Below are 288358 nucleotides of genomic sequence, written 5' to 3'. Positions count from 1 at the left end.
TTTTTTTTTTTTAATTCTTTTATTGGTACATTGTAGGTATACAACACAATTACATTTCTCATTGGGAATTGTACCTTTATATAATGCATCTTGGTTCTTATTTTTTCCCCATTCCTAGCCCTCCCTTCACACCCTCCACCCTTCCTTATTTTCAAAGACTTTATTTCCATTTTTTCCATTTCTCATCATTTTTCCTTTCCCTTCTTTCCTTTCCCCTGCCCCTCCCACTACCCCTACCCCTTTGGACCTTTTCTTCCTATTTTACATTTTCGATTATTCATTCTAATCATTGGTACATTTTAGGTATACAATATAATGACATTCATCATTGGAAATTTGCACCTTTACATAATCTCTCTTGGTTCTTATTTTTCACCCTTGCCCAGCCCTCCCTTCAACCCCTCCATTCCTCCCTATTTACAAAGATTTTGTTCCTATTTTTCAGACCCCCCCCCAAATTTAAAGACCCCATTCAAAAATGGGCATCTGAAAGGAACAGACATTTCTCAGACAAAGAAGTAAAAGCAACAAATAAACATATGAAAAATGTTCAACATCACTGGTCACTTGACAGATGCAGATGAAAACAATACTGAGATTCCACCTCACCCTAGAAAGAATGGCTGCTATCAAGAAATCAACCAATAACAAATACTGGTGGGGTTGTGGGGAGAAAGGAACCCTGCTCCATTGTTGGTGGGAGTAGAGGCTGGTGCAACCACTGTGGAAATCAGTATGGAGATATCTCAAAAAACTAGGATTAGAGGTCTCATTTGACCCAGCTATTCCACTGCTGGGGATCTTTCCAAAACAATTAAAAGAATTGTACCACAACAATATATGCACACCCATGTTTATAGCAGCACAGTTTATAATAGCTAAGGCTTGGCAACAGCCCAAGTGCCCATCAACTGGAGACTGAATAAAGAAAATGTGGTTTTTAATAAAATGGAGTACTACTCAGCCATAAAGAATGAGAAATTAGAGACATTTATAGCTAAATGGATGCACAATCAGGACATACTCTTAAGTGAAATAAATAGGACACACATGTAAATACTGAATAGTTTCTCTGGTATGAGAAACTGAAAGTGTAAATAAGGATTAAAATGGATAACTGATAATGTGAAATAGGAAGAAAAGGTCCAAAGGGGTAGGAGAAGTGGGAGGGGTAGGGGAAAGGAAAGAAGGGAAAGGAAAATTTATGAGATAGGGAATAAATGGAAACAAAACCTTTGCAAATAGGGAGGTGGGAGGGGTTGAAGGGAGAGCAGGAGAATGGAGAAAAAATAAGAACAAAGACACATCATGTAAAGGTACAAGTTCTCAATGATGAATGTAAATGTACTGTATACCTAAAACGTACCAATAAAATAATTTAAGAGAAAAAAAAAAAAAAAGAAGAGAAGCGAAGATGAGAAGAAGCTTCATTCGTCACACGATGAAGCAGCCAAGGTGGCCGAGCAGTGAAAGCTCATGGAGCAAGAAAGGCAGAAAGTTGTAAAGAGATGCCATCCGTCCAGCAAGGGTGACTCTCAAAGTTCAGGACCAGAAGATGACTATGAATCCTGTAGGTGAAACATAAAGTCAAGTGTGAGGTGTTTTGAAGTAGTAGACTGTCATCGATGCCTCAGTGTTGACAACAAATACAGAAGGCAGCTGTGACTTAACAACCAAAGCTAAATCAAGGAGTGGAAAGAGCACAACACATCCTTGGATCTAGAGCAGTGAGAGGAAGAAGCCCTCTCTGGGCAACACCTGAATACAGCAACGAAGAGGTAGCTGGAAACCTATGCCAGCTGAGGACTCCAACAGCCCCAGGGGGAGGAATTTGTTAGTGCCAAAATGGGTGCCCTGATGGAGATTCCATGGGTTCGGAATTTGTAAATCTTGTTTTAGAACTGTCCAATTCTGGCATAAAACAGTCTGATGCGGAGCCACAGATTCTACAGGGTAAAATTGTTTGGCCCTGTTCATCAGTCATGACCAAATGCTAAAAGCCAACCAGAATGTTTAAGTGACTGTGCTGAGCCTTTTGTAAGAGGAGGTAAGGAACTATGTTGTAAATGCTTATTTTATTAGAAAGGTGTAGGAATAGTAGGATAGATCTGAATTGCTTCAGAATGAAGTGCAATTTTATCATCTGCCTTCAGCATTTTAAGAGCAATTAAATGGTTCTGTTGTATTATCAATTAAATTTATTTTAACTCTTAAAAATGTGTTTAAAAGGAGGGGGAATATTTTGATGGGGATTAATGGCAATGTGTCTTTTGCTGTAATACACTTTCTATTTCTACATTCTCCCCATATATTTTGTTTGATCACATCTCATAGCTCAGTGCAAAAGTCCTGAGTTCAATCCCCAATACCAGAAAGGAAGAAAGGAGGGAGAAAAGGAAGAAAGGAAAGGGAAAAGAAAAAAAATTCTTTCTTGCCTGGTCTGCCTTACCTGGCAAACCTATTCAGGGGGGGCTTATTGTTGGCTAGAGAAGGTGCTGCTAACTAGTATTGACATTCCAGGCTTAGCTTATTGGGGCTGCATCTGGGGGCACTGATGCTGCCTACAGCTCTGACAGGTGTCTCAGTGAGGAGGGAACCTGCTGCAGTGGAAATACTTGCAAACCAGAGCAAAATGGCAGGTTGGGCCCAGGGCTTCCTTTCCTCTCTGAGTAACAACCCCCACTCCTGCTTTCTACCTTCTTGTGCAGTCCCTCAGGGCCTAGACCATTTCCAGAACAGGGCACCTGGGTCTGAGGAAAATTCCAAGCTCCTTAACCTGGGAACTCATTTCCTAAGGGCCTGCCAGGCCTTTATCTGTTCAAGTTGCTTATTCCCTCAAGGCCATCTTTTAATGACAGCTTTTTCTCTTCAGTATGTTTTTCTCTTTCAGATCCATGAGAAATAGCCCTCAACCAGGACCTTTCATATTGCCCCTTGGGAGTTCACTGATAAAGATAATGTCTCTGGGCAGATGCAATACATCTATCTTGGCACTTGCCTAGTGAAACAGGAGCTGGATTTCAGCCTATGTTCCTTCCCTCACTGGTGCCTTTGTGCAATACACAACTTGCACAAGTGTACAGGCAGCCCTGCCATCAACTACTTTGTTTTATTCATTTCTGCATCCCACATTGCCTACCACTCTGCCTGACAGGCTATTGCTAAACACTTGCTGATTAAATGCATGCTTAAGTTGGTGGATGGACTGCATCTGCCCTGTAACTCTAGTGTCTTAGTTACTTTTCTCATTACTGGAACAAAATACCCAAGGCCTACAAGGTAAAGGAGGAAAGGTTTATTTTGGCTCACATTTTGTAAAGGTTTCAGTCCTTAATTTGTTGGCTCCAAGGAAGAGTGGCATGGCAGAGAGGTATTGCAGAGGCAAAGCAGTCCACAGCAAGGCAGGTAGGAGGCACCCAGCTGCAACAGAAACAGTAGAAGCAGCAAGCCTGCCTTCCTTGTTTTCCCTTATTCCCACCAGGCTATAAACCTACTTATTGGTGTCACCCACCTCCAGGGTGGGACTTCCCATTATTCATACCCAGTACTACTCTAAACCAATCAATGGACTAATTTAGCACCATACATCCTTAATCCAGTATCACACACCCAAGATCCAGCCAGCTGAAGTGCATGTGGCTTTGGGGGACATCTAGACACAGCCATGACATCTAGTGACTTGCAGGTTAACAGGCAGCTACTTAACCTACCTATAATAGCGCAGCTTTGCACATGAATACATGTGCCATCAGTAAGGGATGATTTGTGTTATTTACAGGTAAATTTATACTTTGTGAAACAGAGCTTCCATCCTGCCAACTCTTCCAGGCAGGGATTGACAGTAGCAGCAGGCTAGGCCCTTGGAAGGACATCTGAGGGTGGAAAACATTCCTATTTTCAGGGCGCTGGTGGTCTAGGTGGGGGAAAAAAGAACCATGAAGACAATCTAACTGTTGATGCCGGATAGCCATCGACTAATCACACAGACAGACTGTGTGGCAGCAGGTGGGGTGTGCGGAGGACATTTGTGTGAGAGTAAAAGCGAGCTGAGACTCAGCCAGAGACCTCACAGCAGCCACTGAGGAAGCAGTCTGTGAGCAGACGGTCGAAGCTCACAGGTGAAGGAAGTGGGGCGTGCTTCCCAGGCAGGGGACGAACCGTGCAGATGTCCTGTCCATTCCAGAAGGACCTGTGGCCAGTGTGGAATGAAGAGGAGTGCAGTTGGAGGCCGAGGGGCTGTCTGGGAAGAGGGCAGGTGCAGGCTGGGAAGGTTCTGGGGACCCTTCTGGGAGTTGCCTTCCCCATCCCTGTGGGAACCTGTTGATGGGTGTGTAGGAGGGTGCTGCGCTCTGACTTGCATTTTGAGGCAGTCTCCTTTACTGTGGTGGGAAGAACAGATCAGAGGGGTTGATCATGGGTGCAGGTGGCTACAGTTGAGAAGTTGCTACAGGAGCCCGGGAGACAGCAGATGGGAGCTCACCATCCTGGATGATGGTGATAGGAAGGGAGGGAAGTAAACAGAGTCGAGAGATTTTAAAGGCAAAACCAATGATATGCAGGGGCTAGACTGGGTGGGGATGAGTGAAATGTTAAGAATAGCATCTAAGTTTCTGGCTTGTACAACTTGATAGATACAGTGCCATGTTCGGGAGGGCAGGTCCAGAGTGTAGTATTTCAGAATATCCAGTTCACGGTGCCTTGCCGGTAGACAAACCCGGAGACATGAAATTGGCAATTAGATATAAGGACTGGGCGGGAGAAATAAATGTGTGTCATCTGCCCCTTAGGCTGCCGGCAGCCTTGGGGTAAAGGAGATTTTACAGGAGAGAAGACAGAGTGAGAAAGGGAGCACAGAGTGCATCAGGAACCTGCAGGTCAGCTGAGAGGAAGAGGAGGGGCTTCTGGCCGGAGAGGAAGAGATCAGGACAATAAGGAGCCAGGTAGAGCAGCCAGGGTAAAAGGTCAACCTGCTTCACACTGCCAAGAGGAGGAAGAGGAGGAAAGCATATCGGCCCTAGTTAGCTAAAAGAGCTCCTTTATCGAGGATGTGGTTAGGCAGTGAGACTGCGGAGATGATGTATTAAGGGTGTGTGTTGTTTTGTTTTGTTATTACTGGAAATGAATTGTTTGTCAGGATCCAGGATAGCCAGAGATTGAGGAAGAGAAGGGATACTAGACAGCTGTGTGTTCCATTGAAAGACGCCTGGCCAAGATGAGAGGCGGGAATAGAGGGTCTGCATTTGGTTTGGAAAAGAAGAGGAAATTGCTGCTTCAACCACTCTATTTCTCTGTCCATTAGCAGCATGGACACAGCTGCAAGTGAGGGAATCTGTGGAGAATGCACAGGGTCTGAAGTCATGCTTATGGGAGGAGGAGAGAGGGGACTGCTAACCTTGTTAGCATTCCCCAGTGGGTACAAGGGGACATTTGTAGAATGGAGCCAATGTGGTTAGGGTCAAAGTGAAATTTGTCTCATGTACATGAACATAATCTGAAGAATGGGTATTAGCAATGTAATGATGCATTAAGAATCCGTCCTTGCTCTCCAGAGCTCACAGTTTGTGGGAAAATTTCAAGGGCGTAATTTGCAGGATAAGGGTTACGTTTCCCTGGGAGTCACAGGGAAGCCCAAAACAACAGCGATTTAAACAAAACAGAAGTTTATTTCTCTCTGAAAAATAATGCACATAGTAGCCCAGGACTAGTATGGCCCACCCCAGTGTGGTGAGTGGAGTTCTCTGATTGCTCTAACGTGTGTGGCCTCTGCTATGGTTTACATCTGGATGTGTGCTCAGAGGTAGGGATTTATGAAGGTGATGAATCATGAGAACCCTGTGGTTTGGAGAGATGAGACAGGTCACTGGGCGTGTGACTGGAGGGGTATGTCTCCCTCCCTGACTCTCTCTGATTTCTGGGCACCAAAGCTGGGCAGCTTTCTTCTGCCTAGGCCCTTCCACCATACCTCTTCTGTGTTTAAGACTGCTGAACATGAACTGAAACTTCTGAAACATGAGCCAAAATAAAATCTCACCTCCCTTAAGTTTTATTGTGTCCCAGTGACAAGAAAGTGACTAAGACTGCTTCCATTCCCAAGATCATCTTATGGTCTTGGGTGGATGTCATAGCTCCAGCCATTACATTGCTATTCCAAACAACAGGAATGAGGAAGAGAGGAGGAACTGGCAAAGAATGTGCATGTATCTTCTAACTTCTATGAAGTTTTCCTCCAAGCTGTCACACATCCTTCCTGCTTTAACTTTGCTAGCCAGAACTTACTCATATGGCCACACCTATCAGTTAGGGAGTCTGAAATGCCAGGATTATCCCCTTCAGCAATGTGCTGAACATGAAACTGAAGGGGGGTGCTGTCTAACTACTCTGTCTGATCCCGCAGCCATGGCTCTCAGGCTACCCCACCATTTTAGCTTTTGTTTTGGTTCATTAACACAGGTAAGCAGTGACTGGTGGGTTTTGACCCCACTTTCAAATTTCTGAGAGGAAGGATCTCAGGGGCCACTCTTGGGTCCTGGGTCAGGCATTCACCCCTGGACCTCAAACACTATAAATGTCCCTGAAGTGACAGAGGTTTGGGGACATGAGCATGGCTCTTGGGATGGGAAGGTGTCCCACAAAGTGTCTCCACAGCAGGACAAATTCTCGTTTCTTAGCTTGGTGTGGAAGAACCAGGATAGTCTGCCTCTGCCTCACTTTGTCTAGGTTCCTATCTTCCTTCCCTGCATTACTCACCTCTACCTCCCTACAACAAATGACCTGTGCCTCCATGATTACGGGGTTCTGCACAAGCTGCTTGCATTGTGGAATGTTCTTCCCCCTCTGGCTTCTGTGCATGCTCCAAGAGTCAACTCAAATGTTACATTCTTGTGAGTAGAAAATAAACTGAATTTTAGGTTTTACTTTACTGGAAATTAGTCATCTCAATTGTCATTGTGATAAATACTTGTTATCTCAGAGGGACAGGAATATATGTCTCACTAATAGGAATGTGCACAGTAGAGTGTGAATAATATATTCTATTCACTAGAAATTTCTATAAACTGGCATTTCTAAACTGTGAATGTGCAGTTAACAAGTGGTGGCAATACCAGAAGATACACAATTTTTCATGAAGAGAGAGAGAGAGAGAGAGAAGATATTTTCTCATCAGATTGCTAGTTGCTCCATTTTACTAGCTAGGCAGATTGCTGCCTAGCAAAAGACTGCCTTTCCCAGCCTTCCTTGCAGCAATATGGGAACATAAGATGAGCTCCATGTCCTAGCACATGAATAGAAGTGATAAATGTGATTTCAATGTTTCTTACTTAAAAGGCAATTGTTTGTTCTCTGCTTTCTTTTGCTTATCCCAAGACTGAAGCATGGATGTGGTCCTGACCCAGCCTTGATGGTGCAGCCAAGGACAACATCCCAGGAACTATGATGCAACCAGACTGAAGGGAACCACGGCCCCAACTGTTACCTGGCCATTTCTTGACCATTCACCCTCATCTCCTGCTGGAAAAATAAGTTAACTGCATCGTCTTTCAGCATGTGTGTGGGTGTGAGAGCAACTTAGCTCTGCTTCAACATAGCAGCTCAGGGCTTCCCTAGGCCGTCAGATTCTCTAGAGAAGATACAATCTCTGACAGCTTTTTATCTCCTGCCCACAGCAGAATACCTTATTACATAAATAAGAAACCGCTGGGGATTGAATGAGTGCCTGAATTGGAATGAGCTAAGGTCCTAAAAAGTGGGTTGGGACAAACTTGAAGGGCCTGTGAAGTGCTAGTTAGGAATTCGAACTTTCCATTGCCCACACGTAGGTTCTATGGAAGGTTTTAATTAAAGTAGGGGAAAAAGAATTTCACGGGTTTTTAAGGCTTCTCTGAAGCATGTTAACTGATGACACCTGCTGGCCAAATGAAACACTGCAGCTTACATCAGGCTGACCCCTGAGACAGGAGAAGAGGTCAAGGAAGCAGGGGTTAAATACTATTCTAAGTGACAAATAGGAGATGCTAAAGAAAATGCGGCGAGTAACAATAATTATTGAGCTACTCTGGGGCTGTACCTGTGAAGGGTGCTGTAGCAGGGGTACAGCAAACTTCACACGTAGTTCTTTGATGTGTAAGTTTCAAGGTCTGTTTTACAGATAACATTTTTGTCCTGTGTTCTTGATAAGCTACAAAATGCCTCTCCCATCCTTTCCTTGTTCCTGGGATGCTTTATCTGTTTGTATCAGCATATGGTTTTCTCATTCCTATCAAAGGAGTTAGTCACCATGGTATTATTATTTAACTGGTGACTCTGATTAAAAAAAAAAAAAAGCAACAGCTATCCAAAAACAAACAAAAACTCTCAAACTATCTGGAGAAATTAGAGTCATCCTGGATGAAACAGAGCAGCAGAGCTCTTTGGCTGGGCTCACTGGAGAGATTCCTCTCCATTCTCAGTTTTGAGAAATGACAAGGCGTTCTATTTCTAAAAACCAGCCAGATCATGCTTAAAAACCTGGGCAGCTGCTGCATGGTCTTGTACTATTTTTCTCTGGCCTCTAGGAGACTCAGAGAGAATTTCTTCGCTCTTCTAGCGGTTGTGTAAGACTCTTCTCTGTGCTAAGAGTATACCTAAGTTTTTACAGCTTTCTTGCTTTGCCCAGCTCACCTGGTATTTTCATAAGGCTCCTCAAATTCCTCATGCAACGTATATCGAACCTTGAATGAATGATCTAGAGGAAAAGAGCCTTGGGAGTGGGGTTTGGGGAGCCATAAAAGGGCAAGATGGGAAAGAGTGAGGGATGCTGGGCAGGATGAACAAGTGGAGAGGGAGAGCTTGGGTGAGCCTTGTGGGGTGACACGGGGTGAACACTGGCAATGGCCCAGCCCAGTCCATCCTCTCTGGTGCCCTCTCCTAGCCTCTGTCCACAACAAAGGCGTGTTCCTCCAGTTCATTTTCAAAACATCTGGCCAAGTTTCCTGGTAACTAGCTAGTTCCCACCCCAGAGTTGATCTAAAAAGTCACTTGAGTTCACCCGCAGAAGTTCAGGCATCCAGAAGGCCAGCTGAGCGAATGGCACTGTGCCATGCTGGAAGCAAGAGGCAGGCTCCAATGGGCGGTCGGAGATTCTGAGGAACATTCTTGCTGTGGATTAAAGTGCAAAGAGCAGGCAGGTGCAGCCGGGTGAAATGTGTTGATAGCTGTGCATCTTTGTGTGTCAGACAGGTAGCTGGCATTTACTGTTCTCTTCGTTCCAGCTGCAAGCCAAGGAAGTAGAGAGGGCTACTGCCACCTGTCTGTACCCAAGGCTAGGCTTGTGGACATGGGCAGCAATGAAGGCTTGGGCATAGCCTTCAAAATAAATGTCCAGCTCCTTAGCTGACCTACCTGGTTTCCAGCTCCATTGCTGCTGCAGAGGTCAGGTGAGCCCCAAAACCCCCAATCAGCCAGGCCTTCAGCCTCTTGCTGGCTCTATGGATTCCGTGACCCTGTCCTCACCGTCCATCCCCACCCAGCACACAGAGGCTATCCCTGCAGGCAGTTGGGAGGACAGTGCCGGAATGCAGAGTCAATATTCAGATTAACAAATCTGAGGTTCTTGTTCCCCCAGGTAACTTGCTTTCTGCCCTGAGGCCATGTGAACAGTGAGGTTAGGCAGGTAGCCAGATGTTTGGGGCTGGGCTGGAAGTCCCTTAGTTACCAAGGGCTCAGAGTGATGAGGTTACCCAGCCTAGGGGGGTGAAGATTGCCTCTAAATATATTCTTCACTGAATTGAGGCTCAATAGGTTACCCTGGCAGAGGGAGAGAACCCAAGGGGTGGGAAGCTGCTGGTGTAGTGTGTGTCTGTGTCTGTGTGTGCTTCTGCATGTAGGGAAAGGGGTGGTTATTCTTAACTTTCCAATGCCTTGTTAGGGGAAAGGAGTGAAGGAAGGAAAGTTTACATAAGAAATCAGATCTGCACACATACCAAAAAAAGAAAAAGGAGGGAGGGAAGGAGGGAGGGAGGATTTCCCAGTGTGTATGGTACCCCAGGAATGGATGCGAATTTTTCTGTCCACCACAGAGAATCATCCAGAAGGTTCCTGGGGTGGTGGGCATGGAAGTCCCCTGGAGGGTACTGCAAAGGGGTTACCACCAATAAAAAGGAAGGCAAATTCTTATAAATAGAGTCAAAATCAACTGCCCAGGAAGAGATGAGTGAGCATAAGAAAGCTGGGCCACACTGGGTGCCCAGGGAGGAGAGGAAGGGGAGTAGAAGGGACAAAGGGGAGCTAAAACAGTTGCCCCTGTATTCTCAGACCCTGTCACACTTCCTAGGATGTGTATCTGCCTTTTTCTAAAGGATGTTATTGGAGAAATTAAATATGGGCTCCATATTGAAGAACCATATTAGTACACCAAGGTCAAATGTCTTGAGCATGATAATGGCATTGTGGTCTCTTAGAAGAATGTCTTTGTTCTTAGGAGCATATGCTTCTAAACATTCAGAGATAAAGTATCTCTTGATATCTGCAACTTTCAAGTGGTTCAAAAAAAGAGAAAGGATGAGAGACTGAAAGAAATACTAAGTGGTACAAGATTTGCAAGTGATAGACAGGAGTTATGGGAGTTGTGGTTTTGTCTTTAAATTCTTCTCTGGGTTTAAAGTGTTTAAAAATAATAAGTTAGAGGAAGCAAATTACTAGATGTGATCAAACTGTATACTATGAATGTTCAAATTAAAAACATTCACTACAGTAAAATTTATTTCAGTATTTAAACACACATATCACATTATCCTTGACACTTTCTGAAGCAGTTTTGGAAGTCTTCTTTCATGAATGTCTTGGTTGGGTATGATTAAAAAATGCAGTGAATACTGCTGCCAAATGTCATTCAATGGAAAAGCAGGCTCATAAAACATTATGAGGGCAGGAGATTTAGCTCAGTGGTTCCACCACTTGCCTTGCAAGCACAAGGTCCCAAGTTCGATCCTCGGTACCAAAACAAAACACAACACACATTATGGTGTGTCTTTATCCACCTTATTTACTAGATCTGGCACTGTGCAATATCTGGCTCTTCCCCAAAGTCAAAATGACCATGAAAGTTAAATGTTTTGAATCAACTCAGAACATCCAGGCAGCCATGATAGCACAACTGAAGACTTTCATGAAAGAGTACTTCCCGAACTGCTTCAGAAAGCAGCAAGAACAGGGGAAGTTTCCAACATGGCTGATTAGGAGGGGAGGTGGAGATAGTAGGAGAAGAGACACCAAATAATACAGGTATTCTGTATTGCCAGGGAGGCAATCACATACAGATATGGAAAATCAATCTGAAAGACGAATCGTCTCAGTCAAACCAAATATTTGGGTTGTTGAAAATGGGAAATGGCACAACCACTGGTCTGCACCCCTCCCCCCTCCATCTACCCAGGAGTATGACAGTATGCCATCTTGGGAACACTTCTAACAGACAGAGTGGCAGAGGCCAGCTCCCTACAAACTTTCCCTCCCACCTGGAAGAGGAAACCCATGTGGGAATAAATTGCAGCTGGGGACATAGGGAAACTATGAACAGCACCTCCCAAACACCAGGAAAATGGGCAACTCTCCCATCATACTCCCCCAAACCAGGAAAAACTGTCCTGTGGGTGTCCTACCTCCCATCCACTGCCCAAAGGAAAGTTCCCTGCCCTAGGCAGAGAGAGAAGCTGAACAACTTGAGCTGTGGAAGATGCTGATGCTACTGGCCGCGACCCACAGATCAAATCCCTGGAGACATAGGGGAGAGAGAAAGACTCCATGAAGTCCATCCAGTGTGGGTGTATTTCTGTTGTTTCCCCAAAACCCACAAAGATCTGAGACAGTGGGAAATCTTCCCCACTCACCATCCTATGGGAGACCCTCTACTGAGCCCAGGACCGTGCCAACTTTTGCAGGTTGGAAAGCAGAGATCTGAGTCGGGGGAACCATTAGGGATCTGAGCTTGAAGGAAGAGAGGGGATTGCCTGAGGCTGAGGGCTTCTGGTGACACACAGCTGAGAAGGCCCCTGGAAGAAGAACACAGAGACTCCTTGGGGATTTGCCCAGCAGCAAGGTGAGTGGGAGTGGAAGGACATTGATGGAAGTCAACAGAGAGCAAGATAAGCAAACTATTTCACATCTTCCTCTTCCCAAAACAATTGAGGTGTCTGGATCTTTGTGCAGAAACAAAGGTCTACAGATAACCACATGCAAAGCATAGCTAGTAGCCAGGAAGTGGATCTGACTGACATCCCGCTCCACTCCCAAGCCAGCAGTTAAGCAGCCTGCAGGCAGTGGGGAACTGGTTTGGCAGCCTGTAAGTGGGCTCTGACTACAGTGGGAAGGGAATTGTGTAGACAGTCTGGCTATGTGGTATAGCAGCCGTGTGTGTGTGTGTGTGTGTGTGTGTGTGTCTGTGTGTTTTCTTGCTTATGTGTCTGTTTTTGCTTCTTTTTTTCCTCTTCTTTGGTTCTTACTTCTTTACCAAAATTATTATCTATTTTTCCTTCTTTATTTTCAAGTTTTCTCCTTTATTCTGCTCTCTCTCAGTCTTTCTTCTTGTTTCTCTTTTTAACCTTCTTTTTTCTCTATTCCATTCTTTGCTCTTCCTCATTTTACCAATCCCCCAACTTCCCTTGGTTCTTCTTTCATGTGACATACATATAGTAGATGTCCGTGTATGCACAAAAGAGAATAAGAGCAGACCATTGCTGCAACTTAAATGGTACCATGGTCACATTGGGGTAACCCTTAACAGAATTGTGCTTGGAAGATCCAAACAAAACTACTCACAAATATATTAACAGGATCTAACCACCTCACAGCTTCCCTAAGTCTCTAATTACACTTTCCTCCCCCTGTATCCCTCCTCCCACCTTCACAAATATTCTCTTAAACATAACACCTTCAACACCAATCCTTTACTCTGGCTATAAAAATACTTCCAACAGAGTCTGACCTATCCATTTTTTAACCTATTAACATTTCTTTAATCTCCCTCTCCTCCTACTGACTTACCCTCTTCCTTTTCCCTTTCTCTGTCATTCCTTTCTCCCTCCACATTCCATATTAACTGCTAATAACATTATAGTATAGTTTTTAAGGAGCACTGATAAAAGGGAAAAAGTGTCAAAATTTTTAATTTTATTTTATTGGGTACCAGGAATCAAACTTGGGACCTTGCACTTGTGAGGTAGGTAGAGGAACCACTGAGCTAAATCCCTGGCCCCAAAATTTTAATGTTTATGACTGATGTACAGCTGGATCTGGGGTTGCTTGTTATAACCAGTAGGAATTCTCTCCCTACAACACAGTGACTGAGTCCAACCCAATTAAATTGAATGGGGCAAAGTAGTAGACAATATCTTTTGACAAATAAAGCCAAGATCACATCACTGGAAAACAGAACCTAACTAAAGAGATCTTCATAGCAACAACAAAGTCTCCTCTCTTAGTCCTCAACACACACACACACACATACATACACACACAGCGGAACATGAAAAAACAAGGAAAAAAAAAAAGCCTCCAAAGGCTCCCAAGTCTCCCAGAGCAGATCCAAGTGGCACTGATGGAGAGGAAATCAAACTCCATATAGCTGAGCTGCATGAAATGCTTAAAGAGGATGCAAAGATACTGGGTGAGCTCAAAGATGGTATAACCCAAAAGATAGAACTAACAAACTGACTCCTATGATTCTGGAAGGTTCAGATAAAAATTTAGAAGAGCTGATGAGAATTATTCAAAACATGGACGACATGTTTCTTCCTACCAAAGAAACAGACTGAATGAAAAACTTCTAAACATAAACCTCAGAGATAAAGAATTCTATTGAATAAATGAATTCAGAAGTGACCAATGTGAGGAAAGAGTTTCAGACCTTGAGGACATAAGGGAAGCAAATAAGGAAATACTCAGAGATAACTTAAAAATGACACAGAGCAAGAAAAATTGATCCAACAGCTACTAGATGGTGTTAAGAAGAGTATCCTATGGCTAATTGGAGTTGGAGAAATTTGAAGACAGCACACATAGAATTTAAAAATCTGTTTACAGAAATCATAGCAGAAAACTTGCCAGGTATAGAAAAGAATTCAACATACAGGTAAGCATGACTTACAGAATGTCAAAGAAAAACAATGAAAAAAGAAGCTCCTCAAACCACATAATAATCAAAATACCAGAAGTCCAGCACAAGGACAGAATCTTATGAGCTGTCAGAGAAAAGTAAAAAAATCCCATATAATGGTAAACCAATTAGGACTATAGAAGACTTTTTAGGACTAGCTTTAAAGTTCAAGAGAGCATGGAGTGAAATGTGTCAAGCTCTAAAAGAAATTAGCCAGGCATGGTGGTGCATGCCTGTAATCCTAACACTTGGTAGGCTGAGGCAGGAGGATTGCCATGAGTCCAAGGCCAGCCTGGGCTATACAGTGAGTTAAACTCAGCCTGGACTACATAGTGAGATCCTGTCTCAAAGAAACCAAAAAGAAAAGAAAGAAGGATAGAAGGAAAGAAAGAAAGAAACTAACTTTGCAGGACTAATATATCCTGCAAATTTATTTTTCAAAATCAGTGGAGAAATAAGGACATTCCATGACAAAGAACATCTTAAGAAAATCATGACCAGCACTCCAGAAAATACTCAAGAATACTCTAGGCAGAGAACAATGAATCCAACAAAGCCAAAAATTCTGAGGGATGAATATATTGAGGAGGGTGAGCAGTTAAACAAAAAGAGAAAAATAAAGCAGTCAACAATAGAAATATAATGCAATGACAAGAATAAGTCAATACCTTTCAGTAATAACTCTCAATGTAAATAACCTCGACTCCCCAGTCAAAAGGCACAGATTGGCAGAATGGGTCAAAAAACATAACCCAACACTTTGCTGCATAAAAGAGACTCATCTAATTCCAAAAGAAATTCATACACTAAAAATTTAAAGGATGGAAAACAATATCCCATGCACCAGGATCCCCAAAGCAAGCTGAGGTAGCATTGTATTCTCAAAGTGAACCTCAAGCTAAAACTGATCAGAAGAGGCAAAGAAGGTCACTACATATTAGTTAAGGGAACAAGTCAACAGGAATAGATGATGATTGTAAACGTGTATGTATCAAATACTGGTGCACTCAACTTCTTAAAATAAACATTACTGGACATAAAATGTCCAATAGACACCAACAAAATCATATTTGGGTACCTCAAAACCCCATATTCACAAAAAGACAGATCAACTAAACAAAAAACTAATTTAAAAAAACAGACATGAACTACACCTTTGAACAAATGGACTTAATAAATATCTAGAAAACATTCTGCCCTAGTACAACAGAACACACATTCTTCTCAATAGCACATGGAACTTTCTCCAAAGTAGACCACATATTTGTCCATAAAGCCTGCTTAAATACATACAAAATAATTGAAATCACTCATGTATACTATCAGATCACAGGTCATTAAAACTAGAAATCAATTGCAAAAGAAACTACAGAAATTTTACAAACTCTTGGATATTAAGTAACACATTCCTGAACACTCAATGGGTCACAGAAGAAATCAAGGAAGAAATGAAACAAGTCCTAGAATCAAATCAGTACAAAACACCAGAACCTCTGAGACACAGTGACAGCAGTCCTAAGAGATAAGTTTACTGCTATGAATTCTCACATTTAAGAGTGATCTCAAATTAAAAACCTGACAATGCACCTTAAGATTCTAGAAAAACAAGAACAGTCCAAATTCAAACCTAATACAAAGAAGGAAATTATAAAGATCAGAATGGAAATTAATGAAATTAAGTCTACAAAAAATATCCAGCACAGGGCTGGGGATTTAGTTCAATGGTTCCTCCACCTGACTCACAAGTGCAGGTCCCAAGTTCGATCCCCAGTACCAAAAAAAAAAAACCAAAAAAACAAAAAGAAAAACCCAGCACAATGAAGTAAGGAATCAAATAGCAAGTTCTTTGAAAGAATAAACAAAATAGACAAACCCTTATCCAAATTTACCAAAAGAAGGGATATCAACACAATTAGAAATGAAAAGGGTGAAATTGCTGAAATTCAGATGATAAGTAACTACTATGAAAAATTGAACTCTACCAAAAAGGAAAATCTTGAAGAAACAGGCAGATTCCTAGATACATGTGGACTACCAAAGTGGAACTAAGAAGACATAAGAACTCTGAATAATCCATTAACAGGCAATGAAATTGAGTCAGTAATAAAAAAAAAAAACCTACCTAGTAAGAAAAGCCCAGGCTATGATGGTTTCTTCACTTCAGAGAGAATATAACATCAGTACTCCTCAAACTCTTTATGAAATTCAAAGGGAAGAAGTAGTTTTAAACTCATTCCTGAAAGCTAGCACTACCCTGATTCCAAAACTGGGCAAGGACCCACCTAAAGAAGAAGACTGCAGACCAATGTCTTTAATGAACATAGATGCAAAAATCCTCAACAAGATACTGGCAAACAGAATGCAACAAATCATCAAAAAAAAAAAAATCATACATCATGACCAGGTAGGCTTCACCTCAGGGATGCAAGGATGGTTTAATATACATAAATCAATAAATGTTACACACCACATAAACAAAATGTGAAAATTCACATGATCATGTCAATAGATGCAGAAAAAGCCTTTGATGAAATCCAATATACATTCACACACACACACACACACACACACACACACACACAAACTAAAGAAAATTGGTATAGAAGGACCTTATCTCAATCTGATAAAAGCCATTTATGACCAACCTGTCAACATCATATTAAAATCGGAACAAATTTTGTCCTAAAATCAGGACAAAGCAAGTATGTATACTATCACCACTCCTGTTCAATATAGTACTTGAAACTTTATGGCAATCAGGAATGAGAAAGACACAAAAGGGATATATGTGGGAAAGGATGAAGTCAAAGTATCATTATTTGAAGATGACATGACCCTCTACTTACAAGACCCAAAACATTCCACCAAAAAATTCCTAGAATTATTACCAAATTCAGCAATGCAGCAGGATACCAAATCAATACACAATATCAATTTCCTTTTAGAGCTTGAAACACTTCACTCCAAGAATTAACCCAACCAAGGAAGTAAAAGACCTCTACAACAAAAACTACAGTACTCTTAAAAAGGACATTGAAGAGGACATCAGAAAATGGAAATGTATATCCTGTTCCTTGATAGGCAGAACCGATATTATCAAAATGGCCATTTTATCAAAACTGATATACAGATTTAATACAATGCCAATCAAAATAACAACATTCCTCACAGAGCTAGAAAAAAAGTACAGTATTCTAAGATGTAAATGAAACCAGAAGAGACCCAGAATAGAAAAAGCAATCCTAAACAACAAAAGCAGGAAGCATCATAGTCCTGGATTTCAAGTTTTACTACAAAGCCTTACAAAGCCTACAAAGTCTACAAAGTCTTAGTTACTTTTTTAGTCACTGAGACACAATACCTGACACTCATAAGTTAAAAGAGGAAAGGTTTATCTTGCCTTACAGTTTGTGGAGGCTTCAGTCCATAGTCAGCTGACTCCAAGGCAAGGTGGCATGGCAGAGGGTCACTGTACAGGAGAAACAGTTCACAGTGTGGCAAGCCAAAGGAAACAAGCAGCAGCAGGAACCCTGCCCTCTTTATTTTCCCCTTATATTTCACCCAGGCTACAATCCTATTGATTGGTGCCACTTATACCCAGGGTGGGACTTCTATTATCTACGCCCTTAATTCCAGTGTCACACCCTTAATCTACATTCACATACCACCTTCCAAACTCCCCATCTATGACTGCATAAGGCTTTGGGGAAATATCTAGGTACAAGCCAAAACAGCTACAGTGATAAAAAACAGCATGGCACTGGTACAAAAACAGACATGTGGCTCAATGGAAGAATAGAATAGAATAGAATAGAATAGAATAGAATAGAATAGAATAGAATAGAATAGAATAGAATAGAAGAATAGGATAGAATAGAAACAGCCCCAGGCACATTAGGCCATCTGATCTTTAACAAAGGGGTCAAAAACATATAGTGGAAATAATAGCCTCTTAAATAGATGGTGCTTGGAAAACTGGTTACACACATGCACAAGATTGAATTTAGATCTATATCTATCACCAAGCACCAAAATAAAATCAAAATGGACCAAAAAAAATCAAAATGAACCAAAGACATAGATATTAAAACAGAAACACTTAATCTGCTGGAACATAAATTAGGTAACTCTCTTGAAGTCATAGGTATAGGAAAGGACTTTCTGAACAGAACTCCATTTGCATGAGAAAATAACATCAAGAATGAACAAATGGGATTACATCAAATTAAAAGGCTCCTCCACATCAAAGGAAACAATCAATTGAGTGAAGAGAATCTACAGAATGGGAAAAAAAATTTTCTAGCTACTCCTCTGACAGAGGGCTAATATCCAGAATTTATGGAAAAAATTAAAAAATTCAGACACCCCAAAATAAAAGAAAGACCCTATAAAAAATGGGCCTCTGAAATGAATAGAAGAAGTACAAATGACTGACAGATATGTGAAAGAATGCTCGACATCTCTGGCCATTAGAGAAATGCAAATTAAAACAATATTGAGATTCCGTCCTACTCCAGAAAGAATGGCTATCCTGAGTTTGATCCCCAGTGCCAAACAAACAAACAAACCAAACAATAACAATTGTTGGGAAGGCAAGGGGGAGTGGGGACCCTTCTACATTTTTTTTTTTTTGGTACCTGGGATTGAACTCAGGACCTTGCATTTGTGAAGCAGGTGGCGGAACCACTGAGCTACATTTTTTATGGGAATGTAACCTAGTACAACCATGATGGCAATCACTATAAAGATCTCTCAAAAAAGCAAAAACTAGAAATTCCATTGAACCCAGCTATTCTCCTTCTAGGAATTTTCCCCAAAGAGTTAAAGACATCATATCACAGTGATACATATTTATCTATGTATATGGCAGCACAAGTCATAATAGCTGTCTTAGTTACTTATTTTGTTGTTGAGACAAAATACCAGACACCCAGAGTTAAAGGAGGAAAGGTTTATTTCAGCTCATATTTTCTAGAGGTTTGAATCTATAGTTGCCTGGCTCCGAGGCAAGGTGGCATGACAGAGGGAGATTGCAGAGAAGAAACAATCCATGGCAAAGCAGTCAAGAGACAGGGAAGCGGCAAGCAGCAAGAGCAAGCCTGTCTTCCCTCTTTTTTTGGCACTGGGGATCGAACTCAGACCTTGTGCTTTCAAGGCAGGCAACAGAACCACTAAACTAAATCCCCTGTGCCCCTCTCTCCTTTATATTCCACCCAGGCTGTGACCCTATTGCTTGGTGCCACCTGTACCCTGGGTGGGGCTTCCATTAGCCACTCCCAGAACTATGCTAATTCCAATCAGTAGACTAATTTAGTATCTATCACACACCCTAGATCCAGCCAGCTCAGGAAAGCCCCACCTATGAGTACATGAGGCTTTGGGGGGACATCTAGGTACAAGCCATAACAATAGCTAAATCTGGAAAGTGGCCTATATATCCATCTATAGAAGAATGGATAAAGAAGATGTGCTATATTTATAGAATTAAGTACTTTTCTGCCATAAAGACGGATAAATTTAGGGGGCTGGGGATTTAGCTCAGTGGTTCCAGTACCTGTCTTGCTCAAGGTCCCGAATTCGATCCCTGGTACCAAAAAAAAAAAAGAAGGATAAATTTGAGTCATTTATAGGAAAATGGATGCACTTTGAGACCATAATATTAAGTTAAATGAATCAAACACACAAGCTTAAATATCACACTTCTCTTAGATGTGAAACCCAAAATATAAATAATTTGTTTTTGGTACCCGGGATCGAACTCGGGACCTTGTGCTTGTGAGGCAGGCAGCAGAACCACTAAATCCTCAGCCTGCAAAATATAATTAATTTTTAAAGAAAGATCACTGGAAACAGGGAGGCAAATCTTTTGGAAATGGGAACAGAATTCAGATACAAAAGGAGGGTAGAGGAAGGGGAAAGCAGGGAAAATAAAAAGAATTAATATATGTTAAGTACATATACCTACCCCTTAAGAAGAATGTAAACATTATTTACTGCTACCATGAACTAATAAGAAAAAATTTTTTAAATGGTAATACTGATGCACTACGTGTATTTGAAATAAGAGGGAGTATTCTAGGGGGATTGATTGCAATGTATCTTTTACTGTAATAAAATATTTTAAAATTGTAATGGTTCGGCACTCCCCATATTTTTGACCACAGCTTGTATGGGTTCATGACAACATGAATGAATCAATATGCTGATTAAATAATAAACCAGACAAAAAGGTAACTACTGTATGACTCCACTTATTTGAAATTCTGAAGCACATAAAACTCTACAGTGGGAAGATGTCAGAATGGTGGCCACCTCAGTGGGAGGGTTTGGATGGAGCTGAGGAGCTGAAGGGAAGGGGTATGTGAGAACTTTCTGAATTCCTATAAGGGTTTACGATTCACAGGTATAAGGCATTATTCAAAAGTGGGCAAATATACTTACATCTCCTGTTATGTAAATTGTATACCAAGAGGAAAAGAATGGTTAAGATAGAGTTTGGAGGAATGTTGAGCGGCAGTGGGGTGTGGTGGCCTGCCATCATTTTCTGCCTTGTTGGGATCCTCAGGATCTTTCTTAGGCCCTTAATCAATATGGCAGGCATATTTTCAATACTTCACTTTGAGGATGTGGAAAGAACACATTGTTACTCAGGTTTTGGGAAATCCCAGTCTCAGAGCTGGTTTCCCTGCATTTGGTCCCAGCCGTGGATCGAATGATGAAGCTACAACCATGACTTAGTCCGGTGGAGAGACTGGCAACCCAAGAGCCCTCTCCCTCTTCTTTTCCCTCTCTTTCTCCTTCTTCCTCTCCCTCTCTCCCTCCTTCTTGCACTGAATAAGGCCAGCAGCATGACCAAGAGTGTATGACAGCAATGATGCAGTGTGTGACTTTGAAGATGAGGTCATAAAAGACATGGCAGCATCTGCCTGGCTCACTCTTGGACCACTTGCTCTAGAGAAGCCAACCCTGCAGAGGTGTGCACCTAGCAAGGAGCTGAGGCCTGCTGCCAACAGCCAGCATCAGTTGCCAGCAGTGTGAATGAGCCACCTTGGTAGTGGTTGGACCTGCCAGTCCCATTTGATTCCTCACAAGAGTATGCCTTATGAGGGATCTCAAGCAAGAATTATACTGCTAATTCACTCCAAACTCCTTACCCACAGAAACTTTGAGGTAACTACTGTGTATCACTCCATTAAGCCACCAATACTTGAGGTGACACAATAGATATTGCAGAAAGTGATGATGAGACCTTCATCGGACGCTGACAGCACCTCCTAGCAGGTGTGGTCTGTCCTTGTGGTGAACCACAGGTGCATCCCTCCCTATTTTTCACTCACAGTCCCTCAAAGAATGTCTAAGAAATATTTTCTCTCACCCTTCTGACCCTAGAGTTGTACTAAAAGTAATTAAACTCTTTTAAGACTCTGCTGTCAGACTCCATCCCCAAGCCCACAAGGGGAATTTATCTTTTGATCTTTTGACCTTATCTCACCTTGGGATCTCATAAAACTGCACAGCACCTGAAGGACAATTACTCTTTGGACCAGAGAAGTCCCCAGGCACACATATTGAAAAGTTATTGCTCATGTCTCTCTTGCATTCTCTTTATCACCTCCATCCTCTCCTCCAAGGAGAATCTGTCCACTCACAGTTTCTGTGACAAACACAATATCCTCCTTAAAAGGAAGCTTTATAACAATGTTTTCATTATGAAAGAAATACATGCTCATTTTAGAAAAATTGGAATATACACTCAACAGTCACTGTTAAGGTTGCGTGTGTGTGTGTGTGTGTGTGTTTTCCCAGGATAAATTCACTATAGATAATTTTAAGACTAAATGGAAGGTTGAAGTAATTTATTTTGCCCTAGCCAAAACTTTGAAATAAACTTTCAACATGGAGGCTTTGTGTATTAAAGATATATTCTGATAAATTCCAACATAAGTCTCCTGGAAATAATGTGGGAGCAGATTAAAGAGAAGAAGGTGATTGTCATGGTCCTCTATCTGACTAGAGTGAAACAGTCACCAGGTGGGGAGAATCAAGGAAGGAAATGACATCAAACTCCTGGACCCTAGCCTTCTGCTCGGTTCCTTGCCCATCTGGTCCTGTGACCCCCCTCAGACTTCTGGCCCCATGGGTAAAACCGTGGCCCTCTCTCACACATGTGCCAGAGGTCTCTCCTACCCAGCTCCTGTGAGGCCATACTCCAGTTTTTATTCTGCATTAATAAAATATTACAAACTGGGTGGCTTAAAAAATAGGAATGTATTCTCTAACAATTTTGGAATCTTAAGGCGAAAACCCAAGATGTTGTCAGGGTTGGTTCCATTTTACCGACTCTAAGGGAGAATCTGCTCCATACATCTCTCTTGGCTTCAAGGGGTCAAGCCCTGGTGTTCCTTGGCTTGTAGACACATTGTGCTGAACTCTGTCCATCTTCATGTGGTATCCTCTCTGTGGGTATCTGTGCCTTTACCTGGTGGTAGTCAGCTTTCTGTAAAACTATAAGAAAACACCCAAATAAACAGCTCAAAAAAGGAAAGGCTTATAATGGCTTTTCATGGCTCACAGTTTCAGAGGTTTCTGTTGGTGGTCAGTTGGCCTTGTCACTTTTGGGCCTGTGGTGGGGCAGCATATCATAGAGGGAGTACATGGAAGGCCCAAACCATTTGTGTTGTGCCTGAAAAGAGAGGAAGAAAAAGGAGGGAAAGAGGAAGGGGTGGGGTCGCACTATCCCTTTCAAGAGTATGGTCCTAATACCCCGAAGACCTCTTTCTACACTCCACCTCTTTTAAGTTTCTACCACCTCCCAAGAGAGACTAATAGGTCCCAGTAGGGACCTGGCCTTTAATAAATGGGCCCATGGGAAACATTCCAGATCTAAACTATAGCACATGGCCTTACAAGGACACTAGACTGGATTTAGGGCCAACCCTAATCTAGTATGACCCCATTTTACCAAATTACATCTGCAAAAACCTTATTTTAGAATAAAGTCACATTTTTCCAAGGACTGTGTTTTGAAATGAGGAGAGGACACTATTCAATCCAAGTACATCAGCAGTCCACATTATAACCTCAGCAATGACAGCACTGGAGTTGTCCCTAATGGACTGTAAATCCCTTTATCATGAGGAATAAAGGCAAGGGACAAGGTCAAGAAAGGAAAGGCTTTAAACTCACACTCTGCTGAAAAATATTTGACTAAACAAGTTTTGCAAAGGCCCCTGGAGAACAAAGATGAAGATTTTGCTGACTTCCCCATTGCTTGGAGAAAACAGAGGAGCAGTTCTTTGCAGAAGAAAACACTCTTAGACATGGATAATGAAAGCAAGCTCATGAAAACACAAGGGCTGGATCACAGCTAATTTAGGAAGAAAACAGTGCAGTGAATATTATGCAACCTATAAAATTGTCTTTAAGAAGAGTTCTTAAGGACATAGGAAAATGCTTATGCTATAACATTAAACAAAAGAGCCAAGATTCAAAATTGTATTTGCAACATGAGCTCAACTATGCAATAAAGAGAAAAATTCCCAGAAAATAAGGCTGGTGCAAACTAGGAGGTGGGACAATGGAAGGAGAGGGCACATGCCTCTTATCTTACATGCTTCTGGGTTGTTTGATATTATCACACTTTTTAAAAATAAAGATTTTATTTGAGAACAGTTTTAGAATTACAGAAAATTGCACAGATTATAGAGAGAGTTCCTATATATATGGTACCCAGTATCATCTATTGCTAACATCTTACATTTGTTATAACAGATTCTGTATTGATTCATTATTATTAAGTATCCACACTTTAATGAAATTTTTAAAGTTTTTATCTAATGTTATTTTTCTGTTCCAAGATCTCATCCAGGGTACTACATTATGTTTAATGTCTTCTTAGGATTTAGATTGTGCCTTTTTTTTTTTTTTTTGCTTTCCTTGTTTGACAGTTTTGAGGTATACTGACCAGTATTTTGTAGAATATGCCTCAATTTGAGTTTGTCTGATGTTTTTCTCATAATTAGACTGGAGTTATGTTTTTGGGAAAAACCCTACAGAAATCAAGTGCTATTCTCATTGGATTATACCAAAAATATCTTACTTTTGCAGTTAAATGTAAGTATGCCAGAAAACTAAGAGTATTTGTGAGTGGTGGATTATGGGTGTTTTCTTAATATTCTTTTCTTTATAGTTTTCCATAATACCGTAAAATAAACTTTATAATTAGGAAAAGCATTTTTTTGAAACATGAGAAATCCAAGTTTATTTTAAGAGGAAACACATTATTATTTTCCAGGAAGAAATATCAATAAAGAGGGGGACTGGGGATCTCCACGGGAGGCCCTCTCGAGCCCTGCTCTATCACCCTGGAGAGTGGACCACAAAAGCACCTCCCCTAGGCAAAGTGCACACCAGAGCCTCTTGGTAAGGGTGTCTTGGTGGATAACTTGACTATCTGTCCACTATTCTGTCTACACTCTTAAGAATTATTATTTGTAAAAATCCTCCTGTAAATACCCAGGAAGGGCTGCAGCTGCGAGTGGCTGTGGGGACAGGGGAGGGGGGGGAGAGGTGTGGGGCCTCTATCTGGCCTGGCGCTGGAAGAGAAAGTGTCAAATTGATGGGGAACACACCAGGCCCTGGCTCTGTGCTGGAAGCAGTCAAGATTACTAATGGAAGGACAGAAAGTAACAGCAACAAAAGGGAGCGAGGGCTGGGGCTGGGAAGACAGCTCTAATGAGAACATGGAGATGCATTCCAGGCAAAAGAGTAACCCAAAAATGTAAGCAAGCCTGGAGCTGAGATTAGTTATAGCCAAATAAGTCATGCGGGACTCAGAGGGTGCAGGGAGCTGGTGGAATACAGGGCATCTCTGCCTCTCTGAGTCCGGTGACGGGAGGCTTTGTATAAATACTGACTTTTTAGGGAAGACATGGAGGAGCCTCTCTCTTTTTCCACTGGAAGGATTAGGAAGAGTTTATTGATTTTTTAAACAGACTGTTTCTAATCAGGGCTTATTTTAGCTCCAATAAGGCTCTTTTCTTTTTTTAATTGGGTGCAGAGAAAAGAATTCAATGTCAACCTCTGGGTAAAGTACGTGTAATTGCTTTGGAAAATGATACAAGTGAAGCAAAGACTGTAGGTCACATGCAGCTCCCAAGACACTGGCCCTCAAGGATATTCTTGGAAGCACAGTGGGCTTTGACCCACTGCGTCTCCCAGCTCTTGGCTCAGCATTAAAATGGCCGGGCAGGTGGATTGGAGTTCATATGATGAAGTATGATGATAACTTCCAGAGAAAACAGTCTTTTTCGCTGCCTGCCTTGCAAGCTCATGGTTCCAAGTTCGATCCCTGGTACAAAAAAAAAAAAAAAAAGGAAAAAAGAAAAGAAAACAGTCTTTTAGTTACCATTAGCAAACCTCTACTCATCCTTTGAGACCCAATTTAAGTGTTCTGCAAAGTCTTCTCTACTTCAAGCATTATAGTAGCTCTGCCCTCTGCTTCCACTGTGGAATGTGGTTGTTTTAATTACTGCACTTATCACATTGTACTGCAATCATTAATTTATGGTTCTGCTCTCCCAAAAGACCTGGGTCTTAGAAAGCAGAAACTATAACTTATTCTCATTTTGTGCTCCTTTCTCCTTCACAGTAGTTCAGTTATTGGAAGATAGTGGGCAGGTGGAAGGAGACTAGAGGCAGGATCTGAATAATCAATTGGGTAGGATCCAGAGGCTACAGGAGCTGAGGGGAGTCAGGGAGCTCAGGGGCCAGAGCCCGGGAATGCCAATGATTGAAGTGTCCCCTGTCCAGCCGACCTTTATTCCTGGTCTTCTCTCCAAGAAAGATCTCTGCTCCCAGAGTGCTTTGAGGGCTGAAGCTATATCTGAAAACAATGCACGTGCAGTAGAAAAAGAAAGGATGCATTGAGGAGGTACCTAGAAGGGAGACATACTTCTTATCTTTGTGATGGACCATCCAAAATTCTCTCTACTACCTATTTTGTTGTAGTCAATTAAATGGGGCTTTTTTTTGCTTATATTCTTTTATTGGTACATTTTAGGTATACAGTACATTTACATTTATCATTGGGTACTTATACCTTGTAGTCAATTAATTGTTGTCAACCATAGTCATTCTGCCGTGCTATAGAGCATGAGGGTTCATCCTCCTACCCACCTGCATCCCTGTCCTGGGTGTTTCTTGCTGACCATCTTGTTCTTCCTGGTCTCTCTTCCCAGAGTTGGGATTCTGGGCAGTAGGCCATCTAAGAGCCACTCTGAGGACCACTTGTCACCTGGATTTGCTGAGCTGGCTTCCTCTCTCAAGGTCAGAACTTGCTGCCATCTGGAACCTAAATTGGGTTTGAGAGCTGACTCTCTGTTTGTGACCAGGCACAATGTCTTACTTTCCTGTCACTGGAACAAAATACCAGACAATCACAACTTGAAGGATAAAAGGTTTATTTGACTCAAAATTTCCAGAGGCTTCAGCCCAAAGCCAGCTAGTTCCAAGGCAGAAGAGCATGGCAGAGGACAGTTGCTCACCCCATGCCAGCCAGGAAGCATAGAGAGAAGGGAGGAGCTGGGGAGGGAGAGGGACCCTTTCTCGTCACACACCTAGTGGCCTGCCTCCTAATAGCACATTCAGCTACTAAACTCATCAATGGATAAGTGTAGCTCCCCATAATCCAATCACCTTCCATACACACTTTGGGGGGACATTTTAGATCCAAACTATAACACACATCTTCTACCTCTTCCTTGTACATGGTAGCCTGAGCCCGGTTCTCTTCTGCTACCTGCCCTGTTCTGCCAAAGAAATGTCGGGCCTGTTGGGCCTATGGTCCTGTATTGGGTTTTAACAGCTTGTTTGTTGTTGTTTTGTTACCAGGGATTGAACTCAGGACCTTGCGTTTGTGAGGCAGGTGTGAACCCACTGAGCTAAATCCCCGGCCTAACATTGTTTTTATATTTTGTTTTGCCTTTACTTAGATTCAGAGGATATTTCTCCCATGACACCTCTTCTATTTCCTAAACCTACCAATATTTTGAGAGCATTCTGCTTTGAGAATTTCTGCTCTTATTTCAAATTTACTGAGAACCCACAGAACAATAACAATAATCTAAATAAATAGCAAGTGTCCATAGTCCACATCCTATGTGCCCAGCACTATGCTAAAAGTCTTACCAGTGCTTTACCAGTGTTATTTTCCTTTTTTATGGATGAGGAAACTGAGGCTCAAGAGTCTAACCCAGGGTGGCACAGCTTGTGTGTGACACCACTGGGATTCTGATCTCATCCCAAAGCCTGTGCTTGTAACTGCAGGGGACACAGGTGAGTGGACATGGTTCACAGACTGCCATGGAACAAACAAAACACAGCTGAGTACCCATATTCATGAAGAGGGTGTCGCATCCATTTGAAGGTTTTATTACATGTCCAAGTTACAAGTTATTTTTTTTCCTCTGGGAAATCCAGAGGGCCCAGGTCACATTCTGTTCCTCCTTCTTCTCCAGCCTCTTGCCACTCATCCTGAAAGCATTCTACCAGGAACTGTGGGGAATTTACAGAACAGTCTGACATAGATCCTGCCTTCAAAGGGTTTTAATCTAGGCGATAAGTGGAGTGAAATATAAGTGCTGAATAAAGTGCTAAGCAAGTTTTTTTGCCATTTCCTTTTGGCTGTATAAATGTGACATTGACTCATTTTTCTGCCAAATGGTTCAAATTGGAGCAGCCCTTGAATTCAATACCTAACTTTGAAGACTAGGAACTTTTTTTTTTAACTGTATATCCTTTTATTGGTACACTTTAGGTATACAATATAATGACATTCATCTTGGAAATTTGCACCTTTACATACTACCTTGGTTCTTATTTTTTCCCCCTTCCCCTGCCCTCCCTTCAACCTCTCCATCCCTCCCTATTTACAAAGACTTAGTAGGAACTCTTTTTTTTTTTTAAGGGCAAGATAAGGCTTGAAGGGTGGATGGGGTGATGTTATGGTCAACTGCCATGTTCTTTTAAAGTCACAGTCATCTACCTTTGCTCAGGGAATTGGAGAGAGGGTAAATTTAGGTTTGGTCACTATGGGAGCCCTTCCATGGCCTAGTCCTTCTGGCCTGCTGTGAAATGACTGGTTCCATTTAGTAAACTTTGATTGATGATCTACAGGGAACTAGACAGAATGTGAGGTAAGATGGGGTGTTTAATGTTGTGAGAGACAGGGCTCTAACCTGGAAGAATTTATCTTGGAGATAGAGCATATTGGTTTGTAAAAGCAAGTCAGACCATGACAGAGGTCTGTGTAGGTTGCTGTGGGAGCCCAGAGAAGGGCCTTAGACCAGTGAGGGAGTGTGATGGAGTTGTGTGTGTCTATATGTGCATTTGTGTGTGTGTGTGTGCAGTGTATGAGTGCCTGTGAATGTGCATATGTGTTTGTATATGTATCTATGAATGTTTGAGTGTTGATGTGTGTATATAAATATCTGTGTGTGTCTGTGTCTACCTGTGCATCTATATGTGTGTGTGACTACGTCTGTCTGTATCTACATATGTGGCTACTTGTATGTCTATATATGTGTCTGAGTCTATATGCATGTGCATTTTTGTGTGTATTTTCCTTGAGAACCAGATGACTGACCTAAATCTTTATGTTTTTTCTTTTAGTGCTAAGTGTCACACTCAGGGTTTTACACATACTAAGTGTGTGCCTTCTGGTCTGAGAATCTCTGCTCTCATTTCACAGATACTGAGGGTCCGTAGCTATACCACTGAGCTACACGCCCAATCCTGTTCTAAATCTTAAAGGATCTCTCTGCAAAGAGAAAGAGCCTGCACAAATGCACTGAGATAATAAATGACACCAAAGACCCATAATCTGGGAGGAGAGGTGGGGATGTGAGGAGGTGAGGCTGAGAGGCAGGCAGGACTTAGGGCTGGGAGGTCCATGGAGGCTGACTGAAGACCTTGGGTTTATCCTGCAGTAGACTGGGACCCTGGGAAGCAGAGGAACCACATAATCAGAGCACCCCATGAGAGCCATCACTCCGACTGCAGCCTGGAGGTCCCAGTGATAGGGGAAGGGTGGTGCTGGGAACAGTAATTAGTCACCAGAGAAAAGCCATCAGCCCCTGAATTCTAGCAGGAGAGAAAATGATGAAGTAAGAGGGTTCTGCACCAGCCTGTCATTCTCACACCCAGCTGGGACCCACCCATGTCCAACTCATGCTGCCTTCCCCTTGCCTGCCTTTCCCCTGCCAGCTCCTCAGCCTTCCACATAAGTCAGCCTCATGAAAGGCTCTCCTCAGACACCTAGGCCAGTAAACTCAGGGAGGCAGAGAGGGTACATGGAGAGTGGAGTGGAGGCAGAGTCTGCTGAGCACCTCCCCTTCCAAGGTCCTTATCTGGTCACCCTGGAGCTCCTGTCACTCTTCACAGTTTATTGTGTCCAATTCCTCTCAGCCTAACTGAACTGTAGACTGAAACACAGTCTCAGTCTGAGGGAGTTCAGTCACGCAGCTGCAGATGGGGTTCTGCGTTAAGTCTGGTGAAATTTAAGACCAATAGGCATTGCAGTGAGCCTGCTCTGCAATTGCAGCCCACTGTTGGCCCTGAGATGAGTAGGATAATTGTTGTGTCTTGTCCTGCTAGGTCCACAGGCCAGTGGGAGCACAGGGGAGGGATTGGCTCTGCCCCCGGGGGACAAGGATCTTGTATCTGTGTCAGCAGCTAGATGCACTCCTGTTTCTTGAACTTGTTGATGTTGTCACCATTGTCTGCCTTCTGCTTTGGGGTCCTCTGAAGGGCAGGATCCCCATAAAGCTCCTAAGATATTACAGTCTGCTGAGGGTTCTTGCTGAATTCATATAGAAATCATGAATTGATCATGCATAGCTCCTTCTGTGCTAACCTTGGTTCTAGCAGCTATCGCCTGTTTTATTATTATGGCCCTACTCACCACTAGTCACCACTCAGAAGAGCCAGTGCCTACCAGCAGGCCTGGAGAACTCTTCCTGCCACCGAAGATAGCCGCTCCCAGCACTCTCCATCACTCTCCACTACTGTCTGCTTTTTCTATTGCTGGTCATCCTCAGTGTTATCAGCCTCAGCTGCTGGCCACATTTGACACCAGCAGCCTTTGGTGTTACTAGTTCTTAGTGAACAGCTCAGCATGCTCTACTCAAGATAGAAATTATGAATAGGCAAGAATATGCCATCCAGAAAGAGCCTTTATTAAGACTTATTCTGCATAAAGGGTACAGTGCATGGACTGACTTGCAAAGGAGTATGGGAAAATTACTTACACAGGAAAAATAAAAGGGTGGGCTTGCTGATGTAATGTCAAAGTTTTTGTCTGGTCATGAGTAGAGGAGGGACCCCCTGTGAACCCAACTGAGGAAGGCTGCAGAGGGGTGGAATTATACAGAGACCTATAGGGTGCAGTCATGTGGGATAGGTCCATGTTGAAGCCTGCTACAGCCAAAGTAAATATCTCCTGGAGCAGTTGTGGGCCACCCAGTATAGCTGGGCTGGCTGCAAGGCATCTGGGGCAGCTGGCAAAGAAAAAAAATTACTTCTTGGGGAGTGTTGGGCCCTTTTCTCCTGCTGCATCTACACTGGACTGTAAATGGTAAGTGGGTGTTCTGCAGGAAATGACAAGGACATTCCACACTGAGGTTCCCACATGGCCAATGGTGAGTACCTGACATGTGCTGGGGACAGGGAGAAATTAGTTTGCAGGCAGATTTCATCTTGGGGAGGTGAGAGTAAAGAGGCAATGGATAAAATAACCAGGGCCAACCCTGGAAACCATGCACCAGTGTTTGGGATTTGCCCACAAGCAATTGGAAGTCATCTATTTTTAGGCATGGTCCATTTTGTCTTGTAGGAAGCAACTACAGAGACCACATAGAGAGGAATGAGAAAATTGATCTGGAAGCTGTCCTATGGCAGTGAGACAGAGAAAAAGGGACAGCTTCAAGGGTCACTTAGGACATGTTAAGATGGTATTGGAGTCAGTACAATATGACAGAGAATTTGCTCATTTTGAAAACAGGTGCCTACCACATGCTGTGCTAGAAAACTGGAGGTGAGGTAATATTTTATGAACTTCCTTCTAATATCTTTGGTGAAATGAAGGAAAGAATCACCAAAGGAGTTGGCAGAAGGCAAAAAGAAACAGACAGATGAAGGTGTATGGGGAAGAGACATGGCCTGTGCCCAGATTGAGGCCTATTGGGTTTTCCTAAGGTCTGCAGTGGTGCCCTTGATGCCAACCACTGTCTGCTGTAGAAAATGAGGTCCTCACTCCAGACACCTGCACTTGCGAATTTTTGGAAGACTTGTTGAATGAAAGCACATGATGAACACAATGCTAGAAGGACGTCAAGGTAGAAATCAAGGTGGACAGCTGGGTGGAAAATCCAGGCTGAAAACAGTTAGCATACTGGAGTCATCTGAAGCCAGAGGCATGGGTGAAATCATCCAGGGAGGGCCCAGAACAGAAACCTAAGAATACCAGCTCATAGAGTTTTGCTGAAAAGGGGTGGCAGTGGGAACTGAGATACGAAGACAACAGAAGAAAGCAGATGCTGGAAAAGGCTGTGTGCTTGACTGCGCTAGGTGAGGGTGCAAGAGGATCCAGGTGAACCCTGGGGCGAGCAGGCACATGGTGACCAAGAAAACTGGGTAGGGCAGGAGGAGGTGTTGGCCCAAGTGATGCTGAGGTACATTGCTGTCACTTTGGTGACCATTCTCCCTTATATGATAGTAACTTCTTTCAAACTGGACCCAGACTGATTGACTATTGGCCCATGATTCGTGGCTGTAAGGGAGGCTGCAGTGTTGATCTGGATGACACAGCCCTCTTGGATCAGAAGATAAATCAATAAGTACATTAAAACCACCCTTCCCTCATCTCTGGGATCAGAAAATATCAAGGTAGCCACCATGTGAAGACTTTTTTGAGCATGGTTTTGATCTTGCGCTAGGAACATACCCAGGAGAAAATAAAACAAAGCAAAACTTAAATATTCATTGCTCCTTGGCTGGAAGTGTGGGTGTTGGGCTGATTGCAGAAGATCTTAACAAGGAACCTAGGGTGAAATGCACTCTCCCTGAGATCAGAAGTCCTTCAAAGCACATAGTGAGCCAGTTGCTCTCTTCATCACTCATGGTTAAGCATCTCTAAAACCTACCACCTATCAACAGGAAATTTCCTTTTACCAAATAAATAGATGACTATTTGTAAGAGACTGGAAACAAGAGAAAGCCTGAATAAACACTCTAACTCATTTAATTCCCACTTTACCTGCTCTTAATTACTTGTTTTTCTGGACATATCCTCTTGCACTTGCTCTTAGATACTTGCTTTTAGTTGATTTTTAAAATCACCAAATTTAGGGCCAGGTATGGTGGTGCCTGGCTATAATCCCAGAACTCAGGAGGCTGAGGAAAGAGGATTGCTGAAAGTTGGAGACCAGCCTGGGCTACATAGTGAGTTCAAGGCCTCCCTGAACTACATAGCAAGACTCTGTCAAAAAAAAAAAAAAAATTCACCAAGTTTAGAGGTGTAGGGAACACCTCTAACCTGTGGGTCACAATGGTAACTATAGATGGTTTGAATATACATGTGAAGACCACCGATTACTTCCTAATCTCCAATTACCTTTCCTATGCTTCCATCCATTAATATCCCCAAACCTTCTTCTTGAGGAGGCAGATTTGAGACTCTCCTGCTTCCACTTGGCCACCTTGTGAATAAATTCTCTTTTGCAAAGCACATTTTAATCATAGATAAGCTAAGTAGTGGTTAAATGGATCTGGTTAGCCATGAAGAGCTTGTGTTCCTTTGTTCACATCCTCTGTGCAGTCATGTCCATTACAAGTCTGTTGTGTGTGTGTCAACAAATAGATTTTTTTACCATATGTATAAATTTTTTTTTTTAGTACCGGGGATCGAACTAGGGTTCTTATGCTTGCAAGGCAGGCAGAGGAACCACTGAGCTAAATCCTGGGCCCTACCATATGTATAAATATTTTTATAATTACCTCTGAAGATTGAGACTATGTGTGTTTGTGTGTGTGTGTGTATTGAACCCAGGGCCTTGTTCATGCTGGGCAAGTGCTCTGCCACTGAGCTGTATCCCCACCCCTTTTAATTTTTATTTTGATACAGGGTTTCATTAAATTGTGCAGGCTGGCCTTGAAATTGTGATCTTCCTGCCTCAGCCTCCTTAGTAGCTGAGACTACAGCTGCGTGCCACCACACTGTGCTATCTCTGAAGACTTTTATTAAGGATGTGATGGGTCAGGGCTGCAAAATTTAACAATGATGCAATGACTTTACAAGTCCAGTTTTCTCACTTTCTCTACTTTTCATAATCACAACATACTACATATATACTAGTTAGTGTTAGTGCTTTTTTGCTGCCAAATACATTCCAACAGATACAAGGGAGATTTTAAATTCTTGTGAATAAATATAGGATGTTTAGGAGCCTGAGAAAAAAATTCAAGAAAGATTCATTTGGTGGATTAGGATAAAATACAGGTTTCTCGAGAAAAAGTAAAGAATCTTTAGTCCTCAAGTTTTCTTTTTTTTAAAAAAACTAGTATCTTTATCTTCTATTTCATTAATGATGGAAATTGATCATGCCTGCATTCTTCCTTTCCCTTTTTATCAATTGATAAGACAGAATGCAGTATATTCCATCTGCCATTCCTTCCTTCACCCCAATTCTTTTTTTTTTTTAAAGGTACCAGGGACTGAACACAGGACCTTGCACTTGCCAAGCAGGCGCTGGCATCCCTGGGCTAAATCCCCAGCCCCTCAATTCTTATTATTCTTGTGAAGGCACAGTTGCTAAGTAATGATCATTGATGGAAGTTTCTGGTACAGTGAAGAGAACTGGGTAATCATAGAGCCTGAACGTATGACCACAGCACATGGCAATGGGATTTACATGGAGAAATCTATGGGGCCCCATTTAGATGATTTTGATTTGACAATGACTTTCACTCTTCAAAAAAAATTGTGGGGCACGGTGAGGTCCTGGGAGCTCTTGAAGCCCCGCCTTCATCCTGTGCTCCTCTCTGCAGGTCAGCCAAGCAGCGAGAAGCTCCTTGGCTGTGTTCCAGTTCCTGCCCATGGCACAGTGAGGTCTTGGGAGCGGCTTGGAGCCCCGCCTTCATCCTGTGCTGATCCCCACAGGTCAGCCAAGCAGCACAAAGCTCCTCGGCTGTGTTCCGGTTTCTGCCTGGGAGCAGCTTGGAGCCCCGCGATCATCTGGTGCTCCACTTAGCCACGCGGGCACCTGCAAGGCCCAATTCCAACCTACCCCCCCCCCCCCCGGGCTCTTCTGCTACCTGGTCCCACACTACAGAGGCACAGGGGATTATACTTGACATAGTTAAATGTCATAGATTAATAACTACCACAAATTGTCATTTTCTAAGCTGCACTTGATGCTATGGTATTGCTGATTGTAACATTTGGCCTAACATGTTGTGATTGATCTAATCAGTTTTCCTTCCTGGTATAAGGAAAATAAAATAGCCTCAGAGTCATTAGAGCTTCAAAATCTAAACACAAGCCATATCTGGAAAACACTTCTGAAAAGCAATCATTCCACAAGGGTTTTAAACACAAGCAAAAAAGATACCTACATTAAGCAATTTTGAAATATCAACCCAGGAATTAAACCAAGGACAGTGCCAAAAACAAAAATGAGAAGACATTTAAGCAAGGCACAAAAGCAAGCTTCCATGCCAGAAAAAAGAAATTCTGGGGGAAATGAGGTGGAAAAGTCGGGTAATCAACGACCGACCTGGACACCCTGAACTGATAACACAGGAAGTAACAAAGGAGATACATGAGGCTCTAGAAAAATTCAAAGCAGAAATAATCTCCCAGGTAAATACAGAGATGGTGATTAGAGTGAAAGACATGATTAGAGGCTCTAGAGCAGAAACAGATAAGAAAATAAATGAGATCAGAAACATGCTGGAAGCCATGAATGCCCAGCATAAGAAAGAAATGGAAACCATGATCACCCAACATAAGAAAGAAATGGAATCCATGAAACAGATTTAAACAGATATTCAGGAGATTAAAAACTCCATTGAAAGCATGCAGAGCAGATTAAGAGAATCTGAAGATGGAATATCAGATATAGAAGACAGGATTGTGGTTAAGGACCATGAAAACAGAGATCTCTTAAAGATAGTAAGGGACCATGAGAAATCAATTCAACAGCTGCTAGATGATCCAAAGAAGAATAACATAAGACTCATAGGAGTTCATGAAAAAAACAGGAGAAAGTACAATTGACGTAAAAAAACTGTTCACAGAAGTAATAGTAGAAAACTTCCGAGACAGAGGTGGAGAATTGGACATACAGATAAGTGAGGCATATAGAACTCCAACCAGCCATGACCAAAAAAAATCTACACCTAGACATATAATAGTCAAGATCCCAGAAACTCAACAGAAGAACAAAATCCTACAGGCAGTTAGAGAAAAGAAACAAATCACCTATAAAGGAAAGCCCATCAGAATCATGGCAGATTTCTCAACACAAACCCTCAAATCAAGGAGAGCCTGGAATCAAGTATTTCGAGCCCTAAAAGAAAATAATTTCCAACCTAGACTGTTGTATCCTGCAAAATTATCTTTCAAAATCGATGGGGAAATTATATACTTCAATGGCAAAGAACACCTGAGAAATTTCATGAACACCAAACCAGCACTCCAAACAATTCTAAGCAATATCCTAGAAAAAGGCAACGAAGGTCACAACTCCATGAGACTCAACAGAGGGAAGCCACCAGAAACGGTAAGAAAGTAAAGAGAAAGGGAGAAAAAGAAATAAGAGCCAACAACAGTAAAATATCATGACAAGGATGAGTCAATATCTCTCAGTTATAACTATCAATGTTAATGGCCTCAATTCACCAATCTAAAGAAATAGACGGACAGAATGGATTAAGAAGCAAAACTCAGCAATATGCTGTATGCAAGAAACACACCTAACTCAAAAGGAAATCCATAGACTGAAAGTAAAAGGATGGAAAACAGTTCTCCACATGACAGGAACCCAGAAAAAAGCAGGGGTAGCAATCTTATTTGCAGACAAAGTAGATTTCAAACCAAAACTAATTAAGAGAGACAAAGATGGTCACTACATCCTTGTGAAGGGAACAATCCAAGAGGAAGAGATGACAATCCTAAATATATATGCACCAAATACGAACGTCCCCAACTATACAAAACAAATATTAATGGACATGAAAAATGAAATAAGCACTAATACAATTGTAGTGGGGGACCTCAACACCACTCTATCACAAAGAGACAGATCAACTAGAAAAAAAAATTAGCAATGAAATTCTAGAACTGAACCAAGCTATTGAACAAATGGACTTAATAGATGTTTATAGAGTGTTCCACCTCACAAAATCAGAATACACATTCTTTTCAGGTGCACATAGGTCATTCTCCAAAATAGATCACATCCTAGCACACACGGCAACTCTAAGTAAATGTAAAAGAATTCAAGTTATCCCCTGTATATTATCAGACCATAGTGCAATAAAATTGGAGATCAATAACATAAGAAACTGCAGAACACCCACAAACACATGGAAATTGAATAACACTCTCCTGAACAAACAACGGGTGACAGAGGAAATTAAAGAAGAAATTAGACAGTTTCTACAAGTAAATGATAATGCCAGTACAACATACAGGAATCTGTGGGACACAATGAAAGCAATTCTACATGGGAAATTCATAGCAGTGAATGCCCATATTAGGACAACAGAGAGAACTCAGTTAAGTAACCTAATGCAGAACCTCAAGCTCCTAGAAAAAGAAGAGCATAACAAACCCAAAGCTCATACAAGATAGAAAATTATAAAGATCAGAGCAGAAATCAATGCAATGAAGACTAAGAGAATGATACAAAAAAATCAATGAACCAAAGAGCTGGTTTTATGAAAGAATAAATAAAATCAATAAACCTTTAGCCAACCTTATCAAAAAAAAAGGAAAGAAAAGGCTCAAATCCATGCAATTAAGAATGAAAAAGGTGAAGCCCAAACAGATCCAGCAGAAATTCAGAGGATCATCAATACCTACTTTGAGAACCTGTACTCTAATAAAATGGAAACCACAGAAGAAATGGACAGATTCCTAGATACATACAAATAGCAAAAGTTAAATGAAGAAGATAGAGAAATTCTAAACACCCCAATAACAATGAGTGAAATTTAAAATGTAATAAAATATTTACCAACAAAGAAAAGCCTAGGTCCTGATGGCTTCACTGCTGAATTCTACAAGACATTTAAAGAAGAACTATTGCCATTACTCTTTAAACTTATCAAGGAAATTGAAAGGGAAGCAAGGCTTCCAAATTCATTCCTGGAAGCAAGTGTTACTTTGATCCCGAAACCAGGGAAAGACCCAACCCCAAAAGAGAACTACAGACCAATCTCCCTAATGAACATAGATGCAAAAATCCTCAACAAGATACTGGCAAACAGAATACAGAGTGTCATCAAGAAGATCATACACATTGACCAAGTCGAATTTATCCCAGGGATGCAAGGATGGTTCAACATCCGTAAATCAATAAATGTAATACACTATATTAACAGAGTCAAGGACAAAAACCATATGATCATCTCAATAGATCCAGAAAAAGGATTTGACAAAATCCAACGCCCATTCATGATAAAAACGCTACAGAAAATTGGAATAGAAGATCTTTATCTCAACCTGATTAATGCTATCTATGAAAAACCAACAGCCAACATCATACTAAATGGTCAAAAACTGAAAACTTTCACACTAAAATCAGGAACAAGACAAGGATGCCCACTATCACCACTCCTGTTCAATATTGTTCTGGAAACATTAGCCATAGCAATTAGACAAGAGAAAGAAATAAAAGGAATAAAGATAGGAAAGGAAAAAGATAAACTGTCATTATTTGCTGATGATATGATGCTTTACATAGAAGACCCAAAAAACTCAGTCAAAAGTCTTCTAGACCTAATTGACAGATTCAGTAGAGTAGCTGGATACAAGGTCAACACTCAAAAAACAATAGTCTTCTTATATGCAAATAGGAGACCCATTGAGAGAGAAATTCGGGAGATAATTCCTTTTACAATAGCATCTAAAAAATTAAATATCTAGGAATCAACCTAACAAAGAAAGCAAAAGACCTCTACACTGAAAACTACAGCACTCTGAAAAAGGAGTTTGAGCAGGTTACAAGAAAATGGAAAGATATCCCTTGTTCCTGGGTAGGAAGAATCAATATAGTGAAAATGGCCGTACTTCCAAAAGTACTATGTAGATTTAATGCAATACCGATTGAAATTCCCAAAATATACTTCACAGAACTAGAGAAAACAATCCAAAAATTCATTTGGAAGCAGAAGAAACCTAGAATAGCAAAAACAATTCTAGGCAACAGAGACATGGCTGGGGGTATCACAATCCCCAACTTGAAACTATACTACAAAGCTACTGTGATAAAAACAGCATAGTACTGGCAAAGAAACAGACCCAAAGATCAGTGGAATAGATTAGAAGATGCAGAAACACCTCCAGATATACTCAGCCACCTTATCTTTGACAAAGGAGCCAATTGCCCTCATTGGAGAAAAGATAGCCTGTTCAATAAATGGTGATGGAAAAACTGGATTTCAACCTGCCAAAGATTAAAACTAGACCCATACTTATCACCATGCACTAAACTAAGATCGAAGTGGATTAAAGAGCTAAATATCAAGACAGAAACAGTAAACTTGCTGGAAGATAAGTTAGGTAGAACTCTCAATGACATTGGCATAGGAAAAGACTTTATGAACAAAACTTCAGTAGCACAGGAGCTAACACAAAGAATCAACAACTGGAATCTCATCTTATTAAAAAGCTTCTGCACTGCAAGAGAAACTACCAACAGAGCTAAAAGACAACATACAATATGGGAAGAAATTTTTAGCAGCTGTACCTCAGTCAAAGGTCTACTATCTAGAATATATAAAGAATTGAAAAAAATCAGACCCCCCAAACTCAAAAATCCAATTCAAAAATGGGCATCTGAAATGAACAGACATTTCTCAGACAAAGAAGTAAAAACAGCAGATAAATATATGAAAAAATGTTCAACATCACTGGTCATTCAAGAGATGCAGATGAAAACAACACTGAGATTCCACCTCACCCCACAAAGAATGGCTGCTATCAAGAAATCAACCAATAACAAATACTAGTGGGGGTGTGGGGAGAAAGGAACCCTTCTCCATTGTTGGTGGGAGTGCAGACTGGTGCAACCACTGTGAAAATCTGTATGGAGATACCTCAAAGAACCAGGACTAGAGGTTGCATTTGACCCAGCTATTCCCCTACTGGGGATCTTCCCCAAAGAATTTAAAGAATCATACCACAATGATATTTGTGCACCTATGTTTATAGCAGCACAGTTTGTAATAGCTAAGGTTTGGAAACAGCCCAAGTGCCCATCAACTGGAAACTGGATAAAGAAGATGTGGTTTTTTTATAAAATGGAATACTACTCAGCCATAAAGAACAAGAAACTAAAGTCATTTATAGCTAAATGGATGCATATTGAGGCCATACTCTTAAGTGAAATTAATAGGACACACATGTGTAAATACTGAATAGTATCTCTAGTGTGAGAAACTGGAAGTGTAAATAAGGGTGAAAGTGATTAAAATGAATAATTGATAATTTGAAATAGAAAAAGGTCCAAGGTGGAGGGGTGGCTGGAGGGGAAGGGGAAAGGGAAGAAAGGAAAGGAAAATTATGAGAAAGAAAAAAAAATGGAAACAAAGTCTATGTAAGTAGGGAAGGGTGGTGGGGGTGAAGGTTGCATAAGTAATGGGGGAAAAAATAAGAACTAAGATGCATCATGTTCAGGTACAAACACCCAACGATAAATGTAAATGTATTATATACCTAAAGTGTACCAATAAATATATAAATAAAAAAATATTGTGGACTGTACTTTCACATTAGCATCACTTTTATTCTGAATGTTTTTTGCTGCTAGGAACTGCCTTGTGGTATCACTGTAGAACAAGCAAAGGAGGCAATTATGTGAGGATTTGGCAAAAGGCTAGAATTTGTCCCCCTGCCCTCCATTCCCTTTCTTTCTTTATTTGGTGCCACGGACTGAGCCTGCAGCCACCTTGTGCTTGCTAAGTATGTGCCCTACCTTTGAATTCTACCCTAGCCCTAGATTTTTCTAATGTCTGCAGTGGTGCTTTAAATGCCAATCACTATCTGGTGGAGAAAATGGGGCTGTCACTCCAGACTCTCAGATTTAGGAATTTCTGGGAGACTCAGACCACAGTGGGGCTTCAGTGCACAATTGATTCTGGAGGGCAACAATCTCCTACCCAGATGAGGAATGAGAGTTTGGTTGGTTTCTGCAGCCTCTCCGACCATAGCTGGAAATGTTTTTTGAGAGCTATCTAGTCAAAACCTTCTCTCATGTGTGATGTGAACAATGTTCTTTTTCTTCTTGTTTGTCATGGCTATCAAGAATCACCGAGATGCTTTTCAGACCAGTATACTGGTGTCTTTATTGCCTCCAAATTTTCCAGATAGAGTTGAAAAAGCTACACATATAGCATATGCATACAATGAGTTTAATCATTCTTTATTTCCTGAAACACAAAGCTCAAAGGATTCTGGGTTAGAAGAGTAGGCTCAGATACAGCCCAGGACAGCTTGATGCTGGGCTTTGCAGAAGGATTCTGCCCTGCGTGGTGGTGCACACCTGTCATCCCAGCACTCTGGGAGGTTGAGGCAGAAAGAGCCCAAGTTTGAGCCCAACTTGAGAAACTTAGCAATTTAGCAAGACCCTTTCTCAAACTTTAAAAAAAAAGTAGTGGAGGGGGTTGGAGGAGGTAGCTCAGTGAGAAGGTCTTGGGTTCAATCTTCAGTACCACCAAAAGAAAAAAAAAGGATGTAGTATAACTTCATTTGGTGAAATGATATGGATATATTTGAGAGCTACCAATTATGAATTATAATATATTCGCCCTCATTCATTAGAATCTACTGTGTTCTGGGTTTTCTTTCTACTAACTGCTTCATATACCTGTTCTCAATCCCAAATCACATAGTGATAGTCACACAGCAATCAGCCATCTAGGTTGGTACATCAGCTTCCCCACATCTCTGTGGTAGCTGTGTTTGTTTCTACTTCACTAATCCTGATGCATACACTTTCTTTATCTGAACACATTTCAAATTTTTTTGGAAAGTAATGTAAATTAATAAAACAAAGTTTTGGAATGATTATATGAAAAGCAATCAATTATGATGACTTTATTTTTCTTAAGTTCTAAAAAATGGGAGTTTTGTTGTACTTTTTTCCTTTTAAAATTCTTTTTAATTACTGAGTAATAGTCCATATATACATATACATACACATGTATATATCATATTTTCTTTTTCTTTTTCTTTTTATACCAGAGATTGAATTCAGGACCTTGCACTTGCAAGGTAGGTGCCCGAACCACTGAGCTAAATTCCCAGCCCAAGAAGGCTCTCTTTTTGTTTTTTTGGTACTGGGGATCAAACTTGGGTCCTTGCACTTTCAAGGCAGGTGGCAGAACCACTGAGCTAAATCCCCTGCCCCAGCACTGGTTATCTCTTTATGTTGGGGTTGTGAATGTGTTTTGGTTTTCTTCTTTATTTTCCAGTATTTTATGCACAAAATGTGACATATTTATTATGAAACTAAAACCTGAAAAAAATTTTCAGACTTGTTTTTCAACTTATGTTACACCACCCAAGTCCACCTGCTCACTGCCCAAAAGTCAATACTTGGGAGATGAGAGTTAGAGGAAAGAAAACCAGGATTGTTCAAAGGGTGCACCCTGAGGGTTTCTTCCCCCCTAAAAAAAATAACCATCTTGGGACAACCACACACACACACATACAGAGGAGGTGAGCTGCTCCCAGCACACAGGAGGAGGTTTCTGGGCCGCTGTATCACCACTCCCCAGCAGAGAGGAGATGAGCCGCATGGGCACCAGTAGCACCCCCCACCCTCCGTGGATATGAGAAGACACATAAACAAGTCTCAAAGCCAGACTTCCAGATCACCTACAGCAACTCCAAAGGGAAATGAGATGGGACACTGTGATAATCAACCACCTAGACTCCCTGAACTGGCAACAAAAGAGGATCTGGAAAAAATGAAATCAGAAATAATTTCCCAGATAATAGCAGAGATTGTGCCCATAGTGCAAGACATGATTAATAAATCTAGAGAGGACACAGATAAAAAAATAGAGGAGCTGAGGAACATGTTGGAATTCCAAAATAGGAAACAAATGGAATCCATAAAACAGGTAAAAACAGATTTCCAGGAGATTAAAAACTCCATTGAAAGACTACAAAACAGAATGAGCCAATGCAAGAACAGAATTTCAGATATAGACGATAAGATTGGGATTAGTGACCAGGAAAAGAAAAATTTCTTGAAAATTGTAAGGGACCACAAGAAAACAATCCAGCAGCTGAAAGATGATGCAAAGAAGAATAACATAAAACTGATTAGAGTCAATGAAGAAACAGGAGAGAGTGCAGATGACATAAAAAAAATTAAAAAAAAACTGTTCACAGAAGTGATGGCAGAAAACTTCCCAAGCAGGGGAAAAGAACTTGACATACAGATAAGGGAGGCATATAGGACTCCAACTAACCATGATCAAAAAAATCTACACATAGGCATATAATAGTTAAGATTCCAGAAACCCAAAAGAAGAACAAAATTCTACCGTTGGAAAAAGAAACAAATCACATACAAAGGAAAGTCAATCAGAATCACAGCAAATTTCTCAACATAAACCCTCAAAGCAAGAAGAGCTTGGAGTGATGTACTTCAAGCAATAAAGGAAAACAGCCTCCAACCCAGATTGATGTAGCCTGCAAAACTATCTTTCAAAATTGATGGAGAAATAAGATACTTTCATGATAAAAAGCACCTTAGGAACTTCATGAAAACCAAACCAGTACTCCAAAAAATTTTAGACAATATCCTAGGAAAAGACAATGAGGATCAAAACTCCAGGAAGCCCAGCAGAATGAATCTGTTGGGCACGAAAAGAAATTAAATGCAAAGGGGGAGAATCCAACAAAAAGAAAAAGTCAGGACAATGATAAGTCAATATGCATGAGTTATAACCATCAATGTTAATAGTTTCAATTCACTAATCAAAAGAAATAGACTGTCAGAATGGGTCAAGAAGCAAGATCCAACAATATGCTGCATAGAAGAAACACATTTTTTTTTTGAGATCCTTCCTCAACTTCTGTGTATTCTTCTTTTTTTTGCATGTGTATCCTTTTATTGGTACATTTTAGGTGTGCAATACAATGACATTCACAATTTGTGATATGCACCTTTACATACTCTCTTGGTTCTTTTTTTTTCTCCCTTCTCCTGCCCTCCCTTCAACCCCTCTACCCTTCCCTATTTACAAAGACTTTGAGAAGAAACACATTTAATTCAAAAAGAAACTCACAGACTGAAAGTTAAAGGGTGGAAAACAATACTTCATGTGACAAGAATCAGAAAAAAAAGCAGGAGTAGCCATCCTCTTTGCAGATCAAGTGGATTTCAACCCAAAATCTGAAACACTCTGGTCCCAAGAATTTTAGATAAGGGATATTCAACTTATATGTACAAATCTTTTGTGAACATATGTTTTTATTCCTCTTAAGTAAAAACTTAAGAACAGAACTGTTGGTTCTTAACAGTAATACAAGAAATTTCTATATTGTTTTCCAAAATGATTTTATCATTTTACATTCACCTTAGCAGTATTAGAAAGTTCTAAGCTGAATTCGTTCTTTTAAAATTTTTAATTTCATCTCCCTAATGGGTGTATAATACAATCTTCTTATTGTACTGCTTAGCATTTTTCTGATTCTAGAGTTGCACACCTTTCCTTGTGCTGTACTGGCTATTTATCATCTTCTTGTGTCTACTTTTTAATTGGGTTGACTATCAATGAGCTGTAAGAGTTCTTTATATATTCTGGTCATAGGTTATATGTATTATAAATATGGTCTGTTTAAGGACTACTTTTCATTTTCTTAACTATGTCATTTAAAGTTCTAAATTTTGATGGAATCTCATTTATCAATTTTTTTCTTTTATACATCATGATTTTTATATCCTAGGAAATTCTTGCTTACCCTAAATTCATAAACATTTGCCCTTATAATTTCTTCTTAAAGTTTTATAGTTTTAGTCTTTCATATTTAGGTTTATAGATTCTTTCAAATTATTTTTATGTATGGAAATAAATGGTTGAGGTTAATTTTTTACATACGGATACCAGGTGTTCTAGTACCATTTGCTGAAAACACTATCTTTTCCTCCGCTCTTGAATTAAGTTTAAATTCTATAAAATGTTAATGTTAAATAATCTTTCAAAAATCAGTGGACCATATATGTGTGGTTCTATTTCTAGATTCTGTTTTATTCTAATGATTTGTGTCTTTCCTTACACCAACACTGCCTTGATTACTGTAGCATTAGAGGAAGTCTTAAAATTAGGTAATAAATGTCTGCCAAAACTGTTTTTTTTTCTTTTTACTTTTCTAGGTCCTTTGTACTCCTACATAACTTTTAAATTTCAATATCCAATTCTTCATTTATAGCAAGTATACATAGACCTGAATTTTTATATATACCTTGTGTTTTCTAATCCTGCTAAATTCAAATACAAGTTCTAGGGGCTCCTAGAGATTTCTTAGGATTTTCTCTGTAGATGATCCTTGCATCTACATATAAAGATTTTACTTGTACCTTGCCAATCCTATCCTAATTGTGTCTTTTTATTGTCAGACTATTTTGGTTTGGGCCTATGTTTCAAAGGTTAATGGACAGATGAAGAGTAGGCATATCTGCCCTTGTTCCCCACCTTAGGGAGAAAGCATTGTATGTTTTCCATTCATATAAGGGGTTTTTGATGGAAGTATGGAGTACATGGCTTATCTGTTGAGAAGGTTCTATTCTACTTCTAGTCTCCTGATAGCTTTTACGATGAACAGCTGTGGAATTTAGTCCATTACTTTTTCTGCAACTGCTGACAGGATCATATGGCTTTTTCCTTTTCTCTGTTAAAATGATGACTTTTGGGGGTGGATCTTCCAATGCTGAACCAACACTGCCATCCCTATAATAAAACAACTTTCTACATACTGCCAGATCTGACTTCTAATAGTTTGTTTTGTTAAACAAATTTTTATCTATGCTTATACTTTTTTCTTCTATTATCTTTTTTTCTTCTTCTATTATCTTTATCCAGTTTTAGTATTAGCACAATGTTGATTTCCTAAAATGAGGGGAGATGTGTTCCTTCTTTTTTCTGCTTTAAATGTTTGATGTAATTTCTCAGTTAAAATGTAAATGAGCCTGTTGTTGTCATATAGGTAGGTTTTCAAGCTAGGACTATACTTTCTTTTTTTTTTGTTTTGGTACCGGGAATCGAACTTGGGTCCTTGCACTTGCAAGGCAGGCAGCAGAACCACTGAGCTAAATCCCCGGCCCAGGAATATACTTTCTTTAATAGGTGCTGTTCAAATTTTGTATTTCCTCCAGAGTCAGTTTCATTCATTTGTCTCCCAAGGTATTTCTTGGAAGTTGTCAAATTTATTTGAAAAAAGATTCTTGTAATATGCTTTCTGTATCCTTTTAAATTCTGTAAAATCTGTGGTAATGTCTGCTAGATCTTGATATTGTAATTTTAAAAATGTATAATTGATATTGTGTAATAGGAAGAACAGGTCTAAAGGAGAAGGGGAATTGGGAGGGGTAGGGGAAAGGAAAAAAGGGAAAAGAAAAAATATGAGAAAAGGAAAAAAATGGAAACAAAGTCTTTGCAAATAGGGAAGGGTGGAGGGGGTGAAGGGAGGGCAGGGGAAGGGCAAAAAAATAAGAACCAAGATACATCATGTAAAGGTACAAGATCCCAATGATGAATGTAACTGCATGTTATACCTAAAATGTACCAATAAACTTAACGGAAAAAAAAATAACCATCTTGGGAACTCAAGTGTTTGAAAGGGTTTAAATACAGAGGAAGAGGGGGTTCAGGCGGCAACAGGTATGGAGATCATATGCTAGGTGAGGTCGCATTAATCCAGCACTTGTATCTTTTTCCCTTTTTTCTGGCTGGAACATTACAATTGAACTTGACCACCTGGGTGGGACCAGTTCCTAATATTCTTTAGGCAAACATATTTCTTTTCTCCAAGTTAACCCCTATAGCAACTTATATGGTTTATATATTCTTATGATATCTGCAGGTCACCAGATGTCCTGGTTTCTGTAAATCTAAAGAAAGACTAACCTTAATGATTTAGATGCAGCTTTTCTTATTTAGAATGCTAGGCAGAGAAAAGAGGCAGCTCTAAGGATAACTTCCCAAGGAATAGCCACTATTACACTTAGATATGTTGTCTGCAAATTCTATCAAGCCTGACCATCTTTAACCCTGGTGGTATGTACTGCTGTAGATAAATTTTTCAGAGATTGTGAAGTTTATCTTTCAGGGATGACGCACATCCCAGATTGCAGACCACTGACCTGATGGTTTCCACACACTTTCTCACTACTCTGGGTGTAACTTAACTCTCTTTGAGGTCTATGGCAAACAGAACTCCACCAGAGTCACTGATGCTGAAGGGAGTGTCCCCAGCCACCCACTATTGTGAACAGCTGACAACAGGATGTGAGTCTCCTGTATGCATTCATGGGAGCCGGGGCCCCCATTGAGGTTTTCATGTCATTTACTAGGTTACTGAGTATTAGAAAATAGTCAAAATTTATTGTCAAGGTAATATGCATTTAAACTCATTTTAAAAAGTACAAATTTCACAGCAATCATGGAAATGGGAAAGCATTTGTAAAATAAAATGCATACAAGATAACCCCAGCACTTGGGAGGCTGAGGCAGTGTAATACTGGCATTTAGAGTGCTGGAGACTCTTTCTGGAGGTGGTTTCTAGATTCTTTCTTCCTGAATAGAGAATTGGTCAAAACAAGTCTAAAAGGTAGCAAAGTTTTACATTTATTAGGCAGGAAAAGATACTGGGTCTGCAGAGAGAGTTTGGGCCAAGTGAAAGTAGGAAAAAAGCACATACTATAGCATGAGAGTGAACTTGTATGACAGAACACAGCAGCCCAGAGCTCAATGGTGACTGTCCGTTTGTATCTCCCACTCCTCAGGCTGACGTCAGGTCCAGGCCATCCCATCAAAACTTGCTCCAGTTCTTTTAAGATGAATTGAAGACAGCACTCTGGTTGGCTCCTCATTCAGGGCTTTGAGAACTGTTCTGCACATGTGTCCTTGTAATTAACAGATCATGCCCACTTTCCCAGACAGTTTGCCACACCCTAATCTCCTGTTTTAGCAGGAGGATCACCCTGAATTCAATGCCAGGCTATACTACATGATGAGTTTCGTTGTTCAACATCAACCTGAACTACGTAGTGAGACTGTGTCTCATAAACAAAACAAAATGAAAAAAAGAAAATCATACAAAAAACATATGGGATACTACAGGTTGGGATACACTGTGTTAAAAAATTACAGGAAGCCACTGTCTTAACTAAAATCCTGTAGGCCCCAACAGACAGGATAAAAAATTTAAATGTTGTCACATTAAAGTTCCATATGGCCAAGCAGGAACTAAGCTGTTGATCTGGCCTTCTGAGAAATAAAAATTAGAGAAATAACAGCTGAATTTCCCAAATAGTCCACAAAAAATTTTTGTGTGTGTGTTGAAATTGAACTATGGGCCTCACTCATGTAAGGTAAAGGCTCCTCACTGAGCTACAGCCCTAACCCCAAAATGGGCCAATGTCAATTGACATGATAATCCCTCCCAAAGTAATCTGATGTTAAATTGTTTTTCTACTCTTCTGTCTCCACCTTAAAGGGGAAGTAACTTTGAAACAATCAATTTCCTTTTTATTCTTTTCTTTCTGCTCCCTTTACCCTTCCTCTGCCTATAACACCCCTTTTGCCCATTCTGTTGGAAAATACTCATTCTATTTTATGGAGTGAAGTGCCTGATTCTAAAATTGAAAATTGGGGCTGGGGCTGTAGCCTTGTGGTGCTGTGCCTGCCTGGCAAGCACAAGGTCCTGAGTTCAATCCCCAGTACCAGAAAAAAAAATTGAAAAAAAAATTGAATATAAAGCCAATTAAAATCTTTCAATCCTTGTAATTTTGTCTTTTGACCACCTCTTCGGATGAGTGATAGCTGGTGATGTCAATCAAAAGATCAATAGTGATAACTTTCAAGGTAAATATTCAAGGAAGGATCGTTTTAGCTGTGTGTGGTCATCACTTCTTGGCCTTTTGGCTAAGATCAAGTGTAGCTGTGTGTGGTGGTGGTGGTGCAGAGGATCAGAAACTAACATAAGACTCCCACATGAATGTATTTATGATGCATCACAAACATGTACAAATTTTTAAAAAAACACATAAATAGCTCAGTTCACAAATGCTTCTGTTTGCAAACAATTCGGTTCATAAACAGAAGACTTTGGCAAAATATTTCTTTGGTTCACAAACTTTTCATCTGGTGATGAACTCAACTGTAGCCATCTTCCCCACCCAAACATGAATATGGCCATTACCCCCAGAATCGTGGAACAAGTTAAGTTCATGAACCAAGGCATCACTGCATTTAACAAAGCAAAAAAGAAACCATAATCTGAGAAATAATTCAAATCCCTCAAAGCTTGGTTTGTAACAAAGAGAAAAGACCTGGATCAACAAATGAGATTTTGATGTAAAAGAGAGATCATTGTTTAGATATGGTCTTGTAATTACCAACTCCTAGAAAAGGAGAGTATTTCCAGATTCTAGAGACTTTGGTATTAATGAAAATTTCCTGAAATCCAGGTATACTCAGACAAGCAGATTCCCCTTCAAATAGGTGAGGTGGCAGACACTGCCAATGCATCTCTTTGCTGCCAGTTGCCCCTGTTCAAGTCAGGAGCAGCACTGAGGCTGATGATACAGGATCTCTCTCCTGCAGGTAGCTGATGGACTAGTACATCTCCATCCTGAGAGCTCTGAATCAGGACTAGGAGATGCTTTTTAGTCATTCCTGCAGGTCAATGGACAGAGGACAAGTAAAGCAGGGAGCTCAAGGCAAGCACATGGGCTCTTGTGCATGCATTAGCAATGACCTTGGTTTATTGAGAGGCCAGTAGAGCAGACAAACTTGAGAAAGAATGAAGTAATGGAAACTGGCTGCTAGCTTCCTGGTGCAATCCTCAGTGGGGCCCAGCTTTATACTCCATGCCCTTGGATTCCATTAGCTATCCCAGGAGCCTTCCCTTTTGCTTAAGCTAGTGTGAGGCAGTGTTTTCACCTCATGACCCAAAAAGCCTTGCCTAGGAAAAAATTGTATCAAGGCAAAATGCATGACTTAACCAAGTAATTAACACTGAGAAAGAAATGTAAATGGAAGTAAACATTAAGATTATATTAATTGGGAGAGCGGATGGTGGGGTGGTAATTGAAAATGATCTACATATATATATTTAATATATATAATTATTATTATGCATCACAAACATATACCAATTACAAATGTATTAATCAGCTGTCATGGTGATGCATGCCTATAGTTGCCAGCTACTCTGGAGGTTCAGTTGGGAGGATCACTTGAGCCCAGGAATTCCAGACCAGCCTAGGTAACAACAAGACCTTGCCTCAAAAATAAATAAAAATAAAGAATATGTTAGTCATTTTATTCCTTTTTGAAAATTTTAGAGTTGTCATTCTTAGCTTGTATGTGTGTGTCTTTCCAGTGCTGGGGATCAAACCTAGGGCCTGGTGCATGATAGGCTAGTGGTTTATCACTGAGCTGCACACTTAGCGTTTTGGGGGGTGGATAAAGCTTAGATTCTATAAGAAGTTAGTGGAAGTTATAGACTCTCTTCAGAAAAAAATGCAACATATGTATAATCCTTGAACTACAGAATACATAAGGAATTAATGTTTTGATTTGAGCCTTACTGTGTATACAATTGTCTGTTATTCTCATTAAAGATCATTGTTACTTGGAAATGTTTCTTCTGTTCCTTTACCTGATGTCTCAATTTTAATATTCATGAAGTTTTTATTATCTGTTAAATTAAAAGATATACATGTTCCTATATTTACACCATTAAAGTATAGCATTGTGTAGATTAGTTGAAATTTTATTAACTGCTGTCCATAATTAGCTCACCACAATGAATGAATTTAACCTTGTATTGCTTCTTGGCCTTTTGGCTAGGATCAAGTGAATTTAACCTTGTGAACATTATTTTAAAATAATATCTGAATGCAAATCGTGATCTGTGCCCTAAACTCTATAAATGTCTTGTTAAGGGGAATAAAGATACTTCATATTAAAATTAAATAACCTCTTCTGTAGACTACCCTTTTGTTGCCTTGATTGAACTTGTAGTTTGTCAAACAAGGCCCAAATAGATGCCAAAGTTAGACTGTCTGTGTTTGACTCTGTCACTCAACATAAACCGCTGGGCAAGTTGTCGATCCCCTTACTAGATAGTCTCACTGGTAAATGAGGTTAATAATGGTACTCAAGCATAAGGGTCTTATGTGAGGGTCTTATGGCAAGTGCTCTACCACTGAGCTCCAAGGGGTGATCAAAATATACACTGAATGTTTAAATTAAAAATTTATAACAGTAAAAGACACTAAAAATACAGTGAATGCTGCAGCTGAATGACAGGAAAGGCAGCCCATAAAAACATTACAGTATGTTCTCACCCACTTCATTCACCAGATCTGGCCCCGTGTGACTTCTGGCTTTTCTCTAAGTTCAAAATGACCATGAAACATAAATATTTTGAGTCAATTCGGGACATTGAGGCAGCTTGTCATCACAACTAAAGACACTCAGGATTTCCAGCACTGCTTCAGAAAGTGATGAGGCTAGGACAAGTGTGTTTGAAGCAAGCAGGAATATTCTGAGGGGGGATTAATGGAAACGTGTTTTTCATTATAATACTTTTAAAAAATGTAAATATTCAGTGTATATTTAGAGTACCCTTTGTATATCCTCAGCCAGAATTCTAATAATCTACTTATAACTTAATAATGAGTGTTCCAATTTTTATTGTATTGTGATAAAGTTAAATATATAGATGTCCATCTGGGGTCAGATGTAGGTCCTTCTTCTGATTACAAAGAATAGCTTACATGATAGCAAAGATTCACTGGCAAACCCTAAATCAGTCTTTTTGTTATTTTTGCAGTACTGTACTCAGGATTGAACCAGGGGCTCTATACCACTGAGCTTCATCCTGTTATCCAGCTTGGGCTCAAACCCAGGTTTTCCTGCCTCAGCTTCCTTTAGTGCTGGGATTACAGGCATGTACCACCATCCCCGGCTTAAGTCTTTAGCAATATATGTCAGTCTTTAAGCAATATATGTCACACATCTGCAACTGTGCCAGCCATCCTTTATAAAAAGAAAATCTATCTTAGGCAGTTACAGTGCAAGTTGAAAGACTTGAAACCATTCTGTCAACCATAGGCCTAGGCACATTATAAGTGACTAAGTTCTATAAATCTGTCCTATTAAAACCAAGCATATCAATTTCAATGATAAAGAACCTCTAAAATGTACCCTTCGTGAACATGAAATTATTCTTTTGAAAGCATACATAAATCACAGAGGAAGTGTAGAGCCTAGAGCGATTCATTTACCTGTTCTATTTGGCAGTCCCTGGAGCTATGCTGTGGAAGCCCTGCTTCCCTCTGCAGTCAGAAACTATAACCCCTCCATGTGTCTGTGACCAAATACCCGAGAACAGCTCAGAACAAGCTTTATTTTGGTTCATGGTTTCAGAAGTTTCAGGGAGAAAGATCCTGGCAGGAGAAACCGCTCACTTCATGGTGGCCTGGAAGTAGAAAGAGGAGAAGCCAGAGAGGAAGAGACCAGGGACTAGATACAGTGCCCAGGGTCATAACTGCTTCTTTCAGCTAGGCTCCTGTCCTGTTTTCATTGCCTCTCAATAATCCCATAGATTTATGATATCATCATGGGTTAATCCACAGATGTTAGAAATTAGAGCCCTCATGATCTTATCAGCTCCCCAAAATAATCAAGTCTTCAATACAATGAGCCTCTCTAGGGGGAATTTTGGATTCCAACCATGACACTTAAAGAGAAAACTTAGCTTTTAAAAATGGGGATTCACAAAATAATATATATCATCAAACTTTTATTTTTTTTGTCTTTTTGGTACCGGGGATTGAACTTGGGACCTTGTGCTTGCGGGCCAGGCGGCAGAACCACTGAGCTAAATCCCAGGCCCCAAAATTTTACTTTTAATTGAAAACATAAATTGGTCTATTTACTCATCATTCCCTTGATGTCAGACTAAATAAAACCTTTCTTTCTTTGAGTGCAGGCCTCCACAGAAGACATCTATTAACAAAGCAAGGAGCATTTCCAATTTCACTTTCAGTGCAGCAAGGACTCAAGATATTTGTGGAGCAAAATGAGAGTAAAATTGCCCTATTTTGGTACCTCCTCTACCTAACTTTCAGTTGTTTTTGCCCACACCTAATTCCACAGCACTTTTATTAAAACAAAACAACAAAAAAGGTCTTTATCACTTTTTCCCCAAACATACAACTTATTATCTTAGAGATTATAACTCTCTTCCCACTTGTAATTGTTTGATTTGGTAATACTGAATTAAATTATATAATTACAAAATACAGCTTGCATAAACAAGGTTGGGAACAAATGCAATTAACTTTTGGAAAGCATCTAGCTGAGCTGGGCAGAGATGTGGTCCCCTGCCAGGGAACAGGCTACTTACTAGTTGTGAGGCTGTGAGGGCCTCCGGCATCACAGAGAGTAGAGGCTGGTTCCAATGTCTAAGCCACACAGGTAACAGAAGGAAAGGTGAGGTGAGTTGGTTTAAGAATTGGAAACTAAATTCAGGGAGTTAGCACCACTCAAACTCACATGAAGCCAAGAAGTGTTGAAATGTTTTGAAGGATCCTAACAATATTTGGCCAAACCATTCTTTGCTATGCCTCTAGTGGGAACTAGCAGTGCTTTTCTATGGGAAGACAAAATTTCTGCACCTCCCTTGGAACATGTTTACCGTCACAAACCTTGTCTCAGTGCTCGAAAATATGAAAATATATCACCCTTTTAAAGAGGCAGGAAAGTAACTCTTCGTAGGTATGTTTAATGAAATATTAAAGTGTATGGTGTCTTTAAAATGGGCCAGGAAACTAAAATTAGTACGTCTCCAAGAGCATCCATTGCTCTTTAGTGGGGAACAAACTATCCTGTCTACTGGAGCCCTCTTGTGATAAAGCAGCAGACCTACATCTGGGGTTTCAAGTTTTAAAATGAAAGTATCGGAGCTCTTCATTTACCTTGGTGAGTAACTCTAAGAATGAGCTCCCAAAGTGATAAAAGAGGTTGTGTTTGAGTGTGGGCTATGGAAGTAGAAGTGTATCCCCCCAAACTGTCTAAAGTGAAATTACATTACTTTACCAGTAAAAAACAAAAACACAACATCACCACAAATTACCACGACAGTTCATTAGTAATAACAAGCAGGCATGGTTTGAAGTTTTGGGCAGAATGACCCGGAGCCTGAGGGTCATGTTTGGCTTCCTGTTTGGGTAAATCGTATTGAATTCAAAAGATTCTTTTACATTTTTCCTATTGTTTTGTCTCGTGTAGATTAACAACTTTAATACTACAAAGACTTTAAGAAAGGTAGATCCACATTTTCCCAATCAGCATTTAGGAAGTCCTCTGAATTATAGAATCTTTATTTTAAAAGGCTTAACAAGTCTTCCAAAAAGACAACACAGAATATAGTCCAGATCAGGAACTTGGGAGCCCAAATGCCACTTACTAGCTGAGTGTGACCTTGGACAGTCACTTAACCTCTCCCCACATCCGCAAAATAATATTATTTATTTAATTAACTAAAGAAGCTAATGTGTAATGAGTGAGCTACGTGTAAACTGTTCATCATAGTCCCTGGTATATATATAGTAAGGTATATGCAAAGTTAATGAAAGCAAAAAAAGTCAGAGTGGACTGGGTATATACCTTAGGGTTAGGTATAGTTCATATTTTCAACATTCTCCCACTCAGTGTTCTTATCTGTCAAAGTTTTTGTTAATAACACTTCCTGTTAAGCCTAGACAACTTACACTGATGCTTAATAAAACTGTCATTGCATTTATGCTCAGTTCTAAGGTAAGTGTGGTTAAATAAGTTTTTAAAAATCTGGTCTTTGTCCCTATTCCTGGAACAGAACTGCTCAAACCTCTGAAATTTACTGTCTTATGTAAACTAATGAGAACAAGTGACTGGGTTGGAACTTTCAGCCCTGCCCCATAAACTTCAACGAGGGTAGAGGTTGAAGGTTGGGTAATTCCAGTGGTTTCCGGTGGGCGGACACACTGCTGAGTGGGAGGAAATTTGGTACCATCCACAGGCCTATCCCTTGCCCTCTGTATCTTCCATGTGGCTGTTCCTGAGGTGTATCCTTTATCATGAAAGAGTAATAGCAATTACCCCACTTTCCTGAGTTCTGTGAGTCATTCTAGAGAATGACTGAACGTTGAGTGGATGACATGGGACTCCCAAGTTCAGACAGGAGTTGGTTAGCAGCATCATGGGTATCTTGGGCTTATTTGCTCCTGGCATATAAGGTAGTAACAGTCCTAGGAGACTGAGCCCTTACTCTGTGGGGGTCTAGGCCAACCCTACATCGTGTCAGAAAGGAACTGAACTGATAGATGTACAGTTGACAGTCGAGAATGGAGAACTGGTTATTGGTGCTGGAAAAATAAAATCAAGTCACACTGATTTGGAACAATTACAGTAGCTGTATCATCACTTTTAGAAATTAAAATTTTTTCTCTATTCATATTTAAAATTAAATTTTGACAAAATTTTAGTTTTTTTTGGGGGGGGTACCGGGGATCAAACTCTGGACCTTGCGCTTTTGAGGCAGGTGGTGGCACCGAGCTAAACCCTGGCCCAATTTTAGGGTTTTTTTGAGACAGGGCCTCACTATGTAGTTCAGGCTGAACTTGAACTCACTATGTGCCACAGGCTGGCCTCAAACTCTTGGCAGTTCTCCTGGCTCAGCCTCCCAAGTGCTGGGATTACAGGCATGCACTACCACACCCAGCAAAATCTTAGTATTTTAGTATCTTTTTTTTCTTGTACTAGGGATTTAACTCAAGGCCTTCACACTGAGCTATATCCTCAGCTCTTTTGTGAGCCAGGATTTCATAGTCAACTAAATTGCCCAGGCTAGGACTGAATTTATGATTCTCCTGCCTCAGCTTCCCAGAGTGCTGGGACTACAGGTGTGCACCATCCTGCCTGGTTAGTATCTCAGTATAAATCTATTGCTTAGTATTAATGTCTACTGATTCAAAAGTTGAAAAGTGTGCTCCATCAAATGTATGCACTTGAATCATTCAAAAGATCTGAGGGGATGGAAATGTAATTCAGTGGTAGACTGCGTGCTTAGCATGCATGAGGCCCTGGGTTCAATCTCCAGCACCAAAAATCAAACAAACAAAAAACTGGAATTACAGTAAAATTCTCAAGATTTTGCCAACCATGTAATCAGATAAATGTAATAACTAGTGAAGAGTATTATGCCAAAATAATTTCATAAGTTTATAAAAAATTTGAAATATTTTACTTTTTTTGTCCTCAAAAACCCAGGAACACCACTAAATGCTCATATACTTGTCATTTTAGTCAGACATCATTCTTCTTGAATTTTGTATACCACTGAACACATCTTTCTCTGATCACAATTGTTTTACTGAAAAAATAAATTTTTTTTTCTTAAAAAAGTTAAAGGGCTGGGGATTTAGCTTAGTGGTGCTGTGCCTGCCTTGCAAGTGAAGGTCCTGAGTTTGATACCTAGTATCAAAAAAAAAAAGTTAAATCAAAACTAATTTGATAGCTGCTAAAATTTCACCTGAGCTGGGTGTGGTGATGCGTGCCTATAATACCAGCACTCAGGAGGCTGAGGCAGGCGGATCACTGCAAGTTTGAGGCCAGCCTGGGCTACACAGTGAGTTCAAGGCTATCCTGAACTACAGAATAAGACCCTGTCTCAATCACCCCACCCTCATGAATAAAATTTCACCTGAAATTTTAAATGGTCGCAAATCCACAAGAGGAAAAGAATCATGTTACCTTTAACATACCAGAAAAATTAGTAGGGCCAGGGATCTAGCTCAGTGGCGCTGTGCCTGCCTTGCAAGTGCAAGGTGCTGAGTTCGATCCCGGTACCAAAAAAAAAAAAAAAAAAAGAAAAATTAATAATAAAAATTAAAGTAGATGTATTTGAAAGATTAATGCAAGCAGCCAAAGTGAGAAAATGTACTCACTAGAAGTCCTGACTCCAGCAATTTTATTTTATTGTAGTATATGCTAGACTATAAATACATAACAATATATCCTTTCTTATCACACATAGTCTTTTACATAACAGATCTGTGGCTGACATCTTATATAACAAAAGAAAAACTCAAATCTGTAAATTAGCAGAAAAGGTGCAAGGATATAGGAAAATAATACATTTTATATAAATTATAAAGGACAGTTACACCGAAAATCCATTACTTTCCTCTCTAACTTAATTTTACAAAATAAAGTCAACAGGTATTATGCTGTGAGCTGCTATGAATGCACAAACACTGCGGCTTTCAAAAGGCAGCAGTCAGACAAGACATTATCGTGACGTCACATGCTGCTCTCAGTTCTTAACTGGAGTGGAGCTTCCTTTCGTAGTCTTCTTCAGGTGGTGGTAATTTGGCAAGATTTTCATCAAGAAATCCAGCTGTAGTGTCTGGGGCTAAAAAGATAAGATAATTTAACAACCGACTTTCAGAAAGCAAAGTCAAGAATAGCAGCTCTGAGCTGGGGTAGAGCTCAGTGGGAGAGCATCCGCCTGGCACTCACAGGCCTGGGGGTTCAATCCTCAGTGTGAGGGTTGGGGGAGATTTGGAAAACAGCATTGCATATTATCAAAAATTAAACATTAAGGCTGACATGTTGGTGTATGCCTGTAATCCCAGCACTCAGGAGGCTGAGCCAGGAGGATTGCCTCAAGTTCCAGGCCAGCCTGGGCTACATAGTAAGTTCAAGGCTAGGTGGAACTACAGAATGAGACCCTGTCTCAAAAAAAAAAAAAAAAAATCAGATATTCATGCTTACTTAATTCTAATCTCCTTTCTCCAACACCCAACTTCATTTCTCCTTCTTCAATCATTTTTGCTGTTATGGAGGATAGTAAACAAATACTGCATTTTCCCATTTTAGTCTATAGAAGTAAAGCAGCAGCAGCAGCAGCAGCATCATAACAGTGAGGCCAAATATTACAAAGATAGAGTAACTCAGAACTGGAGGTTTTTTGGTTTTTATTTTTGGTACCGGGGATTGAACGCAGGACCTTGCTCTTGCCAGGCAGGCACAGTGCCACTGAGCTAAATCCCCAGCCCAGAACTGGAGTTTTAATTCCTGATAAAATATGGCTAAGAATCAGAGGTAAAATGGTAAATGTTCTGAAAATATTTTCTTTGGGGTGAGGAAAAGGTGGCTGTATAACCAAAGAAACATATACTGAATATGCAAAGAGGCTCAAACATTCAATCTAAATGTCTTATGTCCTTCAACCTAAAATAAATGACTTATGCCCAAACATCCTATCTTTTTCATCTCCTTCCCTAACATTAAACTCCAAATATGTGTTCATTCTTGCTCTGGGTTAATTTCTTGTAAGCCAGGAAAATATCTAAACACACTTGCTTATTCCTAAGCAGTGTTTACAATTATAACATTATGTTAATAAACTAATAAACAAACCCAAGTTCGAGGCCCTACAGAAATGTGCAGGGTCATTCCTTGGCCCCAGTGATGGACGTTTTACTGCTATCACCACAGTTTGAAAGGTTTGATGATGCATCTTTGGCATAAGGACAAAAACAACTTTGGTTTTCTTTTCTCATAATTGACTTCTCATTGTCATCCATATATGTACTTGATAGTAATCTAAAGACTCAGTAGTAGAGCTGCAAACATATTCAGGCTTCAGGAATGTTTCTCTGATGTTTTACTCATTTGCTTTTTTCTTTTCGGGGGGAGGCAGGGAGGCTACGGCTAAAACCCACGGCCTTGTGAATGCTATGCACGTGCTCTACCACTGAGCTACACTGCCAGCCCCTAATTATTTGTTTTTTAAATGGTGCATTTGCTGCTCACTAAGACAATTGGATAGTATTTTGGGAGAGTTCGCTGCCTTGGATGAAACACTTTTTAAAGAGAGGTTCTAGCAGTACCTGGGGCCGCTCAGTCTGCACCCGACGAAGGCAGTCTCCACCATAGATCACTGTATTCTCAGGGATGACTTCAAAAGTGTTTAGGCTGCAACAAGCCCCGATGATGCAACCACTTGTCAGTATTACATTTCTGCCTACATATGCTGTAGTAAAAACCGAGAGAGGATTGGAATTTAAGACACTGTATGATTACAACATTTTTTCCCCAATAACATAGGTATAAAAATGCAAAGTGGCCTTAAGAAACGAAATACTTAGAGTTTGTATAGACAGCAAAGAGGTAGGCAGTATGTATAAGTGTCAGATGGATTCAAAACAGAGCTCTGCTAACCATGGTAGGGGTGTGGCCTTGGGTAAGTCACTGTAAAGTCTTTGAGCTCAACTTTATCTGTAAAATGGAGAGACTACCCTACTTCACAGATTACTTTTTTCTTCTGTAGTACTTTTCAAAGCGTGGTCCCTGGTTCAACAGCTATACTTCAGAGTTTGAAGGACGAACGAGATAATAAATGTAAAGTATTGAGGGTAGGTTTCGCACAGAGTAAGCATACAATAAACAGAAAATGACAATGGGTTGATGATAAAGCTGGCAATCCAAATTCAAATTAAAACCATTAAATAGACTAACAAAAAGCACAGTTTTATTATTTAAGAGAAAGGATTTTCTTCCATGCCAATCAGGATCAAGAAAGATAAACCACTGTTATAAAAAAGTGTCGAAGTTCAGGCTCTTTCTATGCCTGGTGGGACCAGCTCCCACCAATGCTGGTAACTTGACACAATCCCTTGCCTGGCCCCAGTTGTGATCCGTAGGGACATTTGTTTCTGATTGGCTAGGGTAAAGTGGTCTGGAAATTAAAGAAAGCAAACTGCTTGAGGAATTGATTTTTTCCCCCTTAATTCTACAGTAACACTAATCAACTAAAATACCACCAACACTAGTATTTAGTTGAAATCTTTAAAAAAATCTTTCTAAGGAACTTTATGTTTAATCCAATCCAAACTTAAATGTACATGGCTGACTTTGTAACTTAATGTATTTAACCACATTATCAGATAACCACATAACCAGATTAGGTTATTTTGAGGCAAAGAATTAGTTTGACAACGATTTTAGTCCACTTCCAGGCACACCACTTTGTCACAGTCTGAACTGAGGCTATTTCCCAGGGCACAGTGAAGAGAAAGGGGGGAATTACCTTGACAATAAAACACAGCTTACCTTTCGACTCAATGACATTATTATCTCCCATTTTCATGGCTTGGGAATCTAAACCAGAGTTAAGTAAATACTGTAAGCATGTTCCCTCTTTTCTCTGCAAACACAGTATGTCTTTGCATTGCACTGGGGCGCAGAGGCATGGGAAGGGCTATGCAGGCCTGCCCTTGCCAGAATTCTTTGCTCAGCACAATCTGTTGCAAAGTTCCAGTCCTTGACCACAATATCTCTAGGTATAAATAAATGACTCCCTCATTTTTTAAAAAGTAAATGAGTACCGTATGCCCTGATTTTGAGTATATTTTCATAATTTTTATTTATTTTTCGAGACAGGGTCTTGCTGTGTGCTTCAGGCTGGCATTGAACTCACTATGGAGCCCAGGCTGGCCTCAAACTCTCTGCAATCTTCCTGCCTTAGTCCCCCAAGTGCTGGGATTGCAGGCAAGTGTCCCACCAAGCCTGGCCTACCATTGTTTTAAGAAAATCAAAACTATCTATTATTCAATCACTTAAACACTATTAATGGTGTTATGGGTTGGTTGGTTGCTGGGAGCCATTCTACATAATTTTGGGGAAAAAATCATTTTACAATTAAACTACGATTAGGCCTAGTCTCTTTGCCTACATGCTGGCGATGACATGTCAAAACATAACTTCATTTTTGCCTCTGGTCACAGCTGAGACCTCAATGGTCCTGTGATGCTGTGACACTCAAGGGCAAGATTACATCCACTGAAGACATCTTGGTTCCTTGAGATCCAAACAGTAAGAGAAAGGTTTCACTTGGGGAGGGACAAATTCCTTATCAGCTTAACTCATCCCACCTACTGTTGTCAACATAAGCTTCTCACTGACCTAAGATCCACATTAGCATAAGGTCCTCATGGTCATAGGATTATTGTCACCTTCTGAGACATCTGATACTTCCTCCAATGATAAGAACCTTGTGAATTTAGGATTATTTCTGTCCTCTGAGTCATGTTACTCCTTATGAATCCAATAAATAGTGGCAAGCTTGGGCACCCTTCATCTTTGCTGCCCAGAGCAGCATTGATCAGGCCCAGAACCCAGCTTCTTCTCTAAGTCTCATTTCCTGTCTTTATTCTTTAATTTGCCTTGTGCTGTCATGGCTCACAGGAGACCAGGACCCACAGCAGGAGTTCTGGTAACTTCCTCTTTCCCTGTGCCCTACAGTTTCCTCTCTCTCCTCTCTCTCTGTCTCTCTCTGTCTCTCTCTCTGTCTCTCTCTCTCTCTCTCATACTGGGGATTAAACTCAGGGCCTTCACACCAAAATACATTCCAAGCCTTTTTACATTTTGAGACAGGGTTGTGTTAGGTCACTAAATTGCCCTGGCAGGGCTTGAATTTCCAATTCTCCTGCTTCAGCCTCCCAAAGTGCTGGGATTATAGGCGTGTGCCACCATACCTGGATAATAGTCTATTTGCTGAGATCACAAAAAGGTGTCCCCTATCATTTTAGTGTACAAAACCAAACAAAAGCACTGGTGACACCCTCAAAGAAAAGAATACCTAGACAATGAAATATTTTCACCCCTGCCCATCATCTTAAATTGGACAATACCATATTGTTTACCCACATAATATAGGAACCAAAATGACAAAGACATGGTTTTAATTAGGACAGAAGCCAGAATTACTGTTTCTGAGTTTACTGCCATTCAGCCATTGCTACTTGTCAACAAGTAGTTCCAGCAAAATTGAGGCAGGAGGTAACTAGGAACAGCTAGAGAGATAAGGGAATACCCATTCTGGAGCCCAGTTTCTGGGCTAGATCCACCATCTGAATTAACCCAGATAAAGATATCCTAGTCTAAATACAAAAGAAAATAAGCAGGTAAACCCAGCTCATACAGTAAGTTTCCAGTGTTCACCTAGTAGTCTTCAGCAACACCCCTCTCATCCCCCCTCCAACCTCCTACACCTCTACCCGCTGTGGGCTTTGGGTACAATGACAGTTCCTCCAAGGGCCATAAAAAGTGAAAACCCCACCACCTGACAAAGGGGCAGTCAAGCTGCTCACTAGCAAGAGTAAAACCTCAGATCAACCCTTCTATTCCACCCGAAACCCTAAGGTTTAAAACCCTCAACACTAAGCCTCCTTGGAGCCATGAGCTCTTCTCATTCCATTCAAAAGAGTGTACTTTCACTTTCAATAAATCTTTCATCTTGTTTTTAAGAACCTGGACAAGACCTCTGATCCAGTAACAAAATGACTTTCAAAATGCAAAGCTAATAGTGTATGCATGTGTGTGTCAGAAAATGGCATACAGTAGCTACAGAACTCTATTGAGTTATTCACCAGAACAGGAAAGAATTTGGTTTTTTTGTGTGTGGTGCTGGGGATCAAATCCAGACCTCACACCTGCTAGGCACATACGTACTCTACTACTGATCTACAGTTCCAGAAAGGCTTTTCTTAATGTACTGAAAACAAGTCTATTGAAAGAGTAGAATGGCCTAGTCTTAAAAATATAATTATTATATATATAGTGCAAATATATGTGACAAATTATGACAGTTTCTACAGGGGGAGATTTGCATACCAAAGAACATCTGGGAACAACTTACGGTACATTATTATAAAGGATACAACAGCCAACTTCAAACACATTATTGGTGCCAATGATCATGGGTTTGGGTTCCGGATCGTCAGTGTCAGGGGTGATATTGTCTGGGTGACTATAAAAAGAAGAGACACATCATCAAAAAGCCAGTAATACAAAAAGTGATTTTCCTTTCATTTTAGAATTTAATTCTCTCAATGTCACCTGTTTAAAATATATAACTATGTCAGTTATTTCTTTTTCTTTGGTACCAGGGATCAAACTCAGGACCTTGCACTTGCAAGGCAGGCGGCGGAACCACTGAGCTAAATCTCTAGCCCTATTTCTTGATCCAAGCGAATCATTTCTCCTCTGTGCTGGGGAAATTCAGCAGAACTACTGAAGTGTAAGGAAGTCAGAAGTGCTCTGAAGGACAGCCTCCAGATAGCATTCTTCAGGACAAGGCAGAAAAGAATGCTGGCAATACTTTTATTTTCAACCTGTTAAAATGGAATCAAAATCATGCCTAACTTGAACATTTTTTATCCTAAATAATCATTTGAGATTATGAAATGTAAACGGATATTCACATAAAATAATTATTTTATGGTATTAGATAGTTAGTTGAAATATTTGGAAGATAAAATGTTTGTACTCTCAAAGGAGGAAGCTGTTTTAAATGGTGTTTTATCTCTGACAGTTGAGTTACTGCAGAATATTGCTATGGTTGACTGACTTGTGCTAAAAGTGCCAAGTGTATTTTAAAGAGAAACGGCTTAACATAGTAAGAAACTCCCAGATTCTAAGTAAGCCTTCAGACAAATCAGTCTTCTTAATCACAGTTAAATATTTTCCCAAGGTCTTTATACAAATTCCATACATTGCTGCTATAAATTAGGTATAAGCTTGAACTTCTTGCCAAAATTTTATCTAGAAAGACTTACTAATGCTTATGAAAATTTCATGGGTATCATGGTCTAGTTCACTAAAATCTCATACATGTTCTAGTAAGTTGTTATTATTATTATTACAGATTGAACCCAGCACCTTTGTACTGAACTACACCCTTGCCCTTTTTAATTAGTTTTTTATTTTGAGACTGGATCTCATTAAATTGCAAAGTTGCCTTGGCTGGGTTTGAACTTGTGTTCCTTTTGCCTCAGCCTCCCAGAGTGCTGGGATTAGACACATGCCACCATGCCTGGGCTCTTTTTATCATTAAAGCTTAAAAATTGCCTCTAGGACCCTAGATTTTTCAACTGTAATTCTGGATGGTACCTATGCAAAACGTGTGAAAATGGAGTTAAGTTCAAATGTCTGGGCATGAGTAATAACATTTCAACCAGAACCAAGAAATTCAACAAAAACTCTCTTTAGGTGGTCAGCATAGCACTTGGAGACTGCAGGTGCTCAGGAAACGTCTGCTTAAAGGAGGAATGAGAAGAGGACACGTAAGGTGAAGATTATCAGACCCCAAGTGGAGTCTTGTCAGCCACCAAAGAGCTCTCATCTTGGACAAGTCATTTCCGCTATCTGGTTTTTAGGTTCCTCATTTACTTATGTTGATTTCAATATCCTTAATCATTTCTTAGCTCTAAAATAATGGGGCTTCCAAATGTCAGCTGCGAAGGCTTTTTACAGACAGCTGAAACTGATGAGAAATGTTAACTGTGGTGCTTGGGTCAGAGTGTATGTAAGAGTCTTACTCACGCATTTATGATCAGGGCCTGTTCTTCTATTAGATTACCTTCACCGATCACTATTGGCCCGGCTTCCGCAATAATTCGTGCTTTAGGGTGGACCACTGTCCTAGGTCCTGTTAAAAACAGTTTGAGAAGAAATTATCAGTAGAGGCTATACTTCCAGCAGGAGAGTGGGAGGAGACAGAGGGTGGGGGAGACTGTTGGAAGAAATGTTTTCTAAGTAAATGCCCAGCACTAACACGGGAGGGACTTTATAAATACTATCTCCTTGGCTGTTATCATCAGTAGTTGAGCTAAGGTGAGTGAAATGGCACAGGATTTGAGCCCGACAGCTCTGGCTCAGCCTCCATCTCTGGCTCAGCCTTCATCTCGGAGCTTCACTGATCACAGCAGTGAATGTCAGATGATAACACCAATCCTGCAGGGTTGCTCTAAGGGGTGAGATGAAATGATGTTGGAAGCAGAGAAAGTGGCACATAGTTGGCAATAAAAATGTATTCCCTTCCCTTCTCTCAGAAAGGTAAAGGTAAAGCTCTCTGCTACAATGCGGAGCTTTGTCTTTTTTATTTGTTTTAGTGGTATTAGGGACTGAACCCAGGGACTTCACGCACGCTAAGATATCCCCAGCCCTTTTTCTATTTTTAATTTTGAAACAGGGTCTCACTAAGTCACTAAGTCTCGCAGGCTGGGCTTGAACCTCCTGCCTCAACCTCTCAGAAGTGTTGAGATTATAGGCATGGACCACCATGCTCAGATGACTCATCTTTGTACTACATGATGAAGAAGTATAAGTGAAAAAAGTCAGAAAATGTGGTATATAACCTTAGCTTTGTTCTTCAGTCACTATCCCTAATATAAGCATTCTTGGAAGGAGGCAGAATTTCTGTCATCTGGTTTAGGATATGATTTTGACCAACTAACATGGAGAAAGTGAAAAGGAGATAGCAGAAAAAGACAAAAGTAAGCATGGAGGTCCTCAGATTCTGGTTCAGGGACAAGTGAGGCAACACAGCCACGCTCAAACCTAAGTAAGCAAGGGAGGGCTCATCACCTCCAGGCAGAGCAGGTCCTGCACTGCCTCACCAAGGCTGGGACTCCGGAATGCTAGCACACTCCCTCCCCAGCTCTTATCTCCGACAGCCTGTGTTTTGATGATAGTGAAACTACGATGAGAAAATATATCCTCCTTTTAGCCTGTCTCCAGCACCCCTCTTATCACCTCAACACCAAGCTCTTTTCCATTGGTAAACAAGTGGACAGGAAGGAACTGATTCTGAAAGAGTGGACAGAAAAACAGGCAGGAAGGCAAAGGGATTAGGAAGGTAACATCATCCATAAAATTGAATATTCAATTGTATGAATTGTTAATTTATTCAAAAATCATTATCTCTCTGTGACAGTTGAGATACAGCAGCACTCTGTGTAATTGGGAAACAACAACAAAATCCACATGCTGTTCTTGGCCCCTTTGAGCTTGTTCTTAAAAAGTATTCACTCACAAATGTATAATAAAATAAGTACAGGAATGTTTCTGTTGTCCAAAGAATTGGAACCTCAGTGCAACTTACTCTTTTCCTGATAACAAGGGGGGGTGGCAAGGCAGGATCCCCAAAAGGATGTACAGACCAGAGCTGCCTGGTAAAAAGCAGCCTGAGAGTGGCCTGATACTTCCGTTATGTCTGGCTCCCCAAATCTTCAGCTGCTGAAATAGAATTTCACAGGCAAATTTTTCTATTTAGGATAGGAGACAGGAATCTCTTTGATGCCTGGGAAGCGTCTCAAGCTGACCACAAGTGTGAATGAGTGTGCCTTATTTCCTTTAAAAACAAATAAATATTCTCTCCCATATATGTACATGTACTGTATATAATACACATCTACACAGATACAAATGTATGCATATATTTATAAAATAACACGTAATTACTAAAAATTCAAGGAAAAACTAAAAGATTCTGCCATGACAATCCTATTCCCTAGAGGTAACTTATTCATGCTAGGCATGGTGGTGCCTGCCTATAATTCCAGCACTCAGGAGCTGAGGCAAGAGGATCATGGTGAGTTCAAGGCCAGCCTGGACTACATAGCAAGTCCCTTTCAAAAACAAAAAACAAAACAAAACCTAGAGGTAACTATTCTGAAAAGTTTGGGATATACTATTCTAGACTAAATACTACTGCATACTTCAGATCTGTAAATATCACTATATATAAACTATATCTCATTTTAAAAGTATGAAAAGAAATGTGACCTGGAGAAATAATATGTATTACAAGCAAATACTTCTTTAAAACCAAGGAATAGGGCTGGGGATTTAGCTCAGTGGTTTCGCCGCCTGCTGCGCAATGGCAGGGCACCCGGTACGAAAACAAACAAACAAAAAAACCCCAAGGAATAATATGTATTCTACAGTTGCTTTTTTAAAATGGTAATTTCTCCATGTAATCATATCTAAGTAGATATTCTTTTTAATGGCTGTAAATTATATCATATTAATATGTCACAATTAACTGATTCCTTAATAATGAGCATTTAGATGTTAATAACATTTAGTAGGAGAATTGCTAAACAATGCTGACATGAACACAATTCCTTTGAAATGAGAAGTTTCTAAGTTTGCACAATACTAGATTTATATCTTACTTCAAAATGTTCCATAATAAAGGGCACAAATCTATTTTTAGGTTCTTTGTAATTAAAGCCCCAGCCGACAACCTACCCTTATTAGAAAGTCTCCATTCTGGCCTCTAACACTTAAAGGCTATCTGCTTCCTCTCTCCAAGGCCTGTTTTCTCTCTATAAAAGGATGAGATCTTTAGCAACCTACCTCACTGGGGCGAAATGCGGGTTATATGAACTAATGTTTGAAAGGGAGATCATGGGCTCTGACTCATAAGTCTTAAAAATGAGATGTTCATCACTATTTGCCCCTAAGCACTAACAAATAACTTTTTCAAAATAAGCAAAATAACTAGTTCAGGTCTGAGAAGAGAAGGGCCTGTTTTCCCCTCTGTTCAGGTATCAGTGTAATACAGTAATGCCTCCTTTTAACCAAGGGAGGGGATTCTATATGGTACAGACAGTAAAAAGTTGAACAAGTGTTTTCTATAACCAGCTTTAAAGATCTTAGATAAGAGGAGATCATCATGGTGTGGACAGAAGGCAGATCCTTTGTCACTGCTAGATAAGTGGCCAGAGGCGCTAGATATTCTGCTGGTCCTCAAGCTGTAGCTTTTGACGAGCAAGACCTAGCAGAAGCTACCTAAAAACGGATTGATAAAATGAAGGTATCAGTACGACCTACGTGTGTCCTTAAAAGTTTGTCTAAAGGGCTGGGGATTTAGCTCAGTGGTTTCACCGCCTGCTACAACAAGCACAAGGACTGGAGTTTGATCCCTGGTACCAAAAAAAAAAGTTCCTCTAAAGTGTACTTTTGAAAACAATTGATATTTTCATTTTTTCCTCTCAAAAATTATGTAATGTTCGTTATATTAAAAGCCCAAATAGCCGGGGATTTGGCTCAGTGGCACCATGCCTCCCTCGCAAGCACAAGGTCTTGAGTTCATTCCCTGGTACCACACACACACACAGACACACACACACAAAAGTCCAAACAGATCAGCACAAATTTTAACAAATTAAAAGAACACAAAATTCCATAAGATATTTTATACAAACGGGGCATGGAGGCACATGCCTGCAATCCCAGCACTCTGGGAGGCTGACGCAGGAGACTACAAGTTTAGAGCAGAGCATAGGCAACTTAGTCACTTAACAGAACCCTGTCACAAAATAAAAAATGAAAAAGGGGCTGGGAAGGTAGCTCAGTGTGAGGCCTTGGGCTTAATCCCCACTACACAAAAAGAAGCCTTATATATTATTTTAAAATAATGCCTGAAGCCCAAGGATTGTAGCTTATTGTTAGAGCACTTGCATGCAAGAGGCCAAATTCAATCCCTACCACTGCAAAAATTAAACAAATAAATAAATAAATATTAAAATAAAAAATAGGAAAGCGTGAGCTACTTTAACCTGGTATTGTATTACTGTGGTTATTGTTTTTATCATTACTAAGTTATTTAATAAACAGCTGGAAAACTGGTTATAAATCTGAGGGCCTCTTGCCTTGGAGTAAACAGTTGCAGTTTGAGTCTGAGATTTAGACACCACCCCCACCTGCTGGCAGCTTTGCCAAACTACAGGCCCTGGTACTTTGGACTTGAAAGGTGAAAACTTTGAAGTTAGGGTTGTGAGGTGGCAGTAAATGTCACAGGCAGTAATAAACTGAATCGTTTCCTCAGCTTCTTGTAGGTCTTCCTGGCACGGGCTGGGAGGTGAGCACACATATACGTGAGGATATGTGCCCTCTAAGATTTGGGTTTGGACTCTGACTTTCGGGAGAGTCGGGTAGCTTCGCAGGGCTTCAGGGCTTCACACCGGAGGTCGGGCTGGCAGCAGAGGCCAGCAATGCAAGCAGTGAGTGCACACAGTGCTGCAGGCACAGTTCACCCCAGGCTCTTCTGCATGCCAGGGGCACCTTTACCTAAATGCAAACCAAGGTTAAGGCTCTTAAGGTTAAAGTGCTTTAAAATAAATATCTGTCACCATGGAAAGTTTTCTTCCTTTAAGTCTGTTGTGAACCTTCTTGGAGCTCTTTCTGGCAGGGCAGTTTGTGTATTTTCTTACTGAATGTGCTGAAACCCTATTTGGCTTATCTCCTTGTTTGGATAAATGTGTCTAGAGTTGGAATGGCCTGAACTGGCTGATGGATTATTTTTCTAAATGGTTGGCTAGGCTTGAGGCAGCATGGCCAGAAAGGCATTCCTTGCATTACACTTCCATTCCCCTCATTTGGTAAAGGACATTTTCCTGTCTACCTTTGCCATGGAAAGCAATCTTTGTGTACATTCTCATAAGTCAATAAATAATTCAAAAAGTCTCAAGCTTTCTCTTTTGAGAATTAAACAATTCCTTTGACCTATAAGCTGAAGTACCTGCACCAGTCACTTTATAGGCAATGATTTCTCACGTCAAAGCCACTGCTCTGCCTTATTGACAAAGACTATACAATAAAAGGGGGGCTTCTGATCCGTATTAAAACTCTGCTGGGGGCCAGGGATTTAGCTCAGTGGTGCTGCCGCCTGCTTCACAAGCGCAAGGTCCCGAGTTTGATCCCCAGCACCAGAAAAAATAAAACAAAAAAAAACTCTGCTGGGGATTATGAATGAAGTGGGACAAAGCATATTCAGTGCAGTTTTTCCACTGAGCAGATTCAGCCTTTACATTATGCTGTCCCCACCAAGTGCTGGCCACTACCGGGAGTCTATCTGCCCCTTATTCTCTAACGGCTACAAACTGTGCTAGAATTCATGGCCCAAGAATCAAGGCAGCCCAATTAAAACAGGCTTGAGACTATGAAGCCTTATTTGCCAAGAGAGCTGTTACTTTCCCAGGTCTACCTCTGCGTGGTCTCCATGGGGGCTAGGCCCCAGCAGGGCCTTGAGTTAGAGCACTCCTGGATAACCACTGAACTCCCATGCTTCAGACTAGTTTCTCTCTGACAAACCAAATCTATGACATCCTAGCAAAGAAGAAGATTAGGTTTAAAGTTCCACTGACTTGAAATACAGCAAAGGAAAAAATTACTTTCTTCCTGTAGAATGGAATGATCTGTAAAAGTATAAATGACTAAAAGATGGAAAATTATACAAATATTCTGAAAAATAAGGCTGGGGATGTAGCTCAGTGGTAGAGCACTTGCCTCATAGGTATGAGGCCCCAGGCTCAATCCCCAATCCAGGCTTAATCTTTTATTTGTACTACAAACAAAAGAAACAGATGTGCTAGAAAATCTATTAAACTCCATTCAAATTTACTGCTACTTAACCAAGAAAAGAGGGTTTATTGAGTGCTCAAATCTCCAACTCCACAGGATTGCAGAAAAAGATTTATTTTGGTAACCTAAGAGAAAAACAAAACATAAAATCTCTCAAGTGGAAAATAAGATATGGTGGGGAAAGTTGTAATCAGATAACTTATCTCTACTCTTTGCTTTAACTTTATAATTATATCTCCCAGGAGGTTATTAATCTGATGTATTATTTCAGAAAAATAAATTAATAGCAGCCAAAAGATTAGAGATAATTTATACCAAATATAACAATGACATAAATGATTATCTAAACATCAATTGTGGAAAATTCTCCACATTTATATATAAAATTAAAAACAAGAAACATGAAGCTTGAGTATGGAACAAAAGATAAGAAACATGCTCAACAAAAATGAGATAAGAGGGCCAGGATTTAGCTCAGTGGTTCAGCCACCTGCCTTGAAAGCAGAAGGTCCTGAGTTCCATCCCCGTATCAAAACTCCTGCCCCCCAAAATGAGATAAGAACTGTGGAAGATATCTTACTTTTCTGTACCTTCTTGATTTTTTTTTCCTTCTCCTTTATTTTTAAAACTGATTTTGTTAATGAAGAATATGAACAAATTTTCTTGTTTTAAAAAGTGGAACTGGGCATGGTGGTGCAGGCCTTTAATTCCAGCACTCAGGAGGCTGAGATAGGAGAATTGCCATGAGTTTGAGGCTGCCTGGGTTACATAATGAGTTCAAGGCCAGTCTGAACTATATAGCAAGACCTTGTCTCAAAAAAAAAGTTAAAAATAAATATACCATGGAGCTGGAGATGTAGCTCAATGGTGAAGTACATGACAAGGTCACAGGTTCAATTCTCAACATCACTAAACCAAGCAATGTGTATGTGTAAATAAAAAAATAACTTGAACCTATTCTGTGATAAACTTTGAATCACTATAGGTTTCCTTTAAAAATGTATCAGCTAGAAATGGTCACACATACTTATAATCTCAGCACTCTGGGAGCTGAGGTAGGAGGATCGAAAATTTGAGGCCAGCCCTAACTCAGTGATTTAGGGAGACCCTGGCTAAAAATAAAAAAATAAAAAAGGATGGGGATGTAGCTCAGGGTGAATTACAATTTCAGGTACTACCAAAAAATTGCTATAATCCATCACTGAAAATCTGGGTTGAAATACCATTTTTATATGAGGTAATAAAAATATATGATATGTTTAAATTTTAGAAATTATTACAGTAAAAGATGCATTGCCATTAATCCCCCTCAAAACATTCTCTCTTGGCAGGGAATTTAGCTCAGTGGTTCTGGTGACTGTCTTGCAAGTGCAAGGTCCGGCGTTCGATCCCTGGTACCAACAAAACAAAAATTCTCTCTTGCTTCGAACACACTGATCCCATCATTCCTGCCACTTCCCAGAGCAGTTCTGGAAGAGCAGGTCTGGAAGTGCTCTTTTGTGTCTTTACAAACTGTGATCAACAATTCAGTCAATTCTGGTGCAGAGGGTCATCAAATTGAAAGGCAGGCTTGTAAAAACTTTATAGTGTGTTCTTATTCACCTTATTCACCAGACCTGGCCCCATGTGCCTCCTAGCTCTTCCCCAAAGTCAAAATGACCATGAAACATCAAGATTTTGAATCAACTCAGACACTGAAGCAGCCACAATAGTGCAACAAAGACACTCATAAAAGAAGACTTCCAGAACGGCTTTAGAAAGGGGCAAGAATGATGAGATACATGTGTTTGAAGAGAGAGAGAATATTTTGAGGGGAATTAATGACAGAGTGTCTTCTACTATCACACATTTAAAAAAAATTAAAGTCATCATATTTTCCAATCATACCGTGTATATTAACCGTTAGAATCGTGCACTGTAAGCTAGTGGTCAAATATCAGATGGAAAGTAGATTTAAAAACAGCATTTCCTTACGTAATTTCAATATTTAGGGAAGGAAGGAAGATAATAGAGATAAAGAAAGGGATGGGTCAGCTGGGGTGGCACATGCCTGTAATCCCAGCTAATTAGGAGGCTGAGGCAAGAGGATCACAAATTTGAGGCTAGCTGGGGCAACTTAGTGAGATCCTGTCTCAAAATAAAATAAAAAGGGCTACGGATGTAGCCAAGTGGTAGAGTACTTGACTAGCATATACAACACCTGGGTTCAGTCAGCAGTAATACAAAGGAAAATAAAGGAGGTGGAGAGACAATGAAAGCCAGGTAGATATTTCATAATTAGTTTTCTTTTCTTTCTTTCTAAAATTTATTTATTTATTTATTTGGTGGTACAGGGATTGAAACCATGGCCTCTTATGTGCTACCATAGCTAGGCAAGTGCTCTGCTACTGAGCTATATGCCCAACCCTTCTCATTATAGAGCATCCTGGTACCATGGTGAGTACCATGCCATTCCTCAAAGCATGATGAAAGTCATAAAAATAATGTAGTAAAATGATGTGTAAAAATAAGGTAGGAGAGTATTTTGATAACTGTGCAGCCCTCATGATTTCTCAAAAAGTTTTCAAGTGGTTTAAGCAACACTAAAGACAAAAAATTAACACAGCAGTGAGAAAAAGGGGCCATTTACTAAATTTCTAAAATGTGTCAGTTTAAAATAAATCAATCAAGCCGCCATTCCATGCTCCTAGGGCAGAGAAGCTGAGCCAGTCCTAGCACCTGGAAGGAAGCTCCCCTGCAACCATCCCATGCTCCTAGAGCAGAGAAGGTGAGCCGCGCTGGTGCCAGAAGCACTGCCCCCACCCCCACCCCATGGAAATGAGAAGACACATAACCAAGCCTCAAAAACAGACCTCTGGATCACCTACAGCAACCTCAAAGGGAAATGAGATGGAACAGTCTTGATACTCAACCACCTGGATTCTCTGAACTGGCAACAAAAGAGGATCTGGGAAAAATGAAATCAGAAATAATTACTCAGATAACAGCAAAGATTGTGCTCATAGTGCAAGACATGATTAATAAATCTAGAGAGGACATAGATTAAAAAAATAGAGGATCTGAGGAACATGATGGAATCCCAACATAGGAAACAAATGGAATCCATAAAACAGATGCAAATAGATTTCTAGGAGATTAAAAACTCCATTGAAAGTCTACACAATAGAATGAGCCAATGTGAAGACCGAATTTCAGATATAGAAGATAAGATTGCAATTAGAGACCAGGAAAAGAAAAACTGCTTTAAAATTGTAAGGGAACATGAGAAATCAATCCAGCAGCTGCTAGACAATGCAAAGAAGAATAACATAAGACTGATCGGAGTCAATGAAGAAACAGGAGAGAGTACAGATGATATAATAAAAAACTGTTCACATGGGGGCCGGGGATTTAGCTCAGTGGTTCTGCCGCCTGCCTCACAAGCACAAGGTCCCAAGTTCGATCCCTGGAACAAAAAAAAAACAAAACAAAAAAAACTGTTCACAGAAGTGATGGCAGAAAACTTTCCAAGCAGGGGAAAAGAACTTGACATACAGATAAGTGAGGCATATAGGACTCCAGCTAGCCTTGATCAAAAAAAAAAATCTACACATAGGCATACAATACTTAGGTTTCCAGAAATCCAACAGAAGAACAAAATTCTACAAGTAGTGAGAGAAAAGAAACAAATCACATACAAAGGAAAGCCTATCAGAATCACAGAATCAGACTTCTCAATGAAAACCCTCAAGGCAGGAAGAGATTGGAGTGATGTATTTCAAGCCCTAAAGGAAAACAACCTCCAACCCAGATTGATGTACCCTGCAAAACTATCTTTCAAAATTGGTGGAGAAATGATACTTTCATGATCAAGAGCACCTCAGGAACTTCATGAATACCAAACCAACACTCCAAAAAATTTTAGACAATACCCTAGGAAAAGACAATGAGGATCACAACCCCAGGAAGCCCAGCAGAATGAATCCATTGGGCGTGACAAATTAAATGCAAAGGGGGAGAATCCAACAAAAAGAAAAAGTCATGACAAGGCTTTTAAAACTTTTAACTTCATCTCCCTAATGAGTGTGTAATTCAATCTTGTTATTGTACTGATTAGTATTTTTCTGATTCTAGAGTTGCACACCTTACCTTGTGCTGTACTGGCTATTTATCATCTTCTTATGTTTACTTTTTAATTGGGTTGTCTATTAATGAGCTGTAAGAGTTCTTTATATATTCTGGTCATAGGTTATATGCATTGTAAATATGGTCTGTATAAGGACTACTTTTCATTTTAATGATGTCATTTAAATTTCTAAATTTTGATGGAATCTCATTTATCAATTTTTTTCTTTTATACATCATGTTTTTTGTATCCTAGGAAGTTCTTGCCTACCCTAAATTCATAAATATTTTCCCTTATAATTTCTTCTTAAAGTTTTATAGTTTTAGGCTTTCATATTTAGGTTCATAGATCCTTTCAAGTTATTTTTATGTATGGAAATAAAGGGTTGAGGTTAATTTTTTATATACAGATACCAGGTGTTTTATATACAGATACCGGGTTTGCTGAAAACACTATCTTTTCCTTGGCTCTTGGATTGAGTTTATATTCTATAAAATGCTAATGTTAAATAATCTTTCAAAACTCAGTGGACCATATACGTGTGGTTCTATTTCTAGATTCTCTGTTTTATTCAAATGATCTATACGTCTTTTCTTACACCAACACTGCCTTAATTACTGCAGCTTTAGAAGAAGTCTTAAAATTAGGTACTAAACGTCTTCCAACACTGTTTTTTGTCCTTTTTTTTTTTTTTTAAATTTCAACATCCAATTCTTTATTTATAGCAAGTATACATAGACCTGAATTTTTATATATATCTTGTGTTTTCTAATCCTGCTAAATTCAAATACAAGTTCTAGGGGCTCCTAGAGATTCCTTAGTATTTTCTCTGTAGATGATCATTTCATCTACATAGAAAGATTTTGCTTCTACCTTGCCAATCCTATCCTAATTGTGTCATTTTATTGCCGGACTATTTTGGTGGGGCTTAGGTTTCAAAGTTTAATGGACATAGAGCCAGGGATTTAGCTCAGTGGTTTCGCTGCCTGCTGCGCAAGCACAAGGACCCAAGTTCAATCCCCAGTACCAAAAATGAAACAAAACAAACAAGCAAAATAAAAGTTTAATGGACAGATGAAGAGTAGGCATATCTGCCCTTGTTCCCCACCTTAGGGAGAAAGCATTGTATCTTCTCCATTCATATAAGGCATTCTCACTGGAAGTATTGAGTACATGTCTTTAATCTGTTGAGAAGGTTCTGTTCTATTTCTGGTCTCCTGATAGCTTTTACCATGAACAGCTGTAGAATTTAGTCCAGTACTTTTTCTCCAGCTAGTGACAGGATCATATGGCTTTTTCCTTTCCTCTGCTAAAATGATGACTTTTGGGGGTAGATCTTCCAATGCTGAACCAACACTGCCATCCCCGTAACTAAACCACTTTCTACATACTGCCAGATCTGACTTCTAATAGTTTGTTTGGTTAAAGAAATTTCTACCTACGTTCATACCTTTTTCTTCTATTATCTTTATCCAGTTTTAGGATTAGCACAATGTTGAGTTCCTAAAATGAGGGGAAAAGTGTTTCTTCTTTTTTCTGCTTTAATTGTTTGATATAATTTATCAGTTAAAATGTATATGAGGCTGCTGTTGTCATATAGGTAGGTTTTCAAGCTAGAAATATACTTTCTTCTTTTTTTTTTGGTATCGGGGATCGAACTCGGGTCCTTGCGCTTGCGCAGCAGGCAGCGAAACCATTGAGCTAAATCCCCGGCCCATGGAATATACTTTCTTTAATAGGTGCTATTCAAATTTTGTATTTCCTCCAGAGTTATTTTCATTAATTTGTCTTCCAAGGTACTTTTTAGAAGTTGTCAAATTTACTTCAAAAAAGATTTTTGTAATATGCTTTCTATATCCTTTTAAATTCTGTAAAATCTGTGGTAATGTCTCCTAGATCTTAATATTGTAATTTAAAAAATGTATAACTGATATTGTGTAACAGGAAGAAAAGATCTAAAGGAGTAGGGGAAGTGGGAGGGGTAGGGGAAAGGAAAAAAGCGAAAAGAAAAAATATGAGAAAAGGAAAAAAATGGAAACAAAGTCTTTGCAAATAGGGAAGGGTGGAGGGGGTGAAGGGAGGGCAAGGAAAGGGGAAAAAAAAATAAGAATCAAGATACTCATGTAATGGTACAAGATCCCAATGATGTATGTAAATGTATTTTACACCTAAAATGTATCAATAAACTTAATGGGGGAAAAAACAAAATAAAATCAATCAATCAAATTGGCAAATCCTTTTTTTTCCCTTCAGATTACTGGGCATTGAACACAGGGCATCAACACCAAACTGCATCCCTAGCCATTTTTAAATTTTTTTATTTTGAGAAAGGGTCTCGCTAAGTCATCCAGGCTGGCCTCAAAATTGTGATTCTCTTGCCTCAGTCTCCCGAGTAGCTGGAACTACAGGTGCATGCCACCTTGCTTGGGCAACCTTGCAAATTCTTAACAAAGTTCCATATAATGTCACAATCTTCACTGGCTTTATAAGATATAATGCCTAAGTTGGCTGGAGGCTTAGGTTTAGTAGAAAGAAAAGAGATAGTATCATTTATAAGATATCATATTTTTCTACTAAACAAACAATACAAAGAAATTTTCTCTCTAAAAGTATAATGATTCACTGAAAGCTCTACTCTGGTAGCATGGGGGTGACATGCAGCTGTTGAGAAGGATGAGTTCACACCAATAAAGCTTAAGGGTATCACATCCAGTGAAAGCACAGGTGAAAGAAGTGAGTAGAGGGCTGGGGATTTAGCTCAGTGGTTCTGCTGCCTGCCTCACAAGTGCAAGGTCCTGAATTTGATCCCCGGTACCAAAATAATAGTAATAATAATAATAATAATAATAATAATAATAATAATAATAATAGAAGTGGGTAGAGAAATGTGAGTTTGGAGAACTTAGTCATTAATGTAAGTTGTCACGGGCAAAACTATTCATTTGATCTAAATGTTGGATCTGACCTCTAGCAAGGCTAGGCTGTAATATTTACAGTGTTAACAGCTAACACTTCAAGAAAGTTTATTACTCACAATTTTCACATTCTCTTGCAATAGACTATCTTGCATGTGACAGGTACCATCCAATATCTCTTTTCTTTTTCCTTGTAATAGAACCCTCCCTGAATTTATTAGGGATAACTATGTGGACAACTACATCTTCCTTAGCAGCTCCGTGTCATAAGACCAAGTTCTCATCATGAGACACAGAGAAGGGTTGTGTGAACTTTCAGGAAGGGTATTTAGAAGGACCTGACTCAGCTTGCCCTTTTGTTCACATTCCCCCCTTTTCTCACCCAGGCTGACTCTTGGTACTCTAACATCACTTCCTGGCCTACAAGGCCAGAGCTTCCTGCTGGACAATCAATAGATCATCCCTGAAATCCTTACTTCTACATTTTTTATATGCAAGAATAAACCTTTGCATTTAAGTGACCACCACATGCAGCTGAAACCAATCCTGATACACACAATCACACAGTTGGAGAAAATGAAGGTCACAGAGGTCGAGTAACATGTCCAAGGTAACCCAGGAGATAAGGAATAAGGAGCAAGCTAACCCAGGGCTGTGGACTCCATAATCCACACTCTTAATGAACACTCAGTGGAATGCAAGTCCCACAAAGCCTGGTTCTTTGTCTGTTATGCTCACTGTTGTGTCTCTAGTGCCAACAGTGCTTGGCCCATCATAGGTACTTGTATATACATAACAGCTCTCTCTCAAATACATGAATGATCTCATTAGTATTTCAGACAAAAGTTTAAACTTAGGCTTTCTTTTAGAAAGATTGCACACCTTCAGGAGAAAAGACATTGTTTTGTCAATAAAATCGGGGCATCAGTGAAACAGACATGAAGACAATAGTTAAGCACTAAATTACAAGGTAAAGCACTAGATTATATGACATCAATTATTAAGAAATATTAATAAATTATTTTCTTACCTATAGTTACATCTCCTCTGATTTCACTTTCTACACATACAACTGCTCCAGGAGCAATCTTCACACTATAAGAATAAAAAGGTAATGTTCATCACCGGTAAGATTAGTAATGCTAATATTGGAGCTCTGCTGATGCAATAGTGAGAAAAAGATTTAAACATTGATAGAAAAATGTAGTCAGTTGTAAAAGGATAAGGTTTTGTCTTAGTTACTTTCTCATTGCTGGGACACAATACCTGACACTCACAAATTTAAAAAGGAAAGGCTTATTGTAGCTCATAGTTTGTAAAGGTTTAAGTCTATAGTCGGTTGGCTCCAATGCAGGGCATGACACAGGGGCATGGCAGAGGAGAAAGAGCTCATGGCAAGGCAGGCAGGAAGCAGGGAGCCTTTCTTCTTTCCCTTTTAATTCCATCCACATTCTAAGCCTACTGGCTGGTGCCACCCATACCCAGGGTAGGTCTTCCTTTTTCAATAAATACATTATCCACAACCAGAACTATGCTAAACCAATGGTAGATTAAGTCAGTATCACACTCACGGTCCAGTCACTCCTCAAAGCCCAACCTAGAAGATGTCTCCAAGCTACTCTGAGAAGCAAAAATAGCAAAGTCAAAAAATAGGCACTATGCAACAAGCCACTATTTTTGTAAATTGAAGAAAAGGAATGTACATTCAAAGTAGTCAACAATCAGCAAGGTAATATTAGTGTAAAGACATAGAATTTGCAAAGATTTCTATTTCTTCTATAACAATATATATTAGAATGCTATCTACCAAGTTATATATATATATACATATATAAATGGTAGTACACACTGTTTAAAAGACTCTAATAGTTTCCATTTAACTTGATTCCTTTTTATATTCTGCTGTGCTCTTCTGCTGACATCTGTATCTAGCTAAATGCTGTCCCTGGTTGAATTCTGAGCTGATGTGAGGACCTGCAACACAATTTCCTCATTAAAGCAGTACTTACTAGGGAACTTGTTTTTGTTAAGAAAATAATTGCTCTTGTTTGAGTAAGAAAATAATTTCTCTTGGAACTTGGGATGCCTAAAAGGCACAAGGCAAAAACATTGTTTTTTTGTTGTTTTTTTTTAACCACAAAAGATATGCTTGCCATTAGATCTGCTCTTAGTTTCTATGAAACAATACCATTTTAGATAGCTTGTCTTCAAAGTTCCGTCTCGATTTTTCAAAATTTTGGTTTACAGTTGTTCATTGCTAGCACTACAATGAAACACACTAATTTTGTACATTTACTCTGTATCTTAAAACCTTGCCGACCCGCCCCCTTCCCTTGCCTTTTTGGGCAGTAGCCACCACCCCAGTCCCTAACCCCACTTTTTCGTAGATTCTTTGGAATTTCCCACATGAACAATTCTGTTGTCTGTGAACAGAGACAATTTTTTTCTATTCCTACTACCACCACATTGGGATCTGAGGTGGTCCCCCCAAAAAGAGACAGGGACCTCAATCTCCCCCGTCCCCAAAAGGTAGTAGGTTTGTAAACATCTCCACAGAAAAAGAATTTCAGGACATGTTAGAGAGAGGCATAGGTAGATTCATTAGGCACAGTTAAAGGAGTACACAGCATTGAGGAGAGAGTGCACTGTGGTCAGGGGTTTTGGAGATAGCCTCTAAAGAGAAAGATGGGTGATCTAAAATGTTTTGCCTTAAAACATTCTTTGAACTGTTTGAGCTTGTTTCTTCTAAGGTCAGGTTACTGCTTTTTATCTAATCAACGAGGTTAATTTATGGACTTTATATCTTTAAGAGATTTGGGAGTTACGGGTCTGGAAGGAAAAAACAAGACAGCCTAGGGAGCATAAATGAGCCTGGGGAGTAAAGATCTGGACCACAGATATGGACAATCTGGGTAATTTTGACTGTATCCTAAAGTTGCAGTTTTTTTAAAAGTATAATTTTAAATTGATGACGTTTTTGTCTTCTTTCTATCATTATTTCTTCTATCCTACCCCACTACCTGTATGCCTATTTTGTCTTTTTCTTACCTTATTGCTCTGGCGTAGACTTCCAACACAGTATTAAATAAACAGAATTCTTTGCCTTATTTTGTATTAATGAAAAGTATTCTAGTTCCATTAGATCACTAAAACCCATGAATGTTGCATTTTATGTAAATTATGAAAACCTGGTAAGTGAAATAGTTGAAGCTTTATTGTTTAAAATATTACTGCCTCAACCTCTGCCATTATCCTCCCAGCCACTGTGAACCTTCTTAACAGCCCACTGTCACTCTGCAGAGCATATTTCTTTTCCACCTTTAATAAATGTGAATCCTTGCTACCTTAAAAAAAAAATGTAACTGCCTCAGTTTATAAATTTTCCAAAAAGTGTGTGGTGGTGCACACCTGTAATCCCAGCACTCGAGAGGCTGAGGCAGGATTGTCACAAGTTCGAGGCCACCCTGGGCTACAGAGTGAGATATTGTCTCAAAAAACCAAAAAATTAAAAACATTAAAAAATAAATAAATAAATTTTAAAAATAAGTACACTTCCCAAAAAGTTTTTTTTTCATTTCAGTAAATAACGTTCTGTGACCAGTAAGGACTGGAATGCTAGACAATGATTTACTTATATCAATTTACTTTTTTTATATGCTCCATTAAATATTCACTCATGAAAATGCTTATTTTCTATTTGTGTTTCAAGTGTTTTTTTCTTTTCTTTCTTTCTTTCTTTTTTTTTTTTTTGGTACTGGGGACTGAACTCAGAATTTGATGCTTTTGAGGCAGACAGTGGCACCACTGAGCTAAATTCCCAGCCCTCTTTTCTTTTTTTTTTTTTTGAGACAAGGTTGCTATGTAGCCCAGGCTGGCCTTGAACTCATGATCCTCCTACCTCTGCCTCCCGAGTACTGAGATTACAGGCCTGCACTACTATGCCTGGTGAGTTTTTTTCATTTTTTGAGACAGGGTCTTACTATGTAGTTCAAGCTGGCCTTGAACTCACTATGTAGCCTAGGCTGGCCTCAAACTCCAAGCAATCCTCCTCCCTCAACTTTCTAAGATTTGGGATTACAGGTGTGCACCACCATGCCTGGCTAGCTTGATGACTTTTTTGATTAAAAAAAATATACTGTAAGACTTCATTTTTTTGAAGCAAATTCATGATATACATTAAATGTGTGCTCCTTGATAATTACTTGGATGTTTATGAGTTATATCTGGAATGAGAGAGATGAGAAACCAATATTGGTTGCCCTCAAAGAGGCAATAATGAAATATTGTTAATAACCTTGTAAGCTATAAAAGAGGAGGGGGAATAAAAATTCAGTCATCAACTTACTGCAATACATTCCTAAAAATAAAAATCACATACTCCATAAGAATAAAAACAAGGTAAAACTACATAAAAACACTAAGATACCTGTGCTAAATTTCATTTAAACATGGTGATGAAGTTAAATATACTGCAGAGTTGAGCCTACAAAGCCTAAAATATTTACCATTTGGTCTTACACAGAGAAAATTTGCACACCCCAGTTCTACATGAACAACTTTATCTCCCCTTCTAAAACTCCACCCCTTTGATACTTTTATTTCTCCAGTAAAGGAACAAAAGAAGTATTATTCAAAAGGAACAAAGACCAAAGGAGGAAGCAATACCAGATGAAAGATGTCAACAGATTTCTGGAAAACGAAGTAGAAGGAAAAAGAGTAAGTGGCTGAGCTCCAGGATACTAGGTATCTAGGGAAGGGGGAGTGGGGATAGGAATGGAGAGAGCAGGGGATGTGGAGCAAGGGGATAAATTAGAGGGGCTGGACACATGGCCCTACTACCCTCAGTGTACATAGCCAGATGAAACTGACCCATCCTGAGGTGTTGTGCTCCAGAGGCCAGTGGGACCTGAGGGCTTACCAGTGAGCCCACCTGCTCTCTGCCCGTGTACCTCCTTGACTCTCATACAGGATTTCAGGCAACATGGAGAAACTACCAGGGAAAGGATGGGTTCCTGCCTGCTATGCTGTACACTGTGGCACAACAGAAAATCAGCCTTGTGCACAAATCTAAAGCTTTCAGGGTTTTAGTCTTCATTCTTAATAATGGACAGAGAGCCAAAAGTAATCAGATGTTCGAGGAACACCTCCAGCTTAGAAGAAAAAGACCAAAATAAACAGGGGAAAAAATGGTTTGAGAAAACACAGACAATTCAAGAGATAAAAACCTATAAACAAACACCCTTATAATTAATTCAGGGAACTGTGTATTCAAATAAGCCAGTAATCAAGCATAGAAAGAATAAAAACAGTTTTAGATTTGCAAAAGGGAAACCAAAAATCTATGCACTCTTTACTAGGAAGCTGCTAATGATGGTGGTAAACCTATGGCACACGTTTACTATTGTGTTTTTCTTTTAAGATAAGCGATGTTAATGCATGAGTTGTTTTTCCCTAACTAAAACCTCAGTATTTAGGTTTAACTGCAGTGTTGGCACTTTGCACTAAATAGTGAGTTTTGGGTTGCAGTTTGGGCACTCATCTCTAAAAGGTTCACCATCACTGTGCTAGGGGGTATGCTTAGCTGAATAAAAGTAAATCAATAGACAAAATGATTCTAGAAATAGACTTCAGCAGGCAAAGACAGAGGAGAGGTCAGGACAATAGTTGTACATAGTTAGTCTTAGACAGCAACTTGGGCAGAGGAATTTAGGGGGGAAGGTCTCCAAGAAGAAAAGCAACGGGAAAATTATCTGACGAGAACTTGTAAAAAGTACTAATGGGCATTTGACATATCTGTTGGAAGATGTGGAAAACATCAGGACATAGAAAAGGAAATAAACAATGACATGGAGGATGGATATGATCAAAATATGTTGTAAGCATGTATAAAAATACCACATTGAAACCCAATAATATTATAAAATTAACAGGCAGTAATAAAAATTTTTTAAATGAGGCACAATGGTTAGAAAGAAAAGTTAATTCAGTTATATGTCTTCTGGACTCAATAAAAAATAATATTTACATGTATTTTAAAAAGTAACATTAAAATGATTATTTAAACAATAAATTCAGATATATCAGAGAGTAGGGGGTGTATGTGTGTGCAGGTATTGAAAGGGACAGGGAGAGGAGTGTCAGTATGAAATTACTAAACTCTCAATAACTATAAGAAATAAATAGCATGCTTGTAATCCCAGAACTCTGGTCAGGTGAAGCAGGAGAATGGCAAGTTTAAGCCCAGCCAAGGCAACTTAGTGAGATTCTGTCTCAAAATAAAAGTGAAAAATAAAAAAAGCTGAGGATGTAGCTCAGTGCAAAAGTCCTGTGTTCGATCACAAATATTATCATAAAAAAAAGACTATAAAAGAATCTGCTTCCAAGTAGCAGAAATGTGGAATGGTGAAGGATAAGGCAAGGGCTGCTGCTTTCCAAATGACTTTTTAGCAAACTATGTGTATACACACATTACTTTGATAAAAATTATGTTTTGAATAGCAGAAAAGAATAACGTTTATGCAAGAATACCTATATGAAAATGTTAAAACAGTATTATCTATTTCAAAAACCATACTCATACAATCTAGGCAAAGATAAGTAAGTAGCAAAATTAAAACCTCTCTTTCTTGCCAGGTTTAACATCACTAAATTAAAAGTATGGACGGCAGGAAGACAGAGAAGGCAGATGAGGCTGGGAAGGAAGAACAGGCTAGCCAGTGAACAAACTGGTAGACTAAGACAAAGGATTTGAGTCTGTACTTGTAAACAAAATGTCACTGAAGGATTCTCATAACCAGGCCAACAACAACCAAACTGCATGTAGATAATGGGCACTTGTGAGATGAACTACTTGGTGATGGAAGAGGGGGGGACTTAAGGAGGCAGTTGGCCTAATCCTGCAGAGATAATGTGGAAAGGCAGAGGCAGTATTGACAAGCTGCAGGTGTGTCCAGGAAGTAGAAACAAGACTTGGCAACAAATACTATAATTAATAAAGTTGGAGGTGGGTACTTCCAATTCCTTCTTAGGCCCAGGGATCATGAAGTATTTGCTTTCTTCTGTGCTGAAGAAATAGGTTTGACTATTTCTATTGACTACAGGTCACTGAGGTCAAACTCCTTCCCCCCAGGGACCTCTGCTCAAAAAGCAGAGCTCATAGCTCTCATTTGTGTATTGATATTAAGAAAGAGCAAAAAGCTAAATAGCTAGTCCCATTTGACCCAGCTATTCCCCTGCTGGGTTTCTTCCCAAAAGAATTAAAAGAATCATACCACAGCAATGTATGTCCACCCATGTTTATAGTGGCACAGTTTGTAATAGCTAAAGCTTGGAAACAGCCCAAGTGCCCATCAACTGGAAACTGGATAAAGAAGATGTGGTTTTTTAATAAAATGGAGTACTACTCAGCCATAAAGAACAAGAAACTAGAGTCATTTATAGCTAAATGGATGCGTATTGAGGCCATAATCTTAAGTGAAATTAATAGGACACACGTGTAAATAGCAAATAGTTTCTCTAGTGTGAGAAACTGAAAGTGTAAATAAGGGTTAAAATGATTAAAATGAATAATTGATAATTTGAAATAGGAAAAAAGGTCCAAAGAGGTGGGGTGGAGGGAGGGGAAGGGGAAAGGAAAGAGGGGAAAGGAAAAATTATGAGAAAAGAAAAAAAATGGAAATGAAATCTATGGAAATAGGGAAGGGTGGGAGGGTGAAGGGCACACAGGTAATGGGGAAAAAATAAGAATCAACATACATCATGTACAGGTACAAGCACCCAATGATAAATGTAAACATATTGTATACCTAAAATGTACCAATAAAAGAACTTAAGAATTAAAAAAAGAAAAGCTAAATAGCTATATAAACTCCAAATATGCCTTTCTGGTGCTACATTCCATACAGCAATCTAGAAAAAAGGAACTTGCTAACTAATAAGTAAACATCACAAGCAGGAAATTCTATAACTCCTAAAGGCAGTCTATCTTCTCAAGCAGGTTGCTGTCATTCATTCCAAGGGACCCAAAAGAGGTACGTCTGAAGTCTCCTTGGGAAATCAAAATGATGCTGGAGAGGCAAGAAGGGTAGCCTTACAGTCCCTCAAGACCCTAGCCTTATTCCCAGTTCCTGAGGAACTATTAAAGTGGTCCTTCCTCAAGGGATGCAGTGGGAAACTATAAAAACCCTACATGGGAAATGGTCAGTAGAATTTTCACAGGACTAGGAAGCAAGCTACTCCTATGACCTTCTGGAAGACATGTGGCTCCTCTTCAAAAATCAAGGCTCCAATATTGCTCTGGATGCAGATAAGTAGAGTCACTAATGACCCTAATTCACAACAGTTTAAACAAACACCTGGATTGAGACTCCTGTTTTTAGTTAGATCCATAATGTGGGTAATCTTGCTAAGGCTATGGCTCTGGGGGTCTTGATAATTTATCTATTATCCCTCTTTGCCATATTTTCTCCTCCACAGGAAGCATGGAAATCTGACCTGCTTCTTCTTATATTTGGGGCTCTAAACCCCCAACCTAATAGTAAAGTTAACCAAGCTTTCTCCTAATGAGAAAGGCAGCTCAACAGTCACTAATTCTTCTTATCTCCTGACAGTTTTTTCTTTTCTTCAAACCAGCCAGTGAGCTACAACACCCCAAGGTAGTTGGACAGCACATAATCCTCAGTAGGTAGGCCCTACAACCCCTTTCAGCAGAAAATAGCTATATAAAGATGGAGACCTTCCCTCCCTCAGCACCCCATAAAAAATTATGGGGATATGTGTCTCACAGGGAGAAATGAGGCACGAGATTAGGGCATAGCAGACTGGCTGGGGAATAGGTGTGACCTGTTAATTGCAGAACCCCTAGACACATGTGCAGAACAGTTCCCAAATCCCTGCTCCTGGACTTCTCAGGTGAACTCGAGCAGTTTGGACAGGACAGCCTAGACCTGATGTCAACCTGAGGACTGGGTGATACATAAAGGTCAGATGCCAATTGAGCTCTCTGCTGTGTTCTTTCACGTAATCCACTCTCATCTAGAGTGTAGTTTTCCCCCTTACTTTACTTGGCCCAAACTCACTCTGCAGAGCCTGTTTCTTTTCCTTTTTTTTTTTTGGTACCGGGGATCAAACTCAGGTCCTTGCGCTTGCCAGGCAGGCGGTGGAACCACTGAGCTAAATCCCCAGCCCTCTTTTCCTACTTTTAATAAATGTAAAACCTTGTTACCATTTGCTCTTGTCTTGATCAATTCTTTGCTCAGGACAGAAAGAAGCTATAAGCTACCTCTAGGAGTCTCCAGCATTCCCAAACCTGGTCACAATACCTTTCATCTTTACTGTAAGCTACTATATACTGCACACATTTATATTAGATGAGTTCTTCTTTATATTATGACAAAATATTACAATCAGCACTTTTTGAGGCTCAGGAGGTTCAAACCGAGCCTGGACAACTTAGTGATGCAGCAAAACCCTGGGGGGTAGGTGGTGTGTGCTAGACTGGTTGGTGATGGAGCTCAGTAGGAAAGCTCTAGGTTCAATCTGCACTATTAAAAAAAAAATACAGTTTATCTGGTTAAAATAAAACCCCCAAATTTAATGTATGGCACCAGACGCAAGGTCTGTTTTGCCAGAGTCCTGAACACCGCTGCTTTTGCAAATGATTTTGCTTGCGTGTTTCTCTCATCCCAGCCATTTCTTTCAACATCGGTCTCCAGCGATGAAGACTCGGGAGAAGCAGCCACAGTTCCTGTGCCCCGAGTTTACCAAACGCTCCACCGCACCAGGGAGCCAGGCCAGGCAAAGCGCCTTTTAGGCCACTCGACTGCGAATCTGTTTACATACTCCACCCATCCTACTCCACCCACCCCCGCCCGGTGACAGGAAGGGACCAGGGTGAGTCCAGCACCAGCGACGGGGATCTGGGAACAGCTGAGAGGCCAACAACAGGCCAATAGCGCACAGCGGCCCCAACACTGCCACCGGTGGCTGTCCCGGTACATTGCCCGCCCGCTGGCTAGAGACCCCTTTTGCGCAGGCGTGTTGCGGGGGGAGGGATGGTGAGATGGAAGAATAAAAACCTTCCCAGGATCGATTCCGCTCCCCTTTGACGTCCCGAACCCCAATTCATCGCCTCAGCCAACGCCAAATCTGTGGGATTTAAGTATTGTTAGTCTGGATACCATCTCAGTCCCTACCACTGGCAACCAGGAACAAATTCCACCCCTGCGGAGGGGTGACAACAGGCTTTTTTCAAACGGCAGACCCACCTCTTTTGAGTCTTCTCCGCCATGGTACAGCCCTGGTCTCCAATTGGAGCGGAGATCGACACATCTGCCTGGATAGAGCGATGATCTCTGCACGCGATTGCAGAGCCTGGCAGGGTTGGGAGAGGGGCGGAGCCGTGGGGCGGGGCCGAGGTGTCCCTGCTCCCGGTACCGGGAGACCTTGGGTGCCTCCCGAATTTTATCACTGTCCAAAGACTGATAGACTCAAATTTGAAATACGTTTATGTCACTCTATTGCGCATCGCTGTGACTTCCTTTTGCTTCCTACCGTTCGATACTCGTGATCACATCCTACTTCTGTCCCTCCTACTGGGTGTAGCTTTTCGGTCTCCCTGCTTTCCTCTAGGTGTGAGGATTCTTCCTACCAGGCCCTGGGCCTTTCTCCTGAGCAAGATTGTTCTTCCCATAGGTTAAGTGCTGTCCTCTCCCTGCTGGCGTTCTCGAATTATATCATCGCTATTTCGTCCTCTGCTGAGCTTCACACCTATGGTTCGATCGACTATTTGGCATCTCCATTTGGATTCCTGAAAGTCTTTCAAGCCTAAAACGTCCAGAACGGGAGCTGTGGGTTGATAACCTTAACCTTCCTTCAAACGGTTGCTCTTTCATCTCCATCTCAGTAATGGAATCCACCTTCACCCAGGTGCTCAAGCCGGACTGAGTCATCCTTGGCCCTCGTCACCTATGTGTGTGATTCACCTTCAAGGTCTGCCTGTCCTACTTCTGAGCCTCATTCTCCCACTTTACACCATTTACCACACTATCTCTAGTCTGAACCCAGCCACCTTGTCTGCTCCTTCCGTGCTTGATCCTTAAAATCACACCCAAAAATGTTCTCCAAAGCTGAGCATGGTGGTCCACACCTGTAATCCCACCACTCTGGGAAATTGAGGCTGGAGGATCGCAAGTTTGCTCAGCCTAGGCAACTTAGTGACTTAGTGAGACCCTGTTTCAAAAAATGGGGTGGGGATGTAGTTTGAAGGCCCTGGGTTCAATCCCCACTACCACAAAAAAGTCCCCCCAAAGCTTTATGTGCTCAGAAGTGGGGCTTTTGGAAGGTCCTGGATCATGGCGTGCCATACTTATCAGTGGATGAATTTGTTGATAAATTCGTAGCTGAATGTGCTGATAGGTGGAACCTGGTCAAAGGAGGTGGGTCACTGGGGATGTGAGCTAGAAGGGTGTATTCTTGTCTCCAGTCCCTTCTCTCCTTGTCTTTCTTCCTCTTTCTCTCTGCTTCCAGGTAGCCACGGGATAAACATCTTTCCTCCCCCATGCTCATCCTCCATGCTGTTTCTGTCTTGGAGCCTCCTGACCATGGATGGAAACCTCAGAAACAATGAGCCAAAAAAACCTTTTCTCCTTTGTGTATGTCAGGTACTTTGTTCCAGCAATGGGAAGGCTGACTACTTCAATCCCTATCCTCCCAATTCAAGTCATTCTCTGGTAGTCAAAATCATCCTTTTTTATTTTATTATAATGTTTTTGAGACAAGGTCTCACTATGTAGCTCAGGCTGGTCTTGAACTCACTGTAGCTCAGGCTAGCCTCAAACTCTTGGTGATCCTCCTACCTCTGCCTCCTGAGTGCTGGAATTACAGACGTGTGCCACCATGTCTGTCTAAAAATCATCCTTTAAAAATGAAATCCAGGGCTGGGCATGTTGGCACATGACTAATCAATCCCAGCTACTTAGAAAGTTGAGGCAAGAGGTTTGCAACTTCAGGGCAGCTTGAGCAACTTAGACCTTGTCTCAAAAAAAAAATCCAGTTATTTTACATTTTATAACATATCTCTGGGATAGGTCTAGCCCCAGCTTGCTTCTTTCTTCTAATATCTCATGCTCCTCTTCCTCTTTTCTGAGCTCAATTGCAACTCCTTTCTCCAAGGAGCCAAGGTAACTCCAACCCCTATTGATTCCACTCATCTCCAAGACTTTCTGACTCTTTAGATGTCACATTATCAGTTTTCAACAAGAGAAGCAGAATACGGAGAGATGTGTAGCCAGGTGTCATGGTGGTGCACACCTGCAAGCCCAGCACTCGGGGGGCTGAGGCTGGAGGACTGCTTTGAGCTCAAGGCCAACCTGGGTTACATAGTGAGTTCAAGGCCAGCCTGAACTACGTAAGGAGACCCTGTCTAAAAAAAAAAAAAAAAATGTGTGCAAGAGGCTTATGGAAAGAAATTGGCTTATGTGATTGTGTGGGCCTGGTTAGGCAAGTCCGAAATTGTAGACCAAGCTGGGACATTCAGGCAGAGGGTGAGGCTACTGTCTACAGGCAGAGTTTCTTCTTTGGGGGAAGCCACAATTCTGTTCTTAAGTCTTTTCAACGAATGTAGTGAGGCCCACCCAGGTCATCAAGGATAATCTCTCTTCCTTAAAGTTAACCAGTTACAGACTTTCATGATACCCACAAAACACTTTTATCGACCACTTTCTTATTGGATGACTGGGGACTGTAGCCTAGCCTAGCTGACACAAAAATAGATCCATCATACTCAGGAAAATTTATAGACAAAAGAAATCTACTGCTCCCAGTTCAAGAGGCTGGGAAGTGGAAGATCAAGGCACTTGAGATTCTCTGATGAAGGGTCCAGTCCTCATAGATGATTCTTCTTGCTGCATGCTGACATTGTAGAAGGGGCAAACAGCTCTTTTACAAGGACACTAATCTGATTTGTGAGGGCAGAGGCTTCATGACATAATCGCCTCTCTCAGTCAGCTTTCCATCACTGTTGCAAAAAGCCTGAGAAAATTGAGATGAGGAAAGGTTTACTGTGGCTCAGTTTCAGGGGTTTCAGTCCATGGTCACTTAGCCCTGTTGCCTATGGGCCTGTGGCAAGGCAGTACATCCTGGTAGGGAGCATGTGGCAGAGGAAACTGCTTGGGCCAGAATCACAATAAACTCTTGAGAGCACACCCTTAACAACATAACTTCCTTCCACTAGGCACCACCTCCTAAAGTTCTGCAGGCTAGAGACCAAGCCTTCTATACCTGGGGGGACATTCATGCAAACCACAGCAAACAGTAGCCCACGAATGTTCATGAGTTTTACTATTCACTTATTTTACCTCCAACTACATCCAACCGATCTGCTTTATATACCATGCTTTTCCATACTTTATCAAATTTTCATAAACATTCTATTGAGGCAGGCACTATTAGGTCTAATTTTAAGCATTGGAATAGAGAAATGACTTGCTCAAAGTTCTCCAGTCATTAAGAGCTTTTGTGTTTTCTCTTCTGTTCAGAGCTGGCTCTCTCTAAGATGTGGTCCTGCCCCTTAGATTATCCTGTGTCAGATGTAGCTTCCTGTCCTGTATTTAGGCTGCTTGTTCTTGCAGGTAGCCTGGGAGATGAAAAACAGCAGGTCTGAGACAACTCTGTAATGTGTAATGCCTTGGCCTCAGCAGGTGGATCCATTAGCCAAAAGATGGCTTCTCATTCTTTTTTTTTTCTATTTTTGTAACATTTTATATAACTCATAAAACAATGCTTGTATAAAAATTCACACAAAGTTGCTAGAGAGAATACAATTTCCAAAAATGTTCTGGGTTTTTGTTACATTCAGTTTTATAAAGATGTACTCAAATCAATGGTAAAATGCAGAAAGTATTCAATAGTGCATTAGCTTTGGTAAAACTATCCTCAATACTTTGTCTCCTCACAATATTAACTCTGATAGCTACTTTGTGCAGGGTCTGCTCTTACTAGGATGTCAGAAAAACATTAAGGCTGAATCTGTAAGAGCAAGTATTTTCAAATAGCAGAAATGGCCCCCAGGCCACGCCCCCATACTTGAGAATCATGGATCTTACACAGCCTGACAGGCAGCCTGCCCCCAGGAGTCTCAGGACCCCTCCCAACTGGGCAAGAAGCAACCCCCTTTGGGGAAAGGTAGAGGCTGAGGCCATCACTTCAGGGACCCAAGGGGCTAAGCCACGATGGGGTCAGGTCCTCCACTCTTACCAAACAGCCAGCCTCATCACTACTAAGTAGATGTCCTGGTTGGCTGGTGACTGTTGCTACTTGCTCCACCCTCAATTTAAAAAGAAAAGGAAAATTTGGGGCCAAGACTGAAGGGGAAGGACACCACTTTATTCCCTAGGTGGCCTCTCATTCTTGTCTTGCCTCTAGGAAGTTATTTCTGTATTATAGGTCCTGGGCCAGGGATGTAGCTCAGTGGCACTGCTCCTGCCTCAAAAGTGCAAGGTCTCGAGTTCGATCCCCAGTACCAAATAGTAAAACAAAACAAAAACAAAGTACCTCCTCTGTAGAGCTCACATTTTTACCTGTAAGGGTGGGAAATAAATGAACTAAGAAATAGGAATATTGTATAGCATACAATACTATAATATATTCAAAATAATATAAAGAGGAGAGTGGCAGTTAGGAAAGGAAATTTTGTTTTTTTGCCCTAAGAACTTGCCTCCCTTCTTTTTGTTCATATTCTTTTAAGTCCCTGCCCAACCCAGAGAGTTATCTGTGCACAACTGGAAAATGAAATTTTTCATTAACTTAGTGAAGAAAAAATGACAGCCTGATGATTAGAAAGGCAAACAATGTGCTACGTAGACTATGAGCCTCAACTTCTGAAAGCAATGTTTTCAGTACACACAATGAAGCAATATAACACTGAGATGTATTTTGGTTTCCATAGTGCAGTTCCCTTTATAAGAAAGCCAGCTTTTATCCTGCTTATCTCCAGTGGTTCTGTTTGGATTTGTTCGCCCAGACCTCAAACCATATAAAAAGACCAAGGAGAACCTGGTTGCAATTTTTCTTGCCGGAAGATGCCAGAATGATAGCGTCCGTGTCCCACTTCATAATGGATTGGATCGAGCTGTTCTTCCTCCATCCTGTATCATTTTATCAAGGGGCTGCTTTTCCTTTTGCACTTCTTTTTAATTATCTCTGCAACTGGGATTCATTTTCTACTCAGGCCAGGTAGGCTGGATGGCTAATTTTGCTCTTACATCTAGGAATACAATAATAGAGCAGAAAGCACAGAGCGGACTGCATGTGTGAAGATTACGTACCGGTTGTGCTTGTTTTGAGCTCGTCATCTCTGCTACTGATAATTGGTTGCTTGATAATGAACACGTACAATAGAGTAAAACTGGCTTGGAAATTGGTCATGTCTGCATTGACTCAAAGTCTGATAGGCTCGCACTACACGGTAAATGGATGAAGACGGACTCTGGGGAGAGGTGGGGGTTGAGATGGCACAGGAAGCTCCCCAGAAGTGTACCTCTGAGCCAAACACAGATCACAGATATTCTTGGGCAGTTCTGATCTTATGGATTTTGATCATTTTCAATAAAATTAAATCTTATGTTGAGTAACACCTATATGTGATATTTATAACAAAATGTATGATTTCTCTCTCTCCTCCCTCCTTCCCTCCTTCCTTCCCTCTTCCCTCTCTGTCTCTCTACCCCCTCTTTTTTTCTTTCAATTTTTTTGGCAGTGCGAAAGGATTAAATTCAGGGCCTTTGCAATGAGTCATATCTCCAGCCATCCTCTTCTCCTTTGCAGTACTGGGCTATTGAACTTGGGGTCTTTGCACTGAGTGACATCCCCAAAACTTAAAAGAAATTTTTTTTTAAATTTTGAGACAAGGTCTTGCTAACTCACTAAGTTGCCCAGGCTGGGCTCAAATTGGGATCCTTCTGACTCAGCCTCCCACAGTGCTGGGCTTATAGGTGTGCTCTATCACAGAGGGCTCCTTTGTATGATTTCTTGGAGAAATAAGTCAAAACAAATCTTGATAGATTTGCTATATCTCAATGGGGGTTTGATTTGGGTTGTCACTAGAGATTTGTTCACTTGATTGTGATGATTTTTTAATCCAACAAATTTCTTTCATTAGAAACAGTCCCTATTTTTAAAGTTTTAGTGGAATATTCTTTTGTAAGGTGAAAATTCATTTGTCCACAGGCCATTTCCTAATAATTTTCTAATTTGGGAAACTATAATTTTTATATATGAGGGTTTCTTAAAATCCAGCTGTAACTAGTAATCATGACTGCTGAGTTTGTATGGTATATTGTCACATGGTTGATGGCCCTTACTTTCATTTTTGGGAGGTGGGGATTGGGGAACAGTTATAAAGAAGTTTCCTGTTGAGAAAGAATCACAAAATAATGAAGTAAAATAAAAGTTAAACCCCACGGATTTACCATAGGATTAAGATTGCTCACTTTGGAGTTCTAACTCCCTTACGCACTGAGTGCTCTTGTGTTTGTGAATAAAGCCTCTCTGAGGTGCCCTTTCCTTATCTGTAAAATGGAAATAATAATGCCTGTCTCATTCGGGTTATTTTAAGGATTAAATAAAGATATTTCTCATAAGGGATCATTAGCACAATGTCTAGAATGAAATTAAATGAAATTGAAAGTCCTCAATAAATTATACAGCCTACATTGTATCCATGTATAGATACCTTGGTGTTTATAAATCCCTCTGGGTGGGAGGGATGTGTCTGGCTTCTACTTCTGCTGGGGAAGAGCCACCTCAACCTTAGGATAAAGAAAAACCCAGGGGGCTGGGGATTTGCCTCAGTGGCTCTGTACCTGCCTCGTAAGTGCAAGGTCCTGAGTTTGATCCCAGGTACCGCCAAAAAAAAAGAAAAAAGAAAAGAAAAGCCCAGGAATGGTCCAGAGTTTTTATATACCTGAGTTAGCTATCTACTAGTCTCCCCAAGAAAGAAATTCTTGCCAGTGTGTGCCCAACACCATGACAAGGAGCCATAATATACACCAGTTTTCTGGTTCTGACTTGGTAGAGAAAAAGAAGCTTCTTTGACTCACCTTCTTGGTCTCTGACCAGTCCTTGTTTTATACTTTTTCTGTCACCTTTATTAATTTGGAATCAATTTTTTAAAAAGCCCTTTGTATAAGAACTAAGTCTACATAATATGACATACACTCTTCATCCCGCCAGCCTCTTGAGTTCCTCATGTATTTGATTTCTGAGGAAGGAGTGGTCCACAAACCACTTTTTTGATGTTTACGTCATTTAGAAACACCAACAACAGTGCCTTTCTTCCCTGGCTGTCTGAGGATTAGCTACTATCATAGATGACACAGTAACAATTCTGACCAGGAAGTTCATGACTAACTGACAGCTACAGTGGAAGTGAATAGTCATTGATATCCTTTACCCCAGGAAGACAATAGTATTAAGAGAGAAATTTAGAGAAAACTAGTCAAAATGTAGAAAAACACACTCGATGTTATTTTTGTATTTTGGATTCAGACACTGTTTTGGTGGTGATAAGATGACTGGTGTGACTGATGATTCCTTGGGTTACACAAATCAAAATGAACCCAAGCTTAGACTTGCAAGACATGGCCCATATGAGAAGAAAGACTTCAAGAAAATGGCAGAAGGAATGAAAATAGGATCAAGAAAGTCAGGGGGACTGAGAAGACCAAGGTTGGTGCTGCAAAAAAGGAATAAAGATTCTACAAATCTGAGGCCTTGGGTTCCATCCCCAGCCCTGCAAAAAAAAACAAAACAAAAAACACATGCAAAAATACATACATAAGCTCTAAAATGCAGTAATGACAGTGAAGGGTAGACATACAATTTTTCTGGTTGAGTTTTCAAACACTTATCCAAAGGAGGCATTTAGTCTCCTTTCTGTCTTGGGCTCTCTGAAATGCTTCAAGATAGGGTAAACCCTGTAGAAAGGATTCATGTTGAGAAAAAGAAGTTAGAGAACTCCTCCGGGTCTTCCACATACCTTCTTAGTCAGACAACACACAGGAGATTTTAACAATGTCCCTGCCAGTGAGCCCTCCAGGACTGCTAGGCACAGCAGTGGACGTCTTTGGTGAGAACCACTTGAAGGACAGGCACCCATGAGAGAGTTTCCTAGTGTCACCAAGGCAGGAATCAGGGTTTGTCACCCGAGGTGACAGTTTACAGACTGATTCTGGTTCTTTCTCAGGGTTTCTTTTCTTTGGAAGAACAAAAGGAAGGCTTTGGTATCATAGCAGCATGGCTCCTCTGTGTGTTATGTGGGCCCTACGTTGATTGGTTTCCCTGGACTGAGTTCTGAGGTGGTTGGTTTGCCACACTGTTCCAAGAGTAACGAGGTCTGTTTTCTTCCAGGTACATTTTTCTTCTGGCTGGAGGAGGCATGCTGGCCTTGGCTGCCATGGGTGTCTATTCTGTGCTTGTCTTCATCCCTGCTGTTTGTGCCGTGGTTCTGGTCTCCTCGCTTGGCCCTCAGGAGATCCACAGGTGGACTTTCTTCTTTCAGATGACCTGGCAGACCCTGTGTCACCTGGGTCTGCACTACACAGAGTACTATTTGCAAGAGCCTCCGTCCCTGAGGTATAGCACCCTGCTCCTTTGAGTTGCCCAGATGTTTGCTGGTACAGGGGGAAGAATTTAAGGGCTGGGTTTGAATCCTAATTCTTTCACATTTGAAGAGTGTGGTCATGAGCAAGTTATTTAGCATTTTTCAGACTTGATCTGGTTTTGGGGGAAAAAAATATGGGGATAACAATACCTGTCTTGTAGCCAGGCATGGGAGTGTGTGCATGTAGTCCCTTGCTACTGAGGAGGCTGATGCAGGAGTCACTTGGGCCCAGATTCCAGGCCATCCTGGGCAACATGGCAAGACCCCATCTCAAAAGATAAAAAATAAATAAATAGGAAAGAACAGGAGGAATGGGTAGTAGGAGTCCAGAGCCCACAGACAAGGCACGCCCAGAAGTGACAGCACCGTGTGCTCACCACAGCATGGGCAGTTTAGACATGCAGCCAACAAATAATGTATAAATCCACTATCAACTGTGCTGCCTTCCCATGGTGGCAGCTGCTGTATAACTTTTATCTTCATTCAGTCATTTTAATACCCCAAGAAGGGCAGTCACCCATTCAGAAAAAAACAACAAACAAGTAAGAGCTAATGACAGTTTAGAGAAGTGTCTTATTGTGCTAGTGAGATGGTCATTATTAGGAAAATAAATATCTATGTGCTTTCAAGGTCTCATGTTCCTGGCTCTCTCTAGTTATTAGGTGGATAGTCTGTCACTCAGACTAGGACCTGTGGCCACTCGAGGTAGGTCACGGGATTCTAACCTGCCATTGGTCCCCTCTCTTCCTTTCCATCCCTACCACACCCAGAATCCTGTTGTTATTATACTTTTTGTTGTTGTTATTGTTACCAAAGTCTTCAGGCTTGCTTCTCTGAGGGAAAGGAAAGAAAGGCAAGACAGCAGGTGGGCAGGACACAGGAAATACTGAAAGGGGTGTGGAAGCCAGGGCCTGATAAGGGCTGGAAGAGCAAGTTGAGCAGGATCTGGCTAGATGGGGAGGAAGGCTGATCCAGACCTGAAGTGAGAATGTATATGCTAGTCTACTGGAATTACCATAACAAAGCTCCAGAGACCGGTAGCTTAAATGACAGAATTTGATTTCTTCACAATTCAGGAGCTAGAAGTCCAAGGTGAAGCTTTTGGCAGGATTGGTTTCTTCTGAGGCCTCTCTCCTTGGCTTGTAGATGGTGGCTTCTCTATGTCTTCCCTCTGTATATATCCATGTCCTATTTTCTTCTTAGAAGGACACCAGGCTTATTGAATTAGGGCCACCTCTCTGACCTCATTTTAATCACCTTTTCAAAGTCCCTCTCTCCAAATCCAGCCACACTCTGAGGTACTAGGAATTAGGACTGCAGTATATGAATTTGAGAGAGACACATTCAGCCCACAACAGAAGGTGAATTAGGCGGTGTTGGTGGCATCTGGAGTCTACTTTGCTTTCAGTTAGGATAAATCAAGTGAGGGAGTCAGGTTTCTTTAAAACTTCAGAAACAGGCAAACAGGTGTGGCTGGAAGGTAACACTGTTTTCTTTCCCTAGGACAGCATTACTGATTAGAGAATTTATCCCTGTACTTTTCACTAATTGTTCTCCACAATCATCTTGTCAGCATAAAACAGTAAGAATTCAGGTGATTGATGAGGAAAGGAACTCAAACTGCTATTGACTCACCAAGTGCCCAGCTCCACTTCTCAGCACAGGTCCCAGATCATGTGGAATCTTGCAGTCAGGGTCTGGTTTCTAGTTAAAACTCTTCAACTTCCGGTAGTCACTCCATGATTAAGTTATTGTTTTGTTTTTGTGGCAAATTTCTCTCAGGCTTCTAGTCATAATCTTTATAAGCCATTCTTAAAATATTATAATCAATATTTCCCTACAATAAATTTCACCATTTACCTTTTCGTTCTTTCTTTCTTTTTTTGTGTGATAATGGGAATTGAAACCAGGACCTTCACATTGAGTCCTAGCCCCTTATATTATTATTATTATTATTATTATTATTATTTTGAGACAGAGTCTTGCCAAATCATTAAATATCCCAGGTGGGGCTTGAATTTGCAATTTTCCTGTCTCAGCCTTCCAAAGTGCTGGGATTACAGATAGGCACCACCACATCTGGCTCCGTTTACTTTTTAATCCTGAGTGAGTGGATCTGAACTAATCCAAAAGTCTTTGTGGGGCATGATTTGTTTTGAGTCATGTATGGCAGACTGGAATGGGAGAGACAATAAATATAGGGTGCTTTCATATTAAGAAAAACATCTCTTTCAGGTTCTGCATCACACTTTCTTCCCTTATGCTCTTGACCCAGAGGGTCACATCCCTCTCTCTGGACATCTGTGAGGGGAAAGTGGAGGCAACAACAGGAGGCATCAGGAGCAGGAGCTGTTTGTCTGAATGTCTGTGTGAGGCTCTGCCCTATTTCAGCTACTTGCTCTTTTTCCCTGCTCTGCTGGGAGGCCCTCTGTGTTCCTTCCAGAGATTTCAGGCTTGTGTTCAAGGGTCCAGCTCTTTCTGTGGCTACTCCTTCTGGGCTCTGACCTGGAGGGGCCTGCAGGTTGTTGGACTGGAGTGCTTAAAGGTGGCCCTGAGCAGCATGGTGAGTGCAGGAACAGGACTAGCCGACTGCCGGCAGCTGGAGTGCATATATGTCCTGTGGTCCACTGCTGGGCTCTTCAAACTCACCTACTACTCCCAGTGGATCCTGGATGATTGGCTCCTCCATGCAGCTGGCTTTGGGTCTGAGTCTGATCGGAGCACTGGTGAGGAGGGATATGTCCCTGATGCAGACATTTGGACACTGGAAACAACCCACAGGCTCTCCCTGTTCACGAGAAAGTGGAACCAGAGCACAGCCCGGTGGCTCCGCCGGCTGGTGTTCCAGCACAGCAGAGACTGGCCGCTACTGCAGACCTTTGCCTTCTCGGCCTGGTGGCATGGGCTCCACCCAGGACAGGTGTTTGGCTTCCTGTGCTGGGCTGTGATGGTAGAAGCTGACTACCTGATTCACACCTTTGCCAACTTATCTATCAGATCCTGGCCTATGAGGCTTCTCTACAGAGCTCTCACCTGGGCCTCCACCCAGCTTATTGTTGCCTACATAATGCTAGCTGTGGAAGGCAGGAGCCTCTCTTCTCTTGGGTCCCTGTGTAATTCCTGTATCAGTGTCTTTCCCATGGTATATTGTATTTTGCTTTTTTTATTAGTGAAGAGAAAGCACAAAGTTAACTGACATCTTTCCTTGTCTTTCATCTTATCCACTCAGGAAACAATTTAGAAATTGAGAGATAATGCACTGATACTGTATATGTTTCAAATTTTCCATAATAAAAGTTTTTGAGTATTGGGTGGATATACTTGATGACTTACATAAAAATCATCTGTCTACTTTAACAAGCTATTCTGCTGGTATTAAATTTACAAAACAAAAAGCACATGGCTTCTTCCCTTCAGGTTTATTTCTCTAGATGTGGAAGCAAAGTTTAAGAAAGGCAATACATAAAAACACAAGGTGGCTGGGGACATAGCTCAGTGGTAGAGAATTTGCCTAGCATGAACAAGGCCCTGGATTCCATCCCCAGCACTGCAAAAACAAAACAAAAACAACAGGCGATACTGTTAGCCACATAGTAAATGGTTATATACATCAATACCCCAAAATTGTCCAATTGGCCAACTTGGTCCTGGAATGTGAACTTTAGCAATAAGCATTAGTCAACTTTTCATCACTATTTTGAAATACCTGAGGCAGACTAACTTATGAAGAAAAGGAGGTTTACTTTGCTCTCTGGTTTTTTTTTGGGGGGGGGGTTACCGGGGATCAAACTTGGGACCTTGCCCTTGCATTTGTGAGGCAGGCGTCGGAACCATTGAGCTAAATTCCTGGCTCTGCTCTCAGTTTTTGAGGTTTGAAGTTCAAGATTGGGTAGCCCCATTGGCTTGCCTTCTGATAAGGGTCTAATGGTGCATCCAGGGTCTAATGTCACATCAAGGGAGGAGTGCTTGTGAGGACAGTGGATTACATCTCAAACAAGAAGCTGGAGAGTTGGTGGGGCCAAGATCCAGCTTTTGTAATGACTGCTGTGGAGAACGATCAAGGGACATGAGAACTACCTTAATCTCTTTGGAGGGGACGCTCTGAATTGACTTAAAACCTTCCCTTGGGGTCTACCTCTTCAAAGTTCCATTACCTCTGAACCTCCCAATATCACCACCCTAAGGACCAGGCCTCCAACCCATGGGCATGTAGGGGTCACTCAGACCATATCTAAGCCACAGCAAACACAAAACCAACTATATTATCACATTGGTTTGTTACATCACCACCCACAGGCATGAAAATTTTGGCCTAAACTTAGAAATTTGAAAATTTAGTCTAAAGATGGAAAAGTTTGTATCATTCCCAGAGTATAGGTGAAAATCCACCTAAGACTTGATAAGTACTTAAATAATCATTAAATACAAAACTGACTCAACATGTAACATACAAAGAGACAAATAGCAGGATGTAAATTCTGTGTAGCATAACTCTGAAGGTGGATCGCATTCCTTTTCCTTGGCATATCCTAAAAACTCCATTTGTTTCTTCCTTGGGGACATAGCTCAGTGGTAGAGCACTTGTCTAGTGTGTTCAAGGCCCTGGGTTTGATCCCCACAACCATAAAAACTAATAAATAAATCATGAAAAAATAAAACATCTGGGCTGGGGATTTAGCTCAGTGGTACTGCGCCTGCCTTGTAAGTGCAAGGTCCTGAGTTCAATCCCTGTACTAAACAAAAAAAACAAAAACAAAAACAAAAAGATCCTCCCAAAGAGAAAGGTATTGACACTGCCATGTAACACTGAAGCAATGCCTTTTAACTAATAGTTCACAGTACTGCCACATCTGTGGGCAGCTGTGCTATTATATAATTACTGTTCTTCTTCATATCAACTTTAAGTCCAATACTTTTCAAGATTTTTCTCCTTCTAGAAGTGACATGAAAATAGAAGAAAAAAATGTTGTACACAGGGAGGTGAGGGGGCTTGGGGGGGGGGATGGTATAAAATAAAAGAAAAAAGATTTCTCTCCTAAGCAATGGGAATTGATAAAACTGAGTTTTGTCTACTAATTATATTTTATTCTAGTATTTACTAGAAGAAACACCTGCTTGGTCAAATGGAAAAAAAGTCTATTACTTAAAACTGTGTGGTTACTGACCGTGCTATCTCTCCCACCACAAAAAGCATTATACAGCAGTTGGGGGGTGTAGCTCAATGCGTGAGGCCCTGGGTTAATCTCTAGTACACACACACACACACACACACACACACACAGAGGATTACACAAGCATTTAAGCTTGTTATATGTTCCAAACCTAGCCTTTTCATCCTTTTCAAAATGTAAAATTGCAAGTAAGCTTTTAATCTTTAAATGTGACAAAAATAATACTAAGTCAGAAGTTACAGATCATTTAAAAAGTTATAGGTCAATGTGAGTAATTAACATCCAGGCAAAGAAATGTGATCCTAGCACACAGAGCCTTGCTTTACAAGCAGCAAGGGCCTTGAGGGACAGAGGCTGCATGAGTCTGTGGTATTCTTAGCCAGAACAGTGAAGGACCATCTCGCACCAAACTCAAAAGCTCAGAGGAGGCAAGTTGGACAAATTATTCCCAGACTTGGGAATAATCAAAGGGTGTCAAAGAACTCTAAGAACATTACAAACATGCTGCTGAAATGACTATCCTTAGACTAGCCCAGCAAGACAAGCAGGGTGATGGCAGTGGTACAAGGGAGGAGACTTAAAGTTGCAGCATTATTTTTTATAAAAAAAAATTATTCAACATTTAGGGGGATGGTGAAGCAAATTATGATTGACTATCAAAGAGCTATTAAAAATGAATGCCCTTCACAAGTGCAAGGTCCTGAGTTTGATCCATGGTACAAAAAAAAAAAATGAATGCCTTGGTGAACAGGTACTGGGGAAAAAATAAGAACCAAGGCATATCATGTACAGGCACAAGCACTCAATGATAAATGTAAATGTATTGTATACCTAGAATGTACCAATAAAAGAATTTAAGCAAAAAAAAAAAAAAAAAAGAATGCCTTTCCAAGCATGGTAGTCCATGCCTGTAATCTCTGCACTCAGGAGGCTGAGGCAAAAGGATTTCTTCTAATTGGAGGCCAGCCTGGATACATAATGAATTCAAGACCCTGTCTAAAAATCAAAACAAATCGAAGCAAGCAAAACAAAAACAAAAAATAAATGCCTTGTATATGGGTCATCCCGAGAAGCTGTATGGGTGTGTTCAGTTTACGAAAATCCTTCAATTTGGCATTGGTATCACACTGTATGCTGTAATCTCAGCATTCAGAGAGGTTGAGGCAGGAAGACTGCGAGTTTGAGCCCACCTGGGCAAGTTAATGACTTAGCCATCCCTGTCTCAAAATAAAAAATAAAAGGGATGTGATTCAGTGAGAAGACTCCACTCTCAGTACTAAAAAAAAAATCCTTCAAGATGTATATTGATGTGTGAAGTTTGATATATATATGTTACACTTCAAAAAACTGAGTACTTTCAATGATTAGTGAAATGCTTCTAGGGAAATGTTAAAAATTTTAAAAAGAAGTTGTTTAATAGAACCTTTTAAAATGCAATCTGGCTTCCAACTTTACCTTACCAAAGGTAATTTCTAATTAAAGGTAATTTCAACCTCTGATGGATGGATAGGGGTGTGCACTTCTGCCCTTTCGATTTGCATCCTGTAGTGAGTATGTCACTTAGCTGGACAGAATAAAGAACAATGTTATTTAAGTGAATTGATCTAAGGAAAAATGTCAAGAGCCAGAGATGTGGAGCCAGGAACCATCTGTCTGCATAGCAGAGAACATGGGACCCCAGGATGGCAGGAGAAAAAATGAATGTGTCTTCCCCCAGCTCCCATTTCTTTTGTTGGAACATAACTCTTTCAGTTTTCCTCAGGTACAGCAGTTGACAACTTTAAATTTGTCCTCTATTACTGATTCTGCCTCTCCTAAACCCCTGTCCACTCTTCCAAATTTCCTTTGACTAGTTAGTTGCACCTCATTAAACTCTCTTATTAATTTGCTCTGACTTTGCTGCCAGAACTGAATTTGATATTTTCCTTCTCTTGCTTAAAATCTCCCTTCCCAGTGCCATGTTCTTAGACCTCCAAAACCATAAATAAATATTTTTAAGAGTTTCCTAGCCTCAGGTATTCTGTCATAGCATCAGGAAACAGACTCAGACAGAATAAATGACAATTGTTAGTGACTAAAATGCCAATTATTAGATCGCCCATTTAGGTCACTTCCAACAGATTCTTCTTTACAGTATTATAGAATACAAACTGATAGTGTAGGAAATTTGGTTCTCTATAGTCTCCGAGCTTAGCACTAAGAGGTGAAGGGACGGGTTACATTTAATCTGAACTTTTCCCAAAAATTCAACTGCACTTTTTGAAAAGCATTTCAAAAGACATGGTAAAGTGACTATTGCCAGTAGCATTTTATTTATCAACCAAATTATTGTTGATTCTGTTGTTGGCAAAGTTGCCCCTCTCTGAGAATCAGGTGGTTTGATTCAATCCCATTCTACTAACCATCAGTGGGACTCCAGTGATGCTTTCTTGGGGTCCAATTTTTCTAATGTACCAAAAATGGGGTGTGTGTCAAATATCCCTTTATTTAATTTTAAAACTGAAGACATGATTGTGTAAGTGATTTGACAAGTTTTCAATACATTAAGTATGCAAAAGTAAGGCATTCTTCTCCAACTTGGCTCTCTGATCATTCAGCATGAATTTTATGAAGGAAAATGAAAGAAAATATGGGGAATGTCCACAGTTCATTATGAAGAAGTAGCATTTTCTATTATGTTTCTCCTATTGTCTTCATCACATAAAGAACAAAGTGATTCTTTGTGTGGCTCATTGAAAAACAGAGTACACACTTTGTATGGTGCTAATAAAACACCTAACTTCTCTTTCTTCCCTACTTTTAATTTCTCAGCCTGTATTTGGCAGCTAATCACATATATTCATGTGCTTTTGGGCCTCATTTCCAGAACCAATTCATAACAGTAGCTAGAGATGCCAGATTGTTTCTAAGGGAGTGTCTTTGCTTGCTTTATTTGTTTTTTTCTGCACTTATTTCTTTAGAAACACTTTTAAACTACCCTTGAGGTAATTATCTATCTATGTGTGCATTCCTTGCAGGGCATCTGTGCAGATCATGAAATCAAATGTAACCTGGGTTTAGTTGCATACCCAGGCTGAATATATTAGTTCAATAAAGATCCTCAGAGAGGGGTTGAAGGGAGGGCAGGGGAATAGGGAAAAAATAAGAACCAAGATACATTATGTAAAGGCACAAGTTCCCAATGATAAATGTAAATGTACTGTATACCTAAAATGTACCAATAAGATAATTTAAGAATTAAAAAAAAAAAGAAAAGAGCCTTAGAGGAACACAATATCCTGAAAACATATAGGGTGGTGTTTTTTTGTATCCCAACTCTCCAAAGGGATGTTTATCACAATGTTACTTCTAAACTGTTTAGAATTTAGATTGTGTTTCCCTATAGAAAGAACACTGTGTTGATGTCTAGGGGACATTTATTGTAATGATGTGAAGTCCAGGGAACATGTTCAGGATGGAAGAGAAGAGCAGGGGAATTTCCTTCCCATCTCTTAACTATATAGCAGACCCTAAGTACATTTTATTTTATTTTAATTTTTTTGGTACCAGGGATCGAACTCGGGAACTTGCACTTGTGAGGTGGCAGAACCACTGACTTAAATCCCTGGGCCCAGTACATTTTATTTTTGTAATTTCTTTTTCTATTTATACAGTTATATAAATATGTGGATTTTAATTCCTGATCCAAATGAACGAACTGTAAAAGGAAATTTATAGGGAAATTGGAACTAGTTGGATATTAAAGCATTTTTGTAAAAATTTCAGGTGTAATGATTATTTTGTGATTGTTAAAGGGTCACATTTCAGAAACATGCACAGACAAAATGCTAAGTCTTAGATTTGCTTCAAAATAATCTGGATAGGAGGAAATGGGAATATAGCTAGATGAAACAGAATGCCCACATGGTGAAAGTTGTTTCAGTTGAGGTTGTATGGAACAGCAAATCCTGCTGGCCTAGGGGCTGGGGCGTGGTTGTCACCAATCCATTCTGACCCTGCCTTGAGAACTGTATTTGAACTAAGCCTTTCTTGGAGGTAGAAATAGAGTAGAAAGTTGAAGATGGAAAAGTACAAGGAGAGGACTAAAAATGAGAAGGGAGAAAGAAGCTATATAGTGGTTCCAGAGCACAACTGTTCCTTTGTAGCCATTAGGGCTTGGTTCCAGAGTCCCTGATAGAAACCCAAATCTGCAAATGCTCATCTCTTATAAAAATTAGTGTAATTTCACATAAACCACATACATCCCCTTGTACATTTTTAAGTCATTTTAGGCTGGGTGTGGTAGCACATGCCTATAAACCCGGCACTCAGGGAGGCTGAGGTAGGAGGATAACCATAGATTTGAGGCCAGGCTGGGCTATATAATAAGTTCAACTGAACTACATATTGAGACCCTGTATGAAAAAAGAAAAAATGACTGGGCTAGAGATGTTGCTCGGCGGTAGTGCTTGTATAGCATACACAAGGCTCTGGGTTCAAGTACCAGTACTACCAAAAAACAAAATTAAAAACCCCACTCTAAATTATTTTACAATATGCACCTAAAATAATGCAAATTATATGTAAATAGTTGTTATACTGTATAGTTTAGGGAATGACAAGAAAAAAGTCCATGCATGTTCAGTACAGACTCATTTTTCTTCAAATATTTTTGATCCACAGTTGGTGGAATCTATTTCTGCAGAATCTGAGAACCTGAACCAGTTAAGTATGGAATATAAAGTTTAGGAACAGGGGAGAAACAAGGGAAAGGCAGCAAAAAGAAAAGAGGTTATGGGCCATGGATTTAGCTCAATGGTTCCAGTGCCTGCCTCGGAAGTGCAAGGTCCTGAGTTTGATCCCCAGTACCAAAAAAACAAAAACCAAAACCAAGCAATAAACTTATTTCAAAAATAAGAACCAAGAGAGATTATGTAAAGATGTAAATTTCCAATGATGAATGTCATTATATTGTATACCTAAAATGTACCAATAAAATTAATTTTTAAAAAAAGGTTAGCTGTTTTGGATTTTATTTCCACTATTCTAAGGTCAGGCGTGGCCACGTGATTTACTCTAAGAAAATGGGACTGGAAGTGGAAGGAGGAAGCTCTAAGAGCCACCATGTGCTTAGTCCTAGCCTCTGCCAAAAGATGGGCTGTGTACCTGACAGCTAGGGTTCCTGAGAGACAGAATCCCAGGTTTATAGCCACAGCCAGTCTGTGATGGATGTTCAGGGAGTGAGAAATAAGACCTTGCTGTTGGTATCCCAGACCTTCGGAAGCCATCTGCTACTGTAGTATAGACATGCCTATCTTAACTAGGTGGTTTTCTTGTTTACCAACAAGAGGTTCCCTGGTATTCTGGCACAACTTGTCACCAGCAGTCAGCATGACAATTTAATCCTCCTACACCTCCACTCCTTACCACCAATGAATATTCTAACAGATAAATGAATGCTATGGGTTTGGGAAGTTTATACCTTGATGGCTAGAAAATCGAACAACTGTTTACAAATATGTACAATTTTAAAATTACTTTTTAGTAACAGTTTGCTTCTGTTCAAGAAGTTTTTTAAAAAAGACAAACTTTGATTAGAGTTTTTGACTATGAAAAGCAAGATCTACCTTCCAAACTACAGTGGTTGAAAGGATGATGTGCTGATTTTTGTATGACACTCGGTATGACATCCAGGGGCAGTGGATAGCTCCAATACTTCAACCTATAAAAATGGAGCTTCTGTTCATTGTTTTCCAAGTTGTAAATGTTACACCCAGTGAGAGGGAACCAAGCAGAGACCAATATTAAATCCACTCAGGAGTTTATTACTGGCCAGGACTGAGCTGAGCATTGGACTCGAGCCCTGACTGGGGGGGAGACAAACATGCTTTATACACCTTTGAGGCCAACAGTTTCTAGGCCCCCCTATGGGATAGAACTAGCAAAGCAAGCGAAAAGTACAGAAGCAGAATGTCCTGCGGTTAGAACATTTGCAAAGCAATAGTTGATTAATTGTTGTTTCTAAAGAGACTTTCTAAGGGGAGGAGGTTTCTAAGCTTCCTCCTTCTGAGTTCATCTAAAGGGCAGGCAGGTGGGTCAAGCAGCAATATGGAGTCTGTCTCACTAACTAGGGTCCTTCAGTAAACGCCTGGAATATTTTCTTCTCTTCCTCAGCCCTGCAGTTTAGTGATCCTCCCTAGGTGCTCATCTTTCATTGAGATCCTCAGGGTAAGCCACCTGCTGCCACTCTCCTGCAGCCTCACTAAATGAAAAGCACTATTTCCTGTGCATTAGGAATAAAAATATGCTGCTGAGCAGGATACCTGGTGGCTGGTCTTTTGGGCTTGACAATCCCATCTTTGCTATAGCAGGATTTTTTTTTTTTTGGTACCAGGGATCGAACTTGGGTCTTTGCACTTTCGAAGCAGGCAGCGTAACCGCTGAGCTAAATCCCTGGCCCCAGCAGGATTTTTTTTTATCCTCCCTCCAGACTGGAGATGGTGAGATGGGGATGGTGGTGTATGTGGAGATGCATACAAATCTGTTGGCTCTGCTGTTCCCTCACTATGCAAAATCTTCTGTTAAGTTGCTTCCGTAAGGTTCCTTCTGCTCCTGGATTCCACCACTTGCAGTGATGATGGGTGTCCTTGGCAGGAGTCCTGCCTTTTATGGTTGCTATAAGCATTCCAGGATACAGCTCCTCTCCAGTTTAGTCTCTTTTGTTTTCATTTTTAAAAGAATTTCTTAGTTTCAGATCCACCAATCCTTCCCCTTCTTGTTTTAATTTTGACAATGTATTTCCTTGTTCTTGGAAAAAAAAAAAGTATCACTTGTTAGGCTTGGTGCAGGATTGGGGGCAGGGAGGATGCAGGTACTTTATTGGAAGCACATGTTACAGCATCCTGGCAGTGTTACTATATAATCAAAAAGGCTTCCTGATCATCCTAAAGTATGCAACCAGTGACTGGGAACAAGCTGGTTATACCATTTCCAAGAGCTACTACATGACTCAGAGGGACCTTGTGTCTGCACAATATTCTATAAAGACTACATGTATTTTAAAAGAGATTTGTGTACTTGAGAAGAGGAAACTGCTTAGCAGGACAAGGAATTGGTAAGCAACAGCAATCTTTTTTCTTTCAGTGTTGTTATTGAGTCTAGGACCTTGTGCATGCTAGGCAAATGGTTTACTGAGCTACACCCCAGCCCACAATTGCAAATATTTAACTATCACTATGTTTGTGACCTCTTTGCATATTACATTTAAACCTCACAACCACCTTATAAAGTAGGTACTACAATTACTATATTCTCATTTTACAGGTGTGAAAATGGGATAGACCGCTGCCTGCCTCGTAAGTGGAAGGTCCTGAGTTCGATCCCTGCTACCAAAAAAAAAAGGGACAGAGAGGTTAAATAACTTGGCTAAGATCAGTGTGTTAGGTAGCTTTCAATTCCTGTAACAAAATGCCTAAGATAATCAACTTAAAAGGAGGAAATGTTTATTTTGGCTTATGGTTTCAGACTAGGGTCACTTGGCCCTAACGCTTTGGGCTTATAGGCAGGTCATCACATGCGAGCATGTGGCAGGAAAAGCTGTTTAACTCATGGTGGCTGGAGAGCAAAAAGAGGGACAAGGAGATGATGTCCCAACATCCCCTTCAAGGGCACAGCCCCCAGTGATCTAACTTCCTCCCACTGTACCCCAGCCTCTTTCAATAGCTCCATGGGCTGGGGACCAAGTCTTTAACACATGGACCTTTTCAGGAACATCACATTCAAACTGCAACAGTCATATACCTAGTACCAGGAAGAGCTAAAAGTCCAGGTAGTCTGATTCTAGAACCCACATTGTAACCACTATGCTATGATGATGCTACTCTATGAACCTTCAGGAAATTCATAAAATAGTTATGAGGTTAAAGTGTCACAAGTATCAATATGCTTTGATGGTCTGAAACAAGGCAAACCATGGTGTTTCTAGGTAGTAAATGGGTATGGTGGCCATGTGGTCAATAATCTTATTATTTTTTAACTTTATTACTTCTTCACACTTATCTCCCTGAAATAGAAATTTGGTAGTCATCCTTGAATCATTTCCTCCCACGTAACTCACCAAAGTATCTGCTTACTTATTCCTTTAAAACAGAGATTGAATCTCATCACCTGTCATGTCCCCACAGCATCTGGGATCCAGAGATCAAGCTGTTAGAATTAACCATCGCCACTGCATGAACTGCCTCCTGAACCCAAGAAAGCTGAAGAGAAGCAGAGTAACAGAATACCACTGTGGGAAATGTTCACATCGCCATGGCTGTGTGTCAGCACAACACTGCCCAAAGTAGCAAAGGTAATTACTCTGCCCCTCATTTCTGCATCCTAAATCTTTTCTTTCTGCAAACCTTTACACTTCCCTCTTGGGATGGATAGGAACTGGCTTCCTCTTATTTATTTTTTCTTGTTTCTTTTTTTTTTGTACTGGGGATTGAACTCGGGTCCTTGCACTTGCGAAGCAGGTGGCGGAACCACTGAGCTAAATGTCCGGCCCTTTCTTATATATTTTTGTCTTTGTCTTATCTCACTAACTTTTTAGTTTAGAGAGAGATTATGTGCTTCAATTTTTTTCTATTTCCCAATACTACCTAGAATACTGTCACGTAGTATATAACTACCACTGGGAATAGAAGTTTTCTAGGTAAAAAGCTTGAACCAAACGTGGAGTTTCACCAAAACTATCTCAGTGACACAGCCAAGATGAAACAGATGTGAATGCCAACTAATTTCTACTTAACTGGGCATTTCTCAGTATCTGGGGGCTTTTTTTTGGTACTGGGGATTGAACTCAGGACCTTGCGCTTGCAAGGCAGGTACAGTGCCACTGAGCTAAATCCCTGGCCGTTAATAATAATACATTTTAAGTAATGGACTTGAAAGTAATTACTAGTCCATTTATATTGATTTTTTTTTTTTTTTTTTTTATGGTACCAGGGATTGAACTCTGGGTCTTGCGCTTGTGAGGCAGGTGGCAGAACCACTGAGCTAAATCCCTGGCCCTGATTCTTATGTTTTGAAAGTTGATGATTTACACTATGACAAAAATAAATTAAATTCCCCTTAGTCTAATCCTAGAAAGCTATTTCAAGTCATTAAAAACAATTCTCAAATGTTTGCTGTTAAATAAACCTAGTTTTCAGGAAAACATCTGTTCTATTTTTGATTTTTTTTTGGGGGGGTACCAGGGATTGAACTCAGGACTTTGCACTTGCCAAGCAGGTGTGGTGCCACTGAGGTACATCCCTGGCCCCCAATCTGTCCTATTTTTGAAAGGTTCACAAATCTACAAGTTCACTTGCTTTTAAGTCACAGCTGTATATACATGTTATGCAATAAACTGATATACCAAGAGACAAAGATACTTCTGATATTAAATGTCAGATACATTATAAACCAAGATAACTTAATGGCAATGTTTTTATAAACATGGAAATGCTCATGTTTTTTTCTTAATATTTTATTCTATTTAATGGCTTCTATGGTTGTAAATTTCAAGAAATTTTTCTTTCGTATTAGTCATTTCTACTGTCTCCTCAAATTAAAAAATAAAAATCCTGATTTCCCCTCATTAGTTCTATTTCTAAATACAAACAAGAAGGTAATTATAATTAAAAAGTCAAGGTCTTATGGTGTTAATCATTCATGGAAAGTTTTTGTATTTCCCTCCCCCTTCTCTTCCCACTGGAACTTTGTTGTGACTATAGTCTGTGGTTCTAAATCCAAGAATGATTTTAAAAAATAACCTCCAACAGACTGGAAGATGTAAGTATAGAATTTCCTGTAAAAATAAACTTCATTTGTAGTCTTTTTGTAATTAAAAATAAATGAAGATATGAGCCAGAAAGGAGGTTAAGATCTACGAGTATCTTCAGCTTAGAATAACTCCTAAAGTACAGAGAACTTGATTATAAAGCTTCCGCTCTTGCACAGTACAGTAATGCATCCCTTATCTCCCACAATCATGGATTATCTAGCAGGCTGCTAAGACAGATGTTTTAAAAAAGTGTTTCAGTAGTAAGAACAAAGCATTTCATTAGAAAAAGGAGATACCCTAAGTTAGATATTTTAGATACCATAATTATGTCCACTGATGTGTTGTGTACAAAAAAATGTTATAAAATTGATTTAGTGAGTGTGGTTACCTCACCCATCCCCCAATTTTCCATTCTTTCTAAATACTGTAAATCAGCAATCAGAAACAAAAGCTAACAAGGGCTGGGGATTTAGCTCAGTGGTTTCGCCACCTGCCTTGCAAGCGCAAGGACCCAAGTTCGATCTCCGGTACCAGAAAAAAAAAAAAAAAAGCTAAGGAGTGCTAGGCACAAACAATTTTAAGAAAAGCCAGGAGTGGGCCGGGGATTTAGCTCAGTGGTTTCATCGCCTGCTGCCAAAGTGCAAGGACCCAAGTTCGATCCCCGGTACAAAAAAAAAAAAGCCAGGAGTAGCACAATTCCTGAAAAATATAGTTCACTGACCATTTATGATGAAAGTCCTAAATAAGTGGTGTAATATATTGTAAGAAAGCACAAGTGTATGATCCATTTAATAGTTTCATCAAATGGCTAACATTAATCCAATGGTAGTTCTTAATGACTTAGGCTTCAGTTACCTGTAATGTTCTCCTTAGGATGTTTTCTTTCCTGGGAATGCCATAAAATGAAGAAACTGATAGGAAACTAAATAGGAAACTGATAGGAAAATAAGAATCCCTAATCTTTAGTGAGAAAGGACAACACAGGCTATGAATTTAATTTCCTGTGAATATATGCATCATAAAGCATCCTGGGGTCTACAACATATCTTCTACTTAACAGTAATGGGCACTAGTTAACTTTGATGCATTGATTTAGTTATATGAAACTTATAAATCTAGTTACATTCAATCTAAAAAAATCTCCCCCCAGTACTAGGGATTGAACCAGGGTGATTCTACCACTGAGCTCCCTCCCAGATCTTTTTATATTTCATTTGAGGTCAGGTTTGCTTTGAGTTTCCGATCTCAAGTAGCTGGGATTATAGGCATGTACCACTATGTCCAGAGCTTTTTTAAAAAATGGTACTGAGGACTGAATGGTTTACACATGCTCTAGTAACATGCTTTACCAATGTGCTACATCCTCACTGAAAATATTCTAGAGTATATTTTTGAAATCTGGATTATTTTGCTAATATCCCCTAATCATGTTAGGGCACACACTGGGAACCTAAGTTTTAAAAAATATATAGAGATTACAATTAAAACAATTTGAGACAAAATGAGTACTTGACAGGATAATAGTATTTTTTTCTTATTTTCTCTGTTCCCATTGTACCACAGAATAATTTTTAAAAATCTTTAATGTTTGCAGTGTTTGTAAAAAGTACAATTCTCTAATGACAAACCTATAAAACATGAAGTTATAAAACCATTCTGAATTTTAATAAGATCTTAACTTTTGATCATTAGCAGTCTTTTTATGTCAACAAAACTTCCATGACCATTTATGTCAAAGGTTAAATAAAAATTTCTATTCCCCAGATTATCAGTCCTTTTATTGTAACACAAACTAATGGGGCTTTTTGGTGACATTTGTTACTATGGTTTCCATTTTATTTCTGCATAGCTTCACTGTAATATCTGTTACTATGGTTTCAATTTTACTTTTGCACACCTGATGTTATCACTAATGTTTTATCTGCTTTCTATCACAGTATTAGAGTGGTGAATCCACTTCAAGAACTGAAGTGTGAAGTACACTTTAATTCCAAAAACACCCACAAACTAAAATGCATAATTTAAAATCTTTATTATTTTACCATCAAAAGTTTTCTTTCCATAGAAGAATGGCAATGTTGGGTCAGTGCATATTCTACGGAAAAGTCTTATCTTAAGTAACTAGCCTAGAAACCAGAGACAGCGTTGTAAAGCTAGTTTGCAAGATCAAAGACACAATGCTGCCAATGCAATCAGTATACAGAAAGAATACGCAGGTGTTAGAAAAAAGAATCTATGGCCAAGTGAATAAAAAGTAGCAGTGCACTGCACTGACATTCTAGAGGAACAGAAAACGGAAACTAAAAAAAATAAAACCAGTAGACCAGGCACAAAGAGTTCCAACTGTATAACCAGCTAATTCATGCATACTTGTTCCTTCCTCGTGAAGTCTAGAATATTATTACATGGCAAGGCATTTTCTGCCTAATGTGCAAATGGCACAGCCACATGCAGAAATTTCTGCTTTCCATCTTACAGCCAAAAGAAACAAACTTGGGGCAGTAAACAAAAAACATAAAAACCTGCAGCTTTAGGCATCTTTAGTAAAAAGCTGAACAACTCAGAATTTGTTCCCATTTTCTTGAGAAACTTAAAACAATGAAAGAAAGCTGTCATGAATACTCAGTTTTGACTGAAGGCAAAACAATTTTTATGTAAATACACTGAATAGACACACAAATATCCTTAACAAAATACTGTCAAATCAACTTGAAAATTTTCATAACCAGCTCCTAAAAAAGGTACTGATAATCATGAGATGAAAATGACCATTACATTTTGATCATGCCTGGACACTGGGAATTTTTTGGGCAAGTCTGTGCCTGAAGCTGCTATACAGCTAGATTTGGCTACTCTGCATTAATTCATATGATAAATATCTTTCATAAGGAAATAGCAGATCTATTATTATGGAATCAAACAAATACAGGAAACATGTTTTAAATACTTTAAAGTTACATGATATAACCTAAGAATAAGAACTACCCTTACCATGGTCTAAATCTTAAATTGTTAATGCATGGATTATTTGCAAGACTAACAAGTTACTTGTTAATCATGTCTAGGCCTTACAGGGGAGGGGCACTCAATGCATGGGACAGCAATTATTTCCCAGATGACTTAAACATTTCTAAGTGTTATTAATCTGTATTTGAAAAGTTCTTTTACTTAATATATACAATGTACAAAATAAGTTAAAAGGAGGAAGCAGAGGAAGGTTTTCTGGTATATATGATGCAAACATACCACTTTCCCTAGTCAGTAGTTCCGTGTATGTCCATTTTACCGAAGATAAAATACAAAAGGCCAATCAAAAATTTCACTTATAAATAGAAAAAGCATTCAAACAATGGAATTTCAACATTGATATTTTTCCCACACTGCAACTCACTCCACTTTGACTATAATAAACATAAATAATGGCATTTCAAAAATCTGTTTTTACATCCTTACTGTAAAGTTTAACATAAATTCCTCTAACAATCGAGAAGAAAAGCATTCCTTTGTAACAATTCCACAAAATAATTTTCAATTCACAAAACATCTGTCTACTAGTAAAACCAGCAACCCTTGTGGAGGGTATAGGCATTAATACTTGGCCTCTCTGAGGTATAAATGCAGCTATATTTGCACTGAGTAGATAGTCTGTAAGGTATGCCAACAGTCTGCATGTTTGCATAAAAGTGGGAGCAATATTATCCTGAAAACTTATTTTTATAATAATGGAGATTAGGAAAAAATATGTACTTTAGCCCAGTAACATAGCCAGAAGAATTCTGAATTTCTAACCAATTCAAATGGTTAACACATTTAAAAATGTTTAACATTGCATATTGATTAAAAAAAAAAAAAGCTAAAAAAAAAAGAAAAAACAAGCTGAACAGGAAAAACATACAAATATTTAAATCCAGCAGGACACCACAAAAAGCATACTACAGATAAGTGTGAAATCAGTCAAGCTTTTCCAAACCAGAAAATCCTTTTAATCCTTCAGCAAGTCTCTGTGAAATAATATGTATACAATAAAAGCGAGAAGGGAGCACCTAGGATACCCCCAAGAGACTTGCTACACCATGTATCACTACTGCCCAATCTCTCTCGTATGCATGGATAGCCAACAGATGACAAGAAGTCCATTTGACAATAGTTCAGTAACTTTTCACCATTGCTGCCAGCTGAAATCATCACTGCTTCCAAAGACCAAAAAAAAGCCTAGTATTGTTGCGAAGATGACCGTGTTTCCTGTGAGAACAAGTGCACAAGCTCCCCACTCAATCTATGGAAATAAGATAGAAACACTTGGTTAACAGACATGAAAAACAAAAGGGAAGTAAAAAGCAAATTGAGGCTCTAGTTGGATGCCAATCATGATCTAAGGCAAATATGGTTTGTAATAGCTTTTACAGCACTGAATACTTAGTGTACCTCTATATGGCTGTTTTTATTTACCTTTGGTTCCTTTAAAAAGAAAATTGTGATGGGGGGATTTAGCTCAGTGGCACTGCACCTGCCTTGCAAGCGCTAAGTCCTGAGTTTGATCCCCAGTACCAAAAAAAAAAAAAAATTATGAGACAATAATTATTCAAAAACAAGCTTATATTCTAGGTTCTGATGACAACGCATAGAATCTTGCAATTTTCTGATCAGATAGAACTTTGCTCTTTCCTAGTGAAACTAAAAATCTATTTAGAGAACAGATGAGATGTACATTTAGAAATGAAAATACACTTGTGTGCATTCTTTTTTGTGTGTGTGCACACACGTATTCTTTCAAAGGGGGTGGGGAAGTAACCGCCATCTCGATCTTCCAAGGCAGCCAGTCTGTCTTCTTCCCTACCTTTTCAGAGATAGAGGTATGAATCTGGGTTGATAGTCTGAAAGGAAGAACAGTATCTGCAGGCTAGCCCTTTCTCCTCTTTAGTACTTTCTTACCTGCAGAGAACACACTTCTCGGGTCTTCTGTGTTCTCAGTTTCACAGGGCAGGCTGGTGGCAGTTCAGCATTGAATGAGCTAATGTCAGCTAGGCATTAGCAAGCCAAGTGCTGCTACAGATCCATGCTATGCTCTCTAATATCATTTTATTATTTATCAAGAACAACCAAAAAACTGAGATTTTAATCTTTATCTTCTAGGCTGCTATGTCTCTTCTCTCATTAAAAACCTGGCTTCAGAAAAAAGTTAACAGTCTAATAACGATTACTCACAGAAAAAATATATTCACTTACCAGATGTGCTCTGGCAAATATGATGGGGAGTCCAAAAGCTGAGACAACAATGCCTGTTGTGAGAAATATGGCAAGTTCCTTACAAGCATTACTCATAGCATCTGTATCGTCCACTAATCTTCTTGCTATGCAGTATGGAATAGGTGAAAGGACGTAAAAAAACAGAACAAAAAGAGGCCAGTATTGGCTAGAAAAAGAAAAATAAGTTAATGTAGTTTTTGTTGTCATTCTCCTACATAGAAAATATGACTTTCTTTTTATAAGGACCAAAAGAATGTTCAAAATACCAAACATGCTGCAGATGAAAAATGTTATCAATATGTATGCCTAAAATGTACCAATAAATGTTTTGCTGTAATTTGTTTTTTTAAAAACCCAAACTGAAAACTGAAGTATGAAACATTTTGAGTTATAGTATCTCTAAAATGAATGATACATGACATTTTTCTAATATTAAATAAAAATTTCATATATATATAAAACAGTTGGAATTGAGGTCTCAAATTCTTTTTTTTTTAATTTGAGGTTACAAAGAGGTATATGGAAAATGAGGCACAAACACAGCAACCTTTTGAAGTTCACCCCTCTGCCATCTCGCCTTAGCCTAAAGCTGAAAGCCTTATCCATGCTTTCCGTGTCCCTAGGAACTCCCAAACTACTGAAACCAATCTGTAGCAAACTCCCTGAAAGTAACCCTGAAGACTTGCAGTCAGAATATAAGTTTATCTTAAGTCTGTTGTTTGGGTAACTGTATTGTGTCTATGTCATTTCCCGGTTTTGAAAACTACAGTTAGTTATATAAGATATAACTGGGGGAAGCTATCTGAAGGCCACAGGGCACATTTATGTACTATTTTTGCAATTTCTTGACATAATATAATATAATAGCTTCAAAGTAAAAAGTTGAAAAGAAATAAATAGCCTTTAAAACTGCCCTAGAATAAATCACACTTTATAGAGGAGACTGCTCCTACTTAGGGGCTTAGGGTAAGTAAAGATTTACCTAAGTTCTTCCAAAACATTTTAAGCTGTTGGAGTATGTACTAAGAGGAAACATTTCAAACAATACAAAAGCACGAAAAGTAAAAACTAACAGCTCCAAAAGCTCCCCTGCTTTCTTTCTCTCTTCCCTATGGAGGTTCTTGGGCAACACTTGCAGAGTCCCACAGACATAAACTTTAAAAAGGGGACCAGAGCACTGCAGTTTCTTCACTTAACATACCTGGAACATCTGTACATAATGGCTTTACAGCTCTTCCTTATTCTTTAAGGCTTCCTAGGATTTTCATTGATGGACATACCATCATTTAACGATTTTTCTTTTGATTGACATTATACTTATGATGCCATCAGTTTTCCTTTTTTGCTATTATAAACAAGCCTATCATAAACACCTATGCACTTTCCCAACCACACATATTTTTGCAAACAACTGTAAGTGATTTGTGGGCAAAAGTCTAAGAAGCGGTAGGCTAGGCAAAGAACTATGGGCAAACTGGTCTCCAAGTAAACTGCACTTATTTACACTTCAGACTCCCCACCATAATCCCTAGCAGTGCCTGTTTGTCCATATATTTTGTCTTTGCCAATGTATTTCGCTTCAAGTTGAGGGAGGCTGAGTATATTTCCATGTACTTATTAGCAATGTGTAGTTCTCAGCTTTGTTGTTCATTTATCTACTGAGCTGTCCTCTTCCAGTTTATCTAAATATTAATTTTAAAAAGTTCTTTCTAGGCTAGGAAAAGCCATCATCTACACCATTTTTAAAAAGTCAATTGTGTTCTAACTCTGATTATGGTATTTTCTGTAAAAGATGCTTTTACTTTTCTTATATTTAATGTTAAAAATAAGTGCTGAAAACTAAATAGCAGGACTGAGCTATTGTGTTGCTGTCTTGCTATTTTAGACTCCATAGTAGTCAAAGAGCAGATAATCAAAAACTTCTTTCTGCACTTTGATGTCCTACTATCTTTACAAATAAATTTTAAGTGATGATTTTTTTTAAAGGTTGTTTGGTGAATATTTCTCTGTATTAATTTTATATCAGACAACAAAACATTTTTACAGCTTTAAAAGTAGAATATTTTATCCTTAAACACTCAAAAATTTTACGTACTTATATATTGGAAGGGCACATCCAAGCATCAAAAACATCAGCCCAATCGCTCCTCCAAAGGATAAACTAATCAAAGCTGCAATAAGAAATCCAAGAGATAACATCAGTTAAACTACATTAATATGGTTTTTGCTGATGTATTAGCATTATGAACATTACCAGCTATGCTAGAAGCAAAACAAAGCCTCCCCAACCTAAATGTATTAAAAGTGAGTTGTTTCCAGGTACAGTGGTACACACTTGTAATTCTAGCTTCTTGCAGATAACCACTCAACATGAGCCAGGTACACAAGCAGGGAGGCTGAAGCAGGAGGATCTCTGGAACCGAGGAGTTCAAGTCCAGCCAAGGCAACATGGCAAGACTCCCATCTTAAAAACAAACTGAAGGGGCCAGGGATTTAGCTCAGTGGTTCCGCTGCCTGCCTCACAAGTGCAAAGTCCCAAGTTCGATCCCCAGTACCAAAAAAACCCAAAAAAACAAAACAAAACAAAAAAACAAACAAACTGAAAACCCAAAACTGATGGAAAAAAACTTTGAAATTATCTGCGGTTAATGATTTTACTCAACTGATTCTGTCATAGATATTTAAATAGCTTGCAAAACTATAGCTGGGGTTCCTCCCCTAATTTCCTAAATACTAATCTGTAGAATAAGGGGTAGGTACAACCCTTCGGTGGTATCATTATTTTACTGCATTATTATAAGACAGATGCATTCTACAGATGAAATATAGATTCTAAAGCTACACACAGCAGTATATTTTAAAGTGTTTTCAAGTAGCATGCCAATAAGTGGAATCACCTTTCTTGAGTAGGGATAATTCATCAGTGACCTTATTCATCACTGACATTATCAATTTAAATAAAGACAACATCTTTTTCCTTTTTAAATGATATAGCCAATTAACCTTAAGCAAAAAGTTAAAATTCAAAAGGTGTAAAAGATCTAAAAATTATTAAGACAAAAGCTAATATATACACACCAAAATTATTAGAAAAGAGATTAAACACTCCCACATAGTATTGATACACATTTCAGAACTAAAATAGTCAATATCAAGGACACGCACAGACATGGCATCTTGGCAGATTTGGTTTTCATTTGGATCACTGATGTAGGTCATGTCAACCCTGATCTTGTTTACTTAGTCCTTAATGTTATTTATTATATTTTCAGCTAGTGGAAAAAGAAAACATTTCATTTTATTGCAAACAAAACACTTCAAGTCTACAAGGAAATGCAGCATAAAGTTTGAGGAAAATACTGAGCTTATCATTTGTTTTAGTTCAGACTAGGTCCTCAGGATCAGGTACTGCCTGCTTCCCCTTCTGCAGGCCACACCAGGCAGCCACCTTGCCCTGCAGTGTGCTTCGGTTACTCTGGCCCTCTTTGCTTTCCCGGGAATCTGAAGGCTCTCTTACCCACATGGCCTCTGCACATGTTGTCCCTTCTGAAACCTGTTTCTTCTCATTTAGTACAGATTTACTGAAGCCAAAGATGCAAAAGGCGCTGTGGACACAGTGGTGACCACACACAGCCCCTTCATGCTCTCTGAGCTTGTATTCTTGCCCCACTCCGCCCATCTTCCTCCAATTTAACTCCCACTTTTCCTTGAGACCTCAGTGCAATCATCTCTTCCTCAGTGAACTTTTTCAAACCTCTCAATTGGACAAATTCTCCCTATATAAGCAATTTATTCATCAACTGAACAGGTACTTAAGTGTCACATGTTATTCTTGCTAGTGAAGACAGAGCAATGAAAAGAAATCAAAGCTCTTGTTTTCATGGAGCTTACATTCTGTGGGAGCACAAAATAAATTTTTAAAAAGGTAAACAAATAAATGTCCAATGATGAGAAAAAACAAAACAAAAAACCCAAAACCAGGTCAGGTAAGGGATGAAAATGCAAGTCTAGATAGAATGGCTTGGAGAAGCATCTCATGAGGCACCATCTGAGTAGAGCCCTAGGAAACAAGGAAGTAAACCATGTGGGTATCTGGGGCAGCATTCCAGCCAGATGTCCCCTTGTACTGACATGCCTCGCCTTGCTCAGTTATCATACAGCTGTAATTTCATACTGATTTACAGTATATTTGTCTTCTCAACAGGGCAGAGGAGCGAGCAAGTTTTTCTGATGTTGATGCTAATTCCTCAACACTTGACGCTCAATTACAAGTATTTGTAGAATGAATGTAGCAGAGTGGAAATGGCACAGAATTGGAAGTTAAGAGCTACTGGGTCCTGGTTCCTATTTGCCACTAACTACTGTCTAAGTAACCTCCATAACTCTCAGTTTTTCTTCTTAAAATGAGACACTGGATCTAAAAGACAAAAAATTCTCTGAATGCTAAAGTACTGTTAAAAGGCATTCTGAAGAAATACAAAACATCTCAGGCCCTTGTGGATGGTAGGCAAGGTATTCCACGAAAGCTTCACTACCAGCTCCACCTCCACTCTTTGAAAAGTAGTTCTAAACACCTAAGTTCACTACTTGTAAATGCTACACAGTAACACCTCATTTATTCAACTACAATACAGTTTACATAGACAAGTCATTCATCCACACTAGTTTACATCCAGAGGAAGCAAAAGCTACTACAAAGAGATAAAACAGATGTCACAAAGCCCATACACTACAGGTAACAATTTTTGTATGTAGACCCTAAAGCTCTTATTCAGAAGTTATTCATTTTTGTGACACAACCGTTGAGTGTAAATTCAACCACAGTAAACAAAATTTTATTTTAAAGAATCATTTATATTTTTTTCAATAGGTAGTTCATGCTCCTAGACCAAAATTTAGAAGTTATTTCTATTCCCAAAAGTAATTACTCTTGCCTGTATCTTGTGACATAAAAATTTTAAGTAGATTATCTTGCATCCACATCGAAATACATGAGAAATAGGAAAGAGCTGAATACAAGTAAGAAATGCCCTCCAATACTGGCAAAATTTTTAAATCTGGCAGAAAAATCTTAAGAGCATGTTTACAGTAGTCTTGGCAAGATGGAAGAAGATTCAGACATTGATAGTCTCTGAGAGTAGCTGTTTTATAATATAAAATTATCATTTCTAGTCTTATCAAAAAAGTCTAAATTCTTTCAGTGCATTCTTAAAAGTCCATGAAAAATGACTTCTTAAAAACTCAAGGAACTAAAAATAGATACAAGGTTCAGGTATCAAAAAACAATTTTTATTGTAACTGCCATTAATATTAATACTGGAAGAAAATTATTGATGCACTTATTTACATCTCAGGATTCAATTCCTTTCAAATGCTACTGTATAATGAAAAAATATGATGGAATTGTTTGGGGGAATCAAGATATCCTGGGATTATACTTCTATTCCATTCAACACTCAAGATTGAAAAAAATGTTCGAAAACAATTTTATGTGACATCTCCCAGTCATACCAGATATTATAAAAGCCACTGAGATTAAATTGCTCAAAAGTGTTCTCAAGACCTGTAAAGTTTCTTCAGTTTTGTGAAATTGTAATGATGTGCCTTAAATGACACATCAACACTGTAAGAATTTAAACAGTAATTGAGTGATGCAATATTTGGAAGACAAAAGTTACATTAGTCTGGTGTCTACTCCCAAAAGCCTTAAGGTAGGGATAAAATGGCCCAATTATCTAGCAAAATGCTCTAGAGTCAGTGTTGGTTGGTTCTGTGATCACAAAGAAATTAAAGTAAAAGGGACCAGTTCAGGAGCCTGAGTTTCTAGAAAATCCAATATATCAAAAAGAAATAGGCAAGTGGTTCAAGAAATTTGTAATGGTCTCTAATTATAGTAATAAAAAATCTTTATATATTGCCTGCCTCTCAAGTGCAAGGCCCTGAGTTTGATCCCAAAAACTTCATATAAAAGATGACAGTCCAACAGGAAGAAACATCTTGATAAACAATCATAACCATAAAATCCTACTGAAACCAAAAATGTAAGTACAATTCTACCTGAGACACTTTCACCTGAATAGTATCTACTTAGACTTGAAGAAGGAAATTACAAAGTTCTTTTCTAAGAGTGACTTATTAATGACACTGAAGAAATGGGGTAAAATGCAACATCCTAAAGACTACAGCATTTTACAACAACTCCTTTTCACATAAAGATTTAAAAGGATCTACTATGGAGCAAAAGGAGATTAAAAAGCATACAAGTTGCTCAAATGACAAAATTTTATATGGGAAATAAAATGTTTTCAGACACTGAAAATAAACAAAAAAAATGTGACTCTAAGGAAAGCAGCTCAACTAAAATCGATTTTAAAGGGGGAAAAATTCAAACCAAACCACGGAAAAACATTAAGTCGTTCACTCAGTTCCTGCTTGACTGCCCCTTCTAATACGGCAGGTCAATGAATCAACAATGTATTTCGTTAATAAGCAAAAATCTTTGCTTGTAAAACTGCCGAACAGCTGGAACGGATGCAACATTTCCTAAAGAAAATATACAAACAGACGAGTAATTTTTAATAAAGTTGGAACTACTTTATCTTTTATAGAAACAAAAAAAACTTTTACATCTGAAAAACCTCAACGTGCAAGTTGTGAAGGGAGCCAGGAGGGCTTTGGGATCGCTCAGGAGTCCACTGCACCATCGCACACGAACAGATTTAGGAGCGCGCAGACACCGCGCTCTGGTGTCCCGGAGAGGATTCGGATCCCCAGCTTTCAGAAAGAAGCACCCCTAAGCTCTTTGCGGGCGTAAAGCACCGAAAGATCGCACTTGTGCCCTTTAAGTAGGAAACGACACTGATTTTTCCACAACTGGCAACCCTAGCGGCCTCGCCCCCTCCGAGCCCATTGGGCCAGGGTCCGCGTCTATCTTAATCTCTATCGGATGCAAACTCCAGCAGAGCGCGTCTGACAGCCCGCGTCCTCACCGACTCCTAACCACCGCCAGCACTTCGCTTTACGCCCGGGGGCCGGTAGGTGGGGGAAGCTGCCCCCTCTGCACCAGCCGGGGCTTCGCGCGAAGCCGCGGCCCGGGCCGTCTGGTCCCGAGGGGGCCGCGCCCACCTCGACCCCACGGTGGCCGGGGGAGGACAGAGGACTGGGATCGCCCCGCTCGGCCAGGAAGGAGGTGGCGTGCGCGGGCCGCGTGGGACCCCTGCCTCCTGCTCCCGGCGGCCACCAGCCCTCCGGCGTCCCGCGTCCCCAGGCCCACCTTTGATGCCGGCCATGGCGGTGACGTTACTCCGGCTCCACGACCTGAGGCGGCGACGGCCGGGAGACCGGAGACGCGCGGCGACAGCTAGACAACACCCGGAAGTGCGCGACGCAACACTTCCGTCGGCGGCTCGTGCTTGGGCGGGGGCGCGGGTGGCGAGCGGGCCTCGGGTCTGAGGGCGGACCCCTCGCTGCCTTGTGGGCTCCTCCGCGTGAGGCGACCAACTGCGGACTCCCGCCCGGCCGGCCTGGGGGACGAGCCGGCGCCAGCCCTGGGGTTCCGGTCGGGATCCGGCGGAAGCTGGGTGCGGGATCCCGCACCACCCGCCTCGCTCTGAGAGGGCAGCACTAGGAGCGGCTGGCCTTTGAAGGCGCGCGGGGAGTCTTTGGGGGATGATTTTACGTCCTTTAAAGCTCACCTATTTCTTTCTACCACCCAGCCTTGTAATAAATGAGAAGTAAGGTTGGGTGGTCTGCGATTGGCTCCTCGGTTTCCTACACAGGATTAAGGTTCTGGTGAGGACTTCTCCAAACAGGAACCGCAAAGCCCAGTAAAGGGTGGGTTTAAAACAAATGCAATCCCCTAGGAACATGAGTTCGTCCTTTTCATGGTAGTAAAAGAAAGAAGCAGAGATCCAACGCGTTTATTTAGGCGTCTAACAAATACTTTTGAACTACTTGTTGGGAATTGGGAGACATGGGTGATCAAAGCCAGGTGCGGTTTCTGCCTTCAATTGCTTACAGGCTAGAGAGGGTGAGGGAAGTAAACCTGCAAAAAGAAGTGTAAAATTGCAGCAATGACAGTTGCTAGTAAGGGGCATCAATATGCCACTCCAACACAAGCCATTTTACAAAAGATTATTTTGAGCCGCGAGACATTACGAAACTGAAGTTATAGAAGGAACTCTTGGCTTTTACCCGCTTTGTCCAAAAGCAGAAAAGCAGAGAGTAAGTTTCCCATTGTAAAGGTAAGATAAACTTATATTTGTTGAACAAAGAATTGTAAGACAAATCTTCCCATTTGTAAACATTTCTATTTTCCTGACTAGGAAGAGTAGAATGTTCATCACTGCAAACAGCATTAATCTCAGTGTGCATAAACATTACTAAACTTGTGTCTTTCATTAGCTTTCTTTGTATTTTTTTTTTTTTGGTAATTTCTTTGTATATTTACTTTAGCCAAATTTACTACCCCTAGAATAAACTCCCTTTATCTAATCACTTTTCTACCGAGCACTGACCTTTGTTAAAGTGACATAGATACTCTGAGGCCTAACCTTTTCCTTGGGGTTTCTCTTTACTATAAAGTCTCATTATGCACAAAAAATAAACTTTATTTTGGTAATGTGTATTTTGTGGGCTTAATTCACAATCTGAACTACTGAATTTAAGAGGGTAGAGAAGTTTTATCCATTTCTACTGCAGGAAAGATGGGTATATATATAAAAATATATATTATATATAAATATATATTTATATATATAGTCCTATGATAGTCATATATAGTCCTATGAAGGCCTTTGATTTGGATCTGCCAGGCAACATTTCTCCAAGAGACAACAGAGGGATGAATAGAAGAGATATGAATGTGGAACTAGGAGAAAAAGAAAAAGCCATGGTGGGCGTGGGGTGGTGTATATATGCTATGAGGGGTGAATTTTGGCAACAAATGAAGCAAGGAGCTTTGTGTCTTAGAGAAGGAAGGCCAATGGAATTGCTCAGGTTGGTGTGGATTCTATGTAGGGAGTTGTTTTTCTCTGAGCAATGAAAGATTTTCAAAGGATTTTAAAGGTGGAGGTGAGTGACAAAAGAATTGAATTTTTAAGGCTCTCATGAGATTTAGGCAAACTGGCATATAAGACTTTGATGATGAATGCTTAGAAATCATGTTTCCAGCATGCTTTAAAAAGATAGGTACTGGGAAGTTTAAGGCATTGTTCACTCTGCTTCCTTCCACCGTTTCCAAGGTTGAATTACAGTTTTTTGAAAACCAGATCACTACTTGAGGCTGCCTCAAATAAATCTGTAAGTATCTTGTGAGGAAAAAAAATTTTTTTTCCAATTCAAGTTAGTGTAAAAAGTTCTATTATCACTTTCCTGTACCATGAACACTGTGTTTTCAGGATTGTGCGGACAAAAACACAAAGTGGATTTGAATGTATGTCATGGAAGTATGTTTAAACAGAATCTGTGAACTACCCACTCCCTCTCCCCAGATGGATGAATAGAGGGGAGATGCTGTGATTTGATGTATTCCCTCAAAGCATGTGGAGTTGGGCCACAGAGAGGTGTGTAGGTCACCAGAGCTCCACCCAACTGAGTTGATTCAGGTTTGAGGCTACACTTTTCATTTTTATTGTTCTTTCTCAGTAATGTCCCACCACATTTTGATGCATGCAGTGCTGCAGCCTGGTGATCTTAACTTCCCAGCTTCCAAACTCTGAAATCTCTGTTCTTTTATAAATTACCCAGTTTGTAGTATTCTGTTACAGCAACACAAAACTAATTCAGTAGAATTCCCAGAAAAGTAAATGATTCCTTTCTAAATGTCACCACAATATCTGTTCTTGTTTTATGCCATACTATTCCATCTTTGAAAGGAGGGTTGGTTGGGGGACATGGTTGATCCGTGGTGAGAGACAGCTGATCAGTAGTGATGATTGCTGGTACACAGTGATAGGTTCAAATCCCAGGGCTTGTAGCATGGCTCCTGAGGAAAGATCATATTTGAGGAAGCTTTTTAAGGTATGGCTTCCACAAACCCCAGAGGTTAAGTGGTAGTTACTAATTTCCTCTTTTGAACATAAATATGTTGGACATTATAGTTGTCCTTGATGGTATTAGTGGGCCACTGGAATTGTTTATTTTGTGAGAAGGTTCCATATAGTCTTCTGCTTCCATGGTCACAGAATCCTAGGAGACTGTGCTCCTTTATCTGTCCCAGGAGATTCTCTATGTTTCTAGCAGGGAAACACCATTCTAACATGCTATCTAGGGACCAGTAACTTGAGACCTTAAAACAGTGTTTCCTAATGTTGTATTTCTAAGATCACTTACAACCGAATTTGTGAGGATGTTTCTCAGGTTACTGGGTCCCACTCCAGCTCTTCTGAATTAGAACTTTTGTGAGCAGAACCACATGCACCTCAAACAACTGCAGTGCAAACTGAAGTTTGAAAACCATTCTCTGAAAAAAAAGTAGAATGTCAGGTTTTTAAAAGCAGTTTTCAAAGTGAATACTAAACACTGATGTTATAACCCTTTAATGTTCGCTAAATATTGTTACATAAAGTGAATCCATGTTACCTTTTACAATTTCAACACTTTTTAAAAGATGGCTGCTTTTATTTTTTTGGTACCGGGGATTGAACTCTGGTCCTTGCGCTTGCGCAGCAGGCGGCGAAACCACTGAGCTAAATCCCCGGCCAAAAGATGGCTTCTTAATCTCCAAAATTAATTCAGACCTGACGTAAGAGAATCCTTTTGATTTCTGAGCAGCTGCTATATACCTGGTGCTTTAAAATTTATCTGATTTTTATCCTTTTCACAATTTGTAAACTGGGAATTACAAACTTTTACAGATCAAACAAAACATGTTTTAAAATTTTTTTATTGTACAAAAATTTAAATACTGTATATTAAAGTAGTCAGAATAGTATAATGAACTCCCACATACAATTAGCTATCTTCAATTCTCAACATATGGCCAATGTTTTATTTATGCTTCCTATCCACTTCCACTCACCCCCGTATTATTTCTTTTCCTCATGTTATTTTGAAGCAAATCCAAGACATAATTTAATATTTAAGGGGAAGGGGGTGTCACAGGAACTGTGATTCATAGCTGGTCAATCAGATACATAGGCCACAATTTAAGACATGTGATTGGCATGTGAAGTGGGGGGAAGTCTTGTAGGACCGAGCCTTTAACCTGTGGGATTTGACATTATCTCCCAATAGATAGTATCAACTGAATTGACCTACGTGACACCCAGTTGGTGTGCACTTGAGAATTATTTGCTGTGTAGAGAACCCCCCCAACAACATCTAGTCACAGAAGTGTTCTGCATTATATGAGAATAGAAAGGAAAAAACCCTTGTTATTTCCTTTTACAGCCTTATCATTTAGATCTCATATCTAACTGTGGATTTTCAGAGAATCTTTCCAGGATATCTCACTTATATCACCTATTTTCTTTTTCAAGGCACTTATTTATCTGTTATGATATTGTTGGGTCTCTTTCCCACTAGAATGTAAATTTAAAGGACCCTAGTTAGCAAAACAGACTCCATATTGCTGCTGAACGACCCACCTGCCTGCCCTTTAGATGAACTTAGAAGGAGGAAGCTTAGAAACCTCCTCCTCTTAGAAAGTCTTTTAGAAACAACAATTAATCAACTATTGTTTTACAAATGTTCTAAAGGCAGGACTTTCTGCTTCTGTACCTTTTGCTTGCTTTGCTAGTTCTATCCCATAGGGGAGCCTAGAAACTGTTGGCCTCAAAGGTGCATAAAACGTGTTTGTCTTCTCCCAGTCGGGGCTGGAGTCCGCTGCTCGGCTCGGGTCCTGGCCGGTAATAAACTCCTGTGTGGATTTAGTATCGGTCTCTGGTTGGTTCTCTCTTGCTGGGTGTAAAAAGTTAGTACAACGTCTCATGGTTTGTTCATCCCTGTGTACATGGCACACAGTGAGATCTTAAATAACATTTTCCCTTTAAGGTAATTAGTGACCTCTACAGTGTGCAGAACCCAAAGGTTGCTTTTTTCCTTCAATCTTCCAGCACCCAGTGCCACTGTTGATCATTCTCTTTCTATCTACTACCATATCACTATTCATTGGCTTAAAATTTTTTTTGTTTTTCTATTTTTTTTAGTTTTTCACATGAGGTCACATTTCAGATTCTTTTTTTTTTTTTTTGGTACTGGGGATCGAACTCGGGTCCTTGCGCTTGCGCAGCAGGTGGCGAAACCATTGAGCTAAATCCCCGGCCCACATTTCAGATTCTTTTTAAGATCTTCTACTCAATGTGCAAACATTAGTGTCCCAATAATTTGAACCTGGACCTTCTTATTCACCGTTTAATTTCCCTCTCTACATTATGTATTTCATTCCATGGCATTAAACATTATCTTCATATTTCTAATGTAACTCCCAAATTTATCTTAGCTTTGTACTTCAGATGTATATTGATGGGGACCACCCTGAGTGAGCTACAAATTCATAAACTGGCTTTTCATATTAAAAGTCTTGAGTCTGCCTATAACCCCACAATGGCTTGTCTGAAGAGCGAGCAGTTGGTGTGTGAGAATGCAACAACTCCCCACACCACCGATTACAGCGGAGGTCTCAATGATCAGTGACAGTGTGATGTTTTGGATGGCAAGACAGTAATGCCCCTAAGGGCAGCATGACTCATACATAAAACTTCTATAGAGGCAGAAATTAATCTATAGGAAAAAACAAATTTTCCACTAGTATATATCCAGCATCTATATCTGGACACCTAACAGTCACTTCAAACTTAAAAGTTTGGAGCAGAATTCTATTCATGGTGTTCTAATCCTGGGGGTTCCCATTTCAAGCCCCTACTCTTCCGCCTCCTCTGGTTAATATTCCTCCTCCTCTGTCTACTTTGCTTTAGTTATACGGGCCTTCTTTGCCTTTCCTATCCAAATTTTGTTTTAATTATGGTTGTATCCCCAGTGCTTAGCACAGCGCCTGGGAGGTTCTGCTAGGTGATGGCAGGTGCTCCATAAATAAGGGTATTGACCAAGTTATTGAATGTTTTTTGGGGGTACCTGGGATCGAACTCAGGACCTTGCGCTTGCGAGGTCTGCAAGGTGCCTCTGAGCTAAATCCCCGGACCCCTTTGAATGACTGCTCTTCAAAACACAAAGCCAGGGATTTAGCTCAGTGGCACTGCGGCCTCACGCGCAAGATACTGAGTTTGATCCCCGGTACCAAAACAACAACAACAACAACAACAACAAAACCCCCCCCCCAAAACCCTACAAAAACACAAAGCCAGTGCTCCTTGATTTCTCTATGGGCTGCTTCTTTCTCATCATTCAGGTCTCTTGCTTCAAAATCACTTCTCAGCAAGGTCCTTTCAGAATTTTTCTCAGAGTCTTTATTGCATTACCCTATTATACAGTATTTTCATCAATACATTTGTCACTACCCAGGATATTGTCTAATTTGTATGTCATTTTTTCTATAATAAATACATCAATGTCAGCTCCCTGAATACAGGGGCCTTGTCTGTATCCTCTGTGTCTGACACATGCCTGATGCATATCAGGCATACAATGAATGAATGAATGAAACAGCTGTTTTTGCTGGATGGTTCTTTAGGTAATATCTTTTCCTCTTGATATTTCGCACTTACCATAGCTTCCATGTGAAAGGAAATATGTAAGGGTTCTGAGCTCTGAAATCACACAATATATTTCCCTGCTACCATTTGCCTGAATCTTCTATGTATCAGTATTTAGCAAACTAACAGAACACCTCTTGCCAGGGGCCTAGGCTAGGCGCTGAACAAAAATAGTTGAACAAAGGACGGTAATTTCCCTCGGGTAGGTTTTTAAGGTTTTCGAAATACATATATAACTTAACTATACTTCTTAGATTTGGCGTCCCGATGGTCTCAGCCTATCTCACACCGCAAAATCTTCGCACTTAACTTTCTGTACGCAATACTAGACACAAAGCGCCTGCCTCTGGCCCAGGGCACCGTTCCAGCTTCTGGGCCTCGGGCCGCCCACACATTTAAGTCCCTTCCAGTTCCCTTGGCCCCGCCCCTAAACCCACGGAGCTCCAGGGGCGGGGCCGGCAGCAGCCACTTACCGCTACCCCTGCGCCGCAGCGAGAGTGACGTAGAGGTGGCGGAGGGCCTAGCGCTGCGGCTGCGGCTCTGCAGTCTGCCCTTCCTTTCCCCGCTGGCGGTGTCAGGGGTCGTGGCGCATTGGCGCGATAACTTCCGCAGTCCGGTGCGGGCCAGCGAACGCCTCGCCTACGTGCGCCGTCTTCACCGCACGCCATCTTCACCGAATGCTATGGTTCGGACCTGGGCGCCGGAAGCGCCTGGGCGCTGCCGGCTCCTCGACTTGCTTGTGCTTCTGTTAATGGCGAGCCCTGCGCTGTGCTGGAACGACCCTGGTGAGTGCTCCCCCTCGCTCCTTCCTGCCACCGTCAGCCCTTTCCCCGGGTCGCCCCTCAGTCTTTACGTCGCAGTTCCTCACTTCTGTCCTCGCTGCGGGTCCTGTACACGCCTGGTCCCTTTGCGCTTCCTAGGGGGGCGGCTGGGTAGTGGGCGGGGCGGGACGTTCCTCCTGTTTCCTTTCTTTTCCTGGACTCGCCGATGGCGTCCACCTTCTCAGGCTACAGCCCGTGTTCCCTAGTCTGACGGGCTGGCTTGCCGCTCACCTGCGCGTCCGCTTTATTGTGTTCTATCTGACGTCCTCGCCCCTGACTTGTCATGGCTGCCCGTTGCTATGGCTCGCAGTTGCCATGCCACCTGTAGTCAGTCTCTGAGTCACACTTAGCATACAGGGTCGCAAACCTGGGAGGTTGCTCAGCACAGTCATTGTCCCTGCTGTTTTTGCGAACAGAACTCCCGCCTCTTGTTCAGGTCTGGGCAGTGAAATACATTGCATTACACCAGCTACTCCCATTGTTTTTCACCTTGCGTAGGAATTAAATTTTTTTCTCTCTCATTTTTTTAGGTGATGATACGTAATAAGTGATTTCTTGGGATGAGGCTTTTTGTATAAATATCATCAAAATGGCTGGGGATTTAGCTCAGTGGTTCTGGCACCTGCCTCGGGAGTGCAAGGGCCTGAGTTCGATCCCTAGTACCAATAAATAAATAAATAAATAAATAAATATCATCAAAATGTAAGCAATGACTTTTCATCAATTAAAATGGCATCATTTTTGGTTTGGAGAGAAAAGATGGTGAGGAGTGGGAAGCCTAACAGTATTCCATTTGTGAACTGATTGGACATGCCTACGCTTTTGAATTTAAGCAACAGATTTATTTATTTCTGTTAGGTCCTATTTCCTTCTGCCTGCTGAAAGAGAGCAAAGGGGCTGTTTGAAGAACTTCACTTTGAGTAACCCATTTGATGAGAATATTTTATTACCGTAAAAAGCCCGTTGGATTTGTGCCTACATTTTCCTTGTATACTTCTGGGAAGTTACATAAAAATGAGAGACTTGATTAAAATTATAATTTAAGGCCGGGGATTTACTCAGTCATTTCGCCACCTGCTGCGCAAGCGCAAGGACCTGAGTTCGATCCCTGGTACCAAAAAAAAAAAATTATAATTTAAAACCTGGAATGAAACAAATTAGTTGAACCCTAATTCTGAAAAAAGGAAGTTTACTGATGAAGAGTCAAGGGAATTATTAAAAGCAAAACAACCACATTTAAATTAATGGTGAACCACTTCCTGTGGCTTTTAGCTCACTAATGCTGTAAAACTATTGTTCTGGAACAAAAAGCACCAAAATATTTTGCGGAGTAAATGCAGTTTCACTTTAGGTTTACTGTGAGAAACTTTATGAAGTTTACTTTGAGGAAGTTTATGAACTTTTTGAAGGAACTTTTACAAAGGTACCTTATTTGGATACCATTTATCAAGTCTTTTAATAAAGCAACTGTGTAACTTACTTATTTTTTTTTGTTTGCCTTTGGATGCATTTACGTTGTCGTTAGCGTTAAACATAAAGCAGTGGTTTGGTGGGGGAGGGCACCATTCTAAAGAGGTTACCTAAGAATTTTCAGAATTCTTTATCGAATATAGTCTTATATTTAAATCATTTTTCTAGGGATTGAGAACAGATCTGTGAATTAAAAGAGTGTATATATAGCATACCAGAGTGGTGTGGACAGGATAAGGAGGATGTGCAGACAAAAGTGAGGAATTTAAAAAATATATACACATTGGGCAGGAAGTCACTGTGAAGGTGACATTTGATCAGAAACCTGAAGGGAAAGGAGGAGTAAGTGGCTCTGACTATATTTTTAGAGAATCATAAGAGCTACTGTGTGGAAAACAGACTGAAAAGGGCCAAGAAGGAAGCAAGGAGGCCAGTAAGATCCAAGAGTGGTGGCTATTTGGCCTAGGGAAGGGGAGAATGGTGGAGATGGTGAGTGGTCAGATTCTCTTCTTACCAGTGGAAAGTGGAGCTCATATGATATCCTAATGGAGTGTGAGAGGAGGAGAGAAGACAAGAATCATTCCAAGGTTTTGTTTGTATTTTGTTTTGTAATGCTGGAGTCAACCTCAGGTCTCACACATGCTAGGCAAGCTCTGTGCCACTGAGCTGTATCCCCAGCGGAAGGCTAAGGTTATTATTTTTCAAATGGTTCTGGGGGTTGAATCCAGGACCTTTGTACTGAACTACATCCCCGGCCATTTTTATTTTTCATTTTAAGACTGGATCGTGTGGATCTTTACTTGCATTCCTTCCTTAGCCTCCCTTGGTGCTGGGGTTACAGGTGTGTGCCACTGTGCCCAGCTTAACCCTAAGATTTTCGGCGTCAACATTTACAAGTGTGGAATTTTAACCATGTCCTGAGATAGGAAAGAATGTGGGAGAATTGGATCTGGAGGAGTTTGGTTTTGTTTATCTTAAATCTGAGATCCGAAAGTGGATTTTGGTTTATGAGACTGAGTTCAGGGAACTCTTGGTGTCTCTTGACTGATTTAGTAGTGTGTGCATGGGAGCATTTTCAAGGCTCTAGGAAGAAAGATGCTGTGGGAATATGGTAGTGATAGCCCATGTGTATATACTTATTCTCAGTAATATTTCTCGTTTGGTTATCTACTGTATTACTGTACTCTTCCAGATAATTTTAGTAAGTTATGTCTAAGCTTCACAACAAATTTCAAGGTTGATACTATTTTTTTTTTTTTTTGGTACCAGGGATCAAACTCGGGTCCTTGCGCTCAAGGTTGATACTATTGATATTATCATCTTAATTTTATAGGTGAGGAGACTTCTACACAGCTAAATTTAGTGTCTTGACCAAAGTCATATAGTGAGTTGGTGTAGCTAATTTAGTTCAGTGTTCTTTAACAGTCTTAACCCTGTTAAAATAAATTCAAATCATTATTGTTTTTGTTATTTACTTTATTAATACAGTCTGACTTTTTAAACCATGGGTTTTTTTTTTTTTGTTTGTTTGTTTTTTTGGATAGGGTCTTGCTGTGTTGGCCAGGCCAGCCTGGAACTCCCACTCTTCTTGACTCAACCTGCTAGGTAGCCAGGATTATAGGCCTGTGCCACCGTGCACAGCAAGAACATTTTCATTGTTCTAGTGTTTTATATATGAGGAGATAGTTTATATAGTATATATTTTTTTAATATGTTATTAGACATTTTAGATCTTTAGCCTACATGAATTAAGTTTTTATATAGTTTAACTGGATTTTCTTCTAGCTGTACGGTCAGTTTGTTAGAGAAGGCATCTTTTGGGCTGGGGATTTAGCTCAGTGGTGCTGTGTCTGCCTTGCAAGTGCAAGGTCCTGAGTTTGATCCCCAGTACGGGGGCTGGGATGGAAAGAAGGCATCTTTTTAAAATTAAAAAGCCCATTTTATCTTACATTGAATTCCCACATATATCTGGATTTATTTCTAAATGTTCTTTTTTGGTTTTTTTTGGTACCAGGGATCGAACTCAGGACCTTGCGCTTGCAAGGCTGTCGCCGGAACCACTGAGCTAAATCCCCAGCCCTCTAGATGTTCTTTTATTTAACAGTTCCCTTGTCTCTGTTCTAATTCCGTACTGTTTTGATAATAGTAATTTTATAGTAATAAAAATATACTTTTTCAAAAAATTACTTATTTGTAGACATTAATTTTTCCACAGCATCCTTAACATAATTTCTTTTCAGTTCCAAAAAATCCCTATTGGATCCTTGATTGAAGGTGCATCACATTTATTTAGGTTTCTATGTCTTTTTTTTAACATAGGTTTTTTAATTGACCTTAAGTTTATTTCTACACATTTTATTTATATACATATATGTGTGTTTTGTTACTAATATGATTGTTTTTCTAAGGATATTATAGATTGTATTTTAAGAAGTTTTCTTGGATTTGTAAGCTCAGAAACTCTACATACATAAAATATTATCCTCTATTTAGTTTTACCAAGTGTAATAGATACTATTACCTGATTAGTCAGTCATTCTTGCCCTTGTTTACTTTCATGTAAATACTTGAAAAGCCAAATACATCTTTTAGTACCATGCCTTGCAACCAGTCATTCTAGTCAGTCTACTGGAAGGCTTCTGGGAAGAGTATTTTATTTTATTTTTTTTTGGCATCAGGGATCGAACTTAGGTCCTTGGCACTTGTGAGGCAGGCAGTGTAACCACTGAGCTAAATCCCCAGCCCGAGTATTTTAAATATTGATGGTAAATTATGAGTCTTTTTATATACTTTGTTTTCTTTCAACTCTACATTGTGTTGAAATATTTTAATGAAAATTTCAGCCATCATGACAGGTTACCACAAAACCCTTGGGATTTACTATTTTTTTTTAAGGAATTTTTTTTTCTCATGTGGTGAAAATAACATTGTACCTGAGAAAATTAGTTGATTTCTTTTTTTTTTTTTTTTTTTGGTACCAGGGATCGAACTTGGGTTCTTCCACTTGCGCAGCAGGCTGCGAAACCACTGAGCTAAATCCTCGGCCCCTGATTTCTTTTCTTTCTTTTTTTTTTTAATTAAAAATAACTTTATTATCAAACACACGCACATACAGAAATTAAAACCATTCAAAGAAGAACAATGCAAGGGAAAAAAACTACAATAATATTCAAATACAGTAGAATTCAGCCAAAACATAACTGAAAAGCACTTAAACGTTTTTCCATATAACTTAAAAAAAATCTCAAGTACCAACAAGACACCATAGGATGTGACTTATTTCAGAAAGATCCCCAAAACCAACACTGAACAAATAATGATCTGGAAAAAAACTCCAGTTAGTTAGCAGACTCCACATAAGCCAAACTTCTCCTTAATTTAAATTTCGATACGGTCATATGACACGTGATGGAAACACAATCCGAGAAATATGTTATTAGGCAATTTTATCCATGTGTATCCTTAATTATACTTTCAGTTTCTCACACTAGAGAAAGTATTCAGTATTTACACATGTGTGTCCTATTTATTTCACTTAAGAGAATGGCCTCAATGTGCATCCATTTAGCTATAAATGTCTCTGGTTTCTCGTTCTTCATGGCTGAGTTATACTCCATTTTATTAAAAAACACATCTTTATCCAGTCTCCAGTTGATGGGCATTTGGGCTGTTTCCAAGCTTTAGCTATTACAGACTGTGCCGCTATAAACGTGGGTGCACATATATCTCTGTGGTATGATTCTTTTAATTCTTTTGGGAAGATCCCCAGCAGGGGGATAGCTGGGTCGAATGGGACCTCTAAGCCTAGTTCTTTGAGGTATTTCCATATTGATTTCCACAGTGATCGCACCAGTCTCCACTCCCACCAACAATGGAGAAGGGTTCCTTTCTCTCCACACCCCTGCCAGCATTTGTTATTGGTTGATTTCTTAATAGCAGCCATTCTTTCTGGGGTGAGGTGGAATCTCAGTGTTGTTTTCATCTGCATCTCTCAAATAACCAGTGATGTTGAACATTTTTTCATATATTTATTTGCTGTTTTTACTTCTTTGTCTGAAAAGTGTCTGTTCATTTCAGATGCCCATTTTTGAATTAGGTCTTTGAATTTGGCGGGGGGGGGTGTCTGATATTTTTCAGTTCTTTATATATTCTAGATAGTAGCCCTTTGTCCAAGGTACAGTTGCTGAAAGTTTTTTCCCACATTGTAGGTTGACTCTTAGCTCTGTTGGTGGTTTCTCTTGCAGTGCAGAAGCTTTTTAATAAGATGAAATCCCAGTTGTTGATTCTTTGTGCAAGTTCCTGTGCCACTGAGGTTTTGTTCATAAAGTCTTTTCCTATACCAATGTCTTCAAGAGTTCTACCTAACTTATCTTCCAGCAAATTTAGTGTTTCTGTCTTGATATTTAAATCTTTAATCCACTTCCATCTTAGTTTAGTGCATGGTGATAGGTATAGGTCTAGTTTTAATCTTTGGCAGGTTGAAATCCAGTTTTTCCAGCACCACTGATTAAATAGGCTATCTGTCCTCCAATGAGCATGGTTGGCTCCTTTGTCAAAGATGAGGTGGATGAGCATATCTGTAGTTGTTTCTGCATCTTCTAATCTATTCCAGTGATCCTCGGGTCTGTTTCTTTGCCAGTACCATGCTGTTTTTATCACAGTAGCTTTGTAGTATAGCTTCAAGTTGGGAGTTGTAATACTCCCAGCCATGCCTCTGTTGCCTAAAATTTCTTTTGCTATTGTAGGTCTCTTCTGGTTCTAAATGAATTTTTGGGTTGTTTTCTCTAGTTCTGTGAAATATATTGTTGGAATTTCAATCGGCATTGCATTAAACCTATATAATAGTTTTGGAATTATGGCCATTTTCACTATATTGATTCTTCCTATCCAGGAACAAGGGATGTCTTTCCATTTTCTTATATCCTACTCAATCTCCTTTTTCAGATTGCTATAGTTTTCAGTGTAGAGGTCTTTTGCTTCCTTTGTTAGATTGACTCCTAGATATTTCATTGTTTTGGATGCTGTTGTAAAAGGAATTGTTTCCCTAATTTCTCTCTCAGTGAGTCTATTATTTATATATAAAAAGGCTATTTTTTTTTTTTTTTGAGTACCAGGGATCGAACTCGGGTTCTTGCGCCAAGCGGTGAAACCACTGAGCTAAATCCCCGGCCTAAGGCTATTGTTTTTTGAGTGTTGACCTTATATCCAGCTACTCTACTGAATCTGTCAATTAAGTCTAGAAGCCTTTTGGCAGAGTGTTTTGGGTCTTCTATGTAGAGTATCATATCATCAGCAATAATGACAGTTTTTAACTTTTTCCTTTCCTGTCTTTATTCCTTTTATTTCTTTCTCTTGTCTAATTGCTATGGCTAATGTTTCCAGAACAGTGTTGAACAGAAGTGGTGATAGTGGGCATCCTTGTCTTGTTCCTGATTTTAGTGTGAAAGTTTTCAGTTTTTGACCATTTAGTATGATATTGGCTGTTGGTTTTTCATAGATAGCCTTAATCAAGTTGAGATAAAGACCTTCTATTACAATTTTTTGTAGGGTTTTTATCATGAATGGGTGCTGGATTTTGTTAAATGCCTTTTCTGCATCTATTGAGATGATCATATGGTTTTTGTCCTTGACTCTGTTAATATAGTGTATTACATTTATTGATTTACGGATGTTGAACCATTCTTGCATCCCTGGGATAAATCCGACTTGGTCAGGGTGTATGATCTTCTTGATGACCCTCTGTATTCTGTTTGCCAGTATCTTGTTGAGGATTTTTGCATCTATGTTCATTAGGGAGATTGGTCTGTAGTTCTCTTTTTGGGTTGGGTCTTTCCCTGGTTTTGGAATCAAAGTAACACTTGCTTCCAGGAATGAATTTGGAAGCCTTGCTTCCCTTTCAATTTCCTTGATGAGTTTAAAGAGTAATGGCGATAGTTCTTCTTTAACAGATTTCTTAATATCAGGTAATTTTTCATTCATATTCAGATAACATAGTTGATATGAAAATGTCCTTTATAGCTAGTTTCTTCAAACTAAAACCCAGTCTTGGACTATTCGTTGCATTTGGTTGTATTAACCCGTAAGTCTTTTAAAATTCTGGGACAGTCCATTTTTTTCTGTTACTTATTTGCTGAAGAGTTTGGATGATTTGCCCATTAGAGTACAATATCTTACTTTATGGACCTATTTTCTGATTTTCTCATGGCATTATTTTAGCTTTTTTTTTTTCCTCATTTTTTTTTTTTGTTTGTTTGTTTGTTTTTCAATAGTACTGGGGATTGAACCCAGGGAGCACTAAGCTGCATCCCTAGACCTTTTTATTTTTTAAATTTTGAGGCAGGGTTTCTCTAAGTTGCACAGGCTTGGCTTGAACTTGCTTGCAGTCCTCCTGCCTCAGCCTCTCAAGTAGGTGGGGTTACACGTGTGCCTCACTATGCCTGGCCCAATCCCCTTGTATATTTGGTCAACTGCATGTTAAATCAAAGGCTAGATTAGATTCATAGTGAATACTTTAGGGGACTATATCATAGAAGATGGTGAAATACCAGCTTCTGCCACCATTAGAGGTGGTAAGATTTGATCGTTGTGTAAAAGTGGCCGTATTCCCTTGTAAAGTTATATTTTCCCACTCATACTTAGAAAGCAGTCTGTGTGATGCATACTAGTATCTATTCACCTAATGTTTTGCTACAATTTATTCTTTGGGTCAGTTGTTCTTGCTCTTGTTCCCACCTCCTATATCCTTCCTCCTCCCCTCTCCCTTTTTTGACTTTTTTTTTTTTTGGTACCGGGAATCAAACTCAGGACCTTGCGCTTGGCAGGCAGGTGCAGCGCCACTGCACTATATCCCGGGCCTGTAGTTTATTTTGTTTTTTGTTTTTGACTTTTATTTTTGAGACAGGTTGTCCATATGTCGTCCAGGGTGGCCTCCAACTCGCAGTCTTTCTGTCTCAGTTTTTTGAGTGCTGAGATTACAGGTGTGCAGCACCTGGGTCAGGTGAATAAATCTTTTTAGGGATTTTAAGTGAAAATGTTAAATTTTTATCATTTCTTCTACATTTATTAGCTAGCATTCTTCAGTACAGTTAAAATTTCCTTTATCACCTGAGGATGTTTCTGATTACATTTTTTTCTTTTTCTTTTTAAAATTCTTTTATTGGTACTCTGATTACATTCTTGCTGGAAAATCAGAATAAACATTTAATTTTTTTTTTGTTATTGGGACTGAACTCATGTCCTTGTGCTTGTGCAGCAGGCAGCGAAACCACTGAGCTAAATCCCCGGTCCTAAACATTTAACTTTTAATCTTTATACCAGTTTCAAAGTAAGGAAGTAATTGTAAGCCATCTCAAATTGTGGTGGTGCCCTTTGTTACCTTTGCTACCTTGTACACACCATGTTGTTTCTCCTTTGTGAGGCCTGCTTGTCACCCCTGCCTTGGAGCCAGGCAATTATGGACTGAAACCTCCATGAACTATGGGGAAGACCAGCCTTCCATGTCACATAGTCACTGTGCCTAAGATTAGAACTACTGCCTTTTCCGATGTTTTGAATCTCAAAGCTAAAGAAATTTGCCTGCCTGATTTAAGTATATCAACTCTGGGAACCTGGAACAGTTGGTGTACAGCGACCTGCACTTGCTGTGGACTGTGAGGGTGAAACTGGCCTATGACAGCAGTGGGCCTCAGCTGCCTTCATTTCAAAGGCATTTTCCACCAGGACCTCACATCAAAGACAGCAGCTTTTGTTCAGTGAGCATGTCCTGTCTCTCCCCTGAACTGAAAACTTCGTGGAAAGCCTAAACCAGAACCTTCTGTCCTCCTGAGGCACCTATAGCCTCTGCTAGACTGAAAGAAGAAGTGGCCTAGAGGAGCTAAAGGGGTTAATGAAAGGAGATGTAAAGAACTGCCTGATAAAGAAGGATGAGACTAGTTACTCTGCAGTGTTGGCCGACTTTTATCTGGCTGAGAAGATCCCTGATGTGAGTATGGGGAATGAGAAGCAGGCTGTGGTGGGCTCACCCTTCTGAATGGAACCGGAGTTTCTCTGAGATGAGCCCTATAATGAGAAGACAGACATGTTCTCTTTTGGTATCATCCTCTGTGAGATCATCGCCCACATCCAGGCCAATCCAGGCTATCTTCCCCGTACAGAGAATTTTGTGTTGGACTATGATACTTTCCAGCACATGGAGGGAGACTGTCCCCCAGACTTTCTGCAGCTCACCTTCAGCTGCTGTAATATGGACCCCAAACTGAGCCCATCCTTTGTGGAGATTGGGAAGACCTTGGAGGAAATTATGAGCCACCTGCAGGATGAAGAGCTAGAGAAGGACAGGAAGCTGAAGACTAACACTGAAGTTCTCTTGTAGAAAGTGCCTGATGGGAAGAGACTGAGCTCACTGGATGACAAGATTCCCCACAAGTCACCTTGTCTGAGATGTACTATCTGGCTGTCTCAAAGCCAGTCAGATATCTCTCTTGTAAGGCCCCATGTATAGTGAGTGTCTTGGACCCTTACTACTGGCCACTAGAAGATGGTGCTAACCACATCCCAAAAGTCAACCCTTTTAGTGCCTGGTTGGACCTCAAGGGTGGTAAGATCAAGTTCTTTGACCTCTGCAGTAAGTCTGTCATCTCCCTGGTATTTGACCTGAATGCACCAGGGCTTGGAACTGTACCTGTAGCTGACTGGCAGGAGCCCCTAGCCCCACCTGCTCACCAATGGCATTCTTTGCTTGGTTCACTCGAGTTCTTGCAACAGAAAGTCCGTTTGTTCATGAGCTATGAAGAATCACTATCAGATGGTCCTCCACCATGCCTCAGCAGTCTCAAGTACAGAGTGAGAGAGATCCTGCCATTCCAAGCATCTGCCCTGCCAGCTGTTCCAGCCTATGAGGCCATGTACTGCTACAGTCCCCAGGAGGAAAATGGTTTGGGGCCCAGGCCCCAGGGGACCAGCCCATGTTGTGGAGATGCCTCCAAGGAGATGGAGGTAGAAGAAAGGCCAAGACACTTGGCTCTAGTCTCTTTCTCTGTCTCAGGCATGGGCCTGCAAACCCAGGGAGAGTAGGATGGGTGAGGGAGGTTAGTCCCTGCCTCACCTTGGGGATGAACCTTCAGCTGAAGCCATAGAGCCCCCTTGGTGCACAGCCTTGTCTCTTCCCTGGAGCCCATAGTGGAGGCTGGCTAAGCCAAGCCAAGCTAAGCTCAACTTTTGGGCTCCCAGCATCCAATGGCTGTATATGAAAAGGAAGGCAGCAATGAAAAGCCTTCCTAGTTAGGACCAATTCCTGATACTAAGCCTCTGATGTCCAGCAAGGAGCTCTGGTCTCAACTTGATGCCAGTGCACTTCCCCTGACAGAACCAGAAGATTCCTAGTTCTAGGATGAGCTGGCAGGCTGCTGTTGCCCCAGTTCTTCTCTCACCATAGATCTCTTTTGCCGTCTCTTGGGCCATAGAAGCTACTAGATGGAAAGTGGAGCTGACCAGGAGGCCATAAAAGCATGACTGTTTCTCAGACCTGGAGACTGGGGTGCTTCTTACAGTATGTCTAAGACACTTGAATAATTGCTGTTTGCACTTACTGCATGTTCAGACCACATCAGTACATTTCTGTGCAAGGGGAGGGCAAGACAGTGTGGTGGTCATGGCTCTTAGCTAACCTACTCAAAGACCTTTTCCAGTTGTTTAATCTATTTTCATATTTATAAAGGAGTCTTAATGTTCTGCCTCATAAGACTTTCAACCTTGTGGTTGGGAGTGAGGCTAGTTTTATAGGCCTTAGGGCATACTCTATGTATTTGGGAACAGATACATGCAGGTGGTTAAATAGTTTATACTTGGACTATTTTTTCCCCCTTCTTGCTATAGCTTGAGCTTTGGGAACACTTTGTCCTTACAGAGCTGCAATAAGAAATAACCAAAGAATGAAGATGGTCTAATATTTTCATAATTCATTTCTGGTTTTTTGTAAAACGTTCCTAAGACACTTTCAGATTTGAAAAATAAAGTCGATGTGCAGATGAAAAAAAAATTGTGGTGGCAAGTGGATTTTTCACATTCACTTTGAATATCATTATGAATTCTTAGATTTAATAGATTTCAACATAACTTGCTCTACTTACTGGTCAGTCTTTTGTTTTCAATGTCTTTAAGAAGCCCTTCACCATCCCAGGATCATAAACATGTTCTTGTGTACTTTCAATATTTGTAATTTTTGTATGTCTCACAGTTTTTTTTTTTACAGTGTTTTTAATTATCAGCGATTACTTTTTGTACATAGTGTGAGATAGAATCTAACTGCCCCTACTCATGAATAATCCATTGTCCCAATATTATTTTCAGTCTACTTTTTCTGAGTTGAGATGCCCCTGTAGTCATATGCAAAATTTTCATGCACCCAGGAATCTCTCTTTGAGTACAGTACTGCATTCTATTTTGTTGATCAGTATTTCTAAGTCTGTGGTAATACTAAATTGTTTACATTATTAGAGATTTAACTTTGTTTTGGTATCTATAGGACAGATTTCCTTTCTTTGTTATTGTTTCCTTCAAATAGTTGTAACTTTTCCGTATTTATTCTTGCATGTAAGTTTTAGAATCAGTTTGTCAGTATTCAAAGAAGTGTTTTATTGGTATTTGAAGTAGGATTTCTTTGATATTACAGATTAATTTTGAGAAAATGGCAGTTTACTATGCGATTCTCATTCATGTATACAACATACCATTTTCTCTTTATTCATTTCCCATTTTATGTCTAAGTAATGTTTACAGTTTTTATGACAGTTCTGTCCATTGCTAATCTACTTTATAAGTAACCATTTTTGAGGAGTTTATTGCTTTTTCCTACATTTTAAATTTTTAATATTTTTATCTTCTTTTTTATTTTATTTTGACTCATGTTTTCTGATTTCTTTTTCCTTTTTTCTTGTTGGTGCTGGAGATTGATCCCAGGGCCATGTGGGTGTGAAGCATGTACTTTAGTACTAAACTACACCCTCACTCCTATTTTTTCTTTTTTCTTAGCATGGATACCTACTAGTTCATTTATGTCCTTCTTAAAAATAGTAAAAACATGTATGTCGTAAACATTCTTTTGTGTAGTTATTATTTTATATGTTTATATTTCTAGTTTTGTCATATTTTGATGAGAAAATGGCCTATAAATGTTAATGGCTTATAATCTTAGTGGAATTTATTATGTTCTTTTTAAATAAAATATAAATGAGATTTGTGTCTGCTCACATAAAGAAATGCCCATGATATATGATTAAGGAAAAAGTGGATAAAATTCACTGTATGATACAATTTTTATGAAAATAAACAAATTATAATACTTGTTTTTGTAACTGCTGGGTTTGATCCCCACCATAATGTGTGTGTCTGTATAATTTTTAAAAAGATTCATAAAATGAATATCAGTACTGTAACTGTTTGTGGAGTTGCTGGGCGAGCAAGAAAGAGGTTCTTACCAGGTTGTTTTTTTTTTTTTTTCCATTAAATTCTTTTATTGGTACATTGTAGGTATACAACACAATTACATTTCTCATTGGGAATTGTACCTTTATATAATGCATCTTGGTTCTTATTTTTTCCCCATTCCTAGCCCTCCCTTCACACCCTCCACCCTTCCCTATTTACAAAGACTTTATTTCCATTTTTTCCATTTCTCATCGTTTTTTCCTTTCCCTTCTTTCCTTTCCCCTGCCCCTCCCACTACCCCTATCCCTTTGGACCTTTTCTTCCTATTTTACATTATCGATTATTCATTCTAATCATTGGTACATTTTAGGTATACAATATAATGACATTCATCATTGGAAATTTGCACCTTTACATAGTCTCTCTTGGTTCTTATTTTTCACCCTTGCCCAGCCCTCCCTTCAACCCCTCCAGTCCTCCCTATTTACAAAGATTTTGTTCTTATTTTTCCATTTTCTCATATTAATCCCACTCCCTTCTATCCTTTCCCCTAGCCCTCCCACTTCCTTCCCCTTTGCCCCTTTTCTTCCTATTTCACATTACCTATTATACATTTCGTCCTTATTTACACTTTCAGTTTCTCACACCAGAGAAACTATTTGGTATTTACACATCTGTGTCCTACTTATTTCACTTAAGAGTATTGCCTCAATGTGCATCCACTTAGCTATAAATGTCTCTAATTTCTCATTTTTTATGGCTGAGTAGTACTCCATTTTATAAAAAAACCACATTTTCTTTATCCAGTCTCCAGTTGATGGGCATTTGAGCTGTTTCCAAGTTTGAGCTATTACAAACTGTGCTGCTATGAACATGGACGCACATATATCACTGTGGTATGATTCTTTTAATTCTTTGGGGAAGATCCCCAGCAGTGGAATAACAGGGTCAAATGGGACTTCCAGTCCTAGTTCTTTGAGGTATCTCCATACTGATTTCCACAGTGCTTGCATCAGTCTACACTCCCACCAGCAGTGGAGCAGGGTTCCTCTTTCCCCACAGCCCCGCCAGCATTTGTTATTGGTTGATTTCATGATAGCAGCCATTGTTTCTGGAGTGAAGTGGAATCTCAGCTTTGTTTTCATTTGCATCTCTCCAATGACCAGTGATGTTGAACATTTTTTCATGTATTTATTTGCTATTTCTACTTCTTTGTCTGAGAAATTTCTGTTCATTTCAGATGCCCATTTTTGGATTGGGTCTTTCAATTTGGGAGGTCTGATCTTTTGAAGTTCTTTATAGATTCGAGATAGTAGACCTTTGTCTGAGGAAGAGCAGGTGAAGATTTCTTCCCACATTGTGGGTTGTCTCTTCACACTGCTGGTGGTTTCTCTTGCTGTGCAGAAGCTTTTTAATAAGAAGAGATCCCACTTGTTGATTATTTGTGCTAGTTCACGGGCAACTGAGGTTTTGTTCATAAAATCTTTTCCTACACCGATGTCTTCAAGGGTTCTACCTAACCTCTGTTCCAACTGGTTCAGAGTTTCTATTTTAATATTGAGATCTTTAATCCATTTTGATTTTAGTTTAGTGCATGATGAGAGATGTAGGTCTAGTTTTAATCTTTGGCAAGTTGAAGCCCAGTTTTTCCAGCACCATTTATTAAAGAGGCTATCTTTCCTCCAGTGAGGGTATTTGGCTCCTTTGTCGAAGATGAGATGGCTGAGTGTGTCTGGCGTTGTTTCTGCATCTTCTAATCTGTTCCACTGGTCCTCAAGTCTGTTTCTTTGCCAGTACCATGCTGTTTTTATCACAGTAGCTTTGTAGTAGAGTTGCAGGTTGGGGATTGTGATACCCCCTGCCATGTCTCTGTTACCTAGAATTGCTTTTGCTATTCTGGGTCTCTTCTTGTTCCAAATGAATTTTTGGATTGTTTTCTCAAGGTCTATGAAGTATGCTGTGGGGATCTCAATTGGAATTGCATTAAATCTATATAGCAGTTTTGGAAGTATGGCCATTTTCACTCTATTAATTCTTCCTACCCAGGAGCAGGGGATGTCTGTCCATTTTCAGATATCATCTTCAATCTCTCTTTTCAGAGTGCCATAGTTTTCAGAGAAGAGGTCTTTGATTTCTTTCGTTAGGATGATTCCTAGGTATTTCAATGTTTTGGATGCTATTGTGAAAGGAATTATTTGCCCTATTTCTCTCTGAGTGAGTCTGTCATTCCTGTAGAGGAAAGCTATTGATTTTTGTGTGTTGACCTTGTAACCAGCTACTTGACTGAATTTGGTTATTAAGTCTAGAAGACTTTTGGTGGAGTTCTTGGGGTCTTCTATATACAGTATCATGTCATCTGCAAAGAATGACAATTTGACTTCTTCATCACCTATCTTTATTCCTTTTATTTCTTTCTCTTGTCTAATTGCCATGGCTAATGTTTCCAGAACTATATTGAACAAGAGTGGTGATAGTGGACATCCTTATCTTGTTCCTGATTTGAGTGTGAAGGATTTCAGTTTTTGACCATTTAGTATGATATTGGCTGTTGATTTTTCATAGATGGCGTCTATCAGTTTGAGGTAGAGACCATCTATTCCAATTTTTTGTAGGGTTTTTATCATAAATGCATGTTGGATTTTGTAAAATGCCTTTTCTGCATCTATGGAGATAATCATATGGTTTTTGTCCTTGGCTCTATTGATATACTGTATTACATTAATTGATTTTTGTATATTGAACCATCCCTGCATCCCTGGGATGAATCTCACTTGATCAGGGTATATGATCTTCTTGATGATCTTCTGCATTCTGTTTGCCAGTATCTTATTAAGGATTTTTGCAACTATGTTCATTAGTGAGATTGGCCTATAGTTGTCTTTTTCAGTTGGGTCTTTCTCTGGTTTGGGGATCAAGGTGATGCTTGCTTCCAGGAATGAATTTGGGAGTATTGCTTCCCTTTCAATTTCATTGAAGAGTTTATATAGTAGTGGCAGCAGTTCCTCTCTAAATGTCTTGTAGAATTCAGCAGTGAAGCCATCAGGGCCCGGGTTTTTCTTAGTTGATAAGTTTTTAATTACATTTTCAATTTCATTGGTTGATATTGGGTTGTTCAGAATTTTTAGGTCTTCTTCGTTCAACTTTGGTAATTTATATGTATGTAGGAATCTGTCCATTTCTTCTGTGTTGTCCATCTTATTGGCGTATAGGTTCTGGAAGTAGGTATTGATGATCGTCTGGATTTCTGCTGGATCTGTTGTAATTTCACCCTTTTCATTCCTAATTGCATGGATTTGGGCCTTTTCTTTCCTTTTTCTGACAAGGTTGGCTAAAGGTTTGTCAATATTGATTCTTTCGAAGAACCAACTCCTGGCTTCATTGATTTTTTGTATCATTCTCTTAGTCTCCATTGCATTGATTTCTCCTCTGATCTTTATAATTTCCTCCCTTATCTGAGCTCTGAGGTTGTCCTCTTCTTTTTCTAGAAGCTTGAGGTTCAGCATCAGGTTGTTTAATTGGGCTCGTTCTGTTTTCCTCATATGCATATTCACTGCTATGAATTTGCCTCGTAAGACTGCTTTCATTGTGTCCCATAGATTCCGATATGTTGTATTGTCATTGTCATTTAATTGAAGGAACTGTCTGATTTCTTCTTTAATTTCCTCTGTGACCCATTGGTTATTCAGAAGTGTGTTGTTCAATTTCCATGTGATTATGAAATTTTTTGAGTTTCTTTTGCTATGGATCTCCAATTTCATCTCACTATGGTCTGATAATATACAGGGGATAACTTCAATTCCTTTGCACTTCCTTAAACATGTTCTATGTGTGAGTATGTGGTCTATTTTTGAGAATGCCCCATGTGCAGCTGAGAAGAATATGTATTCTGATTTTGTGGGGTGGAAGACTCTGTAAACATCTGTTAAGTTCATTTGTTCAAGAGTTTGATTGAGTTCTAGTATTTCATTACTTATTTTTAGTCTAGTTGATCTATCTATTTGTGACAGTGGGGTGTTGAGGTCCCCCACTACAATTGTATTAGTGCATATATGACTTTTCATGTCTGTTAGTATTTGTTTTATGTAGTTGGGTGCACTAGTTTTTGGTGCATAGATATTTATGATTGTCATCTCTCCCTCTTGGATTCTTTCCTTTACAAGGATGTAGTGTCCTTCTTCATCTCTCTTAATCAGTGTTGGTTTGAAATCTACTTGATCTTCAAAGAGGATAGCTACTCCTGTTTTTTTTTGGGTTCCTGCCGCATGGAGTATTGTTTTCCACCCTTTAACTTTCAGTCTATGAGTTTCCTTTTGAATTAAGTGTGTTTCTTGTATGCAGCATATTGTTGGATTTTGCTTCTTGACCCCTTCTGCCAGTCTATTTCTTTTGATTGGTGAATTGAGACCATTAACATTGATGGTTACAACTGAAACGTATTGACTTGTCATTGCCATGACTTTTTCTTTTTTTGGGGTTCTCCCCCTTTACATTTAATATCTTGTCATGCCAGATGGGTTCTTTCTGCTTTGCTTCCTGGGGTTGTGATCCTCAATGTCTGTTCCTAGGCTATTGTGTAAAATTCTTTGGAGTGCTGGTTTGGTATTCACGAAGTTCCTAAGGTGCTCTTTGTCATGAAAGTATCTTATTTCTCCATCCATTTTGAAAGATAGTTTTTCAGGGTACATCAATCTGGGTTGGAGGCTGTTTTGTTTTAGGGCTTGGAATATGTCACTCCAAGCTCTTCTTGCCTTGATGGTTTGTGTTGAGAAGTCTGCTGTGATTCTGATGGGCTTTCCTTTGTATGTGATTTGTTTCTGTGCTCTAAGTGCTTGTAGAACTTTGTTCTTCTGTTGAGTTTCTGGAATCTTAACAGTTATATTCCTATGTGTCGATTTATTTTGATCAAGGCTATTTGGAGTCCTATATGCCTCACTTATCTGTATGTCAAGCTCTTTTCCCCTGCTTGGGAAGTTTTCTGCCATTATTTCTGTGAAGAGATTTTTTATGTCATCTGCACTCTCTCCTGTTTCTTCCTTGAGCCCAATCAGTCTTATGTTATTCTTTTTTGCATCATCTAGCAGCTGCTGGATTGATTTCTCATGTTCCCTTATAATTTTGAAGCAATGTTTCTTTTCCTGGTCACTAATTGCAATCTTATCTTCTATATCTGAAATTCTGTCTTCACATTGGCTCATTCTGCTATGTAGCCTTTAATGGAGCTTTTCATGTCCTGGAAATCTATTTACATCTGTTTTATGGATTCCATTTGTTTCTTATGTTGGGATTCCATCATGTTCCTCAACTCCTCTCTAGATTTATTAATCATGTCTTGCACTAGGGGCACAATTTCTCCTGTTATGTGAGAAATTATTTCTGATTTCATTTTTTCCAGATCCCCTTTTGTTGCCAGTTCAGTGGGTCCAGGTGGTTGAGTATCAGAGTGTTCCATCTCATTTCCCTTTGGGGTTGCTGTAGGTTTTCTGGAAGTCTGGTTTTGAGACTTATTTACATGTTTTCTCATTTTGACTGGGGCGGGGGGCTGTTAGCGCCTGCATGGATTACCTCCTCTGAGCTGGGTGAGGTGGGACAGGGGCTGGGAGCAGTGGTAGGGATGGTGACCCAAAAGCCCTTTCCTGTGTTCTGGGAGCAGCCGGAGGGATGGTGGCTTTGAAACCCCTTCCTCTGGACCAGGAGCAGTGGGATGATGGCTCAGAAACCCCTCCCTGTGGGCCGGGAGTGGTGGGGAGTGATGGTGGCCCAGAAGCCCCTTCCTCTGGGCCAGGAGCAGCGGGACAGAAGGTTGCCCAAAAGCACTTTCCTCTGGGCTGGGAGCAAGGGGAGGGATAGTGACTGGGAAGCCCCTTCCTCTGGACCAGGAGCTGTGGGACCATGGCTCAGAAGCCCCTACCTCTGGGCCTGGAACAGTGGGACTCATTACCTTGGTCTGGTGGTCTGGTGTCTTCTGCATCTTTGTAGTGTGGAATCAGGTGGCTGCCTGTCTGCAGCGGGGTGATTCGGTGTCTTCCGCGAGACTCAGGACCTCCGTAGGGCATGCACAGACCTGCCTGTCTGCAGAGGGCTGATTAGGCCTGTTCTGTGCCACTCAGGACCTAGATAGGGCATGGGCAGACCTGCCTGTCTGCAGAGGGCTGATTAGGCCTGTTCTGTGTGACTCAGGACCTTGGTAGGGCATGGGCAGATCTGCCTGTCTGCAGCGGGGTGATTCGGTGATTCGGCGTCTTCCACGCGACTCAGGACCTCGGTAGGGCGTGCACAGACCTGCCTGTCTGCAGCGGGCTGATTTGGCGTGTGTTCCACACGACTGGGGACCTCGGTAGGGTGTGGGCAGACCTGCCTGTCTGCAGCGCGGTGATTCGGTGTCTTCCGCGGGACTCACCAGGTTGTTAATTTTGGTTATCACAGAAATGTAAAATTAGAGGCAGAGTAGGTTTAGCTTTAAAAAAAATTGTGAAACATATATTTACAGATTTTCCCCAAAGCCTTATGTGGTAATAAGTGGGTCTTCAGAGGTGGCTGGATCTAGAGTGTGTGACATTGGGGTTGCTTCATGGTGCAGTGCTAGGATTAAGGGCATTTGGTTTATTAAGGGTGTGAGTACTGCCTAGCCTGGATAAGATGTAAGGGACAGAAAGAGGTTTTCACTTGCTGCTTGCTTGCTTTTGCTGTCTTCTGATTACTGTGAATTGTTTCTTTTCTGTGATGCCTGTCTGCCATGCTACTCTGCCTTGGAGCCAGCCACCTGTGAACTGAAACCTCTGTAAACCTTTCCCTCCTTAACTTTGGGTGTCAGGTGTTTTGTCTCAGCAATGAGGAAAGTAAGACAACAGATGAAGACATAAAATATATGTATAGGCTAAGTGTATAGCTCAATAATAGGGCACTTGCCTAGTGTGCTTGAGGCCCTGGGTTTGATCCTTTGCATAAAAATAATTCATATGTGTAGTTTAAAACAGTAATAATCAGTATTTTCTCATCCAGTTAAGAGAAAGCTTAGAAGCATTCTGTGTTCTTTTCTAAGCACATGACCTGTTTTATCTTTTTGCAATTTATTGAATCTTTTTAGTCTCCAGTGTTCTAAAATTTCATTTGTGTGTCTGTTCTGTATTTTCAGGCCTGGGTATTTATTGCATCCTAGAAAGTATGACAACTCATGTCCTTCAGTGAGGTCTTTTCTTGAATTATATCCCTGAGTTTGTCCCATCTGATTTCTCTGTCCTTTTTTCTGGAGTCCTTGGTGGATTTTTGAACTTCTGGAACTGGTCCTGTCATTTTCTTTGCTGATAATATTTTTTTGGGGGGGGGGCCACTGGGGATTGAACTCAGGACCTTGCACTTGTGAGGCTGCTGATACTATTTTTAATTTGTGAAAGAGTACAAATATTTATTATTTTTATTTTTTATTTTTTGGTACCGGGGATCGAACTGGGGTCCTTGTGCTTGTGAGGCAGGTGGTGGAACCACTGAGCTAAATCCCCCTCCTAAATGTTTTCTATTTTTAAAATTGTGAAATATTTTAAATAAATACCGAAGTACGCAATGAACACTCATGTACTCACTCCCAGTTTTATTTAATCTTTATTTTTGTCATATTTGCTAAAAACTTCCCAACCCCAATTAAGGAAACATTAGGGGACAGAAGAGCTTCTCTCTTCCCAGACGTTCTGATCTGCATTTGGTATTTGATCATTCCTGTACATACATTTATAAATGTTAATAATATATAGTACTGTTTTTCCTTTTTTCAGTTTATGTAAAGTTATACTAAATATATTCTGTAACTTTTTTTTTTTTTTTTGGTACCGCGGATCGAACTCGGGTCCTTGTGCTTGTGCAGCAGGGGGTGAAACCACTGAGCTAAATCCCTGGCCCTCTGTAACTTCTATTTTATGTAAATGATTTTACCATTTATCCAGTTTGATAAATGAGGTCTAATTCATTTTAGCTGCTGTAGAATATAGAATATTCCACTGTAAGAATAGGTCTGAATTTATTAATCTATTCATTTAAATAATTAAATATACATTAGAGACTTAGATATTTTTCCCAGTTAAATTAACCATAATATTATTACATTGTAGTGCATTTCAGGTTATTGAACTTCTTGTTCTTATTTAGGAAAAATTATGCAGAGCTTGTAATGTAGGACTATCTGACTTGAAATGGAGAGAGGTCTTGAAAGTATGTGCATTTGAATTTTGCACAAAAGGCCTTGATCTTTTCTTAGTCATCTTTAAAGAAGAGAAAGAACATTTAATCTTTGAAACTATTTTCTTTTTTTTTTTTTCATTTTTTTTCCTTTTTTTGTTATTGGTATATTTTAGGTATACAATGTGATGACATTCATCATTGGAAATTTGCATCTTTACATAATGTCTCTTGGTTCTTATTTTTTCTCCCTTCCCCTGCTCTCCTTCAACCCCTCCATCGCTCCCTATTTACTGGCGAAGCCCGACCAACCTCCAATGCTGCTTGACAAAGTTCCAGCTGGGGGAAAAGGAGGGTGGAACACATCGTACCCTCATGTTTTATTTTTTCTTGCCCTAATGTTTACAATTGTTACTCTGGTCACAGGAATCATTATATTTGTGACTAACAACATATTCTCCATGATGCAAATTGGCAATGTTGTATTGAAATCTGATCTGGCTCAAAAGTCCCAAATTCCTGTTTCTCTCAGTTCTATTGTCACACCCACTTCTAAAGAAACCCCTCCTAAAACTCCCTCTGTTTTCCTGACACTGTAACTCCTTTCTTCTATTGATGACTTTCTTTTTACTAAAGGGGTCTTATAAAGAGATTGAAAGGACAGATTTTAGATGTAAGACACAGTGGGAAACGGGAAATAGAAAGAAAGTTAAGACAGATAAATACACTAAGGAGGCAAGTTACTCAGTTTTTCTCAAAGTACTGTAAACATTTCCTGCTCATGGACCATGAACCCAAATAACATTTAAGCAAGATGAATAGAGGTATAGAAAAAATAGAGAGCTAATAGCAAACTATATTAACCATTGTGCAGTTTCTCAAGGGCCAGCTGACGACCACAAGTTTGACATTTAATTAACTAAATCTTGCTTGTATCCCCGCTGATATAGAGATTTTGATTAAGTTACTTTCTGTTCTGCTTAGGTGTGGGTAAATAAGGGGACAATTGGAATTTTTAAATGTATTCATGATGTTCAATGAAATGAATCAGCTTAGGAAAAATATACTTTGTTTAGTAAAAAATAACCTTTATTTCTATAGAAATTGCTAAGGCAACCTAAAATGTAAACATGTTCTGCCCAATGCCTCCTAGCCATTGCTTAAAGATGTAAAAATAAATCAGACCCTAAGACTTCTCAGAGGGAACCTGCACATTGCTTGCGAAGGTTCTTTTCTCACTCGCCGGCCCGAGACCTCTCCCCTTCCTACCCTGCATCGACTGCAGCTGGTCTGCGGCAATTTACAAAGACGGTTTCCATTTTTTCATTTTCTCATATTAATTCCATTCCCTTTTCTTTCCCCACCCCTCCCACTTGCCCCTCCCCTTTGCCCCTTTTGTTCCTATTTCACATTATCTATTATACCTTTTATTCCTTATTTACACTTTTCAGTGTGTCACACTAGAGAAACTATTCGGTATTTATGCATGTGTGTCCTATTTATTTCACTTAAGCGTATCGCCGCAATGTGCATCCATTTAGCTATGAATATTTCTAATTTCTCCTTTTTTATGGCTGAGTAGTACTCCATTTTATTTTTAAAAAAACACATTTTCTTTATCCAGTCTCCAGTTGATGGGCATTTGGGCTGTTTCCAAGCTTTAGCTATTACAAACCGGGGTGCTATGAATATATGTACACATATATCACTGTGGTATGATTCTTTTAATTCTTTGGAGAAGATACCCAGCAGGTGAATAGCTGGGTCAAATGGGACTTCCATCTAGTTCTTTGAGGTATTTCCATATTGATTTCCACAGTGGTTGCACCAGTCTACACTCTCACCAGTAGTGAAGCAGTGTTCCTCTTTCTCCACAGCCCCACCAGCATTTGTTATTGGTGGATTTCATGATAGCAGCCATTCTTTCTGGGGTGAGATGGAATCTTAGCTTTGTTTTGATTTGCATCTCTCCAGTGATCAAGGATTTTGAATATTTTTTCATATGTTTATTTGCTATTTCTACTTCTTTGAGAAATGTCTGTTCATTTCAGATGCCCATTTTTGGATTGGGTCTTTAAACTTGGGTGATCTAATATTTTTAAGTTCTTTATAGATTCTAGATAGTAGACCTTTGTCTAAGGAACAACTGGTGAAAATTTTTTCCCGCATTGTGGGTTGTCTCTTCACTTGGTGGTTTCTCTTGCTGTGTGAAGCTTTTTAGTAAGAAGAGATCTCACTTGTTGATTGTTTGTGCTAGTTCACGGGCAACTGAGGTTTTGTTCATAAAATCTTTTCCTACACCAATGTCTTCAAGAGTACTACCTAACCTCTGTTCCAGCTGGTTTAGTGTTTTTCTTTTAATATTTAGATCTTTAATCTATTTTGATTTTAATTTAGTGCATGGTGAGAGATATAGGTCTAGTTTTAAATCTTTGGCGAGTTGAAACCCAATTTTTCCAGGACCAAAAGATGGTATCTTTCCTCCAGTGAGGAAATGTTGAAGATGAGGTGGCTGAGTGTGTCTGGAGTTGTTTCTGCATCTTCTAATCTGTTCCACTGGTCCTCAGGTCTGTTTCTTTGCCAGTGCCATGCTGTTTTTATCACAGTAGCTTTGTAGTAGAGTTGCAGGTTGGGGGTTGTGATACCCCCTGCCATGTCTCTGTTACCTAGAATTGCCTTTGCTATTCTGGGTCTTTTCTTGTTCCAAATGAAGTTTTGGATTATTTTCTTAAGGTCCGTGAAGTATGCTGCTGGGATTTCAATTGGGATTGCATTGAATCTATATAGCAATTTTGGAAGTATGGCCATTTTCCCTATGTTGATCCTTCCTACCCAGGAGCAGGGGATGTCTTTACATTTTCTGATGTCCTCTTCAACCATTTTTCAGAGTGCTGTAATTTTCAGTGTAGAAGTCTTTTGCTTCTGTTAGATTGATTCCTAGATATTTCACTGTTTTGGATGCTATTGTGAAAGGAATTATTTGCCCTATTTCTCTCTGAGTGAGTCTGTCATTCCTGTAGAGGAAAGCTATTGATTTTTGTGTGTTGACCTTGTAACCAGCTACTTGACTGAATTGGGTTATTAAGTCTAGAAGACTTTTGGTGGAGTTCTTGGGGTCTTCTATATACAGTATCATGTCATCTGCAAAGAATGACAATTTGACTTCTTCATCACCTATCTTTATTCCTTTTATTTCTTTCTCTTGTCTAATTGCCGTGGCTAATGTTTCCAGAACTATATTGAACAAGAGTGGTGATAGTGGACATCCTTATCTTGTTCCTGATTTGAGTGTGAAGGATTTCAGTTTTTGACCATTTAGTATGATATTGGCTGTTGATTTTTCATAGATGGCTTTTATTAGATTGAGGTAGAGATCATCTATTCCATTTTTTTGTAGGGTTTTTATCATAAATGCGTGTTGGATTTTGTCAGATGCTTTTTCTGCATCTGTTGAGGTGATCATATGGTTTTTTTTTTTTGTTTCTGTTTTTTTTTGGTACTGGGGATCGAACTCGGGTCTTTGTGCTTGCGCAGCAGGCGGCAAAACCACTGAGCTAAATCCCCAGCCCTCATATGGTTTTTGTCCCTGGCTCTATTGGTATAGTGTATTACATTTATTGTTTTGTGTATGTTGAACCATTCCTGCAACCCTGGGATGAATCTCACTTGGTCAGGGTGTATGATCTTCTTGATGGTCTTCTGCATTCTGTTTGCTAGTATCTCATTAAGGATTTTTGCATCTATGTTCATTAGTGAGATTGGCCTATAGTTCTGTTTTTCGGTTGGGTCTTTCTCTGCTTTGGGGATCAAGGTGATGCTTGCTTCCAGGAATGAATTTGGGAGTATTGCTTCCCTTTCAATTTCATAGAAGAGTTTAAACAGTGGTGGCAGTAGTTCCTCTCTAAATGTCATGTAGAATTCAGCAGTGAAGCCATCAGGACCTGGGCTTTTCTTAGTTGATAAGTTTTTAATTACATTTTCAATTTCATTGGTTCATACTGGGTTGTTTAGAATTTTTAGGTCTTCTTCATTCAACTTTGGTAATTCATACGTATCTAAGAATCTGTCCATTTCTTCTGTGTTGTCCATCTTATTGATGTATACGTTCTGGAAGTAGGTATTGATGATCTTCTGGATTTCCGCTGGGTCTGTTGTAATGTCATCCTTTTCATTCCCAACTGCATGGATTTGGGCCATTTCTTTCCTTTTTCTGATAGGATTGGCTAAGGGTTTGTCAATTTTGTTGATTGTTTCAAAGAACCAAGTCTTGGCTTCATTGATTTTTTTGTATTGTTCTCTTAGTCTCCATTGCATTGATTTCTCCTCTGTTCTTTATAATTTCCTCCCTTGTATGAGCTTTGGGTTTTTCCTGGTCTTCTTTTTCTAGAAGCTTGAGGTTCAGCATCAGGTTGTTTGATTGGGCTTGCTCTATTTTCCTAATATGAGTATTCACTGCTATGGACTTCCCTTGTAAGACTGCTTTCATTGTGTCCCATAGATTCCGATATGTTGTATTGTCATTGTCATTTAATTGAAGGAACTGTCTGATTTCTTCTTTAATTTCTTCCATGACCCAATGGTTATTCAGAAGTGTGTTGTTCAATTTCCATGTGTTTATGAAGTTTTTGCAGTTTCTTTTGCTATGGATCTCCAATTTCATCACACTATGATCTGATAATATACAGGGGATAACTTCAAGTCCTTTGCACTTACTGAAATATGTTCTACGAGCGACTGTGTGGTCTATGTTGGAGAATGACCCGTGTGCAGCTGAAAAGAATGTGTATTTGATTTTGTGGGTTGGAACACTGTAAACATCTGTTAAGTTCGTTTGTTCAAGAGTTTGATTGAGTGCTAGTATTTCGTTGCTCATTTTTTGTCTAGTTGATCTATCTGTTTGTGACAGTGGGTAATTGAGGTCCCCCACTACTACTGTATTAGTACTTATTTGATTTTTCATGTCCGTTAGCATTTGTTTTATGTGGTTGGGTGCACTAGTGTTTGGTGCATATATATTTATGATTGTCATCTCTTCCTCTTGGATTGTTCCCTTTAGAAGGATGTAGTATCCTTCTTTGTCTCTTTTAATTAGTGTTGGTTTGAAATACACTTGATCTGCAAAGAGAATAGCTACTTCTGCTTTTTTTCAGGTCCCTGTTGCATGAAGTATTGTTTTCCACCCTTTTAACTTTCAGTGTACGAGTTTCTTTTTGAATTAAGTGTGTTTCTTAATGTTGGATCTTGCTTCTTGACCCAATCTGCCAGTCTATTTCTTTTGATTGGTGAATCGAGACCATTAACATTGATGGTTATAACTGAAACGTATTGACTTATCATTGTCATGACTTTTTCTTTTGGTTGGATTCTCCCCTTTTGCCTTTAATTTTTTGTAGTGCCCGATGGATTCAATCTGCTGGGCTTCCTGGGGCTGTGATCCTCATTGTCTTTTCCTAGGATATTGTCTAAAATTTTTTGGAGTGCTGGTTTGGTATTCATGAAGTTCCTAAGTTGCCCTTTGTCATGAAAGTATCTCATTTCTCCATCAATTTTGAAAGATAGTTTTGCAGGGAACATCAATCTGTGTTGGAGGCTGTTTTCCTTTAGGGCTTGGAACATGTCACTCCAAGCTCTTCTTGCCTTGAGGGTGTGCATTGAGAAGTCTACTGTGATTATGTGATTCTGATGGGCTTTCCTTTGTATGTGATTTGTTTCTTTTCTCTCACTGCTTGTATAATTTTGCTCTTCTGTTGTGTTTCTGGAATCTTCACAATTATATGCCTCTGTGTAGATTTTTTTGATCAAGGCTACTTGGAATCCTGTATGGCTCACTTATCTGCATGTCAAGTTCTTTTCCCCTGCTTGTGAAGTTTTCTGCCATCCCTTCTGTGAACAGTTTTTTTATGTCATCTGCACTGTCTCCTGTTTCTTCATTGACTCCGATCAGTCTTACGGTATTCTTTGCATTGTCTAGCAGCTGGTAAATTGGTTTCTCGTGTTCCCTTACAATTTTAAAACAATTTTTCTTTTCCTGGTCACTAATTGCAATCTTACCTTCTATATCTAAAATTCTGTCCTCACATTGGCTCATTCTGCTGCATAGACTTTCAGTGGCATTTTTAATTTCCTGGAAATCTGTTTGCATCTGTTTTATGGATTCCATTTTTTTCCTATGTTGGGATTCCATCATGTTCTTCAGCCCTTCTATTTTTTTATCTGTGTCCTCTCTAGATTTATTAATCATGTCTTGCTCTATGGGCATAATCTCAGCTGTTATGTGAGAAATTCTTTCTTTCTTTTTTTTTGGTACCGGAGATTGAACTTGGGTCCTTGTGCTTTGGAGGCAGGCAGTGTAACAACCGAGCTAAATCCCAAGGCCTGAAAAATTATTTCTGATTTCATTTTTTCCAGATCCTCTGTTGTTGACAGTTCAGGGTTTCCAGGTGGTTGAGTATCTGATTGTTCCATGTGATTTCCCTTTGGGGTTGCTGTAGGTGACCTGGAAGTCTGGTTTTGAGGCTTCTTTATGTGTCTTCTCATTTTGATGGGGGTGGGGTGGGGGGTTGTTGCTGGCACCCAAGTGGCTCACTCTGCTGGGATTGGTGGTATGGTTGTCCAGAAGCTTCCTCCTCTCCACTGGGAGTGGAGGTACATCAGGGGGGAAGCCTCTTCTTCTGTGCTGGGAGCGGTGCTGTGGTGGCCGGGAAGCCTCCTCCTCTGTGCTGGGAGCGGTACTACCTGGCCTTGATCTTTATGGGAAGGAGAACTGATAAAAACACAGGAGCTGGTGCTTGACTGGCCCGTCTTCCTTCTCTTATTGGTAGAAGGACTTGTCACACACAAGAGCCTACAATCTTGAACAGTAAGTTACTGTGTGACTCCCTACCAAGGTCAGCTGCCCCACTCTGAATTCTCTTTAAGGTCCCTTTGTTCTGGTGACTAGAATACCGCAGTGAACCCCCACCACAGATATGTTACTGGTAAAATTGCTTTGGTTGCCGGCAAACCTGTAGCCCAGAATCCCCCAGCGATTCCTAAGGCCCTCTGCCATAGGCAACAGAAGAATAAGACAAAGGCAAGCCCTCTGAGAGGAACTGCAGCTGAAACTGTATACTTCCTCAGTTGTCCAGAAGCACCTCAGAACACACTGGAGGGGCTCCCTACCTCCTGTGGTTTGTGAGTGGGTGGATGGCAGCAATGGTCTTCCCAGAGAACCAGATGGCAATGTCTGCAGTGAAAAGTGTCCTATGAGGTATGTTGTGCTGCCCCAGCTCCTGTGTCTCCGTTTTGGACAAGCAGGTGTCCTGCCCAGCCAGTCTTGGTAAAGCACCCTTTGGGTGGTATCACCCCTCGTCCCAAGGTTGAACCTTGGAACTGTTTTATGTGACAAAAATCTTTTAGAGTGAATGTTTCTATGTTTGACAAGATATTTACTGTCTTCATCTGTGTTCGTACTGTTTCAGACAGAATATTGTTGCGGGATGTAAAAGCTCTTACTCTTCACTATGACCGCTATACCACCTCCCGGAGGCTGGATCCGATCCCACAGTTGAGATGTGTTGGAGGCACAGCTGGTTGTGATTCCTACACCCCAAAAGTCATACAGTGTCAAAACAAAGGCTGGGATGGTTATGATGTACAGGTAATATTTACTGGTACTACATCATCGGCAAGTTCAATGAAATTTTTATGCAATAAATTTTTTATTGGGCTATTAATATTTTGGGAGGCACATATGGAAGATTTCAGGTCATTGTAAAATATATAATAAACCGAGCATTTTTTCCATGGAAGAGACATTCTTCAAAAGAAATTAACTGATTTCAGATCCTGGAAATAGTCATTGTAACTTTTGTGCTGTAATTTCCTTCTACTACTTTGCAAATTTTTAAAACTTTTATACTTAAGGCTGTCTTTGTCATTTTTCTTCATTCTGCAAAGAATATAAACTTACCCTTAAGAAATAAAGTTAAGGCGATCAGGAGTCACAGATTGTAAATAGTAGGCAAATTTGTCCTTAGCATTCTTCAAATTTTAAAATTGTTGGAGAATACGCCACCTAAGCGCAAGGTCCCAAGTTCAATCCCCGGTACCAAAAAAAGAAAAAAAAAATTGTCAGAGAACTGAAGATAATTTCTTGTGAATAGAACCATTTCAATGAGCTTTATTTCTTGCTTTGGGGATGCTAACTTTTTTTTTTCTTTTTTTAGCATTTTGTACTTAGAGAGCCAGAGCATCTTCTTAAAGTTCCAAAACAATATGCTTTAGAGATGGGGTAGATTTTATTAGGTGAATTTAGTTTAAATGAGTACCTATATTTTTATTTTGTATTCAGCGTGCTTTCAAAAAGTATTTAAGATTGGTCACTAGGCAAGAATCTTTTTTTTTTTTTTTTTTTTTTTTTTTTTGGTGCGGTGCTGGGAATCACACCCAGACCCTGGTACAGTCTAGGGAATGGCCCCTACCACTGAGCTTCACCCCTTATGTAAGAATCTTGCATTAATGATTTCCTTTTCCATAAGAATGATGTTCTTTGCAGGTAAAACCTTTATGCATGATGTAGTTCAGAGAGAGTTTGTGTTTGCTGGGTGATACTTATTTCACAACATTTTCCCTGTTACTACTAAATTGAATAAATTGAATTGTAGGATCATCTGATTAAAGTACATTTCACTTCTATTTTGCTTTTAAAGTACTTTTATAGCTCCCGACCACATCCTGGGAATTGAATTCAGAGCCTCACACATGCTAGGCAGTGTTCTACCACTAAGTTATCTCCCCAAATATGTTTTCAGTTTTGACTGAAAAAAAATACTAATGGTGATGTCTTCCTTCAACATATATTAAACGTTTTGTATAAAAGTGAGTGAGATAGAATCAAGAACATTTTACCTAGTAGAAGAGATAAATACTCGAGTTACATGTACATACTAAGAAAGTGTTGCAAAGTCATGTCTGGTTGGAGGCACTGGGAAAAACTGAGAGGGGTATTTGTGTTATGAAGAGAGCTGAAAAGGAAGAGAACAAAGACGTAGAGCATATAATACATTCTTATGTTTAGTAGCAGCAATTTAAATTTAAATAAACTACTTAGATCCTTTTTTTTTTTTTTTTTTTTGGTACTGGGGATCGAACTTGGGTCCTTGCGCTTGCGCAGCAGGCGGTGAAACCACTGAGCTAAATACACTATTGGGGAAGTGACAGTTAACATGAAATATTAATGTATATTTAGCTTTTTTATTTGAGCAAAATTTTGGTAAATCAGATAAATTTTATTTATCTAAAGTTTCCTCCAAATAAAACCTTGATTGTTACACTAAGTGAAAGAAGCTGGTCACAAAGGCCCCCATATTATGTGAGTCCACTTATTAGAAATGTCCAGCATGTTTAAATACATTTAGATAGAAAGTAGATTGTTAGTAAAGTTGGAAGGTTGAGAGGGAAGTGAGCATTGATTGATGGGTTATTATCTATTTCTACTTTTTTCACAGTGGGAATGTAAGACCGATTTGGATATTGCATACAGATTTGGAAAAACTGTGGTGAGCTGTGAAGGCTATGACTCCTCTGAAGACCAGTATGTACTCCGAGGTTCCTGTGGCTTGGAGTATCACTTAGATTACACAGAGATTGGCCTGAAGAAATTGAAAGAATCTGGAAAACAACAGGGCTTCTCTTTCTCTGATTTTTATTATAAGATTTACTCTGCAGATTCCTGTGCCACTGGTGGATTGGTTACCATTGGAATACTGCTTACTATTGCCTTTGTAGTTTATAAGTTGTTTCTCAGTGACAGCCAGTATTCACCTCCACCGTATTCTGAGTATCCGTCATATTCCCAGCATTATCAGAGGTTCACTGGCTCGACAGGACCCTCTCCACCAGGCTTTAAGTCTGAGTTCACAGGTGTGTTTTACTTCTCAATGGTTGTCAGTAGGGTGGGTGTGAGCTAATGCATCTTGAACTTCTTTCTCAAAAAGAGAATGGTTACACTGGGAAATCTTTGTTGTCTTATTTTTTTACTTTAAATTTCTTTTACCTCTTCTGTTCTTCTTCTTTGTAAGAGTATGTGATGATTACTATTTTCAGGATGCTTAATTATAAATCATCTTCATCAGTGACACTTGATCAGATTTGGTAATGAGCATTTTCCTTGACCCCCATATCACAGTTTACCTTATACATAACAACTCATTAAATATTGTCGGTCTCAACAGAAAGGGTAAAACAAGTTACCATAATAAAACGTAGGAGAACATTTGCCATGATCTTAGGATAGGCAAAGAACACAAAAAGTACTAGTCATAAAATTAAAGATAGACACATTAGACTTTATTTAAATTAAGAGCATCCATTTATCAAGACTATTACGAGAGTGAAAAGACAAGCCACAGACTGGGGAGACAGTATTTGTAAAACATATTTCCAACAAAAAGCTTGTATGTAGAATATATGTAGACATCTCCCAAATTTGAGAAAAGACACCATTTACATAGTGACAGAGAACACAAAGCCATTTTGTAATAAGAGGATATCCAGGGCCGGGCATTTAGCTCAGTGGTGCTGCTGCCTGCCTCAGAAGCACAAGATCCCAAGTTCGATCCCCAGTACCAAAAGGAAAAAACATAAAAGGATGTTCAGATGGCCAATAAAAATGAAAAAGTGCTAACATCATTGTCTAGGGAAATGCAGAATAAAACCAAAAGGAGATTATTATTACTATTGTTTTTTTTTTTTGGTACTGGGGATCAAACTCGGGATCTTGCGCTTGCAAGGCAGATGGCAGTACTACTGAGCTAAATCCTCAGGCCAAAAGGAGATTATTTTTAACCACCAAAAATCAGTGTTATGACTAACATTAAAATGAGTATCAAGAATTCACAAAGGGGCTGTAGGAAATATGGTGATGAATTTTAAGCCAATTTTTCCAATTACCCTTTATTATTAATAAGTAGTACAATGAAGGTGCAATAATTGAAATGTCAAATTTTGAAGGTTATATTTCAGTGAAAATACTTAATCTATTCATTTTTATTTTAAGGACCTCAGAATACTGGTCGTGATGCAGCTTCTGGTTTTGGCAGTGCTTTTGCAGGACAACAAGGACATGAAAATGCAGGACCAGGGTTCTGGACTGGCTTGGGAACTGGAGGAATATTAGGGTATTTGTTTGGCAGCAATAGGTAGGTTTTGGATTGATCTCATTTGCTCTTCATTTTATTTTATTTATTTTATTTATTTTTTTGATACTGGGGATCAAACTCAGGACCTTGGGCTTGCGAGGCGGGTGCAGTGCCACTGAGCTAAATCCCCAGCCCATTTGCTCTTCATTTTAGATTTCCCTTCGAGACTTCTTTGTTTTGCTTATAATTTGATGGTGTTTGGTTTTAAGGAAAATATGTTGACATTTCCCTATTAAATAAGATTATTTTGGGATGGGGAAAGGTACACTACATGTACTTTAATCAATATTGTGTGTATTATTTCCTTCATTGTATTCTTTCCTATGTCATCCACATAGATATTGTGAAACAGGAAAAGACTATTTACTTGACACCTTAGAAAATGAGAGGGCAGAAAAGGAGACATTTGGGAGGAACTATTAGCAGTCTGATTTAGAAGAATGATAGAAGTAAGCCTGGAAAGAGCTTGAGGCCAGATTTTAGAATGTCTTGAGTAATGGCAGTGTAAGTTTATATTTTTCTTGAGTAAGAATTGAAAAAGAGAACAAGCTGGGTATGGTGGCACACACCTAGCACTCGGGAGGCTGAAGCAGGAAGATTGCTGCAAGTTTGCGATGAGACTGGGCCACATAGTAACTTCAAGGCCAGCTTGAACTATATAGGGAGACCCTGTCTCCAACGAAAAAGAACATTTATTTACTTTCTGTTGCTGTCTTGCCCCAATGCAGTGACTATAATAACATTAGCAAAAATTTACAGAATTTATTTCATGTTAACCCTGATTTATGGAATATTCTGGGAAAAATACTTGATAACGATGTTTTTCTCCTTACAGAGAGGTAATTAAAAATTAGTCACAAGAAAGATGCCTAAGCCACTTATTTGTCTTTAAAGGGCAGCAACACCGTTTTCTGACTCCTGGCACCACCCTTCCTATCCTCCTCCATACGCTAGCACATGGAATAGTCGTGCTTACTCACCACCTCGTGGAGACTTAGGGGGCAGTTCAGCGTGTTCCAACTCAGATACGAAAACCAGAACAGCATCAGGTGAGAGCAAAAATACATATGCTCCTATTACATACTCGGAAAGTTCAGAAATAGTTTTAAAATATAAGAAGATGGCTATATGTTTAGCAATTATGATTTTATTTGGTATGCCCACCAAAAATATTAATAGCAAAATTAACAGACTACAACATAATTCAGGTTCATTTTAAAAACATTTGTATTTTTATGAGTACATGTTTGTAGTATGTAATGATTACATTCCTTGTGGGAAGTTGGTACATGTGCATAATCTTTCCTCCTATTTGTAAACATAAATACGAGAGTTGTTTAGGCTTAGCCCAATCACTGAGGTTTTAAGCCTTTCTGGGGGTCAGATTTTATAAATGTTTGATTCTGGGATCTCTGAGGATCCTTTAAGCTCTAAAGCAGAATATTTTTAAGTAGAAGCTTGACTTTTCAAATTCAGGAAAATTCAAACATATATAAAACTATACTTTAAATAATCGTCAGAAATATAACGTTTACTACAAAAAATAAAGAATATTTTGTAAAAAGCAAAGACATAAAAAAAAAACTGTTGGAGTTAAATATCCACCTAATCAGTGGAAAATGAGAGGTGGTCACGAGACATTTGTATATAGCTATGGATTAGGTTTATCTTTTTCAGGAGGAATAAGCTGTAGAACAATGAATAACTTTTGAGGTGGATAGAAAAATATATTTACATATATTTAAAAATGTAAGAGTAGAATTCTTGTAGTGCTGGTTTAGATATGCATTAACATAATCACTTTGAGAAACTGATGCTACCTACTAAAATTGAACCTAACCACATCTAAGACGCTATGGCTTTACTCTCACAGATGGTTGTGTCTCCATATTTTGTGGTATTGTTGGTTCCATTAACCTCCGAGGATACCAAAATCTGTAAAAGTTCAAGTCCTTTACAAAAATTTTTATTTATAATTTTTTATATTTTTTACAGTATTTGTATATAACCTAAGAATATCTTATATGCATTAAATCATGTCTAGATTACTTAAAATACCTGCTACAAAGTAACTACTGTGTAAATACTTGCTGCATTGTATTGTTTAGGGAATAATGACAAAGTCTGTACATGTTCATATAAATGTAATTTCTTTTGAAATATTTTCAAACTACAGTTGGTTGAATCCATACATATGGAACTCACTGATAGGGTGGGCCATGTCATATGGTAACAGAAATGCATGTACTTGTACACTGGTAGGTTAGCACAAGAATGTTTATAGCATCCCTATTCATAGCCTGTCTCTCAGTTTGGTGTGTGGGTGGATATGTGAGTACACTGACCATTGCAAATCCATGGTCCCTGTGTTAGTCAGCTTTCCAGTCACTGGGACCAAATACCTGATACCCACAACTTAAAGGAGAGGTTTAATTTGGCTCATAATTAGCAGAAATTTAGTCCGTGGTTGGCTGGCTTCAAGACCGAAACTCATGGCAAAGGGGAGCAGCAGAGCAAAGGTGCTTAGTTCAGAGAGGAGGAGCAGCACTGGAGGGGAAGCTGTGATGGACCAGGTATAGTAGCCAAGGTCACGCCTCCCGGACTCACCCAGACACACCCAGAAGTGTGCTTTACTGGTATCCTGTTGTTCCCAAGCCAGTCAGGTTGACACAAGGAAGTTAATCACATTTCCTGTGTCCCCATTTCTTTTGTTTACCACTGGAGTTGTGAGAGGTGGTGAGGCATGGTTTATGCTCCTTTGGCCTATTCTGCTATTGGCCTATTCTATCGGCCTTTCTGCTATTAGCTACCCTACATTGGCCTGCCATCAAACACATTTTTGGTGTCCTGACTAAGCATTATTCATAGCAGATGTGCGAGTTTGTTGGGCTTGATGATTGGAAAGGGTGTGGTGGGAGGTGCTGTAATGTCCTACATGGTCCTGTTCCACTTAACGGCTCATTCTCTCCTTCCTTCATTTCTCTTATTCATTTGCTAACAATAAACATGAATTACTTTTGTAATTTTATATAAACAATTTTAATTTATTTTAAAAAGCTAATACACATATTACTCTTTTCATTCTAGGATATGGTGGTACTAGACGACGATAAGAAAGTTGAACACTGGAGGCAAAATTTCTGAGTTTTCATCACTTTCTCTTTAAAAAAGTACTACCTGCTAACAAGTGGAGAAAGGGAATATTCAAAAGTTTTGTGGTGTTTTGTCCTGTATAGCTTTTTGTATTTTATTATTTGTGGCTAAGAGTTGGTATATGATAAGATGCTTATTTATTGTATATTAGTATAACATGCAGGTATATAATGCAGTTTTTGAATGTGATGATTCCTGTGGAATGCTAAAAATTTATTGTTTGCTTATAAAATCTGTGAAACCATAGGAAGCATTACTAATGAAAATGTGACCAGTAGAAACTGGTAAAGAAAATTTCAGTCTTAGGTGGTTTTAGTGGATGAGTCATTACCTCGTAGAAACAGTAATATTCTATTTGGTGTTACATAATTTGGTGTTTCCTATTCTTCAAATATTTAAACCAAGCTTTGGACCACTAATTATGCTAATTTATAGGTTCTGATCACTTTTGAGCTCTGGAGCTCTTAATCCTTCAGTGGTGGTAGGCTTCTGGTAAATGAGAATTACCTTTCACAGGTAAAGGTAGAAAGTAAGCACCTACAAGGTTGTGAATGATTTTGTGAATGATTTTGTGCTGACAGAAATACTTGAAACCTCCCTGTTTCTTCAGTTCCCAAGAGGTGAAATTCAAGTACTTCAACGAAGGTCTTTTAATAGTAAAAGCATGCAGTTCTCTGTGGAATCTCAAATGTTGTAATAGTGTTTGAATCAGACATTAAAATGACAAATAAAAACAAAAGATACTACTCTTATTCTTTCTGCTCTCCTTGGCACAAAAATTGATGTGACTTTTTTAAACCCATTTCTTCAAAGGAAAGATACTCATGCAGAACTGTAGCTCTGTCTCCCTAAAAAAGAATTTCATGTGGTCATCATACTTTAGTTACCAATCCTTTAGTTAATTTAAACATTTTTAATTTTTGTTAGTACATGTTTGCAGTCCATAGTGATTACATTCATTGTGGGGAATTGACACATGTTCAAATCTCAGTTCTTTTATCTTCCTCATCCTCTCTCTTTCTTTCTTTTCTTTTCTTTTCTTTTCTTTTCTTTTCTTTTCTTTTCTTTTCTTTTCTTTTCTTTTCTTTTCTTTTCTTTTCTTTCCTTTTCTTTTCTTTTCTTTCTTTTCTTTCTTTTCTTTCTTTTTTTTGGTACCGGGGATTGAACTCGGGTCCTTGTGCTTGCGTAGCAGGTGGCAAAACCACTGAGCTAAATCCCCGGCCCCCCCATCCCCTTTATAAAAATTTTTTTTTTGCCAGCATCAGATTCATTTGTTTTTCATTTTATGTCCTTATCAAGTTAATTATAAATACAGATTAACAGCTAGACTTAACAGGCCAAAAACATATAAAATATATAAGACAATTATGCTAAATCAAGGTACACTTTTATTGTACATTGTCCATGTTGGATTGCAGTAACTTTTTCCTCTTTTTTTCCATTGTTTGTAGTTTGCACTTTATTCATATATTGGGTTTCTCATATAAGAGAAACTATGTGATATTTAAGATTGTGTGTCTGATTTACTTCATTTAACATGGTCTCAAGGGGCACATATTTTTCTGCATATGACTCAACTTTATCCTTTTTTATGTCAGAGTAGTACTCCATGGTGTGTAAATACCACATTTTCTTTATCCGTTCATCTGTTGGTGGACGTATAGGCTGCTTCCAAGATGTAGCTATTATCACTTGTGCTGCTATAAATGGGTATGCATATATCACTGTGATTTGATGTCTTTTAATGCTTTTGGGAAGATACTAAAAGGTGAATAGCTGGGTCAAATGGAATTTCTATTTTTAGGCTTTTGAGGAATCTTCATACTGATTTCCATAGTAGTTGTACCAGTTTATACTATAACCAAAATGAAGGTGTCATGTGTATGCCTCCTCCCCGAGTCTCTGCAGCATTTGTTATTGGTTGATTTCTTGATGATCGTCATTTTTTTTGGAGTGAGATGGAATCTGAGTGTTGTTTTAACTTGCATTTCTTTCTTAATAGTAGCAAAATTTTATTAGAGGTGGAAAAGAAACAGGCTCTGCAGAGCAAGTTTGGGCCAAGTAAAAGTAGGAAAAGAAGTACACCCTACCAGTGTGAGGGCACATACAAGAGAGAATACAGTTCCCTAATTTGCATTTCCTGAACGGCCAGTGATGTTGAACATTTTTTCATGTATTTATTGGCCATTTGTACTTCATCATCTTCAATTCAGATGCCCATTTTTTGATTGGGTCTTCTGGGATCCAGTGTCTGGGATCCAGTTTTGGGGCAAAAGTCAAGACCTGTTCTTGATAGTAATCAGTCAGACCCCAGAATTGTGCTGGATGCAGGCACCAGCAGGGAGTAGGATTAAGGTGAGGGGCCCAATGCAGAGACTTTCAAATCCAGAGCAATTCAGGCTGAGCCAGGCCTCTAACCATGGGAGTAGGCCCGGTGTTTATTAGCTTCAACCGCTCTGGGGGTCTCTTTCCAGCCTAACCTCAGCTGCCTGACCACAGCTACTGTGACTGTCTCACCCAGTCACTGTGGGAGTGTGTCCCTGGGAGCCCTGAAATCAAGCTCTCAGTACTGGATTCAGACCCTCAGCCTTTCCCTAGAATGGCGTCCAACCAAGCACTCTCTCCAGGAGATAAGGTGGATGCTGAGACTGAAGCCATTCACCAGCTGTTGTCTGTCAGAGGACTCACAGGGGAGCAGAATCCTGTGCTATCCCTGCAGTTCACAGCACCTGCTTTGTTCCACTGCCATGTTCCCAGCTTTCACATTGTCTTTGTAGATTCAGTATCCCTTTCCTGTGAGTTATGAGCCAGGAGCTGGGGAGAAAGTACAGATTGTCCCTTCCCTTGTCTTCTGTCTCCAATTTTTCCATAGGTTTTAATTTTCCTGTCAAGAGCCATCCTGGTTCCCAGGGATCTACTTTTTTTTTTTTCCTTATTCCCCATGTTATTTTCCATTGTCTGGATACTCAGACCCAAGCGGGTGACACACTGAGAGAAACCCTCGTCCCCTTAGCAACAGGGCTAAGATTTCTGAAAACCAAAACCAGATTCTTATGGGGAAGTGCATTTGAATTCTCAACCTTGCCAGCGTCTGCTATTGAAAGGAGAGGATTGATTGGAAGAGGATAGAGATAGGATCCTGAAAAGTAGAAAAGGGATTATATAAGATACCAGTAAAGCCAGGGAAAATGAGCCCCTAAATTCTGCTGAGGTTTGCTTGCCAATAGAAGCAGCCCTTCTTCTGAGGTTAACCCCACTGTGCCTGAGGACCCTGTAAAAGTCTCTCCAGAGGTGCTGCCTGCAAGGCACTGCTAATTCTCTGCCACCCTGCTTTGCATCTAGACCTGTAACTAGACCCCAGTTCCATTAGGACTTGAAAGCTGGGAGGTAAAAACTGATCTATTAGGGACCACATCCATGAGGGATCATGCATGCATATCAAAAGAACTCCCATGATTTTTCTAATCATGCAGTCTGGTGAATGTAGGTGGGAATGGATCTTACATGTGTAGTTATAAAGTTATAAAGGCCAAACTTATTGATTATGGGCCCACTAGACAGATTCTGGATCAAGGTTTGAGGAGTTAGGACTCTTTTAACAGTTTAATTGGTAGACTAAACATGGACTGGCCTAAAAAGATGGCCTAAAATAATGTCACAGTGCTAGTACTTCCCTGATATACTGCAGAGCATGTGTGTCCAACCTTTTGGCTTATCTGGGCTACACTGAATGAAGACTGATTGTATTAAGCTGTGTATAAAATACTGTATATAATAGAGTTAATGTATATAAGTAACATAACTTTCTTTATTATAACATTAACAAAAGAATGCAACATAAATATAGTTCATGGCAGGGGCTTTGCACTGAACTATGTCCCCAACCCTTTTTATTTTTTATTTTGAGACTGGGTCTCTTAAGTTGCCTACACAGGGCTTGAACTTTCATTCCTCCTGTCTTAGCCTTCAAAGTACTGGGATTACAGTTATTCATGTGCCACCATGCCTGGCTGATACCAGTGTCATGGATCTGACAAATTCTAGGCTCCTGTGTACCGTGAGCAAAGAATTGCAAGTGTATATCCAGTGGTAAAAGAAAAAGGAACATTTATTTATTTTTTATTTTTTTAAGTCCTTAAAATTATTAGTATTATTTTTTTTGGAACCGGGGATCAAACTCAGGTCCTTGAGCTTGCACAGCAGGCGGCGAAACCACTGAGCTAAATCCCCGGCCCCCTTAAAATTATTTTAATATAAATGCACATACAAATAAATACACACAAATAACAAGACAGATCACCATTTTCTAAGACTAAAATTTTCACACAAATATATGGGCAAATACAGCAAAATATCAAACATACTTCCATACACATTTATGCATAAATACCAGAATCCAAAGTGACTTGTGCTCATGTAATAGGTTGTGGAGGATGTGAGAAGTTCTTGGGCCCTTGGACAACCTTGGGAAGACAGATTGTCCTGATGTCTGTGGCAGGCCCAGATAGAGAAGTTAAAGATAACTTCAGAAGGCTATTGGTCGATCCCACAGTGTTCTCCCGCTGTGGTCCCTTGAGATTCTCAAATATTTGCTTGGTATAAGAATAGATAAGAGTAGCTAATTCTTTTAGAAGCTTTAAGTAGCCAGGATGATTTAGATAAGATGCACTAAGATTAAAGGAGCATAGTTAAAGGAGATGGTTCTTTAGATGCTTTATGTACTCACAGATATAACTGGTGATTAGTTGACCAGCATTTTAAATTGTTAATGATTGATGTATCCCACAGAAAAATGTATAAAAGAAGAATATTACCAATAAACCTGGCCTTAACTCCACACAGAGTTCTGGTCCCCTGTGCCCTTCTTTTAATGGGTTTTGTCGGATACTGTCTTCAGGTTCCAGTCTCCCACCGAGGAGACCCCAACAATAGGTGGTTACAGACAAATGCATAGATGTTAAGCTCAGTCAGAAACTGGCAGGCAGAAACAGTGATCTATGAAATAATATTGTGACCTTTTCATCAGTGGTGAAAATTCAACAGTACACATAACTGAGATTAATAGAATGCTCATGCTTTAAATAATATACACTAGACACTAAAAGCACCCTACCACTGAATTTCTTGTAACTTGCAGATGTGAAGACAACTTCAAAGACTTAATAGCTCAGAGACAATGATGAGTTCTATCAAGCATAAAGATTATATGATAAGTGAAACTACTGACGGCAAACACAGACATTCTGTAAAGTGTTAAATTCTTTTTACTTTGAAGGCTCTGCTAGATACTTGCTGCTGCTCTTGTTCATGATTTTGAGAGGCAAAACTAAAAAAGCTGTTGCTGGGCTCAGCTGCTGTGGGAGAACCCACAAAAAATGGTCTGAACTGAAAATCTTTGTATCTACCACCCCAATTTGCAACTGGTGTATTGTCCAAAGGAAACTTGGAATTGTTCCCTAATGGGAAACCAAAAACACCAGCCTGTGTAATCACAAATGGTTCAAGTTTGCTTTCTTGGTTAACAATAGTGATATTTCACAGCCTAAGACTATCATAAAGGCCTTGGAGCTTTTGATACTGGTGATTGCATTCCATAAGTTTCTCAGAGATATCACTGAACTTTTTCTTGTATTTTTCTAGCACTTTTTTCATGGAAGTGACCTCGCCTTTCATAGAGGTCAATTCCACATCCTTGTTCTGTATTTGCTGAGTATATTTTTTCTCCATCTGTTTCAGATGGCCCTCAGCCTTGCTGAAATTGTATTCTTGATAGAGACGTGCCTGATGTACCTGGTATGTCCAGAAGGCCAATGCTTGGAAGCTAATGTCCAACTCAATCTCTGGCCAAAGCCCTGCCAATACCATAGCTTTATATTCCTCCGATGGACTGAGTTCTGTGCAGACAATATCTAGTTTACCAGAAAGGGTCCTGTTGCAAGCAGGGCAGACAGCAGGTGAACAACTAAACTCACCACTGCCGTGCTGATCACAGAAGATGTGAGAGCAGGCAGTGACCCATGCATAACCAGTCAGTTTGATCTGACACTTTTGATAATTGCAAAGTAGCATGTCTTCACACAAAGACATGATTAAGAGGTCTCCAAGTGCTTAAAAGACTGGTAGGGCTGGGGATTTAGCTCAGTGGCACTGCGTCTGTCTTGCAAGCACAAGGTCCTGAGTTCAATCCCTGGTACCGAGCGGGGGGCGGGGGGGACTTAGCAGCTAGCCATGGAGTTACAAGGAAACTTTTCAAACATTCCTGTGTATGTCAAAGCTTCTCAATCTCAACATAAGCTTTACCATAAAAGAAAAATGCAGTCATAATCTATTGTTTATTCTGGATTTGCAGCACTGAACAAGTCCAGACTGGAAACATGAAACTCGGATCTGGTTCTGGCCTCTTCTCTGGTATCAGATGAATCAAGTTGAACTATAGCATTATCAGCTACCTACTATCATCTCTGCCTTTATAGTCCTATCAGCCTCTAACCTTTTTTATTGGGAATCTCCAAATCCAAGCTCACTTGTAGCTTTTAAGGGATCCACAGAGTTATGGAGGCTTTTCCAGGGACACTTCCAGGCTGGCATACAAGATACTAAAGACCCAGGTTTTATGTCTTCAGTGGGTTTCATCTTCAACAGTTTGTAGAGGTTTCAGTCCATAATCAGCTGGCTCCAAGGCAGGGATGGCAAACAGGCATCGCAGAGGAGAAACAACATGGTGTCCACAAGGCAGCAACAGCAACAACAGGAGGAACTACATTTATTGAAGATGATGGGTATGTGCTCAGGGTAGGTCTCTGTCAGCAGAAACAAAAAATGTGGCATGAACGGAAAAGTGGTATTGAGGATAAGAGAGAATTTTAGAATAAGTAAATTAAGTAATTAGCAAGATAAATGAGGTATTTGGATTTTAAAAGATAGCTCAGGATTTAGTTCAGTGGTGCCATGCCTGCCTTGCAAGCTCAAGGTCCTGAGTTCAATTCCCGGTATCAAAAAATAAAAAAAGATGTACACCCCAGCCCTAGTGCCTCTCACTGGGTTTCTGGATTGGTTGACAAGAATGACAGGGTCAGTCATCTTGGCGTCTTCAAGCATGCACATGTGTCCTAGAATACTCTCAAATTATATGTGAGATGCAGTCCATATGTATAAATCTTTAACAAGGTTTGAATGGGGAAAAGATTACTGAAGGTCAGGCCATGAGATCTAATACAAATGTGCTCTGGCCTAGACCTTTGGAGATTTCCTGGGTGCTTATTATTTATTTTTTTCAATTAAAGGAGGGTTGGCCCAGGGGTGTTGCTCAAGTCCAAATGGGTGGAGGGGAGTGTTCTCCTAGCCCCAATTGTGTTACCTGTACCATGGCTATGGAAGTGGCTGCACATGCAATTTAGGATGGCCTTGAACTCATTCTGTAGCCCAGGCTGGCCTCAAACTCATGGTCATCCTCAGCCTCCTGAGTGCTGGGATTACAGGCTTGTACCACTATGCCTAGCTTTCTTCAGAAATTTTTGATCTAATTTTATTCTTCAAGTGCTTCATCCGTGGAAACAATTGTTCATGAATACACACACTTCTGAAAAATGATGACATGAATAAGAGATTGTGGAATAAAGGATACTTTTCTCTGAGAAGGTAGGTCTTATAAAAGTCTAGTAAGATATGATCAAATCCATCTTCGAGTTGAATTTCTTAGTTGCACCTCTGTATATTCCATTTAAAAAATTACAGGGAATGTATTTATGTTAACTGAAAATGGAGTCACAAGTATACCAAAAAATTAATGTTTGTTTTTTGAATCTTGAAATCTGTTCTCAAATTCCTGTATCATAAACATAAAGAAGGGTGTATATTTTGACCATTCACAGAACAATGTTTTGCTAAGGTATCAAAATGCATAAAATTATTTGCCTATCTTGAGCCTGCCATAATCTAAGTTTCATTGGAATGTTGTTATGGTTTGAAACATGGTACAGATAAGTTGATTTTTACCTTGAAGATGTATTTTAACTCGAATGAGTGGTCAAGTCTATGAAAATTGCTAAATCTGTCAGTCATTTTTCATCTTTGAATTCTTGCACAAATTTTCCTTTTATTTCATAAATGACTTACTTCATTTTGCGAATCATAAAATCATTTTGACAGTTTTCCCTGACTTAGCATCTTACTTGAGAAGCATAAATGATGTCTCCATAATCAGCCTCCATAATTGTAAAGAACTCCTGGAATTGACAGTGGTTCAGTCCCTTGGACTTTGTGAATTTCATAGCTTTGATGATGATTTGCACTACATTTTTTTTTTGGGGGGGGTACCAAGAATTGAACTCAGGACCTTGCACTTGCCAGGCAGGTGTGGCACCACTGAGCTAAATCCTCAGTCCCTTCACTACATTTTTAAAGCTTTAACATACAAATTTTCTTGATGTATGAATCTGTGATATTTCATCAAACGTAAGTTGCTGGCAGCAATTGTGTAATCCTCTATTAATTTTACAAGTCTTTTTTTTTTAACCATTACTAGAGTACCATCAGTAGCTATACCAGATATGTTAACAATGGTTTGAGAAATTGCTCTTTTTTTTTGGTACCAGGGATCAAACTTGGGACCTTGCACTGGCGAGGCAGGCGGCAGTACCACTGAGCTAAATCCCCGGCCCTGTGTGTTTTTTTGAGACAGGATCTCACTGTGTAGTTCACATTGGCCTTTAATTCATTATGTAGCCTAGGCTGCCCTCAAACTTGCAGTGCTCCTCCTGCCTTAGCCTCCCAAGTGCTGGGATTACAGGCATGTGCCACCACTCCCAGCCTAAGAAAATGCTTTAATGTAACTTTTACTGCTTTGTACAAACCAAGATATTTGGTTCTGTCTTTTAATGGCCTCAAGCCATTTCTTCAGTGACATAGTCAGTATTATACCTATAATAAAAATGGCAAGTTAAGGAGTACCTGTAGCATGACTACTTTCATCTGTTGTGGAAGTATAAAATTTGCAATTAGCAGGTTTCCTCTCCAATCTGTTTTGATTTTGGGGGGCCGGGGATTTAGCTCTGTTCTGAATGTAGCCAGCATTGGGGTGGGAGTGGGGTCAAGCAGTCCACTGGATTTAATGCTATTATTTTCATACCCAGATCCCCTGAAAACCACACTTGGCAGGCCTCAGTTCTCACCACAGTATCCTCCTCAGCCTGAAGTCACCACTGCTTAAACTTCTCAGGGGGTCTATGACTAGCCCATCTCCTCTCTGTGACTGCCTCCTGTGGTTGTCTCCCACCCACTCACTGTGGTAGGATGACTTCAGAAATCCTGAAGTTTAATTGTTTTATGACTTCTGATTCTCAGAGTAGCTTAGTCTTACACAATTACTCCCTTCCCCAAATGGCTCTTGATTACAGTAAGTCCTCAATTTATGAACGAGTTCCGTTCTGGGAAAATATTCCTAAGTTGGATTCATTCAAAAGTGCATCGTATACACCTGTGTCACAGATATACAATGTAAAGCATAAAAACCCAAACACATGCAAAAATACTGTAAATAAACTATTTTTTACTTTTACAGTTACCTTAAAATGTCTTAAGTTTACCTTAAGGTAGACACATGAGCTACTTCCATAATTTGTTTTCATCTACGAATGTTCTTAATGTGAAGTCCCTTTATATCTGTGAAAGTTTACAACTTGAATGCTTGTGAGTCAGGGACCAATAGTACTGTAATTACACTCAAAAATAACAGGCTCTGCAATGGATTTCTTCTCTAACTGTAGCCTGCTATATGGAAGGAGTCACTTTCGGAGTAAAATTCCACACTGTACTTGCAGTTTACAATAGCTATGGGTCTTTCTTGGGGCCTGTCATTGTTTCTTCCCATGGCTGCTGACCCTCTCCAGGCTTACTTTATGTTTGTGGGGACAGGTCTACTTCCCCAGAAGCTGTAGTTAGTGTTCCTGACTGCTTCGTTCTTTTTTTCTGTGTTGGCTTTAGCTTCTCCAGTTTCTCTGTGATTTATAGTTTTCCTGTTAGTGCTTCCTTGATTCTTAGAGTTCTTCTTCCTTTTCTCTTCCTTAATCTGTTGTTTTCCTGGTGTCTGGATTCTAGGTCCTGTAGAGGTTGCAACATGCTCCTGGTCTTCACTCTGCATTTTTCTCAATCCCTTGTAATTGACAATTTTATCAGTCAGCACTTACTAGAGAAACAGATTTAATGCAAGATATACAAATATATAAAGATTTACAAGATAGGCTTACAATGACTGCCCACTGTCAGGCATGGAAGAGTGCAAAAGGCCTGTCTGTGCACTAGAGATCCAAAGGATCCAGTCAAAGGCCCTGAGCTCACTGTAGTGTCCCGTGTGAGTCTGTATCAGGAGGCTGGAGGGTCTGAACTGGAAGCCCAGGAGATGACATCTAAGGTGAAGGTGGTGCTCTTTTGAATAAAAATAAGTGAGTCTTCCTTCTTTGTTTCCCTTTTTTTTTTTTTTTTGGTACTGGAGTTGGAACTCGGGTCCTTGGCTCGCGAGGCAGGCAGCGGAACCACTGAGTGAAATCCCCGGCCCTTTTGTTTCCCTTTTATTTCATTCAGGTTATAAGCCTATTGGTTGGTCCCACTCACCCCTGGGTTTGGTCTTGTATCTTCAGTAAATTCCTTCCGCCATACCCAGAACTATGCTAATCCAGTTTAGTTGGGCATTTCTTACTCAAGTTGACACAATCAGTTAACTATGACAACAATTTTAAAAGCTCAGTGACGGTGTCCCTCTATAGGCAAAGGTAAGAGATGCTTGTCATGAAAATGAACTTCCCAGTATCCACAGAGATGTTGGGTTTCTTAAATGGTAGGTAGGGGTTCTTCACTGTCAGAGGCAAGGTGGATATAATTCTGTACTGGGCAGCAAGGCTGGTGCAGCCTGGTTTACAAATGGATCTACATGTATGCTGATATCACCCAGAAGCATAGTAAAGAGAAATTCTAGAGTAGATGAAATTTTGAGCTATGGGTCTAAAAAGAGATTCTGGTTTGCCTGGATGATGAAGGACTTGGAAAAGCAAGATTGGAAATGTGATGAAGAAGAAATCTGGGGAAGAAGTGGATGGATCCGTCTGAAGAGACTAAAAATGTGATTGTGTGTGTGTGTGTGTGTGTGTGTGTGTGTGATGGACATGCTCACTGTAATGGGACCCTTGTGGGATGATAAACTGTTCAGCCTCTCTTTTTCAGCAGGCCCCATTTTTTGCTCAGCTAGCTCATGAACAGAGTAAGTGGAAGAGATAAAGATTATGCGTAAATTCTGCAAGAGGGACTTTAACACACCAAAGCTGATCAGGCCAAGTCAGTGCTGAGTTCCCAATCTCCCAATAGCTTTGGGCATGGTACCATTGCTTGGGGAAACTCAGTTATGTAATGACATGTTGATTACATTTGACTACTTCTCTCACAGAAAAGGCAGTGGTTTGTTGTCACTGAAACAGACATTTACTCTGGGTATGGATGTCTTGGCCTCTTAGAAAGCTCCTTGTAAAAACATGAAATGTGGATTTATGGAATGCCTTATTAAGCATTGCAGTATTCCACATTACAGTGTACTAAGTAACTCATTTTATAGTGCATAAAATGCAGCACCAAATTATGCCCACATAATTTATAAAGACCCATGTCCTCCCTTGGATCCAGGAACAATAGATCTTCATGATTTTATCAGCTCTCTGATGTCTACAGCAGGATGTTTTTTCATACTTTGTTTACATTTGCTAGTTTCCTTGTGTGGTAGAAATGGTCCATATCATACTACTCTTCAATTACTTGAAGACTGACACTTGAAGACTGATATATTTTTTACTCAAGTGAAAAATCCAAAGCCCTTTAACTTTACCTGGTCTTTAGAACCTTCAATAGCTGGTCATTATTCTAGGTTTGATAATATTTATTTTTTATTGCCACACCATCCCTTTCTGGCTTCTTTTTATTAGCAGAGAAAAGACACATTTTCCTCCTTATATTAAAATATTCAAAATTATGAATATTTAACAAGTTAAATTATTTAGTTAAATTGTATTTAAGTTAAATTAAATAGCTAAATTATTCACACCTATACATAGTTTAATGATTTTAAATTATAATAATAATATACACATTACATAATTAAAAACTAAAAGAAATACATGTGGCCTGAGACTATTCAGCTTAGAAGGATATAAAGAGACACAGGGGCCAGAGAGGTAGGTCAGTGATGCAGTGCCTGCCTGACAAGTGTGAGGCCCTGAGTTCCATTCCTAGTACCATAAAAAAAAAAGAGAGAAATGCTAATTTTTTTATCTGCCCAACTCCTTCCAGCCTTTCTCATCCCCTCAGTGTGGTCTTTGCCAACAAGTAATCTCTGTTAATTATCTGATTGTTCTTGCTCCTTTCTGAGGCAATTCTGGAAGTTCTCTTTTGTGAACATCTTTAGTTGTGCTTTCATGGCAGCCTTGATGTCTTGAATCGATGCAGAACATTTACCTTTCACAGTCATTTTGACTTTGGGAAAGAGGGAAAAGTTTAATAGCACCAGATGTGGTGAATAAGGTGGATGAGGACAAATCATAATGTTTTTATGAGCTTGCCTTTCTGTTGGATGACACTCAGCAGCAGCATTCACCTTATATTTTTTAAAATCACATCTCATAAAGACAGTCTCAAAAGAGGACTTCAAGAACTACTTCAGAAAGTGGTAAGAATGCTGAGATAAATGTGTTCAAAGAGAAGGAGAGTATTTTGAGGGGGTTTAATGAGGGGTATCTTTTACTGTAATAAATTAAAAAAATTTAAACCTACACTGTTTTGATCAGCCTTGTAGAGCTTTATTCTTTTCACAACTGCATAGTACTTCATCATAGGGCTATAAAATAATTTAATCCACTCACAAATTTATTGAGAAATGTTTACCACGTTTTTCTATTTTCAACAATGCAATTGAACCAGGCATGATGGTGCATGACTATAATCCTAGCACTCAAGAGGCTGAGCCTGTGAGTTTGAGGCCAGCCTGGGCTACATGGTGAGTTTAAGGCCAGCTTGAACTACACAGTGAGACCCTGCCTCAAAAAAAAAAAAAAAAAAAAAGCAATAATGAACATTCAAAGATAACTTTTCTATACATTTATGTTGTGTCCTCCCGGAACAATGGAGTCAGACTATTGCAGTTTAGATCTCTAATATACATAAGCTTAGATTTGTAGAAATCATTTCTAGAGTGATAAGATCCATGCTTAAATGTGGCACCCACTTTGTACTGAAGATATAGATGTCAGAAGAGTTGCCATTTAAATATGGCTTTTCATCTTTCTGCTTGAGCGGGTAAAGTGAGTCACTCTGAAGCAGATCTTGTGACTCTCCTTGTGGTGCTTAAATAAATAAATACAAGGCAAGTAGGCATCCATTGCTTTTGGGGAAATGTAAACAGCCATTTAAAAGTGACTTGAGGGTGACGATGTAGCTTAGTGGTAGAGCACCTAGCATGTTTGACCTCCAGCAGTTGGGAAAAAAAAGGCTTGATGAAGACCACTTCTTTTAGCATATGTGCTGCCGAGGCAAGCACGAAGACCTCTTCTTTTAATATATTAACTATCAAAGATTGCTTAGGAGGAAAAAGTCACTGTTTATGGTATCTCTAACGGATCTCTCTGGAGTCCCTCAGGAAGAGTAACCATATAAGCATGGTTAGAGATAGCCCTTACTGAGGGAGGGAAGTATGAATGTAGATGGGAAATTCTGGCTTACTACTAGATTCTAGGTGGTCTTGGGGAAAAGCTGGATCTGGGTTAGATTGTGGCTGTGCATGGAAATAAAATCGCTCCAAATCTCACAACAGGGTATGATGTGTGCCTAGGAAGAATGGCTGCACAAATGGGTCCAAACCAGAGACTTGTCCCTGGGAAGCCTAGGAGGAGGGCACCAGGTGGCCTATATAGAAAGAGAGCCTGGAAAGAATTGTGGGAAACATTATTCTGGGCTGGGAAAGACTAATTTTCATAATGTGACAGCAACAATGGCAGCCGAAAATTAGGATGCTGGTAGATGAGGTCCTCTTACTTGTTGTCCAAAAAATACTTAAGAAATATGGTCTTGAGGAGAAAACAAAAATGGTGGAGCAGAGAGGGCCAGCAACAGGATGAAGTACCTAGAGTCTGGAAACAATACCTTGGAGAGGAACTGGAGTGAGTGGAGAGCACAAAGGAACCACGAGGGAACTGACAGTGGAAAAGAAAATAGGATTAAGTGATACAGAAGAAATTGCTCACCACCACCCACCGAGACCGCAGGCGCAGAGTGTGTAGCTGCCTGCAAGGATAGCAGTGACATCAACATTTCTGCTAATGGAGAAACAGAGACCTGACCTTGACCGGGAATTTTATGGAGCTAGAGGCAGCAGTTGGACCCTAAGCCACCGTTTCCCCAGCGAACCCCCAGAGTCAAGAGTTGGTGAGTGACGGTGGAGCCGCGACCCAACGCAAAGTTGCTCAGAGCAGAAGCGGGAGGGGGCCGCCATTTTATTTAGGAAGGGACTCGGGGCTGGAACTTCAGTCACAGAACAGTCCCACCAGTCACTTCACTGCTAACTTCCTAGAGTGGAACAAGGAAAGGGCCGTCCAGTCAAGGTAGACTGCTGGCAGTTGGACAGCAGACTGGGGGAATTCTGCTGAGAGGTAGGGGCTGGGACCGCCCAGACTGCTCTGTTAGTCGTGGTCTTTACAACTTGTTCTCACCGTTAGCAGTCCTTTACACCCAGCACTGTTCTGCACTGGCCTGTGCTTGGTTTTCCAGTTTGAACAAAGACACTCACTGCCTGGAGTTCTTCTGCTTCTTAACATGAACCTGAGGAAAGGAGTCATGAATCCAAAACAACGGAACTTTTAAAAAAACTATTCTTTAATTGACTATATTATTCTCTCATTTTTTATTCTCATTGTACTTCAGACTTTTAAATCATTTTCCTCCTTATATACATTATTCCCCACACTTTTATCCCAGTATTTTACACTATACTCTTAAGAGCGTGAATCATTGCTTTGCCTACGCTTGTTTATTTTCCCCCTCCCAATATAGTTTTTAGAGAGTAGGGAAACTCTCACATGTTCATTTATATCCTGTACTACTTTTACCCGTATCTCCTTGCCTGACTCTTTCCCTTGTGTTTTCTTCATTTTCAGTTTTACTTTTCTCCACTCTCTACCTTTTCAATGGACTCCCCTAAACTTTTTCTCTAACGTTCATCAAGCATAGAACCTTTCCCCATCCCCATCTCTACTAATTGTGTACATAATCTTCTCTGTTTTTTCTTCCTATATAACAACATATCTTGGCTTAGTTTAATTAGAGCAAGAAAATACTTGTGTTGTTTATATCACTACTAGTACTCCTTCGTTGGTGCTGGGGATTAAACCCAGGGCCTCGTGCATGCTAAGCATGTGTTCTGCCACTGAACTGCACTTTCATCCTCTAATACTAATTCTTAGACCTACAATAATTATAGTACCTTAACCAATTTGGTTTTAGGATTCTTACTTTCTTAAAAATGATGGGTTTGGAGAGCAGTACCAGATACTGCTTTTCTGATATGTTGCCCATGGTACTTCCCAATCAAAAGTTGTTATAAAACAATTTTTCATAGCACAAAAGAACCCCAAATTTAAAAATGTGTTTCTCAGTAGCATTGTTTATCACTTTCTGGTTTTCTTTAATTTCATTTTCTGTGTTAACACTAGGGGGCAATAGTGCACCAGGCAGGGTCTCATGCACCCTTCTTAAAAGCTTCTGTTCAGACATTATTTCCGCTCATATTTTTTTGGCCAAAGCAAGTCCTGTGACTATACTTTATTTGACTTTATACTTTATGGCTATATTAATTATTTATTTTTAATTAAGAAATTTTATTAGTGGACGTTTGCATACATTTAACTTTTATATGGTCGGAAGTATATCATAGTGTAAGTCTGGCAACAGAAAACCAAATATATTTGGTAAACAACAGTAATGAAACCTAGAATCTCTTTAAAATTTCCGACTCTCTATTTCTGCCCTAGGACTTTAGGGTTAAAGTTTTTCTCATATTATATATTAATTTTTCACACTATATAATTGATTTTATTATTATTTCTACCTAATCTCACAGGAAATATATAAAAATATAAAATTCACAAGGGCAGAGTTTTTTTTGTCTGTAATTGCTCTAGTCTATATTTACATTGCTTTGAGTAATGCTTGTCTCATAGTAGTTATTCAATAAATATATATTGAATAAATGAGTAACCAATTGATCATACATCATTTTCTTCTTATACAAATAGCTCACTATATACTCTATGAATAAAGAGATGGTGACATGAATTAGAGAAATTACTTTCTGTGGTTATTTAAAATCATACTCTCTAGGAAAGTCTTTGTTAGGTAGAATATCTTACTGAGATAATGAATTATTCTTTTAAACCTAGGCACTTGTAAAGCATCATGATAATAAACAGATTGATAATATTGTTTATTGTATTTCTTTATAGGTGGAATCATAAACTTAATGGCAAACATAATAAAAAGTCATTTATTTTATCTTTTTTACTTTTTGATGTTTTTTCTTGTCGCATATTAATTTTATCTTACTGCATATTAATTTTACAAAACATTGGTTTTCAATCGTATATTTTAATCATACTTATCACCTTCCCTTACCCCTTCCCATTATTCCTTTCCTCTTTCTAATTACAGTCTCCTTTACTTTCATATCATCTTTTTTAGATTTCATGTATTAGGTAAAACATGCAATACTTGCCTTTCTGAGCCTGACTTACTTTGCTTAACATCATTTCCAGTTCAATCCATTTTCCTGCAAATGATAAAGTCCCATTCTTTTTTATTGCTGGATAATACTCCATTGTGTATATACACCACATTTTCTTTGCCTCTTCATCTGTCAATGGGCATTTAGGCTGGTTTCATTCATGGCTGTTGTGAATTGTGCTGCAATACACATAGGTGTGCAGGTATCCCTATAGTATGCTGACTTTAATTACTTCTGGTGTATACCAAGGAGCAATAGAGTTAGATCAAATGGTAGGTCTGGCTTTAGTGTTTTGAGGAGCCTCCATACTGATTTCAATGAGGGCTGTGCTAATTTCCATTCCCACTAGTAGTGTAGAAGAGTTCCATTTCCCAGTATCCTTGCCAGCCTTTTTTTTTTTTTTTTTTTTTTTTTGTGGTACTGGGGATTGAAATCCAGGGCCTTCACACTGAGTTACATCCATATCCTTTTTAAATTTCTATTTTTGATATAGGATCTTGTAAGTTGTCAGGCTGTGCTCAAACTTATGATCCTTCTCTGTCAGCCTCCCAGAGTGCTAGCATTACAGGCATAAATGACCTTGTCTGGCTTGTTTTCTGTATTCTTTATGATAGCCATTTTGACTCAGGTGAGATGAAATTTCAGTGTAGTCTTGATTTGCATTTCAATAATGGCTAAAGATATTGAGCACATTTTCATGTACTTATTGGCCCTTTTACTTATTTTGAGAAATGTCTGTTCAATTCGTTTGCCAATTTATTGATTGGGCTATTTGATTTTTTGATGTTTTGAATTCTTTTTATATTCTAGATATTAATTCTTTGTTGGAAGAGTAGCTGGCAAAGATTTTCCCCCCATTCTGTAAGTTGTCTCTTCACTAGTTGTTTCCCTTGCTGTGCAGAAACATTTCATTTGATGTCCCATTTGTTGATTCTTGCTGTATTCCCTATGCTGTTGGAGTCCTACTCAGGAAATCTGTGGTTGTGCCTATGGCTTCAAGTGTTCCCCCTGTGTTTTCCTCTAGCATTTAAAAAATTTCAGTTCTTATATGTAGATCTTTGATCCATTTTGAATTGATTTTCATACAGGGTGAGAGACAGGGATCTAGTTTCAATGTTGTATATATGAATATCCAGTCTTTCCCACACTTGTTAAAAGGCTGTCTTTGCTCCAATGTACTTTGCCAAAAATCAGATAGCTCTAGGCACATGAGTTTGTTTCTATGTTCTGTTTTATTCTGTTGGTCTATGTGTCTGTTTTTTTTTTTTCCAGTACCATCTTTTTTCCCCCCTATGGCTTTGTAGTAAATTTGAAATCAGGTATTGTAATGCCTTCAGCCTTGCTTATTTTGCTTTGGGTCTTCTGGATCTTTTGTGTTTCCATATGGATTTTAAGATTTTTTTCTAGTTCTGTTTTTGATATTTTGATGGGGATGGCATTAAATCTGTAGATTACTACATATTTGGCAATATGGCCCTTTAAAAAATTTAAAGCTTTAATTATTTTCTTTTTTTGAGACAGGGTCTCACTCTGTAGTTCAGGTTGTCCTTGAACTCACTATGTAGTCTAGGCTGGCCTGCTTCAGCCTCCTGAGTGCTGGAATTACAGGTGTGCACCACCATGCCTGACTATGACCCTTTTAACAATATTAAATCTGCTGAATGAATATGAGGGAACTTTCCATCTTCTAGTACTTTTTTCAATTTCTTCAGTGTTCTGAAATTTTCATTGTAGAAAGCTTTTCCCTCCTTGGTTAGATTGATCTCTAAGTATTTTATTATTTTTTTCAAATTTTTAATTTATTTATTAGTACAAGTGATCTCTGCCTTTTATCAGCCTTAACCATATTGACTCTCAACCTCTACCTGCAAGTTGGCAAATATCTTGAGTGGAAATGACTCCACATAAATGTCAGGTTCCCTTAGGCTGGGGCTATAGCTCAGTGATAGAGCACTTTCTTGGCACATGCAAAGCTTAAATTTTGCCCAATTTCTGTATTTCTAGGTATTTTATTATTTCTGAAGCAATTGTGAATAGAATTGTCTTCCTGATTTTTTTTTCTCAGCTAGTTTATTTTTGGTGTACATAAAAGCTATTGAGTTTTTAAATGTTGATTTTATATCCTGATGTTTTTCTGAATTCATTTATCAGCCCTAAAAGTCTTTCAGTGGAGTCTTTAGGGTTTTCTAAGTAAAAGATCATATTGTCTGCAAATAAGGATAATTTGACTTCTTCCTTTCCTATTTGTATCTTCTTTCTCTTTCTCCTGCCTAATTGCTCCAGCTGAAATTTCAAGCATCATAGTGCGTAGGAAGAGTGTTATCAATGGACATCCTTGCCTACTTCCTGATTTTAGAGGAAATTCTTTCGGTTTCCCCCCACTCAGAATAATGTTGACTGTGGGTTTCTCTTATACAGCCTATCCAGTGATGGCCAATCTTTTAGAGCTTCCAATGATCGCTTCTCAGCCTTTTGGCTAAGATCAAGTGTAGAGCTTCCAATGCTCCAGGTGTGGGACACGTGTCATAGGTTCATCACCACTGGCCTATACTATATTGAAGTACGATTTTTCACTACCTATTTCCTTCAGGGCTTCTATCCTGAAAGAGAAAAGGCCTGGAGTATCTTTTGTGCCTTGAAGCTCTAGTTTTCCTCAGAAGAACCATTTTAAAATCGCGATTTCCTTGTTTCTTTTCTACCTGATTTTTATTTCTTCTATGCTACCTCAATACCACTGTGAGATATGGTTGATGCTACAGTGGATTTCTTTTGCAAAGCTAGCCTGTCATGTAGGAGGAGTCACTTTTAGTATAAAAACCTGATGCTGGATTTGCAACTTATAATAACCATGGTATTTCCTGGGACTACTGCAGTGGTTCACTGTTTGTCGCTGGGATTCTTCTTCTGGATTACCTTGTGCTTGCTGAGTCAGGTCCCCTGTCCACCTCCAAGCTAGGGTTGATGTTCTGGACTTCTTTTTTCTTTGTTTTCTCTACATTGTCTTCAGTTTCTCCATGATTTTTAGCTTTCCTGTTGACTCTTCCTTGATTCCCAGAGCTCTTCTCTCTCCTTACTTGTTTTCCAACTGTCTCAATTCTAGGTCCTGGAGAGGCTATGAACTGCTGCCTGCTTCTACTCCACCATCTTGTCCTCTTCCTAGTTTATCTTTTTGTTGTCATGGTGATGGTGGTATAGATTAAGCCCAGGCCCTTGCAAATGCAAAGCAAGGGTTCTATCATGAGCTACAGCCCCGGCTCCCATTTATTTTATTTGATTTATTTATTTATTTTCAGAAAATTATTTACCAAGAATATTTTTCTACTCATTTACATAAAATTGAGTATTCTATTAATTTCATATTATCATGGATTTTATGGAGTGCCTAGAATTTGGTAAAAGTTTACTTACTAGGTGTCATAATCAAACTATTGTTTCATTAAATGCTGGTCTTTTTCAGAAGAATTTTTCAAAAAGTATAATATTCTAAATTAAAATTAGCATAGCTTATTGTTGACACAGTGTGATCAAGGCTTCTGATCTTGAGGTGTTGGGTTATCCTAGTGATTTTTCTCATGACTTTTGATTTGCTTTAGGTGTGTTAATGTTCACCAGATGTACACCAAATTAAATTGATAATGCAATTTCTGGTATCACTTGCTTTTTATCCAGAGCAAAACAACTTGGTTCTGTACTTAGTTCAAATCCTATTCATTTACAGAGGCAAAGATGGGTTTACAAGATTTAATATGTATTCAAGCAGCTACCAAAATTAATTTCTTGGACTATTAGGTTGCTTCTTTTCTATTTCTGGTGTAGTCATTGTGGGAGCAACTATGTTCTGAGTCTTACAGGTCTCTGTTGCTTAGCTTGCTCTCCCCACTGGTTCTCTTCCCTGTCTCCCACTGTCTCACAGCATTTTCTTTTTTCTCTTTTGCTCAGTTCCTTGTAGTCTTTAGCTGTGTTGCTCCCATTTACTTTAAATGTATACTATTGTGGTCTGTGGTTTAGATGTTGAGATTGATGCTACCATATATACACAAGAGGATGTGAAAAGATGTATTACTACATAGTTGAGGTCTCTAGGGAGGAACTGGATCCAGAATGGCTTGAGAGGACCAGTGAAGGCCATGGTCTGGTTCTTAATTGCAATTAAGGTGTGGGGGTGGGCCGAAGGATAGAGCTCAGACTTTCTTACCAGGTTGTCCAGGTGTGGGGCACTGGGGAAGAGGTGGCAGGGGTTTAAAAGCTGACAGCAAATTGACCATAGTGGCACACTGCTGTAGTTTCAGCTTCTTGGGAGGATAAGGTGGGAATATTACTTGAGCCTATGAGTTTGAGACCAGTGTGGGCACTTTAGGGAGAGGTTGTCTTAAAAAAGTAAAGCTGTCGGTCACGGGGAAGATGCCGAATCAGCCCGCTGCAGACAGGCAGGTCTGTGCACACCCTACCGAGGTCCTGAGTCACGCGGAAGACACCGAATCACCCTACTGCAGACAGGCAACCACCTGATTCCACATTACCAAGGCGCAGAGGACACCAGACCACCAGACCAAGGTACTGAGTCCCACTGTTCCCGGCCCAGAGGTAGGGGCTTCTGAGCCGTCATCCCACTGCTCCTGGTCCAGAGGAAGGGGCTTCCAAGTCACCATCCCTCCCGCTGCTCCCAGCCCAGAGGAAAGGGCTTTTGGGCCACCTCTGTCCCACTGCTCCTGGCCCCGAGGAAGGGGCTTCCGGGCCACCATCCCTCCCACCGCTCCTGGCCCAGAGGGAGGGGCTTCTGAGCCACCATCCCACTGCTCCTGGTCCAGAGGAAGGGGTTTCCCGGCCACCATATCTCCTGCTGCTCCCAGCCCACAGGAAAGGGCTTTTGGGTCACCATCCCTACCGCTGCTCCTGGCCCCTGTCCCACCTCACCCAGCTCAGAGGAGGTAATCCCTGCAGGCGCTAACAGCCCCTCACCCCAGTCAAAATGAGAAAACACATAAATAAGTCTCAAAACCAGACTTTCAGATCACCTACAGCAACCCCAAAGGGAAATGAGATGGAACACTCTGATACTCAACCACCTGGACCCACTGAACTGGAAACAAAAGGGGATCTAAAAAAAATGAAATCAGAAATAATTTCTCACATAACAGGAGAAATTGTGCCCTTAGTGCAAGACATGATTAATAAATCTAGAGAGGATCTGAGGAACATGATGGAATCCCAACATAAGAAACAAATGGAATCCATAAAACAGATGCAAATAGATTTCCAGGACATGAAAAACTCCATTGAACGTCTACACAGCAGAATGAGCCAGTGTGAGGACAGAATTTCAGATATAGAAGATAAGATTGTAATTAGTGACCAGGAAAAGAAAAATTGCTTCAAAATTATAAGGGAACATGAGAAATCAATCCAGCAGCTGCTAGATGATGCAAAAAAGAATAACATAAGACTGATTGGGCTCAATGAAGAAACAGGAGAGAGTGGAGATGACATAAAAAATCTCTTCACAGAAATAATGGCAGAAAAATTCCCAAGCAGGGGAAAAGAGCTTGACATACAGATAAGTGAGGCATATAGGACTCCAAATAGCCTTCATCAAAAAAAATCGACACATAGGCATATAATTGTTAAGATTCTAGAAACACAACAGAAGACCAAAGTTCCCCAAGCAGTCAGAGAAAAGAAACAAATCACATACAAAGGAAAGCCCATCAGAATCACAGCAGACTTCTCAACACAAACCATCAAGGCAAGAAGAGCTTGGAGTGACATATTCCAAGCCCTAAAACAAAACAGCCTCCAACCCAGATTGATGTACCCTGAAAAACTATCTTTCAAAATGGATGGAGAAATAAGATACTTTCATGACAAAGAGCACCTTAGGAGCTTCGTGAATACCAAACCAGCACTCCAAAGAATTTTACACAATATCCTAGGAACAGACATTGAGGATCACAACACCAGGAAGCAAAGCAGAATGAACCCATCTGGCATGACAAGAAATTAAATGTAAAGGGGGAGAACCCAACAAAAAGAAAAAGTCATGGCAATGACAAGTCAATATGTTTCAGTTATAACCATCAACATTAATGGTCTCAATTCACCAATCAAAAGAAATAGACTGGCAGAAGGGGTCAAGAAGCAAAATCCAGCAATATGCTGCATACAAGGAACACACTTAATTCAAAAGGAAACTCATAGACTGAAAGTTAAAGGGTGGAAAACAGTACTCCATGTGACAGGAACCCGAAAAAAAGCAGGAGTAACTATCCTCTTGGCAGATCAAGTAGATTTCAAATCAACACTAATTAAGAGAGATGAAGAAGGACACTACATCCTTGTAAAGGGAAGAATCCAAGAGGAAGAGATGACAATCATAAATATGCACCAAACACTAGTGCACCCAACTATATAAAAGAAATACTAACGGACATGAAAAGTCATATATGCACACCCCACTGTCACAAATAGATAGATCAACTAGACTAAAAATAAGTAATGAAATACTAGAACTCAATCGAACTCTTGAACAAATGAACTTAACAGATGTTTACAGAGTCTTCCACCCCACAAAATCAGAATACACATTCTTCTCAGCTGCACATGGGTCATTCTCCAAAATAGACCACATACTCACACATAGAACATGTTTAAGGAAGTGCAAAGGAATTGAAGTTATCCCCTGTATATTATCAGACCATAGTGAGATGAAATTGGAGATCCGTAGCAAAAGAAACTCAAAAAATTTCATAATCACATGGAAATTGAACAACACACTTCTGAATAACCAATGGGTCACAGAGGAAATTAAAGAAGAAATCAGACAGTTCCTTCAATTAAATGACAATGACAATACAACATATCGGAATCTATGGGACACAATGAAAGCAGTCTTACGAGGCAAATTCATAGCAGTGAATATGCATATGAGGAAAACAGAACGAGCCCAATTAAACAACCTGATGCTGAACCTCAAGCTTCTAGAAAAAGAAGAGGACAACCTCAGAGCTCAGATAAGGGAGGAAATTATAAAGATCAGAGGAGAAATCAATGCAATGGAGACTAAGAGAATGATACAAAAAATCAATGAAGCCAGGAGTTGGTTCTTCGAAAGAATCAATATTGACAAACCTTTAGCCAACCTTGTCAGAAAAAGGAAAGAAAAGGCCCAAATCCATGCAATTAGGAATGAAAAGGGTGAAACTACAACAGACCCAGCAGAAATCCAGATGATCATCAATACCTACTTCCAACACCTATACACCAATAAGATGGACAACACAGAAGAAATGGACAGATTCCTACATACATATGAATTACCAAAGTTGAACGAAGAAGACCTAAAAATTCTGAACAACCCAATATCAACCAATGAAATTGAAAACATAATTAAAAACTTATCACCTAAGAAAAGCCTGGGCCCTGATGTCTTCACTGCTGAATTCTACAAGACATTTAGGGAGGAACTGCGGCCGCTACTGTATGAACTCTTCAATGAAATTGAAAGGGAAGCAATACTCCCAAATTCATTCCTGGAAGCAAGCATCACCTTGATCCCCAAACCAGAGAAAGACCCAACTGAAAAAGACAACTACAGGCCAATCTCACTAATGAACATAGTTGCAAAAATCCTTAATAAGATACTGGCAAACAGAATGCAGAAGATCATCAAGAAGATCATATACCCTGATCAAGTGAGATTCATCCCAGGGATGCAGGGATGGTTCAATATACGAAAATCAATTAATGTGATACACTATATCAATAGAGCCAAGGACAAAAACCATATGATTATCTCCATAGATGCAGAAAGAGCATTTGACAAAATCCAACATGCATTTATGATAAAAACCCTACAAAAAATTGGAATAGATGGTCTCTACCTCAAACTGATAGAAGCCATCTATGAAAAACCAACAGCCAATATCATACTAAATGGTCAAAAACTGAAATCCTTCACACTAAAATCAGGACCAAGACAAGGATGTCCACTATCACCACTCTTGTTCAATATAGTTCTGGAAACATTAGCCACGGCAATTAGACAAGAGAAAGAAATAAAAGGAATAAAGATAGGAAATGAAGAAGTCAAATTGTCATGATTTGCAGATGACATGATACTCTATATAGAAGACCCCAAGAACTCCACCAAAAGTCTTCTAGACTTAATAACCCAATTCAGTCAAGTAGCTGGTTACAAGGTCAACACACAAAAATCAATAGCTTTCCTCTACAGGAATGACAGACTCACTGAGAGGGAAATAGGGCAAATAATTCCTTTCACAATAGCATCCAAAACACTGAAATACCTAGGAATCATCCTAACGAAAGAAATCAAAGTCTCTTCTCTGAAAACTATGGCACTCTGAAAAGAGAGATTGAAGATGATATCAGAAAATGGACAGACACCCCCTGCTCCTGGGTAGGAAGGATTAATATAGTGAAAATGGCCATACTTCCAAAACTGCTATATAGATTTAATGCAATTCCAATTGAGATCCCAGCAGCATACTTCATAGACCTCGAGAAAACAATCCAAAAATTCATTTGGAGCAAGAAGAGACCCAGAATAGCAAAAGCAATTCTAGGTAACAGAGACATGGCAGGGGGTATCACAATCCCCAACCTGCAACTCTACTACAAAGCTACTGTGATAAAAACAGCATGGTACTGGCAAAGAAACAGACTTGAGGACCAGTGGAACAGATTAGAAGATGCAGAAACAACGCCAGACACACTCAGCCATCTCATCTTCGACAAAGGAGCCAAACATCCTCACTGGAGGAAAGATAGCCTCTTTAATAAATGGTGCTGGAAAAATTGGGCTTCAACTTGCCAAAGATTAAAACTAGACCTATATCTCTCATCATGCACTAAACTAAAATCAAAATGGATTAAAGATCTAAATATTAAAATAGAAACTCTGAACCAGTTGGAGCAGAGGTTAGGTAGAACCCTTGAAGACATTGGTGTAGGAAAAGATTTTATGAACAAAACCTCAGTTGCCCGTGAACTAGCACAAACAATCAACAAATGGGATCTCTTCTTATTAAAAAGCTTCTTCACAGCAAGAGAAACCACCAGCAGTGTGAAGAGACAACCCACAATGTAGGAAAAAATCTTCACCTGCTCTTCCTCAGACAAAGGTCTACTCTCTCGAATCCATAAAGAACTTCAAAAGATCAGACCTCCCAAATTGAAAGACCCAATCCAAAAATGGGCATCTGAAATGAACAGACATTTCTCAGACAAAGAAGTAGAAATAGCAAATAAATACATGAAAAAATGCTCACCGTCACTGGTCATTCAAGAGATGCAAATGAAAACAATGCTGAGATTCCACTTCACTCCAGAAACAATGGCTGCTATCATGAAATCAACCAATAACAAATGCTGGCGGGGCTGTGGGGAAAGAGGAACCCTGCTCCACTGCTGGTGGGAGTGTAGACTGGTGCAAGCACTGTGGAAATCAGTATGGAGATACCTCAAAGAACTAGGACTGGAAATCCCATTTGACCCCACTATTCCCCTGCTGGGGATCTTCCCCAAAGAATTAAAAGAATCATGCCCCAGTGATATATGTGCACCCATGTTCATAGCAGCACAGTTTGTAATAGCTCAAACTTGGAAACAGCCCAAATGCCCATCAACTGGAGACTGGATAAAGAAAATGTGGTTTTTTTATAAAATGGAGTACTACTCAGCCATAAAAAATGAGAAATTAGAGACATTTATAGCTAAGTGGATGCACATTGAGGCAATACTCTTAAGTGAAATAAATAGGACACACATGAATAAATACCAAATAGTTTCTCTGGTGTGAGAAACTGAAAGTGTAAATAAGGACTAAATGTATAATAGGTCATGTGAAATAGGAAGAAAAGGGGCAAAGGGGAAGGAAGTGAGAGGGCTAAGGGAAAGGATAGAAGGGAATGGGATTAATATGAGAAAATGGAAAAATAGGAACAAAATTTTTGTAAATAGGGAGGACTGGAGGGGTTGAAGGGAGGGCTGGGCAAGGGTGAAAAACAAGAACTAAGAGAGACTATGCAAAGGTGCAAATTTCCAATGATGAATGTCATTATATTGTATACCTAAAATGTACCAATTACTAGAATGAATAATCAATAATGTAAAATAGGAATAAAAGGTCCAAACGGGTACGGGTAGTGGGCAGCACAGGGGAAAGGAAAGAAGGGAAAGGAAAAAAATGATGAGAAATGGAAAAAATGGAAATAAAGTCTTTGTAAATAGGGAAGGGTGGAGGGTGTGAAGGGAGGGTTAGGAATGGCAAAAAAATAAGAACCAAGATGCATTATATAAAGGTACAATTCCCAATGAGAAATGTAATTGTGTTGTATACCTACAATGTACCAATAAAAGAATTTAATACAAAAAAAAAATAAAGCTGTCAGGAAACGAAACGATAGAGTTAGACTCTTGATTGCATGTGTGTTATTATTGTTAGTTACTATTGTTTAACTTGTATTTGTAGAGTGATTCACAAAGATTTGTTAATGGATCTCATGGAACTGAAAGAATCTACTATTACTTTCTGTAAGGAAAATGCCCGCACAAGTGGACAACAAAGGTGGACAACAAACTTCTTAGGTGGTTTCTATCATTAAGTGTCTGTGATTCTGGTACATTGCCTTTCCAACACTACCTACCAGAAATCTTAATGTGAAACTTGATAAAGAGATTGTTTTGTCTCCTTGCTTCTCTCTCCTGCCTTACCCTATAACCTGGGCATAGGAGGGAAGATTGATTTCAAATGAGTCTTTTGGAAACATCTTTTTCTTAGAAAGAATATGGTGTGTGTGTGTGTGTGTGTGTGTGTGTATGTGTGTGTGTATTTTCAAATTAAGACCAGAGTCCACCTTAAATGATAGAATCTTAAATGGTAAGATTTCCTCAAATTAATGAACATTTGCACATGTATACAGGGGCACAATACCTGTCTTGCATACAATAGCGTCCTCAGTGGAAGTATGTACAACTTTATCCTTTATCACGTATCAATGGCCAAAGTAGATGCTTCAGTGGCTAGAAAAGTATAGGAACCAGAGGGAACTTTTAATTTTATTTCTCCATTTATCATCAATGGAAACTTGCAGGGAAACAGCTTAGTGGTTAATATCTATGCAGTCAGACAAGCCTGTGTTTAAACCTAGCCAGGTGTGGGGCACTGGGGAAGAGGTGGCAGGGGTTTAAAAGCTGACAACTTTTGTGACTGAGCAACTTAACTTCTTTACACATCTGTTTTTACATCCTTGAAGTGAGAGTGTTGTGAAAGTTAAATGAGTAGGAAAAATATATATGCTGATATATATCAACATAGTGCTTGGCACATTAAAAGATGTCAATAATGTTAGCTGTATTATTATAGTTCAGTTTTACACTTTAAAGAATTCAACTCCCTTCAAAAGCCTGAGGACTTATGTATCAAGTTAAATCATATAAAACTGCCAAGTTTGCAGGTCAAAAATAATCACATTGGCAATTCTGTAAGGTTCAATCTAATGCTTACCTCACAGGACAAATCCTATTTTGAAGCTCTTAAGAGGAAGAAACATCAGAAAGATGAAGTTTTGATAACAGAAACCCAGATGGGGACTCAGCTGCTGGAGATAGAAAAGTCCCCAGGTGTTGAATTTGTGCATATTTAAATTCCCCATTGGCTGAGCATTTCTTCCATTTTATTATAATGTAGTTACTCAATTTTAACATTTCTTAATTTACATAAACTTTTACCAAAAAGTTGTGGAAAAGTTATACATTTCAGCCTGTTGAATGGACTTAAGTATTTGAAACAAAATATGCCATTTTTGGGCCGGGGATTTAGCTCAGTGGTTTGGCCGCCTGCCTCACAAGTGCAAGGTCCCGAGTTTGATCCCTGGTACCAAAAAAAAAAAAGCCATTTTGGAAGCAATCATTAAGAGTGGGAATGGGTCAGCTTGTTAGTTAGCATGGTGCTTCCAGTTGGCCAGGCACCTCATTAGTGAGTCAGTACGGTGGCCTGCTGAGCGATGAGGGGAAAGATTTGAGAGTGGATTTGCATACTTCTAGATCTGATCTTCTTGTTAACACTGGATAGCTGATTAATAACAGCAGAGAAAATAAAAATCCTGCTGGGTGGCCCACAGGGAGCAATACCTAATTAGAGGAAACATCCCTTGCCAAACAGAGCTGCTGCTGGAGGGCTGATGAATAACCTTCTGACACTGGAGTTGGAATTTTGCCGAATTCCCATCACTTTCTCCTGTAATTTGACGGTATGATTCACTGATGAGAAAAGTGGCTCTTTGGAGGTAAATACTCCTATGCCTGAGCCTCTCAAATGCTGACTCCTTTTGTATTCACCCTTCTTGTAGAGATCAGTGATTAAAGTAACCTCTCCAACTTCATTTTTATGATTATGGTCAATTAGAAAATTAGTGACAATTAAATTGATTATGGAAGAGACTGGAGATATAAGGCCTGTCAAGACATAGTTATTATATTCTGTAGTACTGAATATGATCCCTTTGAGACTTTGGCTACCCCAGCTTCTAGGCTGGGGAGAATTTAGTCCTGATCCTACCCCCAAATCAAAGGGTGGCTGAAAGTTTCTTCGACAGACAATAGGGAGCCTCTCCAAGCAGAATTTTTCAATGACAACGGATCATACCCCTATCTCAAATTCTTCGTTAAGAACATTATGTAACTAATCCATGATAAGTGCTATAATAAAGATAAACAAAAGGGGGGAAAACCCCTGGATCACCAGCATGGCATGGTGGTGCATACCTCTAATCTCACTACTGTGAAAGGCTGACAAGAGGATGGCAAGTTCAAGCCCAGCCTGGACAACTTAGAGACTCAGTGAGACCCTGTCTCAATTGAAAAAAAAAAAAAGGTCTGGGGATATAGCTGTATGCAAAACCCTGGGTTCAATATCCAGTACTGCAAAACAGCAGTGAGAACAAACAATCAGATCACCCACAACACCCTCAAGCACTCAGAGGTAACCACATTAATACCTTGGTGTACATTGAGACCTTGAGTGGAAAGAAGTTTAATCCAGAGCACATATGGAGAAACTGGGCTTTTATTAGAAGGGCATTTTCTCTGTGGAATAGAACAAAAAAGAAGGATGTGGTTGCCAGTGAAGAATCAGTGATTGAAATATATGGACAATGATGTGGCACTTGATGGGCTCTATATTCTCCATGAAGTATGGAGAATAGTCATTAACTGAGGATGAAAGGAAGGAAGGGGGAAATCAGGATTTAACTGGAGTGGGGACATCAAAATAGAGCATGGGAGAGCTGCTTATGAGAAAAAAATAAGGATGATTTCTGGGACGGTTGCATATAAATTTGAGATTGGTCACTATTAATTTGTTCTGATACCATTTTCCAAATGGGTGTTTTTCCCCAGCAATAACTAGTCTCAGGTTCAGTCACAAATGAGGTACATGGATGTTGGATTTGTGCAGAATTAGAGATTTGCTTGGGAAGAAGAAGGAAAAGGTATTCAAGGGATTTGTAAGAGGGCAATCTTCACAAAGGATGTCTTGCCTCATTCTAGAGGCACTCGGGAATAAAGGGGGAATCTCTACTCATCAAAGGATTCTCTAGGTAGATGTATCTTGGAGAGGAGTGATGTGGTAGAAGATGTTTGACAATGAACTTGAAGTTTGACAAGGAAGGATGTGCTGGGTACTATAAAAGGAGAACTGTCAATATATGCAGAAGGCTAATGAAGTCAAAGACTTATGATAATGAACATGGGAGGAAATTGAGAAAGTGATTGAAAGGAAAGAGAATATGGTAGGAGATTGGGCTTTTTGAATTAGTGTTTTCCCCCCCTTTTTTTTCTGAGAAGCTTAATAGAAGAGATATTTTTAATGGGAGTGATCAGGAAGGTTAAACTGAGGTGAGATTTGAGTTGGCTTTGGAAAGATTTGTATAGACAAAGAGGCTGAAAGTGATGTGGAACTGTAATTTTGGTGAACACATTATACAAAGCAGAAACTCATGTCACTTGCCTTCTTTTACAACAAATAGCTTTCCAGTCATTGCCACTGCTGATGTTGTTTTAAAGATGAGCTAATATGTTCTGTTAGGCAGGATCTCGTGTGCGTGTGTGCAGCGTGCGTGTGTGTGTGTGTACATGTGCACAGGGTCTCAGTATTTTAATTCAACTACTTTGTCATTTTTATCTGTTGTTATACCCTTAAGAGACTGAGTCATGAGTCATGCTAGGCAAATCTAAAAGAGAATGATTGATAAATTACAAAATTCCCAGCACTTAAGGTTTAAGAAGACAAGCAAGATCCTGTGAGCTGATTCATACTTTCTTCACAATAGGAGCCTATTAATCTTTCTTTTTTCCTACTGTCTCAATCTACATGGGCAGTTATTTTCTGTACATCAATTTGTTTTTGCATTATGTATTTGAGGATTTATTATGTTCTCAGGCACATGGTATGTTCTTTACTTTCATTGATTCATTTGCTCATATCAGCTTTATGAGGCATTATTATTATTCTCATATTTTTTCAACATAGGAAATTGAGATTCAAAGAGGTTCATTTTTTGCTATCACTCACATAGCTACTAGAGACACAGTTTGACTAACATAATCCTATGGCATGCACACACACACACGTATACACACCACTTTACAAAGTGAACTGAAATTCACAGAATATAAATTCACCATCTTAAAGTGTATCTATTCAGTGGCTTTTAGTATATTAACAAGTTATACAATTATAACCACTATCTAATTCTAGACCATTTTCAACACTCCAAAAACAAACCCCATACCTATTAAATAGTCACTCCCATTTACAAGTCTTACCTACCCCTGGTGACCACTAACTGGCTTTCTGTCTTTGGATTTCCCTATTCTGACATTTTATATAAGTGCAGCCATATAATATGTGGCTTTGTATGTCTGGATTTCCTTTTTCTTTTTTCTTTTTTCTTTTTTTCCAGTAGGGGGGTCAACAGGGCTTTGTGCACACTAGGCAAGCACTGTACCATTCAGTATATTCGAAGCTCTCATTTGTTTTTCAAGTTTCATCCAGTTACAGCATCTATATACATATATATGTATATATGTGTATGTTAGAATCTAGGGCCTTGTGCATGCTAAACAAGTGCTTAACCTCTGAGCTACATTGCCAACCCAGTATTTCATAGCTTTTTATGTATAAATAATAATACATTATGCAAATATACCACTTTTATCTGTGTATCAATTAATGGATATTTGTGATATTTAGCAGTTATGAATAACACTGCTCTGAATGTTTGTGCATAGTTTTTATCTGAATATGTGTTTTCAATTCTCTAAGGTATATATCTAACAGTGGAATTGCTGAGTCATATGTGAATTCTATATTCAACTTTTTATTATTGTTGTTTTCTTTAAAATAAGGTCTCAGTGTGTAGTCTGGGCTGGCCTCGAACTTAAAACGTAGCTCAGGCTGGCCTCAGACTTGTGATCTTCTTGCATCAGCCTCCCACATACTGGTATGACAGGTGTGTGCCACTATTCCTGACATTTGTTTAACTTTTTGAGGATCCACCAAACTGTTTTCCATAGTGGCTGCCCCATTGTGCATTCCCTCCAGCAGAGTATGACGGCTCCAATTTCTACACATTCTTGCCAAACTTGTAATATTTCTTGTTTAAAAAATTCACAGTCATCCTTGGGGGTGCAAAGTGTATCTCAGTGGTTTTGATTTGTATGTCTTTAATGTCATATGCTTATTGGACATTTACTGAAATGCCTGTTTTTTTTTTTTTTTGAGTTGTAAGAATTCTTTATATATTCTGGATACTAGATCCTTATCAGATATGTGATTTGCAAATATTTTTTCTAATCTATAGGTTATATTTTCAATTTTTTGATAATTTTCCCTGATGCACAAAACCTGTTAATTTTGATCAAGTCCAATTTGTCATTCGTCTCTTTTGGTTGTGCTTTTTTCTTTTTCCCTTCCTTTCCCCTTTCCTTTCCTGTTCTTTTCTTTCACTTCCTTTCTTTTTCTGTTTCTTTACCTTTGGCAGTACTGGGGATTGAGCCCAGGGCCTTTGAGCTGAGTTACATCCCCAGCCTTTTAAAATTTGGAGACAGGGTCTCAACAAGTAACTAGCTTGGGCTTGAGCTTGCAATTCTTCTACCTCACCTTCCCAAAGTGCTGAGATTATAGGTGTGTGCCATCATACCTGGCAACTGTGGTGTCTTATTTAAGAAATCATTGCTTAATCCAAGGTCATGAAAACATACACCCATTTTTTCCAAGAGTTACGCAGTCTTAGCTCTTAGTATTAGATCAATTTTGAATTAATTTTTGTATATGGTGTGAAGTAAAGGTTCAATTTCATTCTTTTGTAAGTGGCTATCCAGTTTTCCTAATACCATTTGTTGAAGACACTGTTCTTTCCACATTTAATGGTCTTGGAACCCTTATTGCAAACCAACTGACTATAGTGTAGGGGTTTATTTCTGAACTATCATTTATATTTCATTAATCTATATGTTTATTCTTATCTAGTACCACACTGTTTTCATTGCTGTAGCTTTGTAAATTTTGAATTTGGGGAGAATGTGTTCTACTTTTTCTTTTTCAAAATGTTTCAACTATTCTGAATCCTAAACAGTGTCATATAATCAGCTCATCCACTTCTGTACAAAAGGCAATTGGAATTTAATAGGGATTGCACTGAATTTGTAGATCAATTTAGAGAATATTATTATCTTAACAATATTAAGTTTTCTAATCTATAATAATGAGATATCTTTCCATTTAAATTTTCTTCAGTTTTTTTCAGCAATGTTTTATAGTTTTGGGGGTATAAGTCTTTGCCTTTCTTGAGTAAGCTTATTCCCTAGGCCCTTTATTATTATGGATTTTATTATAAATAGAATTATTTTCTTAATTTCATTCTCAGATTGTTTATTGGTGGTGTTTAGAAATACAACTGATTTTTGTGCATTGATTCTATATTCTGCAACTTTAAAAAATGGATGTAATCACATTTGTTGATTCTGGATTTTATTTCTTGTGTAAGTAGGATTCTTTTCAGAAAGTCCTTGCCTATGCCTTCAAGAGTTCTACTTATTTTATCTTCCAGCAGATTAAACGTTTCTGTCTTCACTTTTAGATCTTTGATTCATTTAGATTTTAGTTTGGTAAATGGTGAGATATGTGGGTTTAGATTTAATCTGTATGTGTTTAGCCAGTTTTCCTAAGTTGTTCTTGTTGCCTAGGATTGATTTTGTAATTCTGGGTCTCTTTTTGTCCATATGAATTTTAGAATGGTTTAGTTCTGTGAGGAATGCTATTGGTATTTCAATTGGAATTGTATTAAATCTGTGTATCAGTTTTGGAAGTATGCCCACTTTGATTATGTCAGTTCTGCCTAGCCAGGTACAGGGGATATCTTTCCATTTTCTGATGTCCTCTGTGATCTCTTTTTTCAGAGGACTGTAATTTTCATTGTAGAGACCTTCCACTTTCTTGATTAGGTTAATTCCTAAGTATTTAATTTTTTTCATGCAATTGGGAATGGCATTGTTTTCCTAATTTCTTTCTTAGTGAGTTCATTATTAGTGTACAGGAATGGTATTGATTTTGTGTGTTAATTTTGCATCCTACACTACTGAATTTAGTCATTAATTATAGGAGGCTTTGGTGGAACTCTTGGGGTCTCCTATGTAGAGGATCTTGTCAAGCATCCTCCTTGATTGCTCTGGCTAATATTTCAAGTACTATATTAAACAGGAGTAGTGATGGTGGACATCTTTGTCTTGTTCCTTATTTTAGAGAAAAAGCTTTCAATTCTTCCCCATTTATGATATTGATCATTAATATGTCATAAATGACTTTTATCAAATTGAGATAAGGTCCTTCTCTACTTATTTTCTTTAGGGTTTTTAATTTTGAATAGATGTTGGATTTTGTCAAATTCTTTTGATGAATCTGTTGAGATGATCATGTATTTTCATCCTTGCTTCTGTTTATGGGATTTTGTTTTTGGTACCGGGAATTGGACTCTGGATTTTGTGATTGTGAGGCAGGCACCAGAACCACTGAGCTAAATCCCCAGCCTGGGTTGTTTTACATTTACTGATTTGTGTATGTAGAACCATCCCTGCATCACTAGGATGAAACCTACTTGGTTATGATATATGATCTTTTTGAAGATTATTTGCATTCTGTTTGGCAGTATCTTGCTGAGGATTTTTGTTCATTAAGGAAATTGTCCTATAGTTCTCTTTTTTGATTGTGCCATAATCTGGTTTTAGAACTAGGGTAACGGTTGCCTTCAGGAATGACACTGGCAGTATTCATTCCCTTTAAATTTCATGAAAGAGTTTGGGGAGTATTGACACTAGGAATTCCCTGAAGTTCTTACAGAATTTAATGGTGAATTCACTGGGTCCTGGGCTTTTCTTAGTTGGTAATTTTTTGTTTGTTTGCTTCATTTTTTTTTTTTTTTACAATTTCTTCAATTTCATTGCCTGTTATTGGATTATTTAGGGTTTTTATCTTGTTGGTCCAGTTTTGGTAGTTCTTATGAATCTAGGAACCTTCCATTTCTTCTGGATTCTCCAATTTATTGGAATACATGTTCTCATAATAATCTTCTGGATTTTGGCAGTGTCTGTTGTGTTTTGCCTTTTAAATTTCTAATTGCATTGATTTGGGTCTTTTCTTTCCCCTTATTAGTTAGATTAGCTAAGGATTTATCTATTTGGCTTTTATTTTTCAAAGAATCAGCTCTTTGATTCATTGATTTTTTTGTATTTTTATGTCTCAATTTTATTAATTTCTGCTGTGATCTTTGTAATTTCCATCATTGCACTCACTTTTTTTTTGTATTAAATTCTTTTATTGGTACATTGTAGGTATACAACACAATTACATTTCTCATTGGGAACTGTACCTTTATATAATGCATCTTGGTTCTTAGTTTTTCCCCATTCCTAGCCCTCCCTTCACGCCCTCCACTGTTCCCTATTTACAAAGACTTTATTTCCATTTTTTCCATTTCTCATCATTTTTTCCTTTCCCTTCTTTCTTTTCCCCTGCCCCTCCCACTACCCCTACCCCTTTGGACCTTTTATTCCTATTTTACATTATCGATTATTCATTCTAATAATTGGTACATTTTAGGTATACAATATAATGACATTCATCATTGGAAATTTGCACCTTTACATAGTCTCTCTTGGTTCTTATTTTTCACCCTTGCCCAGCCCTCCCTTCAACCCCTCCAGTCCTCCCTATTTACAAAAATTTTGTTCCTATTTTTCCATTTTCTCATATTAATCCCATTCCCTTCTATCCTTTCCCCTAGCCCTCTCAATTCCTTCCCCTTTGCCCCTTTTCTTCCTATTTCACATGACCTATTATACATTTAGTCCTTATTTACACGTTCAGTTTCTCACACCAGAGAAACTATTTGGTATTTACACATCTGTGTCCTATTTATTTCACTTAAGAGTATTGCCTCAATGTGCATCCACTTAGCTATAAATGTCTCTAATTTCTCATTTTTTATGGCTGAATAGTACTCTATTTTATAAAAATACCACATTTTCTTTATCCAGTCTCCAGTTGATGGGCATTTGAGCTGTTTCCAAGTTTGAGCTATTACAAACTGTGCTGCTATGAACATGGGTGCACATATATCACTGTGGCATGATTCTTTTAATTCTTTGGGGAAGATCCCAAGCAGTGGAATAGCGGGGTCAAATGGGACTTCCAGTCCTAGTTCTTTGAGGTATCTCCATACTGATTTCCACAGTGCTTGCACCAGTCTACACTCCCACCAGCAGTGGAGCAGGGTTCCTCTTTCCCCACAGCCCCGCCAGCATTTGTTATTGGTTGATTTCATGATAGCAGCCATTGTTTCTGGAGTGAAGTGGAATCTCAGCATTGTTTTCATTTGCATCTCTTGAATGACCAGTGACGGTGAGCATTTTTTCATGTATTTATTTGCTATTTCTACTTCTTTGTCTGAGAAATGTCTGTTCATTTCAGATGCCCATTTTTGGATTGGGTCTTTCAATTTGGGAGGTCTGATCTTTTGAAGTTCTTTATAGATTTGAGATAGTAGACCTTTGTCTGAGGAAGAGCAGGTGAAGATTTTTTCCCACATTGGAGGTTGTCTCTTCACACTGCTGGTGGTTTCTCTTGCTGTGCAGAAGCCTTTTAATAAGAAGAGATCCCACTTGTTGATTGTTTGTGCTAGTTCACAGGCAACTGAGGTTTTGTTCATAAAATCTTTTCCTACACCGATGTCTTCAAGAGTTCTACCTAACCTCTGTTCCAACTGGTTCAGAGTTTCTATTTCAATATTTAGATCTTCAATCCATTTCAATTTTAGTTTAGTGCATGGTGAGAGATAAAGGTCTAGTTTTAATCTTTGGCAAGTTGAAGCCCAATTTTTCCAACACCACTTATTAAAGAGGCTATCTTTCCTCCAATGAGGGTGTTTGGCTCCTTTATCGAAGATAAGATGGCTGAGTGTGTCTGGCGTTGTTTCTGCATCTTCTAATCTGTTCCACTGGTCCTCAGGTCTGTTTCTTTGCCAGTACCATGATGTTTTGATCACAGTAGCTTTGTAGTAGAGTTGCAAGTTGGGGATTGTGATACCCCCTGCCATGTCTCTGTTACCTAGAATTGCTTTTGCTATTCTGGGTCTCTTCTTGTTCCAAATTAATATTTGGATTGTTTTCTCAAGGTCTGTGAAGTATGCTGCTGGGATTTCAAGTGGAATTTCATTGAATCTATATAGCAGTTTTGGAAGTATGGCCATTTTCACTATATTAATCCTTCCTACCCAGGAGCAGGGGATGTCTGTCCATTTTCTGATATCATCTTCAATCTCTCTTTTCAGAGTGCCATAGTTTTCAGAGAAGAGACTTTGATTTCTTTCGTTAGGATGATTCCTAGGTATTTCAGTGTTTTGGATGCTATTGTGAAAGGAATTATTTGCCCTATTTCCCTCTCAGTGAGTCTGTCATTCCTGTAGAGGAAAGCTATTGATTTTTGTGTGTTGACCTTGTAACCAGCTACTTGACTGAATTGGGTTATTAAGTCTAGAAGACTTTTGGTGGAGTTCTTGGGGTCTTCTATATAGAGTATTATGTCATCTGCAAATCATGACAATTTGACTTCTTCATTTCCTATCTTTATTCCTTTTATTTCTTTCTCTTGTCTAATTGCCGTGGCTAATGTTTCCAGAACTATATTGAACAAGAGTGGTGATAGTGGACATCCTTGTCTTGGTCCTGATTTTAGTGTGAAGGATTTCAGTTTTTGACCATTTAGTATGATATTGGCTGTTGGTTTTTCATAGATGGCTTCTATCAGTTTGAGGTAGAGACCATCTATTCCAATTTTTTGTAGGGTTTTTATCATAAATGCATGTTGGATTTTGTCAAATGCTCTTTCTGCATCTATGGAGATAATCATATGGTTTTTGTCCTTGGCTCTATTGATATAGTGTATCACATTAATTGATTTTCGTATATTGAACCATCCCTGCATCCCTGGGATGAATCTCACTTGATCAGGGTATATGATCTTCTTGATGATCTTCTGCATTCTGTTTGCCAGTATCTTATTAAGGATTTTTGCAACTATGTTCATTAGTGAGATTGGCCTGTAGTTGTCTTTTTCAGTTGGGTCTTTCTCTGGTTTGGGGATCAAGGTGATGCTTGCTTCCAGGAATGAATTTGGGAGTATTGCTTCCCTTTCAATTTCATTGAAGAGTTTAAATGGTCATGGCAGCAGTTCTTCTCTAAATGTCTTGTAGAATTCAGCAGTGAAAACATCAGGGCCCAGGCTTTCCTTAGGTGATAAGTTTTTAATTACATTTTCAATTTCATTGGTTGATATTGGGTTGTTCAGAATTTTTAGGTCTTCTTCATTCAACTTTGGTAATTCATATGTATGTAGGAATCTGTCCACTTCTTCTGTGTTGTCCATCTTATTGGCGTATAGGTTCTGGAAGTAGGTATTGATGATCATCTGGATTTCTGCTGGGTCTGTTGTAGTTTCACCCTTTTCATTCCTAATTGCACGGATTTGGGCCTTTTCTTTCCTTTTTCTGATAAGGTTGACTAAAGGTTTATCAATTTTGTTGATTCTTTCAAAGAACCAACTCTTGGCTTCATTGATTTTTTGTATCATTCTCTTAGTCTCCATTGCATTGATTTCTCCTCTGATCTTTATAATTTCCTCCCTTGTATGAGATTTGGGGTTGTCCTGCTCTTCTTTTTCCAGAAGCTTGAGGGTCAGCATCAGGTTGTTTAATTGGGCTCGTTCTGTTTTCCTATTATGCGTATTCACTGCTATAAATTTCCCTTGTAAGACAGCTTTCATTGTGTCCATAGATTCCAATATGTTGTATTGTTATTGTCGTTTAATTGAAGGAACTGTCTGATTTCTTCTTTAATTTCCTCTGTGACCCATTGGTTATTCAGAAGTGTGTTGTTCAATTTCCACATGTTTATGAAATGTTTTGAGTTTCTTTTGCTATGGATCTCCAATTTCATCACACTATGGTCTGATAATGTACAGGGGATAACTTCAATTCCTTTGCACTTCCTTAAACATGTTCTATGTGTGAGTATGTGGTCTATTTTGGAGAATGACCCATGTGCAGCTGAGAAGAATGTGTATTCTGATTTTGTGGGGTGGAAGACTCTGTAAACATCTGTTAAGTTCATTTGTTCAAGAGTTTGATTGAGTTCTAGTATTTCATTACTTATTTTTTGTCTAGTTGATCTATTTGTGACAGTAGGGTGTTGAGGTTCCCCACTACAATTGTATTAGTGCATGTATGACTTTTCATGTCCGTTAGTATTTGTTTTATATAGTTGGGTGCACTAGTGTTTGGTGCATAGATATTTATGATTGTCATCTCTTCCTCTTGGATTCTTCCCTTTACAAGGATGTAGTGTCCTTCTTCATCTCTCTTAATTAGTGTTGGTTTGAAATCTACTTGATCTGCCAAGAGGATATCTACTCCTGCTTTTTTTCAGGTTCTTGTCACATGGAGTATTGTTTTCCACCCTTTAACTTTCAGTCTATGAGTTTCCTTTTGAATTGTGTTTCTTGTATGCAGCATATTGTTGGATTTTGCTTCTTGACCCATTCTGCCAGTCTGTTTCTTTTTATTGGTGAATTGAGACCATTAACATTGCTGGTTATAACTGAAACATATTGACTTGTCATTGCCATGACTTTTTCTTTTTGTTGGGTTCTCCCCCTTTACATTTAATTTCTTGTCATGCCAGATGGGTACATTCTGGTTTGCTTCCTGGTGTTGTGATCCTCAATGTCTGTTCGTAGGATATTGTGTAAAATTCTTTGGAGTGCTGATTTGGTATTCACGAAGTTCCTAAGGTGCTCTTTGTCATGAAAGTATCTTATTTCTCCATCCATTTTGAAAGATAGTTTTTCAGGGTACATCAATCTGGGTTGGAGGCTGTTTTGTTTTAGGGCTTGGAATATGTCACTCCAAGCTCTTCTTGCCTTGATGGTTTGTGTTGAGAAGTCTGCTGTGATTCTGATGGGCTTTCCTTTGTATGTGATTTGTTTCTTTTCTCTGACTGGTTGGAGAACTTTGTTCTTCTGTTGTGTTTCTGGAATCTTCACAATTATATGCCTATGTGTCGATTTTTTTTGATGAAGGCTATTTGGAGTCCTATATGCCTCACTTATCTGTATGTCAAGCTCTTTTCCCCTGCTTGGGAAGTTTTCTGCCATTACTTCTGTGTAGAGATTTTTTATGTCATCTGCACTCTCTCCTCTTTCTTCATTGAGCCCAATCAGTCTTGTGTTATTCTTTTTTGCATCATCTAGCAGCTGCTGGATTGATTTCTTATATTTCCTTATAATTTTGAAGCAATTTTTCTTTTCCTGGTCACTAATTACAATCTTATCTTCTATATCTGAAATTCTGTCCTCACACTGGCTCATTCTGCTGTGTAGACATTCAATGGAGTTTTTCATGTCCTGCAAATCTATTTGCATCTGTTTTATGGAATCCATTTGTTTCTTATGTTGGGATTCCATCATGTTCCTCAGATCCTCTCTAGATTTATTAATCATGTCTTGCACTAAGGGCACAATTTCTCCTGTTATGTGAGAAATTATTTCTGATTTCATTTTTTCCAGATCCCCTTTTGTTTCCAGTTCAGTGGGTCCAGGTGGTTGAGTATCAGAGTGTTCCATCTCATTTCCCTTTGGGGTTGCTGTAGGTGATCTGGAAGTCTGGTTTTGAGACTTATTTATGTGTTTTCTCATTTTGATTGGGGTGGAGGGCTGTTAGCGCCTGCACGGATTACCTCCTCTGAGCTGGGTGAGGTGGGACAGGGGCCAGGAGCAGCGGTAGGGATGGTGACCCAAAAGCCCTTTCCTGTGTGCTGGGAGCAGCGGGAGGGATGGTGGCCGGGAAACCCCTTCCTCTGGACCAGGAGCAGTGGGATGGTGGCTCAGAAGCCCCTTCCTCTGGGCCAGGAGCAGTGGGACAGAGGTGGCCCAAAAGCCCTTTCCTCTGGGCTGGGAGCAGCCGGAGGGATGGTGACTGGGAAGTCCCTTCCTCTGGACCAGGAGCAGTGGGACAATGGCTCAGAAGCCCCTACCTCTGGGCCGGGAACGGTGGGACTCAGTACCTTGGTCTCGTGGTCTGGTGTCCTCTGCGTCTTTGTATTGTGTAATCAGGTGGCTGCCTGTCTGAAGCGGGGTTATTCGGTGTCTTCTGCGTGACTCAGGACCTCGGTAGGGCATGCACAGACCTGCCTGTCTGCAGCGGGCTGATTCGGCCTGTGTTCCGTGCGACTGGGGACCTCGGTAAGGTGTGGGCAGACCTGCCTGTCTGCAGCGGGGTGATTAGGCATCTTCCGCGGGACTCAGGACCTTGGTAGGGCATGCATAGACCTGCCTGTCTGCAACGGGCTCTGTACTCGCTTTTTATTTGGATCGTTTTTGTTTTTCCAAGACCTTGGGATGTATCATTAGGTTATATATTCGGGCTTCATCTGTTTTTCTGATGTGGGCATTCATAGCAGTAAACTTCCCTCTTGGGACTGCTTTCATTGTCTCCCATCGGTTCCAGTATGTTATACTGGCATTATTGTTTTATTCCAGAGACCCACTGATTATTCTAGAGAGTATCATTTAATTTCCATGTTTGCATAATTTTTATGGTTTTTTTATCAATGATTTCTAGTTTCTTTGCACTATAATCTGATAACATATGTGAAATAATTCTGATTTATTTGCATTTACTAAAGCAAACTTTATGAGCCAAATCTATTTTGGAGAAAGTTCCATGTGTTGCTAAGAAAAATGTATATTCTGTTGTTTGGTGGAACACTCTGTAGATATCTGTGAAGTCCATTTGTTCTAAGGATTTGCTCAACTCTGATCTTTTTTTGTTGATTTTTTGTTTAATTGATCAGTCTATTTGTGACTGTGGGGTATTGAGATGCCCCACTATATTTGTGTGGATGTTTACCTGATCCTTTTTGTCTAGTAGTGTTTGCTTTATAAAGCTGGGTGCATTGGTGCTCAGTGCATATGTTTATAATTGTTTTTTCTTTTTTTGCTTAAATTCTTTTATTGGTACATTTTAGGTATACAATAAGTTTACATTTATCATTGAGTGCTTGTACCTGTACATGATGTATTTTGGTTCTTATTTTTTCCCCATTACCTGTGCATCCTTCACCCCTCCACCCTTCCCTATTTACATAGATTTCATTTTCATTTTTTTTCTTTTCTCATGATTTTTCTTTTCCATTCTTTCCTTTCCCCATCTCTTCCCAATACCCCTACACCTTTGGACTTTTTCCTATTTCAAAGTATCAATTATTAGTTATTAATCCTTTTAATCCTTATTTACACTTTCAGTTTCTCACACTAGAGAAACTATTCAGTATTTACACATGTGTGTCTTATTTATTTCACTTAAGAGTATGGCCTCAATATGCATCCATTTAGCTATAAATGACTCTAGTTTCTCATTCTTTATGGCTGAGTAGTACTCCATTTTATAAAAAAACCCACATCTTCTTTATCCAGTTTCCAGTTGATGGGCACTTGGGCTGTTTTCAAGCTTTAGCTATTACCAACTGTGCCGCTATAAACATGGGTGCACATATATCTCTGTGGTATGATTCTTTTAATTCTTTTGGGAAAATACCCAGCAGGGGAATAGCTGGGTCAAATGGGACCTCCAGCCCTAGTTCTTTGAGCTATCTCCACACAGATTTCCATAGTGGTCACACCAGTCTGCACTCCCACCGACAATGGAGAAGTGTTCCTTTTTCACCACACCCCTGCCAGCATTTGTTATTGGTTGATTTCTTGATATCAGCCACTCTTTCTGGGGTGAGGTGGAATCTCAGTGTTGTTTTCATCTGCATCTCTCGAATGACCAGTGATGTCGAACAATTTTTCATATGTTTATTTGCTGCTTTTACTTCTTTGTCTGAGAAATGTCTGTTCATTTCAGATGCCCATTTTTGAATTGAGTCTTTGAATTTGGGGGGTCTGATTTTTTTCAGTTCTTTATCTATTCTAGATAATAGCCCTTTGTCTGAGTTACAGCTGCTAAAATTTTTTTCCCACATTGTAGGTTGTCTGTTAGTTCTGTTGGTGGTTTCTCTTGCAGAGCAGAAGCTTTTTAATAAGATGAAATCCCAGTTGTTGATTCTTTCTGCTAGATCCCGTGCTATTGAGGTTTTGTTCATAAAGTCTTTTCCTATGCCAATATCTTCAAGAGTTCTACCTAACTTATCCTCCAGCAAGTTTAGTGTTTCTGACTTCATATTTAGATCTTTAATCCACTTCGATCTTAGTTTAGTGCATGGTGATAGATATGGGTCTAGTTTTAATCTCTGGGAGGTTGAAATCCAGTTTTTCCAACACTATTTATTAAAGAGGCTATCTTTCCTCCAATGAGCCTGGTTGCCTCCTTTGTCAAAGATGAGGTGGCTGAGTATGTCTGAAGTTGTTTCTGCATCTTCTAATCTGTTCCAGTGATCCTTGGGTCTGTTTCTTTGCCAGTACCATGCTGTTTTTATCACAGTAGCTTTGTAGTATAGCTTCAAGTTGGGTATTGTGATACCCCCAGCCATGTCTCTGTTGCCCAGAATTGCTTTTGCTATTCTAGGACTCTTCTGGTTCCAAATGAATTTTTGAATTGTTTTCTCTAGTTCTGTGAAGTATATTGTTGGAATGTCAATTGGCATTGCATTAAATCTATATAGTAGTTTTAGAAGTATGGCCATTTTCAGTATATTGGTTCATCCTATCCAGGAACAAGGGATGTCTTTCCATTTTCTTACATCCTGCTCAATCTCCTTTTTCAGATTGCTATAGTTTTCAGTGTAGAGGTCTTTTGCTTCCTTTGTTAGATTGATTCCTAGATGTTTCATTTTTTGGGGCGCTATTGTAAAAGGAATTGTTTCCCTAATTTTTGTGTATAAGAAGGCTATTGTTTTTTGAGTGGTGACCTTTTTTTTTTTTTTTGGCACCTGGGATCTAACTCAGGACCTTGTGCTTGCGAGGTAGGCGGCAGAACCAATGAGCTAAATCCCTGGCCCTTGAGTATTGTCCTTATATCCAGCTACTCTACTGAATCTGTCAATTAAGTCTAGAAGTCTTTTGGTAGAGTTTTTTGGGCCTTCTATGTAAAGTATCATATCATCAGCAAATAATGACAGTTTAACTTCTTCCTTTACTGTCTTTATTCCTTTTATTTCTTTCTCTTTTCTAATTGCTGTGGCTAATGTTTCCAGAACTATATTGAACAGTAGTCATGATAGTGGGCATCCTTGTCTTGTTCCTTATTTTAGTGTGAATCTTTTCCGTTTTTGGCCATTTAGTATGATGTTAGCTATTGGTTATTCATAGATAGCCTTAATCAGGTTGAGATAAAGACATTCTATTCCAATTTTCTGTAGGGTTTTTATCATGAATGGATGTTGGATTTTGTCAAATGCCTTTTCTGCATCTATTGAGATGATCATATGGTTTTTGTCCTTGACTCTGTTAATACAGTGTATTACATTTATTGATTTATGAATATTGACCCATCCTTGCATCCTTGGGATAAATCCGACTTGGTCAGGGTGTATGATCTTCTTGATGACCCTCTGTATTCTGTTTGCCAGTATCTTGTTGAGGATTTTTGCATCTATGTTCAATAGGGAGATTGGCCTGTAGCTCTCTTTTTGGGTTGGGTCTTTCCCTGGTTTTGGAATCAAAGTAGCACTGGCTTCCAGGAATGAATTTGAAAGCCTTGCTTCCCTTTCAATTTCTTTGATAAGTTTAAAGAGTAATGGCAATAGTTCTTCTTTAAATGTCTTGTAGAATTCCGCAGTGAACCCATCAGGACCTGGGCTTTTCTTTGTTGGTAAATATTTTATTACATTTTAAATTTCACTCATTGTAATTGGAGTGTTTAGAATTTCTATATCTTCTTCATTTAACTTTGGCAATTCATATGTATCTAGGAATGTGTCCATTTCTTGTGTGTTTTCCATTTTATTAGAGTACAGGTTCTGGAAGTAGGTATTGATGATCCTCTGGGTTTCTGCTGGGTCTGTTGTGACTTCCTCTTTTTCATTCTTAATTGCATGGATTTGAGCCTTTTCTTTCCTTTTTTTGATAAGGTTGGCTAAAGGTTTATTGATTTTATTTATTCTTTCAAAAAACAAACTCTGATTCATTAATTTTTTCTATCGTTTTCTTAGTCTCCATTGCATTGATTTCTCCTCTGATCTTTATAATTTCCTGTCTTCTGTGAGCTTTGGGTTTTTTATTCTCTTCTTTTTCTAGGAGTTTGAGGTTCTACATTCGGTTATTTATCTGAGTTCTCTCTGTTTTCCTAATATGGGCATTCACTGCTATGAATTTCCCATGTAGCACTGCTTTTATTTTGTTCCATAGATTCCTACATGTTGTACTGGCATTATCATTTACTTGTAGAAACCATATAATTTCTTCTTTAATTTCCTCTGTGACCCATTGTTTGTTCAGGAGGGTGTTATTCAATTTCCAGGTGTTTGTGGGAGTTTTGCAGTTTCTCATGTTATTGATCTCCAATTTTATTGCATTATGGTCTAATAATATACACGGGGTAATATCAATTCTTTTACATTGACTTAGACATGTCCTATGAGCTAGCATGTGGTCTATTTTGGAGAATGATCCATGTGCAGCTGAAAAGAATGTGTATTCTGATTTTGTGGGGTGGAACACTGTAAATATTTATTAAGTCCATTTGTTCAGTAGCTTGGCTCAGTTCTTGAATTTCGTTGTTAATTTTTTGTCTAGATGATCTGTCTATTTGTGATAGTGGGGTATTGAGGTCCCCCACTACAATTGTATTAGTGCTTACTTGGTTTTTCATGTCCATTAAGATTTGTTTTGTATAGTTGGGGGCATTTGTATTTGGTGCATATATATTTAGGATTGTCATCTCTTCCTCTTGGATTGTTCCCTTCACAAGGATGCAATGATCATCTTTGTCTCTCTTAATAAGGTTTGGTTTGAAATCTACTTTGTCTGCAAATAAGATTGCTACTTCTGCTTTTTTCTTGGTTCCTGTCTCGTGGAGAGCCATTTTCCATCCTTTTACTTTCAGTCTATGAATTTCTTTTTGTGTTAGGTGTGTTTCTTGTATACAGCATATTGCTGGATTTTGCTTCTTAATCCATTCTGTCAGTCTACTTCTTTTGATTGGTGAATTGAGGCCATTAACATTGATAGTTACAATTGAGAGATACTGACTGATCCTTGTCATGATGTTTTACTGTTGTTAGCTCTTATTTCTTTTTCCCCCTTTCCCTTTAGTTTCTTACCTTGCCTGGTGGCTTCCCTCTGTTGTGCTTCATGGAGTTGTGACCTTCGTCGCCTTTTTCTAGGATATTGCTTAGAATTGTTTGGAGTGCTGGTTTGGTGTTCATGAAATTTCTCAGGTGTTCTTTGTCATGGAAGTATCTATTTTCCCCATCGATTTTGAAAGATAATTTTGCCAGATACAACAGTCTAGGTTGGAATTTATTTTCTTTTAGGGCTCAAAATACTTGACTCCAGGCTCTCCTTTATTTGAGGGTTTGTGTTGAGAAATCTGCCATGATTCTGCTGGGCTTTCCTTTGTAGGTGATTTGTTTCTTTTCTCTAACTGCCTGTAGGATTTTGTTCTTCTGTTGGCTTTCTGGGATCTTGACTATTATACGTCTAGGTGTAGATTTTTTTGGATCATGGCTAGGTGGAGTTCTATATTCCTCACTTATCTGTATGTGCACTTCTCCACCTCTGTCTGGGAAGTTTTCTACTATTACTTCCATGAACAGTTTTTTTAATGTCAATTGTACTTTCTCCTGTTTTTTCGTGGACTCCTATGAGTCTTATGTTATTCTTCTTTGTATCATCTAGCAGCTGCTGAAATGATTTCTCATGATCCCTTACTATTTTTAAGAAATCTCTTTACTGCTATCTTATCTTCTATATCTGATATTCTATCTTCAGATTCTCTTAATCTGCTCTGCATGCTTTCAATGGAGCTTTTAATCTCCTGAATATCTGTTTGAATCTGTTCCATGGTTTCCATTTCTTTCTTATGTTGGGCATTCTTGACTTGCAGCATGTTTTTGAGCTCATCTATTTTTTTTTTTATCAATTTCTGTTCTAGAGCCTCTAATCATGTCTTTCACTCTGCTCACCATCTCTGTAGTTATCTGGGAGATTATTTCTGCTTTGAATTTTTCTAGAGCCTCAGTCATCCATTTTGTTACTTCCTGTGCTATCAGTTCAGGGTGCCCCAGTGGTTGGTTATCAGACTTTTGTCCCTCATTTCCCCCAGAATTTGCCTTTGGTGGGATGGAAGTCTGAGTTTGTGACTTGCTTGAATGTCTTCTCATTTTTGTTTTTGGTACTGTCCTTGGGTTAGTTCTTAGGTTGATATTTTGAAGTTACTTATTGTAAGTATCTTTGTTGATGTGTTTAGAACCCTTATGGAATGATTGCTTCTCAGAGGTGTCTACCAGATATAGCTGGTCTTTAGGTGTTGAGTCTCTAATGGCTCTGAGGCTATCTTATTTTCATTATACCAGGAAGGACAACTAATTAGATCAATCACAACAGCTTAGCCCAAGTCATACAATCAGCAACACCATAGCATCAAATACATCTTAGAGAATGACAATTTGTGGTAGTTATTAATCTACCACCTTAAAAAATGAAGGGCCTTCTTCAGGGTATGTCTCTTCTGTCACAATAGACAATGTGGGCAGCAGTGTGCAGTTATAAGTCTGTCTGTTGTTGGAGATGCCCGCGTGGCCAAGCTGGCGGTTGGTGTGCATGCCTGGAGTGATGTTTGTAAATGTTATCTCTTCCTATTGAATTATTCTCTTACCCAATATACAGTGATCTTTCCCTCTTCTGATTAGTTTTGCCTTGAAGTACAGTTTGTCTGAAAATAAGATAGCTATTACTGCTTGTTTAGGAATTGCCATTGCATGAAACATTGTTTTCCATTCTTTGATTTTTAGTCTGTGAATTTCTAATTAGATTAAATGTGTTTCTTGTATATAGCATATAGTTGGGTTTTGGTTCTTGATCTATTCTGGAAATAGTCTATTCTTATAGAATTGAAATCATTTGCAGTGAGAATTATTACTGACTTACTGACCTATTCCTGCCATTGCCCTATTTTCTTGTTGCTAGTTTCTTCTGCTTAATTGCTCACCCTGGGTGGTGCGCTCATTCTCTTGGATCTTTGGGGATTATTAGCTTCATGGTCTCTTTCTAGGATATCCTTGATAATTTTTTGAGTGCTGGATTAGTGGTCATGAATTTCTTAAAGTGCTTTTTGTTGTGAAAATACTTTATTTCTCCATTAATTTTGAAAGATAGTTTTGCAAGATACATCAATCTGGGTTGGAAGTTGTTTTCTTTTAGGGCTTAAAATACTTCACTCCAAGTTCTCTGGGCCTTTAAAGTTTGTGTTGAGAAGTCTGCTGTAATTTTAATGGGTTTATCTTTGGAAGTAATTCTTGTTGTTCTCTAACTTTTTAAAGATTCTGTCCTTGTGTTGGACTTCTGGGATTTTGACAATAATGTGTCATGGAGAAATTCTTTTCTAATTGTGGCTATTTGAGATTCTATATGTCTCACTTATGTGTGGGTTTAATTCATTTCCCCATTGGAAAGTTTTCTGCTATTATTAATATTAACAGCTTTTAAAAATACGATTTGTGCCATCTTATTTTTTTTTACTAATTTTAATTATTCTTAGATTAGTCTTCTTTGAGTCATCTAGTAGATCCATTTTTCATATTATTTTGCTGTTTTCAAGGTGTCAGTAACTGGTCACTGACAGCTCTATCTTCTGGTATGGACATTTTGTCCATTCACTGCGCACTTCTGTGGCCCATACTTTCAGTAGTTTTTAATCTCCCGAATTTTTGTTTGGCAACTTTAATGGACTCAGAGGCAGGTCTGAGGATGTGGTCCTGAGGTCGCCAGTCACACTGAAAACACCGAATCAGCCCTCACCTCAGCAGCAATCCACTGTCCCCACCCCCCACTCCTCTGGCCTCTTCTCTGTACAGCCACCTAGTTCCACACTACAAAGACACAGAGGACACTGGACCACCAGACCACTGTACTGGAGCTAATCAAGTTCTCAGCATTTAAGGAATTCCTGCCCAGAGGTAAGGGCTTCTGAGCCACCATCCCACTGCTTCTGGTTCAGAGGAAGGGGCTGCCTGGCCACCATCAGTCCTGCTGCTCCCAGCCCAGAGGAAAGGGCTTTTGGGCTGCCACGCCTGACCCAGAGGTAGGTGCTTCTGAGCTGCCATCCCACTGCTCCTGGTCCAGAGGAAAGGGCTTCTGGGCCGCCAAATGTCCGGCCACTCCGGGCCCAGAGGAAGGGGCTTTTGGGCCACCATCCCTACTGCTATTCCCTGCCCTTGACCCACCTCTCCCAGCTCAGAGGAGGTGAACCGTATGGATATCAACAGCACCCTCCCTGCCCCTACCCCCCCAGTCGAAATGAGAAAACACATAAATAAGTCTCAAAACAAGACTTCAAGATCACCTACAGCACCCCCAAAGGGAAAGGAGATGGAACACTGATACTCAACCACCTGGACCCACTGAACTGGCAACAAAAGGGTTTCTGGAAAAAGTGAAATCAGAAATAATTTTTCAGATAACAGGAGAAATTGTGCTCCTAGTGCAAGACATGATTAATAAATCTAGAGAGGAGCTGAGGAACATGATGGAATCCCAACATAGGAAAAAAATGGAATCCATAAAACAGATGCAAATAGATTTCCAGGAAATGAAAAACTCCATTGAAAGTCTACACAGCAGAATGAGCCAATGTGAGGACAGAATTTCAGATATAGAAGATAAGATTGCAATTAGTGACCAGGAAAAGCAAACTTGTTTCAAAATTATAAGGGAACACTAGAAATCAATCCAGCAGCTGCTAGATGATGCAAAGAAGAATAACATAGGACTGATCGGAGTCAATGAAGAAACAGGAGAGAGTGCAGATGACATAAAAAAACTGTTCACAGAAGTAATGGCAGAAAACTTCCCAAGCAGGGGAAGAGAACTTGACATACAGATAAGAGAGGCATATAGGAGTCCAAATAGCCTTGATCAAAAAAAATCTACATGTAGGCATGTAACTGTTAAGATTCTAGAAACTCAACAGAAAACAAAGTCCTACAAACAGTTAGAGAAAAGAAACAAATTACATACAAAGGAAAGCCCATCAGAATCACAGCAGACTTCTCAACACAAACCATCAAGGCAAGAAGAGCTTGGAGTGACATATTCCAAGCCCTAAAGCAAAACAGCCTCCAACCCAGATTGATGTACCCTGCAAAACTATCTTTCAAAATGGATGGAGAAATGAGATACTTTCATGATAAAGAGCACCTTAGGAACTTCATGAATACCAAACCAGCACTCCAAAGAATTTTACACAATATCCTACGAACAGACATTGAGGATCACAACACCAGAAAGCAAACCAGAATGAACTCATCTAGCATGACAAGAAATTAAATGCATAGGGGGAGAACCCAACGGAAAGAAAAAGTCATGGCAATGATAAGTCAATACATTTCAGTTATAACCATCAAAATTAATGGTTTCAATTCACCAATCAAAAGAAACAGACTGGCAGAATGGGTCAAGAAGCAAAATCCAACAATATGCTGCATACAAGAAACACAATTCAAAAGGAAACTCATAGACTGAAAGTTAAAGGGTGGAAAACAATACTCCATGTGACAAGAACCTGAAAAAAAGCAGGAGTAGATATCCTCTTGGCAGATCAAGTAGATTTCAAACCAACACTAATTAAGAGAGATGAAGAAGGACACTACATCCTTGTAAAGGGAAGAATCCAAGAGGAAGAGATGACAATCATAAATATCTATGCACCAAACACTAGTGCACCCAACTATATAAAACAAATACTAACGGACATGAAAAGTCATACATGCACTAATACAATTGTAGTGGGGAACCTCAACACCCTACTGTCACAAATAGATCAACTAGACAAAAAATAAGTAATGAAATACTAGAACTCAATCAAACTCTTGAACAAATGAACTTAACAGATGTTTACAGAGTCTTCCACCCCACAAAATCAGAATACACATTCTTCTCAGCTGCACATGGGTCATTCTCCAAAATAGACCACATACTCACACATAGAACATGTTTAAGGAAGTGCAAAGGAATTGAAGTTATCCCCTGTACATTATCAGACCATAGTGTGATGAAATTGGAGATCCATAGCAAAAGAAACTCAAAACATTTCATAAACATGTGGAAATTGAACAACACACTTCTGAATAACCAATGGGTCACAGAGGAAATTAAAGAAGAAATCAGACAGTTCCTTCAATTAAACGACAATAACAATACAACATATTGGAATCTATGGACACAATGAAAGCTGTCTTACAAGGGAAATTTATAGCAGTGAATACGCATAATAGGAAAACAGAACGAGCCCAATTAAACAACCTGATGCTGACCCTCAAGCTTCTGGAAAAAGAAGAGCAGGACAACCCCAAATCTCATACAAGGGAGGAAATTATAAAGATCAGAGGAGAAATCAATGCAATGGAGACTAAGAGAATGATACAAAAAATCAATGAAGCCAAGAGTTGGTTCTTTGAAAGAATCAACAAAATTGATAAACCTTTAGTCAACCTTATCAGAAAAAGGAAAGAAAAGGCCCAAATCCGTGCAATTAGGAATGAAAAGGGTGAAACTACAACAGACCCAGCAGAAATCCAGATGATCATCAATACCTACTTCCAGAACCTATACGCCAATAAGATGGACAACACAGAAGAAGTGGACAGATTCCTACATACATATGAATTACCAAAGTTGAATGAAGAAGACCTAAAAATTCTGAACAACCCAATATCAACCAATGAAATTGAAAATGTAATTAAAAACTTATCACCTAAGGAAAGCCTGGGCCCTGATGTTTTCACTGCTGAATTCTACAAGACATTTAGAGAAGAACTGCTGCCATGACCATTTAAACTCTTCAATGAAATTGAAAGGGAAGCAATACTCCCAAATTCATTCCTGGAAGCAAGCATCACCTTGATCCCCAAACCAGAGAAAGACCCAACTGAAAAAGACAACTACAGGCCAATCTCACTAATGAACATAGTTGCAAAAATCCTTAATAAGATACTGGCAAACAGAATGCAGAAGATCATCAAGAAGATCATATACCCTGATCAAGTGAGATTCATCCCAGGGATGCAGGGATGGTTCAATATACGAAAATCAATTAATGTGATACACTATATCAATAGAGCCAAGGACAAAAACCATATGATTATCTCCATAGATGCAGAAAGAGCATTTGACAAAATCCAACATGCATTTATGATAAAAACCCTACAAAAAATTGGAATAGATGGTCTCTACCTCAAACTGATAGAAGCCATCTATGAAAAACCAACAGCCAATATCATACTAAATGGTCAAAAACTGAAATCCTTCACACTAAAATCAGGACCAAGACAAGGATGTCCACTATCACCACTCTTGTTCAATATAGTTCTGGAAACATTAGCCACGGCAATTAGACAAGAGAAAGAAATAAAAGGAATAAAGATAGGAAATGAAGAAGTCAAATTGTCATGATTTGCAGATGACATAATACTCTATATAGAAGACCCCAAGAACTCCACCAAAAGTCTTCTAGACTTAATAACCCAATTCAGTCAAGTAGCTGGTTACAAGGTCAACACACAAAAATCAATAGCTTTCCTCTACAGGAATGACAGACTCACTGAGAGGGAAATAGGGCAAATAATTCCTTTCACAATAGCATCCAAAACACTGAAATACCTAGGAATCATCCTAACGAAAGAAATCAAAGTCTCTTCTCTGAAAACTATGGCACTCTGAAAAGAGAGATTGAAGATGATATCAGAAAATGGACAGACATCCCCTGCTCCTGGGTAGGAAGGATTAATATAGTGAAAATGGCCATACTTCCAAAACTGCTATATAGATTCAATGAAATTCCACTTGAAATCCCAGCAGCATACTTCACAGACCTTGAGAAAACAATCCAAATATTAATTTGGAACAAGAAGAGACCCAGAATAGCAAAAGCAATTCTAGGTAACAGAGACATGGCAGGGGGTATCACAATCCCCAACTTGCAACTCTACTACAAAGCTACTGTGATCAAAACATCATGGTACTGGCAAAGAAACAGACCTGAGGACCAGTGGAACAGATTAGAAGATGCAGAAACAACGCCAGACACACTCAGCCATCTTATCTTCGATAAAGGAGCCAAACACCCTCATTGGAGGAAAGATAGCCTCTTTAATAAGTGGTGTTGGAAAAATTGGGCTTCAACTTGCCAAAGATTAAAACTAGACCTTTATCTCTCACCATGCACTAAACTAAAATTGAAATGGATTGAAGATCTAAATATTGAAATAGAAACTCTGAACCAGTTGGAACAGAGGTTAGGTAGAACTCTTGAAGACATCGGTGTAGGAAAAGATTTTATGAACAAAACCTCAGTTGCCTGTGAACTAGCACAAACAATCAACAAGTGGGATCTCTTCTTATTAAAAGGCTTCTGCACAGCAAGAGAAACCACCAGCAGTGTGAAGAGACAACCCACAATGTGGGAAAAAATCTTCACCTGCTCTTCCTCAGACAAAGGTCTACTATCTCGAATCTATAAAGAACTTCAAAAGATCAGACCTCCCAAATTGAAAGACCCAATCCAAAAATGGGCATCTGAAATGAACAGACATTTCTCAGACAAAGAAGTAGAAATAGCAAATAAATACATGAAAAAGTGTTCAACATCACTGGTCATTTGAGAGATGCAAATGAAAACAACACTGAGATTTCACTTCACTCCAGAAAGAATGGCTGCTATCATGAAATCAACCAATAACAAATGCTGGCGGGGTTGTGGGGAAAGAGAAACCCTGCTCCACTGCTGGTGGGAGTGTAGACTGGTGCAAGCAGTGTGGAAATCAGTATGGAGATACCTCAAAGAACTAGGACTGGAAATCCCATTTGACCCCGCTATTCCACTGCTGGGGATCTTCCCCAAAGAATTAAAAGAATCATGCCACAGTGATATATGTGCACCCATGTTCATAGCAGCACAGTTTGTAATAGCTCAAACTTGGAAACAGCCCAAATGCCCATCAACTGGAGACTGGATAAAGAAAATGTGGTTTTTTTATAAAATGGAGTACTACTCAGCCATAAAAAATGAGAAATTAGAGACATTTATAGCTAAGTGGATGCACATTGAGGCAATACTCTTAAGTGAAATAAATAGGACACACATGTGTAAATACCGAATAGTTTCTCTGGTGTGAGAAACTGAAAGTGTAAATAAGGACTAAATGTATAATAGGTCATGTGAAATAGGAAGAAAAGGGGCAAAGGGGAAGGAAGTGAGAGGGCTAAGGGAAAGGATAGAAGGGAATGGGATTAATATGAGAAAATGGAAAAATAGGAGCAAAATTTTTGTAAATAGGGAGGACTGGAGGGGTTGAAGGGAGGGCTGGGCAAGGGTGAAAAACAAGAACCAAGAGAGACTATGTAAAGGTACAAATTTCCAATGGTGAATGTCATTATATTGTATACCTAAAATGTACCAATGATTAGAATGAATAATTGATAACGTAAAATAGGAATAAAAGGTTCAAAGGGGTAGGGGTAGTGGGAGGCACAGGGGAAAGGAAAGAAGGGAGAGGAAAAAATGCTGAGAAATGGAAAAAATGGAAATAAAGTCTTTGTAAATAGGGAAGGGTGGAGGGGGTGAAGGGAGGGCTAGGAATGGGGAAACACTAAGAACCAGGATGCATTATATAAAGGTACAGTTCCCAATGAGAAATGTAATTGTGTTGTATACCTACAATGTACCAATAAAAGAATTTAATACAAAAAAGGACAAATTTATGAAAGAATTAGAATCCATGAAAAGATGCCAATCAGTAACTCCAGAGTTAAAGAAATCTATTGAGTGTATGAGCAGCAGAAGTGACCAATATAAGTACAGAATGCCAGATCTATATGGAAAGTCTGATGGGTGAGACCATATCTTTGACAAAGAGGCCAAAAACATATGCTGGGGAAAAGATAGGCTGTCTAACAAATAGTGCTGTGAAAACTGGCTACGCATACGCAGAGGCTGAATCTAGACCCAGATCTATCACCATGCACCAAGATAAAACCAAAATGAATCAAAGACCCAAATATTAAAACAGAAACACTGAGGGCTGGGGATTTAGCTCAGTGGTTCCGCTGCCTGCCTTGCAAGCACAAGGTCCCAAGTTCGATTGGTACAAAAAATAAATAAACAAACAAACAACAACAAAAAACAGAAACACTGAAAGCTGGGTTCGGTGGCTCACACCTGTAATCCCAGCACTCGGGAGGCTGAGTCAGGAGCATCTCCGAGAGAGTTCGAGGACTGCTTTGGCTACATAAAGAGTTCAGGGGCAGCCTGAACTACAAAGGGAGACCTTACCTCTAAAAACAAAACAAACCCCAACCAACCAAACAAAACAACAACAACAACAAAAACAAAACAGATTCAGAAACACTGAATCTGCTGAAAGACAAGATACATAAAACTCTTAGGCACAAATAAAGACTTTCTAAACAGAACCTAAGTTGCACAAAAAATAACATCAAGAACCAACAAATAGGATTACAATGGACACTTGTCTTACAAACTTGATCAGTTCCCAAGGGCTGGTTGTAACTCAAGTTGGTTGTAAGTCAACACAGCTGAGATCTGGATGTTTACCTGGGTACATGCTATAGATAACAAGAGGCAAATGAATCGTCTATTAATCTAATTAACCCAAGTTGTTCATATGTCAGGCTGGTCATAATTTGAGGGTCCACTGTGTATCATATTGCACAGCAAAGGAAACAACCAGCAGAGTGAAGAGACAACCCACAGAATGGAAAAACATTTTTTACAGTTACTTCTTTGACAGAGGACTAATATTTAGAATATATAAAAAACTCAAAAAATCAGATCCCCCCAAATAAAAGACTCAACAAAAAATGGCCAACTGAAATGAATAGATACTTCTCAGAAGAAGAAATACAAATAGCCAACAAAACATAAAAAATGTTCAACATTTCTGGCCATCTGAGAAATGAAAACAACACTGAGACAATGCTGAGACTCTATATTACTCCAGAAAGAAAGAAAGGTTATTATCAAGAAATCAAATAATAATAAATATTGACAAGGCTACAGGGAAGAAAGAACTCTTCAGCATTGTTGGTGGGAATGTAAACTAGTAAATTAATATGGAAATCAGTATGGAGATTCCTCAAAACACTAAAATTAGAAATTTTATTTGACCCAGCTATACCCCTTCTAGGTGTCTTCCCCCAAAAGTGATATTGTAATGATACATACATAGTCGTGTTTACAGCAGCACAACTCATAATAACTAAATCTTGGAAGTGGCCTATATGTCCGTCAATAGATGAACACAAGGGAGTACTAGTCAGCCATAAAAAAAGACAAATTTGAGTCATTTGTAGGAAAATGGATGCACTTTGAGATTATAATGTTATGTGAAATAAATTAGACACAGAAACTTAAATATCACATGGCTTCTCTTACATGGAAAACCCCAAACATAAGTAATTTAAAGTGCAAAATAAAAGATAGGTAATAGGAAATAAGGAGAAAGATCTTTTGTAAATGGGGAGGGTTTGTAGAGATGGAGGGAGGAGAGAAGGGAGGGAGGGGAAAGAAAAAAAGAATAAAGATGTGTTGTGTACATGTACCCATACATAATCATTATGTACTGCACACATGGACCAGCAAAAAAATTTTTAAATTTTACTTAGGGAAAAGAAAGGCATTCTTTATGTCATATGCCAGAAACTTTTATTGCACAGAATTATATGCTTACATAACCATCAGAAGGGCTCAGAGAACAAAGATGAGGATCATCTGTACACCTGACCTCAATATCTAAGTTCAAAGTGAATGAACTCAGAGCTTGCTCAGAAGCTTCTACCAATCTCGAGAATCCCAGCACAACTTCTACCAACTATTTCTAGCAAAATAGCAAAGTGAGCTCTTTTCAAGGGCTCTAGATTTTTTCACAAGCCTGTGATGGCCTGTACTGTATATCTACCTGGTACTGATGAAAGAATCCTGGCTTCCCATTGCTCCCCAACAAACTGGAGGTGGAGGGAATACTGGCTTTGCAGTTAATCACCATAGTGAAAGTTAGAAAATTCCCGAGAAATGTAGCCTTTTCATCCTATAGATGGAAGTACAGAACAGATATCAGCTAGAAATGGAGAAGGAACTAGGGTATGGGTAGGTTTGGGGGCATATCACAGTAGCTAGTTACTGCTTCATGTATGTGTGTGCCTCTCCAGGTATTCTGGTTCTACCTGCAGACCTTGGCAGGCCCTGTGCACCTGTGCTGCTCAGACCAAGGGCTCTATGCTTACCTTTCTTGCAGTGCTCAGAACAGGGAACCATGTGAGCAGAGAGCAAAGGCACTGAGGTCAGTAAAGGCTCTCCAGAGGTGTTCCACATGCTGAATCCACATCTTAAAGTGGAAGCAGGAGCTAACCAGGCGGGCAAGGGGCAGGTTGTGGACTGTATGAAAAAGAAGGATGCAGAGGTAGGAGGACAATGATTCTTCTTTTCTCTCTCCCTCTCTGTCTTTCGCTTGCCCCCTCTCCCTTCCTTCCTTCCTTCCTTCCTTCCTTCCTTCCTTCCTTCCTTCCTTCCTTCCTTCCTTCCTTCCTTCCTTCCTTTTTTCTTTCCTTTCCGTGGTGCTGGGGGTGGAACCCAGGGCATTGTATATGCTAAGCAACTGTCTTACAACTGAGCTACACCCTTAACCTGACAATGAGTTCTTAAACTGAGAATGTTATGGACTCATTTAAGCCCTCCCCAAATTCATAATGTGAAGCCCTAATCTCAATGTGACTAGCTCCTTTTGGAGAGAGTGCTTTGGTTTTCTTAGTTGAGGTATGGTATGTTGCCTAGGTTTGCCTCAAACTTCTGGATTCAAGTGCTTCTCCTGCCTCAGTCTCTTGAGTAACTGGGACTACAGGCAGGCACCACTGTGCCTGGCTGAGATGGTGCCTTTAACAAGATGGTTAGAGTCAAGCACATGTGGGGTGCTAATCTGGTGTCCTATAAGAAGAGAAAAAGGCAGCAGGGGTTCAGCACTCACACAGAAACTGTGGTATGAGGACACAATGGGAAGGCAGCCGTCTTGGAGCCCAGGTGAGAGGTTGGGAGACACCATCCCCACTGGGACCTTGATCTTGGAATTGCAGCCTTCAGAACTGTGAGACAATAAATTTCCATTGTTCAAACCATGTGGTCTGTGGTGTAATGTTATGTCAGACCAAGTAAGTTAATATTAGAGAAGCTAAAAAAAAACTAAAACGGAGGCTTCAAGTCTAAAGAGCAAATCCTGGAATGAATAAACTCCAGTACTACATTCTGTCCTTGAACCATGCCACTTTAGATTAATAATCCTGGATTACAGAGGATATAATGGCCTCAACTTTGGTCTCTTGGCTGGAGAAGACGAGCACCCTGATAGAAAATTCTGTCAATACTGCCATTAAGGTAGTGGGCCTGAGTGTGTGGGACTGGAAGTAGGAGACAAAGTTACTATCTGTGGGTGTGGGTACCCAGTGGTTGAGCTGAACCTACCGGCTTGTCTTTCTTTCTTTTTTTTTCTTTTCTGGTACCAGGGATTGAACTCAGGACCTTGCGCCTGCCAGGCAGGCATCTGCACCACTGAGCTAAATCCCTGGCCTGGCTTGTCTTTCTAAGATCTATCCTTTCCTTCCTTCCTTCCTTCCTTCCTTCCTTCCTTCCTTCCTTCCTTCCTTCCTTCCTTCCTCCCCCACCCTCTTTCTTCCTTCCCTCCCTCCTTCCCTCCCTCCCTCCCTTCTTTCCTTCCTTCCTTCCTTCTTTCTTCTTTTCTTCTTCTGTCTTGTGGGCTAGAGATTGAAGTTAATGCCCTCACACTGAGCTAGAACTCCAGCCACAACCACTCTTCCTTTAAAAAGAACTGAAACAGGTTCTTGCCAAGTGAATAAGTTGTCTAGGCTGGCCTTGAACTTACAAACCTGCAACAGCCTCCCAGAGTGCTGGGATTACAGGTGTGTGCCACCAAGCCAGTCTTTTAAGAACTATTCTGTGCTGACATCCTCAGCTCAATTCTAGGTTCCTGAAGTCATGTGTAAGTTTCAGGCATGTAAAGAGGCTAAAGGACAAGATTTTCCACGTATCAGCCTTTATGTATGGCTATGTCCTGTCACAGAGCATATTTTATGTGTGTGAGTGTCAGTAGTATTTCTGAGATTCACAGACTCAAAGGAGTGGACCTGAAGCTTTGTTTTGGTAAAGTAGGGATGATAGCATTGGACTGGGTACTTTAAAGCTTTCTATCTCAAGAAATTAGAATTTATAGAGTAGAAGAAGATACTAAAAAGAATCTGAAATGTGACCTCATGTGAAAAAGAAATTAGAATTTATGGCAGCGATGGTGAAGATGGAGCCCATTTTAGGGGACATACATAGAGGAGTATTCAAAGGGGATGCAATTCTTAGTAATTTGACCGAGGGATGCCATAGTTCTCATAACATTGTCTTCTTTAGGAAGGTTATCCTACTATTTATTCTTTTTTTTTTTTTGGTACCAGGGATCGAACTCGGATCCTTGCGCTTTTGAGGCAGGCAGCGGAACCACTGAGCTAAATCCCCGGCCCCTATTCATTCATTTTTTATTAGTAGAGCAAAGAAAAAATAGACAATAAGGTTACTCTGCTTTTGAACTTTTTGCTTCATATGTTTCCTTCCTTTAGAAATATTTTATTTTGGAAAAATTCCTGTATATTTAAAAACAAAGAATAATACAATAGTCCCCCTCATCCATGGGGGATGGGTTCCAAGACTTGCAGTAGATGCCTGGAAGCACAGTGGCATTAAACCATAGGTATGTGTTTTTCTATTACACACATGCCTATTAGAAAGGTTTATAATTAGGAACAGTGGGATATTAACAAAAATAACTAATAATAAAATGAAACAAAAATATGGTACAATAAGAGTTACTTACAGTTTATGAATTTTTTACTTCTGAAAAGTTTCATTTAATATATTCAGACCATGGTTGACTGTAGGGACCTGAAATCATGGAAGGCAAGCCATGGATGAGGGGGCTACTGCATAAATCCCCCAATTTCAATAGGCATACACTTTGGCCCAGAATTTGTTACTCTGTTACTACCCTCAAAGTTATTTAGAGAAAAAATCCTAGATACCATTATTCCATCTGTGACTATTTACTGGATGTTATTCAAAGACACAGACTCATTTTAGAAAACAAGACCCCCATATGAGATGGTGATTTTTCAAAATTTAAACATGTCTGGGAGGAATAATAGTCAATTCCCCAACTCATTAATGAGAATGAAGAAGACACCTGAAATAGTGAAAAGAAAATGGAAAATCTAGTTTTTTAAAAAAACTTTATTATTTATTTACTTACATATTTGAAACTTTAATACATAATATTTGTACATGTTTATCTAGTTTTGTATTTTTCTGGCTCTGTGAGCTCTCATATTTATTTAACATTTCTGAGCCTCAGCTCATTGATTAAAAGGAAAAAAAAGAATGTTTTTGTACAGTATGAAGAATTAAATTTTTTAGATTTATTTTTAAAAAAGTTTATGGAGGGGTGGGTAGTGGGGATCAAACTCAGAACCTTGTGCTTGTGAGGCATGCTGCAGTGCCACTGAGCTAAATCCATGGACCCAGTATGAAGAATTAAGAAAGAGATGATAGCTCTTACAAACTAGCATGTTGTTAGGCACACAGTAAACACTCAATAGATGATAACTATAATAACAGTGAATTGCTTTTAGCTGATTTTTCTTTTTTTAAATTTTATTTTATTGGTACATTTGAGGTATACAATATAATGACATTCATCATTGGAAATTTGCACCTTTACATAATCTCTCTTGGTTCTTATTTTTTCCCCCTTCCCCTGCCCTCCCTTCAACCCCTCCATCCCTCCCTATTTACAAAGACTTTGTTTCTATTTTTTCATTTTCTCATATTAATCCCATTCCCTTCTTTCCTTTCCCCTACCCCTCCCACTTCCCCTTCCCCTTTGCCCCTTTTCTTCCTATTTCACATTATCTATTATACGTTTTAGTCCTTATTTACACTTTCAGTTTCTCACACTAGAGAAACTATTTGGTATTTACACGTGTGTCCTATTTATTTCACTTAAGAGTATTGCCTCAATGTGCATCCATTTAGCAATAAATGTCTCTAATTTCTATTTTTTATGGCTGAATAGTACTCCATTTTATTAAAAAAACCCACATTTTCTTTATCCAGTCTCCAGTCGCTGGGCATTTGGGCTGTTTCCAAGTTTTAGCTATTACAAATTGTGCTGCTTTGAACATGGGTGCACATATATCACTGTGCCATTAGCTGATTTTTCTTTGAGTGAGAAAAATACCGGTCAATATGAAATCTAGAAGCTGGAAGAAGAAGAGGAACCTGAAAATAGCAAAGTAGATTAAGGGAGGGAAAAGATGAGAAGCATCTGAGAAGGCACCTTGAACTTTGTGTAGTGGCCACCTGAGTGGAGCTCAATTTCAGGATCCTTTGTTGCTCTTCTGTCACCGTAAGAACATTTGTTTCCTAGTGTGTGCATCCTTCAGAGCAGTCGCCGGTTAATGGCTCAGCAGTTTGTTGTGCTGTTATCCTTCCACAATCTTTATTTTTTTGATACTGGGGATCAAACTTGGGACCTTGAGCTTGTGAGGCAGGTGCCAGAACCACTGAGCTAAATCCCCAGCCCTACAGTCTTTGAAAAATTTCCTTCAGTGTTTGCTTCTTCCAAAAGTCAAGGTGGGTTTTGATTTTATAAATCTAGAGATATGCATGAACTTTCCATGGGAGTTGGTGATCTCTCTTCTGCATGGGTCTGTACCTCAATTTTCAAATCAAGCAGTAACATTGGCAGAGTTCTAGTAATTATTCAACAAAACAATCTGTTCCTTTCTGCATGTGTGAGGAGCTGATCAGATCTTTAGTCTCTTCTGTATTGCATGTTAAAGATGGCAAAAACAGGAATGTAGAGAGAATAAATGCTATGATTTAATCAGATATGATGAGAGGGAGTGAAATCTCCCAGTTTCTGAATGCACTGAGTTGGCTCAAAGATCTATTTCTGCCTCTGTGCTTCCTTTGGCAGTAGGATATACAGAACTGTGCCAGCTGGGACACTTCTCATCTTTCTCCTTCACTTCCTCTTGGCTTTTGGACAAAAATTCCTTGTACATATACAACCATCTAGCTCTGGTGGTGACTTACTGGCTGCATGTTAGTCCTGGACTTTAGTTTGCAAACAAGATAGCAATGGTACATACATGATCATCCAAACTGATTGAGCCACCAAACTATTCTTTAACAAACATTTAACACCCGTGTACATGTTAGGTATTAAGCTAGGTGCTGGTCTTACAATGCAATCTGAAAGACCAACTTAATTTGTATTGTAATAGAGGTGGAGGGCAGTAGACATTTTTCTTTGCTTGAATTGTACAGGTGGTTGCGTGGATTCAATGCTATCACCTCTTTGAATTTGCACTCTCTGAATGGTTATGTGTATACCCATAATAGGCCTAATCACCACTTGCTTGTTGTCTGCTTGTGTGAATATCAAGAACCCTTTCTGGGATGGATGATAGTAAACAAGGTGCTATTACTGTTGACCAAGAATTCTTGAGAGGCAATTTTTCATCAGACACAGACTCTACAACAGATGGCAAGGTGTCACCATGGACTCTCTGAGTCTATAAGTTGGGAAGGGATGAATCACTCTGACCTTATCACTGAAATTATTTTTTACCTTTCTAAATTTACCCCTACAAAATTTCCTTTTCATCAGCTATAGATTCTGCCTTAATAAAATGTTCTTGCAATTCTTTGATGAAAACAAATCTCTGAGTATTGTGACAGGGTGTTATGTGAGGCTTTCACACAAGCAAGGATTTGACATTGAAGTTCTTTGTAATAGTGTGGTTGAGATTTCTAATACTTCACGATATCCAGTTTTTTCACCCTTCTTGGCACGAGGAACAATTACTCTTCCTTACAACCTTGCAGTAAGGCAGGGCCATGTGACTAATCCTGATCAAATGGCTGTGAATTGAAAGCAGTATGTGTCACTTCTGTGCATTTAGTTGTTGGTGTGAGACACTTCATTGCTAAGACAGATGTCTAGAAGCAGACTTGACAGCTAGAATCTCAATGTACATCTTCAATTTTATTGTGAGGTATCCAATTTTGTTCTCCAAAATGGTTGCAATAATTTATACTTTAACCGATGTGATATGACAGCCCATTTCTCTTTATCACTACCAAAAATTATTTTTATTTATTTCTTTTTCAATATTTTTTAAACTCATGTCTATAGCCCATAATAATTACCAATGCCAAGTTTATAAGGCTTGCACTTTTGGTTATAAAGTGGCCTACTTTTGGGGGTATTCTGATTTTGCCTGTGACTGCTAGTGAAATTGGCAGTGCTTTCATACGTTTACTCGCTATTTGGGCTGTATTTTCTCTGAACTGATTTTTCTTTTCTGTAGGGATCATTCTTCATTTATTGCTGCTCTAAGTATTCTATCTACATCTTGGTAATTGTCCATGTTCAGAATCTTGCTTTCACAAGAGCAATGTCATGAAACTTTCCGATTTCAGCTTTCTTGCAGCTAGAACTTAGATTCTTTCAATTAGGTGGCTCCATCTGAGACTTAACTGGGAAGTGAGCAATATGAATGGCATTCTTAGGGTGAGGGAAAGCAGTTTCAGCATATCAATCTCATATTCTTGACAATGAAGCACAATGAACATTTATTTGTCACACAGAGTCTTATGTGACAGTTACTGGCAGAGCAGCCTTCCATGTGGTCACTCAGGGACTCAGGCTTTCTTTCTCTTTCTTTCTTTCTTTCTTTCTTTCTTTCTTTCTTTCTTTCTTTCTTTCTTTCTTTCTTTCTTTCTCTCTCTCTTTCTTCTCTCTCTCTCTTTCTCTTTCTTTCTTTCAGCTCTGCCTTCTTCTAAGTCCTTAGGGTCCTCTCCATTTAGGCAGTGAAAGAAGAAAACATGACTAGTTGTAGTTTTTTCATTGGCTCTTCCCAGAAAAGATGGGCTTGTCTTCTACCTACCTTCTATTGCCTGAAACTCAGACACACATGTTGCCAAACAATGAGGTTGTCTGGGTTGTCATGATCTGGTCGTGGGTTTTGGTAAATGCATAGTAGTTTCTGCTGCATAGTGGAGCTGATTTTATGACTAGCTTGGTAACAGAGGGCTGGTCCATTGGAGAAAGCTTTTAAATGTGCAATCTTAAAGGACATAAGGACTCAACAGTGTGGGCAAAGGTAGTTCAATAGAGGCCTGCACAATGTAGTTGGGTGCAGTTCCTGCCCACTTAGCTGCAGTGACAGGCTTTATATAATTCGTACCATTTGCATGAGCTGCCTAATGTCCTTGAACAAGTTCCTTTCCTACTTGGAGTTGGCTGAGTGATTTCATAGGTTGCAGCTGCAAACTGAGTGTTTTCATTTCATTTTGTCTGTTTTTCTTTTGGTTATTTTGTCTGCCTTTGAGACTGGGCTTCATAGAGATATCTTTATTGAAATAAATGAGCATGCTTACTTCTGTCTGCACAACAGCCTGGATGCTCTGTGTGTGTAAGAACAGACCTGGGTGCACATGTGCACAAGAATGTTTTTTCAGCGAATCCATTCTGCTAGTTTCAGGCCCAAAGACACCTATTCCTAAACCACATCAGAATGAGGTAAATATTTGTAATTCTTGTGCAGTTGAATTAGGCAGTCTCTTCTAGTCTTTGACTGGTGATAAGTTTATTTGAAACATTAAGAATGCAATCCTTATTCTAGGAGAGGTCCTTACTGTAGGAGTTCCTATTGGCTATGAGATTGTGACAAATAGTAGGGAACCTTTGTCTCCTGGGTATAAACTGGGTAGAAGATCAAGATAAGATATCATGACTATCCCTTTATAGATACTTGAGTTTAGGGGCGACAAAAGCTGAAAGTTTCAAAGTGTAGTATAAATCTCAATTGAAGCGCTTCAAAATCAGTTTGCCACTTTTTGGTTGATATTGGATTTAAATTATATCTGAGGGAAATCGATTTAATAATGAGATCGTCTCCTTCAGCTTTGTTGGGTCTCAGTTTCATCATATGTAAAAATAAAGAGTATCTTCCAGTCACCACTTTTGAGGTTTGATTTCACTAGCAGATTTTCAGTGATTCTCATTATTCTTGGCTGCTTTCATATTCTCCACCAGATGGCTCCAGTCTCTGTGTAAACCCACATCCAGAGCTTCCATCTGAGCCTGGCTTCCTTTTGAGGATTTCTCTCATCTGTATAAGCAATTTGTACTCTTCTCCGTGTCTTTAAACAAAGCCACTTCACATGTTTGAAAGTATCTTCTTCCTCTTGTCTTCTTCAGTACTTCACTGTTACTTAATCTATAGACCAAGACACAAATAACAAAATCATTTCTTTTATTTTATTTTGGTGATGCCATGCTATTCTTTATCATAATCCCTATAGTGGACTGTGGCCAGGTCTTGTGCCCTGAAGAGCCCATGGGTGAAGTTAGAAATAGAATGCAAATATGTATACCTCTGTAAATGTGTTAGACAGCTTTCTGTGGCTGTGACAAAATACCTGAGAATAACAATTTAAAGGAAGAAAGATTTCTTTTGGATCACTGTGTCAGAGGTTTCAGTCCATGACCACTTATTGTTTGTGGGCATGTGGTGAGACAGAACATTATAGCAGAGAGGGCATAGTGGAACAGAGCTGCTTACCTCATGGCAGCTGGGAAGCAGAGAGAGATTGACAGAGGGAGAGGGAGAAGAGGGAGAGAGAGAGTGTATGAAAGAGACTGGGGTTCCAACATCCCCTGCAAGGGCATGCCCCCAATTAAACCCACCTTCTAATGTTTCTTCCACTTACCAATGGTGCCATTAGCTGGGGATCAAGCTTTTAGCACATAAGCCTTTGGAGACCATGAAGAGCCAAATCATCCCAATATGTGTGTGTAATAACTGATTAAAAAATTAGCTTGCATGTTCTGCTGTGGACTCAATTTCAAAGAACTGAGGATACTTTACCATTTTCCATTCCCAAGATGGGATGTTTCTAAAGATCTAGGTACATTGGAGGTGGGGTTATTGGAAAAAGGACATTTGATAGTACAAGAAAAAGGGGAAGTGAGAGACTTGGTATATTATATGGTGTGATCAAAATATATGGTGAATGTTTAAATTAAAAATTTTAAGTTATTAAATTTTTAAATGTAGGGCTGGGGATTTAGCTCAGTGGTTCTGCTGCCTGCCTTATAAGTGCAAGGTCCTGAGTTTGATCCCTGGTACCAAAAAAAAATTAAATGTAAAAAGTTTAAATTATTACAGTAAAAGACACATTGCCATTAATCCCCCTCAAAACATTCCTCTTCTCTTTGAATATACTTATCCCATTGTTCTTTTGTGTTTTTATGAGGTGTGATCACAAATATGGTAAATGCTGCTTCTGGGTGCTGTCCAATGGAAAGTCAGGCTTGTAAAAACATGACGGTATGTCCTCATCCACCTTAATCACCAGATCTGGGACTGTGTGATTTCTGGTTCTTCCCCAAAGTCAAAATGACTAGGAAAGGTAAATGTTTTGATTCAATTCAGTATATCTAGGCAGCCATGTCAGCTCAAGTAAAGGTATGAACTGCTTCAGAATGTGGCAAGAATGATAGGACAAGTGTGTTTGAAGTGAGGGGGAATATTTTAGGGAGGCTAATGGCAATGTATCTTTCATTGTAATAATTAAAAACTTTTTTTAAACATTCACCATATTTTTGGATCACGGAATAAGTTGCTCATGGAGATATTTGTCTCCAAGTTGTGCAAGACTCTTTTCTAGGATTAATATCAGCAAATAGAATTGTCAAGGATCTTGCTGTCACAGAATCTGTGTTCAGAATAACACATAAAACCAAATACTAGGGTTTCAGATTGTGTGCTATGAGGAAAATACAATAAAATTGTGAGGCATGGAGAGCTAGGATGTGCTAAGAGCTGAAAGGAAGCAGGGGCTAAGTTCCCCAGAACTGGCGTGTGAGTTTTATAAACCCTGGAGAGCTGAGCTCCTTTGAATGCTCCCTTGAACATTTCAGGGGTGGGAAGATGAACGATTCAGGCCAGTGTCTGCTGGGATTAGCTGGTTCTTCAGGGGCTCTGCCTCAAGACTGCATTAGCAGAGTGAACTCAATTGCCTGCTAGTGAATGCAGCATATGTCCTAGACTGGGAGCAAAGCAGTCTTCATCATCTTGCTGTGATGAGCAGGTCCTCCATGTTTTTTTGTTTTTGTTTTTTTTGATCATGTGAGCCCTGTGTTCTTATGTTTATGGGGAGGGGAAAGAAGTCCCCAAAATAACAGACACTGGACTTTTCATTGGCTCTGGAAAGGGAAGGTCTCATAAGATTTAATTTAATTAAAAAATTAAAGAAGGCATTACTTATAACCCCAGTGTCATGAATCTGCACAAACCAGGTAGATGTATTACCTATGTTGCTTATGTTATTTTTCATATTAGAACCTACACAGTGTGAAGTCACCTACTTGATTCCATACATAGAAAGTTTCAGTGATTTCAGGTTTAACATTCAACTGGGCATGATGGTGCACGTCTGTAATCACAGCCCTAGGGAGGCTGAGGCAGGAGGATGTGAGTTTGAGGCCAGACTGACCAGTGAGACTGTCTCACAAAACCAAACAAAATAAACTTAACTTCGAGTAGCCCTTTCAGCACAGACATTTTAAACCAAACAACTATGTGACTGTGGGGAACACTTAGAGAAGATGGGGCACTGGCCTGCTGAGGTGGGACAAGTAAGTGGCTAGTTATGGAGACCTGCTTTCAGGGGGGCCCCAGGTCCTCCTTTGCCACCTTGATCTGGTGATGAGGTTGTCCACTGCAAGGCATTGCCTCCCTCCCTGGTCGTCTCCCTCTTCTGTGTGGGTCTGTGATCTGGCAGGAACTGCGGACAGCAAGGGGCAGGCAGAGGCTTCTGCCACCTAGAAAAAGCAGCCCCAGCCCTTGTGCGGCGAGTGACAGATCCTAGTGATTATGCAGAAGGCTGCATCGAGCATCAGAAAGCAAGCTCCTGGGAGGCGCTGACTCCGGAAGGGCCAGAAGGTGCCAAGAAACCTGCAAGGAAAGCGACATTGCCTCAGCTGCGAGCGCCGGGGCATCTGCCAGCGCCGATGCTTGCCACCTGTTTCTTCGCGCTCCGCTGATCGCTGGGGGTGGGGGATGCAAATGTGGACCTAGGAGGTGGCCACGTTGCCAGGAGCCAGGTCACCGAGCTGCATCCTCTCTCTGTCTCTTTCTCTCAGACATCCTGGCTTCAATGAAAGGTTCTGTGTCAGAATAGTAGATTGTGTGCCTGTCCCTTGAGCGCTTGCCACTCCGCTGAGTGGGCAGGTGTTGCTATCTGTTGGAGTTGTTGCTAAGGTTTGAACCCAAACCAGGAAAATAGTGGGAGTGGAGCGGGCTGCGTGGAGCAAGAGAACAGCTGCGGGCTGGGGAATGAGTCAGCCGGAAAGAGCCTCCCCCCTCCCCGCCTGCCCACGCCTCTGGCACCGGAACCCGGAGGCCACCCCACCTCCAGTCCACCTCCTGCCTGCCCTGGCCGCCCAGTCCGCTCCCGCGGTCACTGACTGATGAGCTCTTCTGTGCGCTCAGCTACACTGTGTCTTGTTAGACCTTTAGGTGTGGCCGAGTTTTGGCTGCAGGGGGCAAGAGTGCTCTTCCTTTGTAAGTTTAGGGACCTGTGTCATTAGCGCTGCCCCAAATCTCTGCGTCTCTGTTTCTTACTTGAGGTTAGCACAGTGTGAATCTCTTCCATCTTTAAGTCACACCCCACTCATGTCTAGCAGGTGGCTCCTCACAATTTGGGAGGCGTCACCACATTTTGCAGGGATCCTGCTGGGGGCAGCAGGTTTGACCTCAGGAATAAATGTTTCTGGCTCTGTGGTTGGCAGCCCTGGAACCTAAACTCAATTGATCAAGATGACAAGTAACAAATTTACCTCTTGTATCAACTGAAAAACTCACGTCTTCTTGAAAAACTCATTGTTTCTTTTCAGATGACTTTCAACTATACAAAAATTGGGGGGGCAACTCAGAGCAATTGATTTCTGCTAAGAATAATGCCAGGAAAGCTAGCCATGGTGGCATATTCCTGTAATCCCAGTACTCTGGGAGGCTGAGGCAGGAGGATCACAAATTTGAGTCCAGCCTGGGTAACTTAGTGGGCCCGTCTCAAAATAAAACTAAAAATGTTTTGTGGATGTAGCTTAGTGCAAAGGCCTTGCTTTCAATATATGATCCCTATTTTGCTGTATCTTTGGTTGCCTAACCTCAGAATCATCTAGTGTTTCTCTTACAAAAGTCACAAACCTACCTTACACCTACTAAATAAAAAAAACTTCAAGTGAGGCCCTGGAATCTGCTTTGAGTTAAGCTTTTCAGGCGCTCTGCTCTGTGCTAAAGAAATACTGATTTATCCCATGTGCTGCTTAATTCCACACTGTTTTATATCAGCCTGCTGTTTATTTCCTTACTATTTTGTGTGTGAGCCTTTCTAGCTTCTCTAGCTTGATTGCAAGCTTCTGGAAGGCAGCATATATCACCCACTTCTTGTGATCAGTATGCATCCATGCTATTTACTACAGAGGTCTAAATAACAATCTGTGGGTTTGTAGCCAAGGTTTGATACAGCCCAGAGATTTGTGGAGTAGCTGCTAGTATTAAGCAAGAGGATGTGTAAGGGGAGGAAGAGGTCAGGCTGGATTGCTCTAGATATATTTATGTATTTATTTTTTTGGTACCAGGGATCGAACTCAGGACCTTGCGCTTTTGAGGCAGGCAGCAGAACCACTGAGCTAAATCCCCAGGCCTGCTCTAGATATATTGAAATGCATATTTCCTCTCATTTCCGAGATGCATCTAGTAATGGGATTCTTTCCCTAGAAGTTTGGGTTGTAGGTATTTTGGCACCAGATAAATGATCTATAAGGATAAGGATCTAGGAGAAGTCCTGGAAGTGGTAGATACAGCTCACTGCAGTCCCTAGCATGGTGATCCGTGTGAGTGGTGTTGGCTTTCACAGCGAGGTTAAGGGTGAGCTGGAGATGCTACAAAGGTCCCCAAGTGAAGGCTGGAAATGCTGGGGCATCAAGGACCTTCATTCAGTAGGAAAATTAGCCAAAAGGCTGCTGCTGGATGCACAGATTGTGACTTGAAGCATGTCAACCTTACAGGGCTATATCTCACCTCTGACCGTGGTGGGGAGAATGGTGAGCGGAACCGTGTGTGGGGGGGGTGTCTCCAAACACCCCAGTGGTGTTAGTGCTGGGGAAGATGAGAGCTGACTCTGGGACACAGGTTGGCTTTGGGGTTTGGATTACTCAGCACCAGTTGTAGTCCGGGAGAAGGGGTCAGAGAAACAATGTGGGGAGGAGATCTCTGACAGCAATTTGGCTGTGGCCGTTCATTGGGCAAGGAAGACCTTGCTGGGTTAAGAGGGTCTAAGTCCTTCTAGCCAGAGCAACACTAGCTTTCCATTTCTGATGTGATGTGCATAGGATCCATTCACTTCTGTAGGACAAATTATTTCTGTCCCTTATGATGTTTTTCCAGGAAAAACTGATCTGTGGCTCAGCATAAGCGGAGGAAGAGTAGGCCTTGAACCAGAGCATATAAACTGCTCCTGAATTGTTGCCAAAGGGCCCTACTGTGTTTGATGAGGAGAGGAAAGGCTCAGGACTCCTTCAAGTTATTCTCTCCACCTCCAACTTTTTATGAATTCTCTAGCTTATGTGGTAGACTAGTTGAAGTCATGAAACTATATGAGACTATTCATATAATATGTGTATTTGGGGAATTCCCAGCTGACTTACCCATCCCAGGTACTCTAAGAGATGGCAAGTGAGCAGAAATATGATTCCTGTTTAGGTAAATAGGAAAATGCAGATTTGAGAAGCTGGAAGTTTCTACCACTGTTAGTGCTAGAGACAGGCACGGAGCTTTGTGTGGGCCACGAGTCATTTGAGCTGACAGAAACCCTCTCAGCCGCGTGGAAACCCAGGCAAGCTGGTTCTCAGACACACATCCTTTATTGACCTGCCTCAAAGATGAGTCTGGAACTCAAGGCCACTGGAAGTCTCCAGTCAAGCCTTTGAGAGGTGAGGATGCCTGAGGTAGAGATTACATTGAGACACTTGGAGAGTCTTTATGGTGGAATAAATGAGCAGATGATATTTACCTTTGACATCTGCTTTCCTCGTTTGCTTCTCTCCATTTCCTGGAAGTGTAAGTCCTGTCATCTCAGGGCCCAGCTTCTTCCTGCTGCCCTCTAGCTGCTTACCCCTCTCTTTCTCCAGCTGCTGTGACCAGTGGCCAAGATAGACCTTTCTTCACAGAGGTCAGGTCTTGATCTACTTTAGTCATTGAAATGAACATATTCATTGGACCAACTGGTCTAATCATCATACTGGGCACTGATATTTCCAGAGTTAATAACTATGCAGCTACTCCTCAGAGACTAATATCTAGAATATATAAAGAGCTCCAAAAAATTAGAGCCCCTCACAATAGGAGATTCAATCAAAAAGTGGGCAAGTGAAATGAATTGACACTTCATAGAAGAATAAGCAGCAGTGGCCAATAAATACATGAAGAAATGCTCAACATCCTCAGTCATTCCTTACAGGAACTTGGGTCATGCACTTGGATTTTTCGGAGCTAAATTTTGCTTGTTTGTTGTTCTCCAAGTTAACTTCTAACAAATAGAGTATAATTTAATGGCAGCCAATGTAGATTGACTAACTCAGGCCAACTTTCAGGGACCCAGGAGAATGACTTCGCATTATTTCCCAGGCTCTTTTTCTTCTAGTCTGCGATGCTATTGTGTGGAACATAGAAGGGTGTGAAGTACACCTTTATTCTCTGGCTGACGAGGGAGGAGCAGAAAGTCAGCAGCCCGAGAAGTCACGCCTATCCTGTGGTACACAAGTCAGAACATATATATATATATATATATATATATATATATATATATATGCCAAAACACAAATTCCTCAAGCTACTCTTGGAATCTTCCCCCTTCAAGATAGAGCCAACTAGACAGCACACAGCCCACACTTCCATTGCTTTCTTCTTTGGAATATGATTTTTCCTCAGTACAGTGTCATTGCCAAAGGGAAGTGGGTGGGCCCCCAGGCCAGTGAGCAGGGGACGTTTGCAGTTCAGCCTTAGTTGGAGCCTCTGCTGACTTTTGAGGTCACAGATACAAATAATTACACAGTCCTGCTGCTTCTTCCTTTATCTTTGTGGCGATGAAGAACAAACTCAGGGCCTTGTGCATGCCAGGCCAGTGTGCTACCACTGAGCCACATCCGCAGTGCCCCCAGCTATGCTTATCTTTTCCTTTCCTTTACGCATTGTCTTGTACAAGATCTGACTGCTCTGTTGCATTTCTTCTAAATTTGCTAATTTAACCTGAAAATTTTCTGCCTGTTTATCTTGATGTATTTTCTCCTTCTTATAAAAAAAATAGGGCGGTTTATTTACTATTATTGGTTTCCACCTCTCACACCAGGACAGTAGTGAGCTTTTAGTGGAATTATTTAAAGGTAATAAAAATTTTTGAAAAAATCCAGGTCCTTGGGTAAGACCTGAAGGTGCCTGGAATCAATCCTGTCTGTGAGTCTCTTCTTTTATGGGTCTGGACTTAGAAGAAAGAAAGTGGATAAGGACAGGAGGCTGGAATTGGAAGGTAGAAGAGTCCACTTAGAACTGTGAAGGCTGGCTCTGAAGTGGAATAGTGGACGTTTTCTCTGCAAAAGAAAACAAAGCTTTATTTTCTCCTCAGGATAACCCACACCAGATTTTATACTATGTTAAGAGGACTCCAGCTCAAATACTCAACATGCCCAGCATAATAGCTGCATATTGTACTTGCCATGGCTGTAATGTTTTTGTTGGCAAGCGAAATGCATATGCTTACATGCCAAACTATTACTATTTCCTCAGGGCTTTATTCCTTTTATAATATATTCATCATTATGAAGGCTTTTCATTCACTTTGTGAATTTTCTCTATTTTTCCTTATCTTTCTTAGATTGATTTGTATATACGTTTTAGCCAGGAAGCAATTCTTGTGAATATTATTTGCCAAGACTGATTTATTTGTCCCTGAACCATAGTTTGGCCTGCTGCAAGGCCATGACTTACATCTCTTTGTTCTGCCTTTGAATGGTTTGGCTGTTTCTAGAACATTCTCTGGACTGTATCTCTTTCCCCATATCATGGGTTTAGAGATATTTGGATAATTGTGTCATTAATTTTAGATTGTGTAAGCATCACATAATATAATTTTAAATTTAGTTCAGCGTCTTAGACCAAACCTTCAGAAAGAAAGCAAAATTCTGCATTTTTTTTTTGAATAAAACTGGAATTTTGAACTGTGCCCCAAACCCTCACAGGGATGTTACTAAAAAGCTTATTGTCAACTGCTTTGTTGACAATCACCTTGTTCCTTCTACTACTACTATTTCTTTGCTTCTCTAGGTACCTGGTAAATTGCTGAGGCCACAGGAAATTTTTTTGAGTACAAGAGCCAAGACTAAACACAAGTCTACCTGACTCTACCTTGGTCATTCTCCAAGGTTAGTTGACATAAAATATTCTGAACCACAGGAACTTTACAGAAAAACAAGAAAAACGCCAATAGTTCCATCAGTATAAAGCACTTTTACATTTACAATTTTTTTTTGGTACCAGGGATCAAACTTGGGACCTTGCACTTGTGAGGCAGATGGCAGAACCACTGAGCTAAATCCCCGGCCCTTCAACATTTACTTTTGATCTAAAGTTAAGAGATACGAATGTACAATTTTATATCCTGATATTTTCCCTTATGAATCTTCATTCAATTTAATTATATCAATATTACACTCATCCTGATGTTCATCTAATTCATCTAACATTCATATAATTTATAAAATGTGGTTTTGGAGATTCCTCAGAAAACTAAAATTAGAAATTCCATTTGACCCAGCTATTTCCCTTCTAAGTATCTTCTCTAAAGAGTTAAAGATACTATACTACAGTGATACATGCATACTCATGTTTGTAGCAGCACAATTCATAATAGCTAAATCCTGGAAGCAGACTATATGTCCATTAGCCAATGAATGGATAAAGCAAATGTTGTGTTTATATACAATGGAGTACTTACTACTGTGTCATAAAGAAGAATAAACTTGAGTCATTTGTAGGAAAATGGTTGCACCTAAAGATCATAGTGTTAAGTGAAATAAACATACACACAAGGTTAAATATCACATGGTTTCTCTTATATGAAAAAACCAAATTATAAAGAAAGTATAAAATAAAAGATAATAGGAAGTAGGGAGAGAGACTTTTCTCAAATGGGAAGGTGATCAAGAGATGGAGGGAGGAGAGGGAAAGGGATAAAGAAAGTAATAGGGAAGGGAGGAGGGGGTGGGGGGAGGGCAGGGAAATGGGGAAAAAATAAGAACCAAGATACATCATGTAAAGACGCAAGATCCCAATGATGAATGTAACTGTATTGTATACCCAAAGTGTACCAATACACTTAATGAGAAAAAAAAGGAATTAAAATGTGTTATGTAAATGCACCAATTCCACCCAAGGAATGGAAACATTATGTACTGTAAACATGTACTAATAAAAGAATATAAGTGGAGTTGCTGGGTAAAAAATATGGTTTTACTGGTAGGCTGTGATATTTCTAGTACTTTTAAAATTGTGCATTGTATTGCTTTTTTTCCAATTAATAAGACTTTTGGCCTTAGGGGGGAAAAAGCCTTGAAATGATCATGTGGCCTCAGGTCACAAGCTGAGAATTACTTAGCAGCTTATCCTTGACTGGAGAAAGGTCTTGTAGACATGAAAACTTTACTCTCAGGTAGATATTTCTAACCAAGCAGTTAAAAACAAAATGAAACAAAAGAAAACAACAGGAAACCTACAAAAACTTCTAATCATCCCCTACTTTAACAAAACTGTTTTCATTATTTTATTGTCAGAGATAATATTTGTATGCATCCATACAATATACATATTTTACAACTTGAAATTATATTGCATATGTAATTTATAACCTGCTCTTCATTTCATATCAACTGAAACAGGTCATTATTTTAAGTGGGTGGATAATTGTGAAAAGCTATTGCCAATAAAGCTGTGGTCTACATTTTTCTTCATATAACTAAAAAATTATTTTGCATTATTTCTTAGAATCAGGGTAAAAATATTTCATGATACTTAATTTATTGCCATGTCATTTTCCAATAGGCAATGATGTCTGAAAGCTTGTGTTTATCAGCTTTTCTACAACTTTGATAGCATTGGTGTTAAAGTTACAGATGTAAAATGATAACTCTGCTCCATGATTAAATATAGAGGCTAATGATACTGCATTGGAAAGTGAATAAATGCGCCAAATTTCCCTTAAAAAATCTTTTATTTACTCTGAATAATTTGTCAAAAGAACAGATCACCTTTCTGCACGTGGGCTATGTTGGTGACCGCAACGCAGTACTATGCTGGGCGCTATGAGATGAACATCAACAGTGTAGTAATGATTGTTTTTATTTGGCTTGTGAGGTTGTGATGGGAGTTAAGGGCTGAGACTGAACACTAGAGGGTACTCCTGGCTACAGAATGGCTCTGTCCTTTCTTTCCATTCATTTTTCCTTAGCATTGTCTCAGGGAAATTGGCAGTGACACCAATGCACGTGGCTTAATAATTGCTGCTTCACTGAGTCCCTGGGCCGATGGTCTCAAATGATTTGAAATGAATGCAGAGGGATGTTTAGCCCTTGGAGACTCGTGTGTTTTTTCCTCTTCTTCCAGTAATGCACTGCCTGGATGTTTTCAAGAACAAAGATCTCAAGGGCTGTGGGTGGAGGGTATGATGATATTCAGACAAACACCCACACCCACTCCGGTCCCCCACCCAGCGGCCCTCTGCAGAGGAGTGAGGGCTGCTCAGGCGCACAGGAGCTGAGCCCAAAGCCTTGGCATTTGCAGATCTCAGTGTCAATCTGGATTAGGATGAGGACTAGATCTGGAAGAGACCAAAAGAAGGCTGCAAGGGGATACAGGAACAGACATAAAGGGCTCCAGGTAAGGATGGAAAAGGAGGAAAAAGAGCCCCTGGAGCTAGGACTGATCATCCAACAGGAAGAGAGGAAGCAATATGGCTGTTCATTATTTTGCATCTATCAAAATAACGAGGATAACATTTGTCCTGAATCTAGGTAGACTCTTTCTCTGAGGAGCTCAGAAGTCATGACCTTATTAGCTCTGAGGACAGCACTGCTGGGACAGCTCACTTGGTACCAATCCTGTTTGCTGAACAGGAAATCAAATTTCCAATAGATGAGAACAGAAAGCAGGCGCCGTTCTTTTGTCTTAGATAGTAAACTGGCTGTGTGTGTGCGTGTGTGTGTGTGTGTGTGTGTGTGTGTGTATGTGGTCCTCCAGGGGCTGTCTGTGGCTCAGGAGAGGCTCAAGTGCACCCTCTTGTTATAAGCCCATGTTGTCCTCAGTCTTAGACCCTTTTTAATATTCTCAGTTTTTCATGGATCTTTCTTCAAACATGTTTAAGTTTCTTCTACATTAGAAACAAAATTCTATGTTTTACTCACTTTTTCATTGTTGAGATACAATACCTAATGCCTACAACTAAAGGAGGAGAGGTTTATTTTGGCTCATGTTTTTAGTCCATAGTTGGCTGGCTCCAAGACAGGAAGGCATAGAGAAAGGACCTGGTGTAGGAAAGCTGCTCATCTAATGGCAGTCAGGAAGTGAAGAGTCCAGGGAGGAGCTGGGAAGGGAGATCAGCCTTCTAGGTCACGCCCCAAGTGACCCACCTCTTCCTACCAGACCCCGCCTCCAAATAGCAAGTCAGCTATAACATCCCTAACAGCTAAACACATGAAGCTTTGGAGGTTATTTTAGATCTAAACCATAACACCCCTCAACTCACTCTTCCCTCTACCTGCCATGTCCTGGAGCAACTGTTGGTCTTCATCTTTCCAACATTAAGAAAGATGGATTTTTATATATAACAGTAAGAGGGTTGAAATAACCCTGCCTTTCTTAACTGTTGATGGAAATTTTGTTTTAGGCAAAAATTGGACGATACTCAAAAAATTAAAGACAGCTTTAAACAACTATTTAATTACATTGAAAAATTCTCCAGATATGTTATATGAAACAATCAGGAATAAACCTGCATGCCAATTAAAAACCACAAGTCTTCCTAATATATGCATAAACAAATGTCAAGTGGGAATTCTGCCAAGCTGTTCATAGTGTTTGTTTGGGATGGGCCGGGTGGGGGGGAGTTTTCTTCTTTATATTCCCTTAAAATTTTATTTTACAATAAATTGATAGGAATTTTTAAATCAGGAAAGAGGCTGTGTTGTTGCTAATATTATCTTTTCTACTTCCTCCTATTGGCTACCTCCCTGATTCACCCTGGCATTCTACTTTCTGTCTCCACATCTCTACTGAAGTGGTTTTTTCCAGGGTCACAAATGATTGGTTGCTTATTTAATTTAGTGTTTCCTGCTCTCAACTTCAACCTTCTCCAGTGGAGATCATTTCTACCTTCCTCACTGTCTTGTAGACGTTTCCATATAGCTTTCCACCAGGACCTTGATTTCAAGAGTGTCCAAAATGGAATAAATACTTTTTATACCTGTCTTAATTCCTCCCTGTTCTCTTCCTCTAACCCAATTATCTTTCTCATTTTAAAAATTTGTGACGATGATATTACCTTGCTTCTATAGACCTGGGCTTGAAATAGTGGGTCCAGTTTGACACCTCCCTCTTCTTGCTTTCCTTCCCTCTCCACTAAGGGGTTGCTAAGTCCTCTGAATTTTACTTCTATGATTTCTCTCTCTCTCTGTCTCTCTCCCCCACACTTTCCCCTTTTTCATTCTCATACCTCTTGTAAGTCAGATGCTCATTGTCTAATACTAGGATCATATGAACAGCATCCTAACAGTTCCCTTATACTGATCAGTTGATCAGCCAGAGGACCATAGTCCTGCTCAGAGCAGGTTGTAGAATCTAGCCTCTTGGACTGAATGTAAGTTCCCATCCTCCCACCAAGAAGGGAGAAGATCACACTGACATCTGTGGTGCAGTGTTACATTCATGATTGATCCTGATCTTGCTGTAGGCTGGTTGTCCTCAAATTGGGGTGTATTTCTGAATCTCTGTGACACTTGTGAAAACATACAGCTGTCTGGGCTTACCAATCAGAATTCCCAGGCTAAGGACCCAGACCTGTGTATTCTTTTGATTCTCTGATTGAATGGCCACTGTGACCTAAAGCACCTACATAGTTTTCAAAGGCATTGCTGCTGTATCATATTTCCTTCCTTCCTGTTATTGTAGTCAAATTTTTGGATTCCTGCTAAATTTTTTCTCATTAGTTTTGGCTCATTGCTCTATCTCATCAACATCTTTTTGATCGTGATTCTGTCATTCATTATACTAGCTATTTCCCTCTAAATTTGTGTCACATGCAAATTAGATAAGCATACTCTCTTTATCTTCACCCAAATCATTGTAAAACATACAGAACATAAAAGAGATAGGGTTGAAGTGGATTCATCTATTAACACCGAGAAATAAAGTTAAAACTTAAAAAATTTTTACAAATTATTTTTTCCTCAGAAAAAGGCAGTTTAAATGCACTGAACACAGTGAGGAGATTTAATTGTAGTTCCAGTTCTGCCAATCAGTATTTTTTGTGACCTTGGCCGAGTCACTTGTTCAGTCTGGGTTTTTCTTTTTTAGTATAATTGACAAAATCATATATATATATATATATATGTATATATATATACACATATATATATTTAAGGTATAAAGTCATGTTTGAGATACAGACATGCCGTGGAAAGATTACTGCAATCAAGATAATTAATAGATCCATTATCTCACATACTTACCGCAAATTTTTTTGAGATAGGGTTGGTTTGCTATATAGCCCAGGCTCTCCTTGAACTCATGGCAGTCCTTCTGCCTCAGCCTCCCAAGTGCTGGGATTACAAGTGTGCACCACCACACCCACCACTTAAAATAATTCTTAATTTCCTCTGCTTAGAAACATTTTAGATAACACAAGTAAAAAATACTCTTAAATCAAGAAAAATTAGTAGCTTAGTAGCTCACTCCTAGAGAAAATGAGAACAGTTACATGAACACCGTTCTAGACAATTTGATATCCCTGTACATTAATGCATTTAAAAAAATTTTAAAAAAACAGGCAATGCTGTAGATCATGGTTTAGTAACTTGCTGGTTCACTTAATGGAACTTTTTAAAATGAAGAAAATCATGGGGAGGACAGAGGACAGATTACTGCTTTGGGCTGATCCAAGTCCTCTCTTTGTGGGCTTTCCTCTCTGGACCTGCCCCAGTTCCATTTATTCCTTCTAGGATCTCCACCTGACATGGCCCCTACTGTCACCAAGCGTGGTCAGGTGGGCATTACTTTGCTGTCCTCAAGCCCAGGGTGGACAGATCACCTACTACAGACCAGCCTGTGGAAGATAGAAATTTCTCAAGAGAACTCTTTTGCTTAAAAAATGACTCTGAGAGAAACAGCAAACTTTTTCCATGCTATTCCCATACACCTTATTTGTAAGTTCAAGACACTTAATTGCTTTTGTTTAAAATTTGATCACCTCAACTACTATAAACATAGCCTATTTTTGTGCTTAAGATATTGAATGGAAAACTCCATTGGGTGTTGTTGGACTGTTTTGGAAATATTTGGTCAAATGTGTGTTAATCTGGTTGTAATGGCATTTATAGCAAACAAACAAAAAAAGCTGTGAAAATGGCCTTGGAGCATTATCTTTAGTTACTTGAAGAGTTTCTAGTTTTTTAAAATACAGTTTAAGTTAAACTAATTTTTATTAATTTAGAGAAGACAGTCAGTGTCTGTGATAAAAATGGACTTTCTTTTGGATTTTCTTTTTGTGGTCATTGTGAGTGATTCCTTCTTCCTTTTCTTAGTTTTCCATTCTTCCTCTGTTCTAAAACTTAGACTGACATCTAGCTTTGACAATCATAGTATGTTTTATTTTCCTGAGGGGGGAATAACTTATGCTGTTTAGTTTTGTACTATGGTGTGTTGGTGAATTTTTAAACTGTGTTCTAACTGCAATAAATTATATGAACTGAGAAAAAAAATGACTGAAGAAATAAAAGGAAGTTATAAACAGAGATATGAGGGGTATTATTCATCCAAGAAGGAATTTTTTTCCTTAAATTCTTTTATTGGTACATTTTAGGAATACAATACATTTACATTTATCACTGGGTACTTGTACCTGTACATGATATATCTTGGTTCTTATTTTTTCACCATTCTCTGTCCTCCCTTCACCCCCCCCATTTACAAAGACTCTGTTTCCATTTTTTCCTTTTCTCATAATTCTTTCTTTCCCTTCTTTCCTTTCCCCTTCCCCTCCCACCTCCAAGAAGGATTTGATGATTTTCTATGACATATAGACCATTGTTCTGGGTCCAGGGGATACAGCAGGGAAACAGAATACCTGCTCTGGGAGCTTTCATCCTGTAGTTGATGGGGGGACAGCTAAACAAAACATCATCAGCTAGGCTAGGTGGTGAAAATGCTTGGGAGAGAATAATGTCAGACAAAGAGGATGGAACTGTGAGTGGGTGGTTGCTATTTTAGGTAGGATGTTAAAGGCAAGTCTCTTTAGTGAGCTAACACAGAATCAGAGATCCAGAGGATGGAATGGGGTAGGGCAGCATGATGGACAGAGAGCAGAAGCCATGAGCAGGGAGCATGCCTGTGTTGTCTAGGTTTGCCAAGGAGGCTTGGGCAAGGGGAAGATGCAATGGGTCACTGTAAGGACTTCGGATTTCACTCTGAGTGAAAGGAGAAGCCCCTGGAAAGTCTCTGAATGGAGAAATATGACCTTAGGTTTTTAAAGGATCATTTGGGCTGCTGAGAAGTGGATAGAGTCTATGCGGCAAGTGTGAAGAAGGGAGACCAGCTAAGGAGCCACTGGATTAGGGCAAGGTGGGGTGGTGGTAAAAGTGCCCAGCACTTTAAAAATGTACCTGGAAGGTCAGCTAGAGATATGAGCTGGTTGGTTGGATGTAGGGTGTGTATGAGGTTTTTCATCTGAACAACTGGAATGACAGAGTTGCCATTTGTTGAGAAGGGAGGATTTGGAAGTGAACATGAATTTGATCTTGGATACATGAAATCTGAGATAGCTTTTCAACATCAGAATGAGTCAGGATTTGATTTGGAAAAAAAAAAACGGGAACCCCCTACGGCTGTGTCAAGAAGACTTGATATTTCACAGAGAGGTTCTTCAAAATTGAACCCCTATGTGTCTTCATATCGTGAGGTCCTGAAATCTATTTCTGGCCACACATTTTCAGTGTGACTTATTCATTTTTGCATAAAGCATCCATAATTCACCACTTACGGAGGGCTGGTTTTCCCTCCAGAGAAGGCTGACTTTCTTGCGTTGTGATTTTCATGAGCAGGTCTGTACCACAAGCGTTCCTGACCAATCTGGTGGCTGATAGAAGATGCTGGGCTTTTCCTAATTCAAATTGGATTCTTTTCCTGCTTGCTAAATCCTCATTTCCTCTTGGAGAACTATTATTGTTGCTATCAGGATCGCACGGTCAGCTATCTCTCCAGAGGTAACCACTTCCTCCCCAGGACCTCTGTGATGACTCAGGAAAGTGTTCTCTTTTCTCCTCCCCCTTCCACACACTGCAAGTTTCCAATGTGAAACTCCTTTGTGCAAAGTCTCAGTAAGAGAAGAATCAACCCATTGACACTCTTTCCTATAAACAAAAAGAGGGTTAAAAAAAAGAGGGTTAACAATAAGATAGGTAATATTGCAAGATTGAGTGTCAAAGGTGATATAATAATGCAGACATCTAAGAAAAAAGTAGAAAAAGAAAAAAGGAAAGCAAAAAAAAGGAATATTGTTTTTTGATTGAAGATTCTGTATTTAGAACTATACAATTCTTATTTAAATAATATTTAAGGCATCAATGAAACCATTTTCTGTCTCAAGTAAAGTTGGAGCTCATAGCATTTTACTCCCCACTTTTTTCCATTTCCTTCCTTTTTTGTGTGTGAAGGTGTTAATGAACAGTTAATTGCTTAATGGTGGGCTTGCTGACAAATAAGGAAGAATAAAGGCAGGAAACCAATGACAATAGTTTCAAGATCTGTTAATAGCAAATTATAAATGAAATCTTGTGTAGATTCTTGGATAAAACATTGATGTGGAGCTCCTTTGCCTCTGCTTCCTCCTTAGTCCCTCACCCCGACACCATTCCATTTCTCCATTTTTGCAACATTTTTGTGTTTTCCTTTAAGATCCTCAGAGAAGAGAGTTCTGTATCCAGCTGGGTAAGGTGGTCTATGCCTGCAATCCCATCTACTTTGAGGCTGAGTCAGGGGGACTGCAAATTCAAGGCCAGCTTGAGAAACTTAGCAAGAACTTGTCTCAAGATAAAACTAAAATACAAATAAAAGGGCTGGGGCTGGGCAAGGATTTAGGTCAGTGGTTCTGCTGCCTGTCTTGCAAGTGCAAGGACCTGAGTTTGATCCCTTGTACCAACAAAACAAAACAAATAAAAGGGCTGAGGATGTAGCTCAGCGCTCCCTGGGTTCAATCCCCAGTAACACACACACACACACACACACACACACACACACACACACACACACAGACAGTTCTGTATCTCTAGTTCCAGATTATTAAGGGTAAAGAGACTGCTGGATAAACTCAGAGGTATTTTCCTTCAGCAAGAAGGATTTCCTTCAAGGTTAAGAGCAGATAAGTGAGAATCTGAGAGCTAGGAAAAGGTGACCATGGGCTGAAGGTATGTACTGGTTTTACTATCTGTGGACCTGACAAGATGCTTTGTTCATACCAGTTCGAGACAGACAGAGTTTGAGGTTACACTCACCCTGTGACAATAAAATGCAGAGTTATCAGAAGCAAACAAAGAATGTATGCTCTGTACCCTGGGCCTCTGCAGAGGGTTTTGTCCACCTCTTTCTCGTCCTTCTCAGTGCCATCTGTCTCATGCCCACTCCCTCAAACGCACTGTTCTAGTTGTTTTTAATAATCAACTACCCTTACTGCCCCAGTCAGTGGTTTGAACCTCACACTGACAGAGCTACTGACAGTGATGGCTTCAGCTTTGAGTGGTGAGCAGTGTGACTCACTGTAAGTTTCCATCATCTGCTCAGGCTGGTCAGCCCATCCATTATGTGTGGTTTGTCTCACCCCTCCTCAGTCTATTAGCTCATCTCTTTCTGCCCAGTTCACATTTGGTTCTCTTCCTTTGTTCAAGCCCCTGGGACTGTCTGCATTACCTTCCTATGTGCTCATTGTCCCATACAGTGTCATTTGCAGATAATATTAACATGTCATTTACACTCTCCTGGATCACTAATAAAAATGTAAAATGAATCAGAAGGTGACATACTGCTTTTGCCATCTGTAGCATGTAGACATTTGCCATTATTACAAACATTCAGCCTTTTAAAGCAGAAATCAGACCCTGCAATCCTAAGAGTCAAAACCAGACCATTCAGATGTGACCGTCAGCATATGTAGCTGCGACACCCCCATTACCATAATCACCAGTTTCAGTCACCTCCAGTGGTGGCCTGGACAGTACTCAAGGAGCTGGGGATCAGGGAACAAGGGAGTGACAAGATCCAAGCTGAGGTGGCTGGATCTGCGTGCGCTTCAGTGGGTTTGGCTGTCTGGGTACCTGAAGTCTGCATCCAGGTACCAGTTACCTGTGGTTGTGTTGTCACTAGGATCAACTTGGTCATTTGAAATGTATAGCAGAATTTTCTTTTGGTTTTAATTATTTGGCTAACCTGTCTACTGGGATGAAATCAATACTGTTTTTTTTTACATATACATAGAAGTTGTTAATAGGTGTCTTATTTCTTTGGCTGAACTATTATACACTGATTTAAATATCCTTATTTTCAACTTTGTTGTTTGACTTCTCTTTTTCCTAAGTAGTTCTGATTATTTTAAAATTTATTTTTGAATCTTCTCATTCATTCACTATCTTTCTTATTCATTAGCTTGACTTTATTTCTTGATAGAAAATTCTGGGAAATTGAGCTTTTTTATGTGGGTATGTGTTTCACTTTGGATAATATACATTGGTAAAATATGACTTTATAGATTTTTTCTGTATCTCTTGGTTTTTTTTCTGGTGAGACTGACCACAAGGCCTCAAGAATGCTAAGCAAATGTTCTACTATTGAGTGATACTCTTAGTCCTATGTTATTTCTTGGGAAAATTGAAACTGTACTTCAAAATTTCCTGGTATGAGATCTTCACTTTCAATAAACTCTAGGGCAAACTGTAATTCTTTTCCTTTTTTTTAACTATAGAAGGAAAGGAGACACATTACATAAGCATACAGGATGAGGTAATCGGTGACATCATGTTGGTACCACTGGCTGTGGCAGTGATGCTCTCCTTGTCATAGAGAACTCTGTGTATGTGGAACACTAGAACTTGGAATGTCTGTGCTAGGAATCTGAAAGAAGGAAAAGAGAATTTTTGAATTAACAGCCATAAATACCATGCTTATCATTTCTTGGAACAGTTTCCCGGAAAAGGCAGTAACATAAGCAAGAAGAGAGTGAAAAATCAGCCTTTCTGAACTTTCAACCATTTATTTAACTATGATTAATTATGCCAAGCATTGAGTTAAATGCTCTCCCTGCATTAATAGTAATAATAATTAGCCTCAATAATTATTGAGAATAATAATTCTTAATAATCATCCCATTGACCCAACCAGGTCAGAGAGGTTAAGTAACAAAAGCTTTCTGAGGCCATACAGCCTGTGAGAAAAACAGCACATTATCCTACTTCGCCCCAAGGTTAGAGATCTCTTAATGTTTAGAGATGCAGAAATGAATCAGATGGGCCTGCCCTTAAGGATCTTATAATCAAATGGGAAGGAGGTCGAATTCATGTCAGTACATTAAAAAAGCTCACACTATACAGCACTAGAAGCATAATAGAGATCATGAGGGCCCCAAGAGGAGCATGTTGAGTCTTATGCAGTAGAGATGTTGAGTCAAGATAGGAGGAAGGGGTGATGATGACTTGAGCTTTGAAAGATATGGCCACATCCTAGCCCTAATTTCTGGAATCCATAAATGTTACCTTATTTGGAAACATATAATCACATTAACAATTAAGTTAAAGATTTTGAGAGGAGATTATCTTGGATCATCCAGATGGGCTCTAAATCCAAGGATAAGTATCCTTATAAGGAAGATGGTGATTTAAGATTGACATAGAGAAATTAGAGTGAAGCAGGTTCAGGCCAAGGAACACCAGTAGCCCCCAGAAGCTGGAAAAGGCAAGGAGTAGAAATTTCTCCTGGGCCTTTGGAGGGAGTATGGTCCTGTTGACACCAGATTTCAGACTTCTGGCCACCAAAACTGTGACAGAATACATCGCTCTTGTTTTAAAACACCAAGAAACACCAAGTCTTTGGTAATTTGTTACAGCAGCTCTAAGAAATTGGTATAGGCAGAGCTTATGAAGTATTACAATAGAGTGTGGAAACACGATTTGGTAGTTCTATTACTTAATATACCCAAATATTTGTTGTATTTGATATATTGATATCATTGAATTTAACAAATACAATTTTCCCTCTCTGCAAGTTATAATGTCCTGAGTTTCAACACTCACAAAAAATATTATTATTTTGTCTTTGACAGCTTAAGATGTCAGGCCTCCAAAGCAAAATTTTCTTGACCTGATTTGGATCTCAAAAATTGGAGCACTTACCCATTGTCACAAATAGACAGATCATCTATACACACAAAAATCAACAATGAAATACTAGAACTAAAGCAAGCTTTTGAACAAATGGACTTAACAGACATCTACAGAGTGCTCCATGTCACAAAAACAGAATATACATTCTTTTCAGGTGGACATGAGTCGTTCTACAAAATAGTCCACATACTAGCTCATAGAACATGTTTAAGTAAATGCAAGGGAATTGAAGTTCTCCCATGTATATTATCAGACTATAGTGCAACTGAACATGAGACCAATTGGAAAAGAAACCGCAAGAACTTCAAAAAACACATGGAAATTGAAGAACACTCTCCTGAACAACCAATGGGTCACAGAGGAAATTAAAGAAGAAATTAGACAGTTTTTACAAATAAATGATAATGCCAGTACAACATACAGGAATCTATGGGACACAATGAAAGCCCTTCTATGAGGGAAATTTGTAGCAGAGAATGCCCACACCAGGAAAACAGAATGAGCTCTAATAACCTAATGCTGAATCTTAAGCTCCTAGAAAACATAGAGCAAGACAAACCCAAAGCTTGTACAAGGGAGGAAATTATAAAGATCAGAGCAGAAATCAATGCAATGGAGACTAAGAGAATGATATAAAAAATCAATGAATCAAAGAGTTGATTTTTTGAAGGAATAAATAAAATTGATAAACCCTTAGTCAACCTTATCAAAAAAGGGTAAGAAAAGCCTCAAATCCATGCAATTAGGAATGAAAGAGGTGAAGTCACAACAGATCCAGAAGAAATCCAGAGGATCATCAATACCTACTTTGAGAACCTGTACTCTAATAAAATGGAAAACACACAAGAAATGGACAGAGTTCTAGATACATATGAATTATCAAAGTTGAATTAAGAAGATATAAAAATTCTAAACACCCCAATTACAATCAGTGAAATTGAAAATATAATTAAAACTTTACCAACAAAGAAAAGCCCAGGTCCTGATGGCTTCACTGCTGAATTCTACAAGACATTTAGAGAAGAACTATTGCCACTACTCTTTAAACTTTTCAATGAAATTGAAAGGGAAGCAATACTTCCAAATTCATTCCTGTAAGCAAGCATTAATTTGATTCCAAAACCAGGGAAAGACCCAACCCAAAAAGAGAACTACAAGCCAATCTCCCTAATGAATATGATGCAAAAATCCTCAATAAGATGCTGGCAAACAGAATACAGAGGATCATCAAGAAGATCATACACCCTGACCAAGTTGGATTTATCCCACAGATGCAAGGATGGTTCAACATTCATAAATTAATAAATGTAATACACTGTATTAACAGAGTCAAGGACAAAAATCATATGATCATCTCAATAGACACAGAAAAAGCATTAGACAAAATTCAGCACCCATTCATGATAAAAATCCTGCAGAAAATTGGAATAGAGGGTCTTTATCTCAACTTGATAAAGGCTATCTATGGAAAACCAACAGCCAACATCATACTAAATGGTCAAAAACTGAAAATCTTCATGCTAAAATCAGGAGCAAGACAAAGATGTCCATTATAACCACTCCTGTTCAATATAGTTTTGGAAACATTAGCCACAGTAATTAGACAAGAGAAAGAAATAAAAGGAATAAAGATAGGAAAGGAAGAAGTTAAACTGTCATTATTTGTTGATGATATGATACTCTACATAGAAGACCCTAAAAACTCTGCCAAAAGACTTCTAGACTTAATTGACAGATTTGGTACAGTAGCTGGATACAAAGTCAAAACTGAAAAATCAATAGCCAATTTCACCACTCTCAGCCCAGAGGAAGGGGCTTCTGGGCCACCATTCCACTGCTCCCAGCTCAGAGGAGGTGAGCCTCATGGGTGCCATCAGCACACCCGCCCCAGCCCCTGACCTCAAAATGAGAAGACACGAAAACAAGTCTCAAAACCAGACTTCCAGATCACCTACAGCAACCCCAAAGGGAAATGAGATGGAACACTCTGATACTCAACCACCTGGACTCCCTGAACTGGCAGCAAAAGAGGATTTGGAAAAAATGAAATCAGAAATAATTTCTCACATAACAGCAGAGATTGTGCTCTTAGTGCAAGACATGATTAACAAATCTAGAGAGGAGCTGAGGACCATGATGGAATCCCAACAAAGGAAAGAAAAGGAATGCATAAAACAGATGCAAATAGATTTCCAGGCAATCAAAAACTCCACTGAAAGTCTACACAGCAGAATGAGCCAATGTGAGGACAGAATTTCAGATATAGAAGATAAGATTGTAATTAGTGACCAGGAAAAGAAAAATTGCTTTAAAATTTTAAGGTACTATGAGAAATCAATCCAGCTGCTAGACGATGCAAAGAAGAATAACATAAGACTGATTGGAGTCAACGAAGAAACAGGAGAGAGTACAAATGACATAAAAAAAACTGTTCACAGAAATAATGGCAGAAAAATTCCCAAGCAGGGGAAAAGAACTTGACATACAGATAAGTGAGGCATATAGGACTCCAAATAGCCTTGATCAAAAAAAAAAAAATCTACGCATAGGCATATAATTGTTAAAGACTCCAGAAACCCAAAAGAAGAACAAAGTTCTACAAGCAGTGAGAGAAAAGAAACAAATCACATACAAAGGAAAGCCCATCAGAATCACAGCAGACTTCTCAACACAAACCCTAAAGGCAAGAAGAGCTTGGAGTGACGTATTTCAAGCCCTAAAGAAAAAACACCCTCCAACTCAGATTGATGTACCCTGTAAAACTATCTTTCAAAATGGATGGAGAAATAAGATACTTTCATGACAAAGAGCACCTTAGGAACCTCATGAATACCAAGCCAGCACTCCAAAAAATTTTAGAAAATATACTAGGATCACAACCCCAGGAAGCACAGCAGAATGAACCCATGAGGCACTACAAGAAATTGAATGTAAAGGGGGAGAATACAACAAAAAGAAAAAGTCATGACAATGATAAGACAATATGTGTCAGTTATAACCATCAATGTTAATGGTTTCAATTCACCAATCAAAAGGAATAGACTGGCAGAATGGGTCAAGAAGCAAAATCCAACAATATGCTGCATACAAGAAACACACTTAAGTCAAAGAGAAACTCATAGAATGAAAATTAAAGGGTGGAAAACAACATTCCATGTGACAGGAACCCGAAAAAAAGCAGGAGTAGCTATCCTCTTTGAAGATCAAGTGGATTTCAAAGCAACACTGATTAAGAGAGATGAAGAAGGACACTACATCCTTGTAAAGGGAAGAATCCAAGAGGAAGAGATGACAATCATAAATATCTATGCACCAAACACTAGTGCACCCAACTATATAAAACAATTACTAACGGACATGAAAAGTCATACATGCACTAATACAATTGTAGTGGGGAACCTCAATACCCCATTGTCACAAATAGATAGGTCAACCAGACAAAAAATAAGTGATGAAATACTAGAACTCAATTGAACTCTTAAACAAATGAACTTAACAGATGTTTACAGAGTGTTCCACCCCACAAAATCAGAATACACATTCTTTTCAGCTGCACATGGGTTGTTCTCCAAAATAGACCACATACTCACTCATAGAACATGTTTAAGTAAGTGCAAAGGAATTGAAGTTATCCCCTGTATATTATCAGATCATAGTGCGGTGACATCCATAGCAAAAGAAACGGGAAAAATTTCATAAACACATGGAAATTGAGCAACACACTTCTGAATAACCAATGGGTCACAGAGGAAATTAAAGAAGAAATCAGACAGTTCTTTCAATTAAATGACAATGACAATACAACATATTGGAATCTATGGGACACAATGAAAGCTGTTTTACGAGGGAAATACATTGCAGTGAATACACATATTAGGAAAACAGAGCAAGCGCAGTTAAACAACCTGATGCTGAACCTCAAGCTTCTAGAAAAAGAAGACCAGGACAAACTCAAAGTTTATACAAGGGAAGAAATTATAAAGATCAGAGCAGAAATCAATTCAATGAAGACTAAGAGAATGATACAAAAAATTAATGAAGCCAAGAGTTGGTTCTTTGAAAGAATAAACAAAATTGACAAGCCCATAGCCAGCCTTATCAGAAAAAGGAAAGAAAAGGCCCAAATCCATGCAATTAGGAACGAAAAGGGTGAAATTACAACAGACCCAGAAGAAATCCAGACGATCATCAATACCTACTTGCAGAACCTATATGCCAATAAGACGGACAACACAGAGGAAATGGACAGATTCCTAGATGCATGTGAATTACCAAAGTTAACGAAGAAGACCTAAAAATTCTGAACAACTGAATATCAACCAATGAAATTGAAAATGTAATTAAAAACTTACCAACTAAGAAAAGCCCAGGTTCTGATGGCTTCACTGCTGAATTCTACAAGACTTTTAGAGAGGAACCACTGCCAACTACTGTTTAAACTCTTCAATGAAATTGAAAGGGAAGCAATATTGCTGAATTCATTTCTGGAAGCAAGCATCACCTTGATCCCCAAAGCAGAGAAAGACTCAACTGAAAAGGAGAACTATAGGCCAATCTCGCTAATGAACATAGATGGAAAAATCCTTAATAAGACACTGGCAAATAGAATGCAGAAGATCATCAAGAAGATCATACACCCTGACCAAGTGGGATTCATCCCAGGGGTGCAGGGGTGTTTCAACATACAGAAATCAATCAGTGTAATACACTATATCAATAGAGCCAAGGACAAAAACCATATGATTATCTCCATAGATGCACAAAAAGCATTTGACAAAATCCAACATGCATTTATGATAAAAACCCTACAAAAAATTGGAATAGATGGTCTCTACCTCAAACTGATAGAAGCCATCTATGAAAAACCAACAGCCAATATCATACTAAATGGTCAAAAACTGAAATCCTTCACACTCAAATCAGGAACAAGATAAGGATGTCCACTATCACCACTCTTGTTCAATACAGTTTTGGAAACATTAGCCACAGCAATTAGACATGAGAAAGAAATAAAAAGAATAAAGATAGGTAATGAAGAAGTCAAATTGTCATCATTTGCAGATGAAATGATACTCTATATAGAAGACCCCAAGAATGCCACAAAAAGTCTTCTAGACTTAATAACCAAATTCAGTCAAGTAGCTGGTTACAAGGTCAACACACAAAAATCAATAGCTTTCCTCTACATGGACAACAGACTCACTGTGAGAGAAATAGGGCAAATAATTCCTATCACAATAGCATCCAAGAAACTGAAATATCTAGGAATGAACTTAATGAAGGAAATCAAAGACCTTTTCCCTGAAGACTATAGCACTCTGAAAAGAGAGATTGAAGATAGTATCAGAAAATGGAAAGACATCCCCTGCTCTTGAGTAGGAAGGCTCAACATAGTGAAAATGGCCATACTTCCAAAACTGCCATGTAGATTCAATGCAATCCCAGTTGAAATCCCAGCAGCATACTTCACAGACGTTGAGAAAACAATCCAGAAATTCATTTGGAACAAGAAGAAACCCAGAATAGCAAAAGCAATTCTAGGTAACAGAGACATGGCAGGGGGTATCACAACCCCCAACCTGCAACTCTACTACAAAGCTACTGTGATAAAAACAGCATGGTACCAGCAAAAAAACAGACTTGAGGACCAGTGGAACAGAGTAGAAGATGCCAAAATAACTCCAGACACACTCAGCCATCACATCTTCAATACAGGAGCCAAACACCCTCACTGGAGGAAGGATAGTCTCTTTAATAAATGGCATTGGAAAAACTGGGTTTCAGCTTGTCAAAGATTAAAACTAGACCTATATCTCTCACCATGCACTAAACTAAAATCGAAATGGGTTAAAGATCTAAATATTAAAACAGAAACACTAAACCTGGTAAAAGATAAGTTAGGTAGAAGTCTCGAAGAAATTGGCATAGGAAAGGACTTTATGAACAAAACCTCAGTAGCCTGGGACCTAGCACAAAGAATTAACAATTGGGATGTCATCTTATTAAGAAGCTTCTGCCCTGCAAGAGCAACTACAAACAGGGCTAAGAGATAACTTACAATGTGGGAAAAATTTTTTACCAGCTGTTCCTCAGACATAGGTCTACTATCTATAATATATAAACAACTCAAAAAAATCAGACCCCCCAAATATAAAGACTCAATTCAATAATGGGCATCTGAAATGCACAGACATTTCTCAGACAAAGAAGTAAAAGCAGCAAATAAACATATGAAAAAATGTTCAACATCACTGGTCATTCGAGAGATGCAGAGGAAAACAACACTGAGATTCCACCTCACACCAGAAAGAATGGCTGCTATCGTGAAATCAACCAATAACAAATGCTGGTGGGATTGTCGGGAGATAGGTATTCTTCTTCATTGTTTGTGGGAGTGCAGACTGGTGCAACCACTGTGGAAATCAGTATGGAGCTACCTCAAACAACTAGGATTGGTAGTCCCATTTGACCCAGCTATTCCTCTAGGGGTATCGTCCCAAAAGAATTAAGAGTCATACCACAGTGTCATATGCTTACCCATGTTTATAGCGGCACAGTTTGTAATAGCTAAAACTTTGAAACAGCCCAATTGTCCATCAACTGGAGACTGGATAAAGAAGATGTGTGTGTGTTTTTTTTTTTAATAAAATGGAGTACTACTCAGCCATAAAGAATGAGAAACTGGAGACAGTTGTAGCTAAGTGGATGCACATTGAGGCTATACTCAAGTGAAATAAATAGGACACATGTGTAAATATCGAATAGTTTCTCTGGTGTAAAATACTGCAAGTGTAAATAAGAGTCAAAATGTATAATTGATATTGTGAAATAAGAAGAAAATGTCTAAAGGAGTAGGGGAAGTGGGAGGGGAAGGGGAATGAAAGAAGGGAAAAGAAAAAATATGAGAAAAGGAAAAACATGGAAACAAAGACTTTGTAAATAGGTAAGGGTGGAGGGGGTGAAGGGAGGGCAGAGGATGGGGGAAAAAAAAAGAACCAAGATACATCATGTAAAGGTACATGATCCCAATGATGAATGTAACTGTACTGTATACCTAAAATGTACCAATGAACTAAGTGGAAAAAAAAATTAGAGCACTTGAAGTGGCCAGCTTTTTATAAGCCCTTACACTTAAGACTGTGTGTGTGTGTATGTATGTGTGTGAGAGAGAGAGAGTTTCATGGTACCTGAGAGAAGGCTCATGTTGTATAGTCTGGTTGAGTGACTTCATGTCCAAAAGGAATGTGTATGAATGAAGAAGAGGAAGAATAGCTTTTCTAAAAGGAAAGAGAAAACATTTGTTGAAAACTGATAATTCTTCTAACATTAAGTAGCTTTCAATATTTTCCTAGCCATGTGTTACAGTTCACTCAGAATTAGTTCCTTATATGGACAAATATGCAAGATACAAACTGTGGACCACCCTGCCGGTTTGCAGGGTGTGTCTATGGGGAGCAGGGTGTGGTGGCTCTGCATTTGTGGAAGGGAGAGGGCGTACAGGGACATTGGCCAAATTGGGGGCTCTCACTGCATCCTCCTGGAGCCCCCCAGAAGTTCACAGAGAAACAAAAGGCCCATGCAGAACTCACAGCTGATTTAAATCAAGTATTTGAGGGGCAGAATTTTAGGACTTGGGAAATAGATTTCTGAGATTTGAAGCAAGAGGAGAAAGGCCACTGAGAGAATTCACTCTTTCTTGGATGATTGTTTTGTGTCTTAGCTTGCTCAGAAGTCTAGCACACTTTTCTACCTGAATTCTCAATGATTATTCTACCTGAGCTTGTGACCCTCCTTGTAAAGCATAATTAAATGGTAGATATCAAATTGATTCTGGAGGAGATTCAGTAAATGGCACTAGAATGAACACTTCTGAGGAAAATAATTGCTTTCATCTTGATTTGTAGCTATTGAAGCCCCAGTTAGGGCCCCAAGTGTTATTGCCTGTTTTTTGGAATTGGAGCTGGCTTGGGACTTTAGCTGAAGACTTTCTTTTCATTTGTCCCTGGGTTAGACAGCTTTAGAGAATCAGGGCTCTCTCTCTCTCTCTATTTTTTTTCTCATTGGGAATTGTACCTTTATATAATGCATCTTGGTTCTTATTTTTTCCCCATTCCTAGCCCTCCCTTCACACCCTCCACCCTTCCCTATTTACAAAGACTTTATTTCCATTTTTTCCATTTCTCATCATTTTTTCCTTTCCCTTCTTTCTTTTCCCCTACCCCTCCCATTACCCCTACCCCTTTGGACCTTTTCTTCCTATTTTACATTATCGATTATTCATTCTAATAATTGGTACATTTTAGGTACACAATATAATAACATTCATCATTGGAAATTTGTACCTTTACATAGTCTCTCTTGGTTCTTATTTTTCACCCTTGCCCAGCCCTCCCTTCAACCCCTCCAGTCCTCCCTATTTACAAAGATTTTGTTCCTATTTTTCCATTTTCTCATATTAATCCCATTCCCTTCTATCCTTTCCCCTAGCCCTCCCACTTCCTTCCCCTTTGCCCCTTTTCTTCCTATTTCACATTACCTATTATACATTTAGTCCTTATTTACACTTTCAGTTTCTCACATCAGAGAAACTATTCAGTATTTGTACATGTGTGTCCTATTTATTTCACTTAAGAGTATTGCCTCAATGTGCATCCACTTAGCTATAAATGTCTCTACTTCTCATTTTTTATGGCTGAGTAGTACTCCATTTTATAAAAAAAACCACATTTTCTTTATCCAGTCTCCAGTTGATGGGCATTTGGGCTGTTTCCAAGTTTTAGCTATTACAAACTGTGCTGCTATGAACATGGGTGCACATATATCACTGTGGTATGATTCTTTTAATTCTTTCGGGAAGATCTCCATCAGTGGAATAGCAGGGTCAAATGGGACTTCCAGTCCTAGTTCTTTGAGGTATCTCCATACTGATTTCCACAGTGCTTGCACCAGTCTACACTCCCACCAGCAGTGGAGCAGGGTTCCTCTTTCCCCACAGCCCCGCCAGCATTTGTTATTGGTTGATTTCATGATAGCAGCCATTCTTTCTGGATTGAAGTGGAATCTCAGCATTGTTTTCATTTGCATCTCTTGAATGACCAGTGATGTTGAGCATTTTTTCATGTATTTATTTGCTATTTCTACTTCTTTGTCTGAGCAATGTCTGTTCATTTCAGATGCCCATTTTTGGACTGGGTCTTTAAATTTGGGAGGTCTGATCTTTTTAAGTTCTTTATAGACTCGAGATAGTAGACCTTTGTCTGAGGAAGAGCAGGTGAAGATTTTTTTCCTCACATTGTGGGTTTTCTCTTCACACTGCTGGTGGTTTCTCTTGCTGTGCAGAAGCTTTTTAATAAGAAGAGATCCCATTTGTTGATTGTTTGTGCTAGTTCACGGGCAACTGAGGTTTTGTTCATAAAATCTTTTCCTACACCGATGTCTTCAAGGGTTCTACCTAACCTCTGTTCCAACTGGATCAGAGTTTCTATTTTTATATTTAGATCTTTAATCCATTTAGATTTTAGTTTAGTGCATGGTGAGAGATATAGGTCTAGTTTTAATCTTTGGCAAGTTGAAGCCCAGTTTTTCCAGCACCATTTATTAAAGAGGTTATCTTTCCTCCAGTGAGGGTGTTTGGCTCCTTTGTCGAAGATGAGATGGCTGAGTGTGTCTGGCGTTGTTTCTGCATCTTCTACTCTGTTCCACTGGTCCTCAAGTCTGTTTCTTTGCCAGTACCATACTGTTTTTATCACAGTAGCTTTGTAGTATAGTTGCAGGTTGGGGATTGTGATATCCCCTGCCATGTCTCTGTTAACTAGAATTGCTTTTGCTATGCTGGGTCTCTTCTTGCTCCAAATGAATTTTTGGATTGCTTTGTTGAGGTCTATGAAGTATGCTGCTGGGATCTCAATTAGAATTGCATTAAATCTGTATAGCAGTTTTGGAAGTATGGCCATTTTCACTCTATTAATCCTTCCTACCCAGGAGCAGGGGATGTCTATTCATTTTCTGATATCATAGGAAGAAAGTTTTATTTTGACTCATGGCTTTAAAGGTTTCAGTCCATGGTTGCTTGGCTCCATTGCTTCTGGACCCATGTGAGGTAGCATATCATGGTGGGGAGCATGTGGTAGAGTAAAGCAGCTTACTTCATGGTAGCAAGGAATCAAAAGAGAGAAAGAGAAAGGGACTGGGGTCCCAACATCCCCTTCAAGAGTACACCCTCAGTGATTTAACTTCCTTCTACTAGGCCTCACTTCTTAAGGGTTTCCCAATAGTGCCACAGGTCGGCCACCAAACCCTTTATATATGGGCCTTTGGTGGACACTTATCTAAACCATAGGTCCTATCCAAACATATTTAAATAAAAAATTGAAGTTGTCTTATTTAAAACTGTTTATTGAAAGAATTGCAAGCATCTGATGTATGTGGGAAAGATTTATTCTGTCCACAGCCGAGTCTTGCTGTTATGTCCAGTTCACCTATAGCAGCAAGTAAATAGTCATCTGTCTTCTGAGAGAGAAGGCCACATTTTGCTCAGCAGTCTAGCACACCAGGGTCATTTTAAGAGCCAGTTGAGCCGGGGATTTAGCTCAGTGGTTTCGCCGCCTGCTGTGCAAGTGCAAGGACCCAAGTTCAATACCCGGTACCAAAACAAACAAACAAACAAACAAACAAACAAACAAAACAGAGCCAATTGAGGTCCAGATCTACTCAAGCATGGTATCTTTTCTCTGGGATGTAAACCAGCTAGACATCTTGTTTGTGCTACCTGTAGGTAAAGGCTGACTTCTTGCTTCAATGGTGCATCTAAGAGCAAGTTCTTAACTTATATAGAGATCAGACAGTACATCCCTCCTTTGTGGCAGTTAAGGTCTAGTGGGGGAGGCTGGAGGGGTCCTGATCCAGAGGAGGGTAAAGTTCACCCTCTTACTCCCCCAGGCTGGAAACAAATGACAAAGAGGAGGGGGAACAGCCTTTGTTGGGTCCTGACTGCAGTTCTAGCTTCCTGTGGTAAGGAGAGGGGCCACATTTAGAGATATGTTCAGTAGGTATAACAGCAATAGCACAGGGCAGAGAGAGACCCTCTTCAAACATCCTGGTAAAGCTGCCAGCAGACTCTTACGGGGTTTCCCCAGGAATGTCCTAGATCATTTGGGGAACACACACAAGTCCTGTAGTGTGACTCAACAAACCAACCAGACTCTTAAAATTCAAACTCAGCATTTGGGCTCAAACTCCCATGAATTACTGTATAATACAATCACATAATGCTGTTTATAACTTAATGTCACTAAACTTCAGCTAGTATAAGGGACAAGATAGTGGCCAAAGGAAGAAGACTTGTTACATCATAGCTGTGATGAAAGCCTGGGCCTCACAGGGAGGTTTCCTAGCGATGGCTACCAGTTAGTAAAGGCAGACTCAACTAAGAAAGGAAATTGAGTTTACTGTGGAATTAAAAGTGAATGAATTGAGGAGAAAGGTATGGTGGTATCATTTTATGAATTTTGAGTTTCTGGCTGGAATTTTTTTCAATAGACCATTTTATACACTTTTGACTAGAATAAAGACCAATATTTACCACGTTTGGCACTATACTAAGTGTTTCACATGAGTTGTCTCATTTAACCCTCGTATGAGCCCTATAAGGTATTATTGTCTTTCCTTTGCAGACGAAGAAGGATATTAAATGTCTATTTTGTATGTAGACATTCTTCATATGCTCATTCCATTTACTGACTCCCCAAAGCTGGCATTTTAGTGTTTGTGTTGCACATGTTGAAAGCTGGCAGGCCTGGCTCCTGTCCCTCTGGGGTCCATTGGTGAAGGGTCTGCAACACATCAAAGCTCACTGCAGCACGTCACAGGCAGCCATTCACTGACCTGGGTGGGATCTGTGGGGCTCAGGTTATATTTATAACTGAGCACACAGGGACAAATATGTTCGTCAACCCAACATTCTTCCAAGGACTGTGGGAGCCCTCAGTGGGTCTGAGGGCTTTGTTTCTGTTAGTCTGAATATTGGGGATTTTCATCTCACTGCTATAAATCACAATTATTTATTTATGTTAAATAAACACTTTTTTTTTTTTTGAAACAAGCTCTTGCTACGTAGTTCAGACTGGCCTTGACCTCACTATGTAACCCAGGCTGGCCTTGAACCCACAGGGATTCTTCTGACTCAGCCTCCTTAGTGCTGGGATTACAGATGTACACCACCACACCTGGCCATGCTTTTAATTAAATTAATATTTTAATTTTTAGCTGGCAATAGAAATTGTATATATGTATGAGGTTCAACATGGTGGTTTGAAATATGTATACACTGAGCAAATTAACAAAAACATTAGGTCACAAACTTATCTTTTTGAATGTGTATGTGGTAAGAACACTTGAAATCGACTCTCAGCAAATTTCAAATATCACTCCAAATCTCTCATCAGTAGCCACCATTTTGTACAATAGATCTCTTCCACAAGTCATAATTTAAAAATAGATCTCCTTTGCATTCAAACATAATAAAATGCACACAGCCCCCACATGAATAGCAGATACAGTTGAGATGAGAGGATCAGAAATAAAATGATCTTGCCATAGTTTACTGGCAAAGGAAACAGTTTCCACCAGGTTTGATCTCTCTTCACTGTACAAGTTCAATATTTGTTAATAAACTTGGTTCAGACCAATTCACGATGATTTGGGGGGCTTAAAGGAGGAGTATGATGGGGTACAGGACTTTGTGTAGAGGCTTGGCACAGGCTTGAAACAGAAGGAGACAGGGAGAAGATGCCTTGGCTTTGTAAAGAGCTCAGCCTCAAGAGGCACACACAGTTCTGCTCATGTTCTGCATTGTGGAGAATCAAACTCTCAACCCCATTATGCCCATCGAGGATGTAAGGAGAGTTTTGATCAAGCAGTCGCCTCCCAGTCACAACACCATACCTGGAAGGGGAAGCATAAGTTGGGATGGGGATTTAATTTCATTGCCAGAGACTTGTGGTGATGTTTTCTCAGGGACCACCTACCAGAGTTTCTTAAAGGAACCTACTCCCAGCTGCCTATCTGCATTTATTATAGCATTATTTTAAACTGGCCATCCCATGGAGCAGGGCAAGCCTCCTCTGCAATGGATGACAAAGGTTTTTAGACTTTTGAGTGGCTTGGCACCTGGGATTGCAGAGAATGGCTTATGTGAGAATAATAGCTGGGGAAATCTCACTCTAAGGCCCTCCTGAACCACTTGATAGGATTAAGCCCAGTGGTCCACTTTATTAGTATGGAAACCACCTGGGGATTAGTCAAGCATGCTTCTGGATATGTCAGAGTAGGTCATGGAAGCATGACATTAGGGTCTATATCTGGTTTATGGGCCCTTCCTCTCTGGCACTGTTCCTGTGCTTTGCTTCCTGGCTGCTATGATCTAACCATGCCCTTCCACCATGATGTTTCTGCTTTGGAGCTAATTGATCATGGACTAAATCTTCTGCAGCTGTGAGCCAAATAAACCATTTGTTAAAGTTACAAGTGTTGTATATTTTGTCCCAACAATGGGAAAACTGACTAATACAGAAAATTGGTATTGGGAGTGGGGCTATTGCTGTGACTGTACCTGACCATGTGGTTTAGAAGCCTTTGGAACTGATTTGCAGGAGGAGCTTGGAAAAGTTTGGAGATGTGGGCTAGAGAAGCCCAAAAATGCTATAAGCAGAACCTAATGGATGATTGTAATCAGAACTCAGAAGACCAGAATGCTGATAGGAATGTGGACAGTAAAGACTGGCCTCATGAAGTTTCAGTGGGGAACAAGGACTCTACTGGGAATTGGATTTGAGGCCATATGTGTTACACTCTGATGAAAAATTTGTCTTCATTTTCCCTATGTCCTGAGACTTTGGAGAGACTAAGATTAAGGGTGGTGAATTAATTGATGTGGTGGAGGAAGTATCATGGCAGCCAAACATTCAAGTTGTGGTATGAGTACTGCTGGCTGCTTTTATGCAGATTTATAGGGAGAAATGCAGTTAAAAAGCAGTAGAGAAAAATTTGAAAAACTTACATTTTGACCTGAAGTGAACAGCATCTAAAGTTGGGGCTAAAGAAAGTGTGGTTGCTGAAGAAATTAGTGATATTAAAAAAAAGACCAAATACTTTGAACAGGGATTAGAAGAAAGATGCTTGCAGGTATCTCAGAAATCAGCAAGACCCTACCTATTGCAGGCTTAACGCTGCAAAAGTATAAACCTTTCTTCTGAGAAGAGAGTCCATGGACCTCTGCTCAAGAAGTGCTTCTGAGACAGTTGGTTCCTCAGAATTCATTTCATCATGTTCAGCCATCTAGGCACTCAGAAGCTGCTGCAGTCATAATCTAAGGAGGCCTAGCTGCTAGTTGAGCTGGCAGAAAATTTTGGTATCATTCATGGATACTGGTTTTAGAGGTATGCAGAGCATGAGAGTTGTGAGGTCATGGAAGCTTCCACTCAGATTTCAAATGAAGGGTCAAGAGGCCAATCAAGGAGTCCTTGAGACAGCAGTGTGTGAAGCCATAGGAATGAAGATAAAGGTGAATGAATACCCCAGAAAATCAGAGGTGTGAGGAATGTGGAATATCTGCCAAGGAAAACTGGAGGCTGTGAGTGGAGCTGGAATAGGAAGACGAGTGAGAGAGAGAGAGAGAGAGAGAGAGAGAGAGAGAGAGAGAGAGAGAGAGAGAGAGAGGCGCTCTGTGTGGGCCTCATTCAGCAAGGTCATAGGTGTTGGACGTGTTGGGCTGCCAAAGCCTTCTGGAACTCACATCTCCTCACTACATGCAATGGATGTTAGATATACAGGACTTATTGTGTGCCCTGCTGGGTTTCAGCCTTACTGTGGTCTAATTCTTTTCATCCCTCTCTCCTCCATCTTGAAATTGGAACATTTACTCTGTGCCATTATTTGGGGGAGGGTATTAAGTAACTTGCTTTTTGAATTTTACAGAGGTTCACAGATAAGAGTTTGCCTTGAGTCTAAGAAGAGGCTTCGAGTTGAACTTCTGAGAAGTGCTATAACCATTGAGACTTTGGGGAAGGAATTACTGAATTTTCAATTGTTCACAAGATGGTTGTATCATGTCAGGTGGAATTATTTATTTGTTGTTGTACTTAAGGATATGTTTGGATGTCAAGTTATGGTTTATATCTAGATGTTCGCCTAAAGTCTCATGTGCTAATAAGTGCAGCTTTTGGTAGGTGATTTGATTAAGAGGGCATGATACTTATTAGTGGATTAATCCACTGATGAATTTATAGCTAAACGTGATGTTGGAAAGTGAAGCCTGGTTGGAGGAGGTAGGTCACTGGAGGTGTGGGCTGAAATATCTCTCTCCCTCCTTCCTCCCTTGATCTTTCTTTCTGCTTCTTGATTGGTAGGTATATCATGAACAACCCTCCTCGGCTATGCTACCCTGCCTGAGAGCCAGCTGACTATGGACTGAAACTTCTACAAACTGTGACCCTTTTCCTCCTTTAATTTGTGAGTTTTGGGTATTATGTCCAAGTGACAAGAAAGTAATAAAACACAAGAGTGGGATGTAATGGTTAAGCTTAATTGTAAACTTGGTTGATTTGGGAGCTACCTAGAGAATTAGTAAAGTGTAATTCTGGATGTGTCTGAGTTGGTCATGGAGGCATGATGTTGGAGTTAATATCTGATTCCTGGCCATTTCCTTTGTGATGTTATTCCTCTGTTCTGCATCATGACCACCATGAACTGAGTAGCTTTGTTCTACCATGCTTTTCTGCCATGGTAGTTCTGCCTTGAAGCCAGCAGATCATGGACAGGATTTTCTGAAACCCTGAGCCAAATAAACCACTTCCGTCATTAAGTTGTGGGTGTTGGGTTATAGCAATGGGAAAGCTGGCTAATACACCACTTATTTCCATCCATTGGTTTAACAGCCCAGTCTAGTGTGGCTCTGGGAGCAGCATTCCAAGGTAACTAGTCCATTTCCATTGAGTGTCTTGGGCCATTGAATGTCTGAATATATGGGCCATAGTGATCATTTTGCCCTTTATTCTCTCTGCCCAACTAGAGGTAGTGTTGCTCAACTTACCTGTCAGTGTTCTCAGGAAGATAAGAGAAAACCTGCCAACCCATGTTTGAAAGTTAGATTTTCTACTTCCCTAGGGCATCAGCCAAATGAAGGAGATCAAAATATAAAAGCTCAGATGGGCAGCCATGTGTGAATAGAAGTTGAAGAGATGCTGACTGTGAATGTTGTTGAAAACTTTTTAAAACACCTATAGAGATGTTGAAAGTGACCTTATGTTTTATTTATTTATTTCTGAAGAAAGAAAAAAAAAAGCAGGGAGGGGAGAGTGCAAATTAAAACTTCTTATTTCTCATATGTAAGAAAGGAAAAAGTCAGCACAGGGGCTTGCTTCTGTCAACTTGTCATTGGATGGGGTTCAAGGAGATTTCCCTAAAGAGAAGACAGGGGACTGAACTTGGCCCAGCAGGTATTTGATATCACTGCAGAAAAGCATTTCAGGATGCATCAGTGAGGAGCAAGGACTGATTTATTAGGCAGAGTTAGAAAGTAAGTGAAAATGGAAAGGGATACTTCTGTTTGAGGAGCTGGAGAGATCACACCTCTGATGAAGATTAGATTGGTTGCTAGCCTTAGATTTTAGAAAAAAATCCTTGTTTTTTTTCAACTTCCTGAGTCTCATTTTTGTTACAAAATAATATATGAATAACAGCTTAATGCTACTGCACGCAATACTAGTTTACTATAGCATTATTTGTCCCTGGAACATTTTTATAAAATAGATATGTGTGTATTATGGTTTGGGTCTACATGTGCCCCCAAAGCCTCACATGGTGATAAGTGGCAGAATCTAGAGTGTGTGATGTTAGGGTTAAGGGTGTGTGATTACTAAACCAAGACAGGTGAATGATTGGTTTGGCACCACACCAATCCCAGTAGTCTGAAAAAGATAAAAGGAGCAGAAAGACACTATTAAGGACTCTTGTTGCTTTTGCTGTCTTCCACTGCCATGAACTGTTGCCGCCATGTTGTTTTTCCTCTGCAATGCCTGTTTGCCATCCACCCTTCCTTGGAGCCAGCTGATTATGGACCAAAACCTCTATGAACTGTAAGCCAAATAAACCCTTTCCCCTTTTACATTGGATGTTGTGTATTTTGTCTCAGCAAGGAGAGAAAAGTAACTAGTGTGCATGTAAAATAATCAATTATAGAAACCATCATTCAACATATTTTTATATAAAATTCTATTCTCTTAGTATTAAATGTTGGAAAGGTTGTGAGGAGAAAGGAACACTTCTCCATTGTTGGTGGGAGTGCAGACTGGTGCAAGCACTGTGGAAATCAGTATGGAAATACCTCAAAGAACTAGGACTAGAGGTCCCATTTGACCCAGCTATTCCTCTGCTGGGTATCTTCCCAAAAGAATTAAAATAATCATACCACAGTGATTATATGTGCACCCTTGTGTATAGCGGTACAGTTTGTAATAGCTAAAGCTTGGAAACAGCCCAAGTGCCCATCAACTGGAAACTGGATAAAGATGTGCTTTTTTTTTTAATAAAATGGAGTACTACTCAGCCATAAAGAATGAGAAACTAGAGACATTTATAGCTAAATGGATGCATATCGAGGACATACTCTTAAGTGAAATAAATAGGATACACATGTGTAAATACTGAATAATTTCTCTGGTGTGAGAAACTTAAAGTGTAAATAAGGACTAAATGTATAATAGGTAATGTGAAATAGGAAGAAAAGGGGCAAAGGGGTAGGGGAAGTGGGAGGGGTAGGAGAAAGGAAAGAAGGGAAAGGAAAAATTATGAGAAATGGAAAAAAATGGACACAAAGTCTTTGTAAATAGCGAGGGGTGGAGGGGGTGAAGGGAGGACAGGAAATGGGTAAAAAATAAGAAACAAGCTATATCATGTAAAGGTACAAGTACCCAATGATAAATGTAAATGTACTATATACCTAAAATGTACCAATAACAGAATCTAAGGGGACCCCCCCCCAAACCAAAATAAACCATTATGGACTCAAGGTGCATCCATTTTCATACAGATGACTAAAATTTATTTGATTTTATAGTACTTCATTGTGTATAAATACCACATTTTAAAGTCTATTTATCTGTTTATGGATAATTAGATTGCTTCCAAGATTTAGTTATTATGAGTTATGCTGCTATAAACATGGATGTGACTATAGTGTGATGTCTTTACCTCATTCAGGAAGATGTCTACAAGGGCACTAGCTGTATTAAATGGAATTTCTAATTTTAGTTTTCTGAGAAATCTCCAAACTGATTTCCATAGTGGTTGTATTAGTTCACATTTCCACCAACAATGTAGAAGAGTGCCTTTTTCCCCACAGCCCTGCCAGCATTTGTTATTGTTTGATTTGTTGATGATAGTCATTCTTTCTGGAATGAGATAGAATCTCAGTGTTGTTTTAATTTGCATTCTTCTGATGGCTAGAGATGTTGAACGTTTTTTTCATGTACTTATTGGCCATTCATATTTCTCCTAAGACGTATCTTCATTTCAGTTGCTCATTTTTTGTTTGGTCTTTTATTTTTGGGAGGAGGTCCGATTTTTTCCCCCAGTTCTTTGTCCAAGGAGTAGCTGGCAACATTTTCCCCCATTTTCTGTAGGTTGCTCCTTGCTCGGTTTGTTGTTTCTTTTGCTGTGGAGAAGCTTTTTCATGTGATATAATCCATTCATTGGTTCTTGATGTTATTCCTTGTGCATCTGGGGGTCTGCTCAGAAAGTTATTGCCTGTGCCTATGTCTTCAAGAGTTTTACCTAATTTTTCTTTCAGCAGACCAACTGTTTCTGTTTTAATATCTAGGTGTTTAATCCATTTTCTTTTAGTTTGATGCTTGTGAGAGATATGGGTCTAGATTCAATCTTCTGCATGTAGGTAGCTAGTTTTCTCAGCACCATTTGTTTAAAAAGCTTCCTTTGTTACAGCATATGCTTTTGGGCCTGTTGTCAAGACATATAACTTAACATGCTTGGGGTTGTTTGTGTGTCTTCTATTCTGTTATTTTGCTATATATGTTTTGGTTCTGTGCCAGTACAATGCACAAGTATATTGTAATATAACTTGAAATCTGCAATTGTGATGTCTCCTTCTTTGCTCTTTTTGCCCAGGATTGAATGCTTTTGTGATTCTGGGTCTTTTCTAGTTCCATATACATTTTAGGATTGCTTTTTTCTAGTTCTGTGAGGAGTGCTGCTGGTATTTTGTTTGAGGTTGCATTACATCTTTACATCAGTTTTAGTAGTATGGCCATTTTGACAATATTGGTTCATCTATTGAGGAGTAGTGGCTATTTTTCCATTTTCTGATGTCTTTCTTTATCTTTTTTTTCCAGTCTACTATAGTGTTTGTTATAGAGTTCTTTCACTTCCTTGCTTAGGTTAATTAGTATGTATTTCATTTTTCTTGAGGCTGTTGTGAATGGTGTTGTTTTCCTAATTTCTTTCTCACTTACTTCTTTTTTTTGGTACTGGTGATTGAACTCGGTATCTTGTGCCTGAAAGGCAGGCGGCGGACCCACTGAGCTAAATCCCCGGCCCTCAGTGACTTCTTTATAGGTGTACAGGAACAAAATAGATTTTTGTGTGTGATTTTTTATCCTGCTATACTGTTAAATTTGGTTATAAATTCTGAGAAGGTTTTGGTGGAATTTTTTGGGTCTTCTATGTAAAGAATCATGTCATCTGAAAAGAATGATAATTTGACTTCTTTCTTTCCTTTACATATTTCTTTTATTTCTTCCCCTTGCCTGATTGCTCTGGCTCATGGTCAAGTACTATATTGAATAGGAATGGTGACAGTGGACATCCTTGTCTTATTCTTGTTTTAGAAGAAAAGCTTTTAGCTTTTCCTCATTAATATGATGTGGGCAGTAGGTTTGCGATACATGACTTTTTACCAGATTTGAGGTAAGTTCCTTCTATACCTATTTTCTTCAGAGTTTTTACCATGAATGGATGTTGGATTTGTCAAAGGGCTTTTCTGCATCTATTGAGATGATCATGTGATCTTGTCCTTGTTTCTGTTTATGTGGTATATTACATGTATTGATTTGTATGTGTTGAACCATCCTTGCAATCATGGGATTGAATCCACTTGGGAATGATGTAGGATCTTTTTGATGATCTGTTGCATTCTATTTGCCAATATCTTGTTGAGACTTTAGTATCTATGGTCATTAAAAAGATTGGCCTATAGTTTATTTAGTTGGGTCTTTGTTTGGTTTTGAAATCAGGGAAATGTTAGCTTCTAGGAATGAGTTTGGCAGTACTCTTGCCCTTTTAAATTCATCAAAGAGTTTGAGTAATATTGGCATTAGATTTTGCCCTGAGATTCCTGTAGACTTCAGTGGTGAATCCATCAAATCCTAGACTTCTTTTGATTGACAGGTTATTACTGTCTCAATTTCATAGCTTGATATTGGACTGTTCAGGGCTTTTATGTCTTTTTTAATTTCAGTTTTGGTAACATATGTGTCTAGGAATCTGTCCATTTCTCCTAGATTCTCTCATTTGTTAGAGTACATGTTTTCATAGTATTTTCTAATAATCTTCTGAATTTCAGCAGTGTCTGTTGATTTCAAATTTTTCATTTCTAATTGCATTGATGTGAGCCTTTTCTTTCTTTCTTTGGATAAGATTGGCTAAGGGTTTGTCTATTTTGTTTATTCTGCTGAAGAACCAGCTCTTCTAGTCTTTTATTCTTTGTATTTTTGTCTCAATTTCATTAATTTCTGCTCTGATTTTCATAATTTCCTTCCTTGTACTGAGTTTGGATTTAGACTCTTCTTGTTTTTCTAGGACTTTGAGGTGCATCGTTAGGTTATTTATTTTGGTTCACTCTATTTTTTTAATATTGGTATTCACAGCAATAACCTTTCTTCTTGGAGCTCTTTCACTGTGCAATTCTTTTCTTCACGTTTGCTAATATTCAATAAGAAGAAAAAGCTTTCCAAGCCATCCTATTCTTCAATTATAAGCTTTAGTTTTACTCATGGGAAAGTAATATTTTAACTGGAAAGCCAACAATATTGAAAAATGAGTTTGTTGTAGGAAACTGTGGTCTTTTAGTTAGACAATAGGTGTTCAAAACTTTGACTTGCTTGGGCCACATTTAGTGAAGATGAATTGTCTTTGGCTGCATATAAAATGTATAACAGTCTGGGCATGGTGGCTTATGTCTGTAATCCCAGCACTCTGGGAGGCTGAGGCAGGAGGATAGAAAGTTTGAGCCTAGGCTGGGCAATTTAGAGAGAACTTGTCTCAAGATAAAAAATAGAAAGATGTGGGGATATAGCTCAGTGTGATGGCCCTGGGTTCAGACCTCAGTACTTCAAAAATAGTATAGTATAATATAATATAATATAATATAATATAGGTATAAACTTTCCTTTTAAATATTTTCATTATAACATTAAAAAAGAGGCCACATCAACATAAAACTAGTGGGATATTTGACTCTGATGAAAACTAATTAATCAGTGTCTAATTTGATGGGAGTGAGAACAATTCTTAGTGAATTCTCAAGGAGCTCAGCAGAAATTTATTTTTATTAGTACATGTTTACAGTACATAATGATTACCTTCATCATGGGGAGTTGGTACATGTACATAAAACATCTTAACTTTGTACATTGCCCCTCCTCCATATCTTTGATTTAATTTTACTCTTCATTTACTTCATCCTTGAAAATAATTGTTCACAAATATATTCACTGTCCAAGAATGACGACATGAATACAGCTAGATTGTGAAGTGAGGGGTAGTGTTCTTTGGGAAGACAAGCCTTATAAATGTGTATTAAAGAGACATGATCAAAATTTTCCTTGGAGCTGAATGTCTAATTGCAACTCTATACATTCCATTTGAAAAACTCCAGCTAATGTAAAATGGAAAATGGAGTCACAGATATACCAAAATATTGAAATCTTGAAATTTATTCTTAAATTCCTTTATCAAAACAGAAAGCAAGGCTGCATATTTTTCATTGTTCACAGGATTGTGTTTAGTCAAAGTATCAAAATACATACAATTATTTGTCAGGACTTGAGCTCACCGCACACACACAGGTAAATGTAGCATCTGATACAGGCAGGTTTTATTAGCCTGCCTGTGTGTGACAGGTGCAGAAGGTGGAGTTCACACCACACTGTGCCCTCCCTACATAACCTTTCATTGACTTTCTACACAGACCACACTTAAGCTCTGCCTATTAACTCATGAAAAGTATAGGTTAAAATCATATAATGTTATAAGTTTATGGCCAGGGATTTAGATCAGTGGTTCTGCCACCTGCCCCACCCGAGTTTGATCTCCGGTACCAAAAAAAAAAAAAAGAAAAAGTTTACAAGATGTGGGGCTGTATTACCAGCTATCCAGAGCTGCATGTGGCCTGTGGGTTGTGTGTTGGACATGCCTGATTTAAAGCATAAATTATTTGTATGGAAAATTGAATTTGCTTACTTAAGCTATATATAAACTTCACAATCCCATGTTAATTAACCCACCACTCTCACAAATGAATTCATCAGCTTTGTGCCAATTGCTTTTCCACTAGCTATACTGTGTGTTTTCTCTTGTTTGAAAGCAGCAATTCTAATCTAATTTTCTCTCTGTAGACCTGTTTGAAATAATGAGTGGCTCATGCAGATTTTGACCCACACATAATGTGGAGCTTCACTCTTCTGCAATATTCTCTCAATCAAAGACAGCTAACTCTTCAGACTTATTCTCTATATACATTAATTTTTTTTCCTGTACCAGGGATCAAACTCAGGACCTTGCGCTTGCAGGGCAGGCGTGGTGCCACTGGGCTAAATCCTTGGCCCGCATATACATTAATTTTTATAGTTTTAGGCCAGTGGTAATTAATTCACCATACTGCTATATTCAGACAATGACTTGTTTATCATTGTATCCTGATTGTATCTGCAACACATTTTTCTACTGTAGTCTCTTTCTGCCATTTATTTTGTATTCTGGTGAATTTTCCTGACCCAAAGTAGATATCAAAGATGTGTGAATGATAGTGCTGGACTACCAAAGCCAAATGAGAACATCATGGTGGCTGTCAAAGTGCAACTTTTAAGGTATCTGGAGTTTATTCAAGGGCACTGTTGAAAAAGCAGAGGGTAAAATTCAGTAAGCAGTCAGGGATTTGTGGATGTCCTTTGACATTATGAATGGCATCATTAAATGATTGCAACCTGGGGATGATTGGTCTGCAATTGAATGAATGGAAGTCAGGAGAAACTGGTCAGAGAGACATGTTTTGGCATCAAGGGATTTGAAAAGAACAGAGATATTTTTGCTGGCGCATAATTCTAGGGACAAATCTCCACCTGGTTGAAGCTACAACCACCCTGTGACTCCAATTTTCATCAATGGATCCCTTCAATACCATCATCAAATAAAAGGGGTGTTTTTGTTATTACACACGATTCAAACACTGACAGAGAGTCACTTTTTCATTGCTGGGATAAAATACTCAACACCCACTACTTAAAGGAGGAGAGGTTTGTTTTGGCTCATGGGTTCAGTTCATGGTTGGCTGGCTTCATAACAGAAACATCACTACAGAAACAGCATGGCAGAATCAGCACAGCAGAAGGGCATAATGGAGGAATGCTGCTCACATTGTAGTGGCCAGGAAACAGAGAAAGAAAGGAGTAGCCAGAGAGGGAGACACACCTGTTGTTATGGCTTGTATCTAGATGTCCCCCTAAAACCTCATGAGCTAATAGAGGGGGCTTTCATGAGCAGGCTGGATCTAGGGGATGTAACACTGGAATTAAGGTTATGTGGTACTAAATGAGTCCACTGGTTGCAATTAGCATAGTTCTGGGTGTGGATAATGGATTCTCTCCAGGGTGTGGATAGCACCAACCAATAGGCTCATAGTCTGGATAAGATATAAAGGAGAGAGAGAAGGCAGGATTGCTATTGTTGCTGCTGCTGCTTGCTGCTTTATTGTCTCCTGTCTGCTTGCTTTGCCATGGACCAGTTCTCCTCTGCAATGCCTCTCTTCTCTGCTACCCTGCCTTGGGGCCAGCCCACTATGAACTGAAACCTTTATAAACTGCAAGCTGAAATAAACCTTTTTTCTCTTTCACTTTGGATGTCCAATATTTTATCCCAGCAATGAAAAAAGTAACTAAGACATATTTTGGTACCAGAGAAGTGAGGTTGTTGCTGTGGCACTACCTGACCATGTGGTTCAGGAGCCTTTGCAATTGGCTTGTGGGAAGAGTTTGGAAAGGTTGGAGATGCTGGCTGAAGAAGCAACCCTGCAGTATTGTAAACTGAACTTGATGGGAGATTCTGATCCGAGCTTGGAAGACTACAATGCTGATAGAAATGCATTCATCCAGTAAAGACCAGGCTAAGGAGGTTTCAGTTAGGAATAAGGGCTATATTGGCTGTTGGACTACAGACCATGTGTGTTAAGCTTTGGCAGAAAATGTGTCTGCATTTTGCGTGTATCCAGAGACTTTGCAGGAGACTGAGATTAAGGGCTGTAACCTAATTAATCTGGTGGAAGAAATTTCAAGTTAGTCTAATATTGAGGCAGTGGCAAGGCTACTCTTTGGGGCTTTTGGCCAGATTTATGTTGAGAGTCAAGAGCAAAGAGTGAAGTATAATGATTTTTAAAAGTTTTTAGTTTGGTCAGAAAGAAAGCTCCAGTAAAGTTGTGACCAGAAAAGATGGAGCAGAGGAGAACTTGGTTGCTGAAAAGAAACCGAACAATAGAAAAGATGACCTGAGGACATCATGAGAATCAGCAAGACTCCATCCAGCCTTTTTAGCCTCAAATGTGCAAATGTGAAAGACTTTGGTTTGCAAAGAGAGCCCCAGAGCACCATGTTCCAGAATGGCAGCAGCCTAGGGAAGTTGTTCCTCAAGATTTGGTTCACAGAACTCAGCAATCCAGGCACTCGACCCCTACAGCCAAGAGAGAAGCACCTGGGTACTGCTCCAGCTGGAAGCAGACTCTGGTATCATCCAGGTGGTGCTGGTTTTAGGTGCATGCAGAATGCAAGAGTTGTAGGGTCAGGAAGACCTCCACCAAGATTTCAGAAGAAGGCCTGAGAGGCCAGGTAATGTGTGAAGCCATGAGTTTGAAGCTGAAGGTGCAGAAGGATACTCCAGAAGGTTGGAGTATCCAGGAATGTGGATAATCTGAGGAAAACTTCAAGGAGTAAGCAGAGCTGGCCCAAGAGAGAAGCCATGGAGCTGCAACTACCTGCAGTACCATAGGGTCAGAGCCACCCAAACCCTTTCTAGTAAACATCAACACGGAACTACAGGACTTAATGTTTACTCTGCTGGAATTTGGTCTTGCTTTGGTTCTATTCCTTTCACTTCCTCTACTTATACATTTTGGAATGGACATATTTATCCTGTGCTACTGTTATATTGGAAGTGTTTCTTTTCATCTGGGCAGGGGCTTACAGCTAACAGTTTGCCTTAAATCTCAGAGGAGACTTTGGACTTTGACTATTCAGCAATGCTGAAGCTATGAGGACTTTGGCAACTCATAGAGATGGACTAAATTCGTTTTGCATAAAAGGATGCACATGCGTCTTTTGGGGGGCTAGGGGTGGAATGTTATGGCTTCTATCTAGATGTCTTCCTAAAGCCTCATGGGATCATAGGAGGAGCTTTCTGGAGCTGGCTGGATCTAGGGAATATGATACTGGGAGTATTCCCCTGATTGGAATTAGCATAGTTCTGTGAATGGATAATGGAAGCCCCCACCCTGGGTATGGGTGGCACCAATCAATAGGTTCACAGTTTGGATGGGATATAAAGGAGACAGGGAAGGCAGACTTGCTGGTGCTTGCTGCTTCACTGTCTCCTTCATGCTTGCTTTGCCATGGATGCTTTCTCCTCTGCAGTGCCCCTCTCCCATGTACCACCCTGCCTTGGAGCCAGCCAACTGTGGACTGAAACCTCTACAAACTGTGAGCTAAATAAACATTTCCTTCTTTAACTTTGGGTGTCAGGTATTTTGTGTCAGCAATGAAAATGTAACTAAGACACCCTTCTGGGTCATGCCTCCAAGTGATCCACTGCCAAGAAAGGCCCCACCTCCTAACAGCATATTCAGTCATAAATTCATCAGCAGATTAATCTACTAATGAGTGTAGCACCTTCATGATCCAATCACCTTCTAAAAGTCCCACCTCTGAACATGTGAGGTTTTGGGGGTTACAATCCATAACAGACAGGAAAGTGGAAAATACAAGTCCCCATCCTCTCTTTTCCAGTTTGATTCTTCACAGGTAACCACTGTTAGCATTTCAGAGATTTTATATGTATGTGTGTGTGTATATATATGTGTATATATATACATGCGTATAGATTAAGCTGTGGGAAAATTCATGACATACATTCAGGTGGCTGGAAAGGTAACTAATATTTTTTCTATAGCAGAAATTAATCCTATTTTAAGTTGCCACTGGGAAGTATGACCTTATATATAGAAATTTTATGGTTTATCTTTGCGCTTTCTTTGGAGTTGTGTCTAAGCTTTGAGGGCTGGGAGATGGAGGAGGATGGGGAGCTGGGGTGTGAGGTGGATGAAGCATGCGCCCCTTGGTGTCAATTGTGCCCTGGCATCTTGGACTTTTTGTTCCATTCAGTGTCCATCCCTTGGTCTGTCAGGTCGCTGTTGCAGTTTTCTTCTGGCTGCAAGCCTCTGAGGTCTGGCCTCCCAGGGACTTCTGGGTCTCTTGTGGTGCCTCAGGAAACATTTGATCCTTCCTGTTCCTCAGTATCACATACGGGGACATATCAATGTCACAGGGCCACTCCACTTGGCTCTCTCTGCCCTTCAGCCTCCATGTGGTGCATGTGAGGAGCATGGCATCTTCATCTCTTCCCTGGGTGCTTCCTTCTCTGAGGTCAGGCCCAGGCCTCCTCTGCTCTCAGATTCCCAACCTATCTGACATTTTCATCATATCCTTCTCTGGCTTGTGGTGGGGGAGGCACAGAGCCCTTTCTTAGTGATCCTACAGCATGTACTTCTCTTTTCTCTCCAGTTCACAGAATCCTTTTGTAGTCTGAAAGTGAGCAAAACTGAAACTGACTGACCATATATTCTTCGAAAACTTCAGCTTGTGGCATAGCTGATATGTACCTCAAAAGCTGGTTCTTATAACTTAAAAGCATGAGCTTTGGAACCTTGCAAAGCTGTTGTGCCAGGGGTATTAAACAAGCTTATTTATTTATTTATTTATTTATTTTTTTGGTACCAGGGATCGAACTTGGGTCCTTGCGCCTTGCACAGCAGGCGGCGGGACCACTGAGCTAAATTCCTGGCCCTAAACAAGCTTATTTAAAAACTTTGAAGCCAGGAATTGACATTTTTGTTTGCTGTGACTTCTCTGAGGCAGTGGAGGTAGAGTATTCTGGCCATTGCTTGAATGGTAGAAAGTTCACAGAACAACAGGAAACAATAGGAACAAAAATCAAATCACTAATTAAAATAGTTTATCGTTGTAAATGTTTATCTTTAGCAAAAATGCCAATGGGAATAATATTTATCCTTTTACACTTTGGTACATTTAAATGTTTTTTTGTTTAATTTGTATAGTTGTGGTTTGGATCTGAAATGTCTCTACAAAATTCTTACATATGTGGAAGGTGACTGGATCATGGGGTGCTAGAGCTGACTGGCTGTTAGGAGGTGAGGCCTGGTTAGAGAAGAGTCACTGGGAATGGGATCTGGAAGGGTACCTTTCTCTCTATGTCTCCTCTCTTCTCTCTCTGCTTCCTGGCTGCCACAGGGTGAGCACTTTTCTTCCTCCATGCCCCTCCACCATGCTGTTTCTGGCTTGGAGCGAGATGACTATGGACTAAAGCTTCTAAAATCTGTGAGCCAAAATAACTTTCTCCTCCTTTAAGCTGTGGATGTCAGGTATTTTGTACCAGCACTGTGAAAGTGACTAAGACTTGGATATTTTGGAGATTTTCCATATCACTGCATATAATTATCAAACTCTATTCTTTTCAACATTTGCTCAAATTTTTTTTCTAAGGAATGATTATTTATTCTAATGATGTTTTTATGTTTTGTTTTGGTTTATTTGCCTGTTATTACAATGGGTATCATCACCAGTCTCCTTCTGAAGGGGATTTGAACCTTACCATGTCCTGCCCCTTTCTCTTCTGCCGTGGAGTCTCCGGGTTGCTAAGAGGCTCCCCACCCTCAAATCAAGGGGAGAATACCATGCTGCTGGTAGCATTACACCTTCTTAGATGGAGTTAAGTTCCTTGTGTAAACAGTTTTGTACAAATAGGCAATTTTTGGTTGGTAGTTCTCAGTGTGGGTATTGATGAGTTAAATAGAAAAAGGTCTGTCTGCCCAGGATGAATTTGGACAGTAGTTAGCTGGTCCAGGACCTCCTGATGGAAAAGGCTTATACAGGTGGCAGTACCTCAAGTCTTCTCATTGGATATCAAGTTTGTTGAGACATCAATTAAACCTGTTGATCACTTGGCAGTCTTCTCTAAGATAGCCTCCACTTTAGCCAAGAGTCAAGAGAAACCTGTCCTTATTCTACTCGGGATCTTTGAATTGTTCCATGGGTTCCTCTGCAGGAAAAAAGTATTAGTCAAATTCAACCTCAGTATGTAGCAGATACTCTTAATATCAAATGTAGCAAACTTTCACAGATTTCAACTGATAAATTCAGATTTGGTGGCACTGAAAGAAATTTTTAAAATTTAAATTTTTTTCAATTAAAAATACTTCTAAAGCTGGGCATGGTGGTGCATTCCTGTAATCACAGCTACTTGTGAGTTTGAGGCAGAGCACTATCAAGTTCAGGGCAGCCTGAGCAACTTAGTGAGACCTTGTCTGAAAATCAAGATCAAAATCAGGATTAAAATCAGAATCTAAATCAAAGGACTGAGGAGCACTTGCCCAGCATGCACAGTGCCTTGGGTTCAATTCCTAGTACTGAAAAAGAAAAGCTTTCAAAGCCTGACTTAAAAAACAAAATAAGAACAGAAAAACACATCCAGGCTACAGTACTGTCATTTTAGATGCTTCTGGCACTGACTCTGCAGCAAGTGGGAAGACAGGGCCCCTGTTTTGGAAAGTTTTTTTATCATTTCTTTTTGATCATTATTAACATATATGAAGTATACAAATTATGGATTCACTGTGATATGTGCATATGACATTGTGACCATCCGCAGCTTTCCACTCTTCAACCCACCTCCTCACTTCTACTCCAGGCACTTTTACAAGTTCCTAGCAATACTTCTTCTATTTTGCTTCCAGCTTAACTTTTTTCTTTAGTTTCTACATATGAGAGAAAACATATGATACTAGTCTTTCTGTGTCTGGCTTATTTTATTTAACGTGATGTCCTCCAGTTTCATCCATTTTGCTGCACATGACAGGATTCCATTCTTTATGGCTAGATAACACTCAATTGTGTATATATACACAGGATTTTCTTTATCCATTCATCTGTTGATAGGCACTTGGGCTGATTCCACACTAGCCATTGTAGATAGCACTATAATAAAGATGGGCATGCAGGTATCTCTTTTGTATGCTGACATCATTTCCTTTGGATAGGTAGCCAGAATTGGGAGAGCTGGATCACACGGGGGATCTATTTTTAGTTATTTGAAGAAACTCTATATTGTTTTCCATAGTGGTTCTACTAATTTACATATCTACCAATAGTATATAAAGATCCCTTTTTCTCCTCATCCTCATCAGTGTTTGTTGTTATATTATTTTTGGTAATAACCATTGTAGTCGGGGTGAGACAGTGTTAGGACTTGTATCTAGATGTCCCCCCAAAGCCTCATGTGGTCATAGATGGGAGTTTTGGGAGGTGGCTTCATCTAGAGTGTGTGCTTCTGGGATTAAGGATGTGATGCTGGGATTGATTCATGGTGTTATGGTAAGATTAAGGGTGCCCCATTTTGGGTGTGAGGACTGCCCACCCTAAGGGCAGGTAGCCTGGATAGAATATAAGGGACAGAAAGAGGGCTGGGATTGTTGCTTACTGCTTGGTACTTTGCTGTTTTGTTGCCTTCTGCCTGCCATGAATTTATTCTCCTCTGTGATGTCCCTCTTCCATACCACCCTGCCTTGGAGGCAGCCAATTATAGACTGAAACCTCTACAAACTTCCAGCTAAGTAAACCTTTTCTCCTTTAACTTTGGATGTTGGGTATTTTGTCTCAGCAGTGAGTAAAAAGTAACTAAGATAGACAGTATCTCACTGTACTTTTGATTTGCATTTTGGAAAAAACATTTTATTTATTCATGCATGTGTAACAGACATTTTTTGATAAAAATGTCTATTGGATACACACTCTGTGAGAGAACCTGTGTTGGGCCTACATTATCTTATACTCCCATCAGCATTTTCACAAAATACTAAAACTCCCTTTTCTTTTAGCATTTCATTTCCCATTCCCTGTCTTTCAAGCTGCTATTGACATTATTAATATGACACTGTCAGGTCAGGAGGGGACAGAGCATTTCATGTATCCCTCAGTCTTCCCCCCACACCTATCTGGTGTGCACAGGGCCATGTGAGACTCACCTCCTTGGAAATGGCAGTGAAACGGTCTCCAAGGAAGGAAAATGTAAACATCAGGGAGGAGGAGGACTTTCACTATGATAGGAGGGGCTGGTACCCATGATTTGCTGTTAGAATTTTTGGTCTTGTCTCTATCTTGACCTAAGTCTGCCTGCTGGGAGAACTCAGCACCTTCATCACTCTCCTAATGAATAGAAACTCCCAGAAGATCTTTTTTCAGAAGAGAAGCTGTGGCAGAGTGGCTCAAGATTAAATTTAATGCAGCTGTTTATCAAACAAATGAAACTGAAGAGAAGGAGGATGGTTTTATATAAAAGGAGATGAGAACAGGGACATGGGACATCTCACTTTCTCCCCAACCTTTCTGACTAAAGCAAAAAGATTTACTGTAATTACCTAAAGTAGCTGAACTTTAATTCACTTAGAGACCCTGATGTGTAATAGACTAAAAGAAATGCAGACAAAGAGTTCAACCTCAATTTTGGACCCTCATTTAAACTTGCTGACAAAGATGTTCTGTCTCCAGATTTGCACACAGAAAACTTATTTCACCATTGGTGATCATTAGACTGAGATTTTACCTCCACAAATTGCGGTGAAAGACATTCTTACTTCCTTTGATTTGGCAGTTTTCCCAGTTTTCACCCAGTGTCTCCTAGCATGACCCAAGTTGATCCTGGCTCTTATGAAGTTAAAGTTTAGTAGAACTGAAACCACTGAGGAGCAAAATGCCAACCTTTCTCCTCAGATGTAGAGACTGAGAACAAAGACTAAACCACCTGTTGTTTTCAATTTACTTGCATTAGTTTTCTGTAGCTGCCATTATAAAGTACTACAAATTGGGTGGCTTCAACAACAGACAGTTATTTTGTAAAAGTTCTGGATGCTAGAAGTCCAAAGTCAAGGTGCTGGCAGGGTTGGTTTCAGTTGAAGGCTCTTTTCCTGGCTTGCAGATGGCCACTGATCCTTATATGGTTCTTCCACATGGATACTTTTGTTGAGAAAATAATCTCTGCCTCTACTTATAAGAATTTACTAGATTAGGGCTCCATACTATGACCAACATCATTTAATCTTTTTTTTGGTACCGGGGATCGAACTCGGGTCCTCGCACTTGCAAGGCAAGCAATGGAACCACTGAGCTAAATCCCTGGCCCCAAATCTTTTTTTTTTTAAATTAAATTCTTTTATTGGTACATTGTAGGTATACAACACAATTACATTTCTCACTGGGAATTTTACCTTTATATAATGCATCTTGGTTCTTATTTTTTCCCCATTCCTAGCCCGCCCTTCACCCCCTCCACCCTTCCCTATTTACAAAGACTTTATTTCCATTTTTTCCATTTCTCATCATTTTTCCTTTCCCTTCTTTCCTTCCCCTGCCCCTCCCACTACCCCTACCCCTTTGGACCTTTTCTTCCTATTTTACATTATCGATTATTCATTCTAATCATTGGTACATTTTAGGTATACAATATAATGACATTCATCATTGGAAATTTGCCCCTTTACATAGTCTCTCTTGGTTCTCATTTTTCACCCTTGCCCAGCCCTCCCTTCAACCCCTCCAGTCCTCCCTATTTACAAAGATTTTGTTCCTATTTTTCCATTTTCTCATATTAATCCCATTCCCTTCTATCCTTTCCCCTAGCCCTCCCACTTCCTTCCCCTTTGCCCCTTTTCTTCCTATTTCACATGACCTATTATACATTTAGTCCTTATTTACACTTTCAGTTTCTCACACCAGAGAAACTATTCAGTATTTGTACATGTGTGTCCTATTTATTTCACTTAAGAGTATCGCCTCAATGTGCATCCACTTAGCTATAAATGTCTCTAATTTCTCATTTTTTATGGCTGAGTAGTACTCCATTTTATAAAAATACCACATTTTCTTTATCCAGTCTCCAGTTGATGGACATTTGGGCTGTTTCCAAGTTTTAACTATCACAAACTGTGCTGCTGTGAACATGGGTGCACATATATCACTGTGGTATGATTCTTTTAATTCTTTGGGGAAGATCCCCAGCAGTGGAATAGTGGGGTCAAGTGGGACTTTCAGTCCTAGTTCTTTGAGGTATCTCCATACTGATTTCCACAGTGCTTGCACCAGTCTGCACTCCCACCAGCAGTGGAGCAGGGTTCCTCTTTCCCCACAGCCCCGCCAGCATTTGTTATTGGTTGATTTCATGATAGCAGCCATTGTTTCTGTAGTGAAGTGGAATCTCAGCATTGTTTTCATTTGCATCTTGGCCCCAAATCTTAATCATCCCCTTATAGGCTTTTTCTCCAAATACAGTCATTTTTATTAGGACTATTGGGCTAGATATAGGGATCACTGTAATGGGATTTTGTACTGTGGGAGAGAGATTGGCCTGAACGTTGAACACAGTATGGGGCAGTGGGAATTGATAACTAAGGAGAAGGATAGGGATCAGTGTATGGAAAGTTCCTAAGAGAAAACATTAATAGTAACAGGTATTCTAGATAAACTATTTGTCTTAGTTACTTTCCTTGTTGCTGAGACAAAATACCTGATACTCAAAGTTAAAGGAGGAAAGTTTTAGTTAGCTCACCATGTTTAGGGGTTTCAAAGTCCATATTCAGCCAGCTCCAAGGAAGAGTAGCATGGCAGACAGGCAATAGAGGAGAAACAGTTGATGGTGGGGAGGAGGTAGCAAAGCAAGCAAGCAAGGGATGAAACAAGCCTCTTTCTGCCCCTTATATTTTGTTCCACCTACTGAGATTAGGGCAGTGCCAAACCAATCAATGGACTACTTTAGTAATTACCTACACTTAATCCTAGCACCCTTAATCCTAGCATTGTACCATGAATCAATCATAAACTCTAGATTCAGTCACCTCTGAAAAAGGCCCACCTATGACTGCATGAGGCTTTGGGGAGGACATCTAGACACAAGTCATAAGACTGTCTTAATATGATTCTTTTTTCTTTATTTGCAGTGCCAGGGATTGAACTCAGGACCTTGCGCTTTCGAGGCAGGTGAAGAATCACTGAGCTAAATCCCTGGTCCCTTAACATGATTCTTGCTGAAAATAGCTAGGATGATCAGACATCACCTGGGAGGTGGTGAATGAGGAACCTGGTCAGATATATTATTATTTGGAGAAGTGTTATTTGTGTGTTAAAATCTTGGTTCCCAGGCCATGGCACTGTACAGAGGCAGTGGAACATTTAAGAGGTGGGGCCTAGTGGAAGTCTCTGGTCACATGAGGATGTGCCCTTGAAGGGGATAGTGGGATCCTATCCTTTCTCCTTTTTCTTTTTGTTTCTTAGCCACAATTAGGTGAAAATCTTTGTGCCACCACACACTTCTACCCTGATATACTGATGTGACTATGGACTGAAACTTGTGAAGCTGTGAGCCAAAATAAACCTTCCCTCTTTTCAAGTTGATTATCTTAGGTATTTTGTACACAGAGGGGTACTGTTTCAATACCAGATCGGCTACTGTTACAATAATCATATTTTTTGAGCACACACCCTATACTGAAGTGGTTCTAACCACTTCATGTATTTTAGCTTAGTGACTCTACAAGGCAGATACTTCTCTTGCTCCAGTTTTCAGACAGGAAACAAACACAGAGAATTTAAAAACCTTGCTTATGGCCACAGAGCTAATAAATGATAAGATTGGAATTTGAACCTAGCAGAATGATTCCAGATTGATACACTTAACCATTATGCTATTCTGTCCTTATGATTCAGGGAGATTGCCTGCATCTGAAATAGATTTGCTATATGAATCAGAGGATGATTTTAGAAAGTATCTGCTCCAATTGTTAAAAAAAAATACAAGAGGACATTTCCTTTGAGAAAGGAGGGTAGGCTATTATGGAAAATATGCACAAAACCCAAGAAAAGATTCAGTAGAGCTAAATATAATAGCTAAAAGACACCAGGAAAACAATCCCCCCAGAGCCATGGAAATAATATGCTGCTGAAGGCAATAAATAACATGTAAAGCCATGGAAAGGGGAACTCATATAATAAAAAATCCCAAATTTGAGAAAAGTGTAGCTTTGTAGGATAAAAGATTAAGAATGATATGCTAATAGATATAATGTCTTGGAAATCCCAATTCTTTGAATAATAATTATTTTTGAAGGAAAAACCAAAAAGCAACACCAAAAAAGATACCATCATAATCAAAGAAATAAAGAAGAAAAATATTTATCCCAAGAAAATTTTCAGTTTAAAAATAAATATGTTCATTGGTTAGAGGCAAAATTCAAGAAGAGAAATTGTATCAAATAACTATTGCAATGTAACGTACTACTCCAAAATTTAGCAATGCACAACAATGAACACTCATTAGCTTGTCTAGTTTCTGAGGGTTAGGAATTTGGAAGTGACTCTGATTCCAGAATCAGTCAAGATGTCAGTTGGGACTGCATTCACCTGTAGATTAAGTTCTAAATCTAATAATTAAGCAGTCAATGAGTATATAGGCAAACTCTTCAGTGAGAATATAAAAATAAACTAGTAGATAATAAACACTTGCAATAATTGAAAAAGAACTTTGAAAGAAATAATCTATAGCAGTCCCTCTTATCTATAGTTTTGTTCTCTGCTTGTTTAAGTTACCTGTGTTACCTGAAATCTGATCTGAAATGATGAAATTGAAAATTCTAGAAGTTAACAATTCATAAGTTTAAATTATGTCCTGCTCTGAGTCATGTGATGAATCTTGTGCTGTCCTACTCTCTTCCTCCTGGGACATGAATTATCCTTTGTCTAGTGTATCCACATCATATACACTAAATACCTGCTAGTCACTTAATAGTTGTCTCAGTTGTCATGGTATTGCTCTTGTGTTCAAATATCCCTTACTTTACTTAATAATGCCTCCAAAGCTCAAGAGTAGTGATATTAATAATTTTATTACAGTATACTGTTATAATTGTTCTATTTTATTATTAGCTATTGTTGTTATCTTCTTATTGTGCCATATTATAAATTAAACCTTATTGTAGATAGGTATGTGTAGGAAAATAGTATAGTAGGTCCCCGACTCATAAACATTCGAGTTGTGAACTTTCACAGATATGAATAGACCTCTCATTACGAACATTCTAGATGTGAACAAATCGTGAAAGTAGCTGATGTGTCTGCTGGACATTGTCACAGTTGTGCTGCTGTACACCCACTGTATAGCGAGTGTGATAGGGTACAGTAGTGTAGTGCTCAATCAGAGCCCCAGATGTCCAGAAGCAAGAGGAAAAGCAGTGGTGATGTAGAGGAGGCTGCTAGGAAGCACAAAGCAATAACCATGGAAACAAAAGTGAAAACACAGTGTAAGCCTAACTTTGTTGGACTTATGAATGAATCCAAGTTACAAACATTCTCCCAGAATGGAACTCAGAACTTGTTTGTAATTCGGGGACTTACTGTATAAGTAAAGTTTGATACTATGATTTCAGGGGGATGGTCTTAAATGTGCCCACTGTGGATGGGATGAGGAACACTGTAAATGGTTAAAG

The 288358-nt window shown here is 39.5% G+C and overlaps 4 protein-coding genes and 3 pseudogenes across 5 annotated transcripts; 4 read left to right on the top strand and 3 right to left on the bottom strand.

The window, feature by feature from the left end:
• Positions 1 to 1997, top strand: part of LOC101706616 (AP-1 complex-associated regulatory protein pseudogene) — a 2553-nt pseudogene extending 556 nt beyond the window's left edge.
• Positions 1998 to 56655: 54658 nt separating this feature from the next.
• On the bottom strand, positions 56656 to 87323 carry Dctn6 (dynactin subunit 6). The gene is made up of 7 exons (XM_004867655.4): positions 87208 to 87323; positions 77973 to 78037; positions 64094 to 64199; positions 62431 to 62519; positions 59822 to 59869; positions 58600 to 58742; positions 56656 to 57116 (listed from the first exon to the last, which is right to left on the bottom strand). Exons 1-7 carry the CDS (start codon positions 87228 to 87230, stop codon positions 57018 to 57020), a joined length of 573 nt encoding a protein of 190 aa, XP_004867712.1. The 5' UTR covers positions 87231 to 87323; the 3' UTR covers positions 56656 to 57017.
• Positions 87324 to 87417: 94 nt separating this feature from the next.
• Mboat4 (membrane bound ghrelin O-acyltransferase MBOAT4) lies at positions 87418 to 98853 on the top strand. Of its 2 annotated transcripts, none has more exons than XM_087217233.1 (3): positions 87418 to 87931; positions 95348 to 95572; positions 97836 to 98853. In XM_087217233.1, the coding sequence occupies exons 2-3, from the start codon at positions 95376 to 95378 to the stop codon at positions 98794 to 98796; spliced, it is 1158 nt and encodes a 385-aa protein (XP_087073359.1). In that variant the 5' UTR covers positions 87418 to 87931; positions 95348 to 95375; the 3' UTR covers positions 98797 to 98853. The 2 variants fall into 2 exon arrangements, with proteins under 2 accessions (XP_087073359.1, XP_004867726.2); XM_004867669.3 differs by lacking the exon at positions 87418 to 87931 and adding an exon at positions 91887 to 92173.
• Positions 98854 to 112573: 13720 nt separating this feature from the next.
• LOC101721466 (leptin receptor overlapping transcript-like 1) lies at positions 112574 to 123328 on the bottom strand. Its single transcript, XM_004867654.4, has 4 exons — positions 123079 to 123328; positions 117901 to 117976; positions 115785 to 115971; positions 112574 to 114834 (listed from the first exon to the last, which is right to left on the bottom strand). The coding sequence occupies exons 1-4, from the start codon at positions 123092 to 123094 to the stop codon at positions 114718 to 114720; spliced, it is 396 nt and encodes a 131-aa protein (XP_004867711.1). The 5' UTR covers positions 123095 to 123328; the 3' UTR covers positions 112574 to 114717.
• Positions 123329 to 129699: 6371 nt separating this feature from the next.
• Saraf (store-operated calcium entry associated regulatory factor) lies at positions 129700 to 170514 on the top strand. Its single transcript, XM_004867653.4, has 6 exons — positions 129700 to 130242; positions 158799 to 158977; positions 160827 to 161241; positions 162377 to 162518; positions 163413 to 163567; positions 165606 to 170514. Exons 1-6 carry the CDS (start codon positions 130140 to 130142, stop codon positions 165629 to 165631), a joined length of 1020 nt encoding a protein of 339 aa, XP_004867710.1. The 5' UTR covers positions 129700 to 130139; the 3' UTR covers positions 165632 to 170514.
• Positions 130249 to 144425, top strand: LOC147826779 (dual specificity testis-specific protein kinase 2 pseudogene; annotated as a pseudogene).
• A 410-nt stretch (positions 170515 to 170924) lies between the features above and the next one.
• Positions 170925 to 171758, bottom strand: LOC101720404 (E3 ubiquitin-protein ligase CCNB1IP1 pseudogene; annotated as a pseudogene).
• Between the last annotated feature and the right edge of the window lie 116600 nt (positions 171759 to 288358).

Source organism: Heterocephalus glaber, unplaced genomic scaffold (genome assembly GCF_053883595.1).
Source record: "Heterocephalus glaber isolate CG9 unplaced genomic scaffold, H.glaber_assembly_v1.0 deba00001461, whole genome shotgun sequence".
Lineage (NCBI taxonomy): Eukaryota > Metazoa > Chordata > Mammalia > Rodentia > Bathyergidae > Heterocephalus > Heterocephalus glaber.
Note: the sequence above shows the minus strand (reverse complement) of the source record. Positions and strands in the feature narration are given on the sequence as shown.

Bases quoted from the DNA above. Each gene is read 5' to 3' on its own strand.
- Dctn6 (XM_004867655.4), bottom strand. From the start codon at position 87,230: ATGGCGGAGAAGACTCAAAAGAG. The intron at 64,200-77,972 runs GTAAGAAAATAA...TGTTTTTAACAG, and splicing joins CAGAGGAGATGTAACTATAG to GACCTAGGACAGTGGTCCAC. The intron at 59,870-62,430 runs GTATCCTTTATA...ACTCTGGTTTAG, and splicing joins TGTGTTTGAAGTTGGCTGTT to ATTCCCAAGCCATGAAAATG.
- Mboat4 (XM_004867669.3), top strand. From the start codon at position 92,028: ATGATAGCGTCCGTGTCCCACTTCATAATGGATTGGATCGAGCTGTTC. The intron at 92,174-95,347 runs GTAGGCTGGATG...GTTTTCTTCCAG, and splicing joins TCATTTTCTACTCAGGCCAG to GTACATTTTTCTTCTGGCTG. The intron at 95,573-97,835 runs GTATAGCACCCT...CATCTCTTTCAG, and splicing joins CAAGAGCCTCCGTCCCTGAG to GTTCTGCATCACACTTTCTT.
- LOC101721466 (XM_004867654.4), bottom strand. The intron at 115,972-117,900 runs GTACGTAAAATT...TTCTTTTTCTAG, and splicing joins TGTGCCCTTCCAATATATAA to CCAATACTGGCCTCTTTTTG. The intron at 114,835-115,784 runs GTAAGTGAATAT...TTATTTCCATAG, and splicing joins TATTTGCCAGAGCACATCTG to ATTGAGTGGGGAGCTTGTGC.
- Saraf (XM_004867653.4), top strand. From the start codon at position 130,140: ATGGTTCGGACCTGGGCGCCGGAAGCGCCTGGGCGCTGCCGGCTCCTC. The intron at 161,242-162,376 runs GTGTGTTTTACT...TTTTATTTTAAG, and splicing joins CTTTAAGTCTGAGTTCACAG to GACCTCAGAATACTGGTCGT. The intron at 162,519-163,412 runs GTAGGTTTTGGA...TTGTCTTTAAAG, and splicing joins TATTTGTTTGGCAGCAATAG to GGCAGCAACACCGTTTTCTG.